The sequence below is a fragment of the Pinus tabuliformis genome, chromosome J, assembly GCF_031772625.1.
Source record: "Pinus tabuliformis cultivar Carrire ecotype Pingquan chromosome J, CPIR1, whole genome shotgun sequence".
NCBI lineage: Eukaryota > Viridiplantae > Streptophyta > Pinopsida > Pinales > Pinaceae > Pinus > Pinus tabuliformis.
In genome coordinates, this window is record NC_142295.1 from 1,522,061,153 (window position 1) to 1,522,349,510 (window position 288,358).

At 37.8% G+C, this 288,358-nt stretch overlaps 1 protein-coding gene across 1 annotated transcript; it reads left to right on the plus strand.

The window, feature by feature from the left end:
- The first annotated feature begins 24,185 nt into the window (after window positions 1-24,185).
- Window positions 24,186-237,814, plus strand: LOC149233289 (uncharacterized). The gene is given in 17 exon segments (XM_089379723.1): window positions 24,186-24,882; window positions 65,511-65,913; window positions 66,012-66,083; window positions 66,258-66,320; window positions 135,738-135,822; window positions 135,824-135,948; window positions 136,143-136,787; window positions 138,621-139,373; window positions 167,213-167,503; window positions 167,722-167,877; window positions 168,225-168,664; window positions 168,771-169,710; window positions 170,638-171,430; window positions 171,600-171,664; window positions 236,215-236,799; window positions 236,916-236,954; window positions 237,086-237,814. Coding segments are annotated over 17 exon segments (6,021 nt in total). The 5' UTR covers window positions 24,186-24,499; the 3' UTR covers window positions 237,269-237,814.
- The last annotated feature ends 50,544 nt before the right edge of the window (window positions 237,815-288,358 follow it).

Consider the following 288,358-nt stretch of genomic DNA (forward strand, 5'->3'; position numbering starts at 1 on the left):
GATGTGAGATCAACAGAAGTACTGGAGGGGTCGTGTCTAAGGGCAAGTAGTAAATGACAATCACCAAACCATATGAGACATCGCCTTTGTATCTTTTATACCCGAAAAATATGCTTGCCCTTCAGACTCCTCAAATATGAAAATTTTTAATTGCCCATTAATGTAAATAATTGTTCCTTTTTTGTTGTTAGGAAGAGTCGTGGCAATGGGGAATTTAATATGCATCTATTATTCAATTATATAATCCCTTGGTCCAATTTTTTCCTTAATTAGCTAAACGTCCACTGTTGAATTCAAATTCCTTAAAACATGGTAAAGTTCAATTTGTTCAAACTGTTGAAGTTGTAGGAGAATCTAAAGCATAATGTTAGAGAGGTTGCAATTGTGACAACATTTAGCCTCCCAAAATCGTTGGATTACTGTTAATGAATCACCATATATAATGGTTTTATGGATCTTCTTTTCGATGGCTAGCTCTAAACCTTTCCAAAAAGCAATGAACTTCACTTGATTGTTAGTTGTCACCCCTAATCCCCAAGCATATTGTATCTCAATTTTTTCAGTGGAGCAAAGGATCACCCCTCCTGCTCTTGCCACCCCTACAACTAAATCAATTTCTTATTAATGTGACCTCTACTTGAAACTTTTATTAAAATTAATAATTGTTGATATTTTAAAGAAATTAAATAAAAAATATTATATATATTTTTTTGGAGTAGGGCTTCCTATATTTTAATTTAGTTATCAATTTTTACTTGGATATGTGTGTCTATATTGAAATATGGCATTCAAAATTTTAATTTAATTATCAATAATTGTTAGGTGGATGGTAGGAAACTACGAAATATTCCAGAATATCTTTAGTAGTAGTCATAGATGAGTGGTTGAGATTTTTCTCCAAAGTAGTAATGCCTTATTTACCCCTTGTAAGTTGATAGTCGTTTATTTTGGAATTTGACTTCTATAATTTTAATTTAATTATCAATAATTATTAGTTGGATGGTAGGGATTTAACCTTCACGGAATATTTTAAAATATTCCTAGTTGCATTCATAAATCAAGGGTTGAGATTTATCTCCAATGTAGTTATGTTTTTTTGTCCTTTTAATTAAATTGATTAATTTAAAAGAAAAAATGTTGTATGAACAAATATCACATGAAGTGAGTTATGATTTTTTGGCCATGTCATATTCATAAGCCATGGTATTGGCCCATGTTATTATAACAAAGCTTATTTACATATTAAACATCTCCATAGTGAAGTGGGGGTAAATCAATTGTTAAGAATCATGTTCCATGTATTTTTAAATATATGTATGTTTCACTTATATATTAATTTTTTTTATATAATTAATAATAATAATAATTTAAAGTAAAGTTATAATTTAGTTAGTTTTTATGATTTTTTAAATTTTAGCAAAAGTAAGTGTTTTGATGCTTATTATGAATTGATGTCTATCCACATTTTTAGTCATTTAATTTATATGGTTGCGCCAGTAATTAAATTGATTAATAAAATAACATGTTATATGAAATGAGTCATGGTTTTTTTGGGCATATGACATTGATAAAACCACGGTATTTGCCCATAATATTGTAACAAAACCTATTTACAGGTTAACGATCTCCATGATAAAGTGAAAGTGAAAATCCATGGTTATGAACCTTGTTACATGCTTTTTTAAATGCATATATTTTTAAAGTATATATTATTCCTTTTTATAATTAATAATAATAATAATTTAAAATAAAGTTATAACTTTTCAGAGGAGGAGGAAGACTTTTTATCAGTAAGAGAGCGTCCGTATGGAGCTCATTTTTCCAGTTTAGCAGATGAGAAATCATAAGTGGATAAAGTCAGGGAAAGAGAGTGTCGTACTCGAGCAATCCAGAATAAAATAAAACAGGGAAACAAAGATTGAGTAGAAAGAAAAAGATTAGGGGCATCAACCTACACTAAAACATATCCAAATGGGCAAAGCAGGAAGCAAAGGAACCAGAAGAAGTGCAGACACTAGCCCATCCAAGGGGGCTCCCTCCAAAAGTAAATGATGAAAGTTATCTCTTGTAATTGTAGAGTACTTGGTTCATGAAAAAGAATAAAGGAAGTAAAATCCTTAATTAGGAAAGAAAAGCCCTCTATTGTCCTTCTCTAAGAGACAAAGCTAGTAGAATAGGAAGTGATAACATAACAACCTATTGCGTGGTATGACAGTGGAATCTTCGAAGTCAGTGCATGAGGGGCTTCGAGAAGTCTTTTCACCCTCTGGGATCCATCTCAAGTGCGACTGATTGACTCAACTTCCTCTATCCATTGGCTCGCAACTAAGTTTATCGATATCTCTTCCTACCAGGAGCTCTTTATTGTCAATGTTTATATGAAAGTACATTTTAAAGAAAAAAATGAATGTTGGGTCTCCCTTAATAACATAACTAGCACAAAATTTAGGCAATTATGCATTTTTTGGGGGGCTTTTGACACCACCCTTAATAGAGAGGAGAAAAAGGGGGGATTGCTTATCAGATATCCCTTTCAAGAGAATATGGAAGAATTAAATTTCTCAAGCCAAGGTGTTTGATGTCAATTCCACGGGTCTCAAATACACTTAGTCTAATAGAAGAGTGAGTCATAACCATATTGTCGCTGGGCTTGATAGATTCCTTATATTTGATGACTTCCTCTAGGGAAATTGATCTATCTCCTCTACTGTTCTTCACTGGAGCGACTCAAATCACCACCCAATTCGACTAGATCTCTCCCCTCTGGTGGATTTTGGGCATATCCCCTTCACGTTCAACCCTCTTTCGCTTCAACAACCTGAATTCCACAATGTTGTCTCTCGTGATTGGTGTCCATGGATTGAGGGCAATCCAATTTCTATATGGGAAAAAGAAGATTAAAGAGATGTCTCAAACTATGGGTGCACTCCACAAAATTCGATAGGTAGGAAGTTATTCAGGAAATGGAGAATGTTATCAACTACCTTCATGTTTATATGGAAAGACACTAGGTTTCATAGGAAATGGTAATATAGAACAAGAATATGTTTGATAAATATCACGCGTTGTTGAAAGAAGAAGAGGGATTTTGGAGGTTGAAGTCCAGGAGTGTTTGGCTTCAAGGAGGGGATAAGAATACCAAATATTTTCATAAACAAGCAAAAAATATAGAAAGTAAAAAAAACCATTCAAGATCTAGAGATAAATGGGGTCAAGTTCAATGATTTCAATCAGAGCAAGGAAGAAGCAGTTGCATACTTTAGCAATCTCTACTCCCAACGTGAGTCTGCATCAGAAGAATTTGAATATTACCTATTGGAGCACATCCCACCTCTTATTACTGAATAGATCAACAAACAACTGACTCTCCTCCCCTCAAAAGAAGAGATTTATTAGATTGTATTCTCCTTCCAGCCCGACAAGGCCCCAGGCCCCAATGGGTTCTCAACCCACTTCTTTTAGCACTTTTGGGACCTCATCAGGTGATATCTTTGTAGAATGGTCACTTATTCTTTGAAGAATGGCTATATGGGTGGAGGGATAAACTTTTTTTTCCTCGCCTTGATCGTCAAGGAATCTAATACCTCCTCTTTCCAAAGACTTCGCCCGATCTCCTTATGTAATGTATCCTACAAAATTATTTCGAAATTGATAAACAATTAAAGAAGCTCTTCCCAAACATTATTTATGAAAATCAAGGAGGTTTTGTCCCTAGGCAAAAGATCTTTGATAACATTATTCTGGTTCATGAAGCGATCTTCTCAAGTAGGGAGAGAGGGGACAAAGGCATGGAAATCAAGCTCGATATGGCCTTTGATAGGGTAAGACACAATTTTCTTTTTAAAATATTGAGCAAGCTTGGGTTCGATAACACTTTTATTAAAAGGATTTTCAATTGTATCAACTTGCCTTGGATATCACCTCTGGTCAATGGTAGGGTCACTAGTTTATTCTAAGCCTCCATGGGGCTCCGTCAAGGATGTCCTATTTCTACTTTTCTCTACATCTTGGTTGTTGATACCCTAAGAAAAAGACTTGAATATGACCACAGCTCAGGCCACCTTCCTAATTTAGGATTCACCCTAGAGGTTAAAAGCGCTAATCACTCTTAATTTGTTGATGACACTATCCTACTGGGGGGCACCTCGGTGGCCATCTCGTGCAAATTCAAGCTTGTTTTGGATAATTTCCTTGCAGCCTTGGGTGAATTAACTAATTTGCAAAATCTCAAATCTATTCATGGAATATCTTGGCAGTGAGGCATCTTCAAATTGGTCCCATATTTGGTTTTATCTCAATTGAAGAATGGAAAGACTTCAAATATTTGGGATCCCCATTTGCCTTAAAACTCTCTCCCCTCAAGATTGGCACTTTGTTCTATCAAAAATCAAGATCAAGATGGAATCTTGGGGAGCAAGATGGCTAAGATTAGCTAGAAGAATAATTCTCATAAAATCATTTCTATCAGTTATGCCTCTTAACCAATTTTGGCATTGTTGGTGCCCAAATATATTTTGTAGGCAGTTGGAAAGCCCATTCGGAAATTCCTTTGCGAAGCTAATAAAGCCACCTCGTGTAAGTGCCATTTGATCAACTGGAAGACTATTCGATCCCCTCAAGATCATGAAGGATTGGGGATAAGGGAATCCTCTCTATTGAATGAAGCAATAGGAGTGAAATTAACATGGAAAATGGAAAAAAAAATAATAATAATAAGGAATATTGGTGGGTTCAAGTGCTCACTAGCAAATATTTACAAGCCAACCCTAAGAGCTCTGATGATACCCATTCCCAAAGATCCTTCTCACCTCTGTGGTGACTTATTTTTGCCTCCTCCAGCCTGATCAAGAACCACCTTAGCTGGACCCCTGGTAATGTCTCAAATATCTATCTTAGGTTGGACTCAATTTTAAATCACCCTCCTCTTATGGAATGTGAAGTTCTTAGGCCCCTGCTCCATCTCTCAAATCTTGGAAACACATCTTTATCCCATAAAAACAAATGGAAAGATGTTGGTATGTGGTCAGCATGGAACCTAGATGATGCTCCCTCAAGTCTCTCAAACCTAACAAGATTGCTTAAACTCATATTGTCTGGTTATGCCCTCATAAGTCATCAAGCCATCGATAAGTTGGGATGGAAATCCCATGAGTACATGGTCAAAGCACAGTATGAAGAACTATTGTTTCAGGAGCAAATTTCCTCGAAATCCTCCTCCTAGAAAAGTTTGTAGATCAACAACGTTATCCCTTAGGTAAATTCCTTTTGTTGGGCTTTCATTCACAAGAAGATCCTAACTTCATAAATTCTAAGAAGAAGAGTTATTAATGGTCCTTCTCACTACCCCCTTTTCCTTAAGAACGAAGAATCTACCCCCCACCTATTCTTAGCATGCCCATATTCTCTACATGTCTAGAATCTAGTCTTACGACTTTTGTCTGATAGACTTAATATGCCCATCAATGTCTCAATTCTAGTAACAAATGGGAATAAATAATATGTGGGGTATTTTACTAGAAAACCAGGATTTAAGTGGCTCTGGACATCTCTCCAAAAATTTGTATGCTGGCAAATCTGGATTTCCCGAAACATTGTCATCTTCAAAAATGTGTATGTCCCCTTCAGGATCATCACAACTAAATTCCTTTCTCTATGTACTAAAGCGAATATATTGAAACTCAAATATCAAGATCTTGTTCTAGACCCATAAGAAAAATAGTGAATGCATCAATTGGAAGATCCTATGGATTGCCTCCCTTAAAATGTCATTACAAAGCAATCTGCCTATTGACATTGGAAACTTCAACTCCCTAATGTTGATTTCTAGGTCTGGAGAAATTGTATAAAATGTTGGACTATGTTCTTTGATAGTGCCTCCAAAAAGAGTTCATGGTGATAAGAGGGGGAGGGATTCTTATCAATCCCGAAGGAGAAACAGAAATAAAGTTTAGACAGGGACTGGGCCATATATGAAACAATCTTGCAGAGATGTATGGTCTTTTTCTTGGGCTTCAACTAACAAAAAAGCAATATATTCCCTCAATAGTAATTTTGAGGGACTCTCTGATCATCATTCAAATCCTATAAATGAGCTCGTTTCCTAAGAATAACTAACTTGCTCTCCTCCTTTGAAGAATATTTGGAATCCTTGACACATTTTCTCACAAATCCTTCTTTCATATCCTACACAGCCAAAATAAGGAAGCATATCTTCAAGCCAACATAGCATGTTAGCCAGAAGAAGGACAATACAAAGTCAATGGCTCCACCAATTGGATGGTTATCCCGTGATGAGTTCCAATTAGATCCAAAGATGATCCAAAGCCCCCCTCTCCATCAAAGAAGTAGCGAATGAACTAGGATTAAGAGCCATTAAATCAAAAAGACCCGTCTCAAGGCGAAAGCACCAAGTATCACTTATAAATTACAAGGAAACAAAGGCAATGGTAAAAATTCTAGGATCAAATTCCTCTATTCGTTTGTAATTAGTGAAAATACGTTGTCTCAAAGCATGATCCCGGTGGCGTACTCCACCAATCCTCTCGCTTGAAGTAACAAGGACATTATCCACTCATATCAACTCCATTTAGGTATGGTATATATATGGTATCAAATTCGGTCATTTAAACCAGTGCTTCGCACCTCTCCAAATTTGTTTCAATGGGCGTAATTTAATGGACACGATGGCGAGATCAACTCCAAATGCGTGGGAACGGAAATATTTGCAACTTTCTTTCATGAGTGTTGAGCTCAGGAAGCATAATCAACACATGCCACCTTTCTATTTCTGAGAATTCTCAGAGGATCGAAGCATTGTTGAAAGCCCTTCCCTATCTAGTGTTTCAATCCCTCATTATGACAATTAGTTATTTCCTGTAGAGTTTCTTCTATATCCCTACTATGCAGCTATGAGGAGTACTCTAAGCTCCAGGTCCTGGTGTTTTCACAAAATTGAAAAAATCATATGGATTGGAAGGTCGACTCAACTTCGAATCTAGAAGGTGACAACTAAACACTCTGTAATTTCCATATTGGATTGGTAGTGGAACACAGGTGTTTCAAAAGGAATCTCAGTTAAGAAGGACGACATCTGGATCATTCTACCATTCATTGCACTTGTTCTACTTCCTGGGACGAGAGAAAAGACAATAATAAACAATAATGGCTCACTAGTGTCAACAATGCCCTCGTCTTCCTTTGGATTAGTACATTGAAATCCTAGAACTCTAACATCAGATTGTTTCCTTGTCAAAACAAGGGCAGAAGTAACAAGAAGGAATTTGTCAACTATAGGAAGAAATGGAATCGGTGCACCAACAAGTGTGATCCAAGTGGCCCAAAAATCAAGGTCCTTTGATCACAACGAAACTAAGTACAAATCAAAGATCTTGTCGCCAAGATTCCAATGGCGTAGACGACGCCTCAATATGACTCCCTATGTGAAAGTTAAGCCCAATTAATGTTTTTGTCAACCAAGCTCAAGGACCTAAAACTAACTATGCTCCAGATAAATTTGGTCACTACTAAGTTTGGCGGTCCAACCAAATGCATAGACAAATTTGGCAGACATTCTCTAAAATTGGCAAAGGATTTAGTCGCATTTAAAGTTGGTGGCACCCTGCCAAAGTTAGAAGTTGAAGTGTGGCCCAATGACATGAGACCACATGGCCCAATTGATGGGCACCACGTGGCACCCATTTGGTGGCCAAAATGGCCCAACCTATCCAAAATTGGTAGACTGTTTTAAACTATTTGGCAGACGGATTGTTTTTGTTTGGCGGTTTGAACTATTTAACGGATAAACGACAATAATTGTTAACGAGATTGGCAGTTTGTTATTGGTTATACGAAAACTCTCGGTAGAGACAACAGTGACAATTTAACGTTTAAAATTAAAAACGACGAAATCAAATTCCAACCAATGGTCTTGCAACATTTGTTACAATGACAAATCAACAGATTGATTAAATACAACAGTCGACATTTAAACTTGGTAAGCGACATATCAATTTTAACGCAGTTTGTTATTGGTTATACAAAAACTCTCAGTCGATACAACACTGACAGTTTAGCGTTTAAAATTAAAACCGACGAAATCAAATTCCAACCAATGGTCTTGCAACATTTGTTACAATAACAAATCAACAGGTTGATTAAATACAACAATCGACATTTAAACTTGGTAGGCGACATATAAATTTTAATATGGTTTGTAACAATGGACAACCACTGATCGACGATCAACATGGCGGTGCTCATATGAAATGAGTAGTCAAGTATTATTCCAGAACTATGTTGGCGAGGTTCCAACAATTTAAAACGTTGGTGAAACCATTATGTTTTAAAAAGGTCACATGTGTTGGCGGTCGGTTAAATATATTATCAAATGGTTACACATATTACAATTTTGGTGACGGTTAATGTTATATTGTTATTTAATATAAATAATGGACCGTAGGGGTTTTGAACCCACGACCCCGCTGGGTCATTGTTTTATTTACCACCTACTAGACAATCCGCCAACGTGGCAGGTTTTGTTATTAACGTCGACCCCATTACATTTAAATAAACGATGCCATTGCATCCGGACGAACAGGCGGAACCAAGAATGGGCATAGGTTACGAAGCCATGAGCCCGGAACCAAGCACATGGGAACCTCGACAGAGCGGAACCTAGAACCGATGGAACCTTAAGTGTAGAACTATGTGTGGGCTTGGATTTCGAGATAGATTCGAGGGAACTTTTGTAGGAATATTCCTAGAATATTCCATTTTGATGTTGTGAGGAATCGGGCCAGAATTGCAGGTGGCGAATGTGGCCGACTTTAAACTCATTTTAACATGAATTTTGCAAGAATCGCAATGGTGCAGTTCATTTTTGCATATGACAAATGGATTTCAAGGGTCATGGCAGAAACTCACCTTCTTCATTAATTATTGGGCACGAAATTTGACACAACAATGTGTCTTTCAAAAATGGGTCATGGTTATAGTCAAAAGTCTCAAGAGGACGAGACAAACTTGATGGTGTTGTGATTGTTGAGTTTTGAGTAGTAAAATTTCTAGTCATTCCTAATATGGAGGTATAATGATGTATTTTGCCATGTACTTGTCATTCTTTTTTATGGGATGAATGAAGTGGCCTCCCCAGTATTGAAGCAGGGCCCATATATGTGGTCCACACTGGAAAAACTCCATTATAAGACTTTTGTGTGCATTGTCTTTATGGGTTACCTTATGTTGCTTCTTGTATGCACATATGTTTTTTACACGCTCTTTCATGCAATTATGTTAACATCAACTGAATAAAAGATCTTGGATATTGCTAGTAAATAAGAGATTCTAGATCAAGTTTGGTATCAGAGCGTTCTTCTTGCTGATGTGAATTGCGAGTGTGAATAATAACCAGAGATTGGACGTGCAACATGAAGAAGGAAAATGGAGAATGACAAAGACTTCTAGAAGGATTTCTATTGAATGATAGACATGGTATTTATATTGTTCTCAGATTATGAGAAGAAATTGGCAAAGAAGGAAAATAATATGGAAGAGAAAGCAGAGGTCGATTCTTCGGTAAATGAAGGAGAACCTCCATCTCCATTTTCAAATGAATGTTCCTCTTCTTCATCGTCTTCTCATCATTCAAATGAGGAGATCAACCAAAGCATTCAAATAGAGAATGTTGAACTGAGAAGACTTCTACAAGAAACAAAAAAGGAGAAGCAAAGATTGCAACTTCAGCTACAAGCCACATAAGAGGCCTTAGAAAATTGAAGTGCAACGAAAGCTTAGCGAAGCCATCATCATCCTCTCTAGAATCGGCAACTAAGGTAAACATTGGTAGTGGTTCTTCAATTTCGTGTTCTCATTATGATGATGACTTTGGTTCATTTGGAAGACACTTCAAAGCCGCAGAAGCAAGTTAATCTGAATAAATGTAGGTTGAGGCTACATCACACCATTCCAACGATCATGATTGCAGGTCATCTCCAAAGGGAGGTGATCATTTTAGAGGACGAGCTAAGTCAATATCACCTCAATAGAGTTGCACCAAAGACAATCATTCAAAGAAGGATATGTTGCCCAAGAAGGAGGAACAAAAGAAGGTCAGGAAAGTTTGGAGGAGGAAAAAACATTGTAGCCATTGAAACAAGGGTGGACATTAGAGATCCACATGTTGGAAGCTCCATCTAGAACTACGGCCAAAGAAGGACAGGGAGCATGTGAAAGCACCTATGAAGGAATTAACCAGTGAAGAAGTTCAACAAGGAAGGCAACGATAGGAAGAAATCCCATTAGCCTGGTTAGGTAAGATATGGGTAGCCTTTTTTAAGTAGTTGAGTATGGAAACCATTGTAAATCGCATGTTGCAAAAATGTTTGTAAGTGATGGGGTGTATAACACCACTTATGAATGCAACATTGTAATATTTTGGCCTTTAGTTGCATAGCAAAGGGTATGATTTTTGTTGTAAAAATTAATCATGAGTGTTCTATAAAATCTAGCAAGTATAGTCTTATCTCAAATCTTGCAAGTTGGACAAGTAATGGCATCTATAAATTTGCATATGGATACAGGTGTCGGTTTCATGATTCCAAGTTATGAAGTACAAAGGTGAAGTAAAGGGAAGGTGGTTTGTCAGAGGAATTTGTTACGCAGATCAAGATTGCAGTACCTATTTATACTTTTAGAGGACCAAAAGTCCTTCAATGGGGAGGAATGATCCAGGTGGATCCCTAATGGCCCAAAAATCAAAGTCCTTGGATCACAACAAAACTATGGCCAAATCGAAGAGCTCATCACCAATATTCCAACGGTGCAGATGACGTGTCAATTCGGCTCCATATGTGAAAGTTACACCGAGTCAAAGTCTTGGTCAACCGGGCACAGGGACCTAAAATTAGCTATGCTTCAGATAAATTTGGTCACTACTAAGTTTAACAATCCAACCAAATTCATGGACAAATTCGGCGGACCTTCATTAAAACTGGTAGAGGATTTAGTCGTAGTTAAATTTGGTGACACCCCGCCAAAGTTAGAGCCTAAAGTGCGGCCCAACCGGTGGGCGCTATGTGGCACCCATTTTTTGGCCAAAATAGCTTGACCAACCCAAACTTGGCTAATTTTCTTAAAAATTTGGTGGGCGAACTATTTTTGGTTGGCGATTTGAACGGTTCAATGGATAAATGACGACAATTATTAACAGGATTGGCAGTTTGTTTTTAGTTATACGAAAACCATCGACTCAGACAACGATGACGGTTCAATTTAAAATTAACAACGATGAAATCAAATTCTAACCGACAATATTGAAACATTTGTTACAACGACGAATCAACAGGTTGATTAAATACAATTGTCGACATATAAAATTAACACGATTTGTAATAGCGGACAACCAACGATCGATGGTCAACACGTGGTGTTCACATGCAACAAGTAGTCAAGTATTATGTTGGGACTATGTTGGTGGGTTCCAATGATCTAAAACATTGGTGAAACCGTTATGTTTTAAAATAGTCACATGTGCTGGCGGTTGGTTAAATATATTGACAAATGGTTACACTATTACAATTTTGGTGACGGTTAATGTTATATTGTTATTTAATATAAAATATGGTTAGTAGGGGTTTTGAATCCATAACTCCGCTGAGTCAATGTTCTATTTACCGCTTGTCATCTAGTCTGCGAACGTGGTGAGCTTTGTTATCAATGTTGGCCCTGTCACATTTAAATAAACCATGCCATTGCATCTAGACGGATGGGAGAAGCCAAGAGTAGGCAAAGGCCACAGAGTCGTGACCCTGGAACCAAACACATGCGAACCTCGACAGAGCAGAAACCATAACCTATGGAACCTTGAGCGCGAAACCGAACAAGGGCGTGGATTTGAGATATATTCCAGGGAATATTATGTAAGAATATTCCTAAAATATTTCATTTTGATGTTGTGAGGAATCTGAAAGATTCCGTGAGGGGCCATAATTGTAGGTGGCAGAATGTCGCTGACTTTATACTCATTTTAACCATAATTTTGTAAGGATCACAATGATGTAGTCATTTTTTGCATTTGAGGAGCAGATTTCAGGGGTCATGGCAAAAACTTACCTTCTTCATTAATTGTTAGGCACGAAGTTTGAGACAATAATGCACCTTTCATAAGTGGGTCATGTTTACAGTAAAAAATCTAAGGAGGACGAGATGAACCTGTTGGTGCTATGATTACTGAGTTTTGAGCAGTTGAATTTCAAGTCATTCCTAAGATGGAGGTATAATGATGTATTTTGCCACGTAATTGCCTTTCTTTTTTATGAGATGAATGAAGCGGCCTCCCCACTATTCAAGCATGACTTGGAGACGTAGTCAACACTAGAAAAACTCCATTATCAAACATTTGTGTGCATTGTATTTATGGGTTCCTTTATGTTGCTTCTTCTTTAAGTGCATGCACATATGGATTTTACATGCTCTTTCATGCAATTATACTGACAACAACCAAAGAAAATATCTTGGATAATGTCGGTAAATTAGAGATTCCAAATCAAATTGATAGATCTCTAGGCTCAAAAAGATAACAAAGACAATAGAAGCACCACCAGCAATGCACCGGACAACATGGACAAGATGTCCCTTGACCCAACTAATCCGGTGATCAAATTTTAGCTCAAAAATGAAAGCGCCCAAAATGTTTCAAAGTCAATGTCAAGTCAAAGTTTTCGTCATTCTGAATTCAGCAACATTTGTTCACCTCAATCCAACATTGTATGCTCAAGTTATCGCATTCTGATCGTTTGGCCCAACAACTAAAAAATTAACAGGTTTGCTGACTGGGCTACCATATTGCTGACATATAAGGGCATATGGCGTCCAAGTGGCCTCAATTTCCACACTAAATGCTTATTGGGCAATTTAATTGTCCAACAAATTGCACCTTCCACAGGGGAATTTATTGCCTCCGCAACGGAAAATAGGGAGAATTTATAGGACAATTAGACTGTTAGTCCAATTTGTAGGATGAATAACAGAGAAACTAAATGGAGAGAGTTTGTTGGAGCCATAAATTGGAGAGTTTTTGGCCTTTTGTAGCTCAATAAGATTCTATCTAGGGGTTTTTGGGATTCTGGATCCAATGGTGACCTCTATTTGTTGATTAGAGCACATCTGAAGAGATTTTTTTGCAGGTTCAATTCCAAGGATGTATGGATTAATTAGTGTTTTGGAGCAGTTCTTGAAGGTGTTTGAGCATGGAGAAGGCCTTGTATGGTTTTTCTTACCTTCAGATGTTTACTACAACAATTGCTACTTGCAGGGTTCAACTCACTTATTCTTTTCTCACTATGTCTTGTTGAGGAAAACTTTCTTTTTGTATCTCAATGTGGAATTGAAGTACTTGTATGCTCATATATGCTCATTTTCAATGGAGTACTAGGTGTTTGTAGGAGACATCTTTGTTTGTTGATGGTTTCATGACTAATTGTAGGTTGTCATGATGTTTATAGTGAGATTTGTTTGTAGGATAACGTATCCTTGAAGGGGAAATTAGCCACTTGTTTTATCAACAAACTTTTATGTACTCTTTTTCACTTAATATATGGAGTAGTCTAGCTATGATGGTAAGCCCATAGATGTAGCCCAAGAGGGGTGAACTATGTCAGCAATTTATTTGTTGTTGCTCTTCACGAATGTCTGTGTGAGTTAAATGATAAGATGTTGCTTATGGTTTAAGTTTACATGAAAAACTAACTCATAACTTAAAGAGAGCTTTGAAAACTTATTTGTCATAAGACCCATTTTTCATTGCAAAGCGTCAAGAGAATGATCACTTTTTAGGAAGGAGAAATTCTCCTCCAATTTCAGATCAAATTGGTATCAAAGCAAGGCTTGACCAAGTTATAAGAATGGGAAAGAAGAGTTTCCAAGAGCTCGAGGAGATAAATGTGTCTCTTCGAATGAAGAACGTTGAATTGAGAAGAATGATAGAAATTGCTGAAGAGGAGAAGAGGCATATGCGCCTTCATTTGTAGCATGTGCTTAAGGAACAAGTTGCTGAAAGTTACACTCTCGTGACAGTAAAGGAAACCTCCAAAGTGAAGCCAATATGCGGGCATGGTTCAAACAAAGGTTATGGACCTTATGACGAAAATGATGCATGTGCATTTTTCTAGTATCTCCAATATTCTCATCATATGGCAGTTGGTAATAGTGGGTGGCTAGAGTCATCTTCAAAGTTGTCATAATCACCTGAAGTAGAAAAGGTAGATGGTAAGTTTAAGGAGGTAATAAGCATTTCAAGTTCAAATCCTTCTGTTTATGTTCACAACAACTCTTTTGCAACACTTGAACAATATACTAGAGAGTATGAAGTTGTTATCTAAAATGGGTTGTGAAGGAGGAGACCTCAACATCAATGGCCAAGGGATCACTAATCCAATCATGGTACAATAGAGACCAAAATATCAAGGATTGGGATATGGTCAAAGAGAGTTTGGAGAATGCTCTAAACAGTTTGAGGCAATTAGTCATTAGAGGATGATATGTCACACCAATATGGTGGTGACAATATTCTTTTGTCTCTTAAGAGAGATTAATGCTTTAAGACCTTGCATGTCATCGTCCACTCCACATCGTCAAAGCTACAACACAATGGAAAGGTATAAATATCATGGGTGTTTTCCAAATGTTGGTAATTTTGATTATTTGTGTAATATGTATCCTTGCACTTTCTATGATGCATTGGCCATTGTGTGGTTGTTTGTGAGCAACACATGGTAATGGTAAAAGGAATGGATCTTGGCATCAAGCATGATGAATCTCCTTCACACTTGAGGACTTACTTGTCAGCAAGCAAGAGAAAGTACTTTTCTACCCATTGCAAGATGCATGGGCATGGGAATGAACAATGTTGGAAATTACATCCAGAGCTTTGTTCCAGGAAGGGAAAAGAGAGTATGAAAATTGATGCAAAGGAAGAAAGAGGTGGCAAAGAGGACTCACAACTTTCCTAAGGCAACCTTCAAAGGAAAGTTGACGCAAAAAGAGAATCCATTAGCCTAGGAGAGGTAGAGTTTGGGTAGATTGTTTGTATAGTTTGTTTTTGCTTTGTAAATTGTAAAAGCTTGTTGTTGTTTACGTGTTTTGGGTACCTTTGTAAATTGAACAAGAATAATCACTATGAACAACAAGTATGCATTTTTCATTGACATGTTATGTAGTTGCCTTGTTTATAAGTTCAAATGTTTGAGGGCTTTTGTAACGTACAATGCTTGTTGTCCAAGTTTATCATGTGCTCACTAATGCAAGTGTTCAAGATGAAGCTTGTTGTGAATAGAATCTTTGTTTAAGATTGTACGAGATGACTATGGTTTTCTAGTCAAAGCCAATGGTGTCATTGAAATTTTGCAGTAGTGTACTTTCGTGTGCAAGATTAGTTTGAGGACATTAAAGCAAATTTGAATCAGTGGATGATATGAATTATATTGCTTCTAATTTCCAAGGTCAAGTTTGTCTTCAACAATTGAACTTTGAGATGAAGTTGTTTGAGCCTTGAAAGGTGGGATTAAAGAGAATTTTCAGATTCCACTCATTAGAGTTTTTGTTCTTGCATCAACAATAATAATTTTGGCTCAATTCTTGATAGAACAGTAGGTCTTCATGAAGAAGATAGGTGGAGTACCTTGATTGGAGATTAAAGGGCACCAATTGAAAACAAATCATTATGGATTGAGTTTTTAAGTAAATTTTAGTTTCAACCTCATTTTATTTACTAGGAGAAGTAAACTTTTGGAGTCCAAAAGTTCGTAGTGTGGAGGTATGATCTAGTGATCAAATTTTAGCTCAAAAATTAAGGTGCCCAAAATGTTTCGAAATCGACATCAATTTGAAGTGTTCACCATTATAAATCCAACGACGTTTGTTTCACCTCAATCTGACATTGTATGCTCAAGTTATCACGTTCTGATCATTTGACCCAACAACTAAAAAATTAGTAGGTTTGCTAACTAGACTGCCATACCGCTGACATATAAGGGCCTATGGCGCCCATGTGGCCTCAAATTCTGCACTAAAGGGTTATTGGGCAATTTAATTGTCTAACAAATTGCACCTTCAATGGGCAAATTTGTCGCCTCTGCAACGGAAAACAGGGCAAATTTGTAGAACAATTAGACTCTTAGTCCAATTTGTAGGACAAATAACATAGAAACTAAGTGGAGAGAGCTTGTTGGAGCCATGACTTGGAGATTTTTTGGCCTTTTGGAGCTCACAAATAATCTATCTAGGGGTTTTTGAACATTCTGGAGCCAATGGTGGCCTCTATTTTCTTATTAGTTCAAATCTGAAGAGATGTTTGCAGGTTCAAGTCCATGAATGTATGGATCAATCAGTGTTTTGGAGTAGTTTTTGAAGCTATTTGAGAATGGTGAAGGCCTTATAGGGGTTTTATTACCTTCAGATGTTTACTGCAACAATTGTTACCTGTAGGGTTCAACTCAGTTATTCTTTTCTCACAATGTCTTGTTGAGGAAAGCTTTCTTTGTGTACCTCAATGTGGAATTGAAGTACTTGTATGCTCATATATGCTCATTTTCAGATGGAGTATTGGGCTTTTGTAGGAGACACCTTTATTTGTTTATGGTTTCATGACTAACTGTAGGTTGGCATGATGTTTATAATGAGAATTCTTTGTAGGAGAATGTTTCCTTGAAGGGGAAACTAGTCACTTGTTTTATCAGCAAACTTTTATGTACTCTTTTTCACTGAATATATGGAGTGGTCTAGCTATGTTGGCAGGCCTAGAGATGTAGCCCAGGAGGGGTGAGCTCTGTCACCAAATTCTTTGTTGTTGCTCTTCATGAATGTCTGTATGAGTTAAATGACGAGATGTTGCTTATGTTTTAAGTTTACATGAAAAACTAACTCATAACTTAAAGAGACCTTTGAAAACTTGTTTGTCATAAGACCCACTTTTCCTTGCAAAGCGTCAAGAGAACGATTACTTTTTAGGAAGGTAATTTCTCCTCCAATTTCATATCACCACCATAGTAAAAGATGTTAATCCCTTGCAAATGCATTTTGTTAATCGACCAATATTGTAAAATCTATGGTAGCAATGACCTTAGTTTTGGTTTTCAAAAAGCTTGTAAGGAAAAATTGAAAGATATTTTTGATCTCATTCCTCCAAGTCTTCTTGAGGAGGCATATTTATATAAGTTGTAATTCTCCCAAGTACTTTGTTGTGTCCAGACACTGACTTAATAGAATCTTCTTCTTATTATTGTAAAAAAAAGTTATAATTTAGTTAATTTTTATGATTTCTTTACCATAGCAATGTAAGATGTATCATGAAGTAAGTGTTAAAAGTTCATATAATAAAGTTATTTTAGGCAAAATAAGACGAAGGTCATGGGACACATATTCCAAGTTGAATGTTGGGAAAAACATCCTAGTGGGCATCACTTGTTATTTATTATGGTCAAGGAAATTGGCAAAGGATTTGAAAAGGCAAAGTGGCAATTATTGACATATATTTATGAAAATAGAAGAAAAGAGAGATGAAAGGTCATAGGTTGCATGTGAGGAGGAAATTGAAGGAAAATAGAGGAAAAATGAAGAAATTAGAGGCATCAATAATAAAAAGGCATCAAAGCATCAGTTTGGGGCTTTTGTCAGTTGAGTTTTGGGAATTGGTTTCAAAGAGGAGAAGAGCACCAAGGGGAGAAAACAAGCAAGCAAGCAAAGGAAGGACAAGGAAATCAAAGGAAAATAAGGATCAAGCAAGGAAAAGTTGAATCAAGAGAATTGAACATGTATACTTGCAGGTAATAGGTTGCATGTGTGATTTTCTACAAAGTTTTGGCATGCACGGTACATGCATGTGTGTATTTAGTTCATTTGCTATCATTGGCATGGGTTTTGCCTGGTTTGAAAACGATTTCAGCTTTGCCTCGCCATTTCCGGATAGCCATGGTGTGATGGGATTCATTCTTGGTTAAGATTTGGATTGTTGGAAGGTTTTGAATTTGGGTGAGCTGGTCTCAAGAAAAACCCAAGGGTTGGAGTGGAGATGGTTCTCTCTGGGAAGCCCTCAACAGGTGGGTGGAGATAGGAAAATTCCTTAAGGGATGGTGAAGGAATTCAAAGGCATCCAAGCTTGGTTTTGTTTTGTGATCTCGGGACTGGTTTAGGTGAGATCACAATAGTATGAGGGGAAAGGTGGTTTAAATTCTAGATTCCCTTGGTTTTTATGTATTGGTTTATCCCATGAGATACCACATTCATGCTTGGAATATGGCACAGGGTGATTGGCTGAAAGAAAGATTTGGTTCAACCCAATCTATGGTCGGGTGATACATGGAAGTCCCTGACTTGGTTGACTTTTACATATGTTAATAAGAGCTAAGTTCCTCTTGTATTTTATGAGTAAATGTACTTGTTATGATGTGGCTTTGATGATTGTTCTATCATTGTTATTAATCTGGTTATATGTTGGTTATAAGCATGGTTTTATGATAGATTCTAGTTATGGCTCTTATCATGTTTTGATTGGTAAATGAATGGTTATTGAATGCATGACCTAATAGATGTTATTGCAACTTTAGTGAGAGGACGTTAGACCTTCTTGACGATTCTCATATAAGTTTCAAATCTCTATGTTCAAACATGCATTCATGACTTGTAGATTTCATGTTTACTATGTGTTTGACGAAATGTCTGTCATGGTTAGGCCTGGTTAGGTCACGTTCTTGTCTAAATTCCATGTTAATGGCTTTGTTTTTGTGTCATTCATTATTCTAGAAAGTTTCATCAAGTTATGGGCATAGGCTTGGATCTTAGCCCTTAAAAAGTGGCTTAGATCTTGGGGTCGCATGCACAAAACTGAGTATGTTAGATTGCAATCGCTGGGAGACAGGGTCATCCATGCAATTGGAGGCTTATAGTCATTGGCTTGCCTTGTCATGCAAACGAATGGGAGCCTAGATCATTTAAAAAGAAATTTAACTAAAGCTTTGGGCATATGGAGTGGTTGATTAGCTCCTGGAGGGTCCTGTAGCACCTAAGGGAAGTCAGTGAAGTTTCATATGGTCAATTCCACTTCCTTAACTGTACTTAAGGAGTTGAGTCATGTCATAGTAGCCCTCCGATTATGTTTACCCCGACAAGCCGGTGAAAAGGGTAAACGCGGGAGGTGGCGTTACACATAGATTGATCCTATCCACGTTTACCAACCATTTAATTTATATGATTGTGTTAGTTACCAACCTATATTCATCTTAACTTCGGATCTACCAAGTGTCGAGAGAGATCAAATCTCTTTTCACTCCAAAAGAGGTTTGCACCTCAAGAGATTTGATCCCTTTCGACACTTGGTAGATCTAGAATGGTTTAATTATTAATTTTATTTTATTATTTCTTGTTTTATTAATTTATTTGTGTGTAATTTTGCCAGGTCAAAATGTTTTTTTGTTGTATCCCTAAGGAACTCAGCGGCCCACCTAACATGTAGCTACTAGTAAATCTCTTGGTGTCTACGAATTATCCTCTTCTCCATAAATGAGGTCACAATGAGGGGGATTTGAACCTTGGATATCTCAGTTTTCTTAGGACTTACATTACTTAGATCACCAATTGAGTCATCCCTCTAGGACATCGAGTCAAAATGTTTCACACACACACACAAATATATATATAATTTGACTGAGTCAAGATGTTAAACATGATATTACATTACAACATATCTACCATATTGGGTTGGAGAGTGTCTCTCGGTGCAATTAGGTGGATGGTAGATTTAAACTCTACAGAATATTCTAGAATATTCTTATTAATAGTCACATATCAAAGGTTGAGATTTATCTCGAAAGTAGTTATGCCCCTATTATCGTTTTAATTAAGTTGATTAATTAAAAAAATGTCAAATGAACATGTGTCATATTAACACGACTTATGGCTTTTTGGACATCTGGTATTCCTAGGCCATGGTATTGTAACAATGTCTATTTGCAAGTTAAGAATCTCCATGCTTAAGAATCTCGTTACATGTTTTTAAATGTGTATATGTTTAACTCATATACTAGCACATCCATATAAATTAAATGGCTAATGATTTCATAATAAGCATCAAAACACTTATTTCATCATACATCTCATATTGCTAAGATTAAGAAAATCATAAAAACTAGCGCAACCATATAAATTAAATGGCTAGTAAACAACAATAAACATCAATTCATGACAAACATCAAAATACTCGCTTTATGATACACCTTATATTGTTGTTGTTTATTTTTTTTGCAAATTAATACTTTATATTACCAAAAAATAAAAAATACATTATTGTAGTAGTTAACCATAAGAGGACTTTTTTGTACCTCACTTGTACTTGAACAACTATATCCAAATTACAACATAGAATATGAATACCCTTATTATTGGGCTGCCCAAAACAAAGCAAACTTACATAACATAAAGACTAAAATTCTGGCAGACAGGATGGGTCAATCAAACTCAGAAGGTGAGATGGTAGTTGGAGCTCTCACACTCGATCCTGGAGGTTCAACGTTATCAGATTCACAACGTAAGTGTTCCTCCACATGGGTAAGCCTTGCATCCAATCTGTCCAATGTGAATAATTGATTCCTCAACATTCTCTTAATGTTTTCCAAGGAGGCAAAGACATTGTACCTCTCGACCTGCTTGTCCTTCAAAACCAACCCCGACAGAGTTTTCATCTGCCAATGGAAAGCCACTAAATTGAAACACTGCTTCTTCCTTCCCCTAATGTGTCCACGGTTCAGAATTCAGGTAGACACTTCATCCATAATTTCAGTACCAGAGTGGGATTGTCTCTCCACCCCATCTTAACTTTCAAACTTGCAAATTTTTATTCTTGTCTCCGATGACACAATATTAAAATATATAGCAACAAAATCCTAAGCGAAAACTATGATAACTGTGATAGCAACATTATTCTTCTGATAACTGTTGAAGCTTCCGCTACCTGCAAAGAAATAAGAAAGAACACCAGACATAACTTTCCCGAGACTTAAACACCATCCCACAACATCATCACCAACAATTATAACACAAACCACGACATGAAAGGGATTTCCCAGTAATTGCCCTACAGATGTAGAAACCCCAGCCTCGTAGCCCCCACACCCCAACACCATTAACCATAAACAAAGCCACATGGTGCTTGGAGGCCACAACTTACAGAGAACTCTCGGAAATAGAAAGAACCAAGAATAGGGAGAGACGCATGCCCAGTCTCCCAATTCTTTAGATAAAAACACTAAATACTCAAAGAAATACCCATACATACCAAAATTGAGGTTTTTAAGTCTAAACATCAACTAAATTTCATTAAAACCACTCGATACTAAACGTTCAGATTGCTCATAGACCCCCCAATTCACAGATAAATTTCCAGAATTCACAAACCCGGGCCCTAAGAAAAAATTAAAGCATCACAACAAGAAAAAAGGGGAGACGACTTGCACCACTTCGTTGGGGGTCGAAGATGAAGCACTCCTCGGACCATCAACTGCTAGGAGCGAGATCTGCGAGCTAACTTCCGCGTGCCCACATTTACCACTCTCCCACCACCTCAACCATAGGAAACAAACAAACTATTCCTCTCGTCACACCACCACACTCGAAGCCAAGCGAATTGAACCTCACCTCACAGCACAAGATAACCATCAACAACAGGGAGGTCAAGGTCTCGGCCTCACCTCTACCCTTCGCCTCATCTTGGAGCTCCATCACAGGGAACCATTTAAACCTAATGAATGCTATCTAGTGTCATGCATGCTCTTGCATGTTGGGGGTGGGCCACACCCCCTTAACATAAATGTCTATCATGTCCAAGGGTGGTGGGCTTAACCCCCAAGGCACTGTCATTAAGACCATTAACACCCCCATTAGGGAGATACACCTCATGTTGTTAAAATTAAAAAAATCATAAAAATTAACTAAATTATAACTTTATTATTATTTTTATTTTTATAAAACGAATTATTATATAAGTTTAACACATATACATTTAAAAAAATATGTAACAAGATAATCTTGAACCATGTAGATTCACCCTCCCTTACTATGAAGATTCTTAGTCTATAAATAGGCTTTGCTATAATGTCATGGGTTAAAAGTAGGGTTTATAAATACCACATGCCTAAAAATGCATAACTCATTTCATATGACAATTTTTTTTAATTAATCAATTTATTCAAAAGTGCAAAAATAGCATAACCACTTTGAAGATAAAAATCAACCTTTGATTTATGAATACTACTATGAATATTCTAAAATATTTCATGGAGGTTAAATCTCTACAATCCACCTAATAATTATTGATAAATAAATTAAAATTATGGAAGTCCTATTTCAAAATAGACATGCCTATCAACATTATTATTATTTGATAGGTTATGCAAGTCTCCGAGTTTTAACATGATTGACATGCCTAACCTATGGCTTGAGTAGTTGCGACCCAGGGGCATCTAAGCCATCAAGACCACTTAGGGATCACACCTGGTTTAGGCAACACCACTCCTTAGCATGGTTGGATTTTTGCGCACGGAATTTCGAACCAGTAACCTTTACACCACAGAGTGCCTTAACATAACACTTTGTCATGCACCATAGAGTGCCTTAACATAACACTTTGTCATTGTCAACTCTCCGCTGCACCTAGTGAGCAACATAATTAATTATTTTTATAATTAATAAAGTTATAGTTCAATAATTATTTATGATTTTTTTAGTTTTGGAAATGTGAAATGTATCACAGAGTTTGATGTTTATCTATATTTACTAAATGTTTAGCTATTTTTAAAATGTATCACAGAGTTGAATGTTTTGATGTTTATCTATATTTACTAGCTATTTAGCTATTTTTAAAATTGAATTGTTAACCTTTAAAAGTTTATATATATATATATATGTTTTTTTGTTTGTTTTTATATATATATTTTTTATTACTTATAAAGTTTCATTTATTTATATCTTTAAGTTTTAATATTTTATTTTTTCAATATATATTTATATTTATAAAATAAATAGTAATAAAATATTTATTTATTTATTTATTTTTCTATATAAACCAGTGACTTATCGCAAGAAGTGCGGACTTATGGCAAGAAGTGCCTTAACAGTGCACCCAAAATCCCATGAGCATATTTAAAAATATATTATATATATATATATATATATATATATATATAAATTTGAAAACTTCTTAAAATTATAATTTAAAATTTACCAAAAGCGACTTATCGCAAGAAGTGCGGACTTATGGCAAGAAGTGCCTTAACAGTGCACCCAAAATCCCATGAGCATATTTAAAAATATATTATATATATATACATATATATATATATAAATTTGAAAACTTCTTAAAATTATAATTTAAAATTTACCAAAAGCCAATTTTTTTTGATTTCTAAACCCTTAGTAAATCCAAAATTAAAATAAATATAAACTAATTTAATTATTACTTATAATTAATTATAAATATAATCACACCATTACAAATATTTAACCATTTAAATTCACTAAACTATTTTTTTTTAAAACCTATAAATTCCTTTAAAAAATATTTTTTTTTACGACACCCCTTCTTAACCTTAATATTTTAAATTCTCAACCCTCGAATTTTAAGTCAAACTCTCTTCGATATATGTTTTACAAATATTTAACCATTTAAATTCACTAACTAAATAAATTTTAAAACCTATAAATTCCTTTAAAAAATATTTTTTTACAACATCCCTTCTTAACCTTAATATTTTAAATTCTCAGCCCTCGAATTTTAAGTTAAACTCTCTTAGATATATGTTTTGCCTTTTTAATCTTAACCTTAATATTTTAAATTCTCAGCCCTCGAATTTTAAGTTAAACTCTCTTAGATATATGTTTTGCCTTTTCAATGCAAACTAGATCGAGATATAATGATTAAATTTGATAATTTTATATAAATTCTCGAGACTGTATTCTTTATTATTTTCCTTTTTAAAAATTTTCTATGAAGTAAATATTTTTGTATACACATTGAATTAAGTAATATTTTTTTCTATACACATTTAAAAAAAAAATACCGATTGTATTTGAAGTCGAGGCTAAAGCATCAAGCCCGTAAAACTCAAACTAAACATAAAATAACGATATATCACATACGCAACAACCATACAAAAGGCGCTAAATCCCAGCCAATAAGAAAATGCTTTTAATTTAGCCAAAAAGGACACTCCAAGGGTTTTGAAACCCTCACATGACGGTCTTTTGTACAAGCAAACCCCACCGGATTCGAAGTCGGGACCGATGGAAGCACTCGGCTTCGGCCTGGAAATCGCTTCCAGGCGACGGAATTGATCCAAGAGACCGAAAGCGAAAACTGGAACATCGAAATTTCAATCTCCGCTTTAAAAGAAGCATGAATTGCTATTTCCATGGAAAAGAGCCGCTGAAAAAAGAGCGCATTTAGCGGAGGTTTTCAGTCATGGACGCCATTGTAGCTGCTGCCTTGAATGAGATATCGGCGAGGGGAGCGCAAGGCTGTTTGCTGCAGAATCTATGGAGCGGGCTTCATAGTGCCATAGCTTCGGCAGGCTTACATTTTTGCGATGGGGTTAAGCAGGCGATATGGCAGGCTCTTCTGAAGGTCCCTGGGCTCAGCTTTGTTCCTGAGTCTTCAATGGGCAGCTTAATTCCTACTCTGCATCATTCAATTCAGTCCGTGGAGGATGCGGAGAGACTGCTTATCAACATTATTGCGCCGGAACACCTGAGAGACAGCTGCGTCGGCCTCTATGACTTGAAATTCTCGGATGCAGGTCTTTCTGCCGATCAGCGCTTTGCTCTGGAGCGTTTGGCCAAAGCCAGGTCGGTTTCCGTGTAAATTTGAGTTTCCTGATTTGCTCTGCTTACCCTCGTGTAGCATTTTAAATAGAGAGCACGAGTGCATTGTTAGTGGAATATGCTCTCTTTTCTTATTACTATTTTAACTCTTAAACTTTGTCAGAAACTGTAGAAACCCTCGTATTCATTTAATTTACAATATCACGGCCGTTGGCAAGGAAACCGTGCGTAATATAAAACCAAACAGCCTACTTTTTCAACGCCACTAGTTTGCAATGGCATTTAATATTCAAATCACTTATCTAACGAATTATAAGGTTTAGTACAACTGATTTTATTTACAACTGATTTTGTTTACTTAAATATATCTAATAGCTTAATCAATGCTGATTAAACGGAGGAACGCTCATTAGAGTAGTTAAGTGGGCTTTATGGAGCAATGTTTGCCACTGGCCTTGGATAATAATGGTGGATGATTTCTAATGTATATATATTTAGCCTGGGCCCTGAACTTCTGATCAATTTTGTTAGCTATATATAATACTATCTGTTATTTTTTAAGAAATTACCATTATAATGGCAGCAACTCTGCTCCTCTGTACTCAGCGGGAGTGTTCGTTCTGTTCTGGCTTTTAAATGTGCATTATTTCTCGTTTCCATATTCACAAGTTTCACACTAAGCCATCAGTAGAATGGACCTCAAATATGTGGGAAAACGGTCTCTACTGTACAAAAATAATAGATACAAAAACTAAATACGACTTAAAAAGTAATAATTTTTTTAATATTGTTACTGATGGTTTAAAAATTCGTCTTAGAAAACACATGTTTACAGCAAAATTTGATTGTTTAGCATTCCTAAACTTGAAATAAGCAAAACCACCATGTTTAACCCTAGTTTGATGTCCAGTCTAGTTGACCAAAAAAGGTGCCGGCAAGCAAAATGAATTTCTTTGTTACCATGCTGGTATCTATCACAATTCACGACCGAGATGATATTCAATCATATATCTATCCCTGTTTTTTTAGCTGTGAACCAGAAAAGGTGCAATGCAAGAATATAAATTACACAGTATCATCGGTATCGTGGCTGCTCAAGGAAACATCAAATTTAGCAAATGCTAGCTGTAACAAGAGCATACCACCTCTTTGAAATCGTAGCTGTACATCATGAAAATGATTTAAATTTTATGGTGTCAGAGTCATCTTCAAAATTAGAGATATGCCAAGCCCAAGTGAAAAACCGTGTTTCATTTTGAAATATAGAGTTTGTTACTATCTGGAATCTTGGAATAATGATAAGTTGTGTGGTTGTCGGGAACACTTATTATAAGGTTTAATATGAATGCCAAGCCCAAGTGAAAAACCGTGTTTCATTTTGAAATATAGAGTTTGTTACTATCTGGGATTTTGGACTAATGATAAGTTGTGTGGTTGTTGGGAAAACTTATTATAAGGTTTAAAATGAATTGTAGTGGCCTAGTTGTACTTAAATGTCCTCTTTCAAGAAGACTTCTATATGAGAAGAAAAATATTTAGTGATAAACAACAATGCCATAGCAGCGATTTTTCCCATTTTAATATTGTGCATTGCTATGTGTTATGCGGAGCTATTTCCAATTTCTACATCCATATTCCAATCCTTCTTATATGTGGAATCTCAAGATATCCCTTTGCTATTTGTGGAGCCTAATGACTTCTTTAATCTCCACTTAGTCGACTTGTTATTCTTTTTAATGCATGACTTAAGTATGTTCTGTACAGTCAGTCAGATACCTAATCATCTGGTTTAAGCGATAGTTACAAAAAGACTTGTATTTATGTTTGAGAAATTTTCTTATTCGCGTATTTGGTTGGCTTTATATTAATTCTCCATGTTAGTGCGTTTATTGTAGGGAGGCAAGCCATTATTTATCGCCTTAAATTCAAATGTTATTAGGATTTCTATGATCATATTTAATACAACCTTAGTGTCTCTTCCCTCTTCTTTGTGAAAGTAGTTCATATTTTGCAATTTATTATATGTATACTATATAGTTTGTGTGCACTTTTTTGTATCCTTAGAATGTCCATTTTTTTTGGAATACATTGAGGTCTATGTACATTTTTTTTAACACACTTCGTGACTAAGTTCATTCTTTGTTGTTTGTCTCTTTTAAAACCTGTATTGAAGTTGTCTTTTATCTTCTTCACTGTTAGAATTATGATTACATTGGGGGGGGGGGTGATTTAGTGTTATGGCCAATTTAAACAATTTCACAATTTAAGATAACTGAAAGCATAACAATGCATCTATAAAATCAATCATCACCTAAATACACATGAACACCAGATATACGCGGAAACCCTTGTGGGAGAAAACGGCAAATCTTTTTATCTTCTTCAATCTTTGGGTACATCAATTTGTAGGCACCAACCCCCAAAGAAATGGAAGCACCAACATGCTGTAGGTTTCAACCTAATGTAGGCTCCAACTTGATGGAGGCACACATTTCCGAAATCTGCAAGCACCAACTTGTTGTAGGCTCCACAACTTGATTGAGGCATCGACCTTTGATAGAGGTACCCACCTCCCTTACCAAAACATAGCAGAGCACTTTTCACTATCTTTCAAACTGGATCCACAAGCTCAAAACACAATAAATGCTCCTTACAATTCTCAACTTGTTCTTCAATCATTGATTGTAGCATTTTCTTCATTTCTTGATTAGATCATCAAGACTAAACTTGTTCATTTAACAACAACAAAATAAAATATAGGCACTTCACCTCAAAAACTTGTGTTCATGACTTTTCATGTCCCCCTTTCAGATTACAAATAAATTTAAATTCTTTTAATTTGTCCCTTTTCAAAAATCAATTTAGGCCTCAAAATGACCCACAAAACATTATAAAAGTTAACAGTTCAACATAATGCACCTTTCCGATTTGTGGTCTACTGAATGCAATTTTTTGGGTGTGCGCTTGACAAAATGCACCTCGCTGGTTCGACAAAATGCACTTCCAAATCCAAAAAAAAATCCCGCAAGCCACAGATAGGACTCGAATTTGTGACCAAACGCGACACAACCATACTCAATACAAACGTGACACAACCATACTCAATACGAACTCCATTGTCATGTTCTTTGTTTATGCCTTGTGTCAAAAAAATGTTTTGAAATGAATCAAACCACAGGTCGAAACTAGTGCACAATCAAAACCAAATTCCATTGATAAGCCAAGACTCGACCTGTGTTAATTTTTGGTATGTTCTTATGCTTAAGAGCAATTTACTTCAAATTTCTTATTAGCCCAATATCAATTTCCAGATTAGCAATCACATTAGCATGATAGTAAAATGCAGATAGAACATAAACATAAACAGTAGAAGACAAGCCAAGACAAGAGGACACAAGATGTGGCACCAGCCAGGGACAAACCCCAATGTGGGGAAACCCTTGATCAATTCTTTTTATATTGTTCAATAATTCACCAGAGAGAGATAGAGATAGTACAAATATACAATTATGTAATTTTATGACAACAATTGCAAAACCCTAACCAGCAAAGTCAAAGCTGGTCAAATAGGTCATATTTGACCTCTAATCAAATCCGGTCAACGCTCAGTCAACTCGGCCTCCAACAGTAAGAAATGTCAACCCAAAACAGTTTGAAATATCTAGTCAATCTTCACTCAACTCTGGTCAAACCTGCAGTCAGCTCTTTGAGAGTGAACGCTGGTCAATGTGGAGTCAAATGTTGTCTAAGCTGCTGCCTAGAATTATGGCCTGCCTAGGAGAGGCAACCTAACCCAATCTGCAAAAGAGAAGAGTCAACGCTTGGTCAACACTGTCCAAAAAGTCACCCTACAGCTTTGGTCAACCTAGGTCAATGCTGCCCTAATAAAAAAGCACTTCGCCCTGCCACACGTGTGAGAGATGTTGCTCCTATATGCATATCCAATCAAGTAAGAAGAGAGAAAGATGAGAGGATGAGATGGTGAAATGATGCCACAAGGTCTCCTCCTTTTATATGCAACGTTGAGGATAAGCTGGGGGTGAAAATAACTGTTTTGCTTGCTGGCCGACCTTGACAAATTCATATCTCCATGAATACATGTCGGAATCAGATGATCGTTAAATCAATCCTACACCTCTCAGAGAGAGGAATCCAAGAAAAATTATCTGCCATAAATGAGGTGACCCATATGGAGTTTGGCCCTAGTTGCCAATTTTAACACTCCCTCTCAACTAGGGAGAACTCCATCTGCTAATCCATCTGTCTGTCGGTACTATCTCTGCCATTAATGCACTGCTCTACACTGCTCTGCTCTGCTGAACTATGAAGAAGAAGAAGTGATTGAGAATGTATCATACCATTCTCTACTGACCCAAAGTCAGTCCCAGATGAAAGAGAGTGTCTCATACCACTCTCACTGACCCGAAGTCAGTTCCAATAAAGTGAGTGTTTCATACCACTCTTACTGATCAGAAATCAGTTCCAAATAAAGAGAGTGTCTCATACCACTCTTACTGATTCGAAGTTAGTTCCAATAAAGAGTGTGTGTCATACCACTCTTACTAATCCGAAATCAGTTCCAAATAAAGAGAGTTTCTCATACCACTCTTACTGGCCCGAAGTCAGTTCCAGTTGATCCTAGATAAATATCATCCTAGCATAGGGAGTACTGTAGTACACGATGCGTCCATCAGTAGTACTATGGTCCCTATCCTCATCTCCCTACTCATTGGCTAGATGAGAGGTACTTCCCATGAGTCCCAGCCTGCATGGGTAGGATGTCTCAATAGGGGAAGGATGAACCACTCATCTTGCCTACATGTCACCATGGGGTATCACAGGGGAAGGTTGAACCACTCACCATGTACATAGCAAACCACTAGGCGCTAGGGGAAGGCTGAACCACTCACCCTATGGTTGCTCATCGCTTTAAGAAGTACCCCAAGCCCCTCGGAGCTCCCAGAGCTCAATGTACATATCATACAAGACCCTCATAAGAGGGTCTCTCCAGGACTCCTAGTCGTTCTCAGAAAGTCAAGAATTTGACCTTTCCAAGGGGCTTGGTCAGAATGTTGGCGACTTGCTCATCAGTCCCAATATGATGGAGCCTTATTGCTCCTCGTTGTACCATATCTCGGATAAAGTGGTACCTGATATCAATGTGCTTGGAGCGATCATGAAATATGATATTCTTTGATAATTGGATCCCACTCTGGTTGTCACATAGGATCACAGTGGTATCCAACGTATGACCAAACAACTCATTGAAGAGCTTCCTCAACCAGACAGGTTCACAGGAGGCCATACTCGCAGCTATGTATTTGGCCTCAACAGTGCTCAAAGCAACCGACTTTTGCTTCCTGCTCATCCAGGATATCGAAACAGAACCCAAAGTGAAACAACCCCTGAAAGTGTTCTTGCGATCCACCACACTCCTTGCTCAATCAACATCGGAATAACCATGCAGCGTCACATCTCCGACGGTGTATCTCAGTCCATGAATGATTGTGCCCCGAAGATATCTCAGAAGATTCTTGGCACCAATCCAATGTGAGTGATGTGGCTCAACCATATATTGGCTCAATGGGTTGATTGCAAAATATATCTGAATGGGAGTTCACCAAGAATATCAATGCTCTTATGAGTTTACGATACTCAGAAGCATTTCCCAATTCAGGTCCGACAACACTACTGCATAACTTCTTGAAGTTAAGCTCCATTGGGGTAGTCACGGGCTTGCAGTCCACTATCCCAAATCTTTCCAATATTTTCACCACATATTTTCCTTGAGCTAGGAAAATTTCCCCTGGCTTTTGCCAGATCTCCAACCCTAGGAAGTAGTGCATCAATCCTAGGTCCTTCATCTCAAGTTCAGAAGCCAGCTCCCTCTTACTTTTTTGAATGAGAGGGTCTGCACCAGTTAGAAAGAGGTCATCAACATAAAGCACCAGTATGAGAGGCTTATCATCTTCAACCTTAAAGTAAGGGTTCAGATCGGCGTCACTCCTAGTGAATCCCAACTTCATCAAATAGCTATCGATCTTCTCATACCAAGCTCGAGGTGCTTGCTTCAACCCATAGAGAGCTTTCTTCAACCTGCATACATGAGATTCTCGATTATGAATCTCAAACCCCTCGGGTTGTTCCACATAGACTTCCTCCTTAATCGAACCACGCAAGAAAGCGGTCTTGACATCCATATGATGTAGGTTTCATCCTTGCGATGAAGCAAGGGCAATGATTGAGAGGATAGTGGTGTATCGGGCAACAGTTGCAAATATTTCATCGTAATCCACACCTTCCTTTTGAGAGAAGCCTCGAGTAACAAAGCGAGCCTTGTACTTTTCAGCACTCCTATCAGCGCCATGCTTGATTTTGTAAAGCCATTTAGAGGTGACAACTGATTTGTCCAGGGGTTTGCGAACCACATCCCAGACATCGTTCTTCATGATGGACTCGTATTCTTCATTCATAACATCCTTCCATACTTGATGCTTCACGGCTTCTTCGAATGATGTAGGCTCGTTCTGAATGATAGTGCTCATAATGGTCAAGTATCCCTGATACTTGGTCGGCTTCTTGCTTTCACGGAAAGTCCCCCCTTGGTGCAATGTGTCTCTCAGCATCTTTGAGAGTCCCCCTAAGCCATGAGGGCCTCTTCTTAGAGGAGGAGGATCAATAGGATCCATAGTTTCTTCAACCTCTACCATTGTTTCATCTTCTTTTTCATCCGGCTTCCTGGTGTCAGCTTCCTTATTCTTCCTTAGAATAGGAAGATTGTCAACCTTGCTAAGTGCCATATCTTTGTCAAAGGTGACATCATGACTTATCTCAACTTCCCTTTGACCAACCACATAAATTCTATAGCCCTTAGAATTTTCGCTATAGCCCACAAAGATTCCTTTCTTTCCAGATGCACCCAATTTGCTTCTTTTCTCTTTCGGCACATGAAAGTATATGGGACTTCCAAAAATTCTAAAATGAGAGACATCGGGTTTCTTACCAGATAACATTTCTTCGGGAGTCTTGGAGTCCAATGCTTGATGAGGGCATCAATTTTGAGCATATACAACAGTATTCGCAGCTTCGGCCCATAGAAATTTCAGAAGCCTTTGATCATGGAGCATGGCACGAGCAACTTCCACAATTGTACGATTCTTCCTTTCAACCACACCATTCTGCTCAGGAGTGTATGGTGTTGTGGTCTCAATGCCAGCGTCTCTGCAAAAGTCATGGAATTCATTGGATTCATACTCGGTCCCATTATTAGTTCTCAATATCTTGACTCTCTTCTCGGATTGATTTTTGATCATGGCTTTGAAGTGACGGAACCAGGTGAACACTTCATCCTTCTTTTTCAACAAGTAGATCCAAGTCTTGCGAGAATAATCATCTGTAAAAATAAGATAATTTAGATATCCTCCCAAAGAGTTTACGGGCATCATACTAGATATGTCGGAGTGCACCAACTGCAGTATATTTGAGGTCTTGCTATTACTTGAGGGGAATGGTCCCCTTTTAAGTTTTCCTTTGGCACATGCCGGACATACACCTTCATGCTCTACTCGGAACTTGGGCATCCTTGTCACCATATGTCTTACATCGGGTAGACCCTGATAATGAAGGTGGGCAAACCTCTGGTGCCATTGTTCAGATTGAAGGGATGTGTCGCAAGACATGTGGACTTTCTCCAACTTGATATAAAGAGTCAACCTGAAACCCAAGAGTAAAAGCATATTTAAATTATTTTTCCAAACATGTACCTTTCCATCGATGAATGCCACCTTGTAGCCTTTGTCTTCCATTGTCGAAATGGACACTAGGTTCTTCTTGAGATCAGGTACATATAAAACTTCTTGCAAATGGATCGTGTTACCTTGATTCAATTGAAGGGTAACATTCCCTACACCCTTTATGGGATAGGTGGCATTGTCTCCAAGAATAATCTCCAAGTTTGTCTCCTTCTCTATCAAATTAGAGAGAGCTTCCTTGTAACCAGTGAAGTGCCTTGAGGCACCACTATCAATAAGCCAATTTCCCAACGAGTCCGAAGGAGAGGTAGTGGAGAGGGTCGATATAAGATAATACTCATCTTGCTTATTGTTAACAACATTTGATTCTTCATACCTGGAGTTCCTTGCTTTCTTGGAGGGTTGACCATTTCCATGATTTCCCGCATTCCTCTTTCCTTTGCCATTGAACTTGCCATTCCTTTGATTGTTGTTGTTGAAGTTGCCCCTAGAGTGATTGTGATCATCATCATGTGATGTGTCCTTTCTATTTGGACACTCCCTTGCATAGTGGCCAAATTTATTGCAAACAAAGCATCTTCCCTTCCTTCCACCCTTCGATCCAGGCTTTCCTTTGAAATGACCTTTAGACCCAAAATTATTTCTCCTTTTGGCATGAGAGGAGAAAGTAGTGGGGTTGCCTCTATTTGAAGGCATTTCTTGCTCCACCATTCTTGTCTCTTCTTGAATGCATCTCGACATCAATTCTTCAAACCTTGGAATTCAGTCATTATTGAGAAGAGTGGTTCTAAATATATATCACTCAGATGGGAGCCCTCCAAGGGTAGTGATAGTTACTTCCCTGTCAGGAATGACTTCTCCAATCGATAGAGGATCATTTTTGATCTCAGTGATCCTTAAGAAGTAGGATTGAATATCCTCTTCCTTTCCCTTCTTAATATCCTTCAACTTATTTTTGAGGAACAAAACTTGATTTGCATCACTAACCTTAAACATGCTTACCAATTTGTTGTAGATCTCCTTGGAGGTGTTCAAATCGGAGATGTAGGCCACCAGATGCTTGTCAATAGAATCTTTGATAATCTTCTTCGCTTTGACTTCACCCTTAGTGTACTTGTTTTTTGTAGCAGTCAGTGCATTTTATGGAGGCTACGAGATTTTACCCTTCACATAGTCCAACACTTATTGTTCTTCCAATATTAGATCAAGAGACATCTTCCATCTGTGATAGTCAGATTTCTCACGGAGCTTGTTTTCGGCTGGGAAGTGGGATGAGGAACCCATTGAGCCTTTTGTCCTTTCCAACTGTCTTCGGTGATTGCTCTTTCACTCTTGCTTGGGCTTTGTCTTCACCTTAGCTCTGATACCATGTTAATTTTTGGTATGTTCTATGCTTAAGAGCAATTTACTTCAAATTTCTTATTAGCCCAATATCGATTTCCAGATTAGCAATCACATCAGCATGATAGTAAAATGCAGATAGAACATAAACATAAACAGTAGAAGACAAGCCAAGACAAGAAAGAGGACAGAAGATGTGGCACTAGCCAAGGACAAACCCCAATGTGGGGAAACCCTTGATCAACTCTTCTTATATTCTTCAATAATTCAATAGAGAGAGAGAGATAGTACAAATATACAATTCTGAAATTTTATGACAGCAACTGAAAAACCCTAACTAGCAAAGTCAAAGCTGGTCAAACATGTCAGATTTGACCTTTAATCAAATCTGGTCAACGCTTAGTCAACTCGGCCTCCAACAGCAAGAAATGTCAACCCAATACAATTTGAAATATCCAGTCAAACTTTAGTCAACTCTAGTCAAACTTGCGGTCAGCTCTTTGACAGTCAACGCTTGTCAACATGGAGTCAAATGTGGTCAAAGTTGCTGCCCAGAATTGCGGCTTGCCTAGGAGAGGCAGCCTAACCCAATCCGCAAAAGAGAAGAGTCAATGTTTGGTCAATGCTGTCCAAAAAGTCACCCTGCAGCGTTGGTCAACCTAGGTCAACGCTGCCTTAATCAGAAAGCACTTCGTCCTGCCACGTGTGAGAGATGCTGCTCATCTATGCATACCCAATCAAGTAAGAAGAGAGAAAGATGAGAGGATGAGATGGTGAAATGATGCCACAAGGTCTCCTCCTTTTATATGCAATGCTGAGGATAAGCTAGGGGTAAAAATCACTGTTTTGCTTGCTGGCCGACCTTTACAAATTTTCAAGAATACAAATAAATTCATATCTCCATGAATACATGTCGGGATTGGATGATCGTTAGATCAATCCTACACCTCTCGGAGAGAGGAATCCAAGAAAAATATTAGCTGCCATAAATGAGGTGACCCATATGGAGTTTGGCCATAATTGCCAATTTTAACAACCTGACCTAGCCAAAAACCTTCGCACTTGACCTTTGTGCCACACCATACATTGTATCTCAGATTGGATGCATGCCTTGCAATACCACCGCACCCACATATGTGTGTGTGTGTGGGTGTGGATGCCACTGAATCGACGTTGGATGTCAGCTACCAATGCCAGAGCATCTAAAATAATTGTTTTGGGGTTTTTGGTTTTAGTTTTTGGAAGACCAATGAATGAAGACAAATTTAGAATTGAAATACTTAATCCTTTGGGTTATATTAATATTTGAATAAAAGGCTGCTATAAAGCTTTACACAATGATATAGATCAAAATAGTGGTGAGAAGAAGACAGAAAATAATATGATTATCACAGTTTCTAGACTGTAAAACAGAACATCATAAGTAGGAAAACCTTCTAAACTATGTTCCAAAGGTTCAAGGTAGTATACTTAAGCTTACATAAGATGCTGATGATTTATTGATTAGAGGGGATTAGCTAAACAGACAATTCATTAATCCATTCTCTTAATAGATGATCACTTTAGAAGCTTATAGGAATAAATTGAGATACAATTATTCCTACCTAGATATCTCTCTAAGTCATAAGCATATGAAGAAAACATAATGATTGATAACTGGAAAAACTTACAGGAGAACACAAATTGTGTAAAACCAAATTCAGAATCCTCTGCTTTGTATTAAGGTTCTAGAAAGATTGAGTACATCAAGTGTCTACAAAAGCTTCCTTCAAAGGTGGCTTCTAGGTTCAAAGTAGAATAAACAGTCACAACTTAACAAGCAATGAACTATGAATCTTGAACTTCGAACCCATAACAACTTGAGAAGAGAGTTATTTATACAATAATGAAACTAGGACAATATCCTAAAACTGATTAAGATTTATTCTAGGAAAGGAAAGATATTGATACAAGAAGATAGGGGCAGCTATTGAACTGCTTCTTGCTGTCCCCTTTTATTAAGGTTGTGCTGGCTTTGCTATTTGATATTTTGCCCCTTTAAGCTGTTTGATTGTTTGAATCCTTTACGCTGGTTAATTCCTTCATTTGATCTTTCGTCTGATACTCTTTAAACTCTGTGAATATCCTTTAACCCTGCTGAGTAACCTTTACTGTGTTCTTTTTTATCTTTACTGTGCATTTCATGCTTTTACTGTGTTTTTTAACATTAAATCCCTTTAGATTTGTCTTCAAACTGTATGCAGGCTTTTCTTTGTAAGCCTAGAACATAAGTCTTTTCCTGCAAAACACAGAAATTGTTAAGAAAACCTAGGTGATAGAGGAGGACATCAATGGATTTTTTGAGCTTGAAAGGAAATTGGAAGGAGTCCATAGTGTATCGAAAGGTAAAACAATGGCTTTATTGGTCGCAGAGGCTTATGGAGGGCTTACTGTAAAAACAGGCGAAACAAAGGCAAAATGGTGATTTTTGCGTTCAAACGGAGAAACGACTTTCTTTTTGAAATATGGGGTGAAGTGAACAGTGGCTATTTTGTCGTTATGCGGGAGGCGGTTTTGGTTTTCATCACACTGCTTATAAGGCGTGGGCGGTTTTGGGAGGGGGTCACCCGAAATGATTTGAGCTTGACACGTAGTAAGGGAGGTCATAGGAATACCACATTTTGGGCGGGTAAAGCTCGGACAGAGAGCCAACCCGAAATCACTGAGGGTCGTGGATTTGAATGGATTTGATCGAACGGTGGTGGAGTGAAAGAGCAGCGCAGAGGGAAGAGGAAAGAGCAATGGAGGGGCCCAACGGTTAATTATGGCGGCAATGGGCTTTATTATGGTTAAAAACCCAAATTAGCGGTGTTTTATGTTTAAACCATAAAAACATTTTAACAAAGAAATCCTTCGCAAAATAGATATGGCGGACTTGAAATAATATGAATGTGGGCGGATAAATGGTATTGGGTTTGGGTTCATTGCATATCGCAATCGGGGTTTAGCGGAGGAAGGCCCATTGCAAAAGAATGCGATTAGGGCCGGACGCGATATGGAAATAAAACATGAAATATATTTGTGTCGGGTCTGGGTTCCCATCGCAATCGGAGATCGGAATGGCGGAGGGTAATGCTTTAGCTGGGACTTGCGATGGAGGTGGATGCGATATGGCAATGAATCATAATATATATTTGGGTCGGGTCCATCGCAATCGCATATTGCAATGCGGGGAGAGTGGATGCATATGAAAGGCTCGCGATGCGATATTTTATGAAAATACATGGTTTTATGATAAAACTAAAGGTTTCAGGTTATTTAATAAAGGGAATTAATAATATACGGGAAAGGGAATTTAGGGGTTTAATACTTTAAGTTAGAGTTAATATGAAATATGAGCGGAAAGGGGAAATATATTCGGAAAGGGGAAATATACTAGTATAATGCTTTTCATGGGTTATTTGCTTTTCGCATATATACATCAATATTTAGGCTAAACACTTTTTTGTGGGTTTTTTGGGAAAAAAGGGATTTTACATGGGGTTTTCACTTTTCTTAGGTAAAAAGTATTTTAACCTTAAGAAAAGGGGTTTTTATGGAAAATGAAGGTGGGAAGGGGAAATTAGTGAATATAGGGATGAATGGAGATGAATGGGAAGTTAACTAATTGATCTTGTAGACCTTCATTTGCTTTTTGTAATTGCATCATGGACATAGAAACATATGGTAAAACATGATAAATGTATATTTTGTCCAATGAATTATCATACTTCTGCAACCTTTCTTCTACTTACCCTTTGCTTATCTAATCATTTTTTCTTCACTTAATAGGTGCATTTAAGCTAGCAAACCCTTTTCCTTTCTGTTTATTTTTCAAAAGCAAACTATCTAATTCTAACCTTATAACATCCAAGGGCTTAGATTAAACTGATGAGCACCTTATTATTCTCTACCTCACTACTGATCTGCCAAGATGAAATAGTTTGGCCAGATCTTTATTCTTTAACTATAACATTAAATTTAAAGCATGAAGCAGACAAGATTAAACAATTTGACTGTCATGGGTTGTGGCATTTATGACAAGCTGCACACAACCATTATTTTGCATAAAAATAATAGTGGCATTTAGATTTGCTCACTTTCAGATTTTATTTGTTTTCTTTTATTTCTAACCTAACATTTTCTTTTTGTCTTTATTTTTTAGGACATCTAACCTAACATTTTCTTTGATATGGACATCATCATCAATATTTTTTTCACTAACATTTTATTAACCATTGTTATGTCCATATCCTAACTTAACATTTTTTCAAAATATTTTTTATTTTTTGACTATTTTATTCTACCTTATCAAATCCAAAAAATGCTACAACAATGTCCAACCCTCCTCCAGCTCCAATGTAGGCCTCAAGGAGCACACACACACTAGTGTGGGATAAGAAGGACATAAAGGCACAGATGGTGATCCTTGAAGTTATTAAGGATCATTGGATTTCCCATGTTGCAGAAAAGACTAGATGTAAGGAGATGTTTGATGCCTTAGTATTGATTTTTCAAAGTGATAACATGAGTCAGAAAATGATTCTCAAAACTAAGCTCAGAGAGTGTAGAATGAACCCCTCCGACTATGTAACCAACCATTGGATTTCCCATGTTGCAGAAAAGACTAGATCTAAGGAGATGTTTGATGCCTTAGTATTGATTTTTCAAAGTGATAACACGAGTCAGAAAAGGATTCTCAAAACTAAGCTCAGAGAGTGTAGAATGAACCCCTTCAACTATGCAACCAACTTCCTTATGAGGATCATACAGATCCTTGACTAACTTGCAACTATTGGAGACACTGTATTGGATGTAGAGCTCGTGAATATTGCTTTGATTGGGTTCACCAAGTTCCGGGAACCATTCATCTTGCGCAGATGTGCTTGAGAGCATCTTCCCAATCGGGAAAGCCTTTGGGATGACTGCACCTAAGAGGAGGCTCGTAAAGAGTCCAAGACCAACAAACAAGGAAGAGGAGCAGTGGATGAAAACTTTGCCCTGGTCAGCAAAACAAAGAAGACCAAAGGGAAAGTTTCCATCAAGAAGGTTTTACAGTTAGGGAGAGGGACAATAGTCCGGGCATAAGAGAGATTTGAGCAACGATCAAATGCTATATCTGTCATAAGAATAGCCACTTTGCTTCTTCGTGTCCAGACTCCACAGAGGAAGAAGGGCACGGGGAAGTAGTAGATAGTGGCAACGACAACAAAGGCACAATTGAGCGAGCTTGCTTCCAAGTTTGAGAGTGAATTTTCACTCGTGTCTTGCCTTTCTACCAACACCATTGCTAGAACCACTTGGTACTTGGATAATGGCGCCTCCTGTCACATGACAAAGGCTAGAGAACTATTCAATAGTTTTCTAGAGGATGACTCAAGGATCCATATTGAGCTTGGTGATGATGCCAAGTATGTAGTGAAGGGACGGTGGGCAATTTAGTTCCAACTTGAGTCAGGAGGGTCACTTGATGCGTAGGAGGTACTCTATGTACCTGGCCTAATGAAGAACCTTTTGTCCATCTCAGTCACGGAGGACAAAGGTTATGAAGTTAACTTCTAGAGGAGGCAAGTGTTCATCTGCTCAGAGGGTGCCTTTCCAAAGATTGCAGTGAGGATTGGGTCCAGGAGGGGAACCTGTCTAGACTTTAGGGTCAGCCTGCTCAGGCACTAATGCACACTAGTGAGAGCATGTGCGAGCTTCAACACAAGAGGATGGAACATCTCCATCACAGAGCTCTACCATTACTGAGACTAATGGTCACTAGGCTTCTAGAATTCGGTCTGGATCAACAGGGGGTGTGCAAAGGGTGTGCATTTGGCAAGAATATCAAGGCATCTTTCCCTAGCAGTGAGACTCAATCTAAAGGCATTTTGGATTTGATCCATTCTGATTTAGCAGGGTCTATGTCAGTATCTTCAGTAAAGGGCACATCTTACTATGTGACCTTCATTGATGACTTCTCTAGGAAGACTTGGATCTACTTCATGAAGACCAAGGGTGAGGTCTTTGATTATTTCAGAGCTTTCAAAGCTCAGGTGGAGAACATGACAGGAAGGAAGATCAAGGTGTTGAGGGTGCATTTTGGTTTATAATTTTTCCCTCTCCAAAATACCATGGGTGAAAAAATAATACCATGGGTCACTTATTTTTCTAAAGTGACTTTACCAACTTTTATTTAATTATTAAGATAATATGTACCAAGTAATCTATTGACCTCCTTTTTCTTGCCGATAACCTACGGGGATCATGGTAGGCTATGACTTCACTTTTCTCTGCTACTATGGATTGGAAAGGGACATTACATTATATTTATTGAACAATTTATTCCTTAGACGATCAAAATGAACAACGTGTATAACACATTGTAAAATTTATACAAAGCCGTGGGTTGCAAAAAAGTAAGTGAGCAAAGAGCCCAGAAAACCTATTATGGTAAGACGCTGTTAAACGTAGAAAACCTATTATGTTTAGATGTTGTTAAACGAAGAACAATAGTACAAAAATAACCTTGATGACACTGCTCAAAATTGCCCAGAAGATATAGCATAACAAAATCCACAACTCGACCAATCGACTTCATAAAGAAGAAGGGAGCTAAGTGACAATAAGAACAATACTTGAACTAAGGGGCGAGCCATCCTTAGAAGGTGACAACACGCAACCCTTAGCAAGCTCAATATTTTGGTGAATAGGATTTTAGCGATCATTTCTTTATTCAAGCTTTTAGGGATTTTGATCCTCAAAAATGGCGAGTGGCATTGTAAGAAAGTTATCATCAATCAACCAAGGCTAAACAAGCACATTGCTATGCCGCTCTTGATGCTGCTCAACTAGACAACCAACATGATGGCGAGGGCAAGACGGAAAATGAGACTAGACATATCTGGTATGGGTATTTATTATTTAGTTGAAGGCTCCTTGCTCATTTTACAAGAAACAATGTGACGATATTCAATTAGATGCCTCAAGTCATTCATTTGAACATGCATTTCTTGAATTGTGTACAAATCTACTGGTGCAGGCTAAGAGCAAATTAGTGCATGATCATACTAAGAGAACCTCTTATAAGAGTTGATCTCCTTGGATAAGAATTCATTTCTCATCTTCCAAATAAATCATAGATTTTTAGAATGAAGAAGATAATGATTCTCATAGTTCTATGGCCCAAGGAAGCCTATCACCTAAGAGGGATGTTTTCTTGGGGATCTAGGTTAGGAGGATTTGACTATGTCATTTGTATACCCAACCATGGTGTCACTAAACATTATCACAATACCGAAACACATGCTTGAGAGTTTTCTAACTTCAATAGATAGGATGCTTAAACTGATCAATTCCTCCCATCATTAGGGACTATTACCCACCAAAAAGTGGGTAACCTAAGGGAGAAAAAATTTCTCCTGCTTGGACAACTAACCAACCAACCATCCTATATGATCAACACATAACATGATGCTAGGATCCTCCACTTACTGCTTCGATTGATTTCTCTCTCCTACATACCTCACCTCACTCGGGGATGATTCATATGATCACATCATACTTTTAGGTTGATTTCGTTGATCGGAGCAACAAGCGACACGCTGAGTTTAGATTGTAGAATAGTGAGACCTCATGTCTCCCTTCATTGCTCAACCTCGCTCCTGCCTCCTTTGGGAGGCCAACTAGTGTCATTGAGACCGTTGTAGAGGGGCTAAACAACACATCAGTTCACTCACACCCAAAGCATTAAAGGGATTAGTTCCAGATGGTTCCTGAGCAAGGTGCCCCCTTGGATAGACTCCTTTCCAGCCTTAGCAGAGCAATTAGAGACTTGTCAGAGCTTATGTCCTTCGGCTTCTGATGCTAGGAGAATCCCTTGTTGAATTTTTGTAGCTATGGTCGGTCTTCATAATTATTATTTGTCATTGATGTATTTATAAAGCATGTTCTTTATGCTATTGACAAAAGAGAAAAATATTGACATGTTCATCATGTCAGTTCTTAAAAGAGAAAAAATTGAATTTTAAGAATTTGAAATTTTGGCTCCAAAAAACCAGGTTGGCCCTTCTCCTAGTCAAGTCAGCCCAGTTTAAGAGGCACCTTTTTGGCAAGAGAGAAAACTATATATAACACTCATTCTCCATTGCATTTTTGGATTGGAGCTATAGCTACATGTTGGAAGAACCCAAATTCATCCACCGAAGCTTTTGGCCTTGCTATTAGATCTGCTTTTTTGAAATCACACTTTGATGGTGTCTATCGGACGTGTTCTCCCTATAACATCCCAGACCAACTAGCTGGTTTGGTTCGATTCTCACAACATGAAATATATTATCTATATTAATGACTGCAATGACCATTCTCGGCCTGAGCACACTCTCTACTTCCCCAACTGGGGGTTTTCTATATTCAAGTGGCCCACACACCCTTCAACCCATTGCATCATTTTATGAAGGAAGGCCGGATGCTTCAGGGGCTATTTTGAATGCACTAAATGATCTAGAAAAAGCTGTTAGTGGATCACAGCACAAAGTCCGTCGCCTAATGGATGAACATCTCCTTCTGTTCAAGACAATTCGGATGATCTGAGGCTAATCTTTGTGATGAAAGGAAGGATGAAATCTCTCTAATCTCTATGATGAAGGGAAGGACGAATCTTTGTGATAACACTTTGTGGAGAAGGCCAAAATTATGAGGAATATATTTCTGTGGAAGCATCTTTGTTGAAGGTTGAATCTGTAGCCCTATTGCAGGACCAAATCCCTATGATGTGTGCTCACCATAATTGCCTTCCTCTCGAAAGAATGCTTTGTCCTCAAAGCATACGTAACGACAGATGTTGTTGAAAAAATGATTCATTCTCCTAGGAAGCGTCTTCTTCGGGTAAGTCCTTCCACTTGATCAGATATTCCTTGATTGTACGATGTCGAAGCTTTCTTTCTCTAGTAGATAAAATGCCTTCTGGTTCTAGAATGACCCTTCCCTCATCATCTAGAGATGGAAGCATTGTTTGTGCTGATTGATTGTTGCCTAGTGCCCTTTTAAGGCAGGATACATGGAAGACGTTGTGAACACGACTTGTCTCTGGAAGGCTTAAACCATACGCAACTTGGCTAATCTTGTTGTTGATTTAATAAGGTCCATAGAACTTTGGTGCCAATTTGTTTTTTCCTTTCTGTTTTAAGGATAATTGTTTGTATGGTTGGAGCTTGGCAAACACTCATTGAACTTAAGATCAGGCTACTATCAAATCAGAATCAGATTGGAAGACATACCAAAAACGACATTCCGAACACATGAAGGTCACTATGAAGTTAAAGTAATGTCGTTTGGATTAACCAATGCACCAACAACGTTTCAAGCAACTATGAACGAATTATTTCGTCCACATCTTAGGAAGTTTATATTAGTATTCTTTGACGATATTCTAATTTAAGTAAAACTTGGAAAGAGCACTTAAAACATTTGGATAAAGTTCTTACACTATTAAAAGAGCATCAGTTTTATGCAAAAAAATCCAAGTGCACCTTCGGAAAGGAAGAAATAGAATACCTTGGGCACATTATATCCATGAAGGCGTGAAGGTGGATCCTAATAAAATCAAAGCTATAAAAGAGTGGACCAAACCTGTCAATATATCCTAGATGAATGCTCTGATACCAGATGAAGTGAAAACTTCTTTGATACGCAGATATATATATATATATATATATATATATATATATATATTATTTATTTAATTAATTGACCGATGATGATTGTTTATAGTGGGGGTTCTTGGCTTATATACTGCCATGGGCGCCCTTTGGCGAAAGGGCATGATCTTATGATCGTGCCCTTTCGTCTAATTAACCTAATAATTAAATAATAAACCTAACATTTAAATAATAAATAATTTTTACATAACACAGTCAATGCCAAAGCCAACAAAGGTGTTCCCCAAGAAATCCATTGAAGTTTGGTTGAAATTGCAAGGTATGTATTATTACTATTACTCTCAAAAATTCTTGTTTGAGATCAAAGTTCTCTTAGACAACAATTTGAATTGGAATTACAAAATGTATCTCCCTCAATTTCAAGTACAAACAAGTTGGGAATACAAACTCAAGATGAGACCTTACCATATGTCATAATCCAAATTCAAGGTGTCGCTCCTCTACTCTCAATTCAAAGAAAATATAGTTAAATTTGTTAAAATCTTTGCGAGAGATTTTTCGGTGAAAATCGCATGAGAAACCATTTGTCGACGCGTTTCGAACCAACTAGTGTGGTTCATCGTCAGGACAAGTTGAAGAAAAAGATCTAGTCTAGCATGTTACATAGTCTAAGCAGAGACTCCAACGGCTACAAAAGATTAACGACTAATTTTTGACTCTAGGACCCAGGTTAAATTTTTATTTTATTAATTTAATAATAATATTATTATTTATTATTATATTTATGGAACCAAGTTAAAATTAGGTAAAGATAAATAAAATAAATTAATGGTTAGTTTTTTAAAAAAATTCATTTATTTCTTTAAATTATTACTATATATATATATATATATATATTTTAATTAAAATAATAATAATCGACTGATAAGAAAAGGTTAGGATTAATAAAATTATATAAATAAATACCAGGTTAGTATAAAAAGTTAATTTATTTGTTTATTAAATTATTCATTAATTATTATTATTATTTACTATTTTATTTTATGGAGCTAAGTTAAATTAGGTACAATAAATAAAACAAATTAATGGTTAGTTTTTTTTAAAGTAATTCTTTTATTTATTTAAATTATTAATTATATATGTATATATATATTTTAATTAAAATAATATAAAAATTATAAATAAATACTATACATTTAATTAAAATAATATGTATAAATTGACCAATGGCTAATATAAGGACCATGGTCAAAATTAGTTATATTGGGTGTAAAATATATATATATATATATATATAAAGTAATTATAATTAGTATTAATAGTTAGTATATAAAGTAATTATAATTAGTATTAATAGTTAGTTAAAAGATATTATTTAATAATTATAAGTTATTTAGTAATCAAAAGTAAAGTAAGACTAAATTATATTTATATAAAAATATAAATTAATGGGATGTTTAGATGAAAGTTAGTTAAAAAAAAAGAATAATAATAATAATAATTAATTAATTAAATAAATAAATAGATAAAATAATAAGTGACAAAAAAAAAAAAAAAAAAAAAAAAAATTAATTAAATAAATAAATAGATAAAATAATAAGTGACAAAAAATAAAAATAAATAAAAATCAATCAATTAATTAATTAATTAAATAAATAAAAACAAAAATAATAAGTGACAAGAAAAGAAAAAAAAAATGAAATAAAAAACAAGAGCCGAGAAAATAATAATCAGTAAAAAAAAATAAAAAAAAATCTTGTTCTAATGAATGTATAGAGAAGGATATTGTCAAGATCTTTGACAATATTCATTGAACAATGAAAACCTAAAGGATATGTGTGAAAGAAAGGTCTCTTCCAAAGATTGAACATCTGCCAACATATAAGTCATGCTGAGATATGTTGACTTCCTCACAATATGGTTCAAGATGGATAAGCCTAAAAGACAGAATAAGAAGGATGGAGCAATTGCATTTGTGCCAAGAAGGTGTGGCATCTTGAAGATAATTTGGATTAAAGTCTTGCTTGGACTTGTGTGAATGATAAATGATATCTCCTTGGTACAAGAATATGTCACTATATCATATCAAGGATGCAGGAAATGTCTTGTTACCTATATATAACAAAGTCCTTAAATCTGATCTCTGAAGTTCCTTTATGAGCCAAAGGAAGAAAAGGAATTTTTTTGAAGTCATAGGATGTCAAATTTGAAGAAAATTCTTTGAAGTTGCTTATTTAAGGCAGAATGCGTCCTAGATACATTTATTGATTTGAATTATGTTGAGATACTTGTTTTAGTCAAGGGTTGAGCTCCTCTTTAAGATTAAGAGACGAAGTCATCTTAAGAAGAAAATGAATCATTTGCAGAATCTCCTATTATTATTATTGACAGGCTATTTCGATTGAAAGGATAAGAATCATGTTTTAGCCTAGAATATTCAAATTGTAACGAAGTATGTTGTGGGATCCTTAATCGTGTCTAGAATGCTTTTGACTGTTTGCTAAAACATGGGGATTGTATAGATTTTGAAATATGACAAATATGTTGGGCTTGCAAGAAGTAGGGTTTAGAAGACTGATAGTCTTGGATATGAAAATTCTAGGTTTTAGGACTTTTGAATATCTAAGGTTTAAACCCTTGCAAGCAAGAAATCCCTAGGGTTTATGTACAAAACTCTAGGATTGGATTTAGATCAATGTTTTCACTGAAAGTAGAAACCCTAGCCCTTGCAAGGAAGAAATGTCATCGTGACGATGATGAGGTTGATAAAGTTGCAAATGGATGCAGAAAGGCTAAGATCAAGAGGGAACTGTCAGTCTCTTCAAAAGACAAGTTTTTTATATCTCTCTTCTTTGTTTATTACTATTGTTGTTGTTTTTACTAGTAGTTATTCTCTTGTCTTTGTTGTATCCTTTTCTTGGTTGTAATTGTTCTTCCTTAACCTCCTAGTGAGGATTGCAGGTACATAGTAAACGCTGCTAAGGCCCTAGTAGCTGATGAAAAGAATGGAAGAACAAAGCAAAGCTCGTGACAAGTCCTACAAAGCAAATCTCGTGACAAAAGGACTTGTGTTGAGAGATATTGTACTAGATGAGTTTTGGACTTAGAGGGAGCTGGCAAATCAACAAGATTGATGTATGCCTTGATCTATGCCGGTGTCGTAACATTTTCACTTTTATTCCTTTGACATGTGTCACACTCTGCTACATACTTCTGAATATCGCGACTCATTCTCTTCCAAAAGAAGGATTGACGTGTATTGTAGTAAGTCTTAAAGAATCCTACATGTCCAGTTGATGGTGAGTCATGTGACTCCTTGAGTATCTTAAATTTAAACTTGGAATCCTTGAGTATCTTAAATTTAAACTTGGAATTTGTATTTAGATAGATTCTTCCCTTGTGCCATAGGATATCATTCTTCCACTCAAATTTTGAGTTGTTGGGAAGGTTATTGATTATTGCCGTTATTTCTGGATCCTTGGCATATTCACTTCGAATTTCGTTAAGCCATTCAGGAACAACAACCGAGATTGCAAGTAGTGTTGATTCTTCGTCTTTCCTGGATAAGGCATCTGCTACTACATTGTCTTTTCCTCTTTTATGTAGTATTTCCAAGTCAAAGGCGACAATTTTTTCAATCCATTTTTGTTGTTCTTTGGAAAGTGTTTTTTGTTGAAGGAGGTGCTGGAGACTATTATGGTCTGTTTGAATGGAAAACTTACTTCCCAAAAGACATTGCCTCCACTTAGCTAGTGCGTGCATAATAGCGAGCATCTCTTTGTTGTATGTGGATTTGAGGCATTCTCTTTTGTTGAGCTTCCTACTTTCAAAAGCTATTGGATGCCCTTGTTGCATTAATACTGCACCTATACCGAATCCGGAAGCATCACATTAAATGATAAATGGTTTAGAAAAATCTGGTGTTGCTAATATGGGGGAATTAGACATGATTTCCTTTAATTTTTCAAAACACCTTCCTGCTTCCTCATCCCATAGAAATGAATTCTTTTTAAAAGGTTTGTCAGAGGCGCAGTTATATGTGCATAGTTTTTAATAAACCTTCGGTAGTATACAGTCCAACCTAAGAATCCTCTTAGCTTGGATATATTGACAGGTTTGGTCCATTCTTTTATATCTTTGATTTTATTAGGATCCACCTTCACGCCTTCATGGATATAATGTGCCCAAGGTATTCTACTTCTTCCTTTCTAAAGGTGCACTTGGATTTTTTTGCATAAAGCTGATGCTCTTTTAATAGTGTAAGAACTTTACCAGATGTTTCAAGTGCTCTTTCCAAGTTTTACTATAAATTAGAATATCGTCAATGAATACTAATACAAACTTCCTAAGATGTGGACGAAATAATTCGTTCATAGTTGCTGGAAACGTTGCTGGTGCATTGGTTAATCCAAAGGACATTACTTTAAATTCATAGTGACCTTCGTGTGTTTGGAATGCTGTTTTTGGTATGTCTTCCAATCTGATTATGATTTGATAGTAGCTTGATCTTAAGTTCAATTTTGAGAAATACTTTGCGCCATGTAGTTCATCCAACATTTCGTCGATAAAGGGAATTGGGAACTTGTTTTTGATTGTTATTTTGTTTAATCCTCTATAATCAATGCATAGCCTAAATGAACCATCCTTCTTCCTTACCAATACCACTGGAGCAGCGTAAGGACTTTTACTTTTCGAGATGATCCCACACTTTAAAAGGTCTTGGATTAATCTCTCAATTTCCCTTTTTTGGTGATGTGGATATCGGTATGGCTTGATGTTGACGGGGTCTGACCCTGCCTTGACTTCTATTGTATGCTCAATTTCCCAGATGAATGCTCTGATACCAGATGAAATGAAAACTTCTTTGATACACAGATATATATATATATATATATATATATATAATAATAATTGACTCCCGGATGCGGGTGCTTAAGGTGAGCGGCGGACAGATGGGGAGTCACATGGGCAGGGGTCAGCCCATGTGTGACACGCAGTACCTCGCGGGATGTAAGAGAGGTTCGCATGCTGGAATATCAACGAGGGCATTAATGCTGGTCTTGTCTTCCATAATTCGTCTCCTGGCTAACTGTGCGATGGCGATTAATAAACCGTGAGCTCCTGCTACACTTGCGCATTCTTCTGCAATCGTCTGACATTCCGCTGCAACACTGGCGCATTACTCGGTGGAGCGGGGGAATGAGCAAGGGCATTCATGCTCTGTGGCCAATTTAGGGACTGTCACAAGCTTGAGAGCAATTCCCAGGCGTTGTGAGCCAAATTCGGCGGCCCCCGTCCTAATTAATCGCTCCTCTCCGGGTTCTGCAAGCGGGTTCTTCTTTATCCAGCAATGAGGGGTGAGAGACTGAGAATGTGCAGTAGATGCGGAGGCTCTCGCGGACGGGCTACCACTCAGAGGCCTGCGCCCATTTCTCCTTCCTCCTCCGTCGAAGTTATGTCTGAGCAGCAACACCTCCATGGTAACAGAGCCGGACGAGGCAGAGGGCTGGGGAGCGAACGCATAATTGATTGTGGACATGAGGCGCATCCTACGGTCAGGTATCGGATACCCTGCACACTCGCCAATTCTACTTTTATTGTCTCTGTAACTATTGAGCATTGTGATATTTTCAGAGATCAGGCAGATGCAACTCTGGAAAACCCACCTCAAGTTCAAGGGACAATGCCTATAATTGACCTGCAACGCCCTGTTAGGGAAAGCTCCCCCTTAGCTACTCCAGCAGCTCTTGCGGGTCCAAGCGAGCCTGTTCAGGGTCTCCCTTCCAGCGCGGTGGTCCCTCTCTCCGATTCTGACGACTCTCTGCAATTTGGGTGCTGAGTTGAGGAAGCGCCCTACACCACGGACGATGAATGATCAAGTCAAGCAGTTCGCTCTCGGCAGCCTAGGCCGCAGGAGCATCACTCTGTCTTTGAATCCTGTGTTTATGTATCAGTTCGGCAGTATGGGTCTGTATGTCTATGTGTCGGTAGTATGGGTCTATATGTCAGTCAGTCCATGTTTAAGCGGTGCTCATCATCGCCATGTTTGTCTATCTCAGCATGTCCCTGTTACGTACTGTTTAGAGTCACTGTTTCGAGTCTTAGGAGAAGACACAACAGAAGATAGTAATCCAAATTTTGACTGTGTTCAATTTTGGGAGGTGTAAATCTGGGCAAACTGTCAATTTCTAGGCAGGATTTACAAGGCCATGGCCTTGTTGTAACTCTGATGTAATTTTTGACCTTTTTGTACTATAATAGAACTAGCCTTATTTAGAAAAAAAAAATAAAAATTAATTGACCGATGATGATTGTTTACAGTGGGGGTTCCTGGCTTATATACCGCCATGGAACAGTGGCTTATATCCAGGAACCCCCATTGTAAACATAACGACTAGTTGTATGCTAAATGATATCCCATGTGTCTGAAGCACTGACCCGAATTATGGTGAGCACACACCAAAGGTCTGAAGCATTGACCCAAATTATGGTAAGGATGTACGATAAGTCTGAAGTGCTAACCTGAATTATGGTAAATGGTTGATGTTACCGATGTACCATGTGTCACAGTCGCTGACCAAATTATGGTAACTTATTTTACCATGTGTTACAATTGTTGACCCGATTATGGTATTTGGATTTGTTATAACCTTTTCTTAGAGAAATCCGTCAACATGAGAACATCTAGATAGTAATTATCATTATGAATACCTCCCCAGCTAAGAGGGAGTGTTGAATTTTTGTAGCTATGGCCGGTCTTCATATTTATTTTTTAGTTATTGATGTATTTATAAAGCATTTTCTTCATGCTATTGACAAAAGAGGAAAATAGTTGACATGTTCTTCATGTTGGTTCTTAAAAGAGAAAAATTTGAATTTTTAAAATTTGAAATTTTGGCTCCAAGAAGCGAGGTCGGTCCTCCTCTTAGTCAAGTCAACCCCAGTCTAAGAGGCACCTTTTTGGCAAGAGAGAAAACTCTATATAGCACTCATTCTCCATCATTTGGCCACAAATTCACATCTCCTTCTGTTCAAGACAATTCAGATGGTCTGAGGCTAATTTCTGTGATGAAAGGAAGGACGGAATCTCTGTAATCTCTGTGATGAAAAGGAAGGACGAACCTCTGTGAGGCCGAAATTCTGAGGAATAGATTTATGTGGAAGAATCTTTGTTGAAGGTCGAATTTGTAGCCCTATTGCAGGACCAAATCCCTATGATGATAGTTATCCAAATCTTTGTCCAAGCACTATGTTAAGGGACGAATCTCTGCATTGAATAGGTCGAAGTTATGCTCTAGCAGAGGCAGATCAGATCAAAGTTATTGAGCAACCTGTTGACTTGATTAGGAGGGTGATGGACCAGGTTTGACCTAGCTATATTGTTGGTATGTTTGACCATGTATTGATTGATGTATCACTGTTGAATTTGATGATTTCTCTAAGGAAAAGGTTGCTGGGTTTCCCCCAATGCGTTTTTTCCCAGGGTGAACACTTGTTTTATTGTGTGGTTGTCTCTTTATAATCCTTATAGTATTTTTGTTTTACTGTTGAGCTCCTTTGTGTAATTGCTTTATGATGAAAGGACAACAAAAAAAGATTAACCTAATGTGAAATTATAAGAAGTAATTATCGGTTTAGAGGATGCCCTAAAAACTCAACATCCCTCCCTCCTACATCCCCCCAGGATCATGGAGTGAGACACCTCGTTGGATTTAGAGGACTCTTATAGTGAGTCAGTGCCACTGACGCCCCTCTCGTCATGGACTATCAGACTCTGGCATTCTTGACATCATCGACCTCTAGCCTTGGACTTATTCACTTAGTCTTCTACTTCACTAGGGCCTTTGATCTAGTTATATACATGTTTATAATGCTATCTTATTGTTGTATCCTTTTTAACCTCATTTTATCCTAGATTTAACTTTGTCATTTTCTAGGAGTTGCGTTTGCACTCCCACATTGTACTTGTACTGGATATATCTTTTAGTCCCATTGACCTACTTTTGTGGTCATTTGTTGGAGATTAATATGATTATTTTATCTTATCTTATCTCTCCCATTTGGCATTTTTTTGAAGGAAGGTGTGTCATCCATCAATATGTACTTTAATGATTTTGCAATAACGGTCTTTCACTTAATGTTATGGGCACACTAATATTGATCAAGGGGCAAACTGGATAATTGATCCATCTCGACTGTATTCTTGTTCCCTCACTTTGCCTGGGAGGTTAGTCTTTGTCTCTAGTCCAGTGGGACCTGCTTTGAGACCTTAGGGTTTTAGGAAGGGCACCATTGGGGAGGCATTGATTGAACTAGTGTGTTCAGGATATTCTATACTTACCACTTTCCATCTTTCCCTTATTCATCTCCATTCTTGGGGCTAGTGGTCATTTGTCATTGGGGTTGGCACCTTTCATCATCATCTCCATTGGTTGGGCTCAGAAAACTTTAGGCCTAGAGGTTGATGCAACTAAAAGAAAGATAAAACCATAAGAAAGCCACAATAAAAGAAAAAGATAAAATGCAAAATATGGCCGGGACATTTATTTAGCGCATGGGTAAAAGCCTAGCATGAACTCTACCCCCCTCATTAGCCATCACCCAGTTCCTCAAGCACACGATGCTTCCTCCATAAAAAGGAACTTTTGTATTGTTGCAACCATGATGAGCGATACACTGACTCATCCTAAAGGGGTAATGGAAAATCTCATTAAAAAGTAAAAGGCGCACCAGAGGGGTGGAAAAAGTAGGCTGAGGAAAGGGGTAATTCATGCCTCCACGATTGCTTCCTCCTTACATCTATACACTTAGGATGTTGGACCTCCATTAGTTGGTCGGACCTCCATTAGTTGGTCCCATGGCTACAACACCTTGTCCTGAAGTCCTTCCCACTCTACAACCATCACTTTCACACACACCTATAGGTTGATGGGCTAACCTAGGACATGTCACTTCACCTTGGGGGTTGGAAACACCTAATCGGGTTGTCGGTCTAACTACCCCTAATATAAGGAGGTATCTTGTTTACATGACTTGCTGATCTAGTTAGACATTTGAATGTGAGCTTGTGTGAAGTATTCTTGTCCCCCTTACATTAGGTATGGTGCACTATGATGCATTTATTGTTATTGTCCCTAATGATTGATGATTTCACTTGATTTTAAGTAAGGTTTTGTCAAGTGGTGTTATCACAACAATTGAGAACTCTTGAGAGATGGTTCTCATCCCATTCAACAATATTCTAGAGGTTGTTCTACCTAGTCCAAAGAACTTTTTTGACCTTAATGATGCAACGTTTCCCCTCTAGAGCATGGCGTTGGACTATGAGATGGTTCCACATGGCACTCGATGTTGATTTTTTGTAGCATCGGGAGGTACTTCCCCATGGCAAAAGGGGTCTCCAAGTTGGCCTAGAAAAATTAAAATAAAATTTATTTTTGGAGTGACATGTTGGCCTAGGAAGTCAAGTCGGCCTTGGAAGGCGAAGGGACGTGTCTCTTCGGTTATTTTACCCCATTCAACAAGTATAAATAGATGGTGTAATGCCTCATTTGTTCATCCATTGTGTAAAGACTGTACAACCGTTATAAAAGTAGTAAAGAGTTTGTTAAAAAAATATCATGAGCCTGTGATAAAATTTTCTGAAATTTTACAAATTTAACTGACAAAATTGATGAGAGTACCTACCTGTATTCCTGCGGTTGATGATGCCTCAAGTTGCTCCTGCTTCGGTTACCAAAAGATCGAAACCACCCAACGAAACTGAGCAGAACCTCGCTACTCAGTCCAGTAAGCTTCTCAATTGAAGCAGATTGTTCCCCCGTGCCTAGAAACCTTAGAACAAGCAAAGTTCAATTGTTCCTGATGATAAACTGTGTACAAATTTCCTCCTGTTTCTTCCCCCCTGCCTCCAACCGTCCCTTCCTTCTTATAAGTCTCCATTTACTGACTTCTTCCATCTTCGTGTCCAAATTATGATACGTGTTGATTTTTACAAACAAAATCTGATTTGGTTTTATTTGAATATCTTAATTTGAAATAAAGTATATTTATTTTAATGATTTAATCTTAATTTATTTAATTTATAATTTATAATTTAATTAATTTTATTTAATTTCATAATTTTTAATTTACTATAAGTGGGTCATTACACATTGAAGATCAAGTTTGATTTGATTTTTTGAGTTCTATCTTCTCTTTCTTTGACAACTGCACATGTGAAGTAGGAAGTCGAGTTTGACTGAGCTTGATTAGGCTATCTTTGAATGAGTTGATCGAACTGTTTTGATTGAGGTTGCACATGCGGATTTGACCGCAGGGTTGACTGTAGCCTTTGACCAACGACTGGTTGAGTTGACCATAGGGACAAAGTATGACTATAGGGCGAAGTTTGATTGTAGACTTGATTATTTGACTAGCGTTGAATTTTGGTTATTTTGGATGGTTTGACTAGCATTGACTTGTTGATGTTTGTCTAGTTTTGACTTGGATATTGGCACAAATTTCTAGACAAATTGCTGATTTGTAAACCTTGCTAAAGAATAATTTCTCCTAAAAAAGTGTTGCTGGATTTTCTCCCAAGGTTGGGTTTCCTAGGGTAAAATTATTGTCTCTATTGTGCATCACTGTCTTTCTATGATCTTTACTGTTTCCATTGCATTTACTATTGAGATTTTCTAAAGTGTAATTATTCAATGATAGTAGTGACATAAATATTGATTTCAAATCATTAGGAAGTAATTATTTGGAAGAAAATCATATTCTACTGTACATCTTGTAGAAAATTCAACATTTGACTCACTTGTGTACCCCTAGTATTGAAATGTCGAGCCAATAAGGCTTGGTGTTGGATTTATTGATGATGTGCCTAGATGGACCCAAAATGCCCTTGGCACTGTTTGATGGGCGTTTGTTATTTTGAAGCCCGGATGATGATGATTATCCTTAAGATGACAGGGGAGGGCTTGTACATCACTAAAGGACCCAAAAACTTAAGCATGATTGGACTATGCCACCCTTTTTTACCTTAGAAAGGTGACGTAGGGCACCTTGGTGATGACATCATGGTTTTGAACTCTTGGAGGTACTTTTGGAGGCATACCCATGGACTTTGAGCTATTTTTCGGAGTATGGAGCACTCATGACCTATTTGTCATGTGCTTGTGGCATTATTGAGCACTTATGGAGGATAACACCATAGTGGAGGAACCTCTTTTCCCACACATGTGGGGTATCTGGGCATTATTTGTTATGTTTTTGAGCTATTATGAGGTTGGCTTGTAACCTCTTGTTTGTTTAACACTCTAAGCAAACTTGTATTAGGGTTTTTCTTGTAAAATAAAAGGGTGGTTAAGCCTCATGTAAAGAGGGGCTCCCTTATTTCATTTCGTATCATCACACATTTATTTATCACTCTTCTCTTATAAAAAAGTGCAAATGAACTAAATTCCTTCTTCTTTACCTTCTTCCTAGACGTCCAGGGTTACCTGCTAGGGTTTTTATGTGGAAAATTGCGTAGAAGTGAATTTAAATTTGATGTTCGTGATTCGTTAAATAGGAATTGCATCAATTAATAGCTTAAAAGCAAGATATATGATTGTTGCATGGTGAAACCTTCCCCTTTAGGGCTAACGTTATCATTGTCTTGTTGCTTATGCATGTTTTCCAACCATAACATTTCATTAGTAAACCCTAATCCTTGGTGTCTATTGGAAGGCCTTACTTCATTTTGTTGATTATCCATTGAAAGGCCCTTTCCTTGGTTGTTATATGACATCGAGTACCATATCATTGCAATTAAGCAAAACCCTAACTTATAATAACCATCTTGTTGGTCTAGGAATGAGTACTTGAATCTTGGCATAAAACTAATGGGCTTCATCGATATTTTATCCCACCTTATAGACTTCATATCTATCACCTTGAGTCATAGTAATTGAATATCCTTTAGGAGATTTAGGGGAGCCTCCCTTATGGTCAAATACCAGCAAAATTGCAAAAGAAAGGTTGTTGATTATAATGCCAACCCTTTCTCTTGTTACCATAAGGTCGAGTTTCGCCTACTGGGGTTTTGCACTAGGCCTGTTAGATTTGCTTCAACAGGAACCACACAAAGATGAATTTTTTTGGTTCTGTAATAGGTGTCATAGTGGGGGAATCCAAAAGAGTTAACTTCTTTGTTTCAAATGAAGGTGTTGGATCTTATTAAGCCTAGCATAAGTGTTGGGTTGTGGGCGTAACCATTGATATCTAGTACTTGGTTTATACTGTCCAAATGTTATGGAGAAATTCCAGTGCCAATCCCATAATGAGGCCAAAGGGTCTTGCAAGCGTATCTCATTGGGAAGATTGTTTGGAATAAGGCTTGTAAACTTATCTAGGCTCAACCATGTTGTAGTAGTGGACTTAAATCCATCTTTCGAAGCATACCAATGATTCTAATATCTTTCTTGGTGGTTTAATAAACTAGTTATTTTTTGGACACCTTTTTTGAACAAGCGTTTGGCAAGGAGAGGTTCCACCTCTTGCTGGATAGGTTGCCAAAGCATTTTTAATGTAAATGTAGAAAGGACATGTTGATTAATGGCAAATATTTTTATTGCTAGCATATGCTAACTTTAGCATAGTTCATTCCCTCCTTGATCAATATAGTCTTGTTTCAAATTTAAAGACTAACGATAAATATATTCTTAGCTTTTCCTAAAATGGATCATTTTACATTAGATATATTTTATAACTTTTTATCATTTCTCGCACACACAACTCTTTAGCCAACTTGTGCAAAATAGGTAGACAAGAATGAAATCAAGTATTCTAATGTTCATAGACCAGCATAGATTCATCTTAACTATGGATCTAACATGAGCCGAGAGGGATCAAATTTCTTCACGTTCAAACTTCTTTGGAGTGCAAATTGTGTAATTTTTCATTGTTTAAATTGTATTTTAGAATGCTATATAGAGTATATATAGGACCAAAATAAAATATTTTACATAACATGTACATCGAGACATTTTATCACGGCAAATTAAAATGGTTTTTTTTACTATTAATATATTTTTAATTATATGTCATATTAATTGGTATTACAATATTTTATTGATAACCCATATTTTATTATATACATCTTATTCACATATTTCTTTTTTTACTTCTAATTACATTACAACATATTCATTTCTTTTATTATCGCTGACATTATTTTTCTATTTAGAGCGTAATTTATTTTTATTTTAAACAGACGAATTGACAAACTTACACATCCCCTCATACTGGGTTGTAGAATGAGCCGCTTGGCTCAATAAGGACAAAATCATTCATTGTGCGTCACAAAAGACAATACTTATGAGTCATTGATCAACTAGAATCTTTTTCATTAATTTATTAGAATTTATGCTTATCAAGAGAAAATGATTATATTGAGTACACAACCAAAATTTGCATTGTAAAAGTCACTAATGGTTAATATCATCAAGTTATTAGTTCCAAGAAATAACTAAAGTGACTTTGACCCTTTCCACTAAGGTGATGATTGGGGAGGTCATGTTATCCATCACCATTGAGTCTTGGGGGTTACCAATGGCCATTGGGGTGATGGTTCATACCTGTGATGATAATATCGACGATATATCATTGAATATCGGAAATATTGCGACATTTTCGGCGAGCCGAAATATCGCCTAGAAAATATCGCGATATTGCCGAGATATCGCCGATATCTCGGCAAAATATTGCGAGACGACAAAAAATATCGCCGGGCATGTTATGCCGCGGCTAGAAAAAGGGAAAATCATTTTTTTCTTCATTTTTGTTTTCGAGTGTTGGAGAAGAAAGGGGAAGAGTTTTGTGGTGGTTGTCAAAGAGGGTTTGAGGATCAAACAACGATTATCACCACCAACTAAGATTTTTTTGTGGATCAAAGATTGAAGAACAATGAGACAAACTTCATTTCTTCCATTAACAGGTATGTTCTTAAAAACCCCTATGTTAATGATTTTTTCATAGATTTAGGGTTATGTTTGCTTGCATCTTTGCCTACCAACATTTTGTTTCTTTGTTTTTTTTTCCATTTTCTATGATTTTCATGCCCATGAGCCAATGCAAGGGTTTTCTCCATATTTGGACAACAAGCTTCATTTTTTTTTCAACTTTCTTATGCACCTTTTTATTGCTATTTTTCATTCACATTGCAAAATGCAAATAATGTAGTAATTTTTTTTAAATGAGGTGGTTATTACTTATTATTTTTTTGTGTTGGGGGGTTTAATGCCAATTTTTTGTTTTTTTGTGTGCCCTAGGTTTGAGTTAGTTCACTACAAATGTCAAATATGCCAAAAGCCTTGGACCCATTTTGGAAGTATGGGGAGGATGCTGGTGGGGCAAATCGGGCATATATATCATGCAAATTGTGTGGGACCAAGATGTCGAGAGGGGTTACATGATTGAAATACCATCTGGCTAGACTCCCTGCACATGATGCAGATGTAATGCCTTGTATAGTTTCTTGTGCGGAGGTTATACAAAAAGCTCTTGAAGCAATTGCTGCACAAGACAGAAAGAAAGCTGCTAGGGAGAGGTCAATGGTCTCAGATAGATAGTCCAACGTCGACCTGCGTCTTGTGATGTTCCGTTGCCCTTGCGCCCGATCTCCTCTACGACATCTTATCGTTCAATCACTTGTCTACGTTGATTCTGATGGGCTTGTTGTTGGGTCTTTCTCTTTGTTTAGGCAAGTGTAGTTTTGCCTCAGGTTCACCCTTCTTGGTGGTTGTGTGACTGTTGTGATAGCTCAGTCTTCGTCCAATCCCAGTGCTCATGGGATTGCAAACCTTCGGCTGTCTGTGCGACTAAGCCCCCTCCCTGAACCGTCAACTACTTCTCTTGTGTCAGCTGCACTTTGCACCAGACTGTCTCGTTGCTCGATCTAACCCATATGATACTTTCCACACACACACACATTTCCAAAGAAAATGTCGCGTATGCTTTCCACATTTATGCATGACATCCCTTCTAAAACTGTTAGTGTAGACTAGTGTGTGGAAATATCCGAATTTAATAAACCAGAGATCCTATTGTAGTAAACTGATTTGCGTTACCTACTTGTTTTCTTCATTTAACAAGTTATTTTAAGAAATGTTAAGAAAATATTAACGCAAATACACTGCAGCTTACACCAATATATAGATCAAGTACTGAAAAAATAAATGAGACAAACACACAAAGGACACTTATTCTTGGACTAAACATCCATGGAAAAAGCCAATGCAAGAAAACCGGTGCAACAACTCTGAGGGTTTTCTATTATTAAGCAAAAGTTCTGAATACAAATGCTTGGTGCCTTCTTGGCAAATCAGTGACAGAGAAATACAATGGCGGAAAACCTGAGTGAGTTTTACCTCAAAGTGGTCAAGGCCTCCCACATTTCTTTTTTTGTCTTTCTCGGCAATATGTGGGATCGCATGATGCTTGACCCCGTCTCATGCACTTTGCTTTTCCCTGAGCCTCCTCGTACTTCTTGAGAGGATTAGCATCAACAACCAGAACAACAACCCTCTTCAAGGCATAGTCCTTGATGCGATTTTTATCCAAAACTGCCAGGATCCTGACCTTCTAGATGACGAAGTTGGATGTTCCATCCAACCTGTCTTGATCCCTTAGTTCGTTAACTGCCATCTCTGCTCAAATGAGTGTCGAACTGGTTCTCTTCTCCCTCTTTCGCTGCTGCCCCAACAAAACTCGGATCTGGATTTCTTTGGCGCTAGAAATTGTCTAAGGAACAAGCTCCCTTTGGATTTCGATTTGTTTCACGGAAATCCTTCTGCCAACCATTGTCGAATCACTCCTCTTTGATCACTTTGCTGCTCCTCAGCACTAGATCTAGATTTCTTGGCAAGAAATCTTCCGAGGAATTGATTCCCTCTACTTTGCTTCTGCTCCACTAGGTACTGTTTTGCACCAACAGAATCAGCACCCCACGAGCAACTCTAGTTAAAATCTGCGCTGCACCCCCATCAATTGGAAAGCCGAGACTCAACAGTCTTTGCGCTGGCCCAATAACCACTGTGCTGCCCCCTGCAGCAACAACGTCACCAAATCAGGCTGATGCAGGCGCTGCGTGAGCCTCCCTTGGTGAATGCATCACCCTTCCTCTGCTCTCTCGGCCAGAATCTGCGCTGTCTCTCGGGAAAACTGTCTTCAACACAGATTTTTCTCTGTCCTTTCGCTGATGGCTTTAGTCCTCCTTGATCTACAATCGCTCTGATACCATGTGGAAATTTCTGAATCTAATAAACTATAAATCCTACTGCAGTAAACTGATTTCCATCACCTACTTGTTTTCTTCATTTAACAAGTTATTTTCAGAAATGTTCGGAAAATATTAACGCAAATACACTGCAGCCTACACCAATATATAGATCAAGTACTGAAAAAATAAATGAGACAAACACATAAAGGACACTTATTTTTGGACTAAACGTCCCCGGAAAAACCTAATGCGAGAAAACCGATGCAACAACTTTGAGGGTTTTCTATTATTAAGCAGAAGTTCTACATACAAATGCTGGGTGCCCACCTGACAAACCAGTGGCGGAAATACAATGGTGGAAAACATGAGTGAGTTTTACCTCACTTCATCCGGCAGATTCTCGCTGATCCGGCAGCAAAACTAGCTGGCCCCGGCTACAACTATGCTGCCCCTTCGCAGTAACTGCGTGGGCCTGCGTGGAGCTCTCTGAGGCTCTGCACCAGCTCTTCTGCCCACTGCGTCAACTTTCCTCGGCTATTCCGACAGTTCCGGCACTCGGCGTGGAAGGCAACTTTCTCCTTCTGCGCTAACCCTTCTGGCTCTGCGTCAAGGCTGCGTGGGCCCAGACTGGCCCAACGTCAACTCTCCTGGATACCGTGCTGCCTCCAAAAGCTTCTCTCTGCCTCTCTGTCTATATTCCCGAACTATCACCGCCCCTTAGTTGCAAGATCTCCCCAATCGATTTCCCTCTTGAGAACTTCTCACCTCAGAAAATCGATTTCCTCAATCTCTCTATGTTTCTTCTCCAACTGACCCCAAGGCTCCATTTATACTTTTCTCGTTGAGAAATCAACGGCCGAGATTAAGTCTCTAATCAACGACTAAGATTAAATTAGACTTGATCCTCGTCTCTTAGAAGCTTCTCACCCATATTTTCATTAATAACCATTAATATTTTAATTTTCCTAAGTTTAGACTTAGGAACCCCATTAAAAATATTAATTATTTTAATAAAATACAATCCGGGTGGAATTTCTCCAAACAATTTCTGGGTCTTGGATATCTCATGTGTTCTAGCCCCTTCACACAATTTCGGAGCTAGGGCACATTCGATGCTACCCAAAAATCAACATGGTGCACTAGGGGGATTCAAATTGTGCACTTACCGAACATAACTAGTTAAAATGCCCAACAATGTTGGCAACAATTCTTTGAAAAAACACCTTGGGCTTTTATGTTTGGAGTTATCTCATCCCACCCTCAAGAATTGATGCCATAGTGAGATTGTTGGTACCTTGCCATTGTAAATCAGCCCACGAGGAGCATACATGTTACTAGCATGATTTGAACCTGGTTTGCAAGGATAATAACTTCTCCCCTTAACCACCCAAGCTAGATCCAATTGACATAACCTTGCCAGCCCCAATTGGCCCCCGAGAGTAAAGCAGGTCACAACCATAATTTGAAGTTGGGTGGGGTGTTATAAGAACTTCCCCTCTTCACCACACAACTTGACATAACTGACATATATGTATAAGTACATGTAAGAATTAATGGTACTGAACTCAGCTCATAGTAAACCATAACAATGCTATAACTTCATAATCAACACATCAGATAAAGAGAAAATCCCAATACACAACATAACAAGAGCACAACATATTATATTGAAGAAATCTTAATAAGGGAGAAAATTCTATCTCGAAGAGAAACTCAATTCATAAATTATCCCATTTTATGCCTTGAGTGGCATCAAGTGTTTGTCTATACTTGCAATAACTCTCCCACCAAATTCTCCCACCATTAGCAAGGCTTCTCTATGCACGCGTAGTGTTGAAAATGCATTTTATCTTCATCCTTGAGTTGCTGTACTTTATAAAAGTACTCTAGGAACCTCATCAAATTATCAAGTTGTAAGGCGGCCATCTCACTGTCATAAGGTATAATTTCTACTATTTTGAAGAACACAGATTCAATGATGGACTTCCTCAATTGCCTGATTTCAAGTTTGGATTACTTCTGGAGGCCTTCTGGTGGATAGTTTTCTGCAGTTTTGTAACAGATGCTGTTAAAGTTTACAGCAACTAAGCAATATTGGTCATTTTGTTCCTGACTTTGTTAGAGAGATTGGCTCTTCCTTCTTTGAGCAATCCAAGGTTCTATGTATCGTCTTCAATTTCTTTGTCTGAAAGCGAGTGTCCACCATAATTTGTGTATAAACTCCAAGAACTACCCGCAGAGAGATTATCTAATACCAGTTTGATCCAAATGGTAGCGCATTAGTAGAATTTGTGCAAGAACAATGACATGCTGCAATGAGCTGAACTTAACATACTGAGTTCTTAACAGATTATGGCATGACAGACAGTGGAACTTGTTGAAATTCTAGGAGACTAGAATAGTTTTTCACATATGATAACTACCTCTATTGATGCAAATTACTTCGTCTTTATACTTTAGTCAACAAATAGCTATACATGAAAAACTTCAACCAATAATTCTTCAACAAGAGCAGTAAATATAGATCATAGTAGATAATGAACAATAGACAATAAGCAAGAGACAGGAGACATCAAGATTTGGCTCACAGCCAGGGAAAAACCCCACACAGGGAAAAGCTCAAAATTCTTTCCTTATGAGAGAGAGATTCTGTTCATCAAAGTACATCAAAATGTTTCAACAAATCCATGATAATCAATAGTGCAATACCCAATCTAAGTCTGCTCATAAATTCCACTTCTATCCAACAAATAAGGTCTGCACAAGGAGGCTGAAATATAGGCCTGAAATCACTGTTAAGGAAGGTGTAAGTCACCACTGTAATCATCAACAAACTGCCCAGAATAGATACCCAAATAGCCCTCAAACAACTTCAGAAATAAGTCACAAAAGAAAGCGAGCCTCTCTGCAAATTCTCCGCTTCAAAAGAATCAATAGAACAGATCCAAAAACGCCCCATGTCACTGTAGTCAACGAGCCATTTAAGGAGATACAAATTGTAGTCAAAAGAACCCTTCTTGTCTTCTTCACACGTGTATATGCTCTGCAATAGAAGTCCGAATTGTATCTGATTGGTGGTGTTCGAATGAGGTTCAACACACACACACACACATATAGGCGTCAAGTGAGGGCTTATTAACCCTAATGGAGCTGACATGATGACCTTCCTTAGAGCCGACTTGTAGGGCTGATCGAGCTGACTTGTAAAGTTAGGATGGGCCGATTTATAGAAGTCTAAATTTCATTTCTTCCCCACATTTTGATGAAAAATGCTGACCATAGATACCTTATATAAACAGAACTAGCTTAGACAGTTGTGAATTCATATATTAACATTCATTGGCACGGTAAAATTGGGCAACACAACTACAAATTCTCATTAACAAAATGAATCTATGCAACAAATTTGGGAGAACATGAAGATTGCACCAACCATCTATCAATCGATCATCTGACTGTCAAGGAACTCATTACAATATTGAAGTGGCATATAAGTAATCTATTGAGGGAATGTGATAAGATAAGATAAGATTTTATTATTATGTTCAACGAATGACCACCAAAGTAGATCATAGGGATTGAAGAATACAACCAGTATGAAATTTGAATACAATGTTAGATTGGTGCAAACACAGATTCTAGAAAATTCTGAAATAACTCATATTTCAACAGAACTAGCTTAGACAGTTGTGAATTCATATATTAACATTCATTGTCACGGTAAAATTGGGCAACACAACTACAAATTCTCATTAACAAAATGAATCTATGCAACAAATTTGGGAGAACATGAAGATTGCACCAACCATATATCAATCAATCATCTGACTGTCAAGCAACTCGTTACAATATTGAAGTGGCATATAAGTAATCTATCGAGGGAATGTGATAAGATAAGATAAGATAATTTTATTATGTTCAACGAATGACCACCAAAGTAGATCATTGGGACTGAAGAATACAACCAGTATGAAATTTGAATACAATGTTAGATTGGTGCAAACACAGATTCTAGAAAATTCTGAAATAACTTATATTTCAACAGAACTAGCTTAGACAGTTGTGAATTCATATATTAACATTCATTGGCACGGTAAAATTGGGCAACACAACTACAAATTCTCATTAACAAAATGAATCTATGCAACAAATTTGGGAGAACATGAAGATTGCATCAACCATCTATCAATCGATCATCTGACTGTCAAGCAACTCGTTACAATATTGAAGTGGCATATAAGTAATCTATTGAGGGAATGTGATAAGATAAGATAATTTTATTATGTTCAACGAATGACCACCAAAGTAGATCATTGGGACTGAAGAATACAACCAGTATGAAATTTGAATACAATGTTAGATTGGTGCAAACAATTCTAGAAAATTCCGAAATAACTTGAATAAACTTGTTTGCTATCTGTTCATATTTTGTAGTTTAATTGTTTTACAAGATTTGAGAAGGAAGAGATGGAGCAGAAGACAATCTGTTCTTCCTTTTGGACTTCTGTGTGCAACAATTTGCTGACCTATCTATATATCCAGACTCCATTCCCATGGTGTTTTGGTCTGTGTGTTGTGATAAAAGTGTGCCTGCTACAGTAGCATGACTGAACTTTGTATCAGTGTGCCGGAGTTTTGAGTGCACCTGTGACAAAATGCTAATTTGTCATTCTGATCTGTGATGAGGTTCATTGCAATATGCATTTTGCATGAATGGTTTTGCACAATTCTGCATCTCCAATATGACCAAATCTGTATGCCTATACCTCGGCAATTTACTGTGTGAAATTCTCATTAGCGTGACTCCAGTCATTCACTTAGGTATTCTCTGATTCTTCCTGGGGTCAAATTACTGCTCTGTTGTTTTGTGTATAAATTTAAGCTTTAAAGCTTTATTTAAAATTTGTAATTTCCCTTTATATAATGCATGTGAGTGTGTGTCTATATGTATATATTGTGTAGCATTCGTTAATAAAAAAATCAATTTGTAGATTGATGCCTTTCGGCAAAAATCAGGTCCGAGTTTATGTGGTTGAGTTAGTTTAAATCCAGTTCAGAATATTTGATAAGTTGGTGATGCTCTGAAAAGTTGTGATTCAGACTGATAGAAATTTAGAACAACTCAAGTCCTTGATATCTCCCACCAAATAATGTGAATTACAGCATTAACTTCAGTGTCTCCTTGAAAATCCCTTTCTGCCAGAGGGAAAGGTCACCTGTCTTCAATCAAAATTCATGAAACTGCCTGATCGACCACAGCCAGTGCTGGGGACATCCACCCATCCGTGAGACATTCTGATCCAAGCTCAAGCAATTGACTTAAGATTACTTAAGATCATTGTTGGGTTTCCTTTCCTTTTAAAGTCCAGATTCACCTTAAGATTTGCTAGACATGACATCTTCGAGGGGCAAATCCAAAGTTGATAACATTGCTGCAAACTTCCATATGGTGTGTAAGTAACACTTCAAGTTTGTGGAATGAACCGTGTACTCAACATTCTTCTGTGATCTGGGTGTTGTTTTTAATATTAATTAGAATAAAAAACATTGACTGCAACAGAGAAAGCTTTATCTTGTACAAGTCAGCTCAGGATAATTTTTATTTATTTATTTATTTTGTTTTGATGGAGCACTGGCGGATTTCAATATTTGCAGAACCCAGGGAGTTACACAGAATCAGCTTGCTAAAGAATTTGGCATAAAAGGAAATAAAATGTTTTATATCGTGAGGAGTCTTGAATCTCGAGGCTTGCTGGTGAGGCAATCAACTCTTGTACGGACAAACGAGGGTGGCTCTGAAGCTGATAATGGGTTAAAAAGCAACTCTATTGTTAATACAAACCTAATACATCTATCACGTTATGCAAAACATTTAAATTTAAGTTCTCAACAACGATTTGAGATTAGAAAGTCTAATGCCTCAGAAAGTTTTGAAAATAGAAATATGTCTTCTGGAATAGAAGGTAATGGGGACGGTGGAAGAGAAGACCTGCAAATTAAGGATGATCTGCCAGCAATGAAGGCAGTTTGTGATAAACTTGAGGAAGCAGATGGAAAGGTATTGCTTTTATTTATTTTACACAGCTGTGGTTATTTTGAAATATTTATGATCCCTGCAGAGTGGCTATTATGTTCATTATTTTTGGATTTGCATAGGTTCTTGTTGTTTCAGATTTAAAAGTGACTCTTGGTTACCGGCTGACTGTTGGGCATCGAGCATGGCGCAGGGTATGTATCGCTCAGTGTGTCTGTAAATGGATATTAGTAAGCTTGAATTGTCATTTTTATGAACTTCATAGAAGGCATTAAAGCATGTCTGTATGTGTTGAGTTTTGTGGTAATTGTGTTTCTATTGCCTTTATGGTGATTGAGAAAACCTTCTGATAGTATACCCTATTGCAGATATCGAAACGGTTGATAGCAGCTGGACTGGTTGATGTTTTCCGTGCACAGATTGATAAGAAGGTATGTATTTTGTAGATGATGCCATTCATAGATAGTAATTGATAACATGCAACTTAAGGTAAACATAACTTCTGATTTATTTCTGAATTCTAGTAATTTTAAGCTGAGAGGTCATTTAGATATGGCAGGAAGGCCTCAAAGATTAAAACATTCTTTTTTCCTTTCCAAATAGGTTAACATAACTCAGCTGATAACTTTTTATAATTGTACCATTGACCACCCAATAATTTGTCATTTTGGTTGAGCTGTCTAGAAAACAAAATGCACTCGAGCCCTATGATGTTGCTTTTTCCTGGTCAAGTAGGGTAATATTTCTCCTTGACAGTTGCACGCAATCACAGTATTCAATGTCTGTAGATCCACACAATCCTGCCAAGGAAATAGTAGCCTTTGAGTCCAAGATAATGTTGATCAACACAATCCTGTAGTCTTCAAGAGAATTTTTTATTCTGATTTTCAGCCATGGTAATTATTTAGTGTGATACATTGGCTGTAATTGTCAACTGTTTATGTGGTCATTTATAAGGGACATTAATAGGTTTCTGTAACATACATAAAATATATAAATATGTTACATAATGATAACGGTGAGAATTAAATAAATCAAGGGATACAACCCTTCACCCTTGTGACCAAATAGACCAGGGAACACAACACTTCACCCTTATGACCAAATAAACCAAGGGGCACAACCCTTTACCCTTGCGACGTGAATGATAGTTATATTGTCATGAGTGGTTTTGTAAAACATTACTCGTATTATTCAAATACAAATATATAGTTTTAACTTTTTATCCTATATGGATTTCTTTAACTTATCCCTTTTGTTGTGGATATTCAGTTGATCAACCAGTTTGGTTCAATACAATGGTATTAGAGCAACAAATTGGGCAGATATTGGTGGGACACTGCACGGTGAGAATTAAATAAATCAAGGGATACAACCCTTCACCCTTGTGACCAAATAGACCAGGGAACACAACACTTCACCCTTATTACCAAATAAACCAAGGGGCACAACCCTTTACCCTTGTGACGTGAATGATAGTTATATTGTCATGAGTGGTTTTGTAAAACATTACTTGTATTATTTAAATATAAATATATAGTTTTAACTTTTTATCCTATATGGATTTCTTTAACTTATTCCTTTTATTGTGGATATTCAGTTGATGAACCAGTTTGGTTCAATACAATGGTATTAGAGCAACAAATTGGGCAGATATTGGTGGGACACTGCCTTTGGCAACAAAACTGCTGGCTTGTTGGCCAAAACTTTTGAAGGGGTTTTATGTCACTTATTCCGCTGGAAAAGATTAAAGAAATTGAAAAGAAAGAAGACAATATAAGATAATTTTTATTGCAGTGGGAAAGATTAAATTGAAAAGAAAGATGATATGATAATTTTATTAATGTCCAACAAATGATCACAAAACTAGTTTGAATATAAGATGCAGAAATATCAGACAAATATTGGTCTATTACAACATATTCCACTGTGATATGCATACCTTTTATACTGTAACAAGAAGGAAAAAATTGGATACGGCCACAAATAAGAAGACTATAATAAGTGCACATTTGAAGAAGCATCAGTAGAACAGTATAAAAAAATCAGGGGAAAAATGCTTGAGGAACAATCGTGTGTCTTGAAGATGCACATATAATATAATACTAGAATAGTATTAACACATGAAGAATTAATTGGTTAAATTGAGGGATAACGACTCATAGCAAGAACTTCCATCTGAACCCGGCTGAACAAGAAAAAGTTAAACATGTGTCTAGCCATCAAACTGTCCTCACATGATCGTCAAATAAGTTGCTGGAATTGGGTTATATGCCTCAACATTTGCAGATACGGGCATACAAAACTTGAGTAATAAACGGCTACTTGTACACCTGTCATTCCTTTAGACGTTGTTGCTGCAGATAGATAGGCTTTGCCACCAGGTTACAAGCACCCTCTGAAGTATACGAACTTTGTTGATTACACATGTATATCCATCTATGGTGAGTCACCATAGCATAGACGTGTTGACAGAGGATATGTTTTTTCAAAAGAAAGGTAAAAATTTGTGTAGTCTGTTGAAGATTCCAATTAATCGTGATATTCGATGGAATATTTCAGTTAATCATAATAAAAGGCAAGGTTAAGGGACATAGTAATAAAGTAAGAAGGGTACTTTTAAAAAGCAATTGATATCCAAGTTAAATTATTTGTTTCATTGAATTATGAGAGGAATATTAACCTTGAAGAAAGGACATTTCAACTTTGGAAGTAGAATAGCATTATTTTCTGGTGGAACCCTTGCATTTCATGTGCCCACTGAATCGTTGGAGAAGGGAGTGGCGACTGTCAATCCAGAAATAACAGAGTTCAGTGGTAAATATAGTAGACATAGTATAACTTGGATTAATAAAGTGGACAAATATTTTCAAATGTACCTTTCGAGATATGATAGTGAAACAAACAATCAAATTTGCTTTAATGTAGAAGGCCTTGGAATAAAATAGGGATCATCAATAAATTGGCACTATTGTTTTGACTTTTTAAGAACGTTCCAAAGATAGAGGATAATGGGGAAAATTTACATGTTCTGAAGTTGAGCACTTGAAATGTGAATTAGTGAACTATCAACAATACAATGAAAATGTTGAACAACTAATATCTCATTAAGAATTCCAACAAAAACTTATTTGAAAAGATGATGAAATTTATCGCATAAGGAATCATTAGTGAAAACCTACTTGCACAAATCATGAAGTTAAAGAACAAGAAGAAGACACAGCATAAAAAGCTAGAACAACTTGTCAATGAAGAAACATCGATAAAAAAAAAGATAGTAATGGATCTAGTGGAATTACAGATGTTTCCTGTGGTTAAATCAGTGTTATCAGAACTGGACCGGAGGCGATGCAACATACATAAAATAGATAAATACCATTACACTATAATAATAATTAAATAACCCAAGTGACAGAAACATTCACCATCGTAACCAGTCATTGATATGTATACCATGATGAGAGGTCTTGTAAGACATCTCTCATATTACTCAAATATATATATATATATATATATATATATATATATATATATATATATTGTATACTACGTGGATTTCTTTATTTTATCCTGGTTATTTCGCATATTCAGTGGATTAAAACTAGTTTGGTTCATCACATTATCATTTACTAATCAGTATGATTGTTATAAATATTTAAAGAGCACAAGCAAACGTCATACATACTTTCACACTTCTGCATCATGAACATAATATATTCAGCTCTTTCATGTCTAATCTTTCTCTAAATTCACTTGCACACTTGTTTGTAACACAAATTTTACTGCTTTAAGGAAGTTGATTCAAATTCAGTGCGTTTATGGTACACTGTTTATTCTGTAGCGCTTTCCTATGTTTTTAACATATTTTAACATCAAAATTTGTTTATTTTGAAGTGTAAATTCAGTAGTTTAAATTTTGTAAGTTAAGATATGACATATATGTAAGTCAAAATTGGGCGTTTAGAGAAAACCAACTCAATCTGAGGTCTTTAAGGGACTGAGAATAAAACTAAAGCGTTGTTCATACAGACATTAGTGCATCTTGTCATTTACAAACACATGAATCTGACTGTGACCTTTAATGCTTATAATGGTGCTCAAAATTCTGACAAATTAGTTAATTGGGATGTTCTTTGCCAATGTTCTATCTATCATGTTTTGCAATGATGCAATCAACTACTGGAAGGGAGACTATTGCTTTATTCAAATTTGTCTCGTAGCAGAAAATGTGCATTATATTTGTGGCCTCAAAATCTCCCATTCAATTATAGCTGCTCTGCTATACTTCGATGCCCTCAAATTCAATTCTCTTTTGTTGTTTATATGATGAACTTGATTTGCATTGGATAACTAATTTCAAATTTATTATTGGTGACACCTCGTTATGAATATAATATATATATAAATAATGTAAATATAAATAAGAATAAACAATCATAATTAATTAGTGATTAGTATAAAAGAGGCACCATTCATGAAGGGGTGCCTACCTAGATATATAAGCAGGCCCTCAAATACTATTTCACTTCTAATAAATATAATTCCACTCTTTTTTCTTCTTCCTGCTTTTTTTAATAAACTAATAATAATAATAATAATAGATTGATATTGACAATTAAACTATATAACTATATTGTAAATATATATTATACTTATGACTATAACTATATTTATTTATTTTAAAACTAATGTGACGTCTGTCGAGATTAGGAAAGGGAACAACGAATTGTTGCGTCGGCAGGCGATTTGGGTGATGTTTGGCTCACAAACAAGTGGTATGGAGATGAGACCAGCAGACAACAGGGATGGACAGTGAAAACTGAGTGGGATGGACAGTGGATAGTGTGGGGACGGACAGGGGTCAACTTAGTGTGGATGGATGTAGACGGTGTCTGTATGGCGACAGAGAGATACGACGATATGGATGGGCATTTAACAGGTACTTTGGTGCAGAATCTTGTGTGGAATGAACAGATTGCGGCTGCGTTCACTTAATGTTAGTTGTATGAATGAATTGGGCAGATCTGTAAACTAGGCAGTCTTGCAGCCTGCAAGGAAGGGTGTTTTGGCGGCAGGGCTGAAGCTGTGGGTGGCCATTGGAATTGTTCTGCGTGCTGTCAGACGGAGCGGCGGCTGTGGGTTGCAGTCGGACGATGATATTTTGATGATAGTAGCATCCAACAAGTACTTCCACACAAGTCTAAGTGTCTAGACGTGTGGAAGTTGTCCAAGGCCTTTAACATTGGTAAAATTACTTTTAATTAAACGTATAATTAAAGTAAAGTGTTTTTATAAGAAAAAGTGAGTTTAATCTAATGAAATGGAAAGGTTATTTGCATTAGTGAATTAGATGAATCTCAACCATTTATTTTAAGTGAGGTGAGACTAATCTCAATTGTCAATCACTTTGGAGATTAGTGTTGTGAATTCAGTCTACAATTCATGATTATAAAAGCAAGGCTAAGTGAAGGAGGAAGACACAACAATAGTGAGCACAATACACATTGAGATAGTATGGATCTCAGTGATTGGGTGAAGGACTTTCATACAAGTGTACAGGCTAAGGGAAGAAGGGAAATAGTGCAGCAACAAGTAGAGATCCTGATTTAGGAAATAAAGTGGAGGCTATTTGGGAAGGAGGTCGTACAAATTTTCTGAACACCTAATTTGCAGCAAGAGGACATGCAGGTCACTCGAGTCTGACTATATAGGTGTGCTAGAGGCTGAATGTGCTGCAGAAAAGATAGATAGATCGGGCTGCACGTATGCAGGCCGTACAAGTGCAGCTCACGCATGGTAGGAAGGTACAAGTTCAGGTAGCAAGTGTGATGCAGATATGATAACAGATAGTCTGCAAGTGTGTAGATCAGGCTGTGCAAAGGTTGAACAGATCGTAAATATACAAATTGGGCCATCTAGAGGCCATACAGGTTGCCGATCTGCAGTTTGGGATTCTTCAAGGGCAGATTTGCCAGGTTTTCTTTTTCACTATAATTTTCCAGTAAATTTCTTCTGTGGGCCATTTTTCCAGGAAGGGAGTCCTTTTATGCCGAGAATTTAATTAATGAACAACAGATTTGAAGGGCAGGATATCTGTGTGCATGTATATGGGGTTGGCTAAATTTTGCTTCCTCTAATTTATTTTTATTTAATGTTAAAATCCCAGCAACACTCTTTATTTATTAAGCTGAATTTTTTAATTAATTTACTGCAAGGAAATTTAGTAGAAAATAAATTTGCTATTTGCTAGGGTCGAGGAAAATTAGTAGGCACAGGTTTTTGATAGTTTGTTCACTTATGATTGTGGCACAATAGTCTTCATTTCACTTATGTTAGTTTTTCTTATCTTAGGGGGTCATTTTGGACCTCCTTCCCCTGTTTTTGTATGGGCTTCTAACTACGTTACCAGGAAACGTGGGTTCAGGGACGGGTACATCGACGGGTGCGTCACTTTTTGAAACAGGGTACGTGGGTTCGTTGGGGGTATATTATAAGTTATATATATTATGTATTTTATAAATTATAATATATATGAATTTTAAAATCTTCCAACTTACAACAAGAAAAATAAATCATTAAAGACTTAAACATGAACATTCACTTTGAAATTTCACTTTGAAATTTCAAATTTGATATCAAGTGGAAATTGAAATTTACATATTGATGTGAATCATGATAATAGATATTAGAATCATAAGTATATGTCCACTGTCATACTACATTCAAAATTTGGCCTAAAGCAATATTAAACGTGAGATATAAATTTTCAAAATTCCAAAAAATGTCAAACTGAACAATGAACAAGACTAGGCTTCCTTAAGCCATGTCATCAACATCACTAAGCTCTTTAGTCAACAGATTCTATAGGGAGGGATCACTCTCATCTGGAGCCTCCTGCTCATCCATAGTAATTGGAGGTAGCTCAATAAGACCATCTGGCTGCATATCCTCGTCCACACATGTAGTATTATCTATGTATGCCCAGAGGAGGCAATCATAGTATGCCCAGCTGGGGGCATCAAACCCTTGACCTGTGAACGTTGGAATGCACTATGCAGCAGAAGACCTCTCTCTCCTCTTACATAGAACCGGTGGCTTGTCTTCCTTCTATGGCAGCATATACAGATGGGTATACAAAAGTTTTTACACTACTGCAAACAAATAGTAGGTGCAATCACTTAGATAATAAACTCTTGCATCATCGTCTAACACACCAACGACCAAACCTTGCGCCGCCGTTGACCTCTCAGACCTGTGTGAATGGCAAAGTTGCAAATGCAAAACAAATGCAATTTAGGGTCATCAAGTTATAACTTATAAGTTTATAACATGTTTTTTCACATTTTTTGTTTAATAAAAACATTTTTTTCTTGCCTGCGACATGTACGAACCCCATCACGTACCCATTATCAGTGTTCGATGCACCCATTTTGACAAACGAATCCATCTCACAGTCATAACGTACCAGGTTCTTATGGGATGAACCCAGTTCATACGAGTTTGTTCGAGATGCACTAGCTCCAGCACCCGGTTTGGGGGGACAAGAACCCGGGACGGGTTGGAGAACCCCACCCTTGGGTTCATGAACTTGTGCTTCACATGCTTCTAATCATCTGTGTAATCTTGAGTTCCTTTGTCCTATTTTTTCTTTAGTGCACATTGATATAAATGTCATTCCATTTCAAATAAGCCATGGTGTGTACTTTGTGGGTCTATAGGATCTTGAAGGAGACTAGAGCAAATTCCAATAGCTATGGTCCAATCCATTTGGGATTTAACTTGTCGATGACTCCCAGATTTCTCAAGAACCAAATCAATCCCAAAGCAAACATAGGCAATTATCTCTAGACAAGTTGACACACATTCTTACCTTGAAAGATAGATTGGTAACCTTGATCCTAGCCGACATTGTAATAACTCATTATTTGCATCACATGCAAGGACCCTTTTGATTAGGTCCAAGGTTTTCTTGACATATCGACATTGGATAAAACAATGGTTAGTGTATCATCATTTTTTTATTATTGTTTATTTCAAATAAAGTCCGCACTTGGAGGTACTAACATAACCTTCTCTAAGCTTATGGATGGCATCTTCTCCAACTTGGAGAAACTTGTGACCTTTACTATTTGATGGTTTACCTTGCTACCTTGACTTTAGTAACCTTAGTTGTGTCCCTCATAGTGATGGTGTCAACATGGTGGATAATGTCTAAGCTAACTATTCTTTGCTTGCACACATTCTAGATATTTGTGTCTTTTGCCTTCCCCTCTTGTCGATCACAACTAGATTTCTTGCCTTCTCCTTCATTGATCCCATCCCCTACCATGCATTAACTCTTATAATTCCCTACCTTTGCAATTGAGCCCACATCCTACCTGTTTCTCTTTGATTAGGGGAACCATTGCTAAATATGACCTCTCTAAAGATCATTTGGGAGGTTGCCTCTGAATACTTACCCCCCCACTATTTGACATCATATACGTGTCCCCACACTTGATGAGGAATGCAAATTTACACATAGGCATCTCCTCTTTGTTTTGTCTCATGACTACATTCACTACCTTCCATCACATTCACTTTCAGAGATTCTAGGCATCTCCCTCATCATGTCTGAAATATTCCACAAGTAACTTCCTCATCTAAATAGCCTCACATGTTTCCAAACTGGTAGCCATATACACGACCTCTGCTGAACTGAGTGCAATTGATCTCTGCTTCCTGCTGTACTAGGAAACAACTGTTGACCTAATGCTGAAGACGCCCCTTGAAGTACTCTTCCTGCATGTGAAGTTCCCTGCCCAGTTTGCATCTATGAAGCCCTCAAGCCTCACTCCAACAACCTGATTGTACAACAATCCATAATCTAATGTGTCTTTGAGATATCTCAACACATGCTTTGCAACCCAATGAACTTTGGTCAGTTCTACCATGAACTGACTCAGTGAGTTGACTACAAAACAAATATCAGGTCGTGTTTTGACCAAGTACATCAACAACTCGATGAGCTGCTTGTATATTGTAGCATCCACTCGCTTTGCTCTACTAGCATCCACCTTCCTTCAGTTTGTGACTAGTGGCGTGGCCATGGTCCTACAATCCTGCATATGAAATCTCAGGAGAATCTATGTAGTGTACTTCCTGTGCCCCATGAAGATCTCACCATCACCATGCCAAACCTCCAAGCCAAGTAAATAGTGCATAAGCCCCATATCCTTCATCTCAAACTCCCTTGCAAGGTCCTCCTTCCAGTCCTGGATCAAGTTGTTTGCTCTAGTCAATATAAGGTCGTTGACATAGAGCACTAGATTGATTAGAAGTCCTCCAACCATGATGTAGTACAAGTTGGCATCCGCCTCACTCTTAGTGAAGCCCAATCCTTGAAGTTAGCTGTCAATATGAGTGTACCATGCTCTCAGAGCATGCTTGAGCCCATAAAGAGCTCTCTTAAGCCTGCATACATGTGTGTATTTGCTGAACTACTCAAACCCCTCTGGCTGCTCCATATAAATCTCCTCCTTAACCACTCCATTGAGGAATGTTGTCATCATGTCCATCTAGTGGATCTTCCACCATAGTCATGATGGATGAATACCGTGCTACTGGGGCAAAGGTCTCATCATAGTCTATGCCCTCAATCTGTAAGAAGCCCTTGGCCACAAACTTGGCCTTGTACTTCTCCACACTCCCATCTGCTCCATGCTTCACCTTGTACACCCATCTCAAACCAACTATTGATTTACCCTCAGGTCGTGGCACAATCTCCCAAACGTCGTTCATCATGATGGAGGAATATTCCACCACCATGGCATCTTGCGAAACCTGCGGAGAAGTTGCCTCCTTGTAGGAATAAGGCTCAATGTCCACCAACTCTGTCATTAGTGCCATATAACCTATGTACCTCTGTGGCTGTTTGCTCTGCCTGAACATGTTGCTAGGAGGTTCAACATGCTCCTGGGCGTCCTGAATTAATTTGTCAGCCCAGTTGGCTCTCTTCCTCCCTATGCTAGGAGTCTCCAACTGTGTAGTTGCCTGCTCTTGTCCTGGTCTATTATTCTCATCATCCTGCTCTGCATCTTGCTGTGCGGGCCTCTTGCTACCTATCTGAGACTCTGTCTATGATCCTGCTTGAGGCTCCTCCTTAGGAGCGAGTAGCTCCTCCATGTGAGGTACTGCTTTCTACTCTCTCTCTAGGGACTCCCTCAGAGCTTTGTCCTTGAACCTCACATCCTCCCTTAGAACTGTCGTCTTGAGTCTTGGTAGATACAGCCTGTATGCTTGAGCTATCTCACTGTATCCCATTTCTGCTGTGGGCTACAACTTCTTCTTGCTATCTTTGGACGCATGGCAATAAACTCTTGTGCTAAAGATCCGAAAGTGCGAAACATCAGGCTTCTTGCCTGTAAAAGCCTACTTTGGTGTAACTTGTCCAAGAACCCTGTGTGGACACCTATTCTACATAAATACTGCAGTGTTGCATGCCTCTGCCCATAAGAACATAGGTACTCCTTGATCATGCAACATGGCCCTGGCTGCTCCAATAATGTTGTGGTTCTTCCTCTCAACCAACCCATTCAACTGAGGGTTATGGAGTGCAATCAAGTCCCTCCTAATGCCCTCTTTCAAATACAACTCCTTGAAGTTATTGGAGACATATTCTCCCCCATTGTTGCTTCTCACCGACTTGACCTTCTTCCCTATCTAGTTTTATACCAAGGCCTTTCCAAGAACTTGTTTAAAACTTCATCTTTCTTCTTCATAAAGAATATCCAAGTGTTACGAGAATAATCATCAATGAAAGTAACATAATACCTGTGTCTTATAAGAGAAGGAGAAGAGAAGGGTGCACATACATCTGAATGCATCAACTCCAAAATACCTTTGGCCCTGCTGTCTCGTCCCTGAAAGAAGTCTTGGCATACTTGCCAAGCGTGCATCCCTTGTACACTCCATTCTTGTCAAAGTTGCATGTTGGTAATCATCTAGATATCTGATGAAGAACCTTCAGCACCCCATGATGCAAGTGTCCCATTCGCCTGTGCCAAATTTCTCCAATATCTCTACTCCCCTTGCCACTTCCCTTACTGCTCAAGGCTGCGCAAGTTTCAACCTGCACTCGTGCAATTTCTCATCCTCACACCTATCTGCTTCACAGATCCAGAAGCTAGGTGCTTGAGGTACGCCTTACTTCTGCTAAAAATGACATCATATCCCTTGTCCTCAAGGGTTGCTATCGAAACCACGTTCTTCTTTAGCCCTGGAACATAGAGAACATCTCTGTGTTGGCATTATGAGACAAGTGTTGTCCTTGATGGCAAATCACACTGATGACAAATCATAGTGCAGAAGGATAGCAGCAAGGAATTGATGATCAAACTACAAGTATGAAGAGAAAATATATATACGCAGGTTCACTATATACCAAGTAGGGTATACAAGCAGGTTCACTATATACCAAGTCGCGTATACGCAGGTTCGCTATATACCAAGTAGGGTATACACGCAATTTCATGAACGGAAAAGCGCGTACATGTCGGAAAGCTTACTTTTGGTCCGTGGTAGTTAGTCCTCGGTATTTGAACCTATGGTTTTGGACCATGGTATCTCGACAAGTGTGTTGATCCCAAGTATTGGGCTCTTGGTATTGATTTATTATGGTTTTGGAGCGTGGTATTGAACAAGGCCTAAGACTATAAAAGGAGAAGAAGATCATTAGGCAAAAGGCATCTGAAAAGTCTTGAATATCTGATGAAGTATGAGATCCAGTATGCAGGTTATGGGTTGATGATACATTGCTTGATCTGAGCTAAGGAGGGATCTCAACGGTTGATGGAGAACAAGATCTAAGGAGAGATCGGGATCAAATGGTTTGAAATGAACTATCTTTATGATGCTTATTCTAGATCTACATACTGACGCATGTATTGTTCTATAAGTGTTATGAGTATGACTGATGTCTGGTACAGCTGCAAGTTATGAGAAACTATTTTTAGATCTGTACGCGGGTTGTCTTTGGTAAAAGCGCGTATGTACGCGGGTTTGATTCATTATAGTAGCGTATACATTATGAAGGATAATATTTGAAGTTGCAGATGAATTTGATGGTTATGGCAGAGTTCTGTTATCTGCTCTGTGTTCTGGTGACTGTGTTATTGACAGGGTTTCAGTGATTCAGAAATTGATGATGCTAGTATTGACTGTTTTGTGCTTCAGTGATATTTATTGGTCCAGTATGAAAATTTGATGAAACGTGGCCTTTCAGATTATGTGTTGTGCTTCAGGAGTATCCAGTAAGAAAATTTATGAAACGTGGTACCTGGAGGAGAGAAGATTGTAGGCCGGCGCCTACGTACTAGTATCTTAGCTAGTACAAGAGCAAAGGGGGTTGGAGCTGCCTTCCTGGAGAGTCTGGAGAACGAGAGAAGGTTGTAGCCTTCTGTAGGTTGTAGCCTGCGTGCTGGTAAAGGATTGCACCAGTACATTGTAAAAGAAGTTTCTTAATAAAGGAAGATAGAAACGAATTGCAGCAGGTGGTTTTCACCCACATTGGGTTTCCACCTTATATCATGGTGTTCATGTGTGCTTCTTGTGTGTGATGATCTGTTCTATTTTTACTGCACCTACTTACTGTTCATATGGTTAATGAAGTTCTGATGCACTAACTAAAGATCAACATTTAATGGATTAACTGAATCATAAGTATTTTGGATATACGCTAGTTGCTTTAGACACAGCTGCGTATACACGCGGGTTCCCTTGAATGAAGTAGCGTATATGTATCTAAGTATGGAAATGAAAAAGTTTTATTGATCTGATAATACTGATTCACCCCCCCTCTCAGTATTATTTCCAACACTCTGAGATGGAGAGAGTTCTCAAACTCCCTCTCAAAGCTGACAGTACCAATTCCCTTGGTCTCATACTTGCCATTATCTCCAAGCTCGATATGAAACTGCATGTCCTTCTCCTCCAGCTGGTTGAAATACTCCCTATTCCTGGTCAGTAATCTTGAGGATTACTGAGATCAAGAATGATCTACTCTCGATTGGAGAAGTCATTCTTGACAGGGACTGCATGTCCTTCTCCTCCAGCTGGTTGAAATACTCCTTATTCCTGGTCAATAATCTTGAGGATTACTGAGATCAAGAATGATCTACTCTCGATTGGAGAAGTCATTCTTGACAGGGAACTTACCCTCACCACCCTTGGAGGACTCCCACCTGAGTGGTATGTATTTAGAACCACTGTCCTCAACAATGATCGAATTCTAGGGTTTGAAGAATTAACATCGAGATGCATTCAAGAAGAAACAAGAATGGTGGAGCAAGAAATGCCTTCTAATAGAAACCACCCCACTGCATTCTTTGCTCATGCCAAAAGGGGAAATAATGCAGGGTCTAAAGGTCATTTCCATGGAAAGCCTGGATCTAAGGGAGGAAGGAAGGGAAGGTGCTTTGTTTGCAATAAGTTTGGCCACTATGCAGGGAGTGTCCAAATAGAAGGGACACATCGCATGATGATGATCACAATGACACAATCATTCGGGGAAACTTCAACAACAACGATCAAAGGAATGGCAGGTCCAATGGCAAAGGAAAAATGAATGCCGGACATCAAGGAAGTGGTTGACCCTCCAAGAAATCAAGGAACTCCAGGTATGAAGAATCAAATGTTGTTAACAATAAGCAAAAATAGTACTATCTTATATTGGCCCTCTCCACTACCTCTCCTCTGAACACTTTGGGAAATTGGCTGATTGATAGTGGTGCCTCAAGGCACTTCACCGGATACAAGGAAGCCCTCTCTAATCTGATAGAAAAGGATACAAACTTGGAGATCATCCTTGGAGACGATGCCACCTATCCCGTGATGGGAGTAGGGAATGTTACCCTTCAATTGAATCAAGGTAACACTATTCATTTGCAAGAAGTACTATATGTGCCTGATCTCAAGAAGAACCTGGTGTCCATTTCAGTCATGGAGGACAAAGGATTCAAGGTGGCATTCATCGATGGAAAGGTACGTGTTTGGAAAATAAATGTTAAAGATGCTTTTAATCTTGGGTTTAGGGTTGACACTTTATATCAAGTTGGAGGAAGTCCATTGGGAGCCATGTCTTACGACAAATCTCTACAATCTGAACTAAGGCATCGGAGGTTTTGCCCATATTCATTATAAGGCCCTACCCGATGTGAGACAGATGGTGACAGGTGTGCCCGAGTTCAAAGTAGAGCATGAAGGTGCATGTCCGGAATGTGCCGAAGGAAAACTTACAAGGGGACCATTCCTCTTAAGTAATAGCAAGACCACAGATATATTGCACTTGATCCACTCCGACATATCTGGTATGATGCCCGTAAACTCTTTGGGAGGATACTTATATTATCTCACCCTTACGGATGATTATTTTCGCAAGTCCTGGATCTACTTCTTGAAGAAGAAGGATGAAGTGTTCACCTAGTCCCACACTTCAAAGCCTTGATCGAAAACCAATCCGAGAAGAAAATCAAGATATTGAGGATTGATAATGGGATCGAGTACGGATCCAATGAATTCCAAGATTATTGCAAAGAAGCTGGCATTAAGAGGGAGACTACAATGCCATACACTCCTGAGCAGAATGGTGTGGCTGAAAGGAAGAATCACTCTATTGTAGAGGTAGTTCGTGCCATGCTTCATGAACAAGGCCTTCTGAAGTTTTCATGGGTTGAAGCTGCAAATACCATGGTGTATGTTCAAAACCAATGCCCTCATTAAGCATTGGACTCCAAGGCTCCCGAAGAAACGTTCATTGGTGAGAAACCCAATGTCTCTCATTTTAGAATTTTTGGAAGTCCCGTATATTGTCATGTGTCGAAAGAGAAAAGAAGCAAATTGGGTGCGTCTGGGAAGAAAGGAATCTTTGTGGGCTATAGTGAAAATTCTAAGGGATATAGAATTTATGTGGCGAGTCAAAAGGAAGTTGAGATAAGTCATGATGTCACCTTCGACGAAGATATGGCCCTTAGGAAGATCAACAACCTTCCTATCTTAAGAAATGACAAAGAAGCTGACACCGAAAATTAGGGTGCAAAAGAAGATGAAACGATGCCCGATGTTGATGAAGCTATGGATCCTATTGATCCTCCTCCTCATGAGCTCTCCTCCTCCAAAAGGAGACCCTCATGGCTTAGGGAGACTCTCGAAGATGTCGAGAGACACATTGCACCATGGGGGACTTTCCGTGAAAGCAAGAAGCCGAACATGTATCAAGGATATTTGACCGCCATGAGCACTATCATTCAAAATGAGCCTTCATTATTCAAAGAAGACGTGAAGTATCAATTATGGAAGGATGCTATGAATGAAGAATGATGTTTGGGATGTAGTCCCTAGACCCCAGGACAAATCGGTTGTCACCTCTAAGTGGCTCTACAAAATCACGCATGGAGCTGATGGAAGTGTAGACCCTCTCATTAAGAGGGAGTTGGCTTCTGAATTTGAGATGGACATAGGATCGATGCATTATTTCCTAGGGTTGGAGGTCTGGCAAAAGCCAGGTGAAATTTTCCTCTCTCAAGGAAATTAAATTGTGAAGATATTGGAAAGATTTGGGATGGTGGACTACAAGCCGACGACTACTCCTATGGAACTTAACTTTAAGAAGTTATGTGGTAGTGCTGCTGGACCTGAATTGGTAAATGCTTCTGAGTATCGTCAACTCATAGGAGCACTGATGTTCTTGGTGAACTTTCGTCCAGACATATGTTTCGCAGTTAACACATTGAGCCAATATATGGTTGAGCCTCATCATATACATTGGATTGGTGCCAAGAATCGTCTGAGATATCTTCGGGGCACGATCACTCATGGACTGAGATACACTACCGGAGATGTGAGGCTGCATGGTTATTCTAACGCTGATTGGGCTGGCAGTATGGTGGATCACAAGAGCACTTATGGATGCTGTTTTTCTTTGGGTTCTGCGTCGATATCCTGGATGAGTAGGAAGTTGAAATCAGTTGCCTTGAGCACTGTCGAGGCTGAGTACATAGTTGCTAGTATGGCCTCCTGTGAAGCTGTCTGGTTGAGGAAGCTCTTAGGTGAGTTGTTTGGACATGTGTTGGATGCCACCGTGATCCTTTGCGACAACCAGAGTGGGATCCGATTATCAGAGAATCCCGTGTTTCATGATCGCTCCAAGCATATAGATATTAGGTGCCACTTTATCTGGGATATGGTACACTGAGGAGCAATAAGGCTCCATGAAATTGGGACCGATGAGCACATCGTCAATATTCTGACAAAGCCCCTGGGGTAGGTCAATTTCTTGGCCTTCCGAGAACGACTTGGTGTCGTGGAGAGACCCTCTTATGAGGGTCCTGTATGAGATTGACATTGAGCTTTGGGAGCTCCGGGAGGCTTGCGGTACTTCTTGGAGCGATGAGCAACCATAGGGTGAGTGGTTCAACCTTCCCCTAGTGGTTTGCTGTGTATAGGGTGAGTGGTTCAACCTTCCCCTGCAATACCCCTTGGCGACATGTAGGCAGGACGAGTGGTTCATCCTTCTCCTGCTGAGACATCCTACCTATGCAGTCTGGGACTTATGGGAAGTACCTCTAATCTGGCCAATGAGTAGGGAAATGAGGATATGGACCATAGTACTGCCGATGGACGCATCGTGTACTGCCGTACTCCCTATGCTAGGATGACCAATATTGATCTGGGATCAATTGGAATTGACTTCGGGTCAGTAAGAGTGGTATGACACACTCTCCTTTGATTGGGATTAACTTTGGGTCAGTAGAGAATGGTATGATATATTCTCGATCACTTCTTCTTCTTCATAGTTCAGTAGAGCAGAGCAGTGCATTGATGGCAGAGATAGTACGGATTAGCAAGTGGATTAGCATATGGAGTTCTCCCTAGTTGAGAGGGAGTGTTAAAATTAGCAACTAGGGCAAAACTCCACATGGGTCATCTTATTTGTGACCACTGATATTTTTCTTAGATCCCTCTCTCCGAGAGGTGTAGGATTGATCTAAAGATCATCCGATTCTAACATGTACAAATGAAGTTATGAATTTATTTTGATTATGGTCAAATTTTCAAGGTTGGCCAACAAACTTATGTAGGTTCAAAGGCCCAATAGTCACGTCTATTCATCCTCAACGTTGCATATAAATAGAAGGTGACTTAGCCTCATTTGGACACACTCATCTTCACACTTCTCTCTCTCTCTCTCTCTCCTCATTGATTGGGTACGGATTTCTGGGCCTCTCTCTCTCTCCACACGTTCAAAATTTTAGGAGAGTGAAATTTTAGGAGGTCGAAATTTTAGGAGAGAAATTTCAGAAGGCCGAAATTTCATGGGACCGAATTTCTGGACAGTTTCACCAAGCATTGACCCGCATGTGTTGACCTCCTTTGATTGCTTTTTTGTGAGGGCTATCTTTGTTTGGGTAGGCCACATTTCTGGGCACAAAAATTTGGGCTGAATTTGACTGTTTTGAGCGCTGTTTTATTTTGCTATTTGGAGGCCGAAGTTGATTGAAGTTAACCGATTTGCTAAGGGTCAAATCTGCCCTGCTGACCAACGTTGACTTTTTAGTTAGGGCTCTTTTGCTGCTGTTATAAATTATCGGATTTGTAAATTGTACTCTCTCTTTGCTGAACTATTGAAGACTAAAAGAAGATTTGATCAAGGGTTTCCCCACATTGGGGTTTGTCCCTGGCTAGTGCCACATCTTGTGTCCTCTTGTCTTGGCTTGTCTTCTACTGTTTATGTTTATGTTCTATTTGCATTTTTCTATCATTTTGATGTGATTGCTAATCTGAATATTGATACTGGGCTAATGAAGAAATTGAATTAAAATTGCTCTAAAGCATAGAACATACCATTGTTGCCTAAAATTAACACCTTTTAATTTTGATATGTCCTTGGTTTATTATTTAATTGGTTGCAATTTTTTATGATTGATTGACTTGATAGAATTTCAAGCAACACCGATTGATGGTTATGACAACACACACTAGTAATGGTGGCTTCCTATTGTCACAGAGATATCACATGGGGATTGGTGCGTTTGTTTGACATGGTGGCTCTGAGATCAAGGAGGAATCTCTGTGGATTATTATGGAAGCTCTCTTTAATTTTGATATATCCTTGGTTTATTATTTGACTGGTTGTGACCTTTTATGTTCAACTTAATAGATTTTCCGGCAACAAAGGTTGATGGCTATGACAATGCACACTAGTAATGGTGGCTCTCGATTGTTGCAGAGCTATGTTGTAGGAAATTCTGGGCAAGAAGGCATTTCAGGAAAAAAACAAAAATGAAACACTAAAATGTGTTTGGTATGGCCTTGAAACACGTTTCAGGCCGTATTGGCACGTTTCACGAGACTTAAATGTGTCCCAGTACAGATTGAAACACGTTTCAAGTTCGTATGACCACGTTTTTGCATTAAAGTGCCGTTTTTTTTCGATTTTTCTTTTTTATTATTTTATTTGTTGATTAAAATAATTTTTGGATGTTTCTAAATGGCTCTCCCAAGTTATAAAAAGACTCGCCTCATTCCTTCATCACATGAATTGAGCAAGTCGTTTCACTTGAAGAGGGGCGATTTTAGCAAGGAGAAAAGAGGAAGAGACCAGTGGTTTCAGCTAAGGCGTTTTCAACAGCGAGCAAAGGAGATTTCAACAAGAGAAAGAGATTTCAGAAGCAGATTTAGACCCATTGGTGAGGAGGGCATATCAAAGAGAGCAAAATGAAGCAAATGGACTTAAAAGAAAGCTTGAAGAGCTTACTCAAGCTACTCCTCAAGCTCGACAAAACATTGAGCCAAGGATTGTGGTTGAAGCAAGGAAGAGGAGAGCCACTCAACAATAAGAACAACCACCATCCAAAAAAACCAGAGGGGCATCCACTTCAGTTCAAGATAGCAGAATTGCTAAATTGGCGAATGTGCATGCGAGAGAAGACGCTGATTCTAGAGTGGCTAGGTGCATCTATGCGTGTGGTATCCATTCAATGTTGTTCGCTCTCCTTACTAGCAAGATATGATAAGGGTAGTTAACAAAGCTCCCACAGGGTACAAGGGGCCCAACTATGGGAAAGTTAGAACTTAGCTTCTCAAAAATGAGAAGGAACTTGGGGAGGAAATCTTATCACCAATTCGTTCTTCCTGGAGTAGCTCTGGGGTTAGCATAGTCTCAGATGGATGGACCGATACAAGGTGCAGGCCATTGATAAATATCATTGCCACTTCACCAAAAGGAGCAATGTTTTTAAAGGCAGAATATTGCCCAGGAGAGGTAAAAGAAGCACAGTTCATTGTTGATGTTATTAAAAAATTCTATTGAACAAATATGAATTGACTGGGTGGTGCGAGTTATCATGAATAATGCACCAGTTTGAAAAGTGCAGGTTTAATTATTGAGGGGAGGTATGACTACATCTTTTGGACACTCTGCATTGTCCATAATTTGAATATGATCTTAGAGGTGATTGGCAATAAAGTTTTATGGATAAAGGAAATCATAGGGGAAGCAAGAGAGATTGTTAAATTCGTCACCAACCACCAACAATCTCAAGCAATATTTCGAGAGTACTCCAAATTGGAGTTGTTAAAAGTTGCTGATACAAGATATGCCTCAAACTTCCTAATGTTGCACTTCTTTGTTGAGGTTAAGCAACCATTAATTTCTATGGTGGTGAGTCAATTCAGGGCTGAGTGGAGACAAGCAGATTCAAAGCGAGGATATATGTTGTGTAGATTGTGCCTTGATGAGGAGTGGTGGAGCAAGATAAATTTCTTACTAATGTTCACAATTCTTGCATTTGAGCTTTTTCAGAATGCTGACACTGACCAACCTTTCTTAGGAGAGGTATATGATGGCATGGATACTGTTGTTGAGAAAACTATGGAAATCGTTTCACAAGAGTCTTCACAACTTTTATTTGCTGATGATCATTTTGCTGATTTAGTCAAGACAATTGTTGTTGATAAGCGAACAATTTCAACACTTCATTGCACACTGTAGCACATGCCTTGAACCCTAAATTTTATGATGAGGAGGTTATTGCTCAAAGCAATGGGAAGAGGAAGGCACCCCATAAGGATAAAAAGGTGGCTAATGGGGTGAAAAAAGCCCTTATGAGATTGTTTCTAGCTCATCTACGTAGGGAGGTGAAAGAAGAATTTGCTAGTTTTGTTGTAGGATTAGATGATTATTCAGATATATCAGCTTTGGAGGAGAGAAGCACCATGAATCTAGTTAGGTGGTGGATTTGTGATGGAGCAAATTTGCCAGTTTTGTTGCAGGATTAGATGATTATTCAGATATGTCAGCTTTGGAGGAGAGAAGCACCATGAATCCAGTTAGGTGGTGGATTTGTGATGGAGCAAATGGTGTACATTTGCAAAACCTTGCCATTCGTGTTCTTTCACAAGTGGCAAGCTCTTCATCAACAAAAAGGAATTGGAGCACCTATGGTTTTATTCATTCTGCGAGCGCAACAAGTTGGGCTCAGAAAAGGTAGAGGATCTTGTTTATGTGCACTCCAACCTTCACCTTGCATCTCGTAGGGGTCCAAAATATAGTAGTGGTCCTTCAAAAGAATGGGATGTGGATCCAGAAAGTCTTGATTTGGAGCTCTCGCTTGCTGCCCTGAATATTGAGGATCGAGAGCTTAGAAGTGGAATTGGCCAATCTTCTTCTTCAGCTCCACTATTTACTGTTGTGCATGCTTCTGTTAGGATATTCCGACACATAGGATATAGTTAAGTTCATCTTGGTCTAGTATAGAGTTAGGTTAGAGTTAGGTAAAGTGTGTTTCTTTACTGTTGTACATTTTGTAACTTACAATCCGACGGTCACGATATGTAGTGATCCGACGGTTCACTCTCACCTCGGTATTACCGACACTTGATCCGTGGCTTGACACCCAATTGGTCCATGAGTTCTATTTAAAGCGCATGGAGGGTCATTGGTCGGGTAATCCGGTGCATGAGAGAAGCTTATGTAAATTTTCATTCTTTGATTAATAAATTGCCTGTAGTACCCACGTTGGGACAAGCCGTGGACTGTTTCCCTCCTTGCACTCTGAGGGTTTTAACCACGTCAAAAATACTGGTGTATTGATTTGAGATCTGGTTGTGAGCGGTGTCCTTTTGGTATTCTTTCTGTGGAACTTACCCTGTAAATTCCTACATGGTATCAGAGCTATTTGAGGGCCGCGTCCGTTGGTGATCCAAATCTGAAGCTGGTAGAACTGCATGCGGCTGTCGTTTCCTAGATCTGCTGTTTCTGACTGCTTTCGGGCCGAGAGGACTGCTCTGTTGCGTTCGGAGCATCTGTTCCAGTGAGGAACCCCTTTCGTTTCACGCGAAAAGGTTTCCGGTAGCCCTAGCTGCGTCATTTTTCAGATCGGGAGGTATACAGTGTTTTTTTTTGCAGTTTACTGTTATTTTCTCTCTGCTTATTTCGGTCTTAGTTTATTTAGCCTTTTTTTTTAACCGGATCTATACCTTTCATTTCTGCGTATGCTCTTTGCCCTGCGACTCTGTGCGATCTGGGCAAATCAGAAACAGAAAGGAAGGATTTTTCTCATGCGTATGCTCTTTTCCCTGCACCTTAGTGTGATCTCGGAAAATCAGAAACATTGAGAAAAATATTTAGTTTTTCGGCTAAAGCTAACTTTGAGATTTTTTTTTAAAATTTCTAGTTTTTTGGCTAAAGCTAACTTTGAGCCGTAAGGTTCGTTTTTCTTTGCATATTCGTGTTGGGTTTTGTGTTTTGTGTTTTGTAGGGAAAAAGAGCTTTCTCAAGGCAAGCACGCAAACCAAGGCCCCCCCCCCCCTTCTCTCTCTCTCTCTCTCTCAAATTTTTTGTATAGATCAATTGGTTCAAAGCTATTTTAAGAGAGTAGAGGTCTTGGGTTCAAGTCTCCATTTTGTGGGGGCGGATTTTTTCATTCCCGCACATTCGCGCACTTTGCCGGCAACGTCAACAATTTTTTTTTTAAAAAGCCATAACTTCTTCATCCGGAAGCCTTTTTCAGAGCCCTTTTTTTTAAAACCGCCTATTTTTTCGAGATCTATCCATTGGAACACCTACTTTCAGCATCTTCAGCTTCAGTTTTTTTTAAAAATGGAAAGTCCATGCCAAGTCATTCTTGACAGCACTAACTACTTCCAATGGGTAGCCTACATGGGAGATTTACTTAGAAGTAAAGGTCTCTACAGAATAGCCACAGACCAAGAGAAGAAACCAAAAGATGAAGACAAGGCAGCAAAATGGGAAAATAGACAAGATCAAGCACGTGGTTTGATAGGGATGTCTGTTTCTCCTGATCTTAGATTCCACATTGCAGAACTTGAGACTCCTCATGAAGCATTAGAAAAACTTGCTAAAGTTTTTGGAATTAAAAATGAAATTAGAGCCCATCAACTTGAAAATGAGCTGCTTACTTTGGATCCTAATAATTTTTCTTGCATTGAAGATTTCTTGTCCAAATTCAAGACCCTTAGATATCTCTTGGAAGGTGTTAAAGTTAAGAAAGAAGATGGTAACCTTATTTATTCCATCCTTACTAAGTTGGGACCAGCCTACTCTGTATTTGTTTCCACTTTCCATTCTACAAGGGAAGCTTTCATTTGTCAAGGACAAGAATACAAGGCCCCTTCCTTTGACTCTTTTTGTGATTCCTTAATAAGAGAACAAGAAAAACTCTTACACCTTGGTCTTCTTAATCTTGGAAACTCTTCCACGAAAGCGTTAGCCGCCCAACAGCAACCAAATTCAAAGAATCCTAAGAAGTCATATCCTCAAAAGAATGGTCCTAAACCATCTCAGCCTCAAAATGAAAGATCATTTCAGCAAAATGATAAGACCAATAAAAACAAATGGAAGAAGTCTGATAGACATTGTAACTTTTGTAATCGAGATGGCCACTTAGAATCTAAATGCTTTAAGAAGATGGAAGCCTTGGAAGCCGCAATGAAGAAACATAACATCCATGTGGAGCCTACTTCAACTTCAACTTCCGGAATGGCACTTTCTGCATGTCATTATCAATCATCTCAGTCTGGTTATGCATTAAATGTATCTTCTTCTTCTTCTCATTCTCATGAGTGGCTCATTGATTCTGGAGCCTCTTGTCACATGGCCAAAAATCAAGCCATGTTTTCTTCTTTAAATGATTGTAACACCAAAAATATATATATTGGTGATGATAGATCTCTTAATATTGTAGGGACTGGAACTGTTCATCTAGACAATGGTCAGTTTAATGATGTATTATGTGTTCCAACCTTATCCTGCAACCTTCTATCTGTCTATCAGATAACTCATTCAGGTGAAGGTAAAATTGTTGAATTTTCACCTCATGATGTTGTAATCAAGGATCTAAAAGATCCTAAACAGATTCTAGCTACTGGTCTTGCTGATGATTCCAAAAGGTTGTATAAGTTTCACAGCTTTGGGTCATCAAATCTTCCCTCAGTATTTGTTGCTCATAATGATGAAGTGAGCAAACTTTGGCATGAGCGATTTGGTCACTTAAACTATCGCTCCCTTCAGCATCTATGTAAAGAAAATATGGTGACAGGTCTTCCTATGGTATCTTGCAGAGATGGTGTTTGTTCCGGATGTGTACTCGGAAAACATCATCGGGACAGTTTTGACAAACGTGCCTCTTGGCACGCCTCAGCCCCTTTACAGCTTGTGCACAGTGATTTATGTGGTCCTCTTCCTGTTGCTTCATTCTCTGGCTGCAAGTACTTCTTAACTTTCATTGATGATTTCTCCAGACGCACTTGGGTATACTTCTTAAAACTCAAGAGTGAAGTATTTAACACCTTTTTGGCCTTCAAAGCCTTTGTTGAAAAACAATCTGGACATCAAATTCTTAAGCTAAGAACTGATAATGGTGGAGAATATGTTAAAAACACCTTCATCAACTTTTGCACCGAAAATGGAATTCAAATGCAACATACTGTTCCATACACTCCACAACAAAATGGTGTAGCTGAAAGGAAAAATCGCACCTTAAAGGAAATGGCTAATTGTATGCTGCAATCTAAAGGACTCAGTCTTAGTTTTTGGGCCGAAGCAATTAATTGTGCAAATTATATAATCAATCGCACTCCTACTAAGGTTCTAGAGAATATCACTCCAGAAGAAGCTTGGAGTTCCATTAAACCAGATGTAAGTCACTTTCGTGTGTTTGGAAGTGAAGCATGGGCCCATACTCCAGATGAAAAGCATAAAGCTTTAGAACCTAAGAGTGAGAAATGTACTTTTGTTGGATATTCTGAAGATGTAAAAGGTTATAGACTTATTCCATTTAAGTCCAAAAATGTTATCATTAGAAGAGATGTAAAATTTGATGAAAACAAATCGGTCTGCGAGCCTAGTCCGGCGGATGTGCCACCTCTTCCTATCTCTTCTATCTTTGAAAACATTTCTTCTTCAGATGATGAAAGCGAGGATGATAATCCTCCTCCACCTTCTCAGGATCCTCAACTTCCAAGATGGGTCCGTGCTACTCGGGATGCAGCAGGTGATCTTGCCGGTGATCCTACGGATCAGCGACGTACACGTTCTCAGTTTGAAAGAGCCTCTTCTTTACTGGCTCAAGCTCCAGTAAATCATGATCCTGACACTTTTGCAGAAGCTTCAGGCCATCCACATTGGGAAGCAGCTATGAATGAAGAATATCATTCATTGATGACAAATGATACATGGGATCTTGTTCCTCTACCAAAGGGACGCAAACTTGTTAGATGTAAATGGGTTTACAGAACCAAGTATGGACCAGATGGGAAAGTTGATAAACATAAAGCTCGTCTCGTTGCTAAGGGCTTTTCACAGGTTGAAGGCATTGACTACACTGAAACCTTTTCCCCTGTTGCCAAAATGAACTCCATCCGCCTTGTTCTTTCCCTTGCTGCCTCTTTAAAATGGGAAGTCCATCAGATGGATGTTAAATCTGCCTTCTTGCATGGGGACTTGCAGGAAGAAATCTATATGGAACAACCCATTGGCTTCATACAAACAGACTCCAGCCTTGTTTGTCGACTTAAGAAATCCCTTTATGGCCTCAAGCAAGCTCCTCGGGCTTGGTATGCCAAAATGGATAGCTTTCTTTTAGAATCTGGCTTTTCTAGGTGTCATTCTGACAATACTGTCTACACCAAGAAAGTGGGCAACTCTCTTATCATCCTTGTTCTTTATGTTGATGATCTTATTCTTACTGGTAGTGATCCCAACCTTATAAACCATGTGAAGTCCAGCCTTAAAAAGAAATTTGAAATGACAGACTTAGGACACTTACACTATTTTCTTGGTCTTCAAGTCTTGCAATCCCAAGAGGGTATTTTCCTTTCCCAGTCCAAGTATGCTTGTGATATTCTTCATCATTTTCACATGGAAGACTGTAAGCCAGCCCCTTCTCCCTTTCAGTCTGGAGTCAAACTTTCAGTCTCTTGTACTTCTCCTGAAGTAGATGCTACCTTATACCGTCAACTTGTCGGAAAACTCTTGTATTTAACCCATACTCGTCCTGATCTTTCCTTTGCTGTTGGCCTTGTTGCTCGTTTTATGCAAAACCCCCGTGAAAGTCATTGGAAAGCAGTTAAAAGAATACTTCGTTATGTTCGAGGTACAATACAGTTTGGGATTCATTACAGTGCCAAAGCAGCTCCTCTGCTAGTTGGTTTCACTGATTCTGATTGGGCTGGTGACCATGATGATCGGAAGTCTACTGCCGGTTATGTCTTCACTCTTGGTTCAGGACCTATTACATGGGCTTGTAAGAAACAGGCTGCCATTTCTCTTTCATCAGCAGAAGCAGAGTATCGTGGTGCCGTGGAAGCTAGTAAGGAAGCCTTGTGGCTTCGTCAGATCCTATCAGAGTTTGGCTTTGAGCAGCAGCATCCCACCACACTTTGGTGTGATAATCAAAGTGCCATTCAGCTATGCAAAGATCCAGTCCAGCATCAGCGCAGCAAACACATTGAACTACACATGCACTTCATCAGAAAGCTCATTCATGACCATGTTCTTGAAGTGCAATATTGTCCAACAGATGATCAGGTTGCAGACATCTTCACAAAGGCTCTCACAGAGGCGAAGTTCACTAAACTTCGATATATGCTTGGAGTTCAGGAAGTTGTCACTAAGGGGGGATAGGCTCTAGTGCCTCCTTCCTTCTCCTATTGTGTCATATTTGTAAATCCTTCAATCCTATCCCAAGTTGTTCTTAAGGGGGGATGTTAGGATATTCCGACACATAGGATATAGTTAAGTTCATCTTGGTCTAGTATAGAGTTAGGTTAGAGTTAGGTAAAGTGTGTTTCTTTACCGTTGTACATTTTGTAACTTACAATCCGACGGTCACGATATGTAGTGATCCGACGGTTCACTCTCACCTCGGTATTACCGACACTTGATCCGTGGCTTGACACCCAATTGGTCCATGAGTTCTATTTAAAGCGCATGGAGGGTCATTGTTCGGGTAATCCGGTGCATGAGAGAAGCTTATGTAAATTTTCATTCTTTGATTAATAAATTGCCTGTAGTACCCACGTTGGGACAGGCCGTGGACTGTTTCCCTCCTTGCACTCTGAGGGTTTTAACCACGTCAAAAATACTGGTGTATTGATTTGAGATCTGGTTGTGAGCGGTGTCCTTTTGGTATTCTTTCTGTGGAACTTACCCTGTAAATTCCTACAGCTTCTACTTCTATTTTTGATGAAGATTATGATGATGAGGATTAGTCTTTAGTCTATAGTACTTGCAACCTCATATATATAATAAAGGTTGATTTTGAAATTTGGATATATAATAAAGGCTAATTTTGGATATTCCGATATTGTTATTTTCATTATTTGATCATTCATGAGTAAATGCGATGTAAATTATAATGTATCATGTATGCTTTATGATTGCAGATAACATATATATATATATATATATATATATATATATATATTGCAGTTCCCCATTTCCAAAATTTGGGGGGTCACGTTTCGGACCCGTACTTGTTTCGAAAATTCGTACCTGTTTCCCTGTATCCTGCAACCTAGTCGCAGAGATATCGAAGGGGACCATTGATGACTAACTGCATTTATTTGACATGGTGGCTTTGAGATCAAGGAAGATTAACTGTGGATAGTGACTTATGCAGTTTCTACAACGCTAAATATAGTGGCGGTATGCCCGACCCTGGACAATTCTCTTCAGACTCACTTCTTAAAGGTGGCAAAATTTGTATATAAGTTGACATGTCTTTCTTCACACAATATTCTCTATTTCCCTATATTTACTTTTTATTTATTTTTGCTATGATTGAACTAACAACAGGCCAATACTCGGCAATAGTCTCTCAATAGTCAACAATATTTCTGGATTTCTTGCTGGCTTGATTTTTTGTTATTGGTGACATAATCACCCTTTATCCTTCGGAATTTGGTACCTTCATGATTTGATTGTGTAAAGCTGTTGCCTGTTTGGACCTTGCTTTAATTTGTTCACAACTCCAATAAATCAAACCTAATCAATCTATGCTCTGACCCCCTTTTTTATTGTAGCCAGGCTGTTAACTTGAGATCCCTTATGTGAAAATTTCAAAACTAAAATCCTATTGCAGCAACTGGAAATTATTTTTCTAATTGTTAATTAATTGTAACAATTTATTTGCCACGAAAAATACCAAATAATTCACACTGCAAACTTCACAAATAAACTACAGAAGAAAATAGCGTTGGAAACTGAGATAATACTAGCACACACACATAAAAATTAACACAGTTATGTTTGGACAAATGTCCCCAGAAAAACCCAACTTGGGAAAATTGGTGCAACAGTTGAGGGTTTTATTTTAAGTAGCAGGGAAATTCTGAGTACAATCTGGATCCCTGAAACTAGTAATCCACAACAAGAAAATCTGGCCGAAATTATCTAAGGGAATTTCCCTTTCTCCATAAGCAACCTTGGCAACTCGTGCTGCCTGCACGCGCGCAACTTCCTATATTGACGCTTGTGCCCTTATTCGTGCAATTGCCTGTACTTGGGCTTCTGCCTGTACTTGTGCGACTGCCCGTACTCGGGTTTCTGCCTATACTCTTGCGGTTGCCCGTGCTCGGGCTTTTGCCTGCACTTGTGCTGCTCGCACTCGAGTTGTCTGCACTGGAAATAACTCGACCTCTTGTTGTGCCGCTCCGGATCTGGAAATCTTCCTCCAGATCACTGTCCCTGCCCCTTACTAACACTGTGTCCCTCTCTGGTTCTAACTCTTGCTGCTAGCTTGATTTGCACAAGGAACTGCTGCTCAAGTGTCTTTGATGTATTCTCCATCTACCCATCGACTTCTTCTTATAATCCTCTGTTGGAGCACCAACAACCAAGATTAAAACTTAATCAAGGGCCAAGATCATATCAGAGTCAATCTGTGTGAGTTTCTAGATAATTCTCACCTTATCTTAATTAATTCTGATTAATTAACCAGTTTTCCTAAGTTTAGACTTAGGAACATTAAAAAGATAGGTTAATAATCTAATTAAGACACTTCTAGGTGGAATTTTGAAAAACGATTTCTAGGTTATGGAGAACTTCCGTGCTCTACCCTCCAAAATTTCGAGACTAGAACACATCTGATGCTACAAAAACTAACACCTTCTAATTTTAGGGATAGATACCTTCAAACTCCTGCAATTTTTTTTAATACCTTCAAACTCCTGTTATATATTATATATAGATTTATTTATTTTTATTTTTTGTTTTTTTAATATAATTTTTTTCTCCATGAAATGAGACATAGGTTCTTATCTGTGCTTCAAATAATTTGCTGTGGAAATAATCCTTTCTTCAAAGGAAATTTTGAACTTAAAAATGGACAAAAGCCAGTGTTGGTTAAAGACTGAAATCAGGGAAATTCTGATAAGTTATGGGCTATCATTTGTTAATTGCAGATTCTGGTATATTACAGAGATTAAATGGGCATGTTGACTTTGCTCATGCCCATTCGATCTCCAAATATTCCACCATTTGCAATCAACATAAGCGTAGGTAAAGTGGTGTAGTGAAGAAACCGGATCAGACTGTTGAGAAATCTAGATGCTTGAAGTTTAGGGTAGATTTCTCTTTCTTGATAATTACTTGGATTTTTGTTGGTTTCTTATTAAATATTTTGTTCTCTTCTCTATCAAGCAATTACCAAAAATATACAATATGAAGATCACAAGAGACAAAGAACACAAAGATGTAGGCTTCACGCCAGGGGAAAAACCCCACAAGGGGGAAACCCAAGAAAATCCTCTTCTTATAGAATCAGATCAAAGTGAGATAGCCAAGACCCAAGACCAAGACAAACACTGCCACAAAGGCCCAAGTCGGCCCTCCTTCAGTGTATCTTAAACAAATCATAGTCAACAAAAGTCAATGTTGGTCAAATCTCAGAAATCTGGTCATCTCTTGAAATTTTGGACCCTTAAATTTTGGGCCTGCAATACCACAAAAACTGCCTCAGAAAACTCGCACGTGTGAACAAAAACTAAGGCAAAAAATAGAAATTTTTCTCCTTTGACTTTTATCCCTAAACTTTTGGGTCTACAATCCCACAAAAACCATCTCAGAAAACTCGCACATGTGAACAAAAACTAGGACATAAAACGGAAATTTCTTTCCTTTGATTTTCGCTCTCTATCCTTTGATTTTCGCTGAAATTCTTCTTCTTGCATAGAAATCGAAGTGATGAATGTGTGTACAAATGAGGTCGAACTACCTTCTATTTATACTTGTCCAGCAGGTCGAATAACTGCCTCTTCTAGGCCAACTTGTCTAGGCACGACCGACTTGGTCTTGTGGATGACAAATTGACTTTTTGACTCAATAAAAAATTCTTTTTCCTTTTCCTACAGAAGTCCAAATGGGACTTTGACTCAATTACAATTCATTAACTCATAATAAATTTATCTTTGACGCAATTGACCCTATAAGCATGAAGGACACGCTTTGACTAGAAAAATAATGATAATAATATTTTTGTTTCTTCTTTTTTCTTTTACATGAAATATATATTGATAGAAGTACAATGAATTATGAAGACCGAACCTAGTTACATTTCCAACACTCCCTCTTAACTAGGGAGGTATTCATAATGACACAAAAGGATACTCTCAAATTGTAATATTATCATTAGAAGGGATTTGGATTGATAAGCGTCATCATCATCATAACCAACATTGTCAAACATAGCAAGGCCTTGACTAAGAAGCTCTATCTCTCCACTAGATCGAGGCACAATGCTGGGAGGCATATATTTGGACACCACCATAGCCTTTCAAGGCACATACCCCATCTGGATGTTCACCAGGTATGTCCTTACAGGACTGTTCTTATCTTGGATATCATCCATCCTTAAAGAAACTCTTATCTTGGATACCCTATCCTAAAAGAGTATCTATCCTTGGGACTGCTCCTATCTTGGATACATTTCCTCAAGAAGTATTGCTTCCCGATGCTTATCCAATCCAACATTCTCCCTACCATTGCCTTCACTAGGCTTACGACTGTTAGTCCTAGCCATAGTGCATGACACATGGGGAATATGGTGTCCATCCTCACTCTCTCTCAACCAGAGAGGAAATCCCTACTTCCTTTCAAACAGGGAGGAACAACCACAAGCCAAAGCTGGTCTCAAAAGTACTTATCAAAGCATCAACTACATGTTCTTTTGTGGATATTTGTTGTAGCTGCTTGGCTCCTATCTTCATCACATATTAACAAGCTTGAACCTTGCTCTTTCTTTGTCAATCCTCACGTAGCTTCAACATGTCATCAAGTAGTTCATCAAACATCTTATGGAGCCAAACTTCTTTACAGCTGATTGTACAAGTCTTAACATCTTCATCCTTCGTAACAAAATTTTGCTTTCACGCTTTTCCAAGAAATTATGTCGGCTTCCAATCATTAGTAGTATTTGTATGAGCATCAATAATGCCAATTGTGGATCTAACCAACCAACTGCCGGCACAACGGTATCTGAACTCTTCAACTTCTTGCTAATGGTATTGCCCTAGAACTATCATCTTCTCTTGATCACAAGCTTCTCTGGGTTTTCTTGCCAAACTTCAAGTAGCATTGTATCCATCCAAGATCTAACTTCTCCTTCTTTCCGGCTGAAGTAAGTGAACTTCTTCTCTTTGTGTTGCCATTTAATCGCCACCTTCTTCTTTCTTAATCTTCAAGCTTTGCCATGTTCTTCCAATTCTCCTAACTGATAGTCAATCTTAAATAATTATTCTTTTGACCTACAACCTTTGTTAGAAGACTATGAAAGGACAAGAAGGACAAAGTACAAAGACAATAACATTAGTAGTAATCAACGAGATGTAGAATACTTGTCTTTTGAGGAAGGTTAGCTCCCTCTTAATCATGGACTTGTTCACCAACCTTGTTCTCACAATGTCATTGTCATCAAGGGCTAGACCTACCTCTTATAGCACAAATGATTAGATAGGGTTTTTCTTCCTTGGGCTCTTTTTAGTCCAAACTATGCTAGGGTTTGCAAACCCTAGATGCCAAAGTCTTCAAGACCTGTCAACTTACAAATTGCAAATTCTACATATATACACACCCTAGAAATATCATTAGCAAGTTTTGTATATAAAATTAATTTCATTCCTTGATTTCAGTGTCCTAGACCCTATATGCAAGGGAAGACTTCAGATGCTAATCTATCAGAGATCTCTCAAATATATTTACACATACCGTTTATATAATGTTCTACTATCTTTCAAGATAAAATCAGATCATGCACTATAATTGACATAGACCATTAGTTGCAAATAATGATTATACACACCTGTTTCAATCTTACCTTATTCGTCCTTTGTAGAGATCTGACTTTTCTTCAGTTGTAATGTATCAACTTTCTTCACCACTGATGCTTTGGTATCAGACAGGTCGGCTTCATGGTGAAATTCACTCCTCTTATGCATAGAAATACAATGTGGGTGGTATGGTTGCTTCTCAGAGATGTGCTTCAAAATACTTTTTATTTAATTCTATCCATACACTTCAGCAAACAGGTCTTCAAGAGGTCGAACATTGATGTTGAAGTTATCCACAAAGGATAGCAACAGTTGTTACACGTATTCAGATATATAACTTCGGATGTTATTGCAAGGATCTAGTCCTTTGTAATTATGAATTTTCTTGAATTGATGTTTATGGTCTTTCTTCAACACATATGCCCCAGTTGTTTGTCCTTCAAGCTAGAGTACAAACCACAGATATGGATTCGGTCCTCAAGATGTCTTATATATTTTCTGGTTACAGGATATCATATTTCTTTCAGTTGCTGGCGTATTTGTTTGTTATAGTATATAGAGGAAGCTTTGGTCTTCCCTTATCGGCTACATTTTATCATATAGGTTGGCTTCCATTCATGTGACTTCTTCTATGTATAGGAAGGACGTATTTATGGCCTTACTGTTTCACACAATAGATTTACAGAGATGAGCTTTATAAATCTTCAGATATCTAGTCATAATTATTCCAGACTTGTCCTCCAGAATGTCACAAGTCTGTCGAAAATTTGTAAAGAGTTCATCCCAAACTAAAATGTTGTCTATTGATTTGAACACTGCAACGTCCCTCAAGTCCCTCTCTTTATGTCTCAAAAGTTCTTCTCAGAAGTTTTGTAGCCTCGGATGTGTGTATTTCTAATTGTATTCACAGTATGCTTCAGATGCCTTGTCACAAATGTCTCGAATATTTCAAATATGTAGTGCTGCAGTTATGCAAGTCATAGTGTCAGAGAAGGTTCAGATATCACCACAAAGTGTTTGAGTTCGTCTTCAGATTTGAATACCTTCGAATCATAAAAAAATATGTTATAGTACAGTCTACAGCGCCTAGTAGACTTCACATACAGTGCCATAGAAGATTCAATTTTAACCTCAAAGAATATTGAGTGCAGACTTAGGTTTTATTATCTTCTTGAGGGCTAGCAGAGATCAATTGTAACTTCCTTTTTGCCCTTCAGAAATAGAAGTACTTCACAGAGAATTTGTATAACATAGTGCCATATTTCTATTCTAGATGCCACGTTCATTGAGGTAGAGTGCCTTGTTCCCTAAATTCAGATGCTTTGTATAATGCCTTTGGATTTCAGAAGTATGATGTCAGAGGTTGTTACAAAAATCCTTTTAGTCTTCCTTTATACATATCTTTTCTCATCTTTTTACACTTCAGCCTTCATTCTTTCAGAGATGTATAGCTTAGTATCTATTACTTGGGCTATTTGAGTCTGTTTAGTCCATATTCACCTGTCACATGTCCACTTCGATCCTTGATTCCATTAGAAGGTGAAGTTGATTATGTATCTTAGAGTCCTGAGATATTCCTTCATATACCTTGCCATCAGAGATGTCTTCAATTGTGCCAACAATTTGTGATCTTCAAGCAGCCTTCATGTAACCTTAGCTCTGATTCCATGTTGAGAAATCTAGTTGCTTGAAGTTTAGGGTAGATTTCTCTTACTTGATAATTACTTGTGAATGTTTGTTGGCTTCTTATTAAATATTTTGTTCTCTTCTTCATCAAGCAATTACCAAAAATATAAAATATGAAGATCACAAGAGACAAAGAACACAAAGATGTAGGCTCCAAGCCAGGGCAAAAACCCCACAAGGGGGAAAACCCAAGAAAACCCTCTTCTTATAGAATCAGATCAAAGTGAGATATCCAAGACCCAAGACCAAGACAAAGACAGCCACAAAGACTCAAGTCAGCCCTCCTTCAGTCTATCTTCAACAAATCATAGTTAACATAAGTCAACACTGGTCAAATCTCAGAAATCTAGTCATCTCATGATATTTTGGCCCCTGGAATTTTGGGTCTGCAATACCACAGAAACTGCCTCAAAAAACTCCCACGTGTGAACAGATACTAGGGCAGAAAACATAAATCTCTCTCCTTTGATTTTCACTGAAATTATCCTCCTTGCACAGAAATCGAAGGGATGAGCAAGTGTACAAATGAGGTAGAACTGCCTTCTATTTATACATGTCTAGGAGGTTGAATAGCTGCCTCTTCTAGGCCGACTTGGTATTGTGGATGACAAGTTGATTTTTTGACTCAATAAAAATTTCTTTTTCCTTTTTTTACAAGAAGTCCAAATGGGACTTTGAATTAATTACAATTCTTTGACTCATAATAAATTTTTCTTTGACTCAATTGACCCTATAAGCATGAAGAACATGCTTTGACTAGAAAAATAATGATAATAATATTAATTAATATATATATATGTATATATATATTTATATTTTTGCTTTTACATAAAATATATATTGATACAAGTACAATCTGAAGCACAAGTATGAAATCCAAGATTGAGAGTGGCTCATCAGGAATTTTGAGAGTAAGCTAAACAAATGGACTAATAAATGGCTGTGGCTCATCAGGAATTTTGAGACTAAGCTAAACACATGGACTAATAAATGGCTTACTCTTGGCGGAAGGTTAATCATGATAAAAGCAGTCATGTAGGGCATCACTATATATTGGATGCACCTATATAAAATCCCTAAGATCTTCATAAAGAATTGACAAAATCATTGCCAATTTCTTATGGGATGGTACAAGTACACAAAGGAAGATACATTTGGTCCACTTCAAAGTCTTAGCCAAGGAGGTGTGCGCTGGTGGTTGGGGCATCAGAGCAACTTCAACTTCAACTTCGCCCTACTGGCAAAAAACCTTTAGTGGGCCCTTCACGGACAAGGACTATGGAATCTGATTATTAAAGAGAAATACTTAAGGAACAGGTCCCCTGAGGAATGGATCAAAGTAGGAGCACCAGTGTCAGGCCAGGGTAACTCCAGGTTGAACGGGAGAAAAGAACTGATATCTTATTCATTAACTAACTCATGTTTATATACAAAAATAAAACGGATCAGTTCATCTTCTAGATGACTGTCCAGTTCACCCATCCGTTTCGGATTAGGTGTCAACATTCCCCCCCTTAATCTGAAGGGATGTTGGTGAGTCCAAGCATCGTTCTGAATCTTTCAAGCTTTTCTCTTCCAAGCGCTTTGGTGAAGATGTCTGCAATTTGCTCGTTTGTGGAACAATGACGGAGATGGATTGTTTTGGCCTCAACATGATGTCGGATCAGATGATATTTAGTATTGATGTGCTTAGTACGATCATGGAACTTTGGGTTCTTGGCCAACTTTATTGCAGATGTGTTATCAATCATGAGTGGAGTTGATTGTATTTGTTTTACTTGCAAATCTTCAAGAATTTTCCTGAGCCACACAATTTCTTTCGTTGCTTCAGCTGCTGCCACATATTCTGCTTCTGTTGTGGAATCTGTTGGTACTGATTGTTTGCGTGATCTCCAGGAGACAGCTCCTGATCCAAGACTCATAGCATATCCTGAAGTAGATACCCCAGTTTCTTTGTCTCCATCGAAGTCTGAATCAGAGTATCCAATCAAGTTGAAGTCGTCCACCTGTGTATACTTGATTCCAAGGTCTTGAGTTCCCTTCAAGTACCTTAGAACTCTTTTTGCAGCAAACCGATGTCCCTCACAAGGCTTTTGCATGAACCTGGAGAGGATTCCAACAGCAAATGAAATGTCTGGTCTGGTAGTAGTGAGGTAGATGAGACTTCCTACAAGCTGTCTATACTTTGTTGCATCCTCAAATTCCTTTCCTTCAATAGATGTGAGCTTCAAGTTTTGTTCCATTGGAGTACAAAGGGGATTGCACTCTGTCATGCCAAATCTGTTTAACAAACCTCCAATTATTTCTTTTGAGAAAGAAATATGGACTTTGGATGTTGGGTTACTTCAATGCCAAGATAGTAATGAACATAGCCCAAATCAGTCATTTCAAAATTTTTTCCTAATTCTTTCTTTATGGATGCAATATAGCTTTCATTGTTCCCTGTCATTAAAAGATCATCTACATATACCACAAGATATACAACTGTTTTGCCAACTTTCTTGACAAATAAAGTTGCATCATCAAGATCAAAATGTTCGAAGTTGAGTTTCAGAAGATGCTCAGTTAGTTTTTCATACCAGGCTCGTGGTGCTTGTTTGAGGCCATACAAGGACTTCACAAGTTTGCATACTTTGTGTTCATGTCCTTTCACAGCAAATCCTTCAGGCTGGGACATAAAAACATTCTCTTTTAGGTCTCCATTCAAGAATGCAGTTTTTACATCCATTTGATGGACTTTCCAACCGTTCTGAGCAGCTAGTGCAAAGAGTGTCCGGATGGTGGCCCATTTTGCTGTGGGAGCAAAAGTTTCCTCATAATCGACCCCTTCCTTCTGTGCAAAACCTTTTGCCACAAGCCTAGCTTTGTGCTTGTCAAGTGAGCCATCAGCTTTGTACTTGTTCTTGTAGACCCACTTGCAGCCAATTGGTTTGGTTCCAAATGGAGGATCAACCAGCTTCCAAGTGCCATTCTTTATGAGGGCATCATACTCCTTCTGCATCGCTTCTTTCCATTCATCATGAGAAGCAACTTCTTTGAAGGAAGTTGGTTCAAAATCTGTAGACAAGTTCAATTCACAATCATAAGTAACATCCATATCAACAGGTGAATTAGAGTTATCTACATCACCTCCATCTTGTCGGTTTGTATTTCTGGTTCTTGTTTTTCCAATTTCATCAGGATGAACACTTTCAAGTGTCTTTGTCAGCCACTTTGGGGGACCTTTCTGAGATGGTCCAGGCTGTTCTGTTGATTGAGTTGGGACTGAATCAAGATTAAGTCTCCCAATTCTATCAATTACATCACTTAAAGCATCATTCGTTGTTGGAGTGTCATGCAGGGGAGATTGTTCTTCAGAAGGAGATTCCACATGTTGATCTAGTATAGGAATCCCCCCTTCAAGATGTGGAATCTGATTATCAAACTCTTGGAATGATTTCGGTTTTGTGAATCTATCCAAGCGATCAAGTTGCCGCTCAACAACACTGTCAGATTTGGATGATTCAAGAAAAATGACATCTCTAGATAAAACAAACTTTTTATTTACTTCATCATAGAGGCGGTATGCTTTAGATGTGTTTGAATACCCCAGGAAGATACACTTACGACTTCTAGCACCAAGTTTGTTTCTATGTACCTTTGGTATTAAAGCATAACAGGTGGAACCAAATATCCTGAGATGTTTTACCGAAGGAACATGTCCATACCACAATTCATAAGGAGTCTTGTTTCTTATAGCACTAGATGGACATCTATTCTTTATATATGCAACACACAGAACAGCATCAGCCCAAAACATTGTCTTTACATTTTTGAAGAAAAGCATGGATCGTACCATATTCAAAATTGTTCTGTTCATTCTTTCAGCTACACCATTCTGTTGAGGATTATAAGGCACAGTTGTTTGATGTTTAATCCCATGTTGGCGAAGATAGTGTTCAAATTCATTTGATGTATATTCTTTTCCATTATCAGTGCGAATAGACCCAATATGAGATTGTGCATCATTTTCAATCCATTTATGAAAATTCTTGAATGTTTGAAAAGCATCAGATTTGTTCTTCAATAAATAAACCCAACACATTCTGGTGTAATCATCAATAAATGTCATGATATATTTATTTCCATTTGCAGAAGAAACAGGTATTGGACCACATAAATCTGAATGAATGAGTTCAAGCTTCCTATGTGCTCTTGAATGTGAATCATGAAAAGACTGTTTGCTATGCTTTCCTAGAATGCAAGCATCACATTGCTTATGTTTTCTAGGAAATTGTAGGCAAACCAGCAACACCATTTTTCTTCAACAAGCGGAGATTATCATAGTTTAAATGTCCAAATCTAGCATGCCATAATAAACTTGATGGAAGTGTACCTTCTTCATGATGAGAAATATATGAAAAATGTTGTGCATGAGCAGATGTTCCTTGCAGTTTAAGAAGTCTTTCTTCTTCTATACCCCTCATGACAAGTGAATGGTCAGATGCCTTTCTTACCTCAAGCTTTCCATCAAACATATGAATGGAATGACCTTGCCGGCGGATGTGGACCAGGGACAACAAGTTTCTCTTGAGCTGTGGAAGATATAGAACATGATCCAGAAGAAAGTCTGGAAGACCAGGCAGTTTAAGCCTGATTGTGCCAAGCCCTGATGGCTTGATTTTTGATTGATCTGCAAAGTATACTGCTCCATCAACATTGTCAGTGAACTCTTCAAAAAAATCTTTCCTATGAGTCATATGACAGGTTGCTCCTGAATCAAGCAACCAGTCATTTTTCGAAGAAGCAAGTGAAGCATTAAACAAATCTTCATTTACTCCAATGTTACATTGTGCCTCAATATAGTGAGCGGATTCAGGTGCTTTACCTTTGTCTGTGTCATCAGTTTTACCTTTCTGCTGATTTCTTCTCTGCTCAATCTTGTCCCATGGTAGCTTGCATGTAGAAGCATCATGTGATCCATTTCGTTTGCAGCGAATGCAATGCAGATCTGCCTTTTCTGCTTGAGGATGTCTGCCCCCCCTGCCTCTGAAGTATCTTCCTCTTCCTCTTCGTCCACCTCTTCCTCTTGTAGAATCTTGAGCAGGATGCTTTTCTTTATGAGCAAGGCAAACAGTCTCTTCAGAAGATTCAGGGACTGTTTTCTTTCCAAAGGCTTTCTCTCTTTCAGCAAACTTTTTCACAAGAGTGTCAAAGGTTATATCTTTAAGATTTCCATTTGCTTGTAAAGACTCAAGATAATTAGAGTAGGTAGGATAGAGTGCCTTGAGAAAGGCAATAAGAGAGATATCCAGCTCAACTTTAGTGGATTTAATATCATGCATTATAGACTTCATTTCAGATGCAAGAGCAAGAGGATCATTATTTTTCAGTTCAAGAGTGAAGAGTTTAATCATAAGCTGAACAACTTCAAGTGCAGAATGTGTATCATAGAGTTCTTTCAGCTTTTGTAAAGCTTCAAAGGCAGTGGAATAGGATGAAATATGACGACTTACTTCCTCATTTACAGATGCTGCGATCAATGCATAGGCTTTGCTGTTCTTGTTTTCCCAAATGGCGAGTTCTTTGTCTGATGTAGGCTGCACTGGGTCTTTGTCTTCTTCTCCAACACACACTCCTTTCCACAACTCGTTGTAGATGAGGGTGTGTTTTACCATCCGGGACCATTCAGGATAGTTCTCCTTGCCAGTGAGAACTATCCCTACCATAGAGATGATTGAATGCATTCTGTAAAAACACTTCTGCTGATAGAAAAATGTTTCTAATGGCAAAAAGTATGTGCTTTTGGGAAAAAAAACTTTTGCTGCTACAAAAATAATTCTGATTCTGTTACGCCATTTATATTATTGCTAAGTTGCAGGAAACGTGGCCCTAGGGGGCGTTTCGCCAGGGGAAACGAAACGAAACGCGTTTCCCCGTACCGTACGGCCTGGAAACGCGTTTCCGGCCGTACGGCCACGTTTCCCGAAATGGAAACGTGGCCGTACGACCGGAAACGCGTTTCCAGGCCGTACGGGCCACGTTTCCCCCAAAAAAACATTTGTTTTTTAATTTTTTTTTCTAATGTAGATCTCTTACATTTGTTTGCCCTAGTGTTGATATGCAGTTCATGGTAATGTTAAATTCTTAAAGTAAAAGTGATATTCTCCTTTATTTTTCATTTTCATCCTTTTACTTAAATTTTTAACATTACCATGAAATGACTCAGGATGTTTGAGAGTGGTTTCGCCGTCATTGGATTTCATATGGAGAAAGTAGAATTTTAGATCTTACTCAAAATCCAGCAGACTTATCTGTTTTTCAGGATTTCAGGATTGGGGGGATTTCAATGTTTCCATTGGATTTTATCATGTACTAGGGTATGGAACTTGTATTTAATCGAGAGAACAAAGCCCTCTATGCAGGGGAGACTCCCAATAATCAAGAGAATGTAGGGTACTAGGGTATGAAACTTGTATTTAATCAAGAGCACTAAGGTCATTCGACTATGTAGGAGGAGACTCCCAATCAACCACGAGACAAAAAATTAGAAATTTCTCGTGGCTGATTTTGGATATTTCTATTTTCATTATGTGATTATTCATGAGTAAATGTGATGTAAATTTAGATACTTATAGTCTATGCATTGACAATTGACAATTTTATCATAATGTAATAAATTAGAATGTTTCATATATGCTTTATGATTGCACATATTTCTTAAATTCCTAATATATATATATATATATATATATATATATATATATATATATATTCGCGTTTCCCCGTTTCCAAAATTTGGGGAGGTCGCGTTTCGTATCGCTTCCCGTTTCGGAAACTCTTACCCGTTTCCCCGTTTCGTGCAACCTTGTATTATTGACTATTGAAGTGAATGTTGATAACATGCTGTTACTGTAACATATATCACCACATGAACAGTTTGGGCGCTTGTGTTAAACGCTGCCACTGTAATATGTGAGCACTGCTATCACTGTACTATGTATTAGAGCATATATGTGTCATAAAATATTTGAGCGCTTATATCAGAGCGTAGAACAGAGCGCATAAAATATTTGAGCGCATATATCAGAGCATATAACAGAGCGCATATATATATATATATATATATCACATGAAAATTTAAACGCTGCACCGAATCATCATAGCATCAATTCATTAAAACTGCATACCAAATCCCGCTCAACTCATCCTCAGCCCAGTGCTCTAGTTTACAGCCAAGCCACAAAGGGAAGAGCCTTCCAAACGACTTTTCAAACCACCGTTCCAAAGCAGGCGGACAGAGGCATTCTCCAAAGTTCGAGCTTCAGTCTTTAGCCGCTCTGATATTCAGCAGTTTTTTTTTTTTTTTTTTGCGACGGAGGAGTTAACGTTCTGGTGTCTCTTCAGATGCTCGAAGTATTCTCGAACAACGGCAATGGAATGAGCAATACGGAGAAGTTAACGGCTTCTCATTTCTCCTTTTCATGCGGTCTATCGAACTCGTGACCTCCTTTTGATAAGTCACCACAAACGGCCATCAGAGTAGCGAGGACCACCCACGCTTCCGCTTCAGGCAACTCTGATGTATATCACCAGTACAGAGAACAGATCCATCGGAGAATATATCAGTATTACATAATTACAAATGTGAAAAGCATTTCATTATCACAACATGAACTTCAAACATAAACTGCCCGCAACTCTGATCGTTCTTAAACTATTCATCAATTCCGATCATTGTTGAACTATTCATCGAGGATGGCCATCAGAATCTTCTCCCTCGCCCTTCCGTCTTTCTTTTCTCTCGCGCTTCCGCAGACATAAACCTCCAAACGCATAAACCTGCCAGGAGAACTTCACAAATAGCAAGTAATCATAATACTAAAGAGGGCATTCGAAGGTTTTCCCAAAGACGGAGCTTAGTATGTCAGGCCAGAACGCGCCTGGACCAACAATATTCACTCAACCAGAACGGTTTTGGAGTCGGCTTCAGGGAGCTGACACCATCAGCAGCGCAGCGTTTTATATGGAAAATTGAGCAGCGTCTGGCAATGAAAACTGAGCAGCGTGGAGCAGGTCTGAGACAGGCGTTACAAAGGCAATTGAGCAGCGCTCAGGAGAGAGTAGCGCTCAGGTATGAGCAGCTCTCAGAACAGCAGGAATTACAACTATTTCTGGGACCTGTGCTTTGATACCATGTCAGGCCAGGGTAACTCCAGGTTGAACGGGAGAAAAGAATTGATATCTTATTCATTAACTAACTCATGTTTATATACAAAAATAAAACGGATCAGTTCATCTTCTAGATGACTGTCCAGTTCACCCATCCGTTTCGGATTAGGTGTCAACAACCAGAAAGGATTGAAGCATCCTTGATTCGGCGCAGCCTAATGAAAGCAAAACCATGGCTGGTTGGCAATCTCTAATGGGAAGTGGGCCGAGTCATACAGATCAAAGTTGGTCTTGTGGCAATAAAGGGACTGGAGCATCACTCACTCACTGCTCCTATCATTAATCTGCTCAATGACAAAGGCATTCATACGCTCAATTAGCTTGCCTCACATTGTGCCACGGGCTGGCCGAATGCTAAGGACTTAGATCTCTTGGAGACTTTCACTGATGATTGTGATAGATATCGTGAGCAACTCCAACAGGCTGGCATCTCTTTGATTGACAAAGCTGACACTTTGTCCTGGGGTGGTCGAATGCCAACAGGACAAATCATGGTTAAAGAAATATACACATACATAACCAAAAGTTCAGGTCTCCTTATCCCCGATTGATATGGTTTCAACATGTTTGGTGCTGGGAGCTCCCACTGAAACTTAAATGTTTCATGTGGCTGGTATTAAACAATCACATCCTTACGTGGGAGAACCTTGTTAAAAGAGGTTTCTAGGGTCTTGGAATATGTTACTTGTGCGGGGCAGATATGGAAACGGTAACACATCTCTTCCGCACTTGTTCTTTTGCTGTATCTATCTGGACAAAAGTCTTATCTACCCTACAGATCCAAGTGGAGGTGGACTGCTCTTTAATAGACATTTGCCTTACAAATTGGTCTGGGGGGCCAACAGGATTACCGCACGCTATTGTCTGGGGCATTTGGCGTTGCAGGAATGCTATAATCTTTGAGGAGAACCCCCCAGAACTGTGACAAATAAGCATAAAATCGTTCAATACTTTGTGGAGATTGAGCCATGGTCCCCTCCCCCACATCGCAAAATCTACAAATTCAGAGAAATGAGATCCTCTGGATCAGTTGGTTTCTTTGATGATGCTTCAATGGGGGGAAATCGTGTATGCAGTGTGTTACCGCTCAAGCTAGCAAAGGTCTTAGAGGGGCATTTGCTAGGTCAAGAGAAACAATGGAGCTAAAGCCCATTATCACCACAATTAAATCTCCCTACTCTTTACAGACTTTCACCGATGGGAGGAGACCCGATATATAAGGAATCACCTATGAAGGGTAGATCAAATGAAATGGATATGTAGTGATTCCAATGACCCTTTCCTAGGAGAAACTCAAGATTGGGGCTTGCTTGCTTTTTAAGCAAGGTGTAGGGTTTTCTAGGAGGGGTTGATGAGGATTGGAGGGCTAGGTTTAAGGAATGTGAATTGCGAAGCAGCTTCCTAATCCCTAAAATCCTTATGGAACTTGGTTTCCCAAGTGGTTTTTGAAGGGTCAATTTTGATAGGAAATGGGACCACACTGGACCAAGTGGACCCCCCGATAGGTCAAGGTAATGGGATTTAGAAACCAATGATATACTTGACCCAACTAGGGAAGAGAAAGGGATCGAAGAAAGAATTTCTAACAAAGGCAATAGAAAGATCCCATTGAGGCTCATAGTCTAAGGAAACCAAGGGCAATATTTGGTCACGAGGCTAGGGCTTAGGATATCTCACAATCTCACCATCAGAATTCTCTCAAATTTGGAGGATGCCAAGGAGACACACTAGCGTAGTAGGAGCCAAGAGATCGAATTTTTGAGTGAGTGGTTTGCAAGAAACATGATGCCCTAGGAGACCTAATGGGACTAGGCCTAGAGAAGAGAAGAAGGTGAGAGAAAAGATAGGTATCATTGATCAAGGTGATTGCCTTATGGTTGACCAGTGCTTAATCCTCTGGGGACTTCGTTTTATAGGTCAAGGAGGCTTCAAGGACAACTTTGCTTAGCATAAGGGCAAAGGAGAGTGGCCTTAAAATCTTTATACTTCGTTTTGCAAGATTAGATGGCTTGACGAGATAAATTCAAGCCATCTTGCAAGATTAGATGGCTTGACGAGATAAATGGATACAACAAATTGGCCCTCGTATAGCGAAAATTTCATCATCAATGCATGTGACAAGTAAAAGAAAGAATAGCATTAAGTTCTACTTACATGTAAGAGAATATATCCAACCATCAATAATTTTGCCAATCAAGAAGCTCCAAGACAAGAGAAGATAATCCAAACATCAAAACTCATTCCATGCTACAAAATTTCGCCCACCAAGAAGGATAGCGAAAATCTCTTAAGAGATACAAGTCCAAACCAAGTGATGATGCTAAAATGAAATCACATCACTTGTATTTATACACTTCTAAGGAGTTCAATTTAGCTAATTAGGCCAAATTTAGCCCCTAGAATAAAATAATGTACAAGATAACTAACTTTTGGTGACAAACCCACCAAACTAGCCCATAAACTAAAGAATAAGCCTCTCAAGAGGTCGAATGATCAATAATGCACGTTGTTGGGCCTTAGAGGAGGCCTGATGAAGTGCATAGGTGCCAAAATGTGAAATAGGACTCCCAAAAGCAATGGACAAGGGGGCGGCCCCTTGTTCTCCAAGTAGTAAACTTGTGGTGCTCCCAAGTGGTTGTGGGAGCACACAATTGTACAAGTGTCCTCATGGGTCTCCAAATAAGTCAAAGATGCCTGTAGACCATTTGCAAGGGCTTAGATGATGGTATAAGCGGTGCCACATCGTCATACAAGTCCAGGGTCATCTGCCAAGTGCATAATGTAGTTGTGGGGTTGGCTGGGCATGGTGAACTAGGTGCATCTTCTTCGTCCAATAGGTGAACCATAAGCGATCTCTAAATGACTGTGGGGATCCATGTGGTGGTACCTGCTGTTGCAGAGACCCATGGCTCTCTACACACACCCTCATGTGACAGTGTAGCCCTCTGGAGGGTTAGGACCCCGTATAGGGAGACCAAACCCAAAATGGAGATCATCTGTTATCCTACGTAAGATCCAATGCGTCCCTGCACCTTCCAACATATCAAGTCATTAAAGAAATTGCGTAAACGAGTTTACGAACCATGGACAATGAGTGGGCACTTCATAATGACATGCCCTTCCATAGTTGGCTTTGGCATGTGCTAATGTCTCCAAGCTCCAAGAGGGGTTAACCAATCATCCTATTAGGTGGTTTCTACTTCTAAAGGGGGTGATATGTTCATGCTACATTCATCAAATGGTAGCGACATGTGATATAATGATGGAGTGGCGTAGGGGACAAAGGGGAACAACCTAGGTCACATCCCTTGGCACAAGGGTAGCTAATAAAGGGAAGCCCATACTTTGGTAAATAATGTATAGGAGCGAGCAATCGTGGTACATGAGTTACCCCGACCTTGACAAAGGGGAACAACCTGGGTCACATTGCTTGGCACAAGGTTAGCTAATAAGGGGAAGCCCATGCTTGGGTAAATAATGTATAGGAGGGAGCAATCATGGTACATGAGTTACCCTGGCCTTGTTTTTTCCACCCTTCTTCAAATTCATTTTACCTTTTGTGATTTTCTTTGGTTCACTGCTCTAGCATCAAAGGGATGAGAGCATGATGTGCAAAGTATAGCAATGGATACCACCTTTTAAGGTGGGGCAGTTCATCGCGCACTAGGGGTTGGGACAATCATGGGTTCCTGAATGATAAAGGAAAAACATCGAGGGCCTCTAGCAACCAGGGTGATGGTCATGAAAGGGGAAGAGCTCATGTAATGGCTTTTGCCCACGTGCTAAATGTGTTTGTAACTTTGTCCTGACCATCTTTTGCATTTTGTGGTACAATTTCCTATTGAATGTGGCCAATTATGCTTTTTCTTTTCTTTTCAGTTGCATCAACCTTCGGGGCATCGTTCCAGGCCCGACCCAAGATATGGGCAAGGGGAGGGGATGGCTGACCCCATGTGGGCCCAGTGTATGAATGTGACCCAGGTGGGAGAAGTGATGAAAGGGGGTATAATGAGTTGAAGGGGAATGATATATATGAATCAGGGAGTGTGACCACGCATTCAAAATCAAGGTTTCCCTTGAAATACCCTTTCAGAAGCCCAAAGGTTAGTAAAAGAGATCCCACAGGACTAGGGCTCAAGGTTAACACCCCAAAAGAGATCTTGGGGACAAAGGCATAGACCTAGTCCACCCTTTCTGCCAAATCCCCCCATTAGCTCAAGCCTAATAATTTCCATGATAAGTAAACTAAAGTACTCAATTAGCAAATGACAAGACATACGTTTAGGTTTGGGAGGCCCACCTTCAAATATATGATCATGACAGATGGGTGAGGGACCACATCGCTGGCTCAGGTGGCAGACAAATGGCACAACGAGTTAGTTGGGGTTGCTGGCTGAGTACCATCATGGAGAAGTTTTTTTCTCCTAGGGATATCACCCACAAAGTGGTGGTTAACACAGTGCATACATATCTCCGGTCAATGGAGCATCTTACCGCTTCAATTGGTTGGGACCCATGGGCACCAACAACAGGGTTGAGTTGCTCGCTCTATGGGTCATTCTGAAATGTGCTTGCTGGCTACACATCGATGAGCTTGAGGTGTTTCGAGACTTTAAAACCATTATTAACTGGATGTTGGGTCTCTCCAACTTCAGACCTTCCTCCCTCTTTCATTGAATGTTGCTGATCAACACATTGAAGACCTCTTTTGAGCACATTTCATTTCCTCACATCTACAAAGAACAAAATTTGGTCGTCGATATTCTATCCAAATCCGGTTGCTCTGCCTTTTGAGGTGTTATCTTTTACAAAATTTTCGCTGATCACACTCTCCTTAGTGATGAATATTTTATCTTTTAAGGAGGGCTTTTCTCTGTAGATGTTTCCTTTGCATTGAAAATATTCACTTCCATCGAGGGCTCTCTCCCCTGGATTGTTGGACCTGCTGAGTGCTAACATATCGGTTTCCTTCCAAATCTTGGTGGCTCTGGTCCTCCTTGTCTAGTTTTCGGTGTTGTCTTTTGATACTTGAAATTTGGTCTCATTGATGTTTTGTTCAACTCCTTATTTGTCCTGTTTTTTGTTGTCTTTGATTTTGTCCTAGACTATTTTCTGAATATAGTTTTGAGGGAAGATTGCTCAGTGCTCTGCTGCTTATTCCATGTTTCACTGCTCAGAAGTGGAATAGTGGACTCTTGCATTTGATCATTGTATCTACCTTTTACTTTATATAAAAGTAGGTTGGTTTTTTTTCTTTATGTTAAAAAAAACCAAGTACAATGATAATTATGAAGACCAAACCTAGTTACATTTCCAACACAGATGAGGTGTGATCAAAACATAGCTCTGATCCCAATGAAATGAACATCTTAGTCCATAAACTGAATATCCAAAATAAATAGGATAACATTAATGAATCCACTGGGATTAAATTTATGCATTGATTATGTAATATGAGATAAGATGATTTACAATGACCTATGTAATGGTATATATACACATTAATGGGTCAAAAGGTGAAAGGTTGTGATGAAGGGTTGTAACCAATGTTGCAAACATTAGCATCAAGATAAAATCAACAAGGGTTTGAAAAACCAAAAAATCGTAAAAATCGAGAAAATATTGATAAAGATCGGAAAACATCGACAAGATTAAGATACCACCAAATTATAGATAGAAATCGGCAAACATCGGCTAGGCCAAAAAAATCATGATTTCACTATCCTTTCACAGTAAAATCAGGTTGTTTGCAACACTGGTTGTAACCCTTAGTTAGGTTATGCCTTTTAGTTTTGTTATTATTTTATTGTTTTTTTCCCTGTAACACTCTTGGACGGGTCTAATAACACCCGCCTAGTCAGCCCTACCACTGGGAGTTTGACCTTGATGGACTCGAGGAGAATGTTATGAATATAATTTGTATAAAAATAATAAAAATATAAATAAATAAATAATAATCATAATAATAGATTAGTTAATGAAGAAGCATGTCCATAAGGACATGACCGTTCATGAAGGGGCACTTTCCTAAGTATACAAGCGGGGCCCTCATTTGTAACAATCAAATGTTACGAACAAAGTTCGTATATGCAACAAAATATTCAAAATATTTGAAATATAAGAATGTCCATCATGGAACAAATAATATTTATATAAGAATGCTTGAATACAAGAGATATGAGATATGACTGTTACAAATGAGGGCCTGCTTATATACCTAGGCAGGTGCCCCTTCACGAACGGTCATGTCCTTGGGGACTTGCCTCTTCATTAACTAATCTATTATTATGATTATTATTTATTTATTTATATTTATATTATTTTTATATAAACTATATTTATAACATTACCTTCTTCTTCAGAAAGCTTTGTCCTAAAAGCTTATTGTTGACGAGGTGTGTCATCTATTTTTTTCTATTCACATCTTTTATAATTCTTTTCGATGATAGAAGATGATAGGATCCTCTGAGTGGTAAACAAAATTGTCGAATTGAGAAGGGATCTAAGCATTCTAAATTAATCTTCTGTGGAATCTTGCGGTTACTGGATACTTCGTCTAAATTTTTATCACAAGACTGAATTGCACTAACATTAGTAGTTTTCAGAACATAAGTTCGTTGTTTCTGTTCTGAGTGATACAAATATGAAAACGGATTGAGTTGTCTGCTCTTGTGATTCAAATGTCGATAAGGAATTCTTGTGGTTTGATTTTCCCTTATCATGAGTGGGGCAATTTCCTGATGTTGTTGAGTTGTTTAATAAATCTTCATTTGGATTTTTCATCGTTTGGACTGCAAGATCGAAATATGTTTTTACTTCCACTAGCTTTTCATCTTATTGAGTTGTGATATTTAGTGAATCGAAATTCGTTCCTTTTTCTTCAACTTGAATTTCTACATTTGAAGATCCTGACACTTCCTTTTCAATAAGTTGTTGTACCTTGTTTTTTGACGACTTTTTGTGCTTGAGCTTTTTAAGTTACGTCAATAATTTTTCATTGTAGTCCTTAAGTCGAGAAACTTCTTCATTTTTGTCAACAATGATTTTTTGAACTTACTTTTGCATATTTTGTATCGCCTTTTTACTTTTTTGAAAAATTACTATTGAGATATAATGTGTCTTTTGGTGTAATTGAGTCTGATTTCAATGTAATGTCTTATAGTGTTATTTTTTTCTTCATGTAGGAAAATGTTAAAAACTTCTTCTTTGTATTTAGGATGAAAGATCCTAGTGTTTCCATCCAGGGCGAACCCAAAATTATATCACTATCGTCACAAAATAAGGTTTTAACAATGAATTGCAAGATAAAAGTATAATCTCCAATACTTAGTTGTAGATTGCTTATGTCATATTGTTTGTTACTCGTCAAATCTATTGTTTCAATTATATTTGATTCAGGAATCACTAATTGGTTAGCACATTCAGTACTAACATAATTATTATCTTGAGTAGGATCGATAAAGATTATAATATCCCTTCCTGCAAGTGATCCTTTGATTTTAAATAGTGCACTAACACATTTACTAAAAGTTTTAGGAAATCTTTCATTACTGGTCTCCATTTCACTTTTTCGGGATGATTGTAGGGTTTAAGGTAACCATTTTTTTAAATAAAATAAAACTTCAAACGTCTTTTATAATTTTTTGTTAAATGCCCTTTTTTGCCTCGTTTCATAGTAACTCTTCTTTTATTTTTCTTTTATATATATATATATATATATATATTTGTTTTTTTACATGGACTTAGTAATAATCACTTATCCCTTTCTTCTAACCCTTTTGTAACAATCGCCAAAACACAAAAAAAAACAAAATCTGCTTGGGTTTAGTCTTCGCATAAATCACTGAAATGCCAATGATGACAAATTTGGGAATACAAGTAATTTGACAAGGAGATGTCTTTTAACGTTGCGACTTTTAGATGAGTCGATTAGATAATAGTGGAGCACATACGCATACGGGAACAATGATAATACACCAATAATGATAACTATTAAACAAGTAGTGAACAAATAAGGCATCGTATCCTGATTTTGTGTGTGACTCCGTTGAATGGTACAATCAAATGGTACGACAACTGATTGCTTGGAATTGTGGGCAGTTGGTGATGGGTTAAGTCGCATGATAGTGGGAGAGCTACCGAACAGGGGTTGATGGCGTTAGCAGGTAGGATTGCCACTGAAGGATGCAACGATGTCGAGCGACACTGTGTTGAGTGGTGGCATCACTGTGTCGGGCAGTGGTACGATGGTAATCTGTTGGACTGCGGCTGCTAACAACAACGTTGGGAGGGAATTTGCAACGATGACTGCAAATGATGGGTATGTCAGGTGGCTAGGGATACAATCCTTTTCTCTTCTTTATTTTTTATATATAACCTTTTGTTTTTTTATTTTTGTTTCAATTATTTATTTTATATAACATTTTTTTTCCTTTATATATATATTTGACTTTTATTTTTACTTTATATATATATATGTGTTTGTTTGTTTGATTTTTTTTTTTAAATGGCCAAGGGCCTGATGACAAAATGGAGAATCTCCAAAACCGTGTAGTGAAACGCTTCAATCACAATGATAACGAAGTTGACGAAGGGTTGATGGCCAAAGGCCAGATTCAATTCACTCTATGCAGTGGTTGAGTGGCCAGAGGGTCGAACAACTCTGATACCACTGTAACGAACAAAGTTCGTTTACACTCTGATACCAATGTAACGTACAAAGTTCGTTTACACTCTGATACCAATTTAACGTACAAAGTTCGTTTACGCTCTGACACCAAATATTACAAACAAAGTTCGTATATGCAACAAAATATTCAAAGTATCTAAAATCTAAGAATTTTCATCATGGGACGAATAGTATTTATATAAGAATGCTTGAGTACAAGAGATATGAGACATGATTGTTACAAATGAGGGTTTGCTTATCTACCTAGGCAGGTGCGACTTCATGAGCAATCATGTCCTTAGGGACATGCTTCTTCATTAACTAATCTATTTTTATGATTATTATTTATTTATATTTATATTATTTTTATATAAATTATATTCATAACAGAGAATTGAACCCGCACCTCATGAAAGAGGGCCAAAGACTTGGCTGGGGCGACTTCAACCAACTAGGCTACCCATCAGGGCCCTATTTTATTGTTATTATTATTTATGTTTATTTAGATATTTTATGTGTATAACAACTATATATAAGCATACAACACATTAACATTTTTTTCATGTTTTGGATGACAAACCTGCAATAAATGATGGAAAAGTGGGAAAGGATATGGGGAGAAGAGAATATATCCACGAATAAACAACACAAATGAAAACTCTGCAAAGAATTGGGTTTCAACTTACCCTTTCAACTCTCTAACTATTAACAATGGTAAATTGTGTCTATGACAATTTTTGATCTCTTCCAAGCTGTCAACAGCATGATTTCCTTACCAAGCAGCCAAAAATTCTCTCGAAAGGGTCCAAATGCTAGTAAAAAATGACTGAAATGATGGAGCACACTGAAAAAATAGAGGAAGGGGCCTTCCCATGGGATCCACCTTGTGTTAAAAAAACTAGGGCATACAATATTCAAAATTATTATGATTTTCTCTTAATACATTGATATTCCTTGTGATATTAGATTAAAGCATCATAACTATCATCATGTGTTTATCGTCATCAAGACAATGGCAATAAAGAAGATCACAAGAACACTAGAAAATTAGGCTCTTCACCAGGGCAAAACCCCTCCACAAGGGAAAACCCAAAAACTTCTCTCTCTTATAGAATTCTCAAGGAAGACATCCAAACCTTAACCAAGACAATCCACCTAGTGATGGCCAACCACCCAATCGAAACTTTTTTCTCTAATTCGAATTGCTTCTCTTCACTGGATCATAAGTCTGAACTATGACAAAATCCCTTACACATGCTAGCGTCTCAAACATAAGAAGATGCCACAAATCAAACATAGGACTTTCTAGATAGACTTCTCCTTTTTCCTTGCTATGATTCTTGCGTCAGATTTCTAGGATCTGCGAGCTTCTTGAGTAGTATCATAGGAGATCAAATGAGTGTTCTATATAGTCTTTTGAGTGGTCTGCAGTTGCTTCATATGGGGCCGATTTGGGTTGGCTGATGAGTGGTCTGCAATTGCTTCATATGGGGCCGATTTGGGTTGGCAGATCCATCACTTGTTGGTTACTTGCCCTTTTACATACAAAAATAATTTCTTTTACATTGATCTAAGAGCCCTTCAAGGGTCTTTACATCATGACCTTGACCTTGTCAAAACCTTAGGGCACACAAGGGGTGCCAAAAACTAAATAAATTAATCAATGGGAAAGAAACCCATTCTTTAATAAATAATTTTTCTTTTGAAAAATATAATTTCCTTTTTCTTTTTCTTTTGACAAGTACATTGATTACATCAAGTCATGATACATAAACAATTATGAAGACCGAAACTAGTTACCATTTTCAACGCTCCCTCTTAACTAGGAAGGTATTAATAATTGACATCAACATGTACGTGGACAATACAACCTTGAGAAGTTCTCATAAGAAGAGTCAAATTGGTAACCCATTTGTTTAACATCATAACTTCCAGTGTTCTTACATAGCAAGGCCTTGACTAAACTCTATCTCTCCACAAGATTAGAGCACAATGCTGGCGAGACTAATGATTTATATACACCTTCATCATTGTCTCTCAAGGTACATACCCTACCTGGGTATTCACAGAGTATGACCTTCCAGGACTATTCTTATCTTGGATTCCCAGTCCTCAAAGAATGACGGTCCTTCACGACCACTCTTATCTTAGATGCCCTACGACATCCTCTAAGAGTGCCGAATGCCAAATGCTTACCCAATCCTCCATTCTTTCTTCCAAAGTGAAGACAAGAATGATGTGACTATCTCTCCCTCATACTTAGTGAAGATATACCCATTCCATTAAAGGAATGTTCCCGTTCCTATAAAAGGAATGTACCCAAGTACCTTCTTATCCAGGGACTTGCTTCCAAGCTCCCTCTTAACGAGGGACTTGCTTTCAAGCTCCCTCTTAGCCATGGAATTGCTTTCAAGCTCCCTTTTAACCAGGGACTTGCTTCCAAGAGCAACATTCTTCTTTAATGGAGATCATGGGACCTTTGGCTGCTTGTTGAGCTCCTCCTTTGGATGTCATGAAATTTATTTTTAACATTTTGGAGCCTTCATTTTTTGGGACTTCTTTGTAGGGCATTGACCATCCATCACTTTCCTTCACAAGTCATGTTGGTCATGTCATCCTTCTTTCTGTCGGGAAGTGATCTTCCAGTCCACATTTGGCTTTTCTTTATACTACTAATTTTTGCATGACATGTTTCCTTCAGGACGTTCCATCTATTCACGTGATTACTACAACTCACTTTTCATTTGCCCTGTATCAACCCATCTAGATGTTAAGAATCAAAATCGATTAAATCATAATTACCTTTTGTGATGGCCTTTCATCATGACATTTGGCTCGCTTGCAACATCCTCTGTTGATTCACAAACACATCTCCAAAACTTCATATGTCAACGTTCTTCATTCTTTATGGAGATGCCATACCAGATCCTTCTAGCCATGGGATGTTTGATTTCTTATGACCATAGTTGCAATTTTTCGTGAATCCTTCTTCCTTTTCTCATATATTGAACTTCAGGAACTTGTATACATAGTTCCTTTATTTTGTCAACCACCTCATATTCCATATGAAGACGCATTATGTTGACTTTATCTTTCAAGTATGTGTACTAGCTTGAGATACTAGTCTTCAAGCATCTTACCAAAAGAAGAGACTCTTCTTCTATGTTCATGCTTATGAGATAGAGCATTTACCCGTGCAACTATATGATGACATGACTCAATTAAATGTATGCATACATACCTCTTTCCTTCTTTTGATCATCTAGACTTCCTTCAACAACTTCATTTTCCTGATTGAGGGTGCTTTAATCATCTCGACATGCTGCATTCCTACCATACCATCATCCTTCTAAACAAAGGATCCCACACAAGGTGATTTATCAATGAGACATTTGCTTCTTCTAATCAGAGGTGAATCTTCCATTGAAGATTCCAACAAAGGATCTAGATTATCCTCATCTTGCAAATTTTTCTTCTCGATGATGATGTATGATGAATCTCAACTATCATGCTAGACGACTTTCAGCCATCTATGTTTTCAATGAGGTTGCTAACAACTCCTTCCTTTATATGACGACTGTTGCATCCATGTAGATTTCTACCTTAGTTATTTTTCAGGGTCCTTCAATGCTTCTTGAATTGTATCAGCTAGGCATCTACATTCATATGGTCAATACATCAGAGTGCCCAAGGATCCAACTTGATTACCAAGCTACCATTTTCAGGGTCCTTACAATGCCCTCCTTCCATCATTACCGAACCACAGAATCAACCATCCTCCTTCATGCTTCTTTGTACTTGTGATATTGGCATGTACAACCAAGAAAAATATGCAATAATAAAAGCAAGTTATCAAATTATCAAACTAGGGCTTTCATGGAATCTTAGAAGATAAGATCTTAGGGTTTTGAATATAAACCCTAACTATTTCTAGGGACATTATTTCAAATTCTAGATATCATCCATTTCCATCTATCACATGCCCTAGTCTTAACCTCAAACCTTAGAATTATGAAGTAGGGTTTCTACGAGGGAACAAGCAAGTTAGGGATAGAGTTTCCATTGACAAGGGTTTCTAAGTGCCATTTAGGGCTTACAAAAACTAGACATCAACGATTTTCAACATAATGAAGGTTACAAATCCTTGAGTGATAGATGCAACCAAACCCTAAAACATTTCATGTTTGACCCTTAACAACTGAATATGCTATACTTAACTCATGATTACATACCTCTGTCCTTAATGATCGTAGAGACTGCTACAAGCCCTGCTTCTGGATGCCATGATCTCCTTATCGTCTTTAAGATATGCTTATTGGCTTCAGAAGCACTCTCTTCTTCATATGAAAATAGGGCTGCTACTTATTTTTTCCGTTAGTCTTTTTGACTATTTGGAGCATACTTTTTGTATAGAACCTTGATAACAAAAGAATTGGTTCCGAGTGCAAACTTTGCTCTTCCTCAAACTGACACAACTTTGTAGGATACGAGACTTCTTACAAGTCTCTAAGAGAAACTGATGTACTTGTATATCTCAATTACTAAGATTGACTTTGAACTTGGATTCTTATACATTGTTCAGATTTTTGAATAAGTTGTCTCCTTGTGAGACTGCTTAAGCTCGAATGGTGAATTTACATATGATACAGGACTGTTGCCTTTTGACACACATTCTCGTCCTCTATATTACAGTAGATTTGTATGAACAAGACAACCACAAACTCATTGTTATAAATATGCATTTTATTCTTGAAACAAGGTGTCTTGCTTAGGGTTGGATATTCCTTTTATGCACAAGTATGTAGAAAGGGTCACGACCTTCTTTCAACGGATATACTCATGTCTTGAACTTTGTAATGGGAGTCTCAGTTCCTTCTTTCAAGGTGGAAACAATCTTATGACGAGGCCTAATGCTTTCAACAAACTTGGTCTTGGATTTCTAGATTCATTGCTGGCCAAACGAACTGTCTTCCACCAAAAGAATATACTTCGAAAATTAAAATTTCGGATCTCTAAGGTGGCTCAGAGAATTTGGATCATCTTGATAGTGATTTCAGACCATGAAGCATATATTCAGGACTTGGATCTTTTGCATAATGAACTTGGCCTAGAGATGGCTATCTCCTTAGCCCTTTGATCCTTAAAGACAAAGCTTTTAGATATTTCAAAAATCCCCGCTTTATTTGCACACCACTGAGACTTAGTCACATAGACTAGGGTTTTATATAAGTGCCCAAAATGCGGATTTACTACCTTTAGGAGTTCGGTCCCCGATTAGTGAATTTCCTTGCTTGTCTTGTAGCCTTTGAGATCTTCTTTCTGCCCTTGTACAAACGAACCAAGCTCTGATACCATGTTAGAAAAACTAGGGCATACAGTATTCAAAAATATTTTGATTGTTTTCTCTTAATAAATTGACATTCCTTGTGATATTAGATTAGATCATCATAATTATCATCATGTGTTGATCATCATCAGGACAATGCCAATAAAGAAGATCTCAAGAACACTAGAAAATTAGGCTCTTCTCCAGGGCCAAACCCCTCCATAGGGGAAAACCCAAAAATTTCTCTCTCTTAAAGAATTCTCAAGGAAGATGTTGTAGCTCCTAGAAACAACTTCCGGGTTGAGAGAGGTTAGTGCCTAGGACATATTAGAGTGTTGGTAGGATTTGTCCTTAACATTTAGCATTTAAAACACATCATGAATTTGAATTGGTTCAGATATCTCTTCCAAAGGGCAGATTCAATCATTATCACATATAGAAAACTCTAGAGAGGACTTAACATTCAGATTTGGTAGCCAGCTTATAGAAACATGTAGGTCATTTGGTCATTATAGTATGAATGAAAGAAGCACACTAGGAAAAGAAATTTAATACATAGGGCTGATTACAAAATCCCATGTATTGAACTTCAACAGGAAAACAATGAAGTGAAAACTGTACATGAAGATTTAGAGGGCACAAAGCGCATATTAAGGACATTAAACCTCATATATCACATGCATCTTTCATCAGAATTAGACGCAAATGAATACATAACTCTGAGACTAAATTTAATAGCTACCATTACATACCTTTTGAGAAGAAAGAAAGACAATTAAATAAATGAAGGAAAGATTACATACTACAACTTCATGCAATTTGAATCACCATAACTTGTCTATTAATCCGCAAATAGAGCATACATCTTCAGTTCTTTCTCAATTCACAGTTCAAAATCCCTTTGAAACAAAAATTTGGAACCCTTCAAAAATATCTCATAAGCAGTTTTATAGGGTCTCTTGACGAGTACCCCTTAGAAAATATTCCTTCTTGGTATTCTAATGATTTCCTAATAGTTACACTGTTTGAGCATGCTACTAGCACAACTGTCCTAACTATTACATAACTAACTTGATTGCATTCTTGAAATAGAATATTTACAAAAACATGAAAATCATAAATTGTTATGATTTACACAATCAAAATATCTTCATTGCTGCTGGGCCGCTTTTGGTGGAAAGGATCCTGGCCAACGATTCAGAGTTGGGGTGGATTGAGAAACTGTGCACACTTTTTCCACAATGTTGGGCTTGCTAAAGGAGAGCAGAAGAAATTTTGATAGGCGATATTTAGATTAGTGAGCTTTTCATAATTTGGCTTAGTGGGAAATAATGTCTTCACCATCCATAGTAACTGGAAGTCACTCCTCAAATAATTTTCTATAGTTTTGCCTTTTTGGGTGGAGATCTTCTCGTGAGAAGAATTTGCCTTGCTTTTAGCTTCAACCAACATTTGATTATATTTCTCCCATGGGACCAACCCTCCTACGATGTCCGAATAGTTGGGAAAATCCAGCGCTAACCCTTTTATCAAAATCTGAATCAAATCTGGCCACAACTCTCAACACCTTTTCCAGACATTCCTCGGCCTTGGCTCTAGCAGATTCCTTCTCAATCATCGTGGAAGCTTCAATGATTTCACTTACTCTATCCACAATATCCATGGCCCTTAACTCGTTTGTTGGTTTCATTGATGTACCAGATGAATTTTCTTGTTGTCTCAGCGTTCTTACCATCTTCCTCGGTTGATAGAATAAAGAATTCATAGTCCTTGAAAACAATTTTCTGCTCTGCCATCCGAGTTATATTCTCTTAAATGCTTTTTACTTTAGTTATGATTTCATCCCGAATCAACTTTTTGGCCTGGTGTATGGACATGTTACCTTTCAACTTACATTTTAGCTCAGTAATCTCCTGATTTGCAGACTGTAAATTTTTGCTGATTTGCTCAACATTTCCCGTAGCAGTCTCTACGTGCTTTTCCTTTATGCAAAAGCACGCTTGGCATTTTCCAAATCAACATGCACTTTCTTGGTTTCACCTTTGGAGAGCTGCAACTCAGTGAGGGTCTTAGTTCGCTGTTCGGTGGGATTTTGTGGGTCTTCTGGTACTATCACTACACAAATATGTGAATCAATCCTCTATTGGAGCTCGACCACCACTTCATTGTTTCTGTCTATTAGCTCTTTAGCTAATATTTCTTTCTCACCCTCCACCTGGGCTAGTTCCTTGGATTGCACATGTTCGCTGGCAGACATTTTTAGCTTATGCCTTAGGTCTTGAATCTCATCCTGATAACTTTGAATAAGGGTCTCTATCATAGTCTTATCTTCTGGATTTACTCCCAATTTGACAATCAACTCTTTGAAGTTTTCATTCTGTAGATGGAGAGCTCTAAAGTTGTCGCTTTCTTGCTTTAACTTGGTGGAAACCTTCTTCAGTAACTTCTCAACTTTACTGATTGTAATAGCTTTTCGGCTGAGCTTGCTGTAGAGCATTTCTCCTACTTGTCTATGAAATTTTATTTTTTCCAACAAAGGGACATTGGTCATGTCAAGTGACACATAGTGCTAAATTGTGGTCCCGAAGGAAGGGACTGTGCTGAGGGATGATGTAATGAGAACTTCATCTGATTCCTCTTTAGGTCCATGGCAGCTAGAAGTCTGGTCTGATAAGGGACCAAATGTGATGCTAACTGCTGTTGCATTTCATCCTTGATTGTTTTGTTGCTCTCCTCTAACAAGTGACCTGTTACCCAACTAAGGCCCGTTGTTGTTGAGCTTCATTCAGAACCCAAAATTGCTACCTCCGTAGATGTGGAGGTAGTAGCTTGAGGGGGGTTTTCTAGTGTCACTTGAAAGCCTGACTGATCCAGGTTTTTCTTGGTCAACCTGGTCTCAATTTCTTCATCAGCTGTACTTCATCCTTTTCAATATCTCCAATCTCGTCCACATTTCTCTTCAGAGCCTTATACTTTGAGGTTGGGGTTTCAATCTTCATCTCTGTGTTAATAGGCCAGGAATTGAAGTTAGCCCTGCATTCAAGTTCAAGCCTATACTCATGATCATAAGTTGAGGCATTAATACTCTTCCTTTTCTTTGAGATGATGCCATGGGGGTCATAGTGCCAAATTTCTCCCATTTCAAAATTCATTTCCTTCCATAAGTCTTCAATTTGCTGAAAGGCTTGTCTGGTAGTAACAATGAAAGGACTTATTGGTTTGCCTAGTTTGAACATGTAGCCCTTTTTGGCAAGAACGAAATGGATTTGATCAACATGCAGGCGCTGTCGAATGAACTCTAGGGCGAAGATTCTCATGGGCATGAAATAGGCAAACGATAAGGGGGGAGCTTTGACCCATAAACCCTAATTTCAGTATAATCCTTAAACAAATACTAATCTCCCACCTTGGTATCCTTGTTGAGCTGGAGGATTGTTTTCTGTTGAGGCAGAATCCTTGGGGGAGAGACATTATTTATGATTTTATAGGTTGTAGACATATAGGTGGAAATGAAATGGGAATAACCCTCATTGTCGGGTTTTTTCTTGACAACAACGTCCCAATAAAAAACAGAGTCTCTATTTGTGGGAATCCATAAGACTAAGGCCAAAATATTCAAATTCATCCACATGGGTATACAAGAAAAGGTAAAACAGAATAGAGTAGTATCTGAAATAGGTAGTAATGGGAAAATGATGTAACTGGAATTTAATGAACTTGGCTAGGAATGAGGGTATGTTAAAAACATGACCTGGCTGCATCATTGGTCGCAAAAACCCTATGGCAGCCTTGGTGATTTTGGTGGTGTCATCCTCCCCAAACAATAGAGTAATAATGGTCAGGATAGGTTGCATGACTTTCGTAAACATGGGTATGGGAAACGAATTTGAGATGGGTAGGGTTTTGTGGGCAAGGGCTAGGATCATCTGCAAAAAGGCTTGTTGTTCCCCAACTGAGAGGGACATTATAACTATAGAACAAGGTCGTCTTTGTAAACTTTTTAGGGTTGGGAGAAATTGGGTAGACAAGAGCCTTTTGAATTAATTCTGGAGTTATTTCCAGGATTTTCACTCCAACAAAGGATATAAAGCAATTTTTTCTCTTCGACGTATGACGCAACAAACCAAGAAACAAATTCTGGGAAGTGGTAGACGAAGGGGGCGATTTGGTAATATAGTCCCGACTCTACTACCCTAAAGGGATCCTCTCCCTTAAAATGTTGGTCATACATGTCGAATTGGAGGTCTGACAGGTGGTATGGGCAGGGTGAGTCATGAATCTTGGCTTCTTTGTCCATGAAGGGCTAAATATTTGAAGTGGGTTTAATGTCTTGGGGTTTGGGGGTTTTGGGCGCAAGTTTCTTCATTTTAAACATATGGAAGAAAAATTATGAGTCGAGGTCTGCGGGTTACTTGATGATTGGGCGGAATTGGACAAAACGACGTTGAGGCGATTCTGCACTGGTTGATAGTCGGACGACGTGTGGGACCAATAGAGCGACAAGAGAGCTCGATTGTAAAAATAATTTTTGAAATTCAAATGGCCAACAGGTCATGGTCTGATAGGCAGGAGAAAATGGTAAAATGACGTCAGATGGGAGCGTGAGGTGGGTGACAGGTGACACTACAGAATTGGTAGGATGACTCGACAGAGGGGAAGGAGATACCCTTGACTTTGAATGCATCACTCGCTTGCCGACGTTGATGGTGTATCGGTGCACAGTGCGGTGGGTGTGGTCCCCACTTCTTTAGTGGGGTGGATGATTGGGAGTCAGGGGTGAGCCTGGACCCCCCGGAATAGATCTAAACTGTTGATTAGCCTGCCTGTCCCTTTCGACTTTTCTCCTCCAGGGGCTGGTGCCGACGTATATGTCGCGCTAGTTGCCCCCCTGTGATGTTTCCGAGGGCTAGTTGAGCTGCAACGGACGAGTATCCATCGAGCAACTGCTTGACATTTACCCGTATACATTCACCTTTGCAGAAGCGGGGCCCCCCTTCTTTTACTCTCATTTTTTTACCATTATGCTTGCGACTTGTTGTTGTTTAGATTGTACAAGCACTGCGACAACAACTCAAGTTGGGGGCTATCACTCTGATCCCCGACCTCTCCATTCTAAATGTCTCTGAACAACAGTGTATGGGGGGTAGTCCCCATGGAAACGTGAAGGCAGAGGACAAATTGGTATCTAACAAGTTTGAGAGACACAGTTGAGTGACCTAGCTACTTGGTTAAATTTAGCAAGATCTTGAGGATTAGATTAATTTAAAGATGAGACCAGTGCCTTATGGAGTCAACACTCTTGCTTATTGTGAATCAAGACCAAGTAACTGGATGAACAACTGCTGCTTAGATGCTCCACTGACCTATAAGAGATGTAGATCCTAAGACCTAAGTGTGATGCAAGAATCTTGGTTACTTTTAATTATATGCCTAATCTAATTATAACCTTCCTTTAATTGTTTTGGATCCAGTGTTTAGAGTAGGTTGTGGGATGGAAGTCAATGGGAAACAAGAAAAGGCTTGATTCATGATATCTCCCCCTTTGTTCCAAACAGCCGATGCCTTCGGTGCTGCAGAGACTGTGGCTTTGACGACTGCAAGGTCATCATGTTAACCACTAGAAAGGTGCTGAATCCCTCAAGCCAGATGGGAAGGATGGCCCTAGAAGTCTATCAACCAATCTTATGCTTGGAGGTAAATTATTAATGCAACTAGGCCTAGAACGGTTATGCAAAGGATATGAGTGGGTTCATAGTTTAAGATTGGCTTAATGTTTAAGTACTTAAAGTTGTGATTTATCTTCAATGACAAGAGTACTTATCAATAAATGGAATGACAACCTTATTACCAAGAATGTGCCAATTATTAAAGTGCCAATGTAACCAAATCACAAGATGCTTAACCAATCAAATTAGAACAATTATCAAATGAGATCAAGAATTCCTCAATCAAAGTTAATGCCAAAGATGATCTTATGCCATTATTGAAAGATTCTGACTTTGAATTTATAAACTTAAGATGGGAAATAAAGTGTGCTTAACAATTATCCAATTTGTTTCTTAGCAATGACACAAAAATCTTCCGAGATATATCAATGACCAATGTTAAGAGATACTCAATTAGGATAATAACCCTTAAAACTTAAGATGCCAATGCTTAGCAAAATTACCAAAGCTTCTTAAGATTGTGAATGAGAACAAGATTATGAGCTTAAGTTAGAACAATCATCAAACAATTTCTCAACGATCTTTCAACCGAAATGCCAAGTAGATCTTAATGCCCAAAGAACTTAGATCATCAACAAGATTACGAGATTTAGAGCTTAGATGTTGAGTGATTTTAATACAAAGTTTGATAATTCTTATAGTTAACACAAGACAAACAAATGTTAGATTCCAAATAATCAATGACTGCGATAACACTTCAGAATTATGAGCACGTATTAACCTTTAGGACAACAGTAAACAACTCACTCTAGATCCAAGAAATAACAAGCATGTAAGAACCCAATATGATCAATGAAACATTAGATGACTTTGCCAATTGAAAACACAAGCTAGCTAAACCACTTATGGTGAATTATTCAGTGTATATCAAATCTGGAAACTCTTATTAGATGCTGAAACAAATTTACCAATGTGAAATTATGAGTTTTTAGGCCTTCTTAAGATGTAGAATTATATCATATCTGAAAACACTTGTTACAGCAGCGCAATAAGTGAGAAATCAATGTGAGAGTGTGTGCCAATTTGTGCCTTACAATTGCTGAGTGCTAGAACAAAATTATCAATTTGAAACATTAGATTTTTAACCCCTTTAAGATATGATCTTCAGATTTATCAGATCTGATGCACTGGGTATGCAGAGATATTTCAGTCACTTAACAAGCTAGATCTATGCGCAACAATGAAAGCCCAATTTTCCAAACAAATAAGAAAATTTTACCATGAAACTTTTGGTGTGTTTAGATTGTTTAGATATGATCTTAGGGCATTCAATTGATTGTTATGAGATGAATATGATAGCTGAAGCAAAACAGTGAGAGGACGAGGGTTTAGAGATCAAACCCTAGGCCAAAGGCCTTGTAGATCACTTGCCCAAGCTGCCAAAAATTTCTCCAAAGGACTTGGCACCTGAAAACAACAACTTTGAGCCAATTTTCCCTGCAAAATTCACCAATTTTCAGCTCATAATTTTCAGAGGTCAATCAAGGATGAATGGGGGTGAACTAGGGCTAGGAAGAGGGCCAAAGGCAAGGAAAAGGGTCAACGACTAAGGTCAAAAGGCCTTAGAGGCCTGGTGGCTTAGGGTAAGAGCCCAAAAGAACTGCCGTGGGCTCCACAAGGGCCACAACCTAGGAGAAGGAGGAGGTTGAGGGCGTGGAGAATTCCTTAAGGCCTACGATCTAGGGTTCAAAGACCTGCTACAAGCCCTTGGAGGGCTGTGGCTAGGAGAGGAGAGAGATGGTTGAGGAAGGAAGAGTGAGGGGGAGAAAGGCTAGTGGAGGGATAAGGAGGCCAAGAGAAGGGAGACGGAGGGAGAGGAGAGGGGATGAAGGCCTTTCAAGGCCATGACATAGGCCAGTAGGGAGGGCCAAGGCTCTTAGGGCTTACGACCAGCCTTTAAGAGGCTAAAACAGTTGACGCAGGGGGAGAAGAAGCTGACACAAAGCCAAAGAGAGCTGACGTTGGGCCTAGGAGGCCTGAAAATGTTGAAACCCCTGCGCAGTTTTTTTTATTTTGCTTCAAATCTACAATATTGCTCAATTTCTTCAATAGCGTTCCCTGCAAAATTTGGAGACTAGATCTTACCCTCGAGGGCTTAGATCTAGCTCTAATCCAACTCTTCTCACTTGATCTCACCTACACAAATGAAATCACAATAACCCAAAACCCCAATATATACAGAGTATCAAAAATAATTCAAAACCCCAAACCCCAAACCCCAGCTGCAAAGTAAATATTAAAAAAAATAAATTATTTACAAAAATCTATTTTACAAAATATAAATGTGAAAAATGCTTGAAGGAATTTTGAAAGATTATTATTTTTTTTTAAAATCTTTGATAATGGCTATATGTATTTCTAAAGATAAATGAGAAACCGCAGCATTAGCGAAGTTACAACATCATAAAAATAATTAGAGTCCAAACACAGTCAACGTCTGTCCAGAGTTTGTGAACTTGGAGTCCAAGGGCTGGAGAACCTACAAACACTATATTTATTTCTGAAAAATAAATCGTTAGAACACCTAGTGAATCAGATCACCTAAGATAAGCACACAACTTACCAATAGAATGTACCTATCACGTACAATGAAATAACGACAAACAATTATAACACACAATATAGGAATGTGTAACAAACTAAATTTATATAAAAATAAACACAAATAATGTAAAAGATAACAAATAAGATTAATGATTAATTAGTTAGCAATTAATGAAAAGGTATGTCCCTAAGAACATAACCTTTAGTGAAAGGGTACTTACCTGGCTATATATACAAGACCCTCATTCTCATTTGTATCATCCTACATTAATTCTTTTATACAATATACAATTACAATTACTATCCTCCAATGGATGTCTTTGTCTATGAAGTATTTTTAAATATTTCCGTTGCATATACAACTAGTGGTCATTACATTGGTATTAGAGCAGTTCGATCCTCTAGCCTCTCCATCACTGCACAGAGTCACACTCTCTGATCTAGGCCCTTGGCCATCCAGGTTTCGTCAACATTGTTGTCGTTGAGATTGAAGCATTTCGCTACACTTTTGGGAGTTTCTCCGTCGCTAATTCGTCAAAGGCCTTTGGCCATTAAACAAAGAAAAGAAAAAAAGGAAGATGGTCAAAGAAAAAAAAGTACATATAAAGATTAAAAAATAAAAAATAAAAAAAATTAAAGAAAAAAATCATATAAAAATATACTATTAAAAAAGAAGAAGATATATATAGTCTGGTGTAAAATTTGAAGGAGAATATTCATATATATAAAAAGGTTCTACATTATTGATAAAAAGTTCTTGATAAAGTTAAAAGGGAATCTTTCCAAATATCTTTAAAACTATACGTAAGCGAAGGAAGAGTAGATAATATTATCTTGAATTTTCATTAAGTGGTTTACAAGCTCGTGGTATTAGCAACCCATGGTATTTTCAAGGTAAAAGAAGAACAAAAAGAATACAAAATCTCTTTATCTGAATGGTAAGTTTTACTTTTACGTGGAGAAAATTAACTGAGTCAAGGGTACATAATTAGACATATATTATACCCTAAAGAGATGAATAGCTGCATTTCACTAGGGTTGTAACTTTTCAAAAAGAAAAAGAAAATATTATAATATATATATATATATATATATATATATAGAGAGAAGTTTTATATTATAAAGGGGCATTTTAAAGAAAAGTTCAAGTAAAAAAAAGAGAGGAGAGAATATAAAGTTTATATATATATATATATATAAAATAAGAAGGTTACGTGAAAGCATATCTCTTTATATAAGTATAAAGAGAAACATTCAAATATATATAAGTGACTATAAGAAAATGGTAATATTAAATTTTATTCCTTAGTGGATTAAAGGGAAGATATATATTCTTATAAAACATAAAAAAGTGAATTTGGAGAATATTGCAATTTGATAGCTAAGTGTTCACAATCCATCAAATTAAAAGAAATTTTATATATTTAGATTACATAATACCTAAAGTCATCTCGACAAAACAAATAGGATCGATCATTGAAAAAAATGATGGAGCTCAATTCTAAAATGACGAAGGAAGAAATGTTTTCCTATAATGGTCTTTAAGTGATAGATCACAGAGTAATTACATTAAAAGGAAGCATCTAAGGAGGAGAATTTAATGTCACTATCAGCCCAAGAAACGATAAAAATTATATCAACATCAACTTGACAAATCAGCTATTAATTCCAGAGCTAAGCATTGGTGTAAATATTTTTTTTAACCAAAAAGAGTATAAAATTAGTGATCTACAAGTGACAATAGGTCATTACGAGTACATATCTCAATTTCATGTTGTAAGGACGGATAAAAAAATTCACATCATACTTGGTTAACCCTGGTTTAAGGTTTTGGGTACATTCATGTTAAACATAGAAAAACAAGTTTTGACGTTTCCTTATAAAGGGAAGATGGTCATGTTTCGAGACATAACAAGTAAATCGAAATCAATAAAATCTTCATTAGAAGACCTTAAGGATATCTCAGACTTGATGTTTCATGATAACGAAAAAACTATATCAAAGAAGCAAAAAGATCTTGAAGAAGTCATCTGTAGCAAAGACAAAGAAATTTCGCGCCTCAGAGATCACCAAGAAAAACTACTTGAACAAGTCAAGAAAGCTAAAGAATCAAAGAAGGAACTCAAGGAGTGTTTATTAGAACAAGAAGAAGAAAATTTACGTTTAAAGAACTTTAGCCAAACATTAGTAGAACAAATCAAGTGTTGAAAAGATGAGAAGCGTGAAGGCCAAAATAAAATTGACTCAGAGAATGAGGAATGCTTACGTCTCAAAAATCATAATCAAAATTTGTTCAAACAGATTAAAAAACTTAAGGGCGAAAAGAAATCATTGATGAATAGGTTCAAAGAACTTGTCACAAAGGAATCATCAAAATCTTCAGATGTAGCAGCAGACTCCAAACTGAAGAAACAAACATCAATACCACTAATCTCGCAGTTCAGGCAAATCGAAAGCCTATTGAAGTAAAAACGTACTGAGAGGTTGTCGTTTAAAAAGAGGACACCCCAAATAAGGATTTAGTAGTTAAGTCAACAACAACAATGCTTGATGGAAATCAGGAAACTGTCATAAAAACATTTAAGGAAGTTCAAACAAGAAATATTCCTTATCTACATCCAAATCACAAGAGTAGACGCCTTAATAAATCTACAAATCTATATCACGCAGAACATAAACAAACTTATGTTCCGAATAATACTGAAGTAAGTTCAATCTAGTCATACGATAACTATTCACTACACAGCTCCAGGGGTCAGAAGATTCCGCAAAAGATTAATCTAGGATGGTGCCATCCGTTTTCAGTACAACAATTTTGTTTATCGCTTAGAGCATCATATCGACTTGTATCAACAAAGATGAAAGCTTAGAAAATGAGAAATATTCCGAACGACAAAAGATCTCCGATCTGTCATCAGTAAGCTTTGAGGACAAAGCTTTTTGAAGGTGAAATCAATGTAACAAACTAAATTTATATAAAAATAAACACAAATAATGTAAAAGATATCAAATAAGACTAATGATTGATTAGTTAGCAATTAATGAAAAGGTATGTCCCTGAGGACATAACTGTTAGTGAAACGATACTTACTTGGTTCTATATACAGGACCCTCATTCTCATTTGTATCATCTTACATCAATTCTTTTATACAATATACAAGTACAATTACTATCCTACGATGGATGCCTTTGTCTATGAAGTATTTTAAATATTTCTACTGCGTATACGACTAGTGGTCGTTACAGAATGCGCGTACCCAACACATACCACAAATCATCAGATCAGAAACACCATGAATTACACCCTAAAGTCTTTATTATGATTATTCCAACATTCTCAGTGGGACAATAATTTACATCAACTTTTCAAAGTTACACAAGGCAAAATCTGATGGCTTGAGACACAAATGACCTTTAATTTATAGATAAATCCTCCTAGTGGAAAATAACGGCTAGTTGGCTTGATCCACGTCAAAATAATCTTGATTGTTGATAAATCCTTGATCATCTTTTAATCTCTGTCGTTGAAATAATTATTTTTGAGGAATTTTCGAATTTCTTATTAAAGCCATTTTCTATTAGCTCAAAAATAATTATTTTGAGCTAATTTCTTCAAAAAATTGATTTTCACTTGACCACCAAAGCCCAAGAGTCCAATTTTTCTTGAAATTTCCAATATTCTGTTGGTGGGTGATCTCCAAAAATTAATTTCTTTGAGACCCTCGAATTTTTCCTCTTGAAGAATTTCATTTTTTTATCAATTTAATTTTGATTCTAAATTAATTAATTTGTTGGCTTAGGATAATTTTATTTTTACTAGAAAAATTAATTAATTGACACTTGATGGGATTAATTATTTTTTCCACCCTCAATCATTTTAGCCATGGTGTCTGATTATGAGGGACCATGCACTAAAATATTTTTACGTAAGATTTTACATAATTCAACCCTCAAAGGGGGAATACTTGTTCGTCATAGACCCTCAAAATACATATCCAAGTCTGCAACACAATATGATTTAGTAGACCAAGTGATTTGTAATAAAATAATTTAGCTAATTAGCTTAAATTATTCCCAAATCACTTTTACATAAGACTCGACTAAAACACTAGGACACATCTAAGACTTTGACAATAAATTCCACCCTAGCTTTGGAGTGAGCTTGGAGGGAAAAACTCTCCCGGTCATCCGTGTTTAGAAACACAACTGAATTAGTGAGACGAAAAACCTCCTAGGATGAAACACGTTGCCAAAATAATTGGCTTACCTAGGTTGTTACATACATGCACGGTCTCACTAGCATCATTTACGTTACAAACTTGCAGAATAGGCTTACAATGACACAATAGTTGATGGATGATGATCTCGATCTTTGAAGGAAAATATTGTACCACCACTTCCTCAGAACTTTGACAAAATGTATGCAACACAATTGAGAAGACATTCGATGGTTGTTTTGCCTGTGCACATGAAGTGTGCCACAAGCACTTATTTACTTTGTCGTTTTTCTGTCTGTCTCTCTCTGCACACAAAATAAAACTCTGACAATATGACAAAAAATTGAAAAGGGGAATAAGGGGTACAACAAAAGACATCCAAACCCTAACCAAGACAATCCACCAAGTGATGGCCAGCCACCCAATCAGAACTTCTTTCTGCAATTCAAATTGCTTCTCTTCACTGGATCATAAGTCTGAACTAACACAGAACCCCTTACACGTGTGAGCTTCTCAAACATAAGAAGATGCCACAAATCAAACATAGGATTTGCTACATAGACTTCTTTTTCCTCTCAATGCTTCTTGCTTCAGACTTTTAGGATCTGCAAGCTTCTTGAGTAGTATCGCAGGAGATACGAGTCTTCTATATAAACTCTTTGGAATGGGCTGCAACTGCTTCATGTGGGGCCTATTTGGGCTGGCCGACCCATCACTTGGTGGTTTATTTCCCTTTTACATACAAAAATAATTTCTTTTACATTGATCCAAGAACCCTTCAAGGGTCTTTACATCATGACCTTGCTCTTGACCTTGGCGAAACCCTAGGGCACACAATGGGTGCCAAAAACTAAATAAATTAATTAATGGGCAAGAAACCCATTCTTTTAATAAATAATTTTTCTTTTAAAAATATAATTTCGTTTTTCTTTTTCTTTTGACAAGTACATTGATTACATCAAATCATGATACATAAACAATCATGAAGACCGAAACTAGTTACCATTTTCAACACCTTCTAGAAAAAATATGAAAAACTGTTTTTTATGCATGGCTGAGAGTGTTGGAGTGGTTGGGGAGCACTGAGCTGACTGGAACTGTGGGGGTAGCAAGGGCGGAGTGTGCTTCATTACAATGCGTGGAGCACTTCTAAATGGATAGGAGCATGCTCCTGCAATGAATCGGTTCAAAGCATGAATCAAGAGTCAGCACACACCATGAGAAAAATGAATCTGGTATCACTAAATTCCAACGTAGCTTAGGTATATGTCTTTTTTTGGAGATGCATCTAGCACTCCCTAATTGGATACACCTACATACTGATTTGGCTTTATTTACTATTCGCCATATTTTAGTCATTTGAGGACATTGACATAATTTCATTCTTCATTACTTGTCTTAGGCAAGTGCTAGCAATTTGTATATATTGATGAATCAATTGCATTTCTATTTCTCTCATTTCTGCAAGTGCATTTTATGTATCTGTGTTTTATGTTGGATGTTGTAGTCTGTCGTGGCTGTCATAGTGTAGTGTATGTATTGTGCTCATTGAATTCTTATTCTGTACAAGGTTAGCAACCGTAGAAGAAGGTTTATGTTATATACCCATAAAATTCATACTGTGAAGTTATTGTTCACTTCTATGCAGGTGGTGCCATGTATTCGTCTGTTGAAAAGTTTTGATCCAAGGTCTTTTCAAGCAAAGGCTTCCAACAGTGGGAGCGATGATTTTTGAACTGGAAACTGTAAAGGGAACAAAACGGGGACAAGCCACTGAACAGCTTGCTGAAATTCCAATAGATCATCAAATTTATGACATGATTGACAGTGAACGGTCCAAAGGATTGACTGTTACAGAGGTGCATTTTCAGTTTAGAAAGTGTTTGTATGTGTTTCTTTTTAGTTATTCGCATGTTTTATTTTGAAAATAGTTTCTCCTAATACATTAATTGCACTTAATGTTGCTCTGATCAAGATATGGCATGAAAGAGAAGGTTCTGAGATTTATTTCTGATAATATAAATGCTAACCACTTTGATGGGCTGATGTGCAGATATGGAAACGGCTTGGACTTAACAATAAGAGGAATTATTATCGACTCACTAATATGGTCTCAAGGTTTGGTTTGCACTTACAGGCAGAAAGTCACAAGAGATCAATGCTTTACCGTGTCTGGACACAAAGCAATCTTAATTCTTATAGTAACAATGGTCCAGGCAACAATCAACAACATGCACAAAGAGAAGTGGGTACATCTGAACTTGGTTTGCATGGTGGCAAGGATCTTATATTAGTGGGTGATTCATGCAATGCCAGTTCAGAAGCCTTTCTCACCTCTATGAAGAGAAGTCAGAATAAACGAGTAGCTCCTCAGCGTGGCAGGTTGAAAATTAAAATAAAACAGATGAGATCAGAATTGGACAAAGAAGATTGTAACCTCGCTGGGAACAGTCGAGCCTTGGTCTAGGCTGATACCACTATAAAACAGTTAGATCCTGATGACCATATAGATGGTGGAGCAGAGACTGTATTTCCAAATGATACAAGAACACATCAGATAAAATTTCATGAAAAGGTTCATATGCCTCATCCCATTAATTCTACACCTCCATTACTTCGAGCTGGTCAAAGGTATCCTTGTCTTACAATAACAGCTGCTAGTGCTCAAAGGGAGCAGCGAATATTGGAGAGATTGCAGGTAGGAGCAGAAACTACTTTTTGTTTGTCTATATTTCTGGCTATTCCCTTGTACCATCTCATATACCAGCGAAGGAACATATTGCGAATAAATATTGGATATCTATTAAAATGGTGATTGCTTATTTATAATTGACTGATATGACTTGGCTCATAGATAAGCTAGTATTCTTTATGTGATGAAAAAAATCCTATCTTAGTTTTCATGCTCAACAATTGTGCTTATTGATTTTTGATCTCGTCTAAAGAAGTTAGATATATTAAATCTAGGCTTAAATGTGTAAGAAATCTGGCTACTTCATAGTTATGGTCCTTGTATTGAGGTCCTGTATTGCTGTTGTGCATGGGGGCATATTTACTATTAGGTGGCTCTCCTTCATATTACAAACCATCTAGATCTGAGGAAAAATCTTCCATTTATCAGCATGCAGCCCTTTCACATCTGTTCTCCATTTTCAAGAACTCAATGCTAGACACACTAAATGGATTGTGTTTGTGGAACTCATATGGTAATTCCACTTTGCCATAAACACTTAGCTCATTATTATACCTCTCTTTATAAGTTGATAGTTCCTTCTGTGAAAGAGATATTGTAGTGCCTAAATTTTATAGGTGAAGGTTGTTTGCTACTCAAGTCGTATATGATATTGTTATTTGCGTGGATTGTTTTAATAAAACATTCATCTTACATGACAATAGAGAAGAATATGAGAGCAATGAAGATGTTATCAATTGGCTTCTGTTGCGTATGCTGAAGAGCTATTATTCTGTCATAATTTGAACTTGCAAATATTAAATTTTATCTTTCAATATTTATTATGTATTGAATCTCTTCTTTGTTCTGTGTTATCCATAATTTGGTTCAAGGAGTGCTTGATTCCTGTTTTTGTTCTTGAAATTTGTAATTTTATTATTGACCTTTAAGACAACCACATAGGTAAGAGGAGAGTCTGTCATTGTGTTCTTCTAGATGTTTGCTTATAAGTTTCCTATGTGTGCATGTGCATCTCATTTGAAGACTAAATCTCGTTTTCTACTTTCATTATATAAGATAAGCCATGTTGTGCATGGGGGCATATTTACTATTAGGTGGCTCCCCTTCATACTATAAATCATAGATCTGAAGGGAAATCTTCCTTGGATCAGCATACAGCCTTTTCATACCTGTTCTCCATTATCAAGAAGCTGATGCTAGACACACTAAATGGATTATCTTTCCGGAACTCATATGGCAAATCCACTTCGAAGTTTGACATAAAGAGTTAGCTCATTATGGTACCTCTCTTCATAAGTTGATACCTTTCCGTGAAAGAGATATTGTAGTGCCTAAGTTTTATAGGTTAAGGTTGTTAACTACCCACGTCGTATATGATATTGTCAATTGTGTGGATTGTTTTAATAAAACTGTATTCATCTTACATGACAATGGAGAACAGTACGAGAGCAATGAAGATGTGTTATGGGTTGGCTTCTAAGTTCTGTTGGATGCAATGAAGGGCTATTACTCTGTCATAATTTGAACTTGCAAATATTAAATTTTATCTTTCAAAGTTTCAATATGTATTATGAATTAAACTTCTCTTCTTTAGTCTGTATTATCCGAATTTTGGTTCAAGGCTTGTCTAATTCCTGTTTTTGCTCTTGAAATTTGCAATTTTATTATTGACCTTTAACACAACCACGTTGTTAAGATGAGAGTCTGTCGTTGTGTAATTTTGAATGTTTGCTTCTCAGTTTCCTATGTGTGCATGTGCATCTTATTTGAGGATTCAATCTTTTTTTATACATTCATTATACAAGCTAACTATGTTTTCCCTTCATGCTTGGACTGCAGGTGGAGAAGTTTATTTTAAAGGTTGAGCTATACAGGTGGCTGGAAGATCTTGAAAAGGGAAAAACCACAACCATGGACAGAAAAACATTGACTCGTGCTTTACAGAGACTTCAAAACGAGGGTCATTGTAAGTTAATTGTAGTAAGTGTGCCTGTTGTAACTAACTGTGGACGCAGTCGCATAACTGAAGTGGTCTTGCACCCATCTGTTGAAGAAGGGCCAGAGCTTTTTGGGCAAATTCATGAAAAGTTGCGGAATTTTGATATGCAAAGTCGTGGACAGGGATTAGCTAGGTCAAAAAATGATGAATCTGTGCCTATTCTAACTGGTATAAAGAGAACATCCAATGCAGAACCTTCAGATTGTCAAACAGTTAGAGCAGAATCAATGCGTGCCAATGGTTTTATCCCGGCAAAGATGGTTCGTGTGAAACTGCTGCATCAATTCTTGTGGGGTTATGTGAGCAGCTTACTAGATTGGAATGCTGCTCTGTCCTCAGGAAAATATGGTTACGACATAAAGAATCCTAACAGCACATGTAAATTGTTTTCTTTGGACACTGTCATTAAAGCGATGCCATTGGAATTGTTTCTGCAAGTCATTGGGTCTGTGAAGAAAATTGCAGATTTGGTTGAAAGTTGTAAGCATCGAGTTTGCCTACGTGACCTCCCGGATGAGGAATTTAACAGTCTTATGGATATGCATGCAACTGGTCGTCTCTCTTGGCTCATTGATGTAATAAGGCGCTTAAAGGTAAATTGCCATTTTTTTTTCACCAAGGAAATGAAGTATCACATTTACATATATGTCAGTAGTTTGTGCGTTCGCAGTGTTTCTCAAATTGGAAACTCATTAACATTATTTGGCATAGTCATAATACAATCAGTTGCCGCTTGCTCAATGCATCCCCTGTTCTCATCTTTCCACTTAACAGAGTTGATTAAATAAGCTACTCCAGCAATTTTCACAGGCAATAGAATGACTAGATTTTTATATTTTGTTTCAAATAAAGTGAGGATATGAATTATCATTGGTTCATGCCTATTTTGTCAAAATCAATCTTCCTGTTTTAATTTGAGGGATTCAATAGTATTGACATTAATGAACAATGGATTGGTTATAAAACTCTGCATGCTTTTTCAAGTCCGTGTTGATTGCCGTTTTTGGGGAATTCAACCTCCTAGTCTTCTTATGCAAATTAGAGAAAATGGAAGGAGGAAGGGGTTATAAATATAGGTGGAGGCTAAAGTTTCAAATGGAATTGTATTCAGGAAGCAGCATTATTTTTTCTCTCGTCATCATTATTCTTCTCACTTCTTGCTTCTACTTTGTTGTCTTTGAATGTCATTGTCCTTGGTTCTATAATAGTAATCTTGGTGCTGCCAGCCTCTTGCCTTTTGTAGAATAAAGCTTGATTATGATCTATTCTATCTCTCTCAGTTTGTTCAATGTCTTAGTGGTATCTTGTTCAATTTGGTAAAAGTTTCTAAGCTATTTTATTTCGTGAAATCTTCCATTTAAATGCACTTTCTATATATTTCATTTTCCATATAAAACACTGATTGCTAGAGATCATTCCACTGATTAAAATGCTAAGCACTTTTTAAACTCGTTTGGTCACTAACTTGCTGGTCAAACAGCCATTGCATTGTTGTTTTTCTATGATATTTTGCAGATTTTTAGGTAAAAATAATACATGCTAGACTAGGGACACCTCCTTGAGGTTGGCGTGCACCAGCCTGGATGGAGAGGGAGATTTTCTAGTGACATTAAGGGCAAATTTTTCTCGATGTTCCACTAATTTCCACAACAGATTTTGAAAGATATTTCTACTTACATACAAAGTTGAAATTTGTGCTTACAAATTTGTGTCATTGACGGAGATCACTGCTAATCCTTGGTTATTCCAATGACATCGATGAGTTTTTGTTTAAATTTCTATGTTATATTTTACTCACATGGCCACTCCATTGCAAGTAGCATCAAATCATACTTGTTAGCAAGAGCACATCTCCGTGATTCAATCATACTCATGGCATAGTTTTGGGCCTGAGTGAATCTAAGCATCTAAGCATTTTTTTGGAACAAGATAAGATTTCTACCAGGAATATTGCTTAGATTGGTGAGCCTATTAGATTCTTCAGTAAGTTCCACTGCATTCTACTTCTAATTTTTTCAAGCTCTCCAGTAAGTGTACCTTCAATTACTTTTTTCTTTGGTTTCATGCTTATTGTCATCCAAGTTAATATTATGGCGATAGTTAGGCTTATTTTTGTCTTTTAAATGGTTTTCTTACGGTTAGTTATCAGAAATATTTGTTGAAGTTTGTAGGGAACAACACCGTATCGATTGAAGGTCATTTGTTTATTTTTCTAAAATTTGTGGAGGATTTTGAGATAGAATATGAGGATGTAGTAATTAAGATGTTCGTGCAGATCCTTGAGGGGATTGTAATGAACATGGTTCATATAACCAGCGGAATATTCAAAATATCTGGAATATAAAAGTATCCTTTATAGGACAAGTAATATATTTATATAAGAATGTTGATTGTACAAGAGATATGAGATGTTATGATTACAAATGAGGGCTTGCTTATATACCTAGGCAGGTGCCCCTTCATGAACGATCGTGTCCTTAGAGACATGCCTCTTCAGTGTAAATAATCATTATTAACTATTAATTCATTATTTATATTCATAATATTGCCTGCCCCTTTAGAATATTTTTGTCCTCAAAGCTTATTGATGGAAATGTTTGCCATCCTTTTTTGTCTCCTCATGTCTTCTCATCTTCTCAATTTTCGAACTGTATCTTTGATGATACAAAACAATATGAACTTGTAAGTGTGCTATAGATATGTCTTACCGTGAAATGATCTAACCATCCCAAATTAATCCTTTGTATAATCTTGCAATTACTGGAAATTTGGGATGAATTGTTATTATAAGACTGGATTATGGTGACATCGATATTCTTGGGAATATATGTCACTAGTTTTTGGTATGAATGATATGGATATGTAGATTGGTTGAGATGTCTACTTTTATGATTTGGGTGTTGATAAAGAGCTCTGGTGATTTGGTATCCCCTTAACTTGTTTGTGGTGATTTCTTGGTTTACTTCTGTTACTGATGTTGTTGAGTTGGTTTTCATAATCTTCACTTGGAATTTTCATCGTCTGAACTGCAACTATATGAATATGTTTTTACTTCAACTAGATTGGAATTGTTCTGAATTGATATTATTTGGATCAATGTTTGTTTCTTTTTCTTCAACTTGGACTGTTTTATCTGAAGACCTTGATTTTGTCGTAAGTTCTTCTAATGTGTTCTCCAATGATTTTTTTATCATTTTTAAGTTTCTTGATTTGCGTGAATAACTTTTGTAAATATCCATTATAAGTAAATAATATATTTATATAAGAATGGTATAGAATTATCTTACTGTGAAATGATCTAACCATTCCAAATTAATCTTCTGTGGAATCTTGCGATTACTGGAAACTTGGGATGAATTGTTACATAAGACTGGATTATGGTCACATCGATATTCTTGGGAATATAGGTCACTTGTTTTTGGTATGAGTGATATTGATATACAGACTGGTTGAGATGCGTGCTTTTATGATTTGGGTGTTGATAAGGAGTTCTTGTGATCTGATCTCCCCTTAACCTCTTTGTGGCAATTTCTTGGTTTACTTCAGGCACTGATGTTGTTGAGTTGCTTGCGTAATCTTCACTTGGATTTTTCATCCCCTGAATTGCTACATCTGAATATGTTTTTACTTCAATTGGATTGAAATTGTTCTGAATCATGATATTATTTGGATCAATGTTTGTTCCCTTTTCTTCAACTTGGGATATTTTATGTGAAAACCTTGATTTTGACATAAGTTCTTCTGATTTGTTCTCCAATAGTTTCTTATCATTTTAAAGTTTTTTGATTTGTGTGAGTAGCTTTTGTAAATATCCATTATAAGATAAATAATATATTTATATAAGAATGTTGATTGTACAAGAGATATGAGATGTTATGATTACAAATGAGGGCTTGCTTATATACTTGGGCAGGTGCCCCTTTGTGAACAGTAATGTCCTTAGAGACATGCCTCTTCAATACACTAGTCATTATTAACTATTAATTAAATATTTATATTCATAACAGGGATGCACTGATGCTTCCATTGATACATGGTACAAATCCCTTCTTGAATCTTGATGCTTCCATTGATGGATGGAATTCTTTTTAGCAAAAATTTACAGATAAATGGGGTGATAAACAGAACAATTTATTTTTATTAACTGGACTCAATTCTATGCTTAAAAAGGAGAATGGATCCATATTTGAATTTAATAACCATTTTTCTAATTTAATAACCATTTTCTAAACTTTCTTAAGATTCCTCAAAATGTGCATCCTAGTAATTACTCTACATTGCATTGTTATTTTGAAGCATATGATGAATTGTTTGGTCTCGTGCTTATGGAAAAAGGTCTTCATAATTTAGGGAAGCACAAGCTGATGCTATCAAGATGGAGAAAAATAGTATTGTAGCTTGGAAAGGGCAAGCTGACCAATGCAAGTTGTTTGATCCATCGAGTAGAGCACCTCAGGAAGTGGAGGAGGAAGCTAACAGTGAGAACACTAAGGTACCAACACAATCTGTTGATTTATTGAGAGAGTTATCCAATAAGGTGACCCCCTTAGAGTGAAATCAGCAGAATCAATAGGTTACCTCGATACAGCATGATCCATCACTTTTGCACAGTGCAAGTTTATGATTGGATGATCTTGAACCGGTAGTTGCACCACTTGAATCATATGTAGAGCTCCATGAAGATGAAGTTGAAAAGCTAAACTTTCAAGTGGGTTTGTTGGTTTCTTCAATTGATGATGATAATTTTCAAGAGGAAGAACAACATATAAACCGTGTAGAATTGGATGAACAAAAGACCTTGTCATTGCCTATACCCTTAGTGGTTCAAGAACAATTTGATCAGATACTATTGCAGCAGGGGGAGGAAATTTTGGTTTAATCAAAATATAATCTTTGTTACTATTTTTATTTTACCATAATCCCGCATTCAGATTTTGTTCTTCAAGGATATCCTCGTATTGACTATTGCTTGGATGTCAAGCTTAGTCATGATCCAGTTGAGCTCATGATGAAGCATGTGTTTCAACCGCAAAATTTGAAGAGTCTTGGCACTTATACTTTCTTATTGATTAACGTTGAGGTATAATGCTCCAGATTCCATTCGATAATTTATATTAGTTTTTTAAGCAACAAACACTTGAATGCATACTGTTGGCTTATGAGACTTCATGATTGGTTGCATGGGAGGGTAGACTATGTCAATCTTTCCAATGTAATCGATCACACTTGGCTACATGGTTACACTGGTCATTCGAGTGTGTGGATTGATTATGGCAACTTTGACAAACTTCTAAAATAAGAACTTTTGGGCTTTGATTTGAAGAAAAAGAATGAAAGAGAAAAAAGGAAAAGAAAAAAGAAAAAAATGTGGCAAAATTTTGGTTTTGGGAAGTTGATTGGTTGTTGATTTTAGTGTCATTTTCAAATTTCCACATTGCTGATTTTTGTGGTTTAGGACAGCAAACAGGGTCTTTTATTTGCATATTTTTCCTTTACATTAGCAGTTATTCAGTCCTAGTTGTGATATGCTGAAATTTTTTCTTCATATCAGCATAGCATTTTGTGTCATTGCAATAAAATCCTTTTACAAGGCTGGTTGGTCTTTGATTTTAGTCACATAGGTCAATAACCTTGCTGTCCATTGTTGTTGAGAGTCTAATCTTTGAGTTCTATGTCATCTATTCACCTAACCTTTTCTTTAGCTCATGCTTAGGTAAAGCTTAGATGAGGGCTATTCATTTCATATCATTGATTATTGTGTCTGATAGGTAGGTAGTGTTGAAAAGACAAGAGGATGAATCCCAAGTTATATATTTGTCTTGTCTCTTCAGTCTGCTTTGAATTATTATCCGCTAGAGTACAATCTTGGGCTTATAGGAGAGTTATCTTCTAGTCGCCATTGCCATAAATTAAAACTGCGGTAATTGGTCTGTCCAAGATCCAGGAAAGTCACATTTGGTACAAATGATTAATTAATTGCTCGTTGGTGGAGAAGGGATTATATCGCAACGTTGCCATTGTGTCTAGGATATAGTGTCGACTAGTAGTAGAAGACAAGGAACCAACCAATTAATCCAACCTCGTAATTAATATCTGAAACTGTCACCATTATCATCTTTTGAAGAAACCTATTGTTGCCAATACATAATAACAGTCACCTTGCCATTCCCAACACTGACGCAAATTAATCATCCATCGACAGTCTTTTGCTAATCTACACAATCCATCATAATTAATATCAATTAAAAAACCATAGGTCACTCATGAAAACTTCACATTCAGCTAAACCGGCAACGAAAACTTCATAATCAGCTAAAATGGCAATGCGGTAATATTTTAAAGGGTTCATTATAATCATCGCTTTATGAAAGAGGCTCAAGTCTTCATATATATCAAGTATTATATAAAAAGGTATATTTACTTTAAAGAAGTATCAAACTTTAAGTATTGAAATGTTCATATTAAAAAATCAAAGAGCTTATTATTACTTAAAGAAAGGTTCAATAAAAAGATATAAAAGGGTGTATAAAGGAATTTTTAAAGTACAAAGTTACTAGGAAAAATGAGTATTTTTAAAATTTCAAGTAATTAAAATATTCCATAAAATTCATGTCATAAAGAAAGGGACAATTTGAAAATGAAGGAAAGAAGATTCTCTTATAAAAGTTGATTAGTTGCATGTTGTAGATTATTTATGCTATTATCTAAAGAGGAACATCCTAGGAAAAGCGATTAAGATTGTTATTAGTTTGAAGTTTGAACCATAATGAAAATTACATTAATATCAATTTGACAGAATAATTATTAATTCTAGACCCAAATATCATTAAAGAAGATAGTTATTGTAAGAAACAATATGAAATTAAGGACTTGGATGTGAGAATCAATGATTATGAATATATATCTTGATGCAATGTTGCAACTATGTATTAGAAGAGATTGATGTAATACTTATTTTACCTTGGTTTGGAAAATTCGGTACCTTCATCTTAAACACACAGAAAGTTTTTGACATTTCTGTATTAGAAGAAAATGACATTATAAACATTACAATGAAGTCAGATTTGATAGTACCTTCATCAAAAAGACTTGCAAGATATATCAAAGGTGACCATTCAAAAAAATCAAAAGTCAATATCAAATATGCAAAAGGAATTTAATGAAGTTGTCATTGATCGAGGAAATTTGTCACTTAAAAGATCATAGTAAAAAAGTCCTTGCACAAGTCAAGAAGTCCAAGGCTACGAAATAGATTTATCAAAGATTAGAACAAGAAAAATAAGATATGGAGAAACAATTTATAGAAGACCTTATCAACAAAAGTTGAAGAAAATTCTCACATGAAGAGCCTTAATCAAACATTGATGGAAAAGATTAGGAGTCAGGACATTAACAAATAAAGTTGATGAATCAGAAGCTAAAGAACTTAGACATCTCAAAAACCATAATCAAAATCTACTTACACAAATTAAGAAACTTTAGAATGCTAAACAATCAATTGAAAACATATAGAACAACAATACAGGAAATTCATACTACTAAAATACCTTATTGACATCCTCATCATAAAAGTAGATACTTTAATCGGCCATTATATCTTCATCATTCAGAACAGAAACAAATAAATTATGTTCTGAAAAAAATTGATGTTAGCAAAATTAAGACTCGTGATAACAATTTACCTTGGGAAGTCTATAAGTGCAGTGTGCCTTAGAACATCGAATTGAGATGGTTAGATCGTTTTTTAGTTCAACAATTATGCTCAACACTTAAAGGTTGATATCATCTTGTATCATTGAAGATGACACCTCCAAGAATGGGGAAAGATGCGAAAGCATTAGAAGACAGAAAAGATATGAAGCCTTTTCATTAAGATGCTTTGAGGGCAAAACATTTTTAAAGTGAAGGCAATGTTATGAAGATAGATATGTTAAATATTATATATATAAACAACTCATAATTAAATAATAATTAGTGTAATGTAAGGACATGTCTTAAAAGACATGACTACTAATGAAAGAGCACTCTGCCTAGGTATATATATGGAGCCTTCATTTGTAACATCATATCAATTCTTTATATATTATTCAATATATTGTTTCTATCATCAACGGATTTCTTTATTGTTTTACAAGTATTTTGTATACTTTATTGGTGAGGTATATTTGGTTATCACAGATTTGGGAATTGATACGACTATTATAATAAACTAGAGTGGGTGCGATATTCCTTTTGACTCCAATATCACTTCGTAGTCCAAATCACAAGGTTGATCTGGAATGGGTAATGAATCGTGATCACAATCCAACACTCAAAAAAGGTAAATTGCTAGGCCACGGTAAAGCCTCATTGAAGCAACCAATATGGTTTAAAATCTAAAACTCTTTCATTTTTATATTTTAATAAAATAAAAGTACCAAAAGCATTGTTACTAGCTTGTGCTTCAATTTTTATCTTGAAATCAGTGTTGCAAAAATCGCAATTTTTTCGCTGAAACGATTAAATTGGCTGATTGAAAAAACCGCGATTTAATCCCGATTCTTTTGAAAAAATCACTGATTTAATCAGCCAATTTAATCGTTTCAGTGAAATCCCAATTTTTTTGAAATAATCTTGATTTTTGTATTACTTTTTTTTTGTTTAATTCTAATTTTGCCGATTTTTTGCCGATTTTATCCCGATTTTTATGATTTTTTCCGATTTCAGAGCCTCGCCGATTTAATCCCGATCGTGATTTTCGCAACATTGCTTGAAATAGCTAGTGGATCCTTGGGGTTTGAGGTTCTAGTTTTCTGTACTTTAACACACATATTTCACGAAGGTATTTCTATCATTTAGTAGATCTGAAGTTGTTTACAACAGATTATACATTAGATCCGACAATACAATACATACAAGCACTCTTCTCAAGTATAAATTAGATACACCGTTAGTTTATTCCCAGAATTGTATTCTAGGGCTTATACAGACATATTCTAGCCATCAGAAGTATCAAATACTTGATGGAATAATTTATGGGTTTTTACGGAGGGGAGATATGATTCCAAATCTCTGCAATTAGTTTATAGCTAGTTGGAAACTCCAATTTAGTTGTAGATCTGAGGCTTTGGGTGATAAAGATTGTTATGCTGTTGTTTCCCTAGTTTAACCACATTTGTGGGTAGCCCCCAACGGGAATTATCTTGTTGTTTTCTATGCTTTTTTGTTGTTGCATTTTTTAGAGTTGGAAACTCCAATTTAGTTGTAGATCTGAGGCTTTGGGTGATAAATATTGTTATGCTGTTGTTTCCCTAATTTAACCACATTTGTGGGCAGCCCCCAAGGGGAATTTATCTTGTTGTTTTCTACGCTATTTTGTTGTTGCATTTTTTAGATCTGAAGATACATAACAACGAGCTATTTTATTAATCACAACCACTTACCAATGATACAACTCATGGAAAGCATTCATATTTGGTAAGGGTATTATTTGTTCACTCATTTGTGTTTATAATAGCTATACATTCCAAGTTTTGTGTTTTCTATCCACGGGTATGCATTATTTATCATTTTCAGATTAGCAATAAAGCAACAATTAACTCCTTTTTTCATCCTAGACTCCATTATTAGACACTGGTCTTTTAATTCCTTTGGTGATGCATCTTATGTAGGGAATTCTTCCAGAGCCGTTCAATAAGAGTTTGGCTAAAGTGTGGGGACTCATGTTGAGGTGACATTGGGCACTTTCCCTGTGTGGTACCACCTTAGTGTCTTGTGAGGACCTTGACTGTTGAGAAATGAAGGCTAGTAGAGTTAGGGTTAGATTTCTCTTTCTTGATAATTACTTGTGAATTATATTGGCTTCTTTTATATCTTTGTTATATTATCTTTCATCAAGCAATTACCAAATTATATGTGTATGATCACAAGGACAAGAGACACAAGATGTAGGCACTTTGCTAGGGCAAAACCCCTATCTAGGGGAAAACCCAGTCAAACTTCTTCCTTCAGTAGTTAAGATGAGATAATCCAAGACTCTTCGACTTAGAGATAGACCTCCTCCAATGACCAAGTCAACCTCTCCTTCCAGCAACTTCAACCTAGATCTTCAACCTTGCATCAACAACACTTTGACCCAACAAATTTAGAATTTCGACCTTCCAGCAGTATGATCTTCGACCCAACACTTTCAGAACTTCGACCCTTCCAACAGTAAAACTTTGATCTAGCAACTGGCCCAATAACTTTGCATAAGAGAGAGAATGAGATAGCTCAAAACCTTCGACTTATATTTCTTTCTTCTTCACCTTAAGCTTCACACTTTTCTGCACCTTCAACTTTGATGTAGATCGATCTTCTTGAGTTGATGTCTCCGATTGAAATCGAATTGCTTGTATATATAGGCTTTAGGTGAGGTTGAATTCTGCAGTTTGAGGTCGACTTGATCTTCTTGAGGCTGACTTGGTGTGGAGGTGACAAATACCTTATTTGACTCAATACTAAATCTTTTTACATGATTCAAAAGCCCAAGAAGAGTCTCTTTAAATGGACAATGACTCTAATGACTCAGAATAAATCCTAGAAGTCTTCAATGGGGACTTTGACTTAAAACATGATGACCCAAGCATGAAACCCATGCTTTAATAAGTCATAATAATAATAATAATTTATTTTTCATTCTTTGACTTAAATATAAATTTGAAGACCGAACCTAGTTACATTCTTCGACACTTCCTATTAACTAGGGAGGTATTCATAAATCATACATGTATATACAAGTACAAGGAAGATTTCAAAACACAAGAACTACGAAGAACTTCGGCACACAAGGTGCCACAGACTAGATTCTTGACCAGGGCAATCTATCCGGGTGGGACTAAGATGGACTAAAGCTTTCAGACAGTCTAGGTACCATCCGGCATACTTGCTAACCATCAACCTAGGGATCTAGGTGCTTATCCAAGGTCAGCGCTCCATGACGAACGCCACTCTCTCTCTTTGGGATCTAGACATCAATACAAATGCCGACTAGATGTCCTCCCACGCACTTTATATAACACAAGATGCCTCCTCAAGTCTCTTCCAAACATCTTTTGTTAATGGAATCTGTAATATCAACCAAACCAAGCATGCTTCCCAAATACTCAAACTTCTTATTAGGAAGAGAATTTGTCAACATATCAGCTACCTATTCATCAGTCGGAAGATACTGTAGCTTCACGATCCCATATTGTACCAAACTTCTAATATAATGGTACTTATATTTGATATGCTTCATCCTTGCATGGAACACGAGACCTTCAGACATCTTAATGCTGCTTTGCTTATCGCAATTTATCACTGTAGGACTTAGAGGTTTTTCAAACAAATCTAACAAAATCTTCCTTAACCATACAACCTCCTTTCCCACTTCACATGCAGCCACATACTCAACTTCAACACTACTTAAAGCAACAAGATCTTGTTTTCTACTCATCCATGAAATCATCACAGACCCCAAACTAAAACATCCACTAGTAGTGCTTCTTCCATCGATCTCACTACCACCCCAATCAGAATTTGTAAAACCTGTCAGCTTGACTTCCTTGCTATCATACTTTAGGCAGTGATGAATAGTACCTTGTAGATATCTCAATATATGCTTGGAAACTATCCAATGATCATGATGAGGCTCCAACTGAAATTGACTAAGAATGTTCACAATAAAACATATATCCGGTCTAGTGTTTACCAGATACATCAGAGAACCCACCAACTTTAGCTAAGAGGTAGGATCGTAGGATCCACGAGACTTGAGTCGGAGCTTCTTAACTTCTTGAGATTGGTGATCATGGGAGTAGTCATGGGCTTGGAATCCATCATACCGAATTTCTGCAACAACTTGATTATATACTTTCCTTGCCCCAAATATATTTCCCCAGGTTTCTGCCATACTTCCAATCTTAGGTAATAATGCATTAGACCTATATCCTTCATCTCAAATTCGACTGGTAGCATCTTCTTGCATTCTTGTATCCTTCGCTCTACACCTGTAATAAATAGATCATCCACATATAGTAGAATAATGATTGGCTCATTATCCACAACCTTGATATAGAGATTTGGATCAACAAAACTTTTGACGAACCCGATTCTTAGAAGGTATGCATCCATTCTTGCATACCATTCCCTAGGAGCTTACTTCAAACCATACAGGGCCTTCTTGAGTCTACACACATGAGTGTCTTTGCCATTTATTTCAAATCCTTCAGGTTGTTCAATATATACAACTTCATCTTTGTTCCCATTCAGAAATGTTGTTTTCACATCCATTTGATGGATATTCCATCCCATTGTTGCAACCAACAAAATCAAAGATCTTATAGTAGTATATCTTACGGTAGGTGCAAAGCTTTCTTCATAATCTATGCCTTCCCTTTGAGAGAAACCCCTAGCAACAAATCTGGCTTTGTACTTATCTATGTTTCCATCCACAACATGTTTGATCTTGTGGATCCATTTTGGAAGTGACAACTGATTGGTCACTAGGTCTAGGAATAATTTCCCAAACCCCATCCTTCACGATGGATTGATATTCTTCCTGCATAGCTTTCTTCCATACTTCTTGATGAGCAGCTTCCTCAAATGTAGTTGGTTTAGCGTCTATTACCTTTGTCATATATATAGCATATCCAAAATATCTTTTTGGTATTTTACTTTCTCTAAAGTTTCCTTTCGCAACTCCATGTCCTTCAACCGCTTCTAGAGTAGCTTTTAACCAATTTGGCCTTTTCCTTGTAGCAGGCATGATCACAGGTTGAATAGGCTCACTTGGTCCTTCTTCTTCTTCTTGATTTGTAGTAGGATTGTCGTGGTGCTCTTCTTCTTTGAACAGTGTATGTTTTCGTCATGAGAATCAATATGAATATCTTTGGATCTTTTGTAGGCATGATTTTCATTAAATATAATGTCCTTGCTTATTTCAATGTGTCTTCCTTCTTTGATGTAGATTCTATATGCCTTTGAAGAAAGACTGTAGCCAACAAAGATCCATTTAATGCTTGTAGAATCCAACTTCTTTCTTTTGTCCTTTGGAACATGGATATAGGAGGGACATCCAAAGATTCAAAGATGGTCCACACAAGGCTTCCTTCTTGTGAATGCTTCTTTGGGTGTCATATTATCGAGGATTCTATGAGGACTTCTATTTTGAATATATACAATAGTCATTGCAACTTCTCCCCATAGAAATTTTGGAATGTCTTAATCAAAGATCATTGTTCGAATACATTCTTCAAGTGTTTTATTCTTCCTTTCTGCAATTCTATTTTGTTCGGGATTGTAGGGAATAATGAGCTTCCTCTTAATTCCCGCTTCTTTGGAATATGCAATTATTTCTTTTGAAGTGTATTTTCCACCATCATCGGATCTTAAAGTCTTTATTTTTCTTTCGGTTAATGTCTCTACTTCAGACCTGAATTCCTTGAACTTTTCGAATACTTCATCTTTTGTTTTGAGTAGATAGAGCCATGTCTTTCATTAGTGATCATCAATGAAGGTTACATAATAGAGATGACCTCCAAGTGATTTGTCAGACATAGGCCCACATACATCTGAATGGATAAGGTCCAATATTTCTTTAGACCTTGTTTCATTGCTTGTAAATGGTTTTCTTGTATTCTTTCCTAAGGCACATCCCTTGAATATTCTTTCATGATCTTCTTTAATATTGGGAATGCCGTTTACCAATTTGTTGAGAGTGGGAATAACCATGTAATGTAAATGACCATATCTTCTATGTCATAGTTCAATGGGATTGATTTCCATGTGAACTAGGGCATAGAAGATATGGTCATTTACATTACAAAGTTATTCCCTCTCTCACCAAATTGGTAAATGGCATTCCCAATATTAAAGAAGATTGTGAAGGAATATGCAAGGGGATGTGCCTTAGGAAAGAATACAAGAAAACCATTTACAAGCAGTGAAACAAGGTCTAAAGAAATATTGGAATTCAATACTCTATATAAACTTCCTTCACAAATTCCAATGACTTGAGCTTTATCGATGCTTGAATCTTTACCCCAGTCAAAACCTTTCCATCTACAAAGCAACTCTATCACCTTTATCTTCTAAGCAAGAAATTGAAAGTAAATTCTTTTTCAAACCTGGAACATATAGTATATTGTTGAGATGTAGCTTTGCTCCATCCTCCAACTCTAAAGAAGTTGATCCCAAGCCTTTAACAACATAGCTTTTGCTGTCTCCCAATTCCACTGCATGAGAAGATTGTTCTTTTTATAGAGTATGAAGTAGTTTGCTATCTCCTGAGGGTTTAGTGGCCTTGCCTTGTTTGCTATCTCAAGTGTTTTTGAATGGTGGAAGTACTTATATTACCATGAGTTAAAAGTTATGCAGAGTTAATCATTTGTATTGTTTTATCCGCCGAAGTAAAACAATTGTTATCCCACATTCTTGTAATCAAATCCCACTCCCATCTTCGTTGCCTGTGTTTCTGGGCGGTGGAAGTTATGACACAAGCTCAACAGTAAAAGGGAAAAGGTGCCAAAGCGTATTTGTTTTTACTTGATAAAAACTCTGTTTTTCCTGTACAACACGGTAATTCGGGCACAGTTTCCAAACAAATGAGAATGAATTTTCAAAATTGAAAGCGGTTTTTGTTCAGAATGGACCCGTTTAAAAAAACCTCTCTCGAGTTTCTAAGAGCTATCATGATTTTGGAGTTTCGAAGGGATCAATGGACCCTATTTTTTTAGGAATTCGTGAGGGAAAAACTCATGGATAGTTGTTGACTTGGATGCCACCTCATCAAATTCGACTTAGTGATCTTTATCTCCAACCATGACTCCAACAACATCATGATCTTTAGATGCAGATAAGATTAGGAATTTTTCTATATGCATGTATTTGATAAAGTACATTATTATTTCTAGATTTTGTAATTAAGTTTTGCTAGAAAAATGTTGTAGGTTATGGTCTATTCTATAAAGACAGTTTCTGAAAAATGAAAGAGGGTTGGAACTTTTGAAATATAGCTTCTTTATGCATTCTCTGATTAGATTATAATAAAGCAGTCTATTTGAGCAATTTACAAAAATTCCTGTGTTACAATTCCCTGTCTGTTTCTTGGTTTAATATTTTCTTCAATGTCTGAATGCTAAGTGGATTGAAATTGGAATTTATATTGTTGTGCTCCATTTTATTTATGTTTCAGATATTTAAATACTTATTTTTTCACATATATATCACACTGATTTCCTTCACTATCCTCCAACTCTCCTAAAAATTGTCAAAGAAATTGTTGCTATCTTGCTTTTGTGATCTTTTCTCACTAAACCTGTGATTATATAAAGCTGATTAGGCATGGTGAACTTTTCCTACAGTCCAACCAACCTCAGTTTTTCTTAAATAAATCTCACCGTAGACTTATTGCAAACCTTCTACCACTGTGACCTTGGGTAGTTGAGTTTTAGGGAGAGATCCTTCTCCAGCTTGAAGGGCCAGCTTTCAACCTCAAAGCGGTTTGAGGTTACCTTAGAGTTTTTCCTGCAGCTAGGGTTTTCTTTAAGTGATAACAACCTGGGAAAACCCACTTGGGGGAAAACCCAACAACCTTTTCCTTAGATAAATTCTTCAGTTCAATAAGAGATACGGCTAATACTGCCAGTCAACTATGATGGTCAAATTGACCAACAATGCTATGGTCAAACTTGGTCAAAACAACCCTCTTGTCAAGTCACTCTTTTGCCCAACAACTTCGACCCCCTTTGATCTTCCTAGGATGAATTTCGACCTCCTAGAATATGCCTGGAAACTTGTCCATGCTAATTTGCCCAAAATTTTGGCCTTGCTGCTTAGAAGTTCGACCTGTTGCCCAGAATATACCCAAAAAGTACACATCCGTAACAAACACCATCTCTGCAAGATACCATAGGAAGACCTATCACCATATTTTCTTTACATAGATTTTGAAGGGAGTGATAGTTTAAGTGACTAAATCGCTCATGCCAAAGTTTGCTCACTTCATTATTATGAGCAACAAATACTGAGGGAAGAGTTGATAACCCAAAGTTGTTAAACGTATACAACCTTGTAGAATCACCAGCAATGCTAGTAGCACACATCCGGAACAAACACCATCTCTGCAAGATACCATAGGAAGACCTGTCACCATATTTTCTTTACATAGATTTTGAAGGGAGTGATAGTTTAAGTGACCAAATCGCTCATGCCAAAGTTTGCTCACTTCATTATTATGAGCAACAAATACCGAGGGAAGAGTTGATAACCCAAAGTTGTTAAATGTATACAACCTTGTAGAATCATCAGCAATGCCAGTAGCTAAAATTTGTCGAGGATCTCTTTGGTCCTTAATTACAACATAATGAGGTTAAAATTCAACGGTTTTACCTTCACCTGAATGAGTTATCTGGTATACAAATAGAAGGTTGCAAGATAAGGTAGGAACACATAATACATCATTAAATTGGCCATTGTCTAGATGAATAGTTCCAGTCCCTACAACACTAAGAGATCTATCATCACCAACATATATATTTTTGTTTTTACAATCATTTAAAGAAGAAAACATGGTTTTGTTTTTGGCCATGTGATAAGAAGTTCCAAAATCAATGAGTCACTCATGAGAATGAGAAGAAGAAGATACATTTGGTGCATAACCAGACCAAAATGCTTGACAACCATATGAAGAAAGTGCTATTCCTGAAATTGAAGTTGAAGTTGAAGAGTGCTCCAAATGGATGTTATGCTTCTTCATTGCTGCTCCCAAGGCTTCCATCTTCTTAAAGCATTTGGATTTTAGGTGGCCATCACAATTACAAAAGTTGCAATGTCTATCAGTCTTCTTCCCTTTGTTTTTAGTTGCCTTATCATTTTGTTAAGTTGATTTTTCATTGTGAGACTGAAATTGCTCAGGACCCTTGTTTGGTTTAGGTCCTAGGACCATTCTTTTTAGGGTGCTGCTTCTTAGGATTCTTTGAACTTGGTTGCTGCTGGGCTGCTAAGGCTTTCTTAGAAGAGTTTTCAGTATTAAGAAGACCATGATGAAGAGTTTTTCTTGCTCTCTTATTAAAGAATCACAAAAGGAATCAAAAGAGAGGGACTTGTAGTCTTGTCCTTGAGAAATAAAGACTTCTCTAGTAGAATGGAAGGTGGAAACAAACACAGAGTAGGCTGGTCCTAACTTAGTAAGAATATAATAGATAAGGTTGCCATCTTCTTTTTTAACCTTAACATCTTCCAAGAGAAGTCTAAGGGTCTTGAAATTGGACAAAAATCTTTAATGGATGGGTCCAACGTAAGCAACTCATTTTCGAGTTGATGGGCTCTAATTTCATTTTTAATACCAAAAACTTTATTGAGTTGTTTCATCGCTTCATCGAGGGTATCAATTTTTGCGAGACATCCCTATCAACCCACATGCTTGATCTTGCTTATTTCCCCATTTGGCTCGATTATCTTCATCTTTAGGTTTAGACTCTTGGCCTGAGGCTATTCTATAAAGACATTTACTTCTAAGTAAATCCACAATGTAGGATAACCATTGGAAGTAGTTGGTGCTGTCAAGAATAACTAGGTATGGATTTTTCATTTTAAAAGAAACTGAAGCTGTAGATGCTGAAACTAAGTGTTCCAATGGAAAGATCTCAAAAAATTAGGCCGATTAAAAAAACGGCTCTGAAAACGGCTTCCGGATGACGAAGTTATCGTTTTTTTAAGAAAAGTTGTTGAAGATGCCGACAAACCACGTGAATGTTGGGAAGTGAATGAGAATGTTATATTTCAAAAAAATTCCACACCCCCCCCTCTAAACTTAATCTAATTAGCTCACTTTTAAAAAACATATTACTTTATGTGATCCACTTTTACAATTAAATGGAAGTCATTTTTACAATGGTACTTTATGAACTATCCACTAAATTGTAACTTAAATAAAAGTTAAAGTGACTTTAGAATTTAAGTGACTCACTTTTTATAATGTTGAGAACACTTTTACATAAAGTAACTTTAAAACATAATTTACATGTGCTTTTTGAAAAAGTAACTCAACAAAAAGAAAGACTTGAACCCAAGACCTCTATTTTCATAAAGTAACTTTAGACCAAGTGAGCTAGTTTAAAAGGTTAGTAATTTTTGGAAAGGAAGAATGAGTTTTTTGTTTTTGTTTTTTTGTTTTAGCTCACTGAAGCTTTGGGGTGTGTGCTTACTTCAAAAACCCTTTTTGGCCTACAAAACAAAAAAAACAACCACAAAAACCAAACGAACAAGCAAAAGTATCCAAGCCTTACGGCTTAAAGTCAGATTTGGCCTAAAACTATATATTTTCCTCTATGTTTCTGATTTTCCGAGATCACACTAAAGTGTAGCGAAAAAGAGCATATGCATGAGAAAAATCCTTGCTTTCTGTTTTTAGTTTGCCCAGATCGCATAGAGTCACAAGGCAAAGAGCATACGCAGAAATGAAAGGTATAGATCCGGTAATAAAAAAAATTGATGACTATAAACTGAAATAAACAGAGGATTAAATAACTATAACTGCAAAAAAAGACTGTATACCTCAAGATCTTAAAAATGACGTAGCTAGGGCTACCATAAACCTTTTCGGGAGAAACAAAATGGGTTCCTCACTGGAACATATGCTCCTAACACAATAGAGCAGTCTTCTTGGCCCGAAAGCGGTCATAATCAATAGATCTAGGAAACGACAATCGAATACAGTTGTACTAGCTTCGGATTTGGATCACCAACGGATGCAGCCCTCAAATACATCTGATACCATGTAGGAATTTACAGGGTAAGTTCTTTAGATAGAACACCAAAGGACACCGCTCACAAACAGATCTCAGTTCAGTACACCAATATTCTTGATGTGTTTAAAACCCTCAAAGAGGGAAACAATCCATGGCTTGAGCCAACGCGACCACTTCAGGCAATTTATTAATGTAAAAGAAAGAAAATTTACATAAGCTTCTCTCATAAATGGTCACCTAACAAATGACCCTCCATGCTCTTTAAATAGAGATCATGGACCAATTGGGTGTTAAGCCATGGATCAAGTGTCGGTAATGCCGAGGAGAGAATTAACCGTCAAATCACTTCATGTCTAGAACATATTGTGACCGTTGGATTCTAAGTTACAAAAAGTACATACTAAAGAAACACACTTTACCTAACTACACACTAGACCAAGTTATACTTAATTATTTCCTATGTGTTGGAATATCGTAACAATTATAAATTTCATGAGCTAAAATATTAATTATGAAGACCGACCATAGCTACAAAATTCAACATGGTCTTATCGGTTTTGTGGTCAAACTGGTCTGATTCGAGCCTTTGAACTAGAAATGGCTGGATCAGTATCAAATCAGTCTTGCTTAAGTGAACTAGTCGGTTTTGTACTAAACCGACCAGTTTTGTACCAAACCGACAAGTTTTGTATTGAATCGACCAATTTCGTACTATGTAACCAAGGGAATTCTAAACACAATTAAAAAAGAAGAAGAATTTTTCTATGGGGCATCCTAATATTCAATCCTGTGGCCCTACTTGTGAAAATTCTATCACTGCAACAATTGATTTACTTTAATTACTTATTTTCCAATAAGTTATTTATGAAATTCCTTCAATAAACATTAAAATAAACTCAGCTGCAGATATCACACCATAATACAAAAACAAACGCCTGCACAAGAATCAACACGTCGACACAGATATATTTGGACAACAGTCCCTGAAAAAACCCAATGTGGGAAAACCGGTGCAGCAAGGGAGGATTTTATTATTCAACAATTCTTCAGTACAACAGGGTGCCAAACTGGCTTACCCAACAGAGAAAAATTCTCTAGCACTTCTCCCAGTCTTAGTGTCAGCCTGGCTGATCCCTGCATACCTCCCAGACACTTTGCGTCAGCTCCTTCCTCTCTACGTCAGCACTGGGCCTCTTTGCGTCGCCCACGCAGGGCCTCCAGTGACTGTGCAATCTGCTGCTGCCTCTGCGTCTGCCTCTCCAACCTCTTCGCTAGTCTTCTGGTGCTGCTCCAGACTCTCTGTTCTGTACTTGCTGCCTCCTGCTGCTCTCTAGACCACTAGTTCGAATTTCTTAGCTAACCCCGGTCCAGAAATTGAACTGATTGGTCTCCCTCAGTGTGTCTTCCAGCTGACCCTCAACCCTCTTCTTATACTTTTCTCGTTGGTCCATCAATGATCGAAATTAAATATCTAATCAATGGCTAAGATTAGATTTGTCTTGATCCATGACTTTTCGACCCTTCTAACCCAGTTTTTTATTAATACCCATTAATATTTTAATTTTCCTAAGTTTAGACTTAGGAATTCCATTAAAAATATTATTTTAATATCTCCCAAACCGGTTAGAATCTGGCCAACCAATTTCTGGGTCTTGGAGATCTCATGTGCTTTAGCCTCTCCACCAATTTTCAGGGCTAGAGCACATCTGATGCTACCCCAAATCAACACTCGCTCTTAGCGAGAATTGTGCTCTAGTAATACTCCTGACTGAGTATCACCCTGATCATCCATCATCGGTCCTTGTGTTGATGCTAGACCTCCCTGCCCAACATTCTCTGTACTGCTGTCCATGGTCCTGCCACTGCCACTGCTGCATTTGTATGGCAGCTCCCTCTGCATCCGTGCTGTTGCTGGTCTTTTCTTCCAACACTGCATTTGCACTGCAACTCCCTTTGCCATGTTGCACCGTGCTACTGTTGATTGCTATCGCACTGCAACATCACCCCCATTTCTGCTACTGAAATGGATTCTTTATCATCCTCATCTTTTCCCTGAAATAATCAAACTTTATTCTTCCAAGGGCCTTGGTGAGGATGTTTGCCACCTGTTCTCTTGCAGGAGTGTAGCTTAATTGTATAGTGAGGATGTTTGCCACCTGTTCTCCTGCAGGAGTGTAGCTCAACTGTACAGCTCCTCGTTGGACACAATCTCTGACAAAGTGACACCGGATATAAATATGCTTTGACCGATCATGAAACATTGGATTCTTTGAGAGCTTGATGCAACTCTGATTATTGCACATGATCTTGGTCGCCTCCATTTTTCTTTGGAATAGGTTCACAAGTAGTTTTCTGAGCCATATGGCCTCACACGAAGCTGTGCTCGCCACCATATATTCTGCCTCAGATGAGCTCAGAGCCACAGATTTCTGTTTCCTACTGCATCAGGAGGTCATTCCTGATCCAATTTTGAAACAGTACCTAAAGGTACTTTTCCGATCCACTAAACTTCTTGCCCAATCTACATCAGTAAATCCACTTAATCTGATATCCTTACTCTTGGTGTACAAGAGTCCATAATCAATTGTTCCCTGTAAATACCTGAGAACATGTTTCGCTATTGCCTAGTGCGCCCTCTTTGGTTCCACCATGAACTGAATGAGGGTGTTGACAGCGTAGCAAATGTCTGGCTTGGTATTGACCAGATACATCAGGGACCCTATGAGCTGCCTATATAAGGTGGGATCAACATCCTTGTCTTTTGATGCATTAATCTTCTTCCAGTTGGTGACCGTTGGAGTAGCCATGGGTCTACAGTCCTCCATCGTGAATCTCTTTAGGATTTCTGTAGCATATCTCCCTTAGCCAAGGAAGATCTCTCCCTTTTGCTACCAAACTTCCAACCCTAGGAAATAATGCATTCGTCCGAAATCCTTCATATCGAATTCTGTGGCTAGATTCTTCTTGCAGTCCCCGATGAGCCTGAATGATCCTGTCAGAAAGAGATCATCCACATACAATACTAAGGTTAGTGGCTCATTCTCTACAACCAGATAGTAGAGATTTGGATATGCGTCACTCTTGACAAAGCCAATCATCTGCAAGTAGCCATCGATTCGACAATACCATGTTCTAGGTGCCTGTTTTAGCCCATACAAGGCTTTCTTCAACCTACATACATGAAACTTCTTGTCATGTGTCTCTAAGCCCTCTCGTTGTTCATTGTATACCTCTGCTTATATCACCTTGTTCAGAAATGCCGTTTTGACATCCATATGATGAATTTCCCACCCCATCTGTGCTGCAAGAGATATCACGGTTCTAATAGACGTATACTTGGCTACCGGGGCTAAGGTCTCTTCGTAGTCAATTCCTTCCTTCTGAGCATACCCCTTAGCCACAAACCTGGCTTTATATTTCTCTACACTATCGTCTGCAACGTATTTGATCTTGTAGATCCATCTCGAACCTACCACTGATCTGTCTTGAGCCCTTGGCACTACGTCTCAGACATCGTTCACCATTATGGAGTTGTACTCCTCTACCATTTCATCTAGCCAAACCTGATGTTGAGCTGCCTCTTGGAAACTGGTAGGCTCCCCATCCTGAGCTACAAATGCCTGATATCTATCTGGCTGTTTTCGCTCCCTCTTATTGTTTCTTGGCACAGTGATGAAGTCCTCTGCATGTCGCAGAATCTGACAAAGTTCCCTGCTAGTTCTTCCTTTGCCAGCAGGTGCTTTTGTTAGCTCCTCCTCATCCTGTGAATCTTCTTGACCCAAGGAAGAATTCTTTACTTCTGTTGGTTGAAGAGGTTTAACCAATGACTCCTCTTTTGACTGCTCCTCGGAAGGCATTTCACGAGATTTTCTGAAAGCCCCATCCATGAACTTCACATCTCGTCGAATCACTACCTTCCTGCTTCCTGGAAGATAGATTTTGTATGCCTTAGCGTTCTTGCTATATCCCACAAGATACCCTTTTTCCGCAGTTTGATCCAGCATTTTCCTCTTTTCCTCAGGTACGCGACAATATGCTAAACTCCCAAATATCCTAAAATGGCTGACTTCAGGTGTTTTCCTTGTGAAAACTTTCTCTGGAGTAATCTTGCCCAATGCCCGATGAGGAGTCCTGTTCTGAACATAGACTGCTGTGTTGCATGCTTCCGCCCACAGAAATTTTGGCACTCCTGATCATACATCATGGCTCTAGCTGCTTCTACAATAGTCCTCTTCTTTCTTTCTGCTACTCCATTCTGCTCTGGATTGTAAGGAGTTGTCCACTTTCTTTTGATGCCCTCCTTAGCACAAAAATCAGTGAAGTCCTTATCGACATACTCTCCACCAATATTTGTGCGCAAAACTTTTACTTTCTTCCTAGTCAGATTCTCCACGAGAGCCTTGAACTCTTTGAATCGACAAAAAACCCCGTCCTTGGTTTTCAGAAAATAAGTCCAAGTTTTCCTTGAGTGGTCATCAATGAAGGTAAGGAAGTACTCGGCACCACTAAGAGCTTTAGTGGACATAGGTTCGCAGATATCTGAGTGTATCAATCTTAGTACACTCTTGGCCCTGTTTTTACTTCTAGGAAATGCTGCTTTGGCATACTTTTCTAGAGCACATCCTCTGCATACATCATCTCGTTTCGTACTAAGATCGGGAACTCCTGTTACAGTGCTTCTGAGAATTCTCAGAGCCCCATGGTGCAAATGCCCCATTCTTCTGTGCCATAGTTCGTTCAAATTTTTGTCTCCATGACGGCCTATTAGTGCCATTGGTGAGTCTAGTTGTAGTCTATACAACCTGTTACTTTTGATCCCGATCTACACTTTCTTTTTCCAGCTCGGGTGTTTGACGTGTACTTTCTCCTTGATGAAGACGACATCATAGCCTTTGCCTTGAAGTTGTGACACAAAAAGTAAGTTCATCCCCAATCTTGGTACATGCAACACATTGGTAGCATGAAACCGCTCCCCTGATTCTGTTTGAAAAACTATGGTACCCCTCCCTACTGGAGCACACTTTGCCTTGTTCCCCATGGTGATCTGAAAGTTCATCTTCTCCTCCCGATAATCTGAGAAACATTCCCGAATTCTCGTCATATGCCAAGAGGCTCCATTGTCTATATACCATACCTCTGATGATGCAGAACTAGTCATACAAGCCACTTCTTCTTCCAGCCTGGAAGCCAACATAGAGAAATTGAAATCACTTTCTCTTGTGCAATTTTTTGAAAATCTGTGCAAGTCTCCTAACATAGATGCCTCTGCATCATTGTCTCAACCCATAATTGATTTTCCTTTCCTGTCTCTGATTACTTGCTCTGATACCATGTGAAAAGTCTATCACTACAACAACTGATTTACTTTACCTACTTATTTTCCAATAAGTTATTTATGAAATTCCTTCAATAAACATTAAAATAAATTTAGCTGCAAATATCACACTATAATACAAAAACAAACACATGCACAAGAATCAACACATCAACACAGATATTTTGGACAACATTCCTCGGAAAAACCCAATGTGGGAAAACCGGTGCAGCCAGGGAGGATTTTATTATTCAGCAATTCTTCAGTACAACAGGGTGCTAAACTGGCTTACCCAACAAAGAGAAAAATTCTCCAACACTTCTCCTAGTCTCAGCGTCAGCTTGGCTGACCTCTGCGTACCTCCTAGACACTCTGCGTCAACTCTTGCCTCTCTGCATCAGCACTGGGCCTCTCTGCATCACCCACGCAGACCCTCCAGTGACTGTGCAGTCTACTATTGCCTCTGCATCTGCCTCTCCAACCTCTGCGTTGGTCTTCTGGTGCTTCTCCCGACTCTCTATTCCGTACTTGCTGCCTCTTGCTGCTCTTCAAACCACTAGTTCGAATTTCTCAGCTAACCCCGCTCCAAAAATCGAACTGATTGGTCTCTCTCAGTGTGTCTTCCAACTGACCCTCAAGCCTCTTCTTATACTTTTCTCGTTGGTCCATCAACGACTGAGATTAAGTCTCTAATCAATGACTAAGATTAGATTTGTCTTGATCCATGACTTTTAGACCCTTTTAACCCAGTTTTATATTAATACCCATTAATATTTTATTTTTCCTAAGTTTAGAATGAGGAACTCTATTAAAAATATTAATTATTTTAATATCTCCCAAACTGTTTAGAATCTGCCCAAACTATTTCTGGGTCTTGGAGATCTCATGTGCTTTAGCCTCTCCACCAATTTTCATGGCTAGAGCACATCTGATGCTACCCGAAATCAACGGTACCGTTGTTATGCAATTAATGATAATGTTTGCCATTTTCCTTTATTATTTCATTTTCATCCTTTTACTTAAGTTTTAACATTACCATTAATTGCCTCGGGATGTTTGAGAGTGGTTTTGGCTTCATTGTATTTCACATGGAGATAGTATTTTAAATCTCATTTAAAATCCAATGGACTTAACAATTTTTCAGGGTTTTAGGATTGGGGGGATTGCAATGTTTCCATTGGATTAGGTCGTGTATGAGGGTATTGAACGAGTAGTTAATCAAGAGCGCTGAACCCTCTATGTACCTTGTTATTAGTGGCATTGATTGTTGAAATCCTCTATCATGACCCTAGTAAAAATGTACCCATCACTCAAACAAAATCTCGATTTGACATGTGAAGCTTTTTCTATCTTATTTTAATGCTTAAAGGGTGATATTGATGATGAAGATCCCAATATAGGCAATGACTTTGATGATATGTAGGTATTTGTTGTAGCATGATTTTTTATTTTTGACACTAGAGGCCATCTAGAGCCTCTTTGTTGATGTATTTTTGGTTTAGAAATGTATTACACTAAGTGCTATTTTGATTGTATGTACTCTTATTTTATATATAAATGATAACTTTTGCATATTTGTGTATAAGTTGTTTGGATTCATATGGATGCACACAAGTATATATATATATATATATATATATATATGTTTTTCTTTAAATCTTAATATTTTGTGTTTTTGGTTGACTGATTTTTTGGTCCCTTTTTTTGGTTGACTTTGATGATATGTAGGTATTTGTTGTAGCACCTCTTTTTTTGACACTAGAAGTCATCTTAAATGAGAACTATTGCACATTTGTGTATAAATGGTTTGGGTTCATATGGATCGGTGTTGCACATATCAGGATAATATCAGAATTATCGTGATATTATCGTCGAAAACCACCTAGCTGATATTATTTCCGGTATTTATCACGATAAATTACCTGAATTGAAATTATCGTGATAAATTCAATTTATCGCAATAATTTAGGTGATTATCACGATAATTTTGAAATTATCGCATTGCTCTGTCAATTTCAATTTATTAATAATATTTTTTATTTTTCTTTTGACCCAAATTTTTTGAAAGTGAGTTAGGGGATTGAGTTGTGAGGATACTTTGACTATCTCCATCAAACAAACAAGGGGAGATCTATTGTTTTCATTTCCCATGAGTCATCTCCTGAAGGCTGAGATACATAACCTAGTAGTTAATGGTAATATTAAATTTCTTAAAGTAAAAGGATGAAAATGAAACATAAATGAAAATGTCACTTTTACTTAAATTTTTAACATTACCATTAATTGACTTAGGATGTTTGAGAGTGGTTTTGACCTCATTGGATTTCATATGGAGAAAGTAGAATTTTAGATCCCACTCAAAATCCAATAGACTTAACAGTTTTTAGGATTTCAAGATTGGCGGGATTGCAATGTTTCTATTACATTATGTGATGTACAAGGGTATGGAACTAACATTTAATCAACATCACCAAGCCCTCTATGTACCTCAATGTTGGTGGCATTGATTGTTGAGCTCCTCCTTCATGACTGTAGTATTAATGTACACTTAACTCAATTATTCATGACCCTAGTAAAAATGTACACTTCACTCAAGAAAAATCATTGATTAGGATGTTAAGCTTTTTCTATCTTATTTTAATGCTCAAAGGGTGATCTTGATGAGGAGGATCCCAATATAGGCAATGGTTTTGATGTTATGTAGCTATTTGTTGTAGCATGATTTTCTTTGGATTTCAGAGGCCATTTAGAGCCTCTCTATTGATCTTTTTTTATTCAAAGATGGCTTGCACTCGATGATATTTTGGTTATATGCACCCTTGCTATATACATGATAAATTTTGCATATTTGTGTATAATAATTTGGATTCATATAGATGCACATGAATTATATTTTTTTTTCAAAATTTGAATATTTTATATATTTTTTGGTTGACCAATCTTTTGGTACAATTGAGAATGTTGTGGTTATTTTCAATCAAGCAAACAAAGGGAAATTTGTTGTTTTCATTGCCATGATTCATCTCATGAGATACATTTATTTTTGTTTTGATATGATTTTGTATCATTCTATTAGATCTTATGACTTAGGACAAATATCATATTTCAATATCGAAGTCTGATGTATCACTTGACATCTTATATGTCGATTTTATTTTCATATTTATGTAGCATTGTGTTTGTTTGATGTTGGTGTTGTTTTAGAAGTTAAATCATTGAGAAAAATTGATTATTTTTTGTATTTTTTAAAGTTTCTCGACAATTTCCTATATTTTCCCCAATATTGCCGATAATTTAAATTTTGGATCCCCGGCGATAAATTGCAGATAACAATAAATTTAACATTGATATGGATGCACATGAATATATATGTTTTTCTGTAAAATCTGAATATTTTATGGGTTTTCGTTTCGCTGGTTTTTTGGTCCAGTTTTTGGTTGACTTTAGTGATATGTAGGTATTTATTGTAGCACGATTTTTTTGTGACACTAGAGGCCATCTAAAGCCTCTTTGTTGATGTATTTGTGGTTTAGAAATGTATTGCATTAAGTGCTATTTTTGTTATATGCACTCTTATTTGATATATAAATGAAAACTTTTGCATATTTGTGGATAAATGGTTTGGATACATATGGATGCACATGAATGTATATGTTTTTCTTTAAAATATGAATATTTTGTGTGTTTTTGATTGACTGGTGTTTTTGTTCCGGTTTTTTTACTTGTTCTGGTTTGGTTCCGATTGGTTCTTTGCTCAGGGGGTTTTCCGGTTCAATCACTGGTTCGGTTCTGATAACATTGGTCATAATTGATGTGTTTATGACTTTGAAGACACGCTTGATACCATGTAAACCTTTCAGAGAAAAAATCTAAGTAGGCCCTTATTCTATTGATATTATATTCTTAATTCTAAAATAATAATAAAAAATGTTAACTTTAAATATGTTTTTAAATTTTTAAAAATTATTATATTTTTTGGACATGGCATATCCCCGCCATATCCAGATCCTGGATTTTCAAAAATCTAGTTGATCCAGGTTCAAATCGGTATCCATATCTGTATCTTGTTAACTTAGCTTCAAAGTATTATGAGTATACTGGCCAGCAAATTTCTACACAATGTACCCTTATCAGTTTATTCGTTGTGGTTGCTGGAATGTCCCTTTCATTTTAACTTGTTCATTTCAAAATGTTGGCCTTTCTTACTTAAAATATCAAAATATCTGACCTTTATATGGGACCGTAGGTATTGTGTGATAATCAGAGCTTTTTTAGCCTTTTCTTTTTTCTGTAGATCAAGTGTCAATCTGTGTTTTTAACAAAATCTATGTATGAGAACAAGAGTTTAATATGACTTTTATTCTTCTAGTTACTCCGCCTTGTGATGGTCAGAGGAAATGGAGTAGAGGATGTTAACACAGTCCCACAAGCTGTTCTGACATATGCTATGGAGCTCAAACCTTACATTGAAGAGCCTGCACCTCGTGCAGTTCCTTCATTGACAGTCAATGTCTTTGACCTACGACCAAGGGTGCGGCATGATTTTGTCTTCTCTAGCAGGGAGGCAGTGGATGCCTACTGGAAAACTCTTGAATATTGTTTCTGTGCTGCAGAGCCAGCTGTTGCATCACGTGCTTTTCCTGGATCTACTGTACCTGAGGTATAAACACATGCTTTCTGGCTTAGGACTCACTCTCTTTATTAAAATGAAGATGAAATTTTATTCACTATTGAAAATTCTGTAGTTATGGGATTTTAGTTAGAATTCTTTGAGATTAACAAGGAGTTTTAATGCTCCCAACAGTTTGAAGTCATTTTTGTTGTAGCACGTATATGGTATGGCTATTGAGACTCAAGCATGTAACTTTTTGTCTTCAGATTTTTGTACAGCGTTCATGGACATCTGTTCGGGTTATGAGTGTTGAGCAACGCACAGAGTTACTCAAACGTGTTGCAAATGATGATCTCCAAAAGCGTATGCCATTCAAGGAGTGTGTCAAGATTGCCAAGGATCTAAACCTTACATTGGAACAGGTTAGCTTTGACCTACATTTTGATGCTGATTTGACATCATATGGTGCTGTTTGTTGCAGATGCTAGATTGTTAAATTGTTTCTTCACTCATGATGTGACTTGAAGATTCTTAGTGTTTACTGACCAGTGGTCATGGTTTGTGAGTGCTAGACTCACATCACTTCAACGCACAATGCATGAACACATTACATTTACTCTCCGTTTTGCGTAAAACCATTTAATGTTTCCAACTCATCCGTTTCCAAGATTTTTGAAATTGTACTAAATCTTTGCGATGTTCAGGTGACTTGTTTTGACATTAGTATTTGAATTGTCCTGGTATTATTTGATAACTGATCTTGTTACAGGTTCTGAGGGTATCTTATGAGAAAAATAGGAAAGCTCGTCTATTGCAGAAGGAGGCAATAAAGCCTTCTGATCCTAGGGATGGAATGCAAACAAGCATCAATAATCAACGGGTTAGTCCTTTGAAGAGAAAGAGGCTTTCTCAGGAGGACACTTCTGAATATGGTAATATAGAAGTTCAATTGAAAAAACCATCTGTTCAGAAGGATAGTTTTTGTGAAGGTGCTGGAAAAGATTTGGATTTCTACAAGGATAACCAAGCTGTGGGAGAAGAACAAAATAATTACAAGAAACCGCATTGTGAGGGAAGCCATGGGGAGGGAGAAGATGAAGATGAAGAAGAAGATGGAAATGAAGACACATTTATTAATCATATTAGTGCTCTGTCCAGGCTGAAGCCTATGCGAAAGAGGCGATTTCCCTGGACTGACAGGTTAGAGAGGTATGCATGAAAAAGTGAAGTTTAATGTGGTATTGAAAGGGAAATATCTATAATGCTTTATTTCCATCTTGACCAGATTAACATTCATTTCTGTTTAAACTTGCAGATCTTTGATTACTAGCTATGCAAGATACAGAGCATCCTTGGGGGCTCGATTTCATCGTGTTGATTGGGTTGCAATACCTGGTTTGCCAGCTCCACCAGAGACTTGCCGAAGAAGAATTGCTTCTTTCAAGCATGAACCATCAGTTAGGAAAGCTTTGATGAATCTTTGTACATTGCTTGCCACACGGTATGCAAAGCATCTGCAACAACTGGAAGAGGAGCAACCTCTAGACAATGATAATGCAGGAATCTCAAAAGGTCTTGTAAAATCATTGGCCGGAAGTACTTGTGTTCGTAGTCAGAATGCCTCTGCTAATCCTGGCCAGTTGTATGCCCTGTGGGATGATTTTGAAGAACCAAGTATTGCAGCTGCAGTTGATGAGGTTATGAGATGCAAATCCATGGCTAAGTTAAGTATAGTGAAAAGGTCTGGGGGTTCTGCCTCATATGTGACAAAATGGTCTGAGTCTGTTCCATCAAAGAAATTAACTTCCAATGTTCCTATAGATAACGGTGTTGATCCTGCTTGTGGTGTCCAACATGAACATTCTTCTGCAGTGAGTACACATAATGTATCTTCCTCTGCATCTACATGTGTGACACTTGAGGTTAATGTGGGATCCACTGGTTGCATGGTGGCTTCCTACTCTACTGATGAGCATCCACCAGGTCGAGTGAATATTGGAGGAGGTAGAACGAGGGCAAATCGTCGTCGAATACCAAAGAAGGTGCAGAAATTGCTTCAGAATGAGGATCTCAGTACTGAAAAACTAGTGCATAAGTCTGTTGCAGTGGCAAATGCCGTGGAACTCATCAAGCTTGTTTTCCTGAACTCCTCAGCAGACACTGAGGTACCCAAGGTGTTAGTGGATACCCTCCGGCGTTATAATGAATTTGATGTCTTTGCAGCCTTCAACTTTCTTAGAGCACATGGACTTGTGGTAAGTGTGTTTGTCATTTTCTAAGTTATTTTTTGAGGGGAACAAACAAATAATATATCATTGAAAACTGAATAAATGCGTAAAAGAGGCCCTACTTTATAGAGAGATTGAAAAGCAGTGAGAGTAACATTAATCTTGCATCTCACTTTTTATCTTGAAAAAGGATTCTTGGAATCAATTGATTTAAGCTATGGATAGGAGTGGCATTTTAGTCTATGCTGATTTGCAAAGATGTATGGTGTTTTCTACAGTCATCTTGTTCTCTATGGTTATTTTTTTTATGTTTTGTTTTTGTAACTTGTTTCAATATTCTAAACTGAGAAATCAACGCAGTTAGTTATAATCTTACCTGTTAAATGAACTTTTAAAGCATTATATTGGCAGAAGTTTCTTTATATGAACAAGTCTGAATGGTTTTTTTTGTCTCTCTTTGTTGAACATATAGGTGAATAAGTTAACACGATTTGTGAGGTTATATTACTTACTTTTCCGAGGTTTCATACTGGTCCTTCGTCTGTTATCCATTGCATGGAATCTTGTATTTTCTTTAGCTTCACAGAATTGGTTTATCTTAGCCATTAATTTAGTCAGCCAAATTGTGGTTAAGTGGTAAGAAAATTATCATTGCTAAGGAAGCTTATGAAACATTATAATGGCTCCCCTCTATGCAAGTGTCTCAACTTCTTTCACCAATCAACCAATAAATGCAGATACAACAAGCTGAAGGAATGGTATATAAAGATGTGCTAGAACACTTGGGTTACTGATTTCTAGGAAGCTTATACATCCTTTGCATAGCTTGGAAGCAGTTAATAATCTTCCTAGCTATCTCTTTGCTAGCAGAAAGCTGACCATATCCTTATGCACATTTATGGCAGTGATATTTATTTTGTTCTGATGACCTGCGTTTTGCTATCTTCTGTGCAGGTTGTTGGTCATGGTGTTCAACCAATTGTGCTTTCGCCAAAGTTTTTCCATAATGCTTCTGCATCGCCTTTTCCTATAGGGACAGGAGAAAAATCATCTAAATTTGCAAATTGGCTAGATCACATTAAAAAAGAGCTAGAGGAGGACTGGATAAGCCTTCCAGCAGAACAACACTGTGGTGATCTTTTCCATCTTTTTGGTCTAGTATCTTCTGGGGAGATCGTTATTGCACCAAGTCTACCTAATGCAGGAATTGGGGAGGCTGATGATCCTAGGGGATTGAAGCGTAAAATAGATAAAGATAAAGCAAGTCGAGATCCACAGTTTATAAAACCAAAGCTCCCATGGCCAAGAGAGGGAGAACTCTGTTCACGTCGAGAGAGGGGGTTTCCTGGGATTCAAGTGCTTATGCATCGTGCGGCAATTCCCATGAAGGAAACTATTACTAGAGATTGGAATGATAAGGACCAGACAGAAGACAATGCAGGTGGACAAGTTGATCATTGTGATTTACAGTCTAGCCTGAGCATGGTAAATGGCAATTGTAACATTGAATCCAACCATTCTTGTGATCATTTAGAAAATTCAAATTCATCATACATAAATTCTCATGTATTGTCGTTGGAAGCTCTTGTAAATTTTGCTGAAGCCTGTGTCTCCCCAAGAATCATTGAGGGAGATCAGCCCGATATCTTTGAGCCTGAATGGTTTGAGACAGCCTTGGATGCCATTGAGAAAGCTGGTAATGAAGGGTTGAGTTTGGAGCAAGTTGCACAATCTCTTGGTATGGATGGTATGAATTCGTTGTCTAATGGGCATTTCCTTATTTATCCTATGTTCTATATATTATAATTATATAAATGTGATACTAGAAATATCTCTATGTCAAGTTGGTTGCATAGTAAGCTCTGAGATAGAATTCTAACAATCATCCTATTTTCTATGCATGTTGTGGGTTATAGGAAATCATGTTGAACAAGCAGATGCAATTGTTGAAGCATTACAATCATTCAACTGTGTCAAAAAGGTGTGTCCGGGTGGCATTAAAAAATGTCTTTCAAGTATATGGATAATAATGTGGTTTTCTTCATTTAATTTATGCATGTGCTAATTTATAGTTAAATGTCCAGATATTTTCTTTGCCAGGGTAACATTAAAAATGTCTTTCAAGTATATGGACAATATTGTAGTTTTTTTCATTTACTTGCATGCATGTGCCAATTTATAGTTAAATTTCAGGACATTCTCTTCAAAGCTATGCTTTTTTCCAAGTTCCAAAGAATTTTGACTTGAAAATTGTTCAAGAACTATGTTACACATAGAGAGTAACTGTTAAGAAGGTACATGGATGGAAGAATCACCAATTAAAGCCAATAAATAATACACAAAGGGAGACACTTTTTTACATTCAGTTGCAATATTTTTTACTTGCAAATTCATGATAGGAGTGATAGGAAAGCATAATAGTCCATGAACATAAAAGGGAAATCTTTTTGCAGGAATCTTTGTACTATGTTATGATGCTTATTCTGCAGCCTTGATCTTTAAGCCATGGCAGATGAATGTAATATTTTTGAAGCGCTCTTCAGCAGTGTGAAATCCACATTTCTGTTAGAAAAAATGGGAGAAAGTTTCTGCAGCAAGAGTTCATATATTTCACATAATGATTTAGAATACGATGGTTAATATATAGATATGGTAAGACAACTTACTCCACGGTTATCCAACAATATGTCAACCACTAAAGATATTAATAACACCCACGCCTAACATAGACATGGCTAAGTGAATATCTCAAATATGATATCTAAGAAATGTGAACTACCTTGATCTTATCCAACCTAATGACACTGCATACACATTTATAACCACTCGAATTTCATGCACTTAACTCACCTATACCTGAACTCACCTCATATTCATCTTATGTTGCACTCCTTAAGTTTAAGATGACATTTAATGTGACAGCTTTGACAAGTGACTGACATTGTATACAATGGTGTAAACACATAAATAACAAGTAGGGGTACGTATTTCAATAATCTTTGTGAGGATTGATGTTGATTTTTAATGTACCTTGGACAAGTGGTTTCCCACGGGTTAGTCTCTCCCTGGGAAAAGTGTCCAAAATAATTCTTTTCCTAAGTGTGACTTTATAAAGCGAAAGTGACTTTATAAGTGGTAACGTCAATGTTAAATTATAAAGTGAAAAGTGACTTTAGACATAAAGTACAATGTGGGTACTTTATTTAATGGGTGAGTTAAAAAATAGAAAGCGAGAATTAAATGCACATTTATTCTCATCCCTTGATCCAGTGTTACTTGGGAGCGGGAGCGAAAACGGGTGTGGGAGCGACATTTTCAAAAGCTCCCAGTTTGGGAGCGAATCCCGGAGTGATATATATATATATATATATATATATATATATATATATATATTATATTTTGATACATATATGTCAACAAAAACATGTAGAATGATGAATTAGATATAAAAAACATAAAAAAACATAGATTGATCATTGAACCATATAACATCAATCATCTAGAAGTTATAATCTTCATCAACCACGTCCACAAGTTAGTAACATACAACATATTGAGTCTCGTGAATCATGATTCATCAATCTTAAAGTTTCAACTTCAAGCTTTCAAAATTGAAAATTCAATATATAACATTTATCATCATTGATCACCAAAGTTGTACTTGTAAGCTAAGTTTAAATAATATCTAACATGAAATGAAATATTATAAAATGAATTATGAAATGAAATGAAACAACTTTCATGAAGCATCATATTCATAATTCAGAATCATTACCAATGAGTTATAATTGCCAACTTCAAACTTCAAACTTAAATTGTCACAACCATATCTTGTTTACAAAAAATATCATTATGATATGAAAGAGTCAAGACTCAACAATAATGAAAACTAATAGAAACTAGAAAAGACAAGTAAACTGTAAATCTATTATCTACTACTTCATGTGGCCCTTGCCACGAGAAGTGTCTGATGTATGAGCAGGGCGTGGTGGTCTTCTAGGAGTCTCCTCCTGCACAAACCGACGACTAGAACCAGAAGGCAAATGCCCTCCACGTGAGGGTGTAGATGGAGGCAGTGACAACAAAGGAACAAGACTCAGAACTCTAGCACTACTATTGGATGGTGGAGGTGGCATGGTTGTTGCTTCATCTTCCTCTCTCATAAGTTCCGCTTCCAATTCTTCAAGATGTATAGTGCCATCCTCCAAATTATCATCCTCTGGGTGGTTGTCCCAAATTTTATATGTTGGATCCTCATAAGCCCGATCACAGTAATGACTCAACAACCTCAAGTTGTAGTGCACATAAACCAAGCTTTCTACCCGGTTTTCATTGAGTCTGTTTCTTTTCACATTATGTATGAAGCTGTAGGTGCTCCAACACCTCTCTGTAGAAGAAGTATTTACAACCTGTGAGAGAACTTTTTTTACGAATTTTGGCAAAAGTCCATGGCCGCCGTATGATTCCCACCATGTGCAAGCATCAAATCTGTCTGTATCTTCCATTGCATGAAAGGTACGAAACAAACTAGTGCCACTAAAGTATCTGCCTAATTCAAGACACACACTAGCACATTCCTCCCTGTCAAGTATCAACTTTTCTAATGCTTGCAAATATCCTGTAGATACCTCTTCCTCTATATGGGGTTTGACCCTAACCCCACCCCCTGGTGCAGGTTGGCCCAACCAAGATGTAGAGTAGTATTTTGGCGTAAGGATATACGCCAAGCAATGTAGTGGAACATTAAGTTTATCCCACCGTATACACACACAATCGTGAATCAGTTTATATAAGTTGGGATCATTGTTATGAACAATATCTTTTATTTGCCCCAACATGGTATCCATCTGCTCATACACCTCGCCAATCACTGGTTTATCTGTATCTGCAAACCGAATCATGTGATAAATGGGCTTGGTGAAATCCAATACTTGCCTCACACGTGCCCAAAACATACCATCAAGAGCAACCTCCTCCACCTGTTCAAAACCTTGCCTGTCAGCTGCATTAATACCTGCCAGTGTGGACTTGATACCATGCTAGCCAATGACTCTCTTACCTTCAAAAGGCGCCTGAAGGTGAGGTAATAGCTACCAAATCTAGTCCTTGCAATCTTCAACAACTCCAATCTTCAGTGACTGTGGAAAAGGCCATGGGTATTGCTATGATTTGTAATAAATTTTATCATTTGTTTGCCTCTCTTGTATAAATCACCAATCCATTTGTATTGTTTGTTTTTGTTCTTAACAATATCATGCATCAAAAGGTTCATTGTGTGAACCAAACATTCAAACCAAAATATGTTGGGGTATTTATCCTCAATAATTGCTCCCGTTGCCTTACAATTAGGACCATTATCAGTGATGACTTGGATGACATTGTATGGTCCAATACGCTCAATTGTTTCAAGTAATGGTTATGCAATGTTGATGCCGGTCTTGAACTTGTCTAAGTAAAAATATGCTGAAAGAAAGATGGCACCTCTAACAGACACATCAAGAACATTTATCAATGGTTTGCATTTTACATTTGTCCAGCCATCAGATACAATGGACACCCCATGGTCAGTCCAAGAACTTGTCATTCTATTCAAAAATGTGATATTTTTGCTTTTTCATGATCAAGTCCAACAATTCTTGCCTTGTCATACCCAGGGCTTTTGTATCTTTTAGGGGCATCATTTATGACATAAACCATTTCGTGCCAATAAGGTGAGTGAAGAACATTGAATGGTATCCCACATGCATAGAGAAACCTGTAAACTTTTGAATCCACATCATTCCTACACCCTTCATCAAGGAAATCTGATATGCTTCTACGTCTTAAACCTGGTGACCCTGTGCCTCCATATCCACTGCCTTTGGAGGATGCTGAAGGAGTTCTTTGTGCATGTGATGGTGAGCTTGGTTCAAAGAAACCCTTTGATTTTTTAGGTTTGTATTGGGCTTCTTCCTCTTCCCTTATGTATTTGGCTCTATCTGTTGCTGACACACCTGAACAAGTTTTGATTCCTATTTGTTTATCTCCATCCCATGGCCTTTTCCCGCAGAGGTGCTTTCTGGAACGAGTTTATGAACCTGTTTAATTATTGTTGCAATGGGGGCAATGAAATTTAGTGGTTCCACCCCCTTTCCCTGCTTCAGGCCTATTAACATATTTCCACAATGGAGTTTGGTCTTGTTTAGTTTTTTGAGCTGACTCATGTTCACTCTCCTCTAGCTCCTCCTCACTGGGGTTTTCATCAAATCCACTATGACCCCCTTCTTCATCCCCCCCTTCATTTTCAATTCTCTTTTTTCTACTCTCCAACACCATAATAACCAAAAAAGGAACCAAGAAGAAGAAAATGCCAAGAAATATAACCATGATGTTTGAATCTGCAAAAAAATGGAATGGGAGAAAAAAATTTATTTATAACTTTATTTATTTAGTCATGAACATTAAAAAATATTGCTAGAATAGAGGCTACCTCTTTGGCCTCCAATCTCCCCTCCTTGCTTTCTCTTGCTCCTTGCTCCTTAGCACTTGCTCTCTCCTTGCACCTTGTTCTTTGGCACTTGCTCTCTCCTTGTACCTTGATCCTTGCTCTCACTCTCACTTGCTCTCTCTTTCCCCTCATTCTCTCTTGCTCCTCACCCTCCCTTGCTCTCACTCTCACCTGCTCTCTCTTGCCCCTCACTCTCTCTTGCTCCTCACCCTCTCTTACTCTCCTCCTGCTCTCACTTTCTCTCTCTTCTAAAATAATGAAATTGATTAGAGGGAGGGTTTATTTATATTCCTTCCCTCCCTTTCCTCCCTTCCCTCCCCCAAAATCGATGACCTTTTCTACTTTTCGACACAAATTTTTTTTTTCATGTGTGCGATTTTTTTCACTAGCCGGAGCATTTTTTTAGCCCGGGAGCGGTCGGGAGCGATCGCTTCCCGACCGCTCTCGGGCTATAAAAAAACGCTCCTGGAGCAACGAGAGTGATCGCTCCCTAATTCGCTTCGACAATTGGCATGGAGCGGAAACTTTTTTACGGGAGCGCTCTCCCGAAATTGCTCCCAAGTCGCTCCTGCCCGGAGCGTGGATTGGGAGCGGGATCCGGGGGGGGGGGGGCGCTCCCACGCAACACTGCATTGATCTAAATGAATTTGAGCCATTAGATCTCAGGGTCGCCCAAAAGTCATTTAGGGAAACAAAAGGGAGAAAAGAAAAAAGAGACTGCATTCATTCATCATGAGAGCAGATTGGAGAAAGGACGCTGAGAGTTGGAGAAAAGTTCTGAAGGAGAAATTTGTTGAAGCAAGCTGAAGGAGTGATATCTGGGAAAAGCTAGGCACGGAAATCAAGGCATAGAAGACAACAAAAGGTACAATACGAACAACATTTAATGTTTTGAGCTGCAAGCCGTTCAAGAGAAGTTTTTGATTTTTTTTTTTGAAAAACCTGTACAGTGCGTACATCGGTATGGAAATCCGTATAGTACGTATTTGTACAGTACATATTTTCAGCTTCAAGTGGGCATGGAAATTGAGGCAAAGTGGGCACTGTTTTCAAGGAGTTTTGGGCTAAAGAGATAAGTTGTATTTTTTTGTTTTCTTTTGTCTGCAAATGTATGTTTCTTGAACTTGGAAGATAAATAAATTTGAAGAGCTCTCTAACAGGGTTTCCCCGGAGAAGATTGAAGGGGTTTTGCGTGGGTCTAAGTTGACCAAAAATCTGTGTATTTTTATGTGTGTTGCCAGTCTGTTTATGTCCATATTTATTTTCAGCATGTGCTGACAATTCCATGTGTTTTAATCTGAAAATTTCATTTCCAGAATTCGGTATGCTAAATGTATGTTTATGGGAAAGGGCATTTCACTGAATGAGAGTGATAAGGTGAAATTAAAACTGGGTTGGGATTGCAAGAAACTTTTTAGTCATCAAATTTCAACATGGTATTAGAGCTACAGGCTGAAAATTGCAGTTTGAACAACAGACAATAGTTTGGGACAACAAACAGTGGTTTGGACAACAAATTGAATTTTTGGACAGCAAACTGATATTTTGGGACAGCAAGGTGAAATTTCACATAGATTGAACTTTTGGGACAACAAGGTGTGTTGGAAAGTTCATTTCTCCATTTTCTTGGTTTTGTAAATTTTGGACAGCAGTCATGGCCATGTTCTTAAGGATAGAGGACAGACTGGATGGGATATCCAACTATGCCATTTGGAAGGACAAAATTTAGACAGTGTTTGAGGAGGCAACAGTTTGGGACATAGTGCGACAAGTGGTTGTACCTCCTACTGCTGCAGATGAACTTGTTGAATTCACAAAAAATAATGCAAAGGCAAAAAGGATTTTGATGGACAGTCTGAAGGATCATGTGGTTCCTCAGGTGAGAGGAAACACATGCATATCGGATGTGGACAACTCTAACCACTCTCTATCAGAGTACCAATGAGAACATGAAGATGGTACTCAAAGAACAATTGAAAAATGTTAGGATGACAAAGGCTGAAAGTGTAGTTCATTATCTTGGCAGGGTCAAAAAGGTACGTGATGATTTGACTGCTATTGGTGAGGCAGTTGCACCTACAAAGTTAGTCAGGAATCAGGGTAGCTATAGTGGGACTTCCTAAGTTTTGGGAGGTCTTTGGAGATGCTGTTACCTCTAGGGAGAATCTTCCCAACTGGGACAGATTCTGGGATGATTGCGTGCATCATGAGACATGGAAGACTGACAATGGTGGGGTGAAGATAGCAGATGAGGAGGATGTAGCCTTGATATCCAGGGGGAAGAACAAAAGGAAGGCCAAGAAAGGGGCCTCATCAGATGGGGCTAAGGGAAAGGAGAAGAAGAAGAAGAAGAAAGATATGGGTATGTCCAAAGTCAAATGTTGGGCATGTCAGAATATGGGACACTATGCTGTTACGTGTCCTAAGAGGAAGAACAAGGGGAAGGAGGGTACTGCAACGTCAACAGAGGTGGAGTAGTTTGCTTCATAGTTTAACAAGGACTTTGCATTTATCGCTTCTACATCTAGTAGGAGTACATCATCCGATGTGCAGTACATAGACAACGGGGCTTCCTGCCATATGCTAGGTGCACGAGAGTTCTTTTCAGAGCTTGCAGAGAGGACACTTGATAGTGAGATCGTACTAGGAGATGACTGCACTATGAGAGCTATTGGTGTGGGGACTGTGAGAGATGTTGGTGTGGGGACTGTGACCTCTGAGAGGGAGTCTTTGCCTCCTTTGAAGGTCATGGATGTTTTGTATGTTCCGGGGATGAAGAGGAACTTGATTTTAGTGTCTGCTATGGAGGAGAAGGGGTTTGATGTCACTTTCTTAGGAGGGCAGGTATTGATGCATCCTAGGGGAGCTTCCATCACTTTGACCAAAATGATTGGAGTCCGCTCTAGAAAAATATATAGGTTCAGTTTTCAGTCAGAAGGAGCATTGGTGAGTAGCACATCTGGTAGCACTCACACTAGTACCACCAACAATAGAGACTTGTGTGAGTTATGGCACCGGAGGATGGCACATATGCATCATGGAGCTTTGAGAGTACTAAGGGAGATCACTACTGGAGTTCCTGATTTCAGTGTTGAGCATTATGAGGTCTGCAGAGGGTGTGCTTTGGGCAAGTACACCAAGTTACCATTCCCAGCGAGCGACAACAGATCTACAGGTATACTAGACTTGATTCATATTGATGTTAGTGGTCGTATGTCTCATGTGTCTTTGGGTGGTTATGAGTATTATGTTATATTCATTGATGACTACTCTAGGAGGACTTGGATATATTTCCTGAAGACCAAGGGTGAGGTCTTCAGTCGCTTTAAAGAGTTCAAAGCTCTTGTGGAAAAGCAGACATGTAGGAAGATTCAGGTCTTGAGGTTAGACAATGATGGTGAGTACATCGATGGTGGGTTTTCTGACTTCTGTGCACAGGAGGGCATTAGGCGAGAGTTCACGGTTCCTTACAACCCCCGGCAGAATGGGGTGTCTAAAAGGAAGAACAAAGCTATTGTTGGGGCTGCTAAAACAATGATTCATGATTAGGGGTTGCCTTTGTTTTTGTGGGTTGACGCCTGCAATACCGCTGTTTATCTTCAGAACAGGAGTCCTCATAGAGTATTGGGGAATATGACTCCAGAGGAGGCTTTCACTGGAGAGAAGCCTCATGTGGGACATCTTTGTATCTTTGGAAGTCTCACATATTCTTATATCCCCAAGGAAAAGAGGACGAAGTTGGAACCCATGGCAGAGAAGGGTATCTTTATGGGTTACAACGAGACTTTGAAGGCCTATCAAATCTTCATTCCTTCTAAACGGAGAGTCGTGATTAGGAGGGATGTGAATTTTGAGGAGGAGAGGGCCTATAGGAGATCACGGGAGTATGATGAGAGAGAGTCATAGACTTCTCCTTAGCAGGGAGGTCAGGTACACGGAGCAGGACCTCAGGGTTTTGGATCGACTGGTACAGGAGTTACTTCAGTGTCAGTGACATCTGGGGCACCAGTAGCGAGTTGACTGAGCACTTCTTTAGGGAGTCCACTGGTACAAAGTTCACATTGCACTTCAGCTGACATAGGCACAAGTGCCGGTACAGGTTTTTCGAGGACAGGGGCTGGTACAAGCACACCAGGGTCAGTTGGCAGGCCTTCAGGTTCACCAAACTGGGGGGCAGACGATGAGGTTCCCTATGGGGAAGCTTTTTTAGGGAAGAGGAGGCCCAAGTGGCTTCAAGACACCTTGAAGGAAGCGGAGTACGTTGGTCCTCTGAAGGGGGTGAACAGGGAGACTATGCCACGTGAGCGGTTTTGTAGTTATGTAGCCAAGGCTACCAACATTGTTGACTCTAAGCCTACTAGCTACAAGGAGGCTGCCAGCCAGGAGGTATGAAGAGAGGCTATGGTGGAGGAGTATGCCTCTATCATTAAGAACAATGTCTGGGAAGTGGTGCCTAGGCCTGAGGGCAAGTCAGTTGTGACTTCCAGGTGTCTCTACAAGATCAAGCATGCCGCGAATGGCAGCATTGAGAAGTTCAAGACGAGGTTTGTGTCTAGAGGGTTCTCACAAATAGAGGGAGTTGACTATGATGAGGCCTTCGCTCCCTTAGCTCGGTACACTTCTATCTGGTCCCTTATTTCTATTGCTACAGAAATGGGTTGGAAGATCCATCAGATGGATGTGAAGACCACATTTATGAACTGAGTTATAGAGGAGGAGGTGTATGTTGAGCAGCCACAGGGATTTGAGGTACTTGGGCCGTAGACCCATGTATGCCGGTAGAGGCGAGCACTCTACAGACTCGAGCAAGCTCCGAGAGCTTGGTATTCGAGGATTTATGCTTGCTTGTAGTAGATGGGTTTCACGAAGAGTGATGCAAATCCGAACCTATACTACATTGTTGTAGGGGATGATCCGCTCATTCTTGTGCTGTATGTTGATGACTTGTTCATTACTGGGGCAAATAGACTGATTAGTGGTTGCGAGGAGGATCTTGCTATGGAGTTCGAGATGAAGGACATTGGGTTGATGCATTACTTTTTGGGGCTTGAGGTGTGGCAGGAGGAGGGGCATATCTTTCTGGGGCACGAGCATTATGCTGTGGATGTGTTGAGCATATTTCACATGGCAGACTGTAGACCCATGTCTACACCTATGATCACCAACTGGAAGAAGCTTCATGCTTTAGATTCTAGTTTGGTGGATCCCACATTGTATAGGCAACTTATTGGGTCCTTAATGTATCTGGTCAACACTAGGTTAGATATATGCTTGGCAGTGAACACACTTAGCCAATTCATGGTTGAGCCCAGGAGGGTGCACTAGGTAGCTACAAAGCACATTCTTCGCTACGTGCAGGGGACTGTTGATTATGGTCTGGAATATAGGCAGGGAGATGGAGTGAGGTTGGCAAGTTACACAGATCCAGATTGGGCAGGGTGTGCTTATGACAAGAAAAGCACTTCAGGGTGTTGCTTCGGATTGGGTTCGGCAGTGGTGTCGTGATTTAGTCGAAACCAAAAGTCAGTTGCTTTGAGCTCTTCTGAGGCTGAGTATATGGCTGCTAGCCAGGCTAGTTTTGAGGCCATTTGGCTTCGCAAGTTGTTGTATGGCCTATTTGATCAGGAGTTGAGACCGACGATTATTCACCGTGATAATCAGAGTTGCATTAAACTCACAAAGAATCCAGTGTTTCATGACAAGTCAAAACACATTAACATCAGATATCATTTCATCAGGGATTATGTTCAGAAGGGGGCAGTGAAGCTAGAGTATATATCGACATATGAGTAGGTGGCCGATGTTCTCACGAAGTCCTTTCCAAGAGGCAAGCATGTCCATTTCAGCGACAAGATGGGTGTGGTGAAAAACACTTTCCTTGATAAGAGGGAGTGTTGATTTTTAATGTACCTTGGACAAGTGGTTTCCCATGGGTTAGTCTTTACCTAGGGAAAGGTGTCCAAAATAATTCTTTTCCTAAGTGTGACTTTATAAAGTGAAAGTGACTTTATAAGTGGTAAAGTCAATTGTTAAATTATAAAGTGAAAAGTGACTTTAGACATAAAGTACAATGTGGGTACTTTATTTAATGGGGGACTTGAAAAATAGAAAGTGAGAATTAAATGCACATTTATTCTCATCCCTTGATCTAAATGAATCTGAGCCATTAGATCTTACGGTTGCCCAAAAGTCATTTAGGGAAACAAAAGGGGGAAAAGAAAAGAGAGATTGCATTCATTCTTCATGAAAGCGGATTGGAGAAAAGAGACTGAGAGCTAGAGAAAAGTTCTGAAGGAGAAATTTGTTGCAGCAAGTTGAAGGAGTGATTTCTGGGCAAAGCTGGGCATGAACATCAAGGCATAGAAGACAACAAAAGGTACAGTACAAACAACATTTAATGCTGTGAGATGCACATCGTTCGAGATAAGTTTTTGATATTTTTTTGAAAAATCTGTATAGTCTGTATGGAATCCGTACAGTACATATTTTTAGCTTCAAGTGGGCATGGAAATCAAGGCAAAGTGGGCATGGTTTTCAAGGAGTTTTGGGTTGAACAGATAAGTTGTATTTTGCTGTTTTGTTTTGTCTGCAAATGTATTTTTCCTGAACTTGAAAGATAAATAAATTTGAAGAGCTCTCTAATAGGTTTGTTGATTTGGGGTAGCATCGGATGTTCTCTAGCCACGAAATTTGGTGGAGAGGTTGGGGCACATGAGATCTTCAATACCCAGAATGGGTTTGGGCAGATTCTAAACAGGTCAGGAGATATTAAATAATTAATATTTTTAATGGAGTCCCTAAGTCTAAACTTAGGGAAAATAAAATATTAATTTGTGTTAGAATGGTCCAAAAGACCTGGATCAAGCCAGATCTAATCTTAGCTGTTGATTAGGGACTTAATCTCGGCCGTTGAGATGTCAACAGAAAAAGTATAAGAGGAGGCTTGAGGGGCACTTGGAGAACACACTGAGGGAGACCGGTCAGAACAATTTTTGGAGCAGGGTTTGCTGAGAAATTGAACCAATGGTCTGGAGAGCAGTCAGGAGGCAATAAGTATGGATCAAAGAGACGGGAGATCAGTGCAGAAGAGGCAGATGCAGAGCCAGAGGAAGCCACGCAAAGGCAACAGAGACTGCGCAGAGCCAGAAGGGCCAACGTCATCCACGCAGAGGCTGCAGGGGTGACGCAGAAGCCCAGAGAGGCTGCGCAGAGCCTCAGTAGGCTAAGGCAGAGGGTTTCAGGCTGTAACAGAGGTCAGTAGGGCCTACACTGGGTTTAGGAAAGTGCTGGAAGTTTGTCTATCTGTGGGTAAGCCAATTTGGCACCCTGTTATACAAGAAAATTGCTGAATAATAAAATTCTCCCTTGCTGCACTGGTTTTCCCACATTGGGTTTTTCCGGGGACATTAGTCCAAAATAATTTTCAGTGTGTGCATAATTTTGTTTTTGTATTATGATGTGATATCTGCATCAGTATTTATTTTAATGTTTGGTGAAGTAATTTCATGAATAAATTATGATGAAATAAGTAGGAAAAGTAAATTAGTTGCTGCAGTGATAGAATTTCCACAAGGTTTTCCTCGGAGAAGATTGAAGGAGTTTTGCTTGGGTCTAAGTTGACCAAAAATCTGTGTATTTTTATGTGTTTTGCTGGTTTGTTTATGTCCATATTTATTTTCAGCATGTGTTGACAATCCATAATTATATGTTGAATGTATATTTATGGGAAAGGGCATTTAACTGAATGGGAGTGATAAGGTGAAATTAAAATTGGGTTGGGATTGCAGGAAACGTTTTAGTCATCAAATTTCAACAATTGATTTGTTTACTTATTGCAGTTAGTTTACACTGTACAGAGATTTGCTATAAGAGCAAGTGATATTACCCTTGGACCCTTATCACTTTCAAAGTTGAAGTTAGAATATTTCACTGATTTAGATGGCAAGGCACCTTTTAGAAATAGTTGTGTTCTCAAGCTTTGATATGAATTAGGTAGAGGTTATTTTCAAATATTCTTTTTATCCTAGCCTTATGAAATTAGTTTATAAGAAACAACAAGCTGTTTGTAAAATTGGTGTAGGCTCCTTTGTTAATCTCATTCTAAACGATGACATGTTGGAGATAATCAAAAAGAAAATTCTTAAACATACAAAATTGGAAACAATAGGGCTTAAAATTATTATTTATCAATCTTCAATTATGATTTTGTATATTTAAGAATGGTCGAGTAATTTGTAATCGTTCAATGTATAGGCCTTCTTTTATGAGAAAGGGTGCATGATTGGACACCCTTGTATTTGGCAAAAGACAACTATTTCTAAAAAGTGCTTCACCTTCCATCAAGGACATGTTGGAGATACTCGAGAAGAAAATTCTTAAATATATGCAATTGCAAATAATAAGGCTTAAAATGGTTATTCGTCGATCTCCAGTTGTGATTCCGTATATTTGAGAATGGTAGAGTAAGGTGTAACTGTTCAATGTATAGGGCTTCTTTTAGTTTACAACATAGAAGCCAACAAATCTAGTTTTATTAGAAAGGGTACATGATTGAACACTCTCTTATTTGGAAAAAGACAATGTATTGCATCATAGGGTTGTACAATTCTAAATACTAGTTTCCATGGTGGTTGTCTCTTATCCTTTCTCCTACCTTTTGTAAACCAATCTCCTTTCCATAGTTGCGATAATCCTCCTTTTCACCTAAAGCACCAATACCTGTTCCTCCCCAGAACCAAGGATGGATCCACTTTTTGGTCTTTATCTGTTTTGGATCCAGTTGTTGGCCTGTTTTGACTATAGACCATAGTAACCTAGATCCAAGGGGACTTGAGGAGGCAATAAAAATTAGGACACATTGAGAATAGATCCATTGTTTTGGTTCATGGAGCTGTTTTTGATCCATATTTTTGGTCTGATTTAAGGACCAAGGCCCTAAAGAGAGCTTAAGAAGTAAAATATTTTGATCTTGGAGTTGGACGTTTTCTTAACATATATTTGGCACTTCTGCATTTATTTTATGTATGAAGTTGACAGAAATAAAAAGATAGAGGGCCTTGGCACTTGCTTAGATTCCATATTATGTATGTTTTAAACTTTGGTGCTTGTTTCTTGTTATTTTAGTTTGATATCAACTCTTGAGACTTTGAAAACTTGAGTTTAATATTTTAAAATTAATTTGATCTTATTGACTGTTGTACTCTGTAATGGATTGAGCAAGAACAACAATACGAATGAAAGACTGTTGGGAAATGTTGAAAACTATTGTTGACACAAATTGGAAGGTAGATTGGCCCTTTGGGCCATTGTATTGGTACTAGTACCAAGCAACATATCTCCTTTGACCTTGCAATTACACTTTCACATATGTATAGGAGACGAGTAAGATAACATGCAATGCAAACCACTTAGACTCTAAGAGATTGGTGGTTTCGTCTTTATAATGGGTACCTTGAGTGAGAGGATAGAGCATGGCTAACAATGATCTTCCTATGTTGGCCAAAACTCACATGGTCAGCAAAATTTGACATCTGGTGTCATTCCTTGTGTGACTAGAACTCATATTGTCCTATGCCATTGATTTATGGCTCGACCAACTACACATGCCTATTATCATTTGTACATATAATGAATAAGGTAAAAAGTAAAGAGAAACTTGCATAGCCTAGCATGTCCATTACTTGTTTGATGCTATTATGTTGGTAGCATGTTTGGGATAACATGCTTATTACTTGTACGCTGTGCAATGAACCAAGTTTGTTCAAAGGTTGTGTTGAGAAATGAAGGGCAATACAATTGTTCTATTTCTCTTTACTATGATAATTGCTTGAGATATTATTTTTCTTCAGATTTGATTGATATTATTAACATGTAGTGTTATCATTAACCAACTATCAAAAACAAGAAAATCAATCATGCACAAGTACACAAGATATTGGCACCATGCTAGGGCAAAATCCTCTCCAAAATCTTAGAGGAAAAACCCTTGAACTCTTTCTTATAGAATCTTTATTGACGAGTTCCAAGACCTTTACAAAAGACACTAGAAAGCCTTCAACATCAAGATGACAGACCTTTCGAAATGTACCCAAGCATAGAATCTCTTTCCGCAACCTTGCACTGTATGGTATGGCTGCACCAACGTGAAGATAGTCACCAAATGATGTCTAGATCAGCTTCATTTAGACTCCTTCCACCTTCGCTTTTTATGCCAACTAAACAATCATGAAACAACTCCTTGAATTGAGCTCGATTCACTTCAATATATGCCGAAATGTATACTGTCCAGGAGCAACGAAAATATTACAGTCACCTTCGGATTGCGGAGGCACATGCGAGGGGAAGAGAGGCTCTTCTAGCCCTTCCTATACTTCGATCTTCAAGAGACTAGATCTGCCTTATAGATTAAGGCTAGATCTATCATGAAACCCAACCAATACACCTTCACAATGATGCCCTAGCTCAAAAACCAGGCCTCTGCACGTGTGAAGACAATCTCGAGTGAGGAACAGACTTCCTCTTGCTGCGACTCTCCTCCTTTGTCTCAACTTCCCTTGATCTAGATGCGAGAATGAGAGATTGTGTTGTATTTCAAGGTGAGATCATAGTGGCCTATTTATAGGCTTGTATCCCCTTCTCCAAGCCGACGTGATCCCTTCTCTTAGGCCGACATTCCAAGCGGATGCCATTTCTTCTGATTTCAGTGGGCATGAATTCGGTGGGTACATTTCGGTGGTTTTCATTTGATGATCCGGAAGGACTCTTTGACAATTATTGACTTTACAAGTGTAGCAACTCTTGGTTGTCTTTTAAACTTCAAAATAAACATTTGAGCATGAAACCCATGCTCAAATAATAATAATAATACAAAAATTACATTGTTACATCATTTGACATAATGAAGACTAAACCTAGTTACACTATTTTCAACACTCCCTCTTAACTAGGGAGGTATTCATACATACATGGTACATGGACATTCTCAATACAAGAGTTCGCAGAAGCAAAGAGTCGGATTAGTTATCCATTTGTTATAGCATCATTTCAACCACAATTGTTTCTATTTGGCAAGGCCTTGACTAGCAACTTTATCTCTCACTTAGATCAGAGCACACAACGCTGGCGAGACCAATGACTGATAGACACGCATTATCATTGTCTCTCTTAGGGTCATACCCACCCGGGTGTTCTCCGAGTATGCCCTACTAGGACTATTCTCATCTTGGGTTCCCAACCCTCAAGAATATCGGTCCCCTTGTCCACTCTTGTCTTGGATGCCCTACCACATCCTCAAAGAGTGTCAATGTCGTGTCTAACTCTCCCTCTTAACCAGGGATGAGTTCCAAGTTTCTCTTCACTCAGAAACTTGCTTAAGTTCCTTTACTCATAGGAACTTCCCAGAGCTCCCTCTTACCCAGGGTCTTCTAGTTGACTGATGATTCAAGACTTAGATGTCATCAATTTCTTCACATGTAGGGTCAGCCATCCATTACTTTCCTCCATCATGTCATTCCTTCTTTTTCAGAAAGTATCCTCCTTGGCTTCATATCTGGGGCTTCCTTCATAAGCTCATCTGGCTTCGCTCTTCTTCAACAATGATTGCTCTGGATCACCAGGTACATAGTTGTGACATCCTTCACAACTCTTCTTTCCTTGATCCTACACACATACCCAATTTTTTTTCAAGAGGTCAGACACCAAAAACAAATCACATTTTATCTTTTTGGTGATGGCCTTCTTCCAGTGAAATCTTCTTGCAGGTATCAATCATCCTGCATTCATGTTGACACATCTCCCAATGATATCCGTTGTTAAGGGTCCTCATCTTTTCAGACTTCCATCAAAGTCTTCACATCATTCTAGGAGGTTTCCTAGTCAAGTCTTCCTGATCCCTTGGATGTCGACTGCCTTCGTCATGGTTGCATATTTCACGATCTCTTTCATCCTCATGTCTTTCATTCCTAGGAGCTCTCAGAGTTCTTCATTTGTAGTCAACTACCTCATACTTCATATGAGGATATTATGTTGATTTCATCTATTGTGACTTATGTCCCTCTACATCCTTTGAGAGGAGGAGTTCATTTTCCCTTTTGATCATGCTTGATCTATGTTACCTGCAACCATATAACATGATATTACAATATTAAATATAAACACAAGCATACACACCTCGTTTTACCTTTGCTACTTCTAGCAACTTCCTTGATTGAAAAGATCTTCAATCCCTTGATCTTCTTCATTTCTCATGTCATCGAACCATCATCTCATGAATTCCAAAAGTTTGGATTTCCTGATGAAACACTTGCTGCCTTTCCTGACTAGGGGATCCTCTGCTGAGGTTTCCATCAGAGAGTCCTCAAGATCTTGTATATTCCCATCTGGAAAATTCTTCCTTTGTCTTTGATGACTTCTTCCTTTCCTTTAATGAGATTCTCAAGAGCTATGCCCTCTAGTATTTCAATTAGGTCACTGCTGCACCATGAGTGCAATCATCCTTGTTGCTATTTCACCAAGATCATCATTGCGGTACCTTTATTGAGATCATAACAGCAAGGTCTTTATGATAGCTACACCGAGATAGGGATCAAGACCTTGCCTTCATCATAGTCGAGATCATGCCCATGACCTTGTCTTCATAAAAGAACAAGATCATGACTGCTATTTTGTTGTCATATCTTTACTGAGAACTTTATTGTTCTTTTACTAAGATCATCTCTGTGCTTTTACCGAAACCATAACTATAACACTGAGATCTCGATATATATACAGCGGTATCAAGAGCTTCTCATAATCAATGCTGAGACTGAGATCATGATTTCGTTTAGGTGGTATGACTTGTTTATTACAAATATATCGAGACAGAGTATGATGTGAATGCGTTACTGTGGGATCACAGTTTTTCCGAGACATAAATATATCGAGACAGAGAGTGTGTACCTTCCTTGCACCGAGATCTTTACTGCTGCTTCTTCATTACGTCAACGAGGTCTGTTGAGATCTTCACTGTTACAATCACCATGATGACTGATTCATCATCACTGTACACTAGCTGAGCTTTTCATCACATTAATTGTGAGCATGCCGAGAGTATATTGTGATTATAACAGTGAGATCTTATTTCGATATCACTGATATCTTTGTTACTGCTGCCATCATTGCTGCACCAGAAGTGATCTCTACATCTTCAACGAGATCATGATTTTACAAGAACTAGATCATGACTTTGTCACTGATCATTCATGTCACAGCTCCTTCTATTATGCCGAGACTGTGGCTATCACTGTCATTACTACAGCAGCACTTAATACTGCTTGAAACCCTTGTCACTGCTTCTCATTGTGCCCAGACTTCCGAAGTTCTCTTTCAACATAATTATGTAAGATATGTGTGCCGAGACTGAGGTTGCACCTTTAGGATCATAGTGATCTTCCATCCGAGACAGAGAGAACAATAAGGGTTTCGAAGTCCTCATGCTTATGAAACAGATCCACCGAGAGTGTGATCTTATCTTTCCATCTAGGTCGAGACAGTGATAGTTACTGCTTCTCATTATGCTAAGATTATTATGCTCCTTTGCTGTCATGAATCCGAGGCTGATCAACTGTGTCATTGTTGATACTGTGGCTCATCAAGACTGAGATCATATTCAATGATACAGTGATCATCAAGTATGTGACAGAGATATCATATGCTGCGTCTCTTATGAATGACAATGTCATTACTAAGGGTATGTCGAGAGGGTATATCATTGTGATGTTAAAACTGAGACCATAATAGTTATGCCAGGAACGTAGATCTGCCTCTTGTAACCTTAACCACTGCTGTTCATTGCAACATAGATATTACTTGGATCAACCAAGGTGCTAGGAACGAGTCTTCCCACTGTGGTATACTTTGAAGTCTTTACTTGTCATAATCATGCTGAGTTAGCACTGCTGTAGGATCTCATAGATCCTCTTTGACACAGGAATACACTGACTCTGACCCCTTTCACAGAAATGAGTACCACCGAGGAGGAGAGAATTATCAGTGTGATAATCACCGCATTTGTTAAGGCCTTCTGAGATCTGTGTCCAACCGAGATCTTTCTTCTGCCTTTTTGCGCTTACCCATACTTGCTAATTGCTGCATGAGGGAGTTGATCTTCTCCACCAAGAAAGCAAGTTTCTTCATAATTCTGAAGTCTCTTGGACAGCTGCATGTGTGGAGAAAATGAGGACAAGTTGACCTATTTCGACTGAGCTGTTTCTCACTCTTTTGACCGAGTTTGATCTAAGTTGGCTGGACTGTTTTGAGCCGAGTTTGACTAGAGTTGACCGAGTTGCAGGAGGCCTGCACGTGTGCAGGAATTTGACTGCAGTCAACCACAGTTGATTGTAGTTGACCGCAGGACCTGCAGGGCTGAAGTTTGACCGGTATCTGGATGTTTGACCAACGTTGAACTGCTGCTACTTTGACCAGATTTTGACTGGCATTTGGATTTGTACTTGGCACAGATTTCTAGATAAATTGTTGATTTGGAAACCTTGCTGAAGATTAATTTCTCCCAAGAAAAGTTGCTGGGTTTTCTCCCAAGGTTGGGTTTCCGAGGGTAAAATAATTGGCTTTATTGTGCATGGCTAGCTTTCTCTGATCTTTACTATTTCTGTGGTATTTATTGTTGATATTTTCTGAAGTGTAATTTATCAATGATATCAATGGCATAAGAATACTACATGATATCAATGTCCTGAGAATACTACGTGAAGAATCATTACGTAGTAATTATCTGGAAGAAAGTAGTATTCTATTGTGCCCTTGTAGAAAAATCGACATTTTTAGGGGACTGTCTGCGTGGACTTTGAGGTTGCTTCAGTACGAATTTCAAGACTGGTTAGGCAGAAATTTGAGTGACTGTTAACATGAATTTCAAGGCAGACTTAGGCAAAAAATTCAAGGGAGATAAGTGAATTTAACTACTGTTAATTAATGCTGTAAAATTCTCTGACAAGAAATTAAATTATCTCTTCCTCACTAGTTTTTCCTTCTGGGTTTTTTCTAGGGTCAGTTTGACCAAAAATATTGTGTCTAAATTTTATGCATGCATGTGTGATTTCTCAGAAAATGTGAAAGTAGAGTAGATCTATGTGTTTCATTTTGAGATTTTAAATTCAAGTTCAGATCAGCATTAAACTTGATGTGAAAAACAAACTTGAAACCAGTAGGGATATGCAGGTGCAGTTTTTCTACACAAAATAACTAGGATAACAGTGAAACATCCACATTTATATAATTAATGCTGATTGTAAGAGTATGTGGAGTTTTGTATGAGAATACGATGAATGCTCACGTGCATAATTAGACATGTCTTTTAAAGATGTTTCCTGTTACTATTATTTATATTATTGCAATTTATGTTTTTTATTTTTTACATTGCCTTTGCCTTCAAAGATGCTTTGTTGTCAAACCATAATCTGGAAAAGGTTATGTCATCGTTCTTAATTGTAATGATTTCACGTGATGCTCTCTTTCCCTTTTTGATGTCATAGTTGAAGAAACAAAACAATATGATCTTTGAAGTGATGAAGAACATTGTTGCATTATATATGGATATATCCATCCCACATTGATATTCTTTGGAAACTTCTGTGAATTGATTGTTTGGATGAAATTTCTCGTCTTTTGTTTGCAATTGGGGTTTTTGATTTTGTCCTCACTCTATTTGAAAATTGTTATTCTTGATTGTAGGAAGAATGTTGTTTATATTCATATTGATTTTGTCATTGGTTAGGTTGTTAGTAATATGATGACTCTTGGGATTTAGATGATGATATGGTATCTTTTTATCTTGTATCTTGATTTTAGTTTAAAAATAGTTGTCGTTATGTCACTTTTTGTGATTTATCTCTTGATAACAATCCAACATAAGTGTCTCTTTGATTTATGATGTCAATAGGATCTATATTGGTTCCCTTATCTATGGTTTGGATTTTAACCTCGTTGAATTGTTTGGAATCTGGATTAAAATCACCTCATTGAATTTATTGGAATCTGGAATCTGAATCAGGGACTAATTTATCCAATGCTTTCATATAATCAGATAGAACCTCTGGATCTAGGTGTGGTTTTCTACGACTCCCCCCTAGGTGTTGGTGTTGAAAGCCATGATAGATGATAGTATTTAGCAATGTTGCACTAATCATTATTGGGATAATATCGGCACGAGGAAAAATTTGGAAAAAATCGTAATAATCAGGAAAAAATCGTTTGGTACAAAAATATTCATTTTTTTTTCAATTTTTTTAATATCTAAACCATCTACAACATAAAATAAATACATTGACACATAAATATGATAAAAGAACTAATATATAAGATGTTTAATATCATTTCTAGTGCTAAAATCACACATAACAGTGAATCATGTCCTAAATAGTAAGTCCTGACTCCTGAGTGCCAACTCAACCTCAAAATATCAACAAAAAATATAATAATGTATCTCATATCATGAGTCATAATGTCATATACAATGAAATGAACCAAATAACTGAAGTCTAATACCACTGATTTCCTTTGCCCCTCTAGATGTAGATGTCGGTGGAGTTGGCAGGCTGCAGTAGACTATGGAGTCTGCTGTGCTCTAGAAGTTGAAGTACTAAGAACTACAGGAGGTAGACCACGTCCTCTACGTGTGACAGGGGTAGCTTGGGTCACCTCCTCCTCCTCAAAAATGTTCTTTTTTTTTGGTTCCCACGATTTTTTCGAAAATATCGGGCAAAAAAAAAATTCCGAGTACTAAGCGCGATTTTATCTTTTTGTTGAAAATATAGCGATTATACGATAATATTGCAATTTTAACAACACTGGCATTTAGGTGTCATAACATATTCTAAGGCATGCAATTGAATGTTTAGAATAACCCATTGTTTTTCCACCTCTGCATGAATATAATTGTACAAGGAGATAGCTCTAGGCTCAACAATGTCTTTAATGATTAATTTGCCCCAACACGCTATCCATTTGCTCATATACCTCCCCAATTATTGGCCGATCTGAATCTGCAAAATTGATCATGTAATAAATTGGTTTGGTGAATTGCAAAATATATTTAATCTATGACCAAAAGTAACTATCAGGAATAGTGTCCTTGGCTACATTAGCACCATCTCTATCAGTTTTAATTTTTCTCCCATGATTCAGAGGTCACCATATTAGTTAAAGCTTGTCTCACCTTCACTAGCTGCCTAAAGGTGAGGTAATAACTTACAAATCTTTTTTTTGCAAGTTTAAGCAACAACAACTTGGAGTAAGTGCCATAAAAGTAGTTTATCTTTGTATGCCTTGTGATAAATTTAATGAGTTGCTTCCCTCTCTTGTAAAGCTCATTAATCCATCCACATTCTTAATGCTTCACAATATCATGCATCAAAAGGTTCAATGTGTGCACCAAGCACCCAAACCAAAAGATGTGTGGATGAGTACGCTCAATAAATTTCCCTACTGCCTTACAATGTTTTGCATTATCAGTGAAAATTGAAACCACATTATTAGGACCAACATCTTTGATTGATTGCAATAGGAGATCTGCAATGTTTTGGGAAGTTGCACTGATGGGGGAGTCATGACATGTAATAAATACTGCACCACTAGCAGAAACACCTAGAACATTTATCAAATGTTTGTTTTCAACATTTGTCCACCCATATGATACAATGGATACTCAACAATCCACCCACTCACTTGTAAAATGTGTCAAAGCTCTTTGAACCTTTGTTTTTCTCTTTCTAATAACACTGTTCTAGCTTTCTCATAGTTGGGGCTCTTGTATCCTTTTGTGGCTTCATTGATGGCCTTAAGCATATCATGCCAATAGGAAGAGCAAAGCACATTGAATGGTACACCGCAAGCACAAAGAAACCAAACTATCTTTCTATCAACATCATCCCTCTCAACAATATTTAGGAAATCCCCTATTGTTCTTCTACTTCCAGAGGTTGCAGAAATACCATAAGGAGATGAGCTACCAAATCTAGAGGTTGCACTTGATTTAGAACGAGTTTTTTGTTTCTTCTTTTTGTTGTGCAACCACCTCTATTTGGATGGATTTTCTTCTTTGTTCAGTTGAAACCTTTGGGAAAATTGCTATCCCCACGACACCCTTTTTGTCATCACTGTCCAACACTCCACAAAGATGCCTCCTCACACGGGTATACGAACCACTATATGGTTTTCCTCCATGACAACCGTGAGGGCACAAAAACTTGTAGCTTCCACTACCTTTTCCCTCTTCAAGTTTGGTCACATAATTCCACAAGGGTGCCAGTCCAACTTTCCCCTCAGGCATTTCAATGTTCTCTTCATCCCCTTCCTCTTCAAACCCTTCCTCCTCATCATACATTGGGTCACTCATATGGGGACCAATATCCTCTTGTTCTTCTTCCCTTCTATTCCTACTCCCCCTTGCCATCATGAAAACCAAAAGTGGAATGATACATAGAAGCCAAAAGAACACCATTTTGGAATATGAATATAGATGGACAACCTGCAATGAAATGAGCAAGAAGACGTTGATTTTTTGGTAGCATTGGATGTGCTCTAAGTCTCAAAATTTGCAGGGAGGCTTAGACACATGCATTCTCTAATACCTAAAAATTGTTTTGGAAAATTCGACACAGAGATAGTTTTATTAAAATAATTAATTATTTTTAATGGGAACTTAAGTCTAAACTTAGGAAATTAAAATAATTAATGGGTATTAATCTAAACTGTGGGTGTAACTTCTAGAAGAAGATGAGGATCAAGCCAAAATGATCTAAGCCATCGCTTAGAAGTTAATCTGGGCTGTTGGTTGTCCAACATAAAGATATAAGAAGAGGCTTGAGGGGCACTTGGAGAGAACATCAAGTGAAGATTAGAAAATCGATTTTCTGAAGCAGAGCAGCTGCCAAAAAGAATTTATAAGTGATCTTTTGTAGTGAGGAGCAGGGATAGTTTCGGTTGGATATTTCTCCTTATCCGGGAATACTCATCAGAGAAGGTAGAGAGAGATCAAACAGAGGCAGCGTAGAGCCAGAGGCAGTGCAGAAGCCCAAATGGGGTTCGTAAATTTGTTGGAGAATCGATTCCCAGAGCCAGAAGCCGGGGTGTGAGACCGAGAGGGAAGAAGTCGAAGTATCAAAGGCAAATCAATCAGTTGGGAGGAATGACACAAACCCCAGTAGCTGTGATGCAGGGCCTACGCAATGATTGTGTAGAGACTGCGCAGAGGCAGCCAGAGGCTAGTCATTCAGTGGCTGGATCAGCCAGGATTTCTAGTGATAGTTTGAGGTAATCTCACTTATCTCTTTGTCAGTATATTCTCTGTATTGGATAGCTAGGATGGCATCCAGAGATTGTATTAAAAAATTACTACCGCATAATAATAAAACCCTCAGTTGCTGCACCAATTTTCTTGTATTGGTGGACATTTGTCCAAAAATAACTGTGTAGAGGTGTGTTGTATATCTTTCTTGCTCAGTTTCTTGTTTCCACATTTTATTTAAATGATGAAGGCTGCAGTGTATTAGTTTCGGTGTTTTACTGTAGGAAACAGTAAATAATTTTGTTCAGTAATCAACAAATAGAAGAAACATAATCAGTTGTTGTAGTAGAAATTTGGGCATCCAAATTTTCATAGAAGAAAGAGTGGGAAAGAGTAGGAGAGGGAGGAGAAAAAATACAAACAACAATGAGAGAAAAATGAGGGAGTTTGGTGTTTGCACTTACCTCTTTAGCTCATGTAGATGGAAGCCTGTTTTTACTCCTCCAAGCTACTCCTCCTTCACTGCTCATAGCTCCTCGTCCTTTACTCCTCCAAGCTCTCCTCAAGCCTCTCTTCTCCTCTCTTTCTCCTCTCTTCTCCAAGCTCTCCAAAAATATAAGAGGAAATGAGAGGGGGAAATGAGCTTTATCCCCATCTATCATTTCCCTAACTCAACCTAAACCCACCCCCAACTCAGTTAGACAAAAAATAAATAATTTTTTTTTTTTTTTTAGGGTTGGTTGCACAGAACCACTCGTTGGGCATTGGATCAGCTCGAGATCTGTACGGATCAGAAATACGGAACCGCGGATTGGGTCGACACGGTTCCAAAATTCCAGGAACTGTGCTTTCCGAACCGATATGTAGTTTTAGATATCCGTATGGGATGCAAATCCGGCGGCAGATCCCCCATGGATCCATACGGGATGCGGATCCCGGTTTAGATCCAGGGGGTGGGGTGTGTTTCGTGCAACTATGGTTCAGTCATTACTTACATTGTGTCCATAGCTGCTTCCCAACTATATATTGAACTTATCTCACCTAACTCTGAGATGAGCTTAAGTGACAACTAAACATGGCTCACAAATAAAATATCCAAAGAACTTGGAATATAAAGATATCCACTATAGGATAAATAAATAATATATGAATGTATGAGTAAAAATGATATGATATGAATTACAAATGAGGGCCCCAAATATATAGCTAGGTGAGAGTGCTCACAAATAAAATATCCAAAGAACTTGGAATATAAAGATATCCACTATTGGATGAATAAATAAGATATGAATGTATGAGCAAAAATGATATGATATGAATTAGAATCGAGGGCCCCAAATATATAGCTAGGTGAGAGTGCCCCTTCGTTAAGAGTCATGCGTTTTAGTTGGGACATGTCCTTTCATATGAGTCATGTTCTTTTGTATACCCCTTCACTAAGAGTCATGTCCTTTCATATGTCCCTTAAGATGTTATGAACATAAATATATATAAAATAGTATAAATAATAAATCATAATTAAATAATAACTTAGAATTAATGAAAGGACCAGTATGAGATGCGGATCTCGGTTTAGATCCAGGGGGGTGGGGCGCGTTTTGTGCAACTATGGTTCAATCATTACTTACATTGTGTCCATAGCTGCTTGCCAACTATATATTGAACTTATCTCACCTAACTTTGAGTTGAGCTTAAGTGACAACTAAACATGGCTCACAAATAAAATATCCAAAGAACTTGGAATATAAAGATATCCATTATAGGATAAATAAATAATATATGAATGTATGAGTAAAAATGATATGATATGAATTACAAATGAGGGTCCCAAATATATAGCTAGTTGAGAGTGCTCACAAATAAAATATCCAAAGAACTTGGAATATAAAGATATCCACTATAGGATAAATAAATAATATATGAATGTATGATTAAAAATGATATGATATGAATTAGAATTGAGGGCCCCCAATATATAGCTAGGTGAGAGTGTCCCTTCGTTAAGAGTCATGCATTTTAGTTGGGACATGTCCTTTCATGAGTCATGTATACAAAGAGTCATGTCCTTTCATATGTCCCTTAAGATGTTATGAACATAAATATATATAAAATAGTATAAATATTATATCATAATTAAATAATAACTTATAATTAATGAAAGGACATATGAATGGACATGTCCCAACTAAAAGACATGACTCTTAATGAAAGGGAAATCCCACCTTGCTATAGATATGGGGCCCTCATTTGTAATTCATATCATATCATTTTTTCTCATACATTCATATATTACTTATTTGTTCTAATATATTACTTATTTTTACTCATACATTCATATATTATTTATATTTCAAGTATTTTGGATATTTATTGGTGAACCATATTTGGTTTTCACATTTAGTATTAGAGCTTCATTTCTAAATTTGATCATTGGCCACACTTCATTCATATTTGTCTAATTTGGATTTTAGCCACACTTCATTCATATTTGTCTAATTTGGATTTTAGCCACACAAATTCAAAATTTTAAGTGTTTCTCTGATTTGGGTCTTTGACCACGCTTTAGGCCTTTGGCCATTAAAAAACTATTGAATGAAATTACTCCACTACAAAAAAAAATGAGATTGCCAAGTGCCCCCCAAACAAAAAATAAAAAGGCAAAAAATCAAAAAAATTGAAAGGCCTTGTCTCCTAGAAAAAGAAATGCAAGGATTGGTGCATTTGTAACCGAAGTCTTTGTTAAGGGAATCTCTTGTAAAATTCAGGGACTATCATTGAAGTAAGCCATCGTGAGAGTCATGATGAATTTGATATAGGTCATGTTACCACTCAAACTAGCAAGGGTTCCTAGAGGGGCACTTGCTAGATCAAGAGCAACAATGAAGCTAAAGCCCAATGCCACCACAACTAAAGCTTCCTACACTTTACGAATTTTCACTGATGGGAGAAGACTCGATATATAGAGAACCACTTATAAAGGATAAATCAACTAAGATGAGTGTGAAGTGATCTCAAGGACCCTTTCTTAGGGGAGGCTCAAGAATGGGACTTGCTTACTTCTTAAGCAAGGTACAAGGCTTTCCAGGAGAAGGGGATGAGGATTTAAGGGCTAGGTTTAAGGAGTGTGAATTGTAAAGGATCTTCCAAAACCCTAAAATCCTTGTTGAACTTGGTTTCCCAAATAGTTTTTGAAGAGTTGACTTTTCAAAGGTATGGGACCACACGGGACCAAGTGGACCCAGGTTAGGTCAAGAGGAAGGAGTTTAGAAACCAATGATAGACTTAACCTAAACAAGGAGGAGAAAGGGACCAAAGAATTGGTTTTCAGTTGAAGGTGCAAAATGATCCCTATGCGGAACTAACCTAGGGAAACTTAAGGCAAAAACCAATCTTGAGGCTAGGGCTTGGGATATCTGACAACCCCACTGTTGGAATTTCCTGAAATTTGGAGGAGGCCTAGGAGAGACACCAACATAGTTTGAGGCCAAGAGATCAAATTTTTTCTATGGGTGGTTTGTCGGGAAAATGATGCCCTAGGAGCCTTAAGGTGGATAGGCCTAGAATAAAGGAGAGGTGAAGAAAAATGTCTCTTTGAGTGATCACCTTATGGTAGATTAGTGCCTAATCCTTTGGGGAGATTGGAGTCAAGAAGAATGAAGATAAACTTATTTTCTAGGCCAAGGAGGCCTTAAGATCAACTCTGCTTGTCATTAGGGCAAAGGAGAGTGACCTTAAAAGCTTTTGTACTTCCTTTTGCAAGGTGAGTGGCTTATCAAGATAAATTCAACCATAGAATTATCCCTAGGAGAATTCGTTCAACATACATGGTCCATACATAGAGATATGCTATATAGAAACATGAGTCCACAATTTTGCAGTAAATGCATGCAATAACTATAACTAGCCCCGGTATAGCAAAAATTTCATTATCAATTCATGTGACAAAGTAAAAGAATAATAGCATTAAATTTGCACTTACATGTAAGAGAATATATCCAACCACCAATAGACTTGCCAATCATGAAGCTCCAAGATAAGAAAAGACAATCCATACATCAAAATTCATCCATGCTTGAAAATTTCGTCCACGAAGAAGGAATAGCGAAAATCTGAAGAGAGATACAAGTCCCAAACCAAGTGATGATGAGAAACGAACTCTCATCATTTGTATTTATACTCTTTTAATGAGTTCAATTTACCTATTTGAGCCTACATTAGCCCCTAAAATAAAAATAATGTTTAAATAACTAACTTTTGGTGACAAGCCCACCAAACTAGCTCATAAACAAGATAACAAGCCTCTCAAGAGGTCGAATGATCAATAATACATGTCATTGGGCTCACTAAGAAGCCTGATGAAGTCCATAAGTGCCATAATAATGGTGCTCCCAATGGGTGTGAGGGCACACAAGTGACCTCATGGGTCTCCAAGTAAGTCAAAGATGCCTATAGGTCATCTGCCAAGTGCATGGTACAACTGTGGGACTGGCTGGGCAAAGGTGAACCAGGTGCATCTTCCTCGTCCAATAGGTGAATCTTGAGCAATCTCTGAACATCTCTGGGGATCCGTGGAGTGTTGTCTACAACCATGGATGCCCATGGCTCTCAACACAGACCCTACATGTGCCAATGTAGCCCTGTGGAGAGTTAGGGGCCCGTATAGGGAGACCAAACCCAAAATGGAGACCACCTGCAATGCTGCATAAGATCCAATGTGTCCCCTAGCCTTCCAGTGGAACTTGTTATCGAGGAAATTGAGTAAAAGAGATTACAAACCATGGACAAAAGGTGGGCACTTCATAATGGCATGCCCTTCAACAGTGGGCTTTGGCATGTGCTAATGTCTCCAAGCTCACGATGGGGTTAACCAAGTATCCTATTCAGCGGTTTCTACTTCTAAATGGGATAGTATGTCCAAGGTACATCCTTTGAAGGGTGGTGGTATGTGATAATGAGATGAATGGAGTAGGGGATGAAAAGGGGCAACCTTGGGTCACATGCTAGGGTACAAGGGTAGCTAATAAAAGGGGAAGCCCACACTTGGGTATATAATGTATAGGAGGGAGCAATTGTGGTACATGAGGTGCCCCGACCTTGATTTTTCCACCCTTTTTTATATGCTTTTTGCCTTATATGATTTTTCTTTATTTGACTGCTTGGCGCTCAAGGAATAAGAACATGATGTGTAAGATATAGCAGTGGATACCCCCTTTAAGGTAGGGCGGTTTATTGCCCACCAGGGGTTGGGACAATCATGGGTTCTTGAATGATAAAGGAGGCTCATTTAGGGCTTGTAGGAACCAGGGTGATGGCCATGATGATGGGGTAGAGCTCATGTATTGGCTTTTGCCCACATGCTAAATGTGTTTGTCCTAACCATCTTTTGCATTTTGTGATACATTTTCCTGTTGAGTGTGGCCAATTATGCTTTTACCTTTATTTTCAGCTGCATCAACCTCCAGGGCATCATTCTAGGCCCGACCCAAGATGTGGGTAAGGGGAAGGGGAAGGCTAACCCTATGTGGACCTAGTGGAGGAATGTGGACCCGGGTGGGAGAAATAATGAATGGAGTTATAATGAGTGGAAGGGGGGTAATATAATATATGGATGAGGGAGCGAGACCACACAACCAAAATTAGGGCTTCCCATGTAGTACCATCCCTAAAGCCCAAGGGTCAGTAAAAGAGGTCCCACAGGACTAGGGTCCAAGGTTAGCATCCAAAAGAGCTTTAGGGGACAAGAACACAGACCTAGCCCACTCTTTTCGTCGAATCCCCCCATTAATCCATGCCTAGAAGTATCCTTGACAAACAAACTACAACACTCAATTACCAAATGGCAAGGCATACCTTTAGGTTTGGGAGGCCCACCTTCAAGCATATGATCACGACAGATGGGTGAGGGACCACATGGCTGGCTCAGGTGGTGGAGAAATGGCACACCGTGTTAGTTGGTGGCTACAAGGGGCTGCCCGCTGAAGACCATCTTGGACATTTTTTTCTCCTAGAGATATTCTTGGGAATCCATAGAGGTGGCAGTTAAAATGATTTCCCAATTAATGACATTATCTTGTGACGTTTTCATCATTATTATTAGTTCTTATTAGTTATCTTTCTCATCATCAAGATTAATCTAAAGTAACAAATAGAAGAGAACACAAGATATAGGCATGATGCTAGGGCAAAACCCCCACTCTAGGGGAAAACCCAGTGAAATTCTTCCTAAAATAGATTCAATATGAGATGGCCAAGACCCTTACAAATTAAACTAGACTCCCTCCATCAAGTCATCCTTCATCCTTGTTTTTGTGGCAACATTGAAACCTTATCTCAGGCATAACATCTTGAATCGAACCTTGAAACCACATCACTGTTCTAGCACTGAAACTCTGTCACTGTCCAAAATTAGTCACTGTAATAGTCTGAAAACTTCTATGTTGAGATGGCATCGAAATTCCTTTCTGAGATCCAAACTTATCCTGTAAAGATGTTGAGAATATGTGTCTCTGAAATCTTATCCGAACTGTTCTTCTCTGATTTTATGCGAGCTTCTATATCCTATTATAGCACCGAACCTTGATCTCTGAGATTTGAACTTCTGAGATTGATATAATGCGAAGAGGTTAGACTTGTATTTATAGTAGTTCGTCCGTCCTAAAAGAGCCGACATGACCATGTAATAGGTGGGACATTGTAGAAGGCCGACACTAAGATAATTTATATGAAGACGACTTGAAGAATTTGACTTGATGACTTTGCTTGAAGAAGATGACTTGATGGAGTAGTCTTTGACCCAATAATAAATGATTTTGACAATAACCTAAAGCCTACAATGGAGGCTTGACCTATAATTGACCCAAGCATGAAACCCATGCTTTAATAAGTCAATTCAATTTAATAATAAAATTCTTTTCATTACATTTTGACTTCAAGTACAATTATGAAGACCGAACCTAGTTACATTTTCCAACACTCCCTCTTCACTAGGGAGGTATTCATATTTACATATAATTAAAAAGTTACATGGAAGATCTGAGACCACATCATCTATGAAGATGTTTAGGCACGGTAGTGCCATGGACTAGATTCTTGCCCAAGGCAATCTATCCATTGGTCTCTCAACAATTTAGGCACTGCAATGCGACAAACTAGATTCCTGACTAGGGCAATCTATCCGGGTGGGACTAAGATGGACTCAAGCTTCCAGCGTCTCTAGGTACCATCAGGGTTACTTGCTAACCATCAACCCAGAAATCTAGGTGTGTGTCAGAGCTCAATGACCAACGCCACCTTTCCAACTTCGGGACCTAGACATCAACACAAAGTGCCGACCAGATGTCCTCCCAGAAAATGCTTCACTCACAAAGCCTCAACTCTCCTTGAACCAGTAAATCAAGGATAACGTATCTCTCCCAATCAAACTGATTGGTAACCAACATGCTATCAAAAACCTTAGAGAGATTCCCCTATACAAACACAACCCTAATCAATAATATACTTTCACATATAAACAAACATAAATCTTTGGGGTCTTTCAAACAACATATTTTTCTTCTCAACACAGTATGACTATCAACCAAATCTTTGACAAGAGATTCCTTAATCTTGCAGTTTCCTTTCCTACTTCACATGCAACAACATGTCCTTCAAAATTCATTCTACAATCAAAACAATGCTCTCTCTCTCTCAACCAAGGATATTTCCTCTATCCAGGCTCCCTCTTAACTCAGGGAGATCAACTTCCTGTTTTTGTTATCAGAGAATCTTTCGTGGCTTCCAACCATCTCATCAGAGTTATCATTACCATCACTATTCACATCATGCTTATCACATCAACAAACATCTTCACCATCTTGAAGATTGTGTACCTGCACAACTTAGCAAGTACAACCAAATCTATAGAAGCATGAAGTTAGCCATATCAAAATCTTATAATAATGGAAGCACTTACAAGCATAATCAGAAAGAGATTATACTTCAATACTTAAACTTCTTGCCCAGGTTTTGTTACAAACCCTAAATCACATCCACAATTCATCAAGATATCAAGTTGATTATATCTAGGGTTTCAATATCTTTTAATGACATGACAAGTTCTTTCATGTAGCAAACCATAGAAACAAATCAAATCAATGAATCCAACAACTTTTAGAATTCATAGGTTAGACTACCTACTAGGATTTCATACATATCCTAGATTTCATACAATAAATTCAACAATCAAAACCAATCACAACTTAATCAACAACATAACTAGCATCTACTAGGGTTTGATGTAAACCCTAGATTTCCATCTTCAAATTCTCAGCAATCACTATATAGATTGATAAATTCCAGATGGTTATACATACTAGAGAATTTAACTACTACTAGTGTTTTAGCTGCTAAACCCTAAATTTTTCAAAATATCATCCTAGATCATAAAGCTTTGACTAGAGCTTGTTTCCAAATCCTAGGAGTCATGACTATTAATACTTAGGTCAACACATATATCTGGGAATTCATCAGTATATCATAAGCACATCATATGTCAGGCAATATTAATATGTTAGACATATACCGACCTAGAACAGGCTAGGGTTTCAACCAATGGACACATACCTAGGGTTTCATTCCTATGACTCTAAATACATAATCAAGGGCTTTGCTTATAGACCCAAACAAACCCTAAGAAACTAGGGTTTCATAACATAACTAAGCAAACCTTGCAATACCAAAACTTCAAAGGTTTGGGATTTCAATCATCACCATTTCAACCTTGACAAGTTAGGGTTTTCATGATCATACTAAAAGCCCAAACATGACATCATCAATAAAAACTTCAAATAGCATTTCACAATAATCCTAAGCAGGCTAGGGTTTCACACACTGTCAACGTACCCTTAGGTTAGGGTTTTCCAGAGAACTAGTACATGGTTCATTAAAGGCAATTAAGAATATGAGGGGTGGTAGATTTATCAAGAGATGAATTACCCTAAACAAGAATCTTTATGATTCAAGATAGCTAGACATAACAATGTTAGTAATGTAATGCAAACTTCAAAAATAAGATGATCATACTTTAAGAGAATCTAGTAAGGTGTATAGTTTGAGACATACCTGGAGATGTTCTTTGGAAAACCTGATAAGGATTTCTTGAAGTGTTCTTTTTGTATTAGGCCATCATCTCCTATACCTGTAGTACATAAGCACAACATGTGAAAGGACATGATCTAACTTCTCAAGTTAGATCTTTTACATAATCATGGAGGATGGAATCCTATGATAAGCTGTTCATCTTTTCAATCATCAGTAGGACCTTTTACTTGACATCCTAGTTTATCTGTAAACTCTAGAGAACAAGTATTAAGGTTCTAATATGAGGTTTTTCGTATGATATCTAGGGAGTACTTTCCTTATTCAGTCATTTAAGATAATAGAAATTTAAACACATACATACCTTGAGAATTACATACCTCTGACTTTAAGTGTATCTTAATACTTACTTGATTTTCCTTGGGTTGGTACCTTGTGATTCAGACTTATTCAATCAGATCTTCAAGACTTAGGACAGACTTCGGATGAGATGACACAGCTTCATGCTTTGATTCTATTTGATAACTTATGACAAGGTTGTATTTATATACTTGTAGTGTCATCCCTGTCTTCGTCATCATAGAGATAGTAACCCAGTCCTTGTTGTAGGTATAGCCCAAGCAATGATTATACATCTTCAGTCCCGAGTTTTCTTCAGTGCGATAACACCGATCCCTTGACTGTGGTGAATCCTTCACACTGTGGTAGCACTGAATACTACATTCTGTGATAGCACCGATCACAAAGGTCTTCACTGCAATGCCGAGTTTGTCTTTCACTGTAGTGACATTGAAACACCATTTCTGAGCTCGTGTAGAGACACAGAGACCTCTTCTCTGTAGTCTGAACTCCTCACTGTGATGCCACCAATACTGTCGAAAGAAACAAACCTTCACTGTTGTGACAGTGAATCCTTCTTATCCTGTAATATCCATTCTTGTTCTTCTCTGTTGGAGCATCGAAACTATCTCACTGGAATTCGAACTTCTGTTGCATCATCGAGAGCTTAACTTATGACATACGAACTCCATTTCAGATGTATCTGAACTTGTCCTTCTAGTGAAACTCTGAAATGCCTTGTTCGTAATAGCATTGAGTCACTGTACAGTGTACTGTTATGCATTAAAACGTTCTCATGGTGGTGAAACCAGACCCTCATCACTATCAAGACAGTGATTGCACCATGACTGTGGTAGACTAACCCCAATCCTCATTCCTAACTATGATAGCACCAAGAGTATGTCTCTCTGTTATATATAGTGAAGTTGTATCTTCACCAAAAATATTAAGACAGTGACATTACCTAAAATGTCATGAATTCATCCTGGAATAGATACAAACTTGTTATATCACCGAAACTTTTACAAGCTCATTTTCTGGAATGATCCAACTTCTTTCTCCTTCATTCTTTCAAACTGCCTTTGACCATAGCTCTGATACCATGTTGGAAATCCATAGAGGTGGCAGTTAAAACGATTTCCCAATTAATGACATTATCTTGTGATGTTTTTATCATTATTATTAGTTCTTATTAATTTTCTTTCTTGTCATCAAGATTAATGCCAAGTAACAAATAGAAGAGAACACAAGATATAGGCACGATGCCAGGGAAAAACCCCCACTCTAGGGGAAAACCCAGTCAAATTCTTCCTTCAGTAGATTCAAGATGAGATGACCAAGACCCTTACAAACTAAACTAGACTCCCTCCATCGAGTCATCCTTCATCCTTGTTTCTGTGGCAGCATTGCAACCTTATCACAGTCATAACATCTTGAACTGAACTTTGAAACCCCATCACTTTTCTAGCACCAAAACTCTGTCACTGTCCGTACTTAGTCACTATAATAGTCTGAAAACTTCTATTCTGAGATGGCACCAAAATTCCTTTATGAGATCCGAACTTATCACTATAAAGATGCTGAGAATATATGGATCTGAAATCTTATCCGAACTGTTCTTCTCTGATTTTTGTGCGAGCTTCTATATCCTGTTATAGCACCGAACCTTGATCTCTGAGATCCGAACTTCTGAGATTGATATAATGCAAAGAGGTTAGACTTGTATTTATAGTAGTTCATCCGTCCTAAAAGAGCCGACATGACCATGTGAATAGGTGTGACATTGTAGAAGGCCGACATGAAGATAATTTATATGAAGCCGACTTGAAGACTTTGACTTGATGACTTTGCTTGAAGAAGATGACTTGATGGAGGAGTCTTTGACCTATAATTGACCCAAGCATGAAACCCATGCTTTAATAAGTCAATTTGATTTAATAATAAAATTCTTTTCATTACATTTTGACTTCAAGTACAATTATGAAGACCGAACCTAGTTACATATTCCAACATATATCACCCACAAAATGGTGGGTAACAGGTCACAACCTTAAAAAATAAATAAATAAAGAATAAGGCATCGATAAAGTGAGGAACACTAATTGAACTCGAACTGGTTCTGTTTGCCTCTGCGATCGAGGTAACATTTTGACTTCAAGTACACTTATGAAGACCGAACCGAGTTACATTTTCCAACATATATCACCCACAAAATGGTGGGTAATAGGTCACAACCTTGAAAAATAAATAAATAAAGAATAAGGCATCGATAAAGTGAGGAACACTAATTGAACTCGAACTGGTTCTGTTTGCCTCTGTCATCGAGGTAACATTTTGACTTCAAGTACAATTATGAAGACCGAACCTAGTTACATTTTCCAACATATATCACGCACAAAATGGTGGGTAACAGGTCACAACCTTAAAAAATAAATAAATAAAGATAAGGCATCTATAAAGTGAGGAACACTAATTGAACTCGAACTGGTTCTGTTTGCCTCTGCCATCGAGGTAAGGAAATTCATAATTTTAGATACACAACATTTTTGTTTGATCGTCAAGAGCCATTATGACTGCCGAGTTTAAAAAAATAGGGCATAAACATTTTCTTTCCTAGCCGCCACACTAAAGCATCGATATGCAATAAAGAATATTGGATCAATTGGGTGTGTGATCACCTATATTGTAGGAGGGTTGTACTTGTGATTCTTGGTATCACTTCAGCGATATCAACCATATTTTTTGTAGTATTGCACGCTGATTTTAGTTTTCAAAGAGTTGGGATGTTGGTAGAGATTGTTAGTGGTATGGAATGAGAAGTGGCTTATGTGGTGGATTGTCATGGCTTGGTTCCTTTTCATATTGTGGTTCTTCTTATGTGAGATATCTTGTTTGTTGGAACTTCAGGGTTTAAAGTTTCTGGTGTAATGCTTTAGTCGATGATTAGAAGTTAGAACATGCTCATTGGCCCTACGAGGGTCTTCGAATTCTTTTTGTTACGACTTTGTTTAATAGTGAGCTGTGCTAGGAATATCCGCTTCTATCATGGTAAAAAACCTTTTTGGAATATATTCTCATTGACATATATATGGATACAATTTATGAGTATGTGCCTTATCCATCCATCAAAATTTTTGAGAGCCAATTTCATTACCATGGGTTTCCTTCATTATTATGAACTTCCAACTTTATTTCGTGTGCTCACACCATAATCTTTTCATAAATCTAACCATATACTTCATTTTAGCCATAGGCTAGGGGCTTAATTTCTAAAAGTACTCGTGATATTTTATTAAAGCTCTTCACCTTAGCCACTTTATTCATAAAAGTTGCATCACTCGCGTTGTGGACTCACAATTCTTATATATCGTGGGTCCTTCTCTAGCCGTTTCCAGTCGCTCACATCATGGAGCTGTAAATTATTGTTGTCATAACTTGAGTGGTACCTTCATCCATCGAATGATATCTCGGTGGTTGTTGGTGCCGTAGGCACAAGAACCAACCTCTTGAATTTCGAGGTCAATGTGAAAATGGACTCCCAAACGAACTCCATGCAATGTCACATTGGGCACGTATGTTATTCGATGAGCCACCTTCACTTTGAATCATTGGAGGCTTGGATACAAATGATGTGAGGTTTGATTCGTCTTATGGAGCAACCCTAGTCATGGAACCTTACATGAATGAAGTCATTTTATAATCCAAACTTGAAATCATTGTTGAGAAATATCTTTGGCCATATGATGAAAAGTAGGAGAGTCGTCACATATCATATCTCAAGGGCTACATCACATATGTTGATAAAACTATGGAGCATAGTTGACGTTTGATTCAAATGAGTTGTTGCCATCCCATCTGTAAATGCAATGCACCTTACTTGGCCGTTTGGTTTGCTGATTTTTCAAGTCGGTTGATAGTCATCAATTCAAATGGGTTTGATGGCATATCATTTGTGGAGCCATCATTTTATGTTCATTGATTTCCTTGAGTTGTTGAATGAACCTCAATGAACTCTGGAGTCTCAGAACCATTGTTACTTGGATGAAGGGGAGCATGATGGTCAACTTTTCTTTATGGTACCATTGGGTTATGTATTGTTGTCATTATTAAGGGAGTGTTCACCTTAGAAATTTATTGATTCACATTGAGTGTGTAATCTTATAGCACTTTCTAGAAATGTTATTTTATTATAAGAGGTTGAGCTAGAGATCTTTTGAAGAATAACGATACTAATAAATCTTGTGAATCCTATGAGCACAACTTTTTGCAAAGGATCTAATGAGGATGGTGAGATCATGTTACAGTTCCATTCTGCGCAATGCTTAGAAGTTCATACCATCTCATATCATCAACTATTCAAGAAGTGTAGTCGGCCTCTAACATATCTAGTCGGCCTTATGAAGGAAGTACAACCACTATATATAGAGTATTCGACTTATTGAAGATATTGTTGGGCATTGGATAATCTAGCGCTCTTCGTGTGTTTCGTGACATGGCTTAACCGCCTCTCATGGATCTGTTAACTTTGGCGATGCGTCCATTTACTAACACCTGCGGGTTTTGGTGTAACAACAATCGTGATTCCAACAAGTGGTATTAGAGCCAAAGGTCTCGAGTTCGAATCACACTCGGCTCGCGCTGGGGGGGGGGAGATTGTTGGGCATTGGATACTCGAGTGCTCCCCGTGTGTTTCATGACATGGCTTAATTGCCTTTCGTGGATCTGTTAACTCTGGCGAGGCATCCGTTTACTAACACCTGCGGGTTTTGGTGTAACAACAATCGTGATTCCAACAGATATCATTCCACTATTCGATTCTGTTGAAAGAAGAGTAATGAAGCATGAAATAATGAAGTCGATCATTAGAAGAGGAATTGTAGAAGTAGAAGGGTTGAGAGTTGCAAGAACAAAGAAGGTTGAAGAGTTGCAGAAATAAGAAGGCCAAGAGTTGCAGGAATAAAGAAGGCTGAGAGTTGCAGAAGCATAGAGTGTCGAGAATTGCAGAAATAAAGAAGGAGACCAAAGTTTGCAAGAAGAAAATAAAGAGACCAAAACTTTAAATGGCATGATATAATCTGATTCGTCTTCAAGGGAGGTTGACTTGATGGATGGAGGAAAATTTGTGCCAGGGTCGAAATAGGTCTTGGTCTGTCTCAACTTGATCTGATTCTACTAAAGGAAGAGTTTGACTGGGTTTACCCCTTTCTAGGGGTTTTGCCCTGGCTGTGTGCCTACATATTGTGTTCTGAGTTGTGATCTTCCTTGTTTGGCATTTGTTTTGATGATAAGAATCTAATAAATTGAGAAGAAGAATTAATGATCATCACAAGAAAATGTCAAAGGAAGAGAAATCGAATTAATGATAACCCTAACTAAGATGCCCTAGATTTCTCAACAATTATGACACCCAAGTGGAGTCATGGATTGATTATTGTGAACATCATTAGGGCAAGGAGAGTAGTTATGGTTCCAATTCTATGCCACTCGTATTACTTCAAAGTTCTAATAACTCGTAATATCTCCCAATATTTGTTCAAAGGGATAGGAATTATGAATGGTGGCTGTCATAAACTAACTTATAATGCGAAAATGCAAACCCAAAGTCACAAAGTAATGATGACGCGTACATGAATACACTCACTCAATGACCATGTGTAAGTGATAAGCCATTCGTTGGTGTTTTCACAGCAAGGGATTGACGGATGTCACCTGAATGATTGAACAATTCTCCCCAACAAATCTTCTATGGTTGTTTCGTCATAGAACCTTTCTAAATAAACCCTCACTCATCAACGCATCATGAGATGAGCTACATGTGGGCCCATCACATGTTTCCTCAAAACTTTGGTCTGCTACCACTAAAATAAGCCTTGCTTTTTACAAGCTTCAATCTAGAGCCTATGGAAAGGCATGCTAAATGCCCCCATCCGCATTGAACTTCATGCAAACAAAATCACCTAAAATATATCTATCTTTATAACAATGTGTATTCTCATATATTGGACAACATTTGGAACATCTAAAGAGCTACACAAATCTTCCCTCTTTGGTGTATCCACTGCCAGTTTTGTTTATTTTCCTCATTTTCAAGGGTATGCTAGTTACTTGAAGTATTAATGTCCACTGGTGGGAAAAGTTGGCTGATGGAATTGTCAGAAGCAATGTTGCACGAAGTGGCCCCCCCTGGCGGTTCCAAGCCTTGAAGCGTGTCCAGTACAGAAGTGCCTTGGAAGCGTGGCCCGAAACGGAAGCGCCGCTTCCTGTTTTTTAGCCTCTTCCTAGAAATTTGGAAGCGCGGTACGGAAGCGCCGCTTCCAGGTCTTCGAAGCGCGCTTCGTACGACGCTTCGGGCCTTAGAAGCGTGGCGCTTCGGAGGAGGAAGCGTACGCTTCCCGTACGCTTCGGAAAGGAGGCCGCGCGCAAGGCAAAAAAACAATTTTTTTTTTTTAATTTATGTTAACTTAACATAAAGGGGGTGGGTTAGGGTGAGGTTAGAGTGAGATTAAGGTGAGGAATGAAAAGAATAAAGCCCCCATTCATTCCTCATTTTCTCACTTTGAGTTTATGAGAGTTGGAGAAGAGAGGAAAGGAGAGGAGAAGAGAGGAGAGCTTGGAGGAGTGAAGGAGGAGGAGCTTGGAGCAAGAGCTTGGAGGACTTCATCTACAAGAGCTAAAGAGGTAAGTTCAAACCCCAAACTCCCTTATTTTTTTGACAATTTTTTTGTATTTTTCTCCTCCCTCTCCTACTCTTTCCCATTGTTTCTACTTGCTCCTTTACTTACAGGTTGTCCACCACCTATATCCATATTCCAAGATGGTGTTTTTTTGGCTTCTATGTATCATTCCACTCTTGGTTTTAATGATGGCAAGGGGGAATAGAAATAGAAGGGATGAAACACAAGAGACAGTGGTCCCAATATGAGTGACCCAATGTATGATGAGGAGGAAGGGTTTGAAGAGGAAGGGGATGAACCTGAAGAGGACACTGAAAGACAAGATGGGAAAGCTACATCAACACCCTTGTGGAACTATGTGACCAAACTTGATGGGGGAAAGGGTGGTGGATATTACAAATTTGTGTGCCCTCATGGTTGTCATGAAGGAAAACCATATTGTGGTTCATATACCCGTTTGAGGAGGCATCTTTGTGGGGTGCTGGACAGTGATGAAAAAAGGGTCCTGTGGGGGTACAAATTTGCCCAAACATTTCAACTGAAGAAAGAAGAAAATACATCCAAATAGAGATGGCTGCACAAAAAAAAAAAAAGAAACAAAGAACTCATTCTGAATCAAGTGCAACCTCTAAATTTGGTCGCTGCTCATCTCCTCATGGTACTTCTGCAAGCTCTGGAGGTAGAAGAACAATAGGGGATTTCCTTAATGTTGCTGGGAGGGATGATGTGGATGGAAAGATAGTCCGTTTTCTTTGTGCTTGCGGTGTACCATTCAATGTGCTTTGCTCTCCCTATTGGCATGAAATGGTAAAGGCCATCAATGAAGCCCCAAAAGGATACAAGGCCCCCAACTATGAGAAAGCTAGAACAGTGTTATTAGAAAGAGAAAAAGCTAAGGTTCAAAGAGCTTTGACACGTTTTACAAATGAGTGGGTAGATTCTGGGGTATCCATTGTATCAGATGGGTGGACAAATATTAGAAACCAACATTTGATAACTGTTCTTGGTGTTTCTTCTAGTGGTGCAGTATTTATTACATGTCATGACTCCTCCTCCATCACTGCATATGCACAAAACATTGCAGATCTCCTATTGAAATCAATCAAAGATGTTGGTCCGAATAATGTGGTTCAAGTGATCACAGATAATGCAGCAAATTGTAAGGCAACGGGAAAAATTATTGAGCGTACTCATCCACACATCTTTTGGTCTGGGTGCCTGGTTCACACATTGAACCTTTTGATGCATGATATTGTGAAGCACAAAGAATGTGGGTGGATTACTGAGCTTTACAGGAGAGGGAAGCAACTCATTAAATTCATCACAGGGCATACAAGGGTAAACTAGTTCTATGGCACTTACTCCAAGTTGCAGTTGCTTAAAATTGCAAAGACAAGATTTGCTAGTTATTACCTCACCTTTAGGCGGCTAGTGAAGGTGAGACAAGCTTTAACTAATCTGGTGTGTGCTGAAACATGGGATGAAATTAACACTGACATAGATGGTGCTAATGCAGTCAAGGACACTGTTCTTGGCAGTTACTTTTGGTCACAGGTTAAATATGTTTTGCAATTCACCAAACCAATTTATTACATGATCAAGTTTGCAGATTTAGATCGACCAATAATTGGGGAGGTGTATGAGCAAATGGATAGCATGTTGGGGCAGATTAAAGACATTGTTGAGCCTAGAGATACCACCTTGTACAATTATATTCGTGTAGAGGTGCAAAACTGATGGGAAATGCTAAATGTTCCATTGCATGAATTAGCATATGTTTTGACACCTAAATACTATCATCCATCATGGCTTTCAACACCAGCACCTTGGGGGGGGGGAAGCAGGAGAAAACCACACCAAGATCAAGAGGTTCACAGAAAATATATGGCTGCATTGAGTAAATTAATCCCTGATGAGGAGGAGGCTGCATTGGTACAGAGACAGGTGAGCAACTATACGCTTAACAATGGTCCATTTGGGAGCATGCATGCAATTAAAGATCGAGAGACTTTTTCTTCTCTCGAGTGGTGGAACATGCATGGAGGGGGTACTCCACTTCTACAGGCTTTGGCATTGCGGGTGCTATCACAGGTGGTAAACACTTCTTCTGCAGAGAGGTGTTGGAGCTCTTATTCTTTCATCCACAGTGTTAAAAGGAACAGGTTGAGTTTAGACCGGGTAAAGAGCTTGGTTTATGTTCATTACAACTTGCAATTGTTGTCCCATTACTGTGAAGATGCAAAGTCTAATAAAGACCTGTTGATTTGGGACAAGAATCCAGAGGAGCCCAATTTGGAGGATGGAGTGTTGCGATTAGAGCAATTAGAGGATGCTCTTATCCAGGTATGTCCATTGTGGTATGAATTTTCCAATTTTTCCTTATAAAGCATTTCTCTAATTCATTTTTTTAATTTTTTTTGTTAACTAGTGTTTTTTTTTTGCATGAATTTTTTGAGCGATTCCAGGATGATGATGATCGTGTTGATATGCCACCCCCACCCCCATCTGGTCCCTTGGTTCCTAGGTTCCATGGTTCAACACCAACAGCAGGGGGTTCTTCTTCATCAGTTTCAGTGCCACTTCCACAACTTCCACCGGCACCATCTTCTTCATTGCCAGAGGCCCCCGCCCGCCGACACGTTCGGTTCATGGTGGAAGGAGGAGAGATTAGTAGATATATTCACAGTCTACTACTTTTTGTCATAGATTACTCATTAGACTTGTAGGCTTGTGAATTTGAATTTTGAACCTTTTTTGTCTTGGCGGTGACCAAGTGACATATTTTGTAAACATTATTATTTGAATTTTGGACATGACAAATGTTGACAGTTGCTCACTTGCTAAATAAATCATAATATGCTCTATGTTTTATGTTTTATAATATGCTTAAATGTTTTATGTTTTATAATATGGTTAAAAATTTGATGTATGTTTGTAATAGCTAGAATATAGATGATTGTTGTACATACTAGTAACTACAATGGAATCATGGATGCCATATCTATCTTGATTTATGCAAAAATATGCATGTTTTCATGTCTTCTACAATTAATTTGCTATTTGGGATGTTTGTTTTGAGTAGAAATGCATATATATATATATATATATATATATATATATATATATATATATATATATAGCAGACGCTTCCGTGGACGCTTCGCTTCCTAGATTTTTGGAAAATGACGCTTCTGCATCCCCGCTTCCAAAAAACACTTTTGCTTCGCTCCCGCTTCGTGCAACATTGGTCAGAAGTCCAAATGAGTGAACTAATGGGAGTGCTAAAGCATATCTAAGACAACTGGTAAAAAATAGGAAATAAAAAATTACATTGTGGGTGCCAAAAAATGATATTTATTATTGTCAAACATCATGAAGTCAAAAATAACAAATGGGAAAGGATCCGAAGGGCAGAAAAAATGAAGCACTAAATCAAAGTTGCTGTCAACCATTTTCTGTAATTGCTATGACCTGACATCTATGTTACCGGATCCTTCAGGCCCAGCGGTTGGATCCGCGGATCCCCGGATCAGAGACGGATCCGGATCCGGATCCACGAAGATCCGCCCCGCCCAACATTTGTCTGTCTATAATATGGTTTGACGTCAGCACATATTTCCAAATTAAATCTCAGTGCAGAATCTAGAAAGAAAATATCAGTGGATGAATAACTCGATATTGGAAAAATCAGCCGTGCGGGAGTTCATTAATCTGTGGGGGAGTTCATTAACCTGTGTGTAATATGGTTTGACGTCAGCACATATTTTCAAATTATATCTCAGTGCAGAATTCCAGAAAGAAAATGTCAGCTGATGAATAACGCTATATTGGAAAAATCAGCCGTGGGAATAATTAACAAGGGAGTTCATTAATTTCAAATTTATAAACCTGCGGTTAACCATTGTATAAACTTTATTTCAAGATTATAAGATACGGACGTTGGGATATTCTCATTAAATTATATGTTTATTTTAGAAATTTGATGAAGTAAGTTCTATAAAGTAACTTCAATTAATTTAAATATAATAACTATTAAATTATAGATTTATTTTAAAAGTTTCATAAAGTAAGTTTATTTTAATTTAAATATAATAACTAGTAATTAATGTTTCAATATTATGATACATTAATTTTAATATATTAAATTAATAATTATTTTTTCCATCTGAAATTAATAATTATTTTAAAAATATTATATAGAAGTTTTATATTTAAATTTTAAACAGAAATTATAATTTTTTTATTTTATACAAATTTAATTAATATTTATAAATAATATATTAATTCTGATACTATTTATCTAATATATCTAATATTTATTTTTATAGGTACTCTATATAAAAGTTATATATTTAAAAATTAATATATGTTTTTATTTTATTTTTATATAAATTTATTTTTTACAAATTATAAAATATTTTATATTGTTTGTACTTGCCGTATCCGGATCCTGGCTTTTCAAAAAACTAGCGGATCCGTATCCGAATCCGGATCCGGATCCAAATCCGTATCCGAATCCTGGTAACTTAGCCTGACATCAACATGATATATCTTTATAATAGTGTTCCAATTTTTCAAACGACCTATCTTTATTCCTTGAAGCGTAAGAATGGATGCTTAAGGATGCAGAACTGTTTTTCTTCCAATACATTTGAGACACTAAGTGTTTCCTCTCATCATCATTTCCATCCCATTTCCTTGGCCATTTTTATCAATCACCTGAGAAAATGCTTGGCTGTCTTTATCCCTTGGAGCAAAAACATTGATGCTCAACAATGCCACATTTATCATTACTGGCAATTTATTGCTGGGGGTCCAAAAACTTAAATTATCGGTAATATCGGGGAAAATATCGGAAATTATCAGGAAACATAAAAGATACAAAAAATAATTATTTTCTTCAATTTTTAACTTCTAAAACAATATCAACAATAAAAAAACACATTGCGACATAAATATGAAAATAAAATTGATATATAAGATGTTTCAGATGTCAAGTGATATATCAGATATTGATATTGAAATATGATATTTGTCCTTAATCATAAGATCTAATAGAATGATACGAAATCATATCAAAACGAAAGTTAACTTATCTCATGAGATTGGCAATGAAAACAATGGATTTCCCCTTGTTTGCTTGATGGAAAATGGTCACAACATTCTCAGCAATGTTATCAAAACTGGACCAAAAGATTGGTTGACCAAAAAATACATAAAATATTTAAATTTTGAAAAGAACATATAATTCATATGCATCCATATGAACCAAATTATTACACACAAATATGCAAAATTTCTCATGTATGTAGCAAGGATGCATATAACCAAGATATCCCCGAGTGCAATCCATCTCTAAATCAAAATAGATCAATAAAGAGACTCTATATGGCCTCTAAAATCCAAAAAAAATCATGCTACAACAAATAGCTACATAACATCACAATCATTGCCTATATTGGGATCCTCCGCATCAAAATCACCCTTTAAGCATTAAAATAAGATAGAAAAGCTTAACATCCTAATCAATGATTTTGCTTGAGTGAAGTGTACATTTTTACTAGGGTCATGAAGGAGGAGCTCAACAGTCAATGCCACCAACATCAAGGTACATAGAGGGCTTGGTGAACCTGATTAAATGTTAGTTCCATAACTTCATGCATCGTAGAATTCAATAGAAACATTGCAATCCTGCCCATCCTAAAATCTCAAAAACTGTTAAGTCTGTTGGATTTTGAGTGGTATCTAAAATTCTACTTTCTCCATATAAAATACAATGAGGTTGGAACCACTCTCAAACATCCTGACTCAATCAATGGTAATGTTAAAAATTTAAAAGAATTTAATATTACCATTAACTACTAGGCAAAAATTAGGGTCAAAAGAAAAAAATTGGTAATAAGTTGAAATTGACAGAGACAGGGCAATAATTTCAAAATTATCGCAATAAATTGAAATAATCGCGATAATTTCAAAAGGACAAATTATCGTGATAATTATTGTCGATATTATTGCTGAGGTTGGCTTTGGCGATATAATCACATAATTCTGATAATATCACAATATGTGCAACTGTGATTCTCAAGGCCGCAGAACTATTCTTCCAATACATTTGAGACACAAAGGGTTTCCACTCATCACTATTGCTATCCCAATTCCTTGGCCATTTTTGGCAATCACTTTGGAAAATACTTGGCTGTCAATTGTTGTTCTTTACTGCTTTTCATCCTCATATTGAGATTTATACTCAATCTAATTATAGGATCCTCATACACACGTTATGAACATACAATCAATCCAACAAAATTTCTCTGTATCATCCGACATATTTATAATAGTGCACCACATTTCCATTGATTATTCTGCTTTCCAAGTTTATTTTGGTTTTCCACTTCTTGTACCTTGTAAGATTTTATGCACTCTTTACTCCTTCCACATTAGAGTAGGCAAAAGACTAGGAGAAAGGAATCATTCTTGCAGATCACTTAACACAAGTATGTCCAAAATCAAGGATATTCTCTTTAATACTCAGGCCAAATATAAAGCTTTACAATGAAATGCCAACTGTAACATCACTTCCATGTGGGAGACAAAGTTCAACTACACTAGATAGAGAAGGTTCAATAACCATGAACATTGGAAGTTAAAGCTTATTTGTTATGGTCTGTGACTCTGTACACCATCCTATGGGCAGTTGAACAAATACCTTTGGTCTTGTTATCAGTTGAAACTTGAAAGACTCAAATGACCATTTAGGCAACTGCTAAAGTCACCTCAAACATTTCCTCTTACTTTGGGCTAGTGCTTAGTAGCCTTAGCGATGATCCTTAGTGATATGAAACCAAAAATATTCAAATATAACCTATGAAAGGATTCACGTCTGCAATAGTGCTAACTCAAATCTCAGAAACTACTCATGCTTCTTTCCTTAAAACACTTGAAATCCAAATCAATAGGCAAACTTCAGATTTACATGTAAGAATGCTATTTCACTTTTACCCTTGTATATATATGCTATCAATCACATCAGATCTGTGACCAAACGTTTTATATGTATAAATAAAATGGTCAAATAAAACAAGAAAAATTGGTATTTTCAAGTATTTTTTCAATTGATGCCTTCAATCCAATAGGCACAAAAAGTAAAGACGAGAAAATTGATAAGGCCAGTGTTACCTGAAGTTCAACAATTCAGAAAATTTCACATCAAACCATCTAATTCATTTGAAATAAGTAGTTCACCATCAAAAGAGTTTCTTCTTCATTTCTGAGTTGTGAATACAAGGTCTGAAAATATTAGATTGACAATGGAAAGGACTCAAGGGGACAAAAAGTGAATACTCAAGTGCTTTACTGTCACAATGCTCAGGAACAATGTCACATGAATACTATTGGAGCATTGCCAAAACTCAATCATGAACTAGCTCAAAGATTTGACATAAAATTTCCATCTCTTATAAATGAGAATGGGTTCATACAAAGAAAATAATAAATATCCAAGAGTATCTCAAGATCTAGAATAGGTGCTATGCAAGGTCACTTCCAAGACCCTAAAGCATGCTATTTTTGTCTCGAAGATAGTGTCTAGTATTTTGGTGGTCTGATCCTCATGCCAATACCAGAAAGTCAACCCAGAGAAAGTGTCTAGCTTATCTATGAATATCTTTCTTGAAAAAAAAGACCAAGAATGTCCAATATTAGTCCAAAACAGTTCAAATTTCTTTGCTCTTCCTTCTTCTTTGTCTTCTCCTTCTTCGCTTGATGTGAGACCTTTTCTTCGTCCTTGTGCTTGAATTCCTTGTGTGATTCGATTCATTGACTTGAATGAGGCCGATTGCCCTATATATAGACTTCTTCCTCAAGCTTGTAGGCCGACTTGACTTGATCCTAGGCCGACATGTCCTCTTGGTGTAGGCTTGTTGCTTCATTTGAAGGCCGACTTGCTTGTAGCTCTTGGACTTAGTCTTGGAGGGTCTTTTGACTCTTACAATGACTTAAATAAATATGCAACATGCCCAAGAAGGATCTTTCATACATGGCATTGACTAAGTTGACTTTATGACTTAATGACCAATCCTAATAGCTCACAATGGGAGCTTCATCTATAAAATAAAATTCCCTGAGCATGAAACCCATGTCTCAAGCATAAAATAATTTTATTTTCCTTATTTTCATTAATTACATAAAATCATGATTACATGTCATTATGAGGACCTAACCTAGTTACATATTTCAATGCTCCCTCTTAACTAGGATGGTATTCATCAATGTTCCACCAAGACTCCGGTGCGGGGAGACGCGGGTGCGGGGAGACGCACAGGGGGGACATGTGGGAGTACCCTCAAATTTTAGGGAAATTTCGGGGGTGCGGGGAGTCGTCGAGGTATATATATATATATATATATATATAGTTCAAGTTCATATTCATTGTTCACTGTTCAATAATGAAAGCATAAAAATATTAAATAGACAATTGAAATTTGAATCATTGATCCATCCTCATCATTCATTTTGATACATACATCATTCATATGACATACTCAAGTGACAAGTCTCATTATTGAATTAATTATTATTCATACATACCATGAGATTCGAAAAGCAAAAATAAAAATCAATAATAAAATATTCAAATACATTGATTTAAAAACTACATTCTACAATCTACATTGATTTAAAAACTAAATTCATCATTCATCATTCTAGAATCTAAATTGAAAGCAAAACATACTAGTATATTTTCAAAGTTTGAACACTAAATCTATATAACTCAAAGTTTCAAAGTTCAAACTCAAAAATAATTAAGAGTGAAATGGAAATGACTTTGGGTTGAAATGAAATGAGCTTTTAACTTTAAGGTTTAGGCTTTTAAGTTTTAGTTATTTAGTTTTAATTTTAATTTTTTTTTAGACTTTTAAGTTTTAGTTATTTAGTTTTAATTTTAGTTAAAAAAAAAATTAATGGTTTTGATTTTTGAATTTTTGATTTTGAATTTTTAATTTTTAAGTCTTATTAGACAAATTTAAAGGGGGACGCCCAGGCGCACCCTTTTTGGGGAGTCTAGACTCCCACACTGAAGGGGGACGCCCAGAAGCACCCTTTTTGGGGAGCCTTGGGGAGTCTAGACTCCCACACTGGGGAAACGCACCCCCTTGCGTCTCCCCAAGACTCCCCAAAAGGGTGCGTGGGGAAATGCACCCCCAAGAGACTCCCCGTCCCGGGTGCGTGGGGTGCGCGCACTTGACCCTGGGCGATGCATCCCCGTGGAACACTGGTATTCATAATCCATACGAGGTATTTGGACATTCTCAATCTGAAGAATTCTCATAAGAAGAGTCGAATTGGTAACCCATCTATTTAGCATCATATCATCCAACATTGTCACATAGCAAGGCCTTGACTAACCGCTCTATCCCTCCACTGTTAATTTTGGTGTAGCTTGGGAGGTACTCCAAGCCCTAGGTTCGGGGTTTGTAGGGGAAAGTGCGACTTGTGGGCTTGGAACCCAAGCATGGGGTTTTGCACCCATTGGGATTTGGGCCAAAACCATGAAGATTTTGAGCATGAGAAAATTTGAGGTGTTAGAGCTTGGCATGCTGATTCAAACGCTTCGAAAATCACTGAAATCAAAGCTCTAGAAATTGAGATATGAATTTTTGAAGTTGATAATTAATTATGGATAGTCAAGTCATGTAGGCTTGATCCAAGAGACATGTCTCTTCAACAAATTCATGGAGCCCTTGGATTTGGTATAAATACAAGGTGAGGGAGCATTCATTTAGTCATCCATTGTGCAACACACATAGCCAAAAAGGAGCTCGTTGGAGGCAAGGGAATCTCTGTCTTACCCGCAACAAGGAGAGGACAAGTACAGGAGGGCCGAGGACAGCTTGAGGACTGTTTTAGGGCTGGTTTAGGGGTCCAAAAAGGAGGTTGAGGGTACTTGCTAGAAGGGCGAGGCCTTAAGGAGTTGAACGCAGGTCTATTTTAGGGCTTTTGTATGGGCTAGAACCTTGTTTGAAGGGTGTCGTGAGCTACAACAGGGTTGTGTGGTAGGCTGCAGGCCATACCACCACAACAAGGGTTAGTGTGGGCAGTATTAAGGGTTGTTTTGTGCCCTAACCTTCAGCGTGGAGGAGAAGACTCATACTAGGAGAGGCCATAATCATTCAAAGGTTGTTTGGTGAATGGTTTAAGGGTTGTTGTAGTGTGTGGGTGCCCTACCTAGTCATAGTAAGGAACAACAACATACACAGACTTGGACAACAATTTTGATGTGTGTTGTATTCATGTTTTTGGGTCAGATTTGGATCAGTTTACCAAGCAGCTTATGGGTGCCACATGTTTGGTTAACATGGAGTGTTGAATACCCCAACTAGGAGCAGATCTCACGGTGGATGGATGTCCTAGGTGAGGACATGTTGATGAAGCCTAGATTTGTGCAATAGCTCCTCTATTGCAGAGCAAAGGGCGGATGTGGAGAAGTTTGTGGGCAACCAATAGAAGGGTCTGTGGGCAACCAATAGAAGAGTCTCCTAGGTGTGAGGATGCCCTAGCTAGGTGCAGATGCTACAACGAGGATTGGTCACTTGTGGATTGGTTGAGGGCACCGTTAGAGTGGACCAAGTGTGGGTGATTGGGCACTTATGGTCTGCTGGAGGAAAACATGATAGTGTCGAAGTTGGAGCCCAGTGAGCAACACCTTGATGGACAAAGGTAGTTGCGAGAGAGGCAGTTGTTGAGCTCAAGGGTTTGGTCAGCCAGGAGCAGATTGAGCAACCCTAGAATTGTATGTGGAGAAGGACTTATACAAAAGATGATGGGTAGTCCTCCTAGCCTGTGTTCATTGTGGGAGATGGAAATGTTGCAGTGATAGGTGGTAGCCCTCAGTGCCCTATGTTGGTCTTCATCGAAGCAACACAGGAAGATCATAGTGGGCTAAAGTCCCTGAGTAGCTGAGGAGCAACAGTGGGAAAATTGAGAGTTGTTCAAAAGTGGAGCTGTGAACAACTCGACATGAGTCTCGATGTGTTGTGCCCTTGATGGACTAAGGCACAACTAGAGAGCAGATTGACATCAAAGGTTCAATTGCCAGATGGACTTGGAGCATTGATAGAAGCAAGTGCTGCAGATCAGGACCTGAAGGACCGGGCAAGTACAAGGTACGACTGAGAGGAGCTTAGAGAGCATGCGACAACCAGATGGTTAGAGTATCTTATTGAGGGCAGATTGCTTGTCGATGGACTGACACCAAGCCCTGGTTTTGTATCTTGTACTAGTGGATGTATGAGGGCCATTATCCCTAGTACGGGAGCCCTAGACTATTGTATTATATCAGTTGGATTAATATAATGAAGTTGAGTTGAAAAATGTAAAAAGTTGTCTATATTCTGTGCATATGTGGTTTACTGTTGTTTATATTCCACTGTGCAATGTAGTATCATTGAGATTCTTGGTTTGGTAGCGTCAGAGATTTTAAGATTCTATCCTAGACCCAAGGTCGTGGAAATTCAACATCCACAAGATCAGAGGACAATGCTGGTGAGACCGATGATTTATAGACACCCTCATCATTGTCTCTCTCGAAACAAACCCTACCAGGGTTCTCTCAGAGTATGTTCCACCCAATGTTTTTAAAACTGAAACCGGTGACTGGACCGGTCCACCTAATGAACCGGTTTACTTACCGGAACCAGTCTAACCGGGACTGGTTTGGTCTAAACGAACCGGTTTTAAAAAATACATTAAATAATTAATTTTTAATGAAACAAAACTATTTTTAAGATGTAAAACCATGATTCCAAGCCAATAGAGACAAAATATGCAAATTTTGCTCATTTATATACCATGTGAAGGTGAATATATCAAAATGGCACCGAGTACAATACATATCATCGACAAAATAACAAAATACATAAGAAATGAGGGTCTAAATGGCCTATAAAGTCCAAAAACAATGCTGCAAGCTATGAGGCCATTGGCCTACTACAAGTCTACAGTGTACACATGATCAATCATCAAGTTCATCACCACTACTAGACACAGGATCACCATCAGGAGCTACATAGACATCATCTGGTTCAGAGTCTGAGGATGCCTCAGCCTGATCTGCAACCTCAGTATCAATGCCACCAATGACAATAGAAGTGGACCTAATGGAAGCATGAGTTTGTTGACCTGCATGACTAGTGCCTTCCATTGGTTCTTTGCCTTTCCTTGATGCCGCTACTAATCCTAGTTCTGATGCCACCACATAATCTGCATCATGCCCCGCTAAAGCCATGTCGATATCAAAATCAGCCTCAAACACAGGTTCTTTAGTCTCCTCCACCCATTCTGATGTTGGATCAATATCGTCCAACACAATGGGATTTAGATCAGGAGTTTTGCTCATCATTTGGAGCTCTGATTGCATTTATTGTTTACCCCCAAACCATGAAATCCTGAAAACCATTAAGTCTGCTGAATTTTGAGTGAAATCTAAAATTCTAGTTTCTCCATATGAAATCCAATGAGGTCGAAACCACTCTCAAACATCCTGAGTCATTTCATGGTAATGTTAAAAATTTAAGTAAAAGGATGAAAATGAAAATTAAAGGAAATGTCACTTTCACTTTTACATTACCATTAATTTCCAACATTGTTAGGGTTGAAACACCCTTAGTTTCCCCCCAAAACCCCTAAAACACAATGAAAAATATGCTTTTTTAACTTTACAGTGGGTGTGCGTAAAACCGGCCGGTTTAGGACAGAATCTGCCGGTTTGATACAAACCGGCCAGTTCCGTCCTAAACCAGCCAGTTTCACCGGTTAGGGCAAAAAAATGGCGAAATGGCCTTTCCAACCGAGTTTTTTGCCCAGTTTAGACCGGCGGCCTTGCTAACCGGCCGGTTAGACTGGTAACCGGTTTTTAAAAACGGTTTTGAAAACACTGATTGTCCACCAGGACTATTCTTATCTTGGATTCCCAGTCCTCAAAGAATATCAGTCATCTACAACTACTCTTATCTTAGATGCCATATCACATCCTCAAAGAGTATCGAATGCTAGATGCTTACCCAATCCTCCATTGTATCTTCCCCAAATGAAGATAATAATGATGTGTCTATCTCTCCTTCTCAACTAGAGAGGATATACCCATTCCATTGAAGGAATGTACCCATTCCTATAAAAGGAATGTAACCAATCTCCCTCTTAATCAGGGACTTGACCAAGCTCCCTCTTGACCAGGGACTTGCTTCCAATAGGTCTTTAGGTGGATATCATGGGGCAAACAACTGTTTGTAGGACTCCTTCCTTCATTGTCATGGATTTTTTCTTTGTTATGGAGCCTACATCCTTTTGGGACTTATTGTAGGGCACAAACCATCCATCACTTTCATCCATGAATCATGTCAGTCATGTCATCCTCCTTTTCATTGGAAAGTGATCCATTAGTCCATATCTGGCCTGCCTTCTTACCTTGCTAACTTCTTTATGTCATGTTTTCTTTAGGACTTTTCATCCTACCACATGATCATCAATTGTAGATTACATTTACAACTCTTCCCTTGGAAGCCCCGCATTAGCCCATCCAGATATTGTTCAAAAATAGAAATGAATATTAAATCAAAATTACCTTTGTGATGGTCTTTCGTCATGACATCTCCTTGTTTGTATCAACATCTTGCATACATATTGATACATCTCCAAAAGATATACAATGTCAAGGGTCACTTTCTTTTTCACACTTTATCAAGATCTTTATATCTTTCCCATGGAGATATCATAATCAAATCTTTTAGTCCTTGGATGTTGATTGTCTTCTCCATGGTTGCATTTTTCATAATCTCTTCCTAGGAACTTCCAATCATAGTTTCTTCAACTTTGTCAACCATATTTTATTCTATATGAGGACATATTATGTCGATTTCATCTAGTTAATGTGTGAACCATGCCTTCATGCATCCTTTCAAAGGAGGATATCTTTTCTTTTGATCATGCCCTTGAGATAGAGCATTCATCCATGATATCTGCAACCATATGACATGAATTACTTAAATATATGCATACATACCTCATCTCTTCCTTTAGGTCATCTAGACTTCCTTCAACAACTTCCTTGATTGAAAGAACTTCAATCACCTTGACCTGCTTTGCTTCTTATGACATCATACCCTTATTCCATGAATCCCATACAAGGTGGAATTCTCGTCGAGACACTTGCCCCTTTCAGTAGGTGAACCTTCCAATGAAGATTCCAACAGAAGATCTTGATCATCCTCATCCAGCAAATGTTCCTTTTGAATGATGTATGATGAGCTTTGTATTAGATGACCTTTTTTTCTTCTCATAAGTACTACTTATGCTTTTAATGAGGTTCCCAAGAGCTGCATCCTTCTATAGATGACTACCATAGACTTCTATTTCAGCTATCTTTCATGCTTCTCTATGATGATGTCACGAGCTCTTTCTTTCAATCATGTGCTTCTATGATGACATTATGCATACTATCATGCTCCTTAGTGATTCATGATAGTTATATTTTACAACAAAAAAACTTGAGACAGAAACTTGAAAAGAACTTGGTGAGGAAGATTATCTCAATCATAGTAGAGGTCCTTTACTTCCTCCTTGGATTTCTTCTTTTCAGCTTCCTCCTCTTCTTCAGTGATATGGGCTTCTTCTCTTCCTCTTTTGATGTTTTCCTTCTCGAGTTTAGGACAATCTCTCTTGTAGTGCCCATATTCTTGACATCCATAGCATTGAACCTTTGCCATATTCTTATTTCTTTTCTGAGGACCAATTTTTCCAAACTTCCCTTTTCTTTTAGCCATAGTAGCATATGCTTTAGTTTGTTCATTTGATCCTACATCAAATTTTGCCTTCAACCTGGTTTCTTCAATTTTACATAGAGACCATAGGTCTTGGAATGGAGTAGCTTCCTTCTTCCCATAAATGCTTAATGTAAAGTTACCCCATTCCTCTGGTTGTGCATTTAGTACTATGGTAGTCGTCTCCTTGTCAAACATTATTTCTCCCGAATCTTGAAGTTGGTCCCTTATTTCAGATATCCTCATAAAGTATGAGGTTATTCCTTCTTCTCTTGATATTTTCATCTTGTAGAGTTCTTGTCTTAACGAGATTACTTCTCCTGTAGTGCTTACGGAAAACAACTCTACAAGTTTGTCATATATTTCTTTTGATGTTTCAAGTTTAGATACATAGGGAATGAGGGGATCCTTGATGGATTCTATAAGAATCCTTTGAGCCCTTACTTCCACTTTCATATACCTTGCAAGTGCTTGAGCATCTTCTTTTGGAGGTTTGGTGATTGAGCCTTTAACATGTTCCATGACCTCATTTTCTATGAGGTTCAAATTTGTCCTTTTCTTCCATGCAAGAAAATTTGAAGCCCCAACCAACTTGTTGGTTTCCTTGCAAAAATACATCTTGACAGATTCAGATGTAGACATAAATCTACTTACTTGTAAAGATGCTTCTTCAACTTGCTGCATTCTCGAGTTTGTTGATGATATAGGAAATTGAAAACTTTTCATTGATGAAGATGGTTTTCTTCAAAAGTGATCCTTGACTTCAAAGAGAGGGAGATCACCTTAGATCTTTTGATGATGACGACAACATCCTTGATCTTGCTTCCCTTGGATGAGTAGACTACAGGTTGCTTTGATTTGTAGATCTCTTCAATTTGAGTAGAGGTAGGGTCTTTTGTGGTCTCCTTCCTTAATGATGATTTGAGAGAGATTCCCAAAAATGCTTCAAGTATAGACTCCTTTCCTTGAACAAGCTAGGGTATTGATACTTTCTTCAAAACGATGATGTAGTCCTTGTCTTCAAAAATCCTTGGAGATGATAGGATCTTCTTGATGATTTGATGCCCTTGATGCCTTTCTAGAACTTTGATCCTTGGGAGATTTAATGTCCTTATTGAGATTCCCTTCCTTGATTTGTCACCTTAGCTCTGAAACCATGTTGAAAAATCTAGGGCATAGGGGTGAGGTGATTTCTCTTGCAATGATAACTGTTTGTGATGCAATGTTACTTAGTCTTTATTAGCTTCTTTCTTTCACTTGATTTTATTAATGTTTTCTATCATCAAACATCTACCAAATCATAAATAAACATGAGACAAGGGACACAAAATGTAGGCAATCAACCAAGGAGAAAACCTCTCCAACTTGAGAGGAAAACCCAAACAAGTTCTTCTTCTTATAGAATCTTCAATTGATGAATTCCAAGACCAAGACCCTTTACCTAAGAACCTCTACAAGACCAAGTCAAACCTTGCTTCAAGTCACAACAATTTCTTCTTGATGCTATTGAAATTTCTTCCTTCTTTTTTAACCTTCGATCCTGCAACCCTTGCCTGAAATCTTCGACCTCCATCCTGCAACTCTTGGTCTCCTGCAGTTGACTGCAATTCTGCATGTGTGATAGAATTAGGGTAGCTTTAGCCCTATTCCTTCTTCACTTGGCTTGTGTTATACTATTTGTGACTTCGTCTTGCAAGATAAACTACTTCCTTGTTATGTTTCGGCCTCTTTAAGATAACTGTTCTTTGGATTCGCTGCAATGAGAGAAACCCTAGCCTCCTCGCATGTGTGAACAATATTAGCCCAAAATAGTTCAAAATTTCCTTGCTCTTCCTTCTTCTTTGTCTTCTCCTTCTTCGCTTGATGTGAGACCTCTTCTTCGTCTTTGTGCTCAAATTCCTTGTGTGATTCGATTCATTGACTTGAATGAGGTCGAGTACCCTGTATATAGACTTCTTCCTCAAGCTTGTAGGCCGACGTGACTTGATCCTAGGCCGACATGTCCTCTTGGTGTAGGTTTGTTGTTTCATTTGAAGGCCGACTTGCTTATAGCTCATGGACTTGGTCTTGGAGGGTCTTTTGACTCTTACAATGACTTAAATAAATACATAACATGCCCAAGAAGGGTCTTTCATACATGATATTGACTAAATTGACTTTATGACTTAATGACCAAACCTAATAGCTCACAATGGGAGCTTCATCTATAAAATAAAATTCCTTGAGCATGAAACCCATGTCTCAAGCATACAATAATTTTATTTTCCTTTTCATTAATTACATAAAATCATGATTACACGTGTCATTATGAAGACCGAACCTAGTTACATATTTCAACACCCAAGACATCAATGCCTGACATTTGGGGAATTACTGCCATCAAGGGTCAGTCGACCATAGCCATAAAACCGAGCACATTGAAATGGGGACTAGGATTGGCCATGACTGACCTCCAAGAGGTCTAGGATACCAACTATACAAACACTTTCACATCAATGCCCTAGCATAAATAAATACAATAGATAGATACAATAATCATTACACTTTTGGCAAAAAAATATAGGGTACACTATAGAGAATCTAAGGTGTAACAATTTGCTCTAAGTGATTTTGGCACTTTTTAAATAAATGTGGACAAAATGTCCTTGAAATGGCCCTACAACCCTGAAATGTCATTTCCATACTATGATATAGCCTTGAAATGTTTCATGGCTATATCCCCTTCTTTCCCCCTCTTTTTCAATATTTGAAAATGCAGAATTCAATTTTAGGCACCTTTGACAAATGTTTTTCAGTAATTTAGTATCAAACTTGTATTGTTTTTTAAATGGTTTCCATGGTTTTAGGTCATAGTTCACATTGATCTTAAAGAGTAAGCACTACTACTTGAAGCAACCCTATATAGATTTTCCCTCTTAAACTTGTAATAAGGATGAAACATTCTAATTTCTAAAACTCCATATGGCCCAAATTATAGCATGTGAAACTTATAATTTAGGAGATAGATAAGATAAGATAATTATATTAATATCTGATGAATGACCACAAAAAGTAGGTCAATGGGATTGAAGAGTGCAACCAATATGAATACTATGTACAAATGCAAACACAACTCCTAGAAATGTTAATAATATAAAGAAAGAAATCTACATAGGTATAACATCATAACATATGTATAAAGGTATAAAACTGTGACAAAGTTACGGTGTTACAAAATACCAAGTGAGTTTAAGAAACTCAAGAAACTGTCGAGAGAGAGAGAGAGAGAGAGAGAGAGAGAGGATGATGAGGTCAATGATGTCAAGGACTCTTGAGATTAAGGACCGCACGTGAAGGGGGCAAACAAAGAATTGGCTCGTTGTTCGAGCCTTTCAAACCATCGGGGAGTCCTTTTGTATGATCCAAGGGGGAATGTACAAACAAGGGATACTCCTAACATCTAAGGTCATAAGAGGGAAATGTCGAATGGATCTTTGGCTACTCCTCTAGGGTTGGGAGGTAGCCTAATGGGAGGGAGGTACTCTACTTTGAGGCCGTCTGGAGTTTATCTCTTTCGCACTATGAGAATGTGTGACCTGATGTACAAACCCATACTGACGAGTCACTTTCAATGATATTAGATGGCCTCCCTGAGAGGGAGGTTATGGAGAAACCTAAGGTCTCACCATTTTATTGTTTAGTGCATTCTGGAACTATGTTTGCTATTTGTTGCTTCGATATAATAGGTTAATGAGGAAATATGAGCCTTGAAGTGATTATTCAAGTCATCCTAGGGTGAGGCATGGTGTGCAAGAGATGAGATTTGTGGAAAAATATTTCCTTGATGAAGAGGGCCAAGTATATCTCGTCTTGATACTGAAAGAAAGTAGAGAGGGAGCCCCACAAGTCTCCCTACAAAGGAAATGATAGTGTCCTATAATCCCATGGTATAGGGGACACCTAAAAATAAGGTGCATCTTCGTCTTTGGCTCTTGAAGGTGGCAGACCTGGTAGATCCTATTAGATCAAGTCTCAAGGTATATGGTGATCTGTCTCGATTTAGATTCGATGGGAGTCAACCTAAAGCTGTCCCAAAGGGATCTCGAGTGAGTGCATCCAATGCTTACACATGGAAGGGGGCGAATGATGAAGCCATCTTGCAGCGCCATAAGGTGCTCTAGGTAGGAAATTTTTGAGCCTAGGTACGTCGGAGGTGAGGTCCAGGGGACTTGAGTGTACAATTTGTAGATCTCGTCTCTGATGGCCTAGTTCAGTACCAGTCTAGTCAGCAAGAGATGGATCAACACATCAAGGGAGAATTTGAATGGGGTTAAGCGCTTTGGGGAGAGAGTAGTCCATTGGAGAAGTTGAGATGCATTTGAGAACTAGCCTTATGCCCAACCTGAGGGAGGATATGAAGCGAGAGCCTCCAGGAGAAAAGTGCAAGGTACATATACCTTTCTCACCATGTGGTAGTCTCTGAGAGATTGGATTCTATGAAGGAAACCAAACAAGAAATGACCTTGAGCTAGAGAGGGTGGATGCCATATTTTGCTTGGATGATGGGTTGTGGAACCATTTGCTTACATCTGATGATGCGCCCTAGACGCAAGGTTTGTACTCTCTCTAGCCTAAGTCCAATGTGGTTACAACAAGCTCGCTCCTTGGATCTTGGAGCCATACAAAATTGTGGGTATAATAATTGCCTTTTTTAGGTGGGGTTTAGTCAAGATGTCTTGAAACTACACTTGGAAACACTATCTCTTGATGATGGCCAAGGAATCGTACCCTTTACTAAGTCGAGCCTGGAGGGCCTGCTGCAACCCAAAGCGAGGTTCCATGAACTAAACTCCCAACCTCCAAGTAAGTGTAAGCTATGGTGATCTTGATCTATGTCCGTCAAAAGTAGAAATGTAAGTTTGTAGGAGAGCTCTTTGATGCATTGAAGATTAGAACCTTAGTTTTACCTAGGTTGACCATCAACTCTTGGAGGTTACAAAAACTAGCTAGTGCATTGATCTGTAAGCCCTCAAGAGTAGAGGCCAACAAGACCAAGTCAATGGAAAATAGGAGCAAGGAAATCAAAACCTGATGCAGGAGACAACCATCCCCCTTTTGGATATGATCATGGAGGAAATTCATCGATATATATCCCAAACAATGGAGCACCACCCTTATTAAACCCACGGGTAAGAACGGGTCAAAAGGGAGGACAAGTGACCCTCATTAAACTCGCGTTCTTTATCCTTACCCGACGGGTTTTGTACAAGACCCGTTTACCCTTATAAGACCCACGAGTAGCCTATAAAACTCCCATCGGACCCTATAAGACCCTTCGAGCAGCAAAACCCCCAAATTGTCCAAAAATTTGTCTTTTTCTTTTTTGGAAATGAGGTGGAGGAAAAGGGAAATTGACATTGGTATTAACCATAGATGGTTTGAGGAAACAATATTCTCTTGGTTTTGGCTTGTATTGAAGATCTTTGAACGACAATATGATTAGCAAAGTTTCATCTTATGTCTGGCATTCCATCTTCTGTCTCTTATTGATTTATATTCCCAGGATTCATGTTTAATGCTATTGCAATATGAATTTGAAGCTAAGTGTGGTTTTTGTCACGTGGAAAAAGGCTTTGGATGAGGTGCATTGTAATTCGTATCTAAGGCTTTTGTTGCTTTTACTTAGTGGTTGACATACGTTATCTATTACATGTCATTTCATTGCAAGATATGTTATTGATTATCAGCCTAAAGTAGGAGTCCTTCTTAATGTTATTTCAAGTTCATTCAACCACATCTTTGGAAGGGACTTTTACTCTTTTATTTCCAACCATATTAAATCTGCAACCATTACTAATTTTCTGCATGTTATAACAACAATTATTTCTCCCAATATTTATCATCCATAACAAGTTCTCGTTATTGCTTCATAGCTCCATATGCCCTTTAGGATATTTGGCACTAGTCTTTCTCCATCAATCACCTTTAAAATAAAGCTAATAAACTCGATACAAAACTATTTTACCAAAGTAACTCTTCACTTCAACCAAACTCTTCACTTCACACATCTTGGTCATGAGTTATGGCCTTAGTAGTCCCTATGATGGATTAGTTCTTTCAATTTGCAACCCCATTTTGCTTTGGGTTTTTTGGAACAATTAGTCTCCACTTGATTTTTGCCTTCCTTGTATAAGCCCTCATACTCCTTGGGGGTATAATCAATCCCATTGTCTAATTTCAAGACTTCAATCCTCTTCCTTGTTTGGTGTCAACTAGAGCTTTGAACTACTAAAACTTGCTAATGACCTCATCCTTGGTCTTTGAGAAGTAGATCCAAATATTTTGAGAGAATTCATCGATAAATGAAACTTATTACATGCTTCCTAATATTCATGCTAAGAAAATTAGTCTATAGACATCCAAATGCACCAAGTCTAAAATCTCCTTAGACCTGTGCTCATTGCATGGGAAAATAGCCTTGGCATGCTTGCCAAGTGTGCACCCTTCCCATACTCCTTGTTGGTGAATGTTGAACTCTAGAATACTTGTGACTATCTCCCTTAGATAAGGAGTGCTTTATGATGCAAGTACCTCATTGTCTTGTGCCACAAGCACAACTCATACAAGCCATCTTTGTTATGTACTAGGGCTCGAATAGGTTCATCCTATGACTTGTATTAATTGCCTTCACTAACCACCTATCACTTGTGCTGCTTCTAGGTTAGATTCCTTTAGCTTGATGAGGACCTACTAGGTCTTGAACTCTACTGCATGGCTCCTATTCCCCATAACTTAAATTGAAAGCAAGTTGTTCATGAGAGCTGGAACAAACAGAGCATTGTTAAAGTCTAAAAGGTTACTTGATTAGAACTAGAAGGGAATGGTACCGACTCTTGCTACTGAGTACTTGACATCATCACCAAGTTCTACTGAAGCCTTGAGTTGTTCCCTTTCAGATTGGAAAAATCTATTGAGCTCATGTCATATGCCGATATACCCCATTGTCCACATACCAAGTATCCCTTGGAAATGTGTTGGTAGAAAGGCAAGATGCCATCGAGAAATCCTTCTTGAATTTGGTAGAAAACTCATTCCTTTGAGTTTCTCCAGAGGTTACCATTTGCTTTTGCTACTACTGCCCTTTACTCTTGTTCTCATTTGGACACTATGATGCACAATTCCCATGCTTATGATAAATGATGCATTTGATCTTGCTCAAGTCCATCTTCCTTGTCCATGAATTTGACTCCTCATTATAGATATGAGATGATGTTATGAATTATTGCATATATTGTGGTTTTTATAACCTATAAGGATTGGAATTGTCATTAGTTTCTTTTTTTGCTTAAAATTTACCACATTTTAAGTTTTTTTTTTTGTATTTTGGCGAGTCTTATAAGGGTCGTTCACGAGTCTTATATGAGTAGACGAGTCGATGCCTCGCCGAGTCTTATACGAGTACGAGTCATGCAACATTGATCCCAAAGAGGGTCTGTGAGATAGGGGACCCGTGATTTTCCCTGAGGTTACTTTGGATGAAATTGGAAAGGCCATGTACCATCTTGAGGTGTTTTAAGACTAGCTCATAGTCTCATGACAACTGCTTGTAGGGTCTCAAATATGCCAATGTCACAAGGTCTCTGAAATAATGCCTCCCTCGATAATGTGTCAAACACTTTTTGCAATTCAAGAAAGCAATTGTAAATCTTCGAAGACAATGAGGGGCCTCCTCAATAATGCCTCGTAGTGTGAAGATGTGACCAATCGTCTGATAATTTAGGCAGGAATCTACCTGTCCTCTGGCTTGTTAGAAAATCAGAAAGGCAGAAATACTTTTTTATGTTGATAATTACTTGTGATATTATTATGTTCTTATTAATATCTTTATGTTCTTCTTTATCTTCTTCTCATCAAGCAATTATCAAAGCAAAAACATGAAGATCAGGTATACCAGAAGTAGGCACTCAGCCAGGGCTAAAACCCCTTGATAGGGGAAAACCCAGTCTGAACTCTTCCTTCAGTAAATTCAAATTTAGACAGACCAAGACCCTAGACCCAAAGACCTTCTCCTCCACCAAATCAGCTTTCAGTAGTTTCTTCTTTTTCCAGCAACTTCAGCCCAACAACAATCCAAAAATTTGATTTCCTAGCTACAGAACTTCGACCCCAGCTACAACATTTCGGCTTAGCAATAAAACTGCAGTTTCGGCCCTCCTGCAGCGTTAGTTCCTTCACACGTATGAGATAAGAGAGAGAAAATTTCCACTCCCTCAGGTAGATAATGTCCTCCTTCGCTAGCCCTTTCCACATCTTCTCTTGAAATTCACACTTTTTATGGCCCCAGAAGCTGCAGATCGAACTTGATGAGTGCTTCAAATGAGGCTGAGTTGCTGCCTTTATATAGGAGTTTCTGCCCCTCTATTAGGCTGACTTGTCCAGTTTGAGGCCAACTTGGTGGAGGAGGCATAATTGACCTATTTTATAATAAAATAATTTTCTTTCTTGACAATTAAACACCAAGAAGGGTTCTTTACATTATGACATGAACAATGACACTTGACATAAAGCCTATAAGCCTGCAATGGAGGGTTTGACCTATAAGCAAATGACCCAAGCATGAAACCCATGCTTTAATAAGTCAATTTCTTTAGTAATAATTTCTTTCTTTCTTTCTTTCTTTTGTATTACATCATGACTCAAATACAATTATGAAGACCGATGCTAGTTACATTCTTCAACATGGCCTTGAGATGACAGCTCTCCAGCTTGTCACAGAGCCACTAGTGTAGAACTGTGGCATAAAGCTTGGAGAATGCATGACCCACCATGATAGTCTTAGAATTGCTTTTAGGTTTGTGGATTGGATCAATAATGTGTTTGGTCCAGGATATGGGGAAGCTTGTGCATACCACATGATTAAATAAATCATTGATATGGGAATCATGGGACTGGACATGATGCTTGAGGAGTTTGGCCCGGATCAGCTCCATACAAATGAGTGCCAAATTTCTTGGGAATGACATTTGAATGCCCCATATGTAAACTCGTATGTGAATATAGCAAATAATTCCACATTGCCTTGTATTGCTCTTTTTAAGATGACTCATATTAGTGACAACATACTCTAGTTAGTAGTTACCCATGATATGTTCATGCCATTTCATGTGATGCAAAGCTTTCCTGACCCAGAAGGATTAGTCTCTAGTCAATGATCAGTCAGAAATGTCTGAGTCAACGTTTGCAACCAGCTACCAAATGTATGGATCCTTGCCCAAAAAAATCATTCTTTGGTTAATTATCCTCAACGGATGATTGACACATGGTGTGATCATGCCAGATGCCACAACTTATGTAAGAAGTACTAACACAACCCTTATTTGGCATGGAAAACAGACAATGATGGCTTATTAGAAGTTTTATTTTTCCACCTTTGCGTTGAACATTTTCTTAGTTCGGATTTGAGTTGAAACTCGCAAACTTGCAACATTCTGTTTTAAGTTTGGATAGAGAAATACATAACTTAGTTTTAAATTTCATGGGTTATGGACTTTTAAATGGGAAAATAAAAGCCCTATTTCTATATTTAGGTAAAAAAATGCATGATGTTGATATGGGAAAAATGCTTTCCGATTTAATGAAGTTTGAAATGCATGAATCTCATATGTTAATTGAGGTTGAGACCTAGCAGAGAAGACTCGGTGTTTTATCTCAGATTTTCCTGGCTTTCTCTCTTGTAGCTTAATTGGATATGATTCAATTTCTAAGTATGCCTTTTGTGATGCTATCAAACTTGAAATACGTCTATTTGCAATTACTTTAACAAATAATTTTCATCTCAAGTGTTTTACTTACATTACGAAGCTTTGGATGTCATTTTTCTTTCAGGTCAATGCATTTGATCATATCCGAGTCATTGCATATTCTAGGAGTGCAAAATATTTTCTCCATATATCTTCTAGCAGCTATGGAGATAGTAGTAAGCCTGTTGATGGAAATAGTAATGGAATTGCCAGTGAACAGAACAAAGGGAAGGGCATTCAAAACTCTTATCTGCAGGAAAATCAGGGGTTCTGTAGACGTTCAATAATTCCTTCCATTAGCATAGACATACGGAAAGACATGAGCATGACTGTGGGTGATGGACACCGAGTAACGATATTAGAAATGACAGAAACAGATAAGGCAGATCTAGAAGCCTGCAGGCAATGTGATCCTCCTGGAGCAGCAGCTACTCAAAATATTGACAACTGTAGTGAACAGCTAAAAAACATATCAAATTTTCCCTCTCAAAATTTGATTCTGGGACAGGAGACAGGCCAAAGTGAACATGATTTGACTGCAGATAGTGACATCCAGTTTCTACCAATATATCCATGGCTAACTGCAGATGGCCAAACAAATACAACCATGCTGAAAGCATTAACACGGCGAGTTGTGGGAGTTGTCATGCAACAACCTGGAATTTTGGAAGTAAGTTTAACATACTTCCAAGCTGGTTTTCGTGTTTCTGGTTGAACAATGATTTGATTTTATCATCTTAAACTAGGTATTTGGCTTTTATTTATTTTTTTATCAACCATCTGCAGGATGACCTTATCAAGCAACTTGATATTTTAAACCCACAGGTATGGGAATTTCTATGGTGATTGTTTAGTTTAAAAGTTCACTTTTGTTTTTAACTTCTGTTTGAATCTATTACCAGTCTGGTACAATATAAGTGTGTAGTAATATTTATGTTGTTTTGGTGTTGCTTCAGACTGCCAGAAAGTTGCTACAATTACTGGAGTTGGACAACCATCTTCATGTGAGGACAATGTATCAGTCAAGTAGCTCTCCTCCAGGCATATTGAAAGGTGTGATTGGAGCTAATTTTGAGAAACAAAAACCAGTTTGGAGAAAACACTATTATGCAAATCCACTGAGTACTACAATCTTATAATATATTGCCATAATATTCTGAATATATTGTCTTGTCTTCAATATCCTTCATGGGGCCAATTCATGTGTCCTTTCTATATTAATTATCACAAATTTACGTGCCAACCCTTCGTGGCTAGGAAGGGAATAGTCACCTCTTGAATGAATTTGATGCATGCCTGTAAAAATGGCTCCTATGATTTTTTGAAGAATAGCTGTCAATAGCACTCACACTAGAATTTTGAGCTGCAGTTTATATAATCGAATTGGAATCAGCAGTTCATTGTAATGAATTCCATTTCTTAATATTTCCCACATCATGAAAGATGCACTGCATACGCATCCCACTTAAAAGCATAGAGGGAGGGAAAGCTAGAGTCCCTAAACTGTGATTGTCTTCAACCCGGGATTTTGGATAAATTCGTTTTAGAAGCAAAAATCATCACAGTTGAAGCTGTTAGGTATTTTGCTTCTTGCTGTATACTGTGTTGAATATATTCTATTTTCAAATCCTACAGCCAAGCAACGCTTAAAAGCTCCTGTCAAAGTCATGGTTGGATTGACTAAATTTTGACCAGTTATGTTACTTGAAATAAGTTCTTGTATGGTAAATCATTTGTAACTCTCGTATGTAATTATGGCAAATGAAATGCCATTTTCTTGTATTGTGAAGATCGCTCATTTTCTGAAACAGTGTATTTTCTAAATCATCTTGTTACCGATTAACCATCTTAAATGGCACGAGGCAACATTTTAATAATTTTGAAAAGTAAAGTTGGTTACTGATGTGACACCAATTGACTGTGTAGATAATGTAAAGCATCTTCTTGGCGTATTAATTAGCACATAGGAATGTTGTCCAGCCTATTTTGAAGATGAGCAGCGGATAGTAACTATATAGTTGGCATCATGCTTTTGTCAAGTATTCAAAAGGTGTAACACTTGCCGGTGAGCCCTGTTTTCACACCAACATAAAATTTGCAGCAATATGGATGAGCTTTGAGTTACCTAATGTGATGTACTGGTATATCGCTTGTCTCGCCACTAATGTCACTATTGTGCTAATTCTATGCTGTTAATAGTTGTAACTGGAATCAATGATCAATTGGCATTTGGTGATAGGAGGGTTGCTTGTAACAGACTAATTAATCTGTGCTAATTCTGACTGATAAACATTTCGGACTTTTGCTCGCAACTACTGATAATAAAAAAGCTCACAGGTAGATTTCAACCATTGTCATAAAATAAATCATACTAGATTTCCCACAAATATTTAACTTAATAAATGAACACCCATCTTTAAAACAAGGATTTTCCATCTTCCGTCCTTTCTCTTCTTATTTTGAGTGTGCAAAATAAATAATTACGCCGAAGGCCTTTACAAGGGGGAGTTCTTCGAGCTTTCTTCGTCTTCGGCTGTCCGCATCCAATCGACGGACGCCAGTTGTTGAATAGATGTGAAAGAATCGGTGAACTTTTAATTCGCTAATAAATGCACTATGAACCTGTGACAGACGGCCTCTGAACTGGGAAGCTACATTTTTCGTTGTCAATCACGTGTCACGCTTTATTTATTTTACAAAAACTGGGTGTTGCCTTCAAAATTTATGCTCGGTCTCCATCATCTGTGTAGGTTTCAATCTAGGGCATGTAGCCTTAGATTATATCATGATTCGTCACTTATTTTTTCTGATTTAGCTTAAATAAAGAACAGAACAGATACTATGGTAATATAATTTTGTAATACTATAATTCTGTAATAAGATAATAATTTTTTAATATATAAATAATAAATTGATATAACATTGATATAATCTTATAATAAAATGATTATTTTTAAATAAAAAATTGATATTGATTTCAATGTTGATAAAAGTTACAGTGGAAGAAAATTGTTCAGAATGGAATGATGTTTTTAAAGATTTTGCAAAAAGTTTTAAATCTATTCTTATTCTTTTCTTTTTATTGGTAAATTCTTTTAATGGTAAAGGTGTTTGTGGTTATATAAATGTATTCTGCTAAATTTGGTACGGTTGGTTTTACTTTCAATTATATAATTTTTTTGTTTACATCATTTAATTTTCGTTTAAAGAAACACATATTTTTTTATTAGTTTAAACATGAGAAACACATATTTTTTTATTAGTTTAAACATTTTATATTTTGAAAATTTTAATGCATTTTTTTCTACTTTTTATTCAAAATCCATCAAAAGAATGTTAGAATTATAAAAATATTATTTTTTTAATTATGAAAATCAATAATATAATAAATAAAATTTAGATTATGAATGCCATTATATTTTATATAATTTTTTAAATTTTTATATTTAAAATATAGGTTAACATTATAAATATTTAGATGAACTTTTGAACAACCCTCATTTTTTTTTGTTTGTGAACTGACGGAGCGATGGCAGGATTTCTTGAGTTTAGGGTTTCAGTAGACAGGTTTGATGCCGCCGCCGCCCCCAGACAACTTCTGAATACTGAAACGGCTCTGAGCCCAGCAGCGGGAGTCACAGAGCTCGAGGCTACCCACGGGATCTGGTCTGGTTTACCTGATGAAAAGAAGAAAATGGATTCGAACCAAGGCAAACGATACTGGAGGGCTTCCCCCCACACTGGTCTCGGATCATTATCCACAGGATGGCCCTGGCCCCTCTTCAATGTCCGGGGATATATTTCTCAAAATAACCGATCCACACTGTTACATATGGATGCGTCCTCCTACGCGGATGTTTGGCCCTGCGTCTGCGAAAATGGGGAACAGAACCCTGTACTTCTGCCCCAAACAGATATACCGCACCCTATGATCGGCACCAGTTTCTTGAGCAAAGGAGCGTCCTTCAGCAAAAATGGCGCTTACGGGAAGGAAAAACGCAGCATGTATTCAAGAGATCGATCCTGTAGAGAGACGATGGCGAACCCTAGCTCCGCCGTCTCATTGCCCTTGGCCGCCGTCGGCTACTGGATCGCTCTGAGCATGAATAAGTTCGAAGGATCGGGGCAAAGACCAAAGGGTTGTCTCTTAACAGCAGATCCGCATCCGCCCCTGCTCCTGAGACAAATACAGGATTCGAAAACATATCAGGACATTGGCCCACCCTCTCCACAGATTGAATGGGGAAAAAGGCATACAGAATCTTCCCCATCTTCCACATCATTCCAGATTCAAATCAGACTCCTTAGCGGCAAAACCATGCTACAATGGGTAAGAGCGACGGATCTAGTGCTAGACCTCAAGCTGGCTCTGGAGATCAAGTTGGGGACTCCCTCTGCAGCATATCGACTTCTCCACGCAGGTAAACAGCTTGAGGATCTCAACCCCCTGTCTTTTTACAGCATCCAGAGAAATTCCTCCATAGAACTCATCCTGCGTTTAAGAGGAGGCGCTGCAGGACAGTCATCCTCAGCTAAGGCTTTTTCTTACAAGGATGCTGTCCATGCTAAGACTCCAAAGAAAACAGATCCACCTGCTCAAGCTCCTAAGCCTTTCCTGGTGGACAAACTGGAGGAAACCCCCTCCATAGAAATAAAGCATCCATCGCTGGATGAGCAAACCCAACATTTTGCGGATCAAGGCCTTATATGCAGGTTTAATGGGCTATGGCCCCGCACAGCAGACCTCTACCAATGGATCCACTCTAACTGGACCAATAACTGCAAGGTTCTGCTATGCTCAAAAGGATTTTTTATCGTAGTGTTTGCCTTTGAGACGGATTATCAAAAAGCCTTAACTGGTGGCCCATGGTTTTGGGGTACCGCTGGCTTATTCCTCACTCCTTGGTTCCAAGAGTTCGATCCATCCACAGCAGTCATCACCAAGCTTCCCATCTGGGTCAGACTTCCAAACCTCCCAGCAAATCTTTGGCATTTTGCAGTACTTCAAGGTATCGGCAACACTCTAGGCAGGCTTTTAGACACTGACGTCTATAGAGGGGAAAAGGGCTTATACACTTATGCCAGGATATGTGTAGAAATAGATATCAGCAAAGGTCTCCCGGACCAGATCAATCTCAAAATAGGAGATTTCCACTGGACTCAGACTCTAGACTACGAGAACACAGCCTTCCGATGCCGCAACTGTCATCTTACAGGCCACCTTCAGAGTTCTTGTCCCACGATGCCAGCCCAAAAGAAGAAAGCCAACACTAAACAGAAATCCAAAAGCTGGAAGCCTCATGATCCTCCTCCCATGGATGATTTTGATTTCAGCTCAGATGAAGAGGAAGAGATCAAGGAAGGTGAGGCAGCTGCGCCGGAACCGGATCCGTCCTTGGCTGATCCAACAGTTGCGTCCGTCACACCAGCCTCTCAGAAAAGGATCCATGAAACCTCATCCTCGGACTCGGACAAGGAGACATCTCCGTCGGCGCATCTCAGCTTGCAAATCACGCCAGCTCAGCAAAACCCCCTTGAGTGGGTCAAAGTTGGCAAAAAGAAAGGGAAAAAATGCAGAATAGTGGATTCCGCACATGATGGGTAGATTCCTCTGCTCTGTTCCTGCTCCTCTATTCCTTCTGTTTCTTCTTGTTTAGCTTTTTTCTCTACTCTTTCTCTCTTAGGAGCCGAGGTGGACAACCAATCCTTTCCGGCTGCCTTTGTTCTTGTTTCTCCTGGTTGTAATCCCGCATTGTACCATACGTTTTCTTAATAGAATTAGTTTTTTTACCGAGAAAAAAAAAACATTATAAATATTTAAAAGAACAGAAACCATAATAATATAATTTTGTAATAAGATAATAATTTTTCAATATATAAATAATAAATTCATATCAATTTTAATGATAAAAGTTAGAATGAAAAAATAATTGTCTAGAATGGAATGATATTTTTAAGGATTTTGCACTCGGTTTTAAATCTATTCATATCATGAAAAGTTGATGAGAATTCTAATGTAATCAAAATTTTAGCTTCTCTTTATTAGTAAATTCTTTTAATGGAAAATGTGGTTCTTGTTATATTAAATGTCTCCTACTAGAATTGATATAATTGGTTTTACTCTTAATTATATATTTATAGTTGGTTTTCCTCTTCATTATATATTTCTTGTTAGCATCATTATCTAGTTCATTATATATTTCTTGTTAACATCATTATCTAATCAATGTTTTTAAGGAAATACACCATCTCTTTGCATTAGTTTAAACATTTTACATTTTGAAAATTTTAATGTATTTTATTTTATTCAAAATCAGATAAAAATTGTTAGAATTATAAATATTAATAGTTGACATTCCACAAGCCCAACCTACTAAAAGTTGAGTTAAATCTATTTACGTATTCAAAAATGCAATTTAAATAATAATAAAAATACAATTTCACCAACAATTAGATAATTTGCTTCTAATTATGATTTTTTTTCAGAGAGAAAAAACTTCATGATTTATATTAAGAGGATATAAAAGTCCTAATTATGATTATCATAATAAAGGTTAAAAAAATTGTTTAGACTTTTTCTTAAAGACGAGTGCTTAAAATACCTATTATCAAGCTTCATTCATGCAATGAAATTAATTCTAAGAAGGGTGCTAATCGTGGGAGGATATGTCTTTTTGATGAAATGAATAATAAAAGTTCTTGTAATGGAGGTCAACATGAATGCACATACAATGGAATGATGTGATGTGGTGGGTTCTAATATGTTCTTTCACTATTAGGTCAATCCCAATAATGTTTATAATATATATTTCAAGAATAAAATATTGATGATAAAATAAAAGGAATCTTTCAAGGACTATTGGGGTAGGAGGAAATAGAGGGTCACTATAAAAATGGTTAGAATTATAAATATTATTATTATTATTATTTTGTTTGTTAAGCTTGGCAAGGCCCTTCATTTTCTATTTATAAATGGAAAATTTACACCACAGGTCTGCTAGGTGGCTTCAACTTGCCCATTGGTAAACCAAGTCTGTTGGCCACCTATCCTCGTTATAGGCCATCCAAAAACAATAAAGTTTCAGTCTTTTTAACCAAGCTAAGTATGTATTTGTTTCATGACAAGACGCTATATGTCTATCTATCCATAAGCATGCATAATGAAAGGTAAATGCTACATGCATATAAAAACAAAAAGAAACTAGATTAACTAACTATCCCTGCCACTCTTCTGATGTCGATTCCACCTGTTATCACTAGAATCTATAGTTCATGTATATGTTAATTATCCATAAGTTTTTATAAAGTCTTGAGGTCTTGTAAATAAGTTTGTTAACTTATGTCAATTTCAAACTTTGAAATTCAAGAGTTATGAATGAAATTCGTGTAAAGGCAAGGGCATTAGTCATCTTCCATCATGGTTAGTTATGTCATGTCATGTCATTGGTACTTGCGCAGTTTCGTAGCGCGAGTGTGATTGGTCAGTTCTGCTGCTAAATAATGTTTGCGTGTTTTCGTAGCGGCCCGTTTGCCAGCGATTTCGTAGCGCATTCCTTTAAATTTGAACTGCCCGCGCTACGAAATCGGGGTTTCGGGCTGTTGTCTAGTTTTTTTTTCTGAAATGTCTAATCCGAGAAGTGGTGAGTCACGAGTCCGGTTATGATTGTTTCCTCACACCATTTACGTGTCATGATTAGCCATTACTTTGCCATCAGGTCTGATTTCATTGAGTTATGTGTCAGTTTGGAGGACGTTATAGGAAGTGGTCATTCCATAATGTGTTTTTCATAACATATGAATGTCTTCTACTCTATGAAAAGCGTGAGCTTTATTCTAATCAGACTACTGCAAGCGAGCCTGAGTTCTACAGCCAAGGAGTGTTATCGTGCTGCAAACCACCGGCATTTCCTTGTGTGGAATTGTGCAAAGAAACATGGAGAGAAAGGAGCACCGTTCGGGTAGATGTGTGAGAACAGAGCCGGAGGGATTAGATGTAACCCTCAGTGATGAGGAAGTAGCAAAGGCGTTCAGAGCTGCTGGTTGTTGGCAGTTCTGTGAAAAACTCAAAGGTGGACATGCAGAAGTGACCAAGGCATTTGCAGTGAACTTCACGGGATTAAATTCAAAGGTGGCCATGCTGGAGTTTCCGGTTTCCCCTGAAGTCATTTCTACAGTTACAGAAATCCCAAGAGGTGGCCAAGAATGGTTCAAGAATTTCAAGTTTGATATGGGTCCGTGTAAGGAGTTCTTAAAGGCACCATATGTAGACGAAGATCTTACTAAAGCTGTCCCAAGGAGCTATCTTAAGGAGAATTATGCTACATTATTGACATGCATCCAGAAGTACTTGACATGTGAAGGTCGGTACAACAAAGTCTATTCATATCATTTCAAGCTGCTACTACACTTCACTGGTAAGAGCTCAATAGACATCCCTTTTTACTTATTCAGGAGTATTTCTAAGATGTGTGACAAGATTCAGTTGAAAAAGGAAGCTTATGAAACATCTCTTTTTCATCATGGTCTGGTTAAATTATTGGTGTTGAATAGCCTACATAAAATTGGTAAAGACTGGGATTCGTTTGTATTCATGGCCGGTTTCCCTAGTAAAACGGGCCTCACTCCATTACCTGTAAGAGAAAGAGAAGATAGGAGTGAGGATACTACTTTGGCTGAGATTAGGAAAGAAATAACAGACCATAAGAAGCCCAAAGCTAAAACAAAGAAGCCAGAGAGGTCTGTAACAGTCAAAGAAACACCTGAAGCATCAACAAAGAAGACTCCTAAGTTAGCAGCCAAAGAAACTCCTGAGGCATCAATAGTCAAAACTTCGAAATCATCCAAAGTGTCTGAAAAAGAAGCCTCTAGGTTGCCGCTTAAGGAAACACCAGAATCATCTAAACAGAAGACTCACAAAAGAAAAGATGAAATTAAGTCTAGTGAAGTTGAAAGAGTTTCAAGAGCAAGAACTAGAGGCCAGCTGAACAAAGAAAAAGGAAAATCTGCTCATGTGGAAGAGAGTCCTGTTTCTAAGGGTAATCTAAATGATTTGCTGGAAGCCATTGAATTAGAACAAGAACATCCAATCCAAGTTGAACCGCTTGAAATAGAACCAGATCAATTGGGGGCACCTATGCATATTGATCTAACAAAATCTTCACCTGAGAGTTCTAAGAAGTCAAAGGCTTCCAAAAGGTTAAAGTTTGAAGAACCAGGTAAAGAGTATGCCTTTAAACCTCGCAGACCAATGACTAGGAGGCAAATAAAGGAAGCAGAAAAGGCTCAAAAAGAGAAACTCCCGGCAGACGCACCAAAATGTTATCACAAAATCACAACTGAAGGGCTGCTGATCAGGCAGACTCTGTGTAACTATTTCAGACCAAGCTTTTAACTAAGGATTAGCCTCCCTAGCCTGAGAGGGCTCTCTCAAGAAAAGGTTATTGATTTTGAATGTTGATAAGAGGGCTAACTCTTGTACAATAAATTTAATGTAAGCATAACTGGTTGGAAACACACCAAAAGATATCTCATTGGGCTATGGAGTCTATAATATCAAGCAAACAAGAAAACACAGTGAACTCATAGAAATCAAGGCTCTTAGCATTACAAGTCAAACATATTCCACCACACATAGCTTGCTGTATACACAGGAAGTCAGAGCATATAAGTATGAATTCTGAGTGATTGCATACAACAAAACCATAAAATAACATAAGGTATAACACATCATCACTTCATTTGACCATGGCAATCCTTCGAGAATCTTGAGAAGAGTATAACTCTGTTTTACTATTACTGTCAAAAAAGATCTTACAGTGGCCCAAAACAACACACTTTTTCTATTAAGTATCCAACCTTTTTTACATCTAAGTTATTCCTATATATAGCCTATCAAAACACTGCTGTACGAGACTCCTCATCAAGCATGAAGGGAGCTTTAAAGGTTAAGTACATTGATCTGATGAAGAAGTTTATTGATGTGTTTGCTTGGAATTATACTGATCTCAAACAATATGATTCCTCAGTTATACAACATACAATCCCCATCAAGCCAAATGAGAAACCTTTTAAGCAAAAATTGAGAAGAATAAATCCTCTGCTGATGCCATTAATTGAGAAGGAGGTTAAGAAGTTGTATGATGCGAAGATTATTGTTCCTATCAGATTTTCAAATTGGTTAGCCAACTTGGTTCCAGTGAGGAAAAAGAACGGAGAAATAAGGATTTGCATAGACTTTAGGAATTTGAACAAGGCTTCACTCAAGGACAATTATCCTCTTCCTAAAATGGATCTCATGTTGCAGAATATTGTAGGTTCTCAAAGAATGTCAATGTTAGACGGCTTTTCAGGATACAATCAAATCCTTGTTCATCCAGAGGATCAGGAGAAGACAGCCTTTACTACACCATGGGGCACATTTATGTATGCCAAGATGCCCTTTGGCCTCATGAATGCAGGGGCGACTTTCCAAAGGGCTATGGACATTGCTTTTGCAGAGGAGAGAGATAAATCAGTTGTGGTATACCTTGATGATATCACAGTATTTTCAAAGAGAGAGGAAGATCATTTAAAGCATCTAGAAAAGATATTATTGAAGTGTAGAAGGTTCGGCATTTCTTTGAATCCAACTAAAAGTATCTTTGCTTTGACTTCTGGTAAGTTGCTTGGGCATATCATTTCTCAAGAAGGCATTAAAATAGATCCAAATAGAGTTAGTGCTATTTCAAGGCTGGATTTGCCAAGGAGTAAGAAAGAAGTTCAGTCTTTTCTTGGTAAAGTCAATTTTGTTAGGAGGTTCATTCCTAACTTTGCAGAGGTGGTTAAGCACATCACAAAAATGCTAAAGAAGGGAGCAGACTTTAGGTGGACAGCTGAGGCAAGAAAGTCTTTTGAAGAAATTAAAAAAGCACTCACTCAAGCACCGGTGCTTATTAGTCCTGATTTCTCCAAGGAATTTTTAATATTCACTTATGCCTCTGAAGATACAATCGCTGGAGTTCTTTTGCAGAAAGGGGATCAAGGTACTGAGCAGCCTATTTCATTCTTTAGTAAAACATTGGCAAATGCTGAATTAAAGTATAACATTTTAGAAAAGCAAGCATATGCTTTGGTTAAGGCAATCAAAGACTTTAGAATCTATGTGCTTCATTCTCATATTATTGCATTTGTGCCAAGTGCTATTATTAAAGAAATTCTCACACAAGCAGACCCGGATGGTAAAAGAGGGAAATGGATAGCCAAATTGTTGGAATATGATATTGAAATTAGGCCAACTAAATTGGTGAAAGGCCAAGGGTTAGCAGAGTTGCTAACTCATTCAAATCTAGACTGCACTGATATTAATTTTAATGCAGAAATATCAGAAATTTTTGAAGAAGAGGAAGAATTGGTTCAAATCAATGAAAAATTTCTGATATCTGAATGGTATAAGGATGTCTCATTTGTACTACAGCACAACAGAGCTCCTGACAATCTTCCCAAGTCTAGAGCCCGTTTCATCAAGCTGAAATCTCTTAAATATTTTGTTTATGAACAGAGTTTGTTTTGGAAGGATGCTGGAGGGATTCTACTAAGTTGCTTAATTGAAGAGGAGGTTGATAGAGTGATTGAAGAATTTCACAAAGGAGACTGTGGAGGTCACCATTATTGGAAGGCTACTGCTAACAAAATATTGAGAGCTGGGTATTTTTGGCCCACCATGTTCAAAGATATTTATAAAAAGGTTGCAGCTTGTCATGAATGTCAGTTGTTTGAAGGTAAAAGAAAGCTCATGCCTATGCCTCTTGTTCCTATTTATGTAGAGGCGCCTTTTCAGCAGTGGGGGCTAGATTTTATAGGTGAGATACATCCCTCTTCATCAGGCCAACATCGGTGGATACTTACAGCCACAGATTATTTCACAAAGTGGATAGAGGCAGTACCAACTAGACAAGCTAATGATGCAGTCATTATTTCTTTCTTAGAGAACAATATTTTATCAAGGTTTGGATGTCCACTCAAGCTTATCACAGATAATGCTCAAGCATTTAAGTCTAAGAGAATGATAAACTTTTGCCATCAATATCATATTACTCTTGGTCATTCAACAGCTTATTATCCACAAGGCAATGGTCTAGCTGAAAGTTCAAATAAGAGTCTTGTGAGGATTATCAAGAAATTGCTGGAGGAAAACAAGAAAACTTGGCATTTGAAACTGAAGTATGCATTATGGGCTGATCGCATTTGCACTAAAAGATCTATTGGAACCTCTCCTTATGAACTTGTGTACGGCGCAGAAGCTATTTTTCCAACATCTCTTGGTGTCCCAGTTATGAAATTAATTCAAGGACTTGAAGAAGAGCCCAATGCCATACAGAGGAGGATTAATCAATTGATTGCATTACAAGAAAAAAGGAATGAAGTGGTTGAAGATTATCAACAAAGTCAGAATAGAGTCAAAAGGGCTTTTGACAAGAAGATTAAAGATGTGACCTTTCAAATTAATGACAAGGTTTTGAAATGGGAAGCCAAAATTGAGGAAAAGGGCAAACATGGTAAGTTTGAGAATTTATGGAAGGGGCCATATTTGATCTCTACCTTCCATGGAAACAATACTTACATTTTGCAAGAAGTTGATGGATCACAGTATGCTGGTGGGCCTGTCAATGGCAGGTTCTTAAAGCATTATTATCAGTGAGAAGTCCGCTAAGAAGTTCATGATCATTGTAAATAATCATTGCTTTTGAAGTGTTTGTGTTAGCAATAAGTGACAAGCTGAACTAGCAGATTTTAGCCCGAGGAGAAGGCCCACAAAGTTTGAGAGGAATGCTTGTCAGCCAGATGTGAGTGTAATAAATGGATAAAGCACTGGTACTACGTGTTCTTAGTGTACCACAGGGGCACACTATCCCTAGTGGAGCCGCTGTTATCACTAGAATCTATAGTTCATGTATATGTTAATTATCCATAAGTTTTTATAAAGTCTTGAGGTCTTGTAAATAAGTTTGTTAACTTATGTCAATTTCAAACTTTGAAATTCAAGAGTTATGAATGAAATTCGTGTAAAGGCAAGGGCATTAGTCATCTTCCATCATGGTTAGTTATGTCATGTCATGTCATTGGTACTTGCGCAGTTTCGTAGCGCGAGTGTGATTGGTCAGTTCTGCTGCTAAATAATGTTTGCGTGTTTTCGTAGCGGCCCGTTTGCCAGCGATTTCGTAGCGCATTCCTTTAAATTTGAACTGCCCGCGCTACGAAATCGGGGTTTCGGGCTGTTGTCTAGTTTTTTTTTCTGAAATGTCTAATCCGAGAAGTGGTGAGTCACGAGTCCGGTTATGATTGTTTCCTCACACCATTTACGTGTCATGATTAGCCATTACTTTGCCATCAGGTCTGATTTCATTGAGTTATGTGTCAGTTTGGAGGACGTTATAGGAAGTGGTCATTCCATAATGTGTTTTTCATAACATATGAATGTCTTCTACTCTATGAAAAGCGTGAGCTTTATTCTAATCAGACTACTGCAAGCGAGCCTGAGTTCTACAGCCAAGGAGTGTTATCGTGCTGCAAACCACCGGCATTTCCTTGTGTAGAATTGTGCAAAGAAACATGGAGAGAAAGGAGCACCGTTCGGGTAGATGTGTGAGAACAGAGCCGGAGGGATTAGATGTAACCCTCAGTGATGAGGAAGTAGCAAAGGCGTTCAGAGCTGCTGGTTGTTGGCAGTTCTGTGAAAAACTCAAAGGTGGACATGCAGAAGTGACCAAGGCATTTGCAGTGAACTTCACGGGATTAAATTCAAAGGTGGCCATGCTGGAGTTTCCGGTTTCCCCTGAAGTCATTTCTACAGTTACAGAAATCCCAAGAGGTGGCCAAGAATGGTTCAAGAATTTCAAGTTTGATATGGGTCCGTGTAAGGAGTTCTTAAAGGCACCATATGTAGACGAAGATCTTACTAAAGCTGTCCCAAGGAGCTATCTTAAGGAGAATTATGCTACATTATTGACATGCATCCAGAAGTACTTGACATGTGAAGGTCGGTACAACAAAGTCTATTCATATCATTTCAAGCTGCTACTACACTTCACTGGTAAGAGCTCAATAGACATCCCTTTTTACTTATTCAGGAGTATTTCTAAGATGTGTGACAAGATTCAGTTGAAAAAGGAAGCTTATGAAACATCTCTTTTTCATCATGGTCTGGTTAAATTATTGGTGTTGAATAGCCTACATAAAATTGGTAAAGACTGGGATTCGTTTGTATTCATGGCCGGTTTCCCTAGTAAAACGGGCCTCACTCCATTACCTGTAAGAGAAAGAGAAGATAGGAGTGAGGATACTACTTTGGCTGAGATTAGGAAAGAAATAACAGACCATAAGAAGCCCAAAGCTAAAACAAAGAAGCCAGAGAGGTCTGTAACAGTCAAAGAAACACCTGAAGCATCAACAAAGAAGACTCCTAAGTTAGCAGCCAAAGAAACTCCTGAGGCATCAATAGTCAAAACTTCGAAATCATCCAAAGTGTCTGAAAAAGAAGCCTCTAAGTTGCCGCTTAAGGAAACACCAGAATCATCTAAACAGAAGACTCACAAAAGAAAAGATGAAATTAAGTCTAGTGAAGTTGAAAGAGTTTCAAGAGCAAGAACTAGAGGCCAGCTGAACAAAGAAAAAGGAAAATCTGCTCATGTGGAAGAGAGTCCTGTTTCTAAGGGTAATCTAAATGATTTGCTGGAAGCCATTGAATTAGAACAAGAACATCCAATCCAAGTTGAACCGCTTGAAATAGAACCAGATCAATTGGGGGCACCTATGCATATTGATCTAACAAAATCTTCACCTGAGAGTTCTAAGAAGTCAAAGGCTTCCAAAAGGTTAAAGTTTGAAGAACCAGGTAAAGAGTATGCCTTTAAACCTCGCAGACCAATGACTAGGAGGCAAATAAAGGAAGCAGAAAAGGCTCAAAAAGAGAAACTCCCTTCAGACAAGCCTAGGACAGAGGCACTTGAAATCTTCTCTGGAATAGTCCAAGCAGTTAAAAACAAGAATAAGGACAATAAGGTGGTTATCAGTCAAAGTGGAAATGTGGTTGCCATTGCAAAACAAGCTGGAGCAAGTAAGGAGATACCTCAGGTTCATAATATCTTTAAAGAGAAGGCAGTGAGATATACTAGTTATAAGAAAGCTGTGATGAAAGGTAAAACAAGTTTGATCAGTCAAGCTAGTTCGGTATCTGACGCCTATGTATGGACAATACCAGCTCTAAAACAGGCAAAAACTATGAAACAAATGAATGCAAGTCTAAGAGCACAGAACAAGAAGTTGAAGGAGGAAATCATCAGCCTAAAAGAAAAGCTAGACAAGCCAGCTAAATGATTCAAGGAGGAATGTGTTTTCTCAAATTTTGATATATGTTAGGCCATTGTCTTTTTAAAAGTTTTTGAGACTTTTTTGTGTCTTCACACCTGTATGGAAAGACTAAAGGAATCATAGATTTGAAATATTGCTGTTTTGAGGCTCATATATTTAATTTTGATGACCTACAGCAGTTTCGTAGCGCGCTACGAAACTGCTGTAGATGACTGGTTAGTTTTAAAGCCTGAGTTGGAATGCTGAGATCAGCATATATTCAAAGAGATGGTTTAATGTCAGCATGTAGACTATAGAAGATCAGTCAGAAATTTTGAAAAGGAGGTCAGGTGTAAATATTCAAAGAAAAAGTCGAAGTTTTGTCTTTTGCCTAAAAGTCACTTTATCTCCGAAATTTTAGGGTTTGGATAGAGCTGCTGAGGTGTTAAATGATACACTTGTCCAGTTGTGGGATGGCTGGGTTATGAGTTTTCTTCAGTCACACGGGACTATCCAAGGTTTAAATGGCTAAAAGATGGATCATTAATATATGAACACCGAGGGGAGGCAGCAACCAAGAATATAGGCTTCATTTTCTTTTCGGTTGTTGAAGTCATCTATGCATCAAGTATCCGGAGCTGTATGTACATTGAATCTGTTTTAAGCTTGGATATGGTTATTATTGCAGTACTACAGGTGGCAAGCTCAAAGGACACATCAGGGTATACAAGGAAGAAGACTTAAAGTGCCAATATGATGGAATCCTCTGTTTTCGTAGCATCATATCTCTTGTAATAAATTAGTTCGTTTATGTTATTGTTAAGGTCATTTATGTCAAAAGCCCGAGCTCCCTTCATGCTTGATGAGGAGTCTCGTACAACAGTGTTTTGATAGGCTATATATAGGAATAACTTAGATGTAAAAAAGGTTGGATACTTAATAGAAAAAGTGTGTTGTTTTGGGCCACTGTAAGATCTTTTTTGACAGTAATAGTAAAACAGAGTTATACTCTTCTCAAGATTCTCGAAGGATTGCCATGGTCAAATGAAGTGATGATGTGTTATACCTTATGTTATTTTATGGTTTTGTTGTATGCAATCACTCAGAATTCATACTTATATGCTCTGACTTCCTGTGTATACAGCAAGCTATGTGTGGTGGAATATGTTTGACTTGTAATGCTAAGAGCCTTGATTTCTATGAGTTCACTGTGTTTTCTTGTTTGCTTGATATTATAGACTCCATAGCCCAATGAGATATCTTTTGGTGTGTTTCCAACCAGTTATGCTTACATTAAATTTATTGTACAAGAGTTAGCCCTCTTATCAACATTCAAAATCAATAACCTTTTCTTGAGAGAGCCCTCTCAGGCTAGGGAGGCTAATCCTTAGTTAAAAGCTTGGTCTGAAATAGTTACACAGAGTCTGCCTGATCAGCAGCCCTTCAGTTGTGATTTTGTGATAACACCACCGGTGCCGGATCCTTGATAGTTTCCTCAGGCATCTCAGTGAATTCAATAATGCATGGGATGTGCCTTTGAATTCTGTCCAGGTAGATGTCTTGCTTGTGTAGTTGGAAGTGGATGCGCTACAAATCTTGTTTGTAGTTGGGCATGTCTTGGAGGGAGAGAGCCATTCCCACCAAGATTTGTTCCATGGCCTTCCCCAATAGGGTTTTTATCCAACAAGCTTTTTATCAGCCAGTAGAGTTATAAATTCTGTTTGAATTGGGTTATCCTTCCTCTGGTATTCCCAAGGTCCGAGACTAATGTCCTCCAGTTCTCTATCTCCTCCTCTGCTTGATTTCTTCCTCCCATTCTTCCAACAAATTACGGATTCCTTCGTTTGTTCCCTCCCGGTATGCAGCAACGACTTCACTTATGAGATGCTCAACTGACTTCCTTCCTCTTCGAGGTTCCGATGTGCTTGGGTCTTTGGCCTTTGCAGGCTCCCGCCCTTGTCTTCTGCGACCCCTTCCTCTTGCTGGCTGAGCCATCTCCACACTGTTCGAAACCTGTTCACATGAAAGAGGTGTTAACCTCTATCTTTGATGCATTTTGCTGTCTTGCTTGGAGTTCTTATTGCTGACATTCTCACTATTTCTTATCTTAACCCAATTATGCTCAGAACATGGGCCAGGTTGGGTGACCGCCCAGTCATAAGATGAGGTCGGTCTCCTTATCCTTTCAGGCTTCTCTCTCCTCCCTCTCCGATACCTCACATACCCTGTATGGTTGGCGGTCCCCTTCCTCAGCCATGCATGTATCCCTGTGCCTTGGTATGCCATCTCGTTCCCCTTTGCCCAGTAAGCCAACGCTGCTCCTTTTCCCTTGTCATACCCTTCCTCCCCCCAGGGATCCTAGCAGGTTTCTCTGTGCGACTCCTACTCCCAATTCCCCAGGTCATACTGAGGTTGTATCCACTACTCCACCCACCAGCCCAACAATTTGCCTGCTCTTGGCTACCCTTAGCTTCTACTATCGGGCTGTCATCTACCCATCCCCAGTACCCGGCCGCTCCCTGTTCGCACCATGTAAAGCTCGGGGTCTCAATGCTACCCACAGGAAGGGCCTCACAACCACTGGCTAGATCAATTCCCGATGACCTCACAACTAAAATACAGAGCCATACTACAACCGCGCAATGCCTTCGCCACTTTCCCCAACATTTCCCCCAATTTCCCTTCCCAAGTTTCTCCCAATCCCCCCAACAAAAATCAAACCATGTCAACATTGCAAGGGAGGCGTAGGGCCAGGATACATACCCGTTTTTGCTCCAAGGATGCTATCGTTGGTGCCAGTGTCTTCCTGCTCTGCTGCTCTAGCTCCAAACTCCGCAAACCATAATACAATTCACCCTCACTTGTCTCTCCTTAATTGTTATACCTCTCACCTCGTCCTTGCCATGCCTGCCACCTTTCCCACCACCCTTGCATGTACTCATGCAAAGGGCCACCACACCCATTGCCTTGAGCGTGTGGGGGGCGGTGGGGTGTACCTTGCCTTTACTCCTCATCACTGTCTGCAGTCCCTGCCATCCTCCAACACACACCCCGATTGGGTTTTGGTTGTCTGGATTCCCATTTTCCTGGCTTTGCTTGTAATCCTGGTCTAGTATTTCCTCCAGGGCTTCAAACCTCTCATCCCTGGGTTGTATCGGCCATAATTTTTCCAATGGGCCATTTTGCTAGTTGCATCCCTAGTTTGCTAGAAAGTCAGCCGCCTTATTCCCTTCTCGTCTTACATGTCGGACCATTATATAGTCAAACCTATGGGTAAGTTCTCATATCTCTTGTATAAGGCGAGTTTTTCTCCAACTTTGGCTCAATTTATCCCATGTGGTGCCATTGTTTAATTTCACCAGTGTTTATGCCCAGACTTGAATCTCCTTCCACCACTATGTTTTGGTATCCCATTCTTACAGCTATTCGAAGTCCTTGTCCGACTACAACAAATTCTGCCTCGTTGTTGCTTGGTATCCTACACGAGTCAACGTATATAATCCACGTGTTGGCTTGGTTATCTCGAAAGATGCCACCAAGGCCTACGGCTCTCAGGTTCCCTTTTGATGCCCCATCAAAGTTAAGTTTTATAAAACCTTCTCCTGGGGTAGTGAAGTGCGCCGAGGAGACTCCACCCATGTTGTCTTTTCTCCAAGCAGATGGGACCAACATTTCCATTGTTAGATTAAGTTTTCTTAGGATTCTAGCTTCCTGGGGAGGGACTTGCCAATATTTAGGGTTCCATTGTTCTGCTAATATAGTTTCTCTGATGTTTCAAACTATACCTTCCCACACCTACTCTTGAGGTAGTGTTTTATTTTTGAATACTCTACGATTCCTTTCTTTCCATATGGCCCGTAGGTTTAATAATAAGGCCAATCCCCATGCTTTGTTTAGAATTGGGTTTGAGAATATATTGTTACGCCATAATAGGATTGTTTCCTTTATGCTATGGCAGTCTAGGTCCATCCTTTCAAAGACTCCTTGCATCTAACCCCATTTTTGTTCCGCAAACGGCAGGTGTTGAGCATGTGCTCCATATCCTCTTTATTTTGTTGACATAACCAACACAGGGATGGACCCTGGATTCCCCTTTTCTGAAGTTGATCCTAGGTTAAGATCCGTCCTTTGCATACTAGCCATAGGAAATGAGCGACCTTTGGCCACCACCCTCCCTTCCATATTTTTTTCGAAAGAATTCCTTGCCCATCTTGAGCTTGTTCTGCTTTCAAGTCATACACTTCTTTGCTTGTGAAGGTACCTTTCATGGTATGGCTGCATCTCAGAATGTCCAGGTCATTTATGATCGTTACTTGTCTTGATCTCATTTCTTTTTCAAACTCTGCCCATTGGTCTGTCTCTTAGCTTGGCCCCAATCTTCCTTCTTCCATCTCCTCTAATTTCATGTTCCCTACTCCTCTTTCCAGAATTGATCTACATAATGGATGTTGCTATCATTGGTGAATCTATATATGTCTCTGAGATATTGCATGTTTATTAGTCGTTCTCTTTACTACCAAGAGTCCTGCCAAAATCTTGCTATTCTGCCATTGCGAATTTCCCAAAAAGCATGCTGGTTTATGAGGTCCCTATTTTCTGTTGCCAAGTTCCATATTATTGATCCTTTGGGGGGTCTCTATACCACAATACATCCTTTGTTCTCTCAAGCATATTATATTTTCTTGTCCAAATTTGTTTCCATAGGTCTCATCCTCCACCTAGCCATCTCCACCATAGTTTTGCTCCCATTTCTTGATTTAAAGTGTAGGGGTCTCTGAGGCTAAGCCCTCCATCCATTTTTTTTTTAAACCAGTCCCTGCCACGATATAAGAGCCCATTTCTTTACTTCTTGTGCCCCTCCCCATAGGAATTTCTTGAAAATATCGACCATTTTGGTGCATGCCCCCTTAGGGGCTGCCATGCCTGATAGTTGGTATATGGGAATCGATTGAAGCACTATTTTTAGAAGGACCGTTCTGCCTACCAGGTTGAGGAATCTAAAAGCCCAGTTACCTAACCTTCCTCGCAGCTTTTGAAGAATCTACTGCTAGCATGAAAGTTTTAGAGAGTTTTTCGATAGAGGCATGCCAAAGTATTTAGTGGGGAGGTTACCAGTACTAAACCCCAAGATCCTTGCTAAGTAGGTCTTAACATTTCCTTGGGTGTTGGAGAAGAAGGTGCAAGATTTTTCATTGTTTATTTGGGTCCCCGATGCCTCCATGAAGGTATTCAGAATCTCTTTGATTCTATGGGCTTCCCTAAGCGAGACTTGACAAAAGAGCATGATGTCGTCAACGAATTGTTGGTGGGTGATGGCTAAATCATTCCCCAAAATCCTCAGGCCTCTAATCCTAGACTCTTGAGCTTCATTTTTTATATATCTTCCCAGTCTTTCGGCAACAATAATGAACAGAAAGGGAGACAATGGGTCTCCTTGTCTCAGTCCCGGGTTGGGTTAAAGGTTTGGGTAGGGGTCCCATTCAGCAAAATAGAGATGACGGGGGTGGATATCATAACATTGATCCAATTTATCCATCTTTGGTTAAATCCATAGGCTTTCAGGATGCTCTTCAAATACTCCCAGCTTAATCGATCATAGGCCTTGGATAGGTCAAGCTTAATCATCATTCCTACGAGTTTTTTTGCCTTGAGAGAGTGGACAACCTCTTGAGAAGTTACCAACTCGTCCAAGATTTGCCTTCCCTCAACAAATCTCGTCTGTTCCGGAGATATGATATTTGGCAGGAGGGGTTTTAGCCGTTTAACAATAAGAGTGGTTATGATTTTATATATGACATTACATAAGGCAATGGGGTGAAATCCCTGTGGATCTTCCGATTTTGATGTTTTAGGAATGAGAGTGATAAAAGTGGAGTTCAGACTGGGGGATACCTTTTGATTACGCTGAGATTCCTCCACGACTTCAAGAATTTCACGTCCCATGAAGTGCCATATGGCCTGGTATAATTCTATTGTGAATCCATCCAGACGGGGGCCTTATTTTTCTTCATACCCTTGACAATTTCTTCCACCTCTTCAGGAGTCGCTGCTTTCATCAGCGCAAGGTTCTGATCATGAGTGACCCTGTGAAGGATATGATGAGATACTCTTTGGATTGCTTCCATTCTATCTTCTTGTGGTTCTGATAAGAGATCTCTGAAGTGGTTTACTAGAATCTCCTCCATTTCCCTGTGTTGGACTCTATGATTCCACTCCTCATCTTTCAGGGAGAAGATTTTGTTGCGCTGATGATGTTGAACCACGACCATATGGAAAAACCGAGTGTTGCGCTCCCCTTCCCTTACCCAATGCACCCTCAATTTTGTTTCCATAAGATCTCTTCCTATTTTCTCCTTTCTTCCAGCTGACTTATAAGCAGACCCTCTTCTGTAGCTAGCGCTTCTGATCTCCCTTCCTGTATGATTTTTTGTTGTACCTTTGTCATTCTCTAATTGAGCTAGTTCTGGTCCTTAATGATATGCCCAAATTCTTTATTGCATTTCTTCAGTTTCTTCTTGATTTCCTTCAGCTTTAGTTGGAACTTATGCATGCAGTGCCTCCCTTGCTGTTCGTTCTAAGTCCACCATGCCTTAATTTTTTTAATGAGGTCTGGGTCTCTTAGCCAGAAGGCTTTGAACTGGAAAAGTCGGTTTTTCGGGCTCGCTTTCAAGTCCACTTCCAGTCTTATCGGCTAGTGGTCTGATCCCATCCCTAGGAGGATTGGGGCCTCTATGAATATATCGTTGCTTATAACCTGTTCTGATATTAGAAATCTGTCCAATCTGGAAGCAATTTGATGGCTTCCTCCTCTTCTATTGTTCCATGTGTGCACCTCGTTGATTGTTGGGATATCTACTAAGCGTTGTTATACAATGGTATCACCAAATATTACCATGTATGTATCCATTCTTCTCGTACCTCCATTTTTCTTTGCCAGGGAAGTTATCATGTTGAAGTCTCCTCCCACCACCCACAGGTCTTTAGGGTATATGCTTCTTATTTTTGCCAAGTTTTGGAGGAAAGCCCTTCTTTCCCCCGGGATATGAGGTCCATAGACTCCTGTGAGGAGCACCCAATCTTTCGATCTAATAAATCTAAACCTGCCTAAGAGGATTCTAGGGAGGCTGACCCAGTCTTCAAACCATATTTCTCTCGAGTTCCATATGATCGCCAACCCTCCTGCACTACCATTTGCGTCCTGGCCTATAACTTGGTACTGGGGTTTGACATTTTCCATAATTCCTTTCAGTTTGCTTTCACTGATTTTAGTTTCCTATATTATCATTATACTTGGTCTATCTTTTTTCAATCTCTCTTTAAGGTATCTATGTTTGCCTCTGCTATTGAGGCCTCTTATGTTCCATGTTGTAATAATCATTTCAACAATTTTGGGGGTTGTTGAAAGACCTCTAATAATGGCACTACTCTCCCTGAGTTTACTAGTAGTTCCCCCACCATCTGGATGGATTCATTCATTGTTCTTCTACCCCGTTTCTTTCCCCCTTTTCCTAGGGTTCCTGATTCTTTCCCTTGTCCGCCTTGAGACCCTAGGTGTTCTGGTTGTGCTATGATAGCAAATCCTTGTTTAGCCTTGTATTGCTGGAACGTTTCCTTGTAGAGTTGCTTTTGATCTTCTGGAATGAAGCGTTCGTCTAGGTGTCTCCACTCCTGTAGTAAGCGTTTCATCACTTGCTCTTCCACACTGAGATCTTCTTTTTGGTTATCGATCTCCATTGGGTTTTGCTCTACCATTTGCATGGTACTCTCCTCTCTTAGGTTTTCTGCTATCCCTTTCCTCTTTTGCTTGTTTCCTTATGGCTCCTTCTTTTGCATGCTTTCTATCTCCTTGCTATTGTCCAGGCTTGTCTCCTCCATTTTGTCCACCTGAAGGGTGGCGAATTTGTTGTGGTTTCGCTTCTCTTTCTCATTTTAATTTGCTTTCTGGATACCTATTGATTTTTGGTTTCTTTTCCTCCTGTGCACCTCCTGAAAGTTGTCCCCGTCTTCTCTTGTCGTTGATTCTCATACTTTATTCTCAGTTGACTGGATTTCGTGGTTATTTAATGGGCAAGCTCGACACAGGTGGCCATATTCATGACACCTCCGACATCTGAAGGGGACATGTTCGTAGTTGAGGGGTTGTTTCCATATCTAATCATGGTATTCTAACTCTATGTAGTCTGGTAGCGGCTCAGTGATATTCATGTACACACAGATTCTTGCACAGAAGGTGTACCCACCTTTTCTTGTCGAGTCTTCTACATTGATGAAGGTTCCAATCAAGTTTCATATTCCTTCCAAGATTTCAGGGTCCCAGAAGTCCATTTGTAGACCAAAGAGTCGTACCTAGATGGGTACTGCTAGAAGATTTTCTTGCGCTGGGTTATAGCATTCTTCCCAATGTCACATAAACAGGCCAGCATTGTTGAAGAAATACGACCCATCTTCGAAAACATTCTCCTTATCTTTGAGGTTGGAAAATATTACAAAAAAAAATCCTTTCGCCCCTAGCTTGAGGTCTATGTGCCCCTTTGGTTGCCACCGCTGTTGAATCCATTTGGTCAGTTCCTTCTCTATTGGCCAGGCCCCAATAAACTTACATATCAGGGCATGATCCTTCATATATCTTTTGTATTCCTCTAGTTTATTGTTTGGAATAACAAATCAGGGTTTCTTGGTTGCCCTGGGTAGACATTTTCCTCCCAAGCCCACTTGCCATTTGGCTCCCAAAATCGGCGTCCCTTTCCCACAGGTTCTGTTACCTCCGGTTGCTCCGTGTTGACTCGTCTCCCCTGCAACAATGTTTCGGTAGGAGGGGATCTCCCCCCCCCTACCATACCACTCATGGCTACTGTCAGTGGTACACATTGTCGTTTTGCCTCAATCATCTCTCAGTTTGCAGGGTTTACAGATTTGTCAGGCTAGGTCCGTGGAGAAAAAACCCTAGCTTCTCATCGTCCTCCTACATTCTTCATCTCCCTCCCTTACAGATGTATCACCATAGTGTTTCATTATTATTTTAATTATGAAAATCAATAATATAATAAAAAAAAAAAATTATGAATGCAATTATATTTTACATGATCTTTTTAAATTTTTATTTTTAAAATACATGTTAACATTATAAATATTTAAAAGAACATAAACCATAGTAATATCATTTTGTAATAAGATAATACATTTTCAATATATAAATAATAAATTCACATCAATATTAATTAATATTTATATAATCTTATAATAAAATGATTGTTTTTTAATAAAAAATTGATATCAATTTTAATCATGATAAAAGTTAGAGTGAAAAAATAATTGTTTAGAACGGAATGATGTTTATAAGGATTTTTCACTAAGTTTTAAAACTATTTATATCATGAAAAGTTAATGAGAATTCTAACTTAATCAAAATTTTCACTTCATTTTATCGGTAAATTCTTTTAATGGGAAAGGTGTTTCTTGTTATATTAAATGTCTCCTACTAAAATTGCTATAGTTGGTTTTACTCTTAATTGTATATGTTGGGAAAAAAACTGGGGGGGTGTGGAGAGGCGGTGAATCAGTGTTTTCAAATCATTAAAATTTCATTTTCATATCCAAATTTCTATACGCGACTTTACTAAAGGGAACCCACGTATGTACGCCACTGTTATTCATGCATCTAGCATATATCCAGTAAACTTACTTTTCAGTTAATTCATCATCTATTTATCTTGAGCTAGTGCATCAGTACTTTATTAAAGACTGTTATCCAAACAACTAGCGTATATCCAGTGAACTTACTTTTCAGTTAATTCATCCTCTGTTTATCTTGAGCCAGTGTATCAGTACTTCACTAAACATTAAATAAATAGTAACCATGTGTAGTAAGAACAAAATAAATCATCACACATAAGCAACACATCAACACATGAACACCAAGATTTTTAGGTGGAAACCCAATGTGGGAAAAAACCACCGTTGCTGTCGTCTTTGTCTTCATATTTATAATAATGAAAATTCTTACAATCTTGACTTGGCGCAGACTCATACTAGCACGGAGGCATCCACCTGCAGAAGGCTACAACCTTTCCTCGTTCTCCAACACTCACTGGAAGGGAGCTACAACCCCCTGATCTCGTTTACCGACACCCACCAGAAGGGAGCTCCAACCCATTGATCAAATTTACCAGCTACCACTGGAAGGAAGTTTCAACTCCCTCATTGAAGGCTCCAACCCTCAACACCTCCGTGTACCACGTTTCATAAATTTTGATATTGGATCCACCTTATACAACACATCACAACTGTAGGCCACTTTTCATCAAATTTTCAGATTAGACCCACTATCATCATTTAAGCCCAATACCAAATACTGAACCAACTAAATCAACCAATCATTGAATCAACTGAATCAACTGAAACCCAAATCAATTAACTTATTCTCAAACAACTAGAACATTTAGATCAATATAACCAGAATACTGAACCCAAACACCGCATCAACTTACTGAATCAACTGAAATCACAAATCAATAAACTATCAGAATATATATGCTACTTTACTGAAGAAAACCCACGTGTATACGTGACTTCCTTGAAGCATACTCACATACAAATCTCAAAACATTGAACCCTGAAACTGAAACACTATCACTCTGAAATAAAAATACTGAATCATACATTGATCCACTTCATCATTCTGAAATAATCATAGAACCATCACTGATTTTCAATCATAAACAACTAGTAACATTATCATTCTTCAACATATAAATATTCAATCAAGACATCATTGTTAAGCCTAGATCATCAAGTAAGAATTCATTGACAAACAATAGAAACACAACAAGACTGATTAAACTGTTCAGACATCTTTTCCAGCAAAACCCTAGCTTATATACACACTTTCCTCCTCAAAAATATATACGTGACTTACTAGTATTAAACCTGCATGTGTACACATAAAAAATCACATGTCAAGACACTATCATCATTGATCAAATCAACCCATAATCAAAACTATCATCTCAGATCTATTGGATCTGATCCATCATCAAGTTCTCGGGTGTACTTAGTTTTAGATCAAACAAATCAGTAATAACCCTTTACATGCACACTTTCTTCATAATATATACCCAGATATTGGCATACACAAAAAAAATCACGTGTCAAGACACTATCATCATTGATCAAATCAACCCATAATCAAAATTGTCATCTCAGATCCATTGGATCTGATCCATCATCAAGTTTTCGGGTGCATACTTAGTTTTGGATCAAACAAATCAATAATATCCCATTATATGCACACTTTCTTCAGATCTAACTATTCATGAAATATTCATCACTTGCACACTACAAACACTTTGATCATCGTCTCCTTATATAGCTTAGCCCTTAGACAATACCACAGGTCAAAGCCATACTAGTGCCAATGGTATTCTTGGATGAGATGAAATATCCGTTGTTGGGCTCAATACCATGGTAAAGACCCTTGGTATTTGGAATACCATGGTGCAGAATATGTGCGTGTATTTTCTTCTTCACACCCTCGACTATTATTTAGACAACTAGCGTATATCTAGTAAACTTACTTTTCAATTAATTCATCGTCTGTTTATCTTAAGCCAATGCATCAGTACTTCATTAAACATTAAATAAACAGTAACCATGCGTAGTAAGAACAAAATAAACCATCACACATAAGCAACACATCAACACACATGAACACCAAGATTTTTAGGTGGAAACCCAATGTGGGAAAACCACCACTACTGTTGTCTTTGTCTTCATATTTTATTATAATGAAAATTTCTTACAATCTTGTATTGGTGCCGACTCATACCAGCACGCAGACACCCACCTACAGAAGGCTACAACTTCTCTCATTTTCCAGCACCCATTGGAAGGGAGCTCCAACCCCTTGATCTCGTTTACCGACACCCAACAGAAGGGAGCTCCAATCCCCTTATTAGATTTACCAGCTACCACTAGAAGGAAGCTTCAACTCCCTCACTGAAGGCTCCAAACCTCAACACCTCCGTAGACCATGTTTCATAAATTTTCATACTGGATCCACCTGCTACAACACATCACAACCGTAGGCCACTTTTCATCAAATTTCCAGACTGGACCCGCTATCATCATTTAAGCCCAATAACAAACACTGAACCAACTGAATCAACCAATCACTTAATCAACTGAAACCCAAATCAATCAACTTATTCTCAAACAACCATAACAGTTAGATCACTGTAACCAGAATGCTGAATCCAAACAATGCATCAATTCATTGAATCAACTAAAAGCACAAATCAATAAACTATCAAAATATATACGCTACTTTAATGTAGAAAACCCGCGTGTATATGCGACTTCCTTGAAGCATACTCGCATACAGATCTCAAAACATTGAACCATGAAATATAACCACTCACTCTGAAATAAACACTGAATCATACACATATCCACTTCATCATTCTAAAATAATCACAGAACCACCACTGATCTTCAATCACAAACAACCAGTAACATTATCATTCTTCAACATATCAATCATCAATCAAGACATCAATGTTAAGCCCAAATCATCAAGTAAGACTTCATTGACAGACAACAAAAACATAACAGGGCTGATTAAATTTATTAGACATCTTTTTCAGCAAAACCCTAACTCATATACGTGCTTTCCTCAAAACATTTTCGCGTGCATACATGTTTTTCAAGAAACAAACCCATGTATAGATCTGAATATATACACGAATTACCAATATTAAACCTGCATGTGTACGTGCCTTTCAAGTTATCAAACCCTCATAAAGATCTGCAATTACTAGCACAAATCTTCGTTGCATCACATAACTTCAGACATACCTAGATCTTGGCATACACAGAAAAAGTCACAAGTCAAGACACTATCATCATTGATCAAATCAACCCATAATCAAAACTATCATCTCAGATCTAGTGGATCTGATCCATCATCAAGTTCCTGGGTGGATACTTAGTTTTAGATCAAACAAATCAATAATAGCCCATTGCATGCACCTTTGCTTCAGATTTAATTATTCATGAAATATTCATCACTTGCACACTACAAACACTTTGATCTTCATCTCCTTATATGCCTTAGCCCTTAGACAATACCATAGGTCAAAACCATACTAATGCCAGTGGTATTCTTGGACGAGATTAAATATCTGCTGTTGGGCTCAATACCATAGGTCAATGCCATGGTAAAGACACTTGGTATTTGGAATACCATGGTGTGGAATATGTACTCTTCTTTTCTTCTTCATACCAATGTGTGTATGTGACTTTTCTTTACAAAACCCATGTATACTCTACTTGGTTCACCAAACTCGAGTGTGTAGATGACTTTGCTTCATAGAACCTGTGTATACTCGACTTTGCTTCATCAAACCTGCATATACTTCTTCAAAATTCATCTTTATCATTCTTCTGTCTCTTAATTGATAATCATTTTCTATCACATGTAGACATATCCTGTTGACATCTTCATCAAGTAGGTTGTCATCAAAAGGAAACACATCAAGTAGGTTGCCATCAAGGAAAACACATTCACATTATTCATAGTGCCAACAATCCCCTCCTTTGGACTTGATGGAAACCACTTTGCTGTTTGGTCACGACCACCTGTAGATACCTGTAATATACATCAAGCTAAGCACCAAGCTTTTCAAACACCAAGTTACTCTCCCCCTTTGACATAAAGGGAAAATGGATGACCAACATTGAATGAAGGCTTCTGTCTTGAGAAATGTAGATCAAAACTGCTGAGTATGAACACTGAATCTTGACCATGTTCTCCATGAGCACATGCTAAAACTTCTAAAAGATATGCAATGAAGTACATGACTTTATGGCTCAACTAAATATGACTGTTCCTATCACCAATGACTCAAACTTACATCAATCACCCAGTCACAGTGGATTTACATACTTGACTTTATTATTACATCAACCACCCACTCACAGTGGGGTTACAAATTGCATCACATACCCAAAAAGGCATGACCACAATAGTCCATATATGACTGAATTTTAAAATGATTACATCATAGGTCTTTACATGAAATTTACATCAAATGGCAGACTAGATCCACTATCATCATTTAAGCCCAATACCAAATATTGAACCAACTGAATCAACCAATCACTGAATCAAATGAAACCCAAATCAATCAACTTATTCTCAAACAACCAAAATAGTTAGATCAATGTAACCAGAATATTGAACCCAAACACTGCATCAACTTATTGAATCAACTGAAAGCACATATCAATAAACTATCAAAATATATATGCTACTTTACTGTAGCAAACCCACGTGTATACGCAACTTCCTTGAAGCATAGTCACGTACATATCTCAAGACATTGAACCCTGAAATTGAACCACCATTACTCTAAAATAAATACTGAATCATACACAGATCCACTGCATCATTCTAAAATAATCATAGAACCATCACTTATTTTCAATCACAAACAACTAGTAACATTATCATTCTTCAACATATCAATCTTCAATCAAGACATCACTGTTAAACCCATATCATCAAATAAGACTTCATTGGTAGACATCAGAAATACAACAAGACTGATTAAACTGATCAAACATCTTTTCCAGCAAACCCCTAGCTTATATACGTGCTTTCCTTAAAATAGTTCCATGTGTATACGCGCTTTTTAGGAAACAAACCCGCATATAGATATGAATATATACGCGACTTACCAGTATTAAACCCGCGTGTGTACATGCCTTTTAGGTTATCAAAGCCTCGTATATATCTGCGATTACTAGCACAAACCTTCACTGCATCACAAAACTTCAAACATACCTAGATCTCGGAATACACAAAAAAGTCACACATCAAGACACTATCATCATTGATCAAATCAACCCATAATCAAAGTTGTATCTCATATCTATTGGATTTGATCTATCATCAAGTTCCTGGGTGCATACTAAGTTTTAGATCAAACAAATCAATAATAGCCCATTACATGCACACTTGCTTCAAATTTAACTATTCATGAAATATCCATCACTTGCACCTACAAACACTTTGATCTTCATCTCCTTATATAGCATATCCCTTAGACAATACCACAGGTCAAAACCACACTAGTGCCAATGGTATTCTTGGATGAGATCAAATATTCGCTACTGAGCTTAATACCATAGGTCAATACCATGGTAAAGACCCTTGGTATTTGGAATACCATGGTGCAGAATATGTACACATCTTTTCTTCTTGATACCCGCGTGTGTATGCTGATTTTCTTTACAGAACCCACGTATACTCTACTTTGCTTCACCAAACCTGAGTGTGTACACGACTTTGCTTCATAGATCCAATGTATACTCGATTTTGTTTCACCAAACCTGCATATACTTCTTCAAATTTCATCTTTATTACTCTTCTGTCTCTGAACTGATAATCATTTTCAGACATATCCTATTGACATCTTCATGAAGTAGGTTGTCATCAAAATACAACACATCAAGTAGGTTGCCATCAAGGACAACACATTCATATTAGTCATAATGCCAGCAATATATTTATACTTGGTTTTACTCTTAATTATATATTTATAGTTGGTTTTACTCTTCATTATATATTTCTTGTTAGCATCATTATCTAATCAATTTTTTTAATGGAAATACACATCATTTTTTGCATTAGTTTAAACATCTTACATTTTGAAAATTTTAATGTATTTTTTTTCACAACGTTTTTATTCAAAATCAAATAAAAAATTGTTAGAATTAAAATATTAATCCTTTACATTCCACAACCCCAAGATCTAAAATTTGAGTTAAATCTATTTATGTATTCAAAAATGTAATTTAAATAATAAAAAAATACAATTTCACCAACAATTAGATAATTTGATTCCGATGATGATTATCATAAATAAAAAATACAAAAATACAAAAAAGAATATGTTTAGACTTTTTTCTTAAAGATGAGTGCTTAAAATGCCTATTATCAAGCTTCATAAGTATATCCAATTTCAAATTATCATGCAATCAAATTAAATTCTAATAACTTTCCACCATAACAAACATGAATGACGTCTTCTATTTGTTTCCTTAGCAAAAGACCATGTCATTGTCTATTCTACACCCCATCCAAATATAACCACTACATTTTTCTTACCACATGCCTCATTCGGGTATATCATGGAGCCTTTAAATATAACCACTACATTTTTCTTACCACCTGTCTCATTCAGGTATATCATGGAGCCTTCTATTTGAACACTGGAAAATATCGATTAGAATCCTCCTCCATTGTTAACTTGGGATCGATTTGTTGGCATTATGATGCATGTGTTGTCCTTGATGACAACTCACTTGTAACAAAACAAGTATATGGTAACTAGATGAATCCATAAGTCAATTCAGAGGTGACATAATGATGGGTCAAAGGTTTACATATCAGAATCAGAAGTTTGATACAGGGGAATATTTGAAAATCTATACGCAGTTTCATAAAGGCCAAGTCGCATATCCACGCGAGTTTGGTGAAGAAAAGTAGCGTATGGTTTTTACACCATGGTATTCTAAATACTAGGGGTCCTTACCATTGTATTGGCCCATAGTAATGAGCATGACAACAGATATTGATCCTGTCAAAGAGTACCACCGGCACTAATGTATTTTTGACCCATGGTATTGAATAAGGGTTAAACTATATAAAGAGGTGAAGATCAAAGTGCTAAGTGTGCAAGTGAAATGATTTTCGATGAATACTTCAATCTGAAGTATATTTGCGTTGTAAGGGCCATAATTGTCACATAGATATGAATAATTATGTACCGATGAATACAATGATGGATCAAGATCATGCGACCTGAAATGAATTTTCACTGTATGATTTGCTCATGGATTGAATAGATATAAGTACTAACGCATGTTTTTATCTCTGAATATTATGATTTGGGTCTTTCTAAAGTTCTGAAGAGCTGCACAATTTTAGGTCAAAATTGCAGATCTATACTCTGGTTGGTCTAAGGCAAAGTGTGTATACACACGGGTTCGCTTCTTCAAAGTTGCGTATATAAAGTAAGGGTTTCTGTTCAGAAATGACTGATCAACCAAACCATTGCCGATATTTCTCCGTTGTTTGTCAATGATGTCCTCATGTTGATCTGGGTTGAGTGTTAATGTCTGAAGTAGATCTGATTGAATGTTGAAATTGAACTTGGTTACATGTTGATTGATTGAAAAGATTATTGATGTTGTTGACTGTATGAGGGTTTTGTAAGCTAACAAAATATTTCAGAATACCTCTGGTCAATTCTGAGTCTGATTCAGAATTACAAGTTTTTAGTTTTCAATATATTAAGATCTGTACGCAGGTTTCTATATAGAAAAGTGCATATACACGCGGGTTGCCTTAAGTGAAGTAGCATATACATTTTGGCAAATGAATGATCAGGGTTGCAGTTGATTTTGTTGTCTATATAGTATTCCAAGTTCAATTTTATGTATTGGTTACAGTGATTTGACTGTTCCAGTTGATTAGTTGAGTTTTGATTAAGTTTCAGTCGATTTGGTTTCACTGATTGATTAATTTAGTTGTGTCAGAGATTGATGATTTTTGAGCTTAAGTGTTGATATTGGATCCAGTGTGAAAATTTATGAAACATGGTCCATGGATGTTGCTAAGGGTTGGAGCCTTCAATGAAGAAGTTGAAGCTTCCTGCCAGTGGTAGCTGGTGATCATATTAGGGTGCTGGAACTCCCTTCCAGTAGGAGCTAGAGAACGAGTGAAGGTTGTAGCCTTCAGCAAGTCCAAGAATGTAAGAAGTATTTGATATTAATAAGTTTTGAAGAATGAGACGACAACAACGATGGTTTTCTCCCACATTGGGTTTTGAACTTAAATCTTGGAGTTCATGTGTGTTACTTATGTGTGATACTTTATTCTGTTCTTACTGCACCTCTTTACTGCTTATCAAATGTCTGATAAATCTCTTACATTCTGGTTCAAGTTTAACAGATAAAGAATTAGTTGTTTTACAAGTTTAATGAGCATACACTAGTTTCTTTTTCAACAATCACGTATATATGCTAGTTGGGTTCATTCAAGTCACATATACATTTCATAAAAGAAAATTTGTGAGTTTTAAAAACACTGATTCACCCCCCCCCCCCTCTCAGTATTTTTCCCAACAATTGGTATCATAGCATGTCCTTTAAAAGAAGCTTGATCACTTAAAGGAAGATCTCCTAAGATGAGAAATAAAGACAGAATGACATCTATCAGACCACCACTCTTCAATGGAAATAATTTTATATATTGGAAGACAAGAACCAGATCCTATCTTCAGTCTCTTGGAGTAGATGTTTGGGAAATTATGGAAGGAGGTTACCAATATCTAGCTGCAATTCCCACAGTTCAACAGAAAATAAGATGTATGAAACTAATGCCAAAGTTGTCAATGCATTATTGGGAAGTCTGACAGAATCATAATTTGTCAAAGTTATGAAACTTAACACAACAAAAGAAATATGGGATAGAATCATTTAAATCTATGAATGCGATACCAAGGTAAAAAGTGTTAAACTCCAAACTCTCAAAATTCAATATGAAACTCTTAGAGTGCATAATGATGAAAGTATTGCCAGTTTATTTCTATGTATAGATGAGATTGTAATCACATGAAAATAATGTGTGAAGAATTAAAGGACACTACTTTAGTAGAGAAAATCTTAAGATCTCTAACTCCTAAATTCGAGTCAAAAGTATCTGCCATTAAAGAGAAGCAAGATTTGCAGACTCTTACTGTTGTTCAACTTCATGGGATCTCGATTGCTTTTGAAATGAGGAAAGGAGGTCCCTCAGAAGTTAGAGAAGCCACATTTAAAGCAAATTCAAAAGGAGAAGAAAAGTAAGAATGCACGAAATCAAGATACATATCAGAAGAAGATGAGGTGAACTTTGTAAAGAAACTTCAACTAAGCACCAGAAGGTTCAGATGTAAGCTTCCCTTCAAATGCGTTGCTTGTGGTAGAGTTGGTCATTATGCTGCTAAATGTCCTCATAAAGACAACCATGACAAAGGGGAGGATATTGCAAAAGGTAATAGGAGACAGTTTGACAGTAGAAGAAGTTATTATACTCATGAAGATAGTGATGGCTTGTCAAATAATGAAGAAGGTGAATTTGATTAAGATCTTAAATTACTGATGGCTTTTGAGAAAAATACTAAATTGAGTCTAATGATAAATTTGTGGATGCTTTGGAGGAAAAATATTTCTTTGAAGAAATTACTCAACTCAAAATTTGCTTGGAAGAAAACAAAGTAGCCATAGATACTTTGAAGCATCAACTCATACAAAAGGAAATGGGTAATGAGAAGTTAGAATGTAAAGTAATAAGTCTAAGAAAGGAACTTGAGAAAATAAAAAACTCTGAATCTTAGATTTGCTAAAATACTTGAGACCTTAGATGAAATTATCAAAGTGCAACGCTCTCCTCTTATGAAGATAGGTCTTGGATACACTGGAGAAACATCTCAAACAAAAAAGTCTTCAACCACCACCAGAATCTATCTAAATGCAGCAAAAACCAGTCAACAAAGCTTCAATAATGCAACAAAAATCAGTCAACAAAGCTTCAATAATGCAACAAAAACAAGTCAACAAAGCTTCAGTCCTCAACAAAATAATAAAGGCATTCCACAGGTAAATCATGTTCACTCCAATCCAAGGAAGAACGACAATAGAAGAACCAGTGGAAATGTTATGAAACCAGCTCAGAAAAAGATAGAAAAGATATATCAACACCTTAGAAACCAACCTCTTCGATGGGGCAACCTCCTTTACATTACACAAATGAACAATTCTTGGATGATACAAATGACAAGACCTCCTTTCTATATATAGGAGTCTAAGGGGTCATAATATAATCAGAGCTGACATAACAATAATAATGCAAGGGCACAATAATAACAATATGGGGACTACATGGGCACAACAATATAATAAGGGGGCTGTACTAATAACAATAAGGGGTTACGCTAGTAGTATAGGGACCTAACAAAAAAGGTAAACAACACCAGAAGATTCTATGATCACAAATTTTTTTTCTTTAATGGAAAATGTTTCTCATGTCATAATTTTGGTCATAAGACTTCTCAATGTGTTGCATACAAAAAAATCATGACTAAAGAAGCAAGAAAACAAAGGAATGAGACATGAGTCAAGAAGAACACTTATTATATATTTTCACCTCTTATAGATGAAATTGAATGCTCATTTTGCAATAAATTTGGACATGAAGAATCTGAATGAAGGAGAAAATTACATCCAACATCTCAAAAGAAGCAAATATCAACAAATGCTAAGGTATGGAAAAGGAGCTATAGTCTGAAAGGTGTGGCATAGCTTTGTTTGTAGAAGGACAAGAAAATCAATAGTAAAGTGATAGCGGATGCTCAAAACACATGACATGTGACAAAGATAAACTTATTTCATACAATGCTTTAGAGGAAGAAAAAAATGTCACTTTTGGAAATGACTCACCTGCTGTCATTAAGGGTAAAGGTTCTACTTTTCTAAAAGAAAAAGTTAAAGCTGGTAATATTATGTATGTTGATGGATTAAAGCATAACTTGTTGAGTGTTATCCAAATGTGTGACCAAGGAAATGAGGTGGTATTCTGATCACAAGAATGTGTGGTTCGTGAACTTGACACAGGAAATACCATAATAAAAGGAACAAGAATATCGAGCAATATGTATATATTGAAAGGTGGCCAAGAACAATGTTACCTAGGCAAGGCAGAAGAAAATTGGTTATGGCACAAAAGGTTGGGACATCTAAGTTTCTCTCAAATAAGCAAATCAAGTAGGCTCAAAGTTGTTCGTGATCTACCCTACATCACCATACCAGAAAGTACCATATGTAAGTCATATCAATTCGATAAGAAAACCAGAGTTCAATTCAATGCCAAAGAAGGATATGCAAGTAAGCCTCTTGAACTTATACATATTGATTTGTGTGGATCAGTAAGGAAAAAGTCACCTGGTGGAGAACAATACTGTATCTTATTCGTTGATGATTTTTTTAGAATGTGATGGATCGGTTTATTGAAACAAAAAGATGAAGCATTTGATAAATTTAAAGTATTCAATGCATTAGTTGAAAATGAATTAGATCCATAAATAAAATGTCTTAGATTTGACTGAGGAGGATAATACATATCAGATGAATTCTTTGATTTCTATGAACAACATGGCATAAAAATACAATTTTCTGTAGCTAAAACTCCTTAACAAAATGACATGGCAGAAAGAATGAATAGAATTGTTCAACAAATGGCTCGTGCTATGCTTGATGAGTCTAGAACTCCTGACACCTTCTGGGGTGAATCTGCACATATTGTCGTAAATATTCTCAACAAGGCCTATGTTCGTGTGAATAGTGATAAAACTTCGTATGAACTTTGGTATGGTAAGCCTCCCAGTGTAAAGCATTTTAGAGTTTTTGGAAGCAAATGTTTCATAAAAAATAATGTTGAAAATTTTGGTAAGTTTGAAGCTAGAGCAGATGAAGGAATACTTCTTGGTTACTCATCTAGAAGCAAAGGATACAAAAGTTACAATAAGAGACTTCGGAAAATTTTTGAGTGCATTGATGAATCACGCACAGGGCCCAAAAGGGTAACATCAGTAAAAGAGGATGATAATGATGAATGCTTTCCCACATCAAATTGCAATGATATAGAAGAAGAAACTAATGAAGCAACAAAATAAGACACATCAAACAAAGAAAAGGCTCCATCTAGGTATGTTAAAAAAGAATCATCCAAAAACTCAAATTCTAGGAGAAAAGGAAGCTGGGGTACAAATAAGAATAACCCTTGTAGGATCTTCTAGTTATCTAGCTTTATTATCCACCATTGAACCACAAAATGTAAATCAAGCTATTAAAGATGAATGTTGGGTTAAGGCCATGAATGAATAACTTGATCAAATTAAAAAGAATGATACTTGGGAATTGGTTCCAAGACCTCATGATAAAAATGTTATTAGGAAAAAATGGATATTCAAAAATAAGTTGAATGAAAATGGAGAGGTCATTAGGAAAAAAGCTAGACTTGTTTGTAAAGGTTATGCTCAACAAGAAGGTATAGACTTTGAAGAAACATTTTCACCAGTAGCCAAACTTGAAGCCATAAGAATGTTTCTTGCATTTTCAAGTTTTCGAAATTTCAAAGTTTATCAAATGGATGTAAAATCTACTTTCCTTAATGGAGATCTAGAAGAAGAAGTATATATTAAACAACCAGAAGGATTCATTTTGGGGAATGATGAAAACCTTGTATGCAAACTCAAAAAGTCTTTATATGGGCTAAAACAAGCTCCACGGGCATGGTATTATTGTCTTGACAAATATATTCAACAACAAGGTTTCACAAAAGGATCTGCAAACAACAACTTGTACACAAAAATTGAGGGTGATAAACTGCTAATTATTGTTATTTATGTTGATGATATCATCTTTGGCAGTAATGAAGAATCTATGAGTCAAAACTTTGCTTTTTTTATGTAGCAAGAATTTGAAATGTATTTACTTGGGGAACTAACCTATTTTCTTGGTCTACAAGTGCAACAAGCAAAAGATGGCATCTTTCTCTCACAAAAAAAATATCTCAAGCAGATTCTGAAGAAGTATGGGATGGAAGATTGCAAACTTGTATGTACTCCCATGATGATAGGATGTAGCCTCAGTTCTAATGATGATTCTCCCGCAGTAAACCAACCATAGTACATGTCTATGATTGGAAGTCTGCTTTATCTAACAGGTACCCGACCAGATATCATGCATGCAATTGGGATTGTTGGACGTTTCCAAGACAATCCAAAGGAATCACATCTTCAAGCAGTAAACAAAATATTTAAATATCTCCAAGGAACCCAAGGATTTGGTCTATGGTATCTTAAAGATGCAAATCTTACCCTTCATGCATACACAGACGTAGATTGGGCTGGAAATGTTGATGACCGAAAAAGCACTAGTGTAGGTGCATTTTACATCGGGCCCCGATTGGTATCTTGGTTCAACAAGAAACAAAGTTTCATTTCCTTATCTACAACTAAACAAGAATATGTGGTTGCTGCATATTTTTGCACACAACTTCTCTAGATGATGCAAACATTACACGATATACAAATCAAATGTTCTCCACCCATCTCCATCCTATGTGATAATACAAGTGCTATTAGTATTTCGAAAAATCCTGTTATGCACTCCAAGACCAAGCATATTCCTATTATGTATCACTTTCTACGATAACAAGTGCTTGAGAAAAACATTAAATTGGAGTATGTTCCCTCCAAAGAACAAGTTGCTGATATATTTACTAAACCCATTCCCAAAGAAGCATTTGAATATCTCAGACATAAATTGGGATTTGTCTCTGCCTCATTTTGTTGTTAATTCAATCTGCTCAGTCTACAGGTGAAAAGTTAGAAGGTTGTTGGCTATACGCGGGTTTCATGAAGTATAGTTGTGTATATATGCGAGTTTCTTTGTAGACAGTCACGTATGTTTTTCTCTGATATAAAAATAGTGGGACAGACTAATGATCAACCTCTAACATGCTTCTTACAACTATGATTTGATTTTTCTTGGTCTGGTGTTGATGGGTACAGTATGCTAATATGGTGTTGAGTTATATTTTTCTCATCGATATTTATCTGACTGATGAAGATGCTTTGATGAATGCGTTTTTGAAAATGACCAGGTAGCACAGGTTCAGGGGAGGCGTTACCCTTGCAAAATATAATTCATTATTAGCATTCTGGTTGCTAAAGTATGCTACTTTTATGATCTTTTGCGTCTCAGTTATTAATATCTTATTTTTCATTTGATGTAAAGTTCATGTGGATACCTATACTAATTGTCATATTCAGTCATGTATGGACTTTTGAGGTCATGTCAAATATGTAATCCCACTTGATTGGGTGTAGTGTCAAAAATGTAATCCCACTTGGTTGGGTGGTTGAGTCAAATATGTTTCCCCACTTGGTTGGGTGATTGATCTAAGTATGAGTCCTTGATGATAAAAAGGTCATACTCAGTTGAGTTATATATTCATGTTCTTCATTTGAAAATATTTCTGAAGATTCAGCATGTGCTCAGGGAGAGCATGGACAATATAGTGCAAATCAGATCCAAAGGGGGAGATTTGGTCCGCCCTTTTCCCTTGATGTCAAAGGGGGAGAATATCTTGGTGTTTGAATAATGGTTGTTTGATGTGGCGATCAACACCAACATGGTTGCCATCAAGTCCAAAGGGGGAGATTGTTGGCATTATGATGCATGTTTTCCTTGATGGCAACTCACTTGTAAAAAAACAAGTATATGGAAACTAGATGAATCCATAGTTTAGTTTAGAGGTGATAGAATGATGGAAAAAAATACCATAATGATGGGTCAAATGTTTACAGATGAAAATCAGAAGTTTGATACAGGTGAATATTTGAAAATATATACGCGGGTTCATCAAGGCTAAGTCACGTATACACACGAGTTTGGTGAAGCAAAGTAGCGTATGGTTTTTGCACCATGGTATTATAAATACCAGGGGTCCTTACCATGGTATTGGCCCATAGTTGAGCGTGGCACCGGATATTGATACCGTCAAAGATTACCACCAACACTAATGTATTTTTGACCCGTAGTATTGAATAAGGGCTCAACTATATAAAGAGGTGAAGATAAAAGTGCTAAGTGTGCAAGTGAAAGGATTTTTGATACATACTTCAATCTGAAGTATATTTGCATTGTAAGAGCCATAATTGTCACATAGATTTGAAATAATTATACGCCGATGAATACAATGGAGAATCAGGATCATGAGATGTGAAATGACTTTTCATTGTATGATCTGCTCATGGATTGACTAGATCTAAGTACTGACACATGTTTTTATCTTTGAATATTATGATCTGGGTCTTTCTGAAGTTCTGAAGAGCTGCGCAATTTTAGGTCAAAATTTGCAGATCTATACACTGGTTGGTCTCAAGAAAAGTGTGTATACACGCGGGTTCGCTTCTTCAAAGTTGCGTATATAAAGTAAGGGTTTATGCTCATAAATGATTGATCAACCTGATCAGTGTTGTTGTTTCTCTGCTATCTGTTAATGATGTCCACATGTTGATCTGGGTTGAGTGATAATGTTTGAAGTAGATTTGATTGAATGATGAAGTTGAATTTGGTTACATGTTGATTGGTTGAAAATATTATTGATGTTGTTGATTGTATGAGGGTTCTGTAAGCTAATAGAATATTTCAAAATATCTCCGGTCAACTCTGTGTCTGATTCAGAATTACAAATTTTCAGTACATTAAGATCTGTACGCGGGTTTCTCTACAGAAAAGCATGTATACACGCAGGTTGTTGTTGAGGTATAAAAGGTGTCTTTTAAACTCCTATTTATCCTACATTAATTATCAATCCAGGAACGATTTTCTATTTCAAGAGTGTACTCAATCTGAGGCGGCAATTTAATCCAAGAGTAATGTTTTCCAATTTGTTGTACAGTCCTTCAAATACAAGAGTAAACGGATGCTTGAAATAAAACCTATTTACAATTAAAAGGAACTCAATGTTCTAAAACTAAATCATTCACTCAGGAAATTAACAACAATTATCAGTCAAGGATGCAGTAGCAATAACTATTTCCATTTTCAACTGATGAAAAAGAAATCAAACATAAACAAGATCCACAATTTGAGAACTCTGACAATAGTAGCCAATGTTCTTTACAGTTGTTGATCTCACACTCCACACTAAAGCGACTAATGAGAAATGACAAGGAATCAAATCAACAATGTTGCTAATCGAAAATGGAAGAAATGTGCTAACTTTGATGATGCTACAAGGCAAAACCAAATAATTGCAGAAAAGAAATGAACATCAATGTTATCTAGTAGAAATGAACGGAAATCTTATTTAATAAAAATGAACGACACTCTGTAATGAACAGCAAAGTTAGTTTATTGGAATTAACAACGACGTTTTATAACTGACATGAATAGCATAACAATATAGTTTCCCAAGATAATAATCTTATTCTGATGAAAAGGAACAACAACGTGATTCAGTTATAGTAAGACAATTCATAAGCTCTAGAAACGAAAAGCAGTAAAGTAATGCAATTTAAATGAATGAAAACCAAGGCAAACCAAACCATCACACTACTGTGAATTAAAGTAATGGCACAGATAGCAAGTGGATCCACCAAGGCCGTGCCCTTAGCTGCTAGTGAAGCACCGCCGAACTACTTCAGTATAAATGAATGGAACAACAATCGACTTATGTATTAATCATATGAAAATGTTACAGGCAATCATACTCTGTTTTAATCAACGAGTGTCGATAATCAAAGTAGAAATACAATAGTGAGTTTAGAATAACGATAATTGATAATCCATCCCCTAATATTTACAAGCATTGTCCCTTTTATAATGGACAAGTGGATATAACAAGGAATAACAGATAGACTGTAAAACAACAATCCCTCAGGATCAAGAGATCCTGAGGTATACGCTCCATCTTCTAACTCCAGTCAATCCCTTTGTCTTCTTGCATTGATGTTGCAAATTTCCATCCTTATCCTGAACTGTGTGCTCTGATCCTGATCTGCTTGTCTGGATATGGCTTCCTGGTGAAGGAACAAAAGTTACTCTGTTTTGTCTTTTCCTTCAAAATGGTAATTTTCCAATTCTTCTATTTTTTGCATAGAAAAAGACAATAATTAGCTAATTCGCAATAATCAATAACTCCCTAGCTTTCGCTATAATTCTTTGATATATTATCATCTTAGGAATAAAAGGAGTTATGATAAAAGGAAAAGATAAGGAAATAAATTGCAAATTCATACCTTTTCCATAGCTCAACACACCCCCCTGCTTACCCTTTTTCATGGCCTCATGAAAACCATGTAATTTGTGTGCAAAGCAGTCAAAGAATAGGCTGGAGAGGGATTGTCATGCAGTGGTCTAAAACCATGATTTGTAGCTAACACTTCAAAGATGGGCCTTGTCTATCCTTCAAGAAACTCATATATGGACTTGTACCCTTCTGCAAGATACCAAATAATAGGGCTTTGAAACCTACAACCAAGCCAATACGGGCCTTCCCTCAAAATGAGGTTACTATAGGTAACCAGGCGATCTGCAGCTAACTTGAAGTTCTTGTAATTGAATGGCTCTCTGTCTTGTATATTCTGATTGGAAGTCTTCCATCTAAATTTAGCTACTGCCAAGGAATTGTCTTTAATAGAGAGGAAATATTCTACCCCTTGCTGGACAATTTCCTTGTGGATAGGACCTAGGGTTTCAATCACTCCTTCCCTTTTCATTAAGCTTTTATGTTTAGCCAGCAGCTATAATGGGTTTTTCGGTTCACCCCTAACCCAAAGGTCTAGCCCATTTTCTTGTCTCTGAAAAGTATTATGGGCCTTGAGCCATTTTAACTGGTTAACAGCAAATGAAATAAATTCTTGAAACTGTACATCACCCACAAAAGGACTGGGGTTTTTCTCCATTTCCTCTTCCAATACAAAATTATGTAAATAAAACTCACAGAGTAATCATTGAACTTTTACTCCATGGTGTTTACAACAATTTATAAAATCATCAACAGTTTTTAATTCTATAGATTTCCCTGCCTTAACAGCTTTAATTTTTAACTGTAAATATCTTTCTAACAAAAATAAAGCATAGTTTTTGGCAGGTGACCTACATGCTAGAACATTTGTATATAAAGAACAGAGAGTATCCATTTGAATCCTGACTGTTTTCAGACTGTTCTTTACCTCTTCAACTTTTTCTTCTTCCCTTCAATATTTATCGAAGGCCTCGTTCTCTGATGCATTGATGTTCCTTAATTGTTGCTATAATTTTTGGTATTTCTTCTAAGGAACAGTCTCTTCCTCAAGCTTTTCTATAGTCCGTTGAGCTTGTGCCAGATCCTCTTGGAGTTTTGTTATACTAGGGTAGTTGTTTATCAAAACATATTTGGGTTGAAGATTTATCTGGGTACTCTTATCAAAATGCCGAGTGCCCATAGTTTGTGTCTCTTTATCACGGAATGTCTGTGTGGCTGTATTGTTGGAGGATAGTGCCTCTATTTGAGCATATTTATCGTAGACATGCATTTTCTATTTGGGCAGCTACGTTTATAACAACTGCATGCTGTTCCTTATCATCTTGAATGCGTATGGGCTTGGTTTGAGTCTCCGCGACCTTTGTATCATGGGGTTCAATTTGTATGGCTGCATCCTGTTTTGGGGGCTCTTCTTGAGATTTTCTCCCTTTTTAGTGCCCTTATCTTCCGTCTGAGTTGTTTTACTAAATTTTTCAGTTTTTGTTGTTCCTTTTGCAGCCTCTTAATTTCACTTTTCTTCTTTTTCTCAGGAGGAACAACTATTTCCCTAACTATCTCTATTTTTTTTGGGCTCAACTGTTCAGTTGGATTTTTCTCTTCAAGGGCTGTGCCTTTGCCCTGGCTGGTTTCCATATCCTCTGTTTGGAGTGTCTCTTTAGTGTTTACATTCTCCGGACTAGGTTCCTTTGGAGGGGTAACCCTATTTTGTTCTGCCACTTCCTGAGTGGCTTCTGCTCCTTCTTCATCATTATTTATTTCTTCTGATGAATTCTTGGTGTGGGTAGAGTGTTCCTGTGATTGCTCTGCCTCAATATTAAGGCTGAGTGGACTTTGGGGCTGAATATACTCACTCATATTGGCCAAAATTTGGGCCAATTCTTCCTCCTGCAATGGGTTTTGCGGTGGACTTGCGCTAGGGTTTAAAGGAAGTTCGGTTCCCTCCCTCTCTTCTTCACTAGTGCGTTTAGTTTCTTCCTCCAATTCTGACTCTTGTTTATCTATTCTTTCGGGTTGTGAATGTTGCTCGTTTTCAGAACTGAGTAATTCTAAGGGTTGGCTGCTACTGCCTTGAAGGTTCTCAAACATTCCCCTGCCTATTCTTAATCTAGAGGAGTGTCTACATTTCAGAGGCCTGCTTGCTGTGTTGGCAATTCTTTTTCTTTTTGGGGCTGGTAAGGCTAGTCCCCCATCTATGGAAAACACCAATTCTTCCCAACTGGTCTGTTGTTGAGCAAGTCTATAACTTACTATTAATCGAATTAAGCAATGGTGGCTCACTACAGTACCTATATGACGGGATTTATGTATGCTTTCAACAGCATCATGCAGCAAAAAATTTAGATATGCAGGCAGATTTACAGCACATTTCTATTTAATACTGATAATAATTTGAGGTGGTATGGTCTTACCACATCCTTTCTCCCATCACATGTAATGTAGCTCTGCACTACTCTAGCTAGTTTCGTCCATGCTTTCCCCAGAGATGAAGGCTGGACTCCTTTTCCTTTAACGATCAGGTTCTGTCCCTCATCCCGAAAGGTGGCCATGGCATCTTGAAGTCTCACTTTCTTATGTGTCCATATGGGACCAATTGCTGGTAGTCCAGATACTTCTGCAATTACCTTATTCGCCTTCCTCTTACTATGGAATGATCATCTTGCAAATTCTGCAGAAATTCGATAGCCATAGTTTCATGGGGCTGTTGTAACTGTGTAAAATAAGTGATCCATCTTGCTCTTACCAAAATTTCTTGTGCAGCGTCAGAAATTGTTAGTACTTGTGGCTCGCTGCGTACTGATCGACCTCCCATTTTGTCTAAGTTCTGCACACTATTAATTTTACACAGTAATACACAGAGATAACAATGCAATAGCAACTGTGCATATCGGATAATATCCCTTTTTTAACATCAATACCGTTAAATCTTGCTATTAATGGATCTAGTGCGGTCTAGTACCTCCAAATAGGAAACTGACACGTATGCAGGAGTATTTTGGAAGTCACCCACACCCCCCTGAAGTATGATAGGTCGTCCTCGACTGCTTTAAATGGAGGAGCAGTGCACTGGATGACAATCGTACAATATAAAAAAAGGAAAGGTGTACATATCCATGAGAAGATAAAAAAAAGTATCGAGTTGCTGAAATCGAGGCTTATTATGAAAATCGTGAATAGATATGGAGATGCTATGGAGTGATGCGAAAAATGGAAAAGGACAACTGACATAGGTAAAAATGCTTACGCAGTCCTCATCCCACTTAAACCGTTATGATTGATTTTTTTAAACAATATTCATGCATAAAAGGTTCAAAAAGGAAATTGGGAACATAACCTCTTTTGAAATAAATATAAAGAAATAAGAAAAGGGTTTATAATTACTACTGGTGTTGGAAAATATGACTCCAATACCATCAGCAGAGCTCTGTTGCCCATAGGTGTTTATAACCTTGACAAAGTTGTTTTTTCACCCTTGGAACCATAATCCTTTATATATGCGTAGGAAAGTGCTTTGTGATGTCAGAATGGAGGCCATTGTGATGGCTTGGTAACCAGTTGGATCACAATGCCATTCACCAGGAAGGAGTGAAAAGTGGGCAGGCCGGCTCATGATGAGACCTCCTGTTCTAAGGACTTTTATTTTTTCTGTTGTGCCCATTGGATCATATCCTTGGTGTGGTGGCCATAGTGGGAATGCCACTTCACTGCTTCCTTATGATCATGGTAGGATGGCTCTTGATGAGACCCCCTATCCTCCATCTGACAAATCATGGAATTGTTAGTAATCATATAGATATATATTTTTTCTTTCTTTTTCTTTTCTTTTATATAGCACTTCCTATTTATATGTAGAGGATGGCTTGACACTCCTTAAGAGTAGTGATGGTGGAAGAAGCCTGAACATCTCAATAGGAAAAAATATGCCCTTATTCTTATTCAATAATAATAATCAAAGAAATTATGAGAATTAGGGAAGAACCAACATGATAACAATAACCAATCAATTTAAGTTTAAGTGAAGATAAAGAAAGAAAAATGATATAAATAGTTGTGTCCTTTCCTTTTTCTTATCAATACGAAGCAATCACTTGAAAGATGACAATTTTTCTTTGATTTGCTTATTTCAGTCCTTTAATTTTTGTGTCCTTGCATGTATTTGTATCTTTGCCTTGAAAGGATCATGAAGAGTGAAACATTATTCACAAAGACTCTCAAAAAAATGTTGTTCTTTAAGAGAAACAACGAAAAATGCACTCAAAAAGTGTTGTTCCTTAGATGGAACAATTGTTGTTCCTTAAGAGGAACAACGAAAATAATATATGCACACAAAACTGTGATTCCTTTAAGAGGAACGACAAAAAAAGGAAAAAAATTTACATGCGAAACTGTTGTTCCTTAAGAGGAACAACATCTGTTCCTTAAGAGGAACAACAACTGTTCCTTAAGAGGAACAACAACTGTTCCTTAAGCAGAACAACAAGTAAAGCAAGTGCAAAATAAAGTGTTGATCCTTCGGTGAAACGGCTAAAAAACACTCCAAATCGAAACTGTTGTTCCTTAGAAGAAACGGCGGAAAGTAAACAATAGCGAAACTATTGTTCCTTTAAAAGGAACAATAGCTAAGTGGAACGGCTGCTATTCCTTAAGAGGAACAACAACTATTCCTTTAATGGAACAACTAAAAAAAATGCACGCGGGTTGCTGTTCCTTAGAAGGAATGGTTGTTGTTCCTTAAGAGGAACAACAACTGTTCCTTAAGAGGTATAATAACTATTCCTTAAATGGAAAAGCTAAAAAAATGCACGTGAAATGTTGTTCCTTAAGAGGGACGGCTGTTGTTCCTTAAGAGGAACAACGAAAATACAATCATGCGGAAGTGTTGTTCCTTAAGAGGAACGATTGTTGTTCCTTAGGAGGGATAGCAGCTATTCCTTAAGAGGAATAACGAAAATACAATCATGTGGAAGTGTTGTTCCTTGTTGTTCCTTAAGAGGAACAACGAAAATACAATCATGCGGAAGTCCTGTTCCTTAAGAGGAATGACTGTCGTTCCTTAGGAGGAACAACAACTGTTCCTTAAGAGGAACAACAAAAAATGTACACACGCAGAAGTGTTTTTCATTAAGAGGAACGGTTGCTATTCCTTAGGAGGAACAAAAATGTAAACACGCAGAAGTGTTGTTCCTTAGGAGGAACAACAAAAATGTAAACACGCAGAAGTGTTGTTCCTTATGAGGAACGGCTGTTGTTCCTCGGGAGGAACAACAACTGTTCCTTAAGAAGAACAGCATGAAAAATAAAATAAAGAAATCATCTGCTGCTCCTTAAATGGAGCGGCAGCTGTTCCTTAAGAGGAACAACAGCTGTTCCTTAAATGGAACAACAATAAAAATCTGTACAAAAAACCAGTTTATACAAGTGAAATTTAACAAGAAAAGTTTATGTACAAAATTTAGGAACAATGGAATTGTTCAGTGAATTAATGTTGAGGAGGGGTTATCTTCCTCGGCAAGAATCTGCATAGTGGAAACTTCTTGTAATTGCTGGTAAAAGGATTCCCGAGTAAGCGGTTTGTGATAAAGTCGCACTCGATGACCGTTTGCTTTGAAAGAATGTCAAAATCTGTCAATGGCAGTCAATTTAATGGTGCCATTGTCATGCACTTTCTGTATCTCATAAGGTCCAAGCCATCGTGTCTGGAGTTTTCCAAGAAAATCCTGAAACCTGGAATCGTATAGGAGTGCCCAATCTACTTCATGGAAGATCTTATTTTTAATAAGGGCGTCATGTCATTTTGCTCTCTGTTGTTGAATTAATGCAGTATGTTGAAGAGCTGAGAGCTTGATTTCATCTAACTCATTGATTTGATGTAATATATTAGTCTAGGCCTCATTTAAATTCAAACCCACCTCCTGCACTGTTCTTAATGTTTGAATTTTGGATTCGATTGGAAAGATGGGTTCTTTTCCAAATACTAATTGATATGGTGAATACCCGGTGGTGTTTCTCCACGTTGTTCGTTATGCCCACAAGGCTTCCGACAATCTTACAGCCCAGCCACGTCTATGTGATGCAACTGTTTTAGTCAATATTGCGACATTTACCTTATTAGTGCTTTCTACTTGGCCATTTGCCTATGGGTGGTATGGGGTTGTAATTTTGTGCCGAATATGGTAATTTTTTAATGTCATAGTGAGTTTATACCTACAAATTGCGGTCCCCCATCTGTAATTATCTCCCTCGGGAGGCCATATCGCACAAATAATTGAAAAATAAAATGTATTACAGAATCCTCTGTAGATCTTGGCAGTGCCTCTGCTTCAACCCATTTGGTAACATACTATGTTGTAACTAGTATGTGTGTTTTCTAATTTGATGATGGGTTAATAGGACCAATAAAATCGAGCGCCCATCGCTCAAATGGCTTGATTACTAACTGTGGGTTTAGAGGCATTTCATCATATTGTCCAAGGCGTCCCACCCTCTCGCAACTATCACAGGCTTGAACAAACTTTTTAACATCTTTAAAAATAGTGGGCAAGTAATAGCCTGTTTGTAAAACGTTGTGACCGGTACCGTGGTTTGCAAAATGTCCACCACACGGCCCTTCGTGGAATGCTTTTAGAATTTCAAATATTTCATCTTCTCAGACGCATCTTCTGATGTGCATATTTGCCCCTGTATGAAATGAGTAACCCCTAATCCAAGAGAATCGGGTACTGTGCTGCACTATCTATTTTCGTTCATTAGGCATTAAATGCTTAGGGAATTTACCTACTGCTAAGTAATTTGAAACATCAGCATACCATGGTGTTTTGACAGTAACAACAAACAAATGTTCATCCGGAAATTGATCTTCGACTGTTGTTGCATCCGCTGGCTTTGGCATTTGTGAGAGAAATCAGCTATAGGATTCTCTTTTCCAGGTCGATCCTTAATTGTGATGTCAAAATCCTACAAGAGAATCAACCATATTGTTACTCTTCCATTTGTAACTGATTTATTTGCTAAATATTTTATGGCAAAGTGATCTCTATATAAAACTACAGGATACCCAGTTATATAATGTCTAAACTTTTTTACAGCATGTATTATAGCTAAAAATTATTTTTCAGTCACAGTATAGTTTAATTCAGCAGGAGATAGATTCTTGCTAATATAATAAATTGCATATGGCTTTTTATCTTCTTCCTGCCCAAGAACTGCTCCAATCATTGTGTCCGAAGCGTCAGATGAAATTTGGAATGGAAAATCCCAATTTGGGCCCCTAAGCACTGGGGCTGCCGATACAAGCTTTTTCAGATCCTCAAGAGCACAATCACACTTTTTTGTCCAGATGAAATCAACATTCCCTGTTAGTGCATATAAAGGTGCATCAATTTGAGAAAAATGCTTTATAAATCTTCTGTAGTAACCAAAAAATCCCAGAAAACTGTGTACCTCTGTTTGTGTGGTAGGAGTAGGTATTAACAAAATTATCTGAATTTTAGCCGGATCTACCTGTATTCCAGCTACTGAGATATGATGACCTAAGATTAATCCTTCAGTCATCATCATATGACACTTTTCATGGCTCAAGCAGAGCGTGGTGGCAATACAGCTTTGCAACACATTTTCCAGTGTTTGTAATGCTGGCTCAAAATCATCTCCATAAGGTGTGAAATCATCCATATATACTTCGAGCCCTTCATTTGTTAGATCTGAAAAATGCTGAGGATGGCCCTATGAAATGTGGCAGGAGCATTGCATAACCCAAAGGGTAAGACTCTATAAGAAAATGTTCCCCAAGGACAGGTAAAAGTCATTTTATCATGATCTTCAGGGGCAATCTGCATCTGATTGTATCCACTAAAGCCATCTAGGAAAGAAAATAATTTCTTTCCTGCTAATGTGTCTAATACCTGATCAATGAATGGAAGGGGAAAGTGGTATTTTTGGGTTGCTTTGTTCAATTCTCTATAATCTACACATATGTGCCACTTTCCATTCTTCTTTGGCACCATTACTTGTGGAGAGACCCACTTGCTGTCAAATATTGGGTAAATAAAGTTTACATCCAAAAGTTTTTGTAATTCAGCTTTCCCAATATCCTTAAGATGAGGGTTTAACCTCTATTGGGGTTGGCGAACGAGTCTAACGTCCTTTTCTGTATAAATGTGGTGCGTACACAATTGGGGATCAATTCCCTTCATGTCTGGGTAATCCCATGCAAAAGCTTCCTTATATTTTCTCAGTAGTTGGACCAGCTTTCCTTCTTGTTCAGCAGTCAGATTTTTATTAATGTTCAATGTTTTTCCTGGTTCAATTTCTATAGTTTTGCTGTTGTAAACAGAGGTGGTAGGTATTGATTGATCATGAGTGTCTTTCAAGGGATCTTCTTCTACATCATTATCAAATGTTGCTTCAATCATGTGACATTGTAAATGGGATCTGGTTTCTAGTTGGTTAATGAAGTTCTTAATGATGTCGTCCTTGGTTTGTTCTTTAAATTCGAGGGCATCTTCAATAGTTAATGGTGATATAATGTTTTCTGTTAGGTATGATACAAGTTGTTTCTTTGTTTTAATTATTGTGAGGCTTGGCTAGGCTGGAGGGTATAAGGCTAAATTCTTGACATTACTCCCTCTTGCTATAGTCATGTTGCCTTGTCGACAACCAATGTAAGCATCAGTAGTTGCCAGCCAAGGTCTACCTAAAATTAAAGGGTGTCCATCTATTTAGTTTTTGGGATTAATATTTAGAAACTCTGCAGGGTATTCCCAGGAATCTACGGATACCATTACATCATGTAGTGTACCTTCTGGTCTAACTACCGATCGGTCAGCCAACTCCAATAATGTTTTGGTTGGGTCTAATAATGTGATGCAAGCTTTTGACAAGTGGTGGTTGTTAAAATATTGATTGCAACTCCTAAATCCACTAAGACATTTGGGAAGGAGCATCCATTGATTTGCACTGTAACTATAGGATTCCTGAGGTCCTCATATTTTACAGGTGCTTCTCTTCCTGATAGTAAGTCAGATAGGGTGCCGACTACTTGGACAGTTGGGTTAGTTGTTATTCTCATCTTTGGATTTTTTATACATAATTCTTTGATGGTTTTTGCGTAAATTAGGATATCTTGGATAACTTTTAGGAGTGGTATTTTTATACACAATTTTTTTAGTTCTCCTAGAAGATCAAAATCAGGATGTTCTATTGGGCACAATATGATTAATCATTCTGTGAATGGAGGAGAAGAGGTGGTTTCTTGTTCATGAGTTTGTTGTCTAACCAAATTCTCTTCTTGTGGTGTTTGTTCTAAAGGTAACGAATTTTCAACTTGAGCATTTTTGTCTCCCTCTGTTTCTATTATGCGCCCAGATCTTAATTGAATGTTGTTGCACTCCCTTAACTCGGTTTCTAGTTCTGGTCCTTTGATTATTTGAACAGATTGAACCGGTCTATTGTTGGGGTTCGGGTTGGGTTGGGCTGGGAGTTGCGGTCTTAAGTTGGTTTGGGGATTTTGTTGCAATGTATAAGGTGCTGGCAGTGTAGGTTGAGGGAGAGGAAACGTTCTAGTTGGCTGATTCACTGGTCTTTTCTAGTTCGATTTCCAGATTTGACTCTTGGAGGTGGAGGGTGACCATTGTGTTGGATATGCATTATTTTGCCAAAATGGTGGACAGTAAGGAAATTTCGGCCAATTGGTTTGATTTGTTTGATTTGGCCATGATGATATGGGAAATGGTTGTTGTGACCAATTAGGGAAAGGAGGCTGATTTTGCCATGTTCCATTATATTGTTGAGAATTATATTGAGGAGGTTGAAAAGAAGAGGATGGATCAATGGGCATACCTGTTTGTCGTGGCTTCCACTGGCCACGCTGATTGAGTAGGTAAACCGATTCTGTTTCTTCTTCTGCTTCCTTGTAAACTAATTTCAATCCTACGAGTGAGGGGCAACTTTTTGTGGAGTGATATTTTGTGCAGATGGCACAAACTTG